The 288,358-nt window shown below is 35.7% G+C and overlaps 2 protein-coding genes across 3 annotated transcripts; one reads left to right on the top strand and one right to left on the bottom strand.

Moving 5' to 3' along the window:
* The first annotated feature begins 49,637 nt into the window (after positions 1-49,637).
* Positions 49,638-221,543, top strand: Smap1 (small ArfGAP 1). 2 transcript variants are annotated; one of them, XM_026391320.2, is made up of 11 exons: positions 49,638-49,967; positions 98,688-98,821; positions 129,952-130,037; positions 136,760-136,835; positions 148,697-148,777; positions 155,899-155,979; positions 198,961-199,051; positions 212,868-212,995; positions 216,908-217,079; positions 217,931-218,238; positions 220,564-221,543. In XM_026391320.2, exons 1-11 carry the CDS (start codon positions 49,850-49,852, stop codon positions 220,696-220,698), a joined length of 1,410 nt encoding a protein of 469 aa, XP_026247105.1. In that variant the 5' UTR covers positions 49,638-49,849; the 3' UTR covers positions 220,699-221,543. The 2 variants fall into 2 exon arrangements, with proteins under 2 accessions (XP_026247105.1, XP_077657814.1); XM_077801688.1 differs by lacking the exon at positions 148,697-148,777.
* A 418-nt stretch (positions 221,544-221,961) lies between these two features.
* B3gat2 (beta-1,3-glucuronyltransferase 2) lies at positions 221,962-283,802 on the bottom strand. The gene is made up of 4 exons (XM_026391321.2): positions 283,218-283,802; positions 250,873-251,017; positions 222,170-222,318; positions 221,962-222,088 (listed from the first exon to the last, which is right to left on the bottom strand). The coding sequence occupies exons 1-4, from the start codon at positions 283,800-283,802 to the stop codon at positions 222,002-222,004; spliced, it is 966 nt and encodes a 321-aa protein (XP_026247106.2). The 3' UTR covers positions 221,962-222,001.
* Between the last annotated feature and the right edge of the window lie 4,556 nt (positions 283,803-288,358).

Here is a 288,358-nt window from a genome sequence, read left to right as displayed (position 1 = left end):
CTTTCCTAGGACTGCCATAACAAAGTACCACAAACTGGGATGCTTTAAACAACATAAATATTTTGTCTCATATTTCTGAAAGTTTTAATAGTCTAAAATCAAGATGTTGGCAGAAGCAGCTGGGCAGGTGATATACACCTTTAATCCCAGTGACTTGGGAGATTGAAACAGGAGGATCACAATTTCAGGGCCAGCTGAGGCAACTTAAGTCCCTCTCTCAAAATAAAAAATGAAAAAAGGATTGGGGATGTAGCTCAGTGATAAAGTGCCTCTGGGTTCAACATCAGTACCAAAAAAAAAAAAAAATAGTGTTGGTAGAACCATTGTCCCTCTGAAATCTAGAAGGGATTTCTTTCTTGCCTCTTCTTACTTCTGATGACATGCCAGATCCATGGAATTCCTTGGTTTGCACATGTACAACTCTAATTTCTGCCTTCATGGTCACAAAGCATTCTTCCTGAGTATCTCTGTCTTCACATGGACATCTTCTAATAAGGACACCTGTCATAGATTAGGGACCTACGCTATTCCAGTTTGACCTTCCTTATCTTAACAAATTATATCTGCAAAGACTCTTTTACCAAATAAAGTCACATTTGGAGGTACCAGAGGTTAGGGCCTCAACACATCTTTTTGGGAGAGGTCTACAGTTTAACCCATGACAGGAATCATGGCCCAAGATCCCTTACCAAACCTGGTATGGACAAGTCAGTCACTAGCCTTTGAATGGGTAAGGCAGGCTTGATGGTAACCATTATCTATTCTCAGTAGCAACCAGCTGAAGACCAGAGACACCCCCCCCCAAATTTCCAGATTGTGCAAGCATTTAGAAACTCCCACACTCCACTCCCACTTCCCCAGATAGTATGTGGGGGAATGATTTGACAATTCTGCACCTGAGTGCATGGGAGCATATTCAGACAATTATACTTGGCATTTCTGTGAGCCATCCCTATCTCCAGCCATTTCTTACTGACGAGTTTATCTCAGCAAGTATCTCATTGTTTTATTTACTTTCCACAGTTGCTAGCATTTTACCCTCAATTTTATCTCTTTTTTTCTTTTGCCAGTTGAAACACTTATGTGCATAGGCAAAAACCTTAAGTTCTCTCTAATCAAAAGTTCCATGTATTCTTAGTCAGAAGGATTAATCATTTAAAAAGTTGAAGTTATAGTTTTTTAATAAAAATTTGTAGGAAGAAATTATTTCCCTACCAGTCCTTTGTAAGCCATGAAAAAGGGATAGAAAAATGTGCTCCTCTTCTCTCGAGTAAGTCCCCAGGGGCTGAGAATATGGGAGGCTGGAGTTTGGGGTTTTTTTCCTTCTTGTTACATAAGAATCAAAGAGTGCTCCATTTCTGCTTGAATTCATTTGACATATCACCACTCTGATTTTTCCTTAGTTTAAAAACGAAAATCTGTCTACAATTTTTTGAATCATATAAATAGCAACCTCCTACTCAGAGCCAAAATGGAAACCTCTGTATACTGTTCTATAATCAAAGCAGCTTCTCAGTTGCAGAGGGAAAAAATCCAAGGAAGTAAGGCAATAATAGGCAAACTATATTTATAAAATACAAATATTAAGTACTTTGACAATATAATTAATTTTCAATAAGATACTGTCAAATCACTTTATTAGAATGCTTTAAAATTTATTTTCCTTTAAAACAATGAGAATATTGGGCTGTAGGAAATTGCCTTTCACTTCCATCTTAATAGAATGCCATCGAAACTCTACTTGAGAGGCTAAGTCAGGAGGATCACAAGTTTAAGACCAGCCTGGGCAATTTAACAAGACCCTGTCTCAAAATAGAAAATAAAAAGGGGGTGGGATGTAGCTCAGTGGTAAAGTGCTTCTAGGTTCAATGGCTAGTACCAAAAATTAAAATTAAAAAGAAAGAAGGTCATTAAACAGTTTAGTCCCAGCTACTTGGGAGGTTGAGGCAAGATTTCGTATGCCCAAGAGTTAGAAAGCAAATGAGACAACATAGCAAGATCTTTACTAAAAAAAAAAAAAAAAAAAAAGGTATATGTGTACTTATGTATGTGTATGTGTGTGAGAATTTCTTAATTAATTAAAAATGAATAAGTGTGTATGAATACTTCTACCCCAAAGCTTTGCCTGATCCAATGTCTAAAATTATCCATAGCCAGTCCAGGCAAAATTATTGTGGTTCACTGACTGGTTCAACTAAAGCTTTATTATCCATAACCTAATAAAATGTGTCGAATAGATAAACTTAGGGACATTAAAATTTTAAAGAGATAATTTGAGCAGACAGCAATTCATGAATTAGGAAACACCAAACCACAGGCAGTTCAGGGCTCTAAAGAGAAGGTACAGGGAAAAACTTTTATTCTAAATGTGTGTATGCATGTTTTTATTATTTATTTGGTACTGGGGATTGAATTCAGGACCTTGTATATAACTAAGCATGTACTCTACCACTGAGCTACATCCCTATCCCTGAAAATTTTTATAAAGGTATTCAGGAAAGAAAATATATATATATATGATTGGCTTAAGGGGATAGTTCCTAATTAGAGGCTAGTTGGTGCTTTCTGATTGGTCAGGGTATGGCCATTCACTCTGAGTTTAGTTTTGGTTTGCCTACTAAGAACCCAAGGCGCAGGAGCTGTATCAGCCTAACAGAATACCAATAAATTATGTTAAAGAATATAAAAGAAGAAAGGAGGTAGGGTGGGAACCATGAGATGATGCCTGGATTCTGTTAAGAACAGAGAGAAGCACCTGAAGTCTATTATTGCAGGGTAGAACCAGAGTCAGGCAGATATATTTCTTGAGTAATGAGGCTATATATTCAAAGAAGGATGAATAATGAGGGTAACATTTATTTTAGAATCATAGCTATTAGATCCTAACCATAAGTTGTAGATTTTTAAAAAATTTACTTATTTATTTATTTTAATTAGGTATACATGACAGCATTTTGATTCATTGTAGACAATTGCAGCACAACTTTTCATTTCTCTGATTATACATAATATAGCATTGCACTATATGTGCAGTCATACATGTACCTAGGGTAATAATGTCTATCTCATTCCACGATCTTTTCTGCCCCCATAGCCTCTCCTCTCTCCTCCTTCCCCTTTGCCCTATCAAAGTTCCTCTATTTTCTCCATGCCCCCCCCCCATTATGGATCAGCATACACTTATCAGAGAAAACATTTTAGCCTTTGATTTTTGGGGATTGGCTTACTTTGCTTAGCATGATATTCTCCATCTCCATCCATTTATCTGCAAATGCCATAGTTTTATTCTCTTTTAATGCTGAGTAATATTCCATTGCGTGTATATACCACAGTTTCTTTATCCATTCATCTATTGAAGGACATCTGGGTTGCTTCCACAGTTTAGCTATTGTGAATTGTGCTGCTATAAACATTGATGTGGCTGTCTTCCTAGAATATGCTGATTTTAACTCCTTTCGTATAGATCAAGGAGTGAGATAGCTGGGTCAAATGGTGGTTCCATTACAAGTTTTCTAAGGCATCTCCATACTGCTTTCCAGATTGGTTGCATGAACTTGCAGTCTCACCAGCAATGTATGAGTGTGCCTTTCCCTCACATCCTCACCAATATTTATTGTTGTTTGTATTCTTGATAACTGCCATTCTGACTGGCATGAGAAGAGTATTTTTAATTTGCATTTCTCTAATTACTAAAGCTGTTGAACACTTTTTCATATATTTATTAATTGATTATATATCTTCTTCTGAGAAGTGTCTGTTCAGTTCCTTGGCCCATTTTTTGATTGGGTTGTTTGTTTGTTTGTTTATTTGTTTTGGTACTAAGTTTTTTGAGTTCTTTATATATTCTGGAGATTAGTTTGTACCTGATGCGTGTGTGGCAAAAATTTGCTCCCAAAATGTAGGCTGTCTCTTCACCTCATTGATTTTTCTTTTATGGAGAAGAAGATTTTTAGTTTGAATCTGTCCCATTTATTGATTCTTGATTTTATTTCTTGTGCTTTAGGAGTCTTGTTAAGGAAGTTGGGGCCTAATCTGACAGGATGAAGATTTGGGACTACTTTTCTTCTATTAGGTATAGGGTCTAATAGAAAATATACAATCAATCAACAACTTAAGTCTAATTCAAGTTCCTTGATCCACTTTGAGTTGACTTTTGTGCATGATGAGAGATAGGGGTTTAGTTTTAGTTTGAACAATATTGGTACAAACTAAAGCACATATTGGGAGACTGAGGTTTAAATCTTAATTACTAAAGGAATTGTATACATGGAAGGTATAATACTCAGACCATCTTTTATTTAATTTTATTCTTACACTATTTCAAAATGTTTATTCTAAGAAAATGTGAGGTAGAACAAGTGTAAGAGACTGCAATATACATAAAGGTCATCTCTGCCTCCAAATCATTTTGGTTTTAAGTTAGTTATTTAGGACTTGGAATTAATTTTGCCACTGAAATAGCATTAAGGGTAAGTAGTCTCTCAAAAAGAGACTTTAATGTGTAAAGCAGCTTTAAAACATGTAGAACTAAATATCAATCTATAATGCTGCCTTTCCTATAGGAGAACTGGTTTCCACTTTCAGCTGAGGGATACAAACATATCTATAGTGGTAGTAATTAGCTGGTGGGTTTTTTTTTTTCACTAACCTTAAAGGACTCAAAGTGCTATTAAATTAATAGAGAATAACAGAGCAATAAGTGAAATTTGTGAGCAGTGAAGCCATTTTGAAGCATTTGTCAAGGTCCAGGATCTGTCCAAGGTGGGGAATCTTTAAGGGAGATGAAATGATTGACTGTACAAATCAGGACATCTAGGGAGTGAGTGAAGGAGATTACTTTTATTTTCCAATTTGACTGGGCCATGAGTTTCCCAGACACATTTTGGGTATGACTATGACGGTGTTTCTTAATGAGGTTAACATCTGTATTTGTAGACTGAGTAAGCAGATGGTCTTCACAGTGTGGGTGGGCCTCATCTAATTCAGCAAAGGCCTGAACAGAACAAAAGAGTGAGTAATGAAGAATTTGCTCTTTCTACCTGTCTTTGAGCTAGGGCATCAGTCTCATCCTGCTTTTAGACAGACAGGAACCATAGCATCAGCTCTTCTGGTTTCCCAGTTTGTTGACTGCATATTTTGGGATTTCCTAGCCTCCATAATAATATGAGTTAAGTCTTCATAATAAATCTATTTATTTATTTATTTATTTATTTATTTGTACCAAGAATTGAATCCAGGGGTGCTTAACCACTTAACTATAACCCAAACCCGTTTTATTATTATTTTTTTTATTTTGAGGTAGTCTTGCCTGAGACCCACGCAGGCGACGGAAGCTGGGTTCCCCTGAGTGGAGTGGGCTGGCTGAGAAATACAGCAAAAAATCACAGGACATAGAAAATAGTTTTAAGAGCAGGGGTAGGATGGCTCTTCGACCTTAAGGGTCAAGCTTCCAGGCTGGAAAGAGAACAAGTGAGAGCCAGCCTTTGCTTTATTTATATGGGGGAACTTCAAAGACTTTCTACAGAATGTTGTTAGCCAATTAAGGTAGGAGGTGAGCGATCCAGTTCCCAATAGGTCACACCCAACTCCTGAGCTAGGAGATTAGTCTTCCTAGCTGACTGAAGACAGAGGTCATGTGCATTGCACAATCCATTAAGTGGAAGGAGCCACAAAATAGCTTGCATTTGCCAAACCAAAATCTCCTTGGCTCCAAGACCAAGTGAAGACACTCAAATAGCTCAGGAGTGGCTCTTCACAAGATAGAGTCTTGCTAAGTTACTTGGGGCCTCACTAAGTTGTTGAGGCACCAGCAAATTGAGGCAACCACCAACTTGGAATCCTCCTGCCTCAGCCTCTTAAATTGCTGGGATTATAGGCAAGTGCCACTGTGCCCAGCCTAAATCTCTTTATTTGTAAACACACATACATACATATATACTCATACATGAGTATATTAATAATTACATTGGAGAAGCAGGCATAAACTAGGACCATGCTGAATAAACCAGGTTGTATGTTCATCCAATTTGTAAAAGACCTTACCTGTATTTTACTGGGACTTCAAAGGCTATACCGTTAGGGTTAGGTTGAACTGGAATTGAAATTACTGCAGAGATTGGGAAGGCACAGTAGGCCAAGGTACTCCAAGTCATGAAATTGGCATGATATTGTTTCCCAACTGCTATTTCTTCCACATGTGTGCAGAAGCAAGCAAAAAACCTCACTAAAGTGATAAATTTAGACTCAATCCCAACAAACTCACAGATAATATTTCAAAGACAGTGACTAAGAACTAATTAAAGATAACCAGATCTATAAGAAAATAAGGCAATTTGAATAAATACCAGTAGAATTAATAAAAGCAAAACTAGACATAAACATACTTCAGCCTGTAGAAAGATCAGATGTAGGTTATAATACAATGTTATACTTAACATTATTTAAATAAATAAGAAATCTAAACATACCAGCAGAGGATACAAAAATATAAACAGTGTTTTAGCACACATGAAAAGCAATGAGGATATGGTATCTAGAAATGAGTAAAACAACAACTGATGTTAAATTCACCTGCTTCCATTTCAAAGACAATCTTGAGGACTATTGTAGATAGGAGATATTGAGGGTGAGAATGCTAATGGAGAGCTAATACTTTGGGGGAACCATTGGAATTTTGGGTGATGGTGGAGGGAGGTATGCAAAGGCTGTAGTAACCAGAGCTCCCAGAGGTACAGGGATCTCAGATCCACTGACTCCCTCTGACAGATGGTAGCATCATCATCAGTTCCAGATTCTCACACAGTAGAAGCCAGGCTTCTCAGGGAAAGGAATAAAAACAGTGTGGGAAAAAAAGACACTGCCTGCTCTTGTCAAGTTGTTCAGAAGTCAGAACTAGGCACTGCCTGTGCATTGTAAATTCCAAATATGATCCAGAGCAGAAAAGAATAACTAGTATATTAATTAATTATATGCATTCCTATGTTCATGAGACAAATTGCTTCAGAGGCTCTTTGAGAATCAGCTTTAATAAGAACATACACTACATGTGAATTCCCCATTGGATTTGTACAAGCCAAGAATTCAGGTTCATCAAATCATTTCAGTAGGAAAGACTTCTGATGGAACTGGAGGATCTTACTTAAGGAAATAAATAATCCTAATGGTAAAAGAATCATGGAAATGTGTACCCAGAATAAATCTGAGAATTAATATTTCTTAGCCCCTTATTTCACAGATGAAGAAACTAAGGCTCAGAGCGGGTGAATGTGGGGAGCACAAGACCACTTGGAGTGTTCCAACCTCCAGGATGGGAATAGAGTGACATAACCAATGAAGGAAGTCTCCATTGATTCAGTTTCCTTCGAAAGAATGCCCATTACCAGGGAAAGTTGAGAGAAGGTGAATAGGTACCTGTCAAGAGAGCTAATGGTCTACATCCCAGGGAGTTTTCAAAAACCGGACTGGGGTCTTATTTTTTCTTGTAGTTATTAAATTAATAACACTTTTCAAATGAAAGACTGACATACTTATTTATTTGATGAACTGATAAATAGAATAACTGTTTCTACAGAGTTTGGAAACTATGCTTTCACTGGCATTTATTACTCTTATATGTTTGGTGTGATCATTTCAAATCTAAACAGCAAACCATCAATTCTGATGAACATATTCATCATCTCCATGTAGTTCTAAATCTCAATTTTTGAGAATGTTGAAATTAACATGATATTATTATTAAATAATATTATTTTTAAATATGTAAACTAGAGTATTATTTTACATGGTTTTTGTTCTTGAATGGAATGCATTTAGTAAATCCCCCCTTTAATAATAATATATCTTTTATTAATAATAATAATAATATATCTTTTTTTCTCTCTCTCTCTCTCTCTCTCTCTCTCTCTCAGAATAGAAATTTTGCATTCTTAAAACTGAGCAGGAAATTACTCTTAGGGAATATTTTGCCCCCTATCCTGCCCTCTTCACCACCCTTCCCTCTTCACCACTCATAGATTGTTGTATCAATCAGGCTAGACTAGCATCTGCTGAGGTAATCAACAGCCCTTAGGTTGGGGGCCCAAGGTCTTGTTAAGGTGACAACAGTCATAAACACTTTTAGCCCAGGTATATTATTATTTTTAATAGTATCAAGTATCACTGTCTCCCAAACTTAGTTGGTTACTACCTCTTTCCTTTGATTAGGCCTAGGCACTTATCTGATATGCCTTAAGCAGGATGGAGTCAAGCTGGAGGAAGCTTGATTGATCTGATCTGTGTATCCAGAAGAGCCAGGGCTAAAGAGACAATCTGAATCTTCAAGAGTGATTCTAAATCTAAGAATTGAGCAGATAAGCTACTGTGTTGATGATAATGGGAGCCAGGATTCTCATTATTAGAGAGAATAGGTAGAAATATGGAAAGGGGCAAGGCTAGCATATATACTGAAGTTCTGAATTGGAATGGAAGGTATTCTTGTGAATATTTGTTTTTTGAGATAGCTAACCAACTGGCTAGATAGACAGCTGTGGGTATTACTTTTTTTCTGCTAAAAGTCTAGGAACAGTGCTTTCTTGTAGCAATAAGTATATGAAACTACCATGGAATCTACAAAAAACTGTGAGAACTAATAACAAGGAACCAGGGCTCTTGAGTAAATTGACTGTTTATAGGGCTGAGACAGAGGAAGTATAAGATGAGCCTAGAATATCCAGTTTTTCTAGAAAGTCAGGCTTTGTTCAAAGAATAATGAGTACAAGGACACAGGCACCAGCTTCAACAATTTCCTGCTGCATAAATTTTGAGCACAGTGATCCATGTCAGGCTGGGACACAGATGATGTTCCATGTTAAGCTGTGGAAAAATATATAGGAAAACGATTGCTTATGATAGCATGGAATGCAGTTTTAGGGGAAGATACTGGTTAATACTAGCTGCATTTCACAAATTTCTACAAGACATATGTGTTCAGAAATTACCAGCAAGTTGAAAGCCAGAAACAATAGGAAATACAATCCAGACATTCAGAATTTAGGCCACTGAAAGAGTCCATATCTACTCAAGTCCAAATAATTAAAAAGATAAAAATCAAGAAATGTATTGCATTTGCACCAAAGATTAAATTGTTTGCCTCCATAATCCCAGTGTTTCAGGAGACTGAGGCAGGAGGATCACAAGCTCAAACCTTGCCTTAGCAATTTAACGAGGCCCTAAACAACTTAGCGAGACCCTGTCTCAAAATGATAAACAGGGCTGGGGATGTGGCTCAGTGACTGGGTTCAATCTTTGGTACGCAAAGAAAGGGAAAGGGAAAGGGAAAAAGGGGGAAAATGGGAAAAAGGGAAAAGGAGAAGGGAAAGGGAGGGGAGGGAAGGGGAGGATAGGGAAGGGAAGGAAAGGGAAAACAACAGACATCCAGAATAGAAAAAAAAAAAAAGACATAATGTATCTCTATCTGTTGATAACATGATCTTTTTTTTTTTTTTTTTTTTTTTATTTAGTTCTTGGCGGACACAACATCTTTGTTTGTATGTGGTGCTGAGGATCGAACCCAGGCTGCATGCATGCCAGGCGAGTGTGCTACCGCTTGAGCCACATCCCCAGCCCCGATAACATGATCTTGATCAAAGAATCTACAAAAACCTGTGAAGACTAATAAGTAAGTTCATCATGGTTGAAGCAAAGAAAGTAAATATTCAAAAAATCAATTATATTTCTATATATTATTAATGAACAAACTAATATTAAGAATAATTTCACTCACAAGAGCATCAAAGGGAATATAATACTTAGGAATACATTTTTAAAAAGGAAGTGTAAAACTTGTATTTCGAGAACTATAAAACATTGTTGATAGAAACTAAAGAAAACTTAAATAAGTGGAATTTTATTCCATAAGCATGGATCAGAAGAGTTAATATGGTTAAGATAGCAGTACACCTCAAATTGATCTATAGATTCAAAAACACATTTTCAAAATCTTACCTTCCCTTTCTGAGTACATTGGCAAGGTAATTCTAAAATTCAAGTGGAAATTCAGGGCCTAAAATAATCAAAACAATTAAAAACAACATCCAAAAGAACAATGTTTGAGGAATCATACTTTTTGATTTCATATCTTACAAAAGTCAACAGTGATCAAGACAATGTCATACTGGCATAAAGAAGACATATATATTAAAGGAAAAAATTAAGAATCCAGAAATAAACTCTCACATTATGGTCTATTGGTTTTTGACAAGGTAACAAGATAATTCACAGAGAAGGAATAATCAACAAATAATACTGTAACAACTAGATATCCACATGCAAAGTAATAAACTTACGCTACATACAAAAAAATACCTCAAAATTGATCATAGACCTGAGTGTAGGAGCTAAGACTCTGAACTATTAGAAGAAAGAATAGGAGTATATCTTCAGGACCTTTGGGTTAAGAAATTAATGTGGGTTTTTTTTTTCCATTTGGTACTGGGTATTGAACTGAGGGACACTTAATCACTGAGCCATATTCCCAGCCCTTTAAATTTTTTTTTTTTACTTTTAAAACTATGTTCCTTTTAGTTATACATGAAAGTAGAATATATTTTGATATATCATACATACATGGAGTATAACTTACCATTCTTGTGGTTGTACATGATGTGGAGTTAACTGGTCGTGTATTCATATGTGAACATAGGAAAGTTATGTGGGGTTCATTCTATTGTCTTTTCCATTCCCACACCCTCCCTCAATCCCCCCCATTCCCCTTTATTTAATCTAGTGAAACTCCCCCCCTCCCCGCCCACTCCTGCCTATTGTGAGTCGGCATCAACATACCAGAGAAAACATTCAGCCTTTGGTTTTTTTTGGCATTGGCTTATTAGCATAATAACCTCCAGTTCCATCCATTTACTGGCAAATTCCATAATTTTATTCTTCTTTATGGTTGAGTAATATTCCATTGTGTATATCTACCACATTTTCTTTATCCACTCATTTGTTGAAGGGCACCTGGGTTGGTTCCATAGCTTAGCTATTGTGAATTGAGCTGCTATGAACATTAATGTGGCTGCGTCACTATAGTATGGTGATTTTCAGTCCTTTGGGTATAAACTGAAGAGTGAGGTAGTTGGGTCAAATGGTGGTTTCATTCCAAGTTTTCTGAGGAATCTCTCTACTGCTTTCTAGAGTAGTTGCACCAATTTGCAGTCCCACCAGCTATATATGAGTGGACCTTTTCTCCACATCCTCGCCAACATTTATTGTTGCTTGTATTCATGGTATTTGCCATTCTGATTAGAGTGAGATGTATTTCTCTAATTGCTAATGATGTTGAACATTTTTTCATATATTTGTTGACTGATTATATTTCTTTTGGGAAGTGTCTGTTCAGTTCCTTTGCCCATTTACTGATTGGGTTATTTTGGTTTTTGGTGTTAAATTTTTTGAGTTCTTTATATATCCGGGAGAGTAATGCTCTATCTGAGGTGTAGGTGGCAAAGATTTTCTTCCAGTCTGTAGGCTTTCTCTTTCACATACTTGATTGCTTCCTTTGCTGAGAAGAAGCTTGTTAGTTTGATACCATCCCATTTGTTGATTCTTGATTTTACTTCTTGGGCTTTTGGAATCTTTTTGAGGAATTTGGTTCCTAAGCCAATATTATAGAAATTTGGGCCCACTTTTCCTTCTAGTAGATGAAGGGTCCCTGGTCTAATGCCTAATATGCTTAGAGTTGAGTTTTGTGCAAGATGAGAGATAGGGGTCTAATTTCATTTTATTACGTATAGATTTCCAGTTTTCCAAGGACTATTTGTTGAAGAGGCTCTCTTTTCTCCAATGTATGTCTATAGTACCTTTGTCTAGTATAACTGTGTTTATGTGGGTTTGTCTCTGTGTCTTCTATTCTGTACCATTGGTCTTCCAATCTGTTTTTGTGCCAATACCATGCCATTTTTGTTATTAAAGCTCTGTAGTATAATTCAAGTTCTGGTATTGTGATCCCTCCTGCTTCACTTTTCTTGTTAAGGATTTCTTCGGATATTCTGGGCCTCTTATTTTTCCAAATGAATTTCATGACTTTTTTTCTATTTCTGTGAAGAAGACCATCAGAACCTTAATAGGAATTGTATTAAATCCGTATAGTGCTTTTGGTAGGTTGGCCATTTTGACAATATTAATTTTGCCTATCCAACAACATGGGATAACTTTTCATCTTCTAAGGTCTTCTTCAATTTCTTCCGTTAGTGTTCTGTATTTTCATTGTAGAGGTCTTTTACTTCTTTTGTTATATTGATTCCCAAATATTTTATTTTCTTTGAGGCTATTGTGAGTGTAATAGTTTTCCTAATTTCTCTTTCAACTGATTCATGATATATAGGAACACATTTGATTTATGAGTGTTAATTTTATATCCTGCTAATTTCCTGATTTCATTTATGAGTTCTAGAACTTTTCTGGTGAAGTTTCTTTGGGCTTTCTAAATATAGAATCATGTCATCAGCAGATAGGTATAGTTTGAGTTTTTCCTTTCCTATTTGTATCCCTCGAATTTCTTTCTTCTGTCTAATTGCTCTGGCTAGAGTTTCCAGGACTATGTTGAATAGAAGTGATGAAAGAGGCTATCCCTGTCTTGTTCCAGTTTTTAGAGGGAATACTTTAAATTTTTTCTCCATTTAGAATGATGCTGGCCTTGGGTTTAGCTTTTACAACTTTTACAACATTGAAGTAAGTTCTTACTATACCTACTTTTTCTAGTATTTTGAATATGCATGGATGCTGTATTTTGTCAAATGCTTTTTCTGCATATCTATTGAGATAATCATGTGATACTTATCTTTAAGTCTATTTTATCTATTATTATTTTTAAAAATATTTTAATTTATTTATTCTAATCAGTTATACATGGTAGCAGGATGCTCTCCAATTCATTATACACAAATGGAGCATAATTTTTTACTTCTCTGGTTGTACCCAAAGTAGGGTCACCACTTGTGCAATCATACATGTACATAGGGTAATGTACATAGGGTAATGTCTGTCTCATTTCTCTATCTTTCCTGTCCCCAGACCCCCTCTTTTCCTCCCTTTTCCCCATCCAAATTTCCTCCCCTCATCCCATGTGCCCCACCACCACCCCATTGTGGATTACCGTCCACTTATCAGAGAAAACATTCAGCCTTTGGTTCTTTAGGATTGACTTACTTTGCTTAGCATGATATTCTCTAACTGCACCCATTTACCTGAAAAGGCCATACATAGTTTTATTCTCTTTTATTGCTGAGTAATACTCCATTGTGTATACGTACCACAGTTTCTTTATTCATTCATCTACTGAAGGGCATCTAGGTTGGTTCAACAGGCTCTTGTGAATTACGCTGCTATGAACATTGATGTGGCCACATTATGTAGTATGCTGATTTTAAGTCCTTTGGGTATAGACCAAGGAATGGGATAGCTGGGTCAAATGGTGGTTCCATTCCAAGTTTTCCAAGGCATCTCCATACTGCTTTCCAGATTGGTTGCACATATACCAAACTCTGAAAGAAAATGAACTCCAACCAAGAATCTTATATCCAGCAAAATTAAGGTTCAGATTTGTTGACAAAATAAAAACCTTCATGATGAACAAAAGTTAAAAGAATTTACAGCAAGAAAGCCTGCACTACAGAACTTTCTTGGCAAAATAGTCCAGAGGAGGAAATGAAAAACAACAATGAAGATCTGCAAAGGGAGGAACTACACTAAAGGAAAGGCCAATCAAAAGAAATCAAGTTAAGTTAAAAACCAAAAAATAAACCAAAATGACTGGGAATATAAAACATATTTAAATAATAACCCTAAATGTGAATAGCCTAATATCATTAATTAAAAGACATAGACTGGCAGATTGGATTTAAATTAAAAAAGACCCAACAATATGCTCCCTTCAAGAGACTCATTTCATGGGAAAAGACTTTCACAGACTGAAGGTGAAAGGATGGGGAAAAAAACGTATCACTCACATGGATCTCGTAAAAGCAGGGGTTTCCATCTTCACATCAGATAAAGTGGACTTCAAACCAAAAAGGGATAAAGAAGGACATTTCATACTACTCAAGGGAATCACACAGCAACAAGACATAACAATTGTAAATATCTATGCCCCAAACAATGGGGCATCTATGTATATCCAACAAACTCTTCTCAACTTCAAGAATCAAATAAACCACAACACAATAATTCTGGGTGACTTTAAAAAACTTTAGGGTCTGGCCTTGAGGGTCTGGGCTGAAAAATCTGCTGAGATCCAAATTGGTATCCCCCTATATGTACTCTGATTCTTCTCTCTTGCAGCCTTTAAAATTCTGTCCTTATTCTGTATGCTAGTAATTTTCATTATAATGTGCTTTGGTGTAGATCTGTTGTAATTTTGTATATTTGGTGTTCTGTAAGCCTCTTGTATTTGATTTTCTAATTAATTCTTTACTTTGGAAAATTTTCTGATATTATTTCATTGAAGAGATTGTGCATTCCTTTGTTTGGAAACTGTGCCTTCCTGTATCCCAATAAATCTTAGATTTGGTCTTTTGATGTTATCCCATAATTCTTGGATGTTCTGTTTGTGGTTTCTTACTATCTTTATTGTGTGGTCAAGTTTATTTTCCACATTGTTTGTTTTGTCTTCATTGTCTGAGGTTCTGTTCTTCAAGTAATCTAATTTGTTGGTGATGATTTCTATTGAGTTTTTTATTTGGTTTATTGTTTCTTTCATTTCAAGGATTTGTGTGTTGTTGTTTTTTTAACAATCTTTTATCTCTATCCTGAAGTAATCCCTTGCTACCTGTATTTGCTCTCTTATCTCTTTTTTGGAGTGATCAATTTTTGCCTATATTTATTCATTTAGATCAATCTTTAATTTGCAGATAATTTTAATTATGTACATTCTGAACTCTTTCTCAGTAATTGTATCTACTGTGCTGTTCATGTATTCTATTGTTATAGTATCTTGGTTTGTTTGGAGGAATTTTCCTCCCTTGTTTTTTCATGTTGTCTATGTGTCTTCCTCTCTTGCAGTGCAGATCTACAGTATTGCAGTTTCTATCTTATAATCTTGTAGTGTCCCTGCAGTTTAGGAATACCTCATCTTTAAGAGGAGATCAATGTTTATAGCACCCAATGCAACTAATATGCAGCCATAAATCAATTAGCTTCTATTTAGACATTTATAATTTTGCTGTTATAAACAGAAATGATGAGTATGATTATCTACTACTATATAGCCAGTAGGTTTGCATAAGGGTTTACAGTTTCTAGTGGTAGACAGAGACAGAAAGGGGTGTAGAATGGGATGTTAATGAGGTAGGATATGAGAATATGGAGGTATTAATTATAGGATGAATGAAAAGGGAATCAATAGCAGTTGGCTGTTAGCAGGAGGAAAAAAAAAGAAAGAAAGAAAAGTGACCCCATGAAAGGCTCCCTGTTGCCCCTGCAACAGGATGGTGACTGTTAGCACATCTAGTAGGGATTCTTGTGGTGCAAACAGGACCACAGGGGCCATGGTGATACTTCTAGGTCCTGGTTATTGTCCCTAGATGGGAGTAGCCACATCCGTAGTTGGTGGTAGCAGTAGTGTCAAGCCTTTAGGTACCTTGCTATTGAGCTTCCAGGCCTCAGTAGGTGTCCAAAGATGTAATCTGCCCCAGCTAAAAGTGGGGGTGGTGGCTGCAGAGGTAACCCAAGATGGCAGTGGAGGTATACCAACAAGGAGGCACACTTTTAGAGATGGGGCTGAAAGGATGGAATGTGCGATGGCATTGGGTGGCCTGTTCAGTGATGGCACACTGTGGTGTGTGGTGCTGCAATGGGAAGCTGCCTCTTGATCCTATCCATTGTCCCACAGAAGAAATTATCGTGTGGTAAGGGCTATGGAAGTGGTTGAAGTATCCCAAGATGGAAGTGGTTTGGGTGCAGTCACACGTTGGTGGATAGGGAATCCGGGAGTGGTTATCTCCACAGGGGCATGGTGTTCACCTCCATGCAGGCTCAGTTTTTCCTGGATCCAGGGGGTGTCATCTTTTTAAATCTGTTGATGTGATGAATTATATTTATTGATTTCCAATATGTTGAACCTACCTTGCATCTCTGGGATGAACCCCACTTGATCATGGTGCACAATCTTTTTAATATGTTTTGTATGCAATTTGCCAGATTTTTATTAATAATTTTTGTATCTATGTTCATCAGGGATATTTATCTGAAATGTTTTCTCCTTGATATGTCTTTGTTTGGTTTTTGTATCTGGATGACACTAGCTTCATAGAATGAGTTTGGAAATGTTCCCTCTTATTCTACTTCATGGAATAGTTTGAGGAGGATTGGTGCTAGTTCTTCTTTGAAGGTCTTGTAAATGTCAGCTAAGAACCCATCTGGTTTAGGACTTTTCTTTTTTGGTAGTTTTTTCTGGTATCTTGAATTTCATTGCTTGAAATTGATCAGTTTAAATTTTGTATTTCCTCCTAATTCAATATGGGTAGGTCATAGGTCTCTAAAAATTTGTCAATGTCTTCAAGATTTTATATTTTAGTAGAACATAAATTTTCAAAATAGGTTCTAATTATCATCTGTATTTCAATAGTGTCCATTGTGATATTTTCTTTTTCATTGTGAATTTTATTAATTTGAGTTTTCTTTCTCTTTGTTAGCATGTCTAAGGGTTTATCAATTTTATTGATTTTTTTCAAAGAACCAACTTTTTGTTTTGTTGATTCTTTGGATTGTTTCTTTTGTTTCAATTTCATTGATTTCAGCTCTGATTTTAATTATTTCCTGTCTTCTACTGCTTTTGGTGTTGATCTTTTTTTTCTAGGGTTTTGAGATTATTTATTTGTTGACTTTCTATTCTTGTCATGAATGAGCTCAATGCAATGTACATTCCTCTCAGCACTGCCTTCATAGTGTCCCAGAGATTTTGATATATTGTATCACTATTTTCATTTACTTCTAAGTATTTTTTTCTTAGCCTAATTTGTTGACTATCCATTTATCATCAATAGAGTATTATTTAGTCTCCACATATTCAAGTAGCTTCTATTTTTTATTTTATCATTGTTTTCTAATTTCATTCCATTATTATATGATAGGATGCAAAGTATTATGTCTATTTTTGTATTTGCCAAGAATTGCTTTGTGGCCTAAGAGGTTGTCTATTTTAGAGACAGATCCATGTGCTGCTGAGAAGAAAGTATATTCAGTCATTGATGGATGAAATATTCTATATATGTCTGTTAACTCTAAGTTATTAATTGCATTTTTTAATCTAGCCAGTTGTGAGAGAGGTGTGTTAAAGTCACCCAGTATTATTGTGTTGTGATCTATTTGCTTCTTGAAATTGAGAATGGTTTGTTTGATGTACAAAGATGCTCCATTGTTTGGGGCATAAATATTTATTATTGTTATGTCTTGTTTATGTATAATTCCCTTAAGCAGTATGAAATGTCCTTCTTTGTCCCTTCTGATTAACTTTGGCTTAAAGTCCACTTTATCTGATATAAGGATAGAAACCACTGCTTGTTTATGATATCCATGTGAATGATTTTTTTCCCCATCCTTTTGCCTTCAGTCTGTGGATATATTTTCCTATGAGGTGAGTCTCTTGGAGACAGCATATTGTTGATTCTTGTTTTTTAATCCAGTCTGCCAGTCTATGTCTTTTGATTGATGAGTTTAGGCCATTTACATTCAATATTATTATTGAGATATGATTTTTACTACCTATCATTTTGATTTATTTCTCCATTGATTCACTGTTGTTTTCGTGTAGTTTCTCCCTTTGCTGGTTTTCACTTCTATTTTTCATTTCTTCTTCATAAAATATCTTATTGAGTATGTTTTGTAGTGCAGGCTTTCTAGTTGTGTTTATCATGGAAGGTTTTTGTTTATCATCAATTCTGAAACTTAATTTTGCTGGGCATAGTATTCCTGACCGGCATCCATTTTCTTTTAGACTGTAGTATATATTATTGCAAGACTTTCTAGCTTTGAGGGTCTGGGTTGAGAGATCAGCTAAGTTCCGGACTGGTTTCATTCTAAATGTTACCTGTAATTTTCCTCTGGCAGTCTTTAAAATTCTATCCTTATTCTGTATGTTAGGCATTTTCAAAATAATGTTCTTTGGTGTGGATTTGTTGTAATTTTGTATACTTGAATTTCTGTAAGCCACCTGTATTTGATTTTCCATTTCACTCTTTAGTTTTGGGATATTATTTCATTGAAAGGATCATACATTCCTTTTGTTTGTATCTCTGAGTCTTCTTCTATCCCAATAAACCTTAAATTTGGTCTTTTCATATTATCCTATATTTCTTGGAAGCATATTTGTGTATATCTGTTCATGGTCTCTTTTTTTTAAAGAGAGAGGGAGAGAGACAGAGACAGAGAGAGAGAGAGAGAGAGAGAGAGAGAGAGAGAGAATTTTTTTAATATTTATTTTTTAGTTATCGGCAGACACAACATCTTTGTTTGTATGTGGTGCTGAGGATTGAACCTGGGCCGCACGCATGCCAGGCTAGCGCACTACTGCTTGAGCCACATCCCCAGCCCTGTTCATGGTCTCTTAACATGGTTTCTTCATGGTCAATTTTGTTTTCAAGATTATATATTTTGTCTTCATTGCTTAAAACTCTGTCTTCCAAGTTATCTAGTCTGTTGATGATGCTTTCAATTGAATTTTTAATTGTGTTTATTGATTCCTTCATTTTCAAGATATCTGCTTTTATCCCTTCAGAATCTCTATCTCTTTATTGAAGTAATCTTTCACTTAACTTCCTGTGTTTTCTCTCTGATTTCACTCCTTATACTGTCCTTTACTTCACAGATCAGTTTAACTATGTATACTCAAACTCCTTCTCTGACATTTCTTCCACTGTGGTGTTGATCGATTCTGTTACTGGAGTATCTTGGTTTGTCTGGGGCAATTTGTTCCCTTGCTTTTTCATGTTGTTTATGTGTCTACCCATCTAACAGAATGGATCTGAGACAGTAGAGTTTCTACCCTGTGGACTTACAGTGCCCCTGAATGTTTCCAGTACTTCATTTGCTGAGAAGCTACCTTTCTGCTTTCTTGGCTTCATATCATGGAGCAGGCAGAAAAGTGACCTCCTGTATTCTTCAATCTTGATGATTCCCTTTTTAAAAAAATTTTGAGAGAGTGACTCACTTAGCTGTTTAGGGCCTTGCTAAATTGGTGAGTCTGGGTTTGAACTTGTAATCCAGATTCTTCAGCCTCCTGAGCCACTGGGATTACAGGTGTGTACCACCACACCCAGCTGAGATGAACGTTTTCTTAAATATGATGCCAAAAGCAAAAAGAAAAAATGAATAAACTGAACTTTACCAAAATTTTAAATGTTTGTGCTTCAAAGTATACCATCATGAAAGTGAAAAGCCCTCCCAATAGACTGGGAAAAATACTTGCAATTCATATACCTAACAAGGGACTTGTATCCAGAAGAAATAAAAAACACATAACTCAATAGTAAGAATGAAAATAGACAAAATTTCCAAGTACATAGTCTCCAAATAAGATATATAAATGATCAATTACATAAAAAATATGGTCATCGTTATCAATGATTATAGAAATACCAATAAAAACCACAAAGAGGAACCACTTCACACCCACATTATCACTATAATAAAAAAAATAGACAATAACAAGTGTTGGTAAGAATGTGAAGAAATTAGCATTCTAGTGCACTGCTGCTTGGAATGTAAAGTGATGCAGTTGCTTTGAAAAACTGTTTGGCAATTCCTCAAAATGATAAATGTAGAGTTAATCATATGACCCAGGTATATATCTATAAGAAATGAAAAAACATATATCCATACGTTCATTATGAATGAATGATTATAGAAATCTTATTAGAGCTAAAAATATAGAAACAGCCCAAACATCCAATTGATAAATTGATGAGCAAAATGTGGTATATCTATAAAATAGGATGTTATTATACAGCAATAAAAAAGATTTATTTGTAAATAAATGTCCTAAGCAGGTAAATCCACAGAGATATAAAGTACATTAGTGTTTGTCTAGGGCTGATCGGAAGACTGGGGAGAAATGGAGAATTCATGGTAATGAGAATGGCATTATGGGGAGTGGAAACATTTGAGATTGCTTGTAGTGATGGTTTCACAACTCTGAAAACATAATAGTAAAAAGCATTGAACAGTACACATCAAATGTACTAGTTGCATGATTGTAAATTATATCTCAATAAACTGGTTTTTAAAAAATATTTATTTTTTAAGTTGTTGGTGGACACAATATCTTTATTTCATTTTTATGTGGTGCTGATAATTGAACCCAGTGCCTCACACATGCTAGGTGAACACTCTACCACTGAGCCACCACCCCAACCCCAATAAACTGTTTTTTAAAAATTTTTTTATTAGTTGCTCACAACATTACAATGATCTTGACATATCATACATTTGATTCAAATGGGGTACGTAATCTTATTTTTCCATGTGTACAGATTGCAGGATCACATTGATTATACAGCCACGATAATACATAGGGCCATACTAGTGTCTATTGTATTCTGCTGCCCTTCCTATCCCCCCTCCCCTCCCCTGCCCTCCCATCACCTCTTTCTACCCGATCTACTGTGACACGTTTCTCTCTCTCTCTTTTTTCTTCCCCCTCACATCATCTTATATGTAATTTTGCATAACAATGAGGGTCTCCTACCATCTTCAGTGCAATTCCCCTTCTCTCTCCCATTCCTACATACCTCTTGTCCCTATTTAATGGTAATCTTCTTCTCATGCTCTTCCTCCCTGCCCTGATTAAACTGGTTTTTTAAAAAGAAAAAAGTATGTCTTATTAATGCAAAAAACTAAAGAAATGAAATGTCTAACTTACTGAAGAATTTAATATTTGTTTTCAGTTTTTAAAAGTTTTTTATACTGAGATATATAAAATACTGTGTTCAAAATTACTTGAATTAGTTTATTTTTTCTGTGTGATTGCAATGGAAATTTGAAATATGATTGGATTTATTTGTTCACTTATGGTCAATTTAAGTATTTAATCTTTGAATATTTAAAACATTTTTATTTCCAAAATATAATATATACAATGTTTTCAGAGAAGCATATTGGTTACCATCATTCCCAGCCAAGCCATGTATATGACCAATTACTATCATTCTATTTTTTTTTTTTTTTTGGAAAAGATTTTTGAAAAGTAAACAGGTAAAAAAGGAAACCAAAGCTTAGAGAACAGAGCTAATGTAAAATACATATATATTATATATATTATATTAATATATAATAGATAAACTTACATATTGAAAATCTGAGTTTGAATTATAAAGCACAACTTAAATGTAAGCACCAACTAGAAGGTACATATGAAACTGAGTGACTCAAACTCTGAAAGAATGGTTAAAGGTGTATCAAACAAAATCACAGAAAAAGATAAGAGATCCCATTACCAATATCAAGGTCAAATTTACAAGAAAAAGTATTAAACTAGACAAAGAACGTGACATTCCTGTGATAAAGGGTTTAATAAAATTTCATACACATTGGCTTGGCAATTTTAAATTAATTTTAGCTAAGATGTATGTAAAAGTTATAATTACAGTGTTGTTTATAATAGCAAAAGACTGAACATAGAAAAAATGAGTCAGTCATTAGGAGACTTGTTGAATAAAGTATAATAGAGAATACTATGTAGCCAAGGAAAATAATGCACTACTGAAGAACAGCTTCCAAAATATATTTTTTAAAGAATAACTAAGACAAAATGCAGAACAGCTTGTACAGCATATTTCCATTTGTAGTTATGTTCTGTGTGTGCTTAGTCAACTTTGGGAGGAGAGAGGTTGAGGAGAGAGGTTGAGGAGATGGGTTGAGGAGATGCGTGCATAAACTTTTTAACTAAAAAATAGCTAATTTCAAAAGGTTTAGAAAATGAAATTTCTTTACAGGCCCAAATTCTATTATGTCTTAAAACTGTGTAACACTGTTCAAAAGATAATCTACAAGAATTTTAAATGTAAATTGAGATATGAACATTAGAAAATCATGGCTTATGTATTTTGGAATCTGAGTACTGCTGAATATTTTATAAAAACAAGTATTTTATTTCATTACCACAAGGTTGGAAATCATGGAATGTTCTATAGAATTTAGTCTTGTTATTTCTTTCCTAAATGAAACGAATAGTCCACAAAGGCTGTTCTCTTGAAATAAGTTGGAAAATTGCAGCCATTTTATTGAGCAGAATGAACCTTGCTGTTTTGTATCAGGCTGAGCTTTGAATCCTGGCTTATTGCTTACTTTTTGTGTGAGCTTGGGCAAATGACTTTATTTCATTGAATATAACATATATAAAAAGGAAAATATTTCTGCCCTACTAGCCTCATGAGAAACTGTAGGGATTCAGTGAGATACAAAAGCAAAGAGGCTTGCCAAGGGGTATTTATACCACTAAACATCAATTACCTATGCAGATCTTGTACTGAAAACATCTTTAAAAGAAATAGATATTCAATTGTCAGCTTTCTAGAGAGTTCTGAGGCGACAGAACAATTGAGCATCTACCAAAGACCGATTGGTTTAGAAGATATGATGGATACATTACTCATTAAAATGTGTAAACTGGATTCTTAATCAAATATCTGAGATGAAGATATTTGTCAAATACATAATGTTAGGATGATGGAATTGTATAGAAATAATTAGGATATGGTTTGAGGTTCTTACATTACTGTGACTTCAGAGATTCATGGTTGCTGTGTATCTTGCTTCAGGAAAACTGTCATTTCAAAGGCTGGTACAGGAAGAGTAGGGAGAAATGACCTAATTAAAAGGTCATTTTAATAACTTATGACTCAGATTAATGGTTGCGAACGCCCTTTCTACCTTCAGCTGGTCCTGGGCAACTTCTAAGGGCATCATTCAGGTGCAGAAGCAGAACTGGTTATGCATTCCCATGCAATATATGGGCACACACTCACACATAAACCCGTGTCTCCAAAAATTAATGAAAACTTTTATCATTTTATCATACTAAAGAGGCTTTAATATGACAAAGAAGTAGTGCTTAATAATTTAGCACATGCATTAACCCAAGTTTAAAAGTCATTTATTGGAAAAAGTAGCATTTTTTGTTGGACTATTTTCATCTGGTAATTTTATTACCATTTTATGCCAAAGGTTATCATTTCCCTTTTTATATCCAATTTAATATTTTAATGAGGCAGATTTAATAATAACTTATAAGATATTATTTCTTATTTTTTACCTCTGCTGAGAGATTTTTTTTATTCCTCTGCTATTCCTTACCAATTTTTCCCTAGAGTATAAAACAGAATTGCAGCAACAAGAAGAAATTAATCAGAGATTTTAAAAAAATTGTTCCTTGTCTGATACTGATTCAGAGAGACTTTTTAAACTTGTGTTAAAAAAGAAAGTGGGGGCTGTGGATGTGGCTCAAGCGGTAGCGCGCTCGCCTGGCATGCGCGCGGCCCGGGTTCGATCCTCAGCAGCACCACATACCAACAAAGATGTCGTGTCCGCCGAGAACTAAGAAAAAATGAATAAATGTTAAAATTCTCTCTCTCTCTCTCTCTCTCTCTCTCTCTTTAAAAAAAAAAAGAAAGTGGGATATAAAGGACAGTGAGCTTAATATGCACAATAGGATAGATACTTAAAAAAAACCCAAAGGCAAAATAAACTTAGGTTCCATATAAGGAAATAAAGTGCTCAGAACACAGGAAAATAATAGTTCTGTTTTCTGCTGATCAGACCACAATTGAGATAAAGGGTTCAATTTAGGAAAACACAATCTAGGAGAATTATAGAAGAAGTCTACCAGAACAGAAACTCTCCAAACAGTCATGGGAAAAACATTGGAGGAATTTGGGAGGGTTGAACTGGAGAAAAAAACAGAAGAGGGAGACAGGGCAATGATTTGAAAATAAACAAAGAGCCACTAAGAAAGAAAAATGTGAGCTTGTTTTATATTTCTCCAAAGAGCTGGAATTCTTGTGCAGAAAAAGAAAAGGAAATACATTATGGGTTAGATTATTTAAAAATAAGTTCTGGCAAGTAGATCTGTACAAAAATGGATTGTGCTACCTTGGAAAGTATCCATGTCCCCACTATTCAAATAGAAGATCAACATGCATCTATCAGGGATGCTCCAGAGCCATACTACTCTACAGAACTTTATGTGGTGATGAAAATGTGCTGTATCCCTCCCGTCAGGATAGCAGCCACAAGCTACATAGGGGGAAAAAACCCTTGGAATATGAGCAGTATGAACAAGGAACTAAATTATTGTTAGTAACTGGAACTTAAATATAATCAGCCACATAAGGTCAATGGCTACCATATTGGAGAGGTCTACAGAGTTTAGAAGAAATCACCTTTAAATAGCTGGAATGTGGAATAAGAAATTTAAAATTTTTTTCTTACCTTCTCTCCCAATGCCACCCCTCACTCTACTTCCTTCCATCTCCTACAATTCACTCCAGTAACTAAATTGCTTATATTTTCTTGAATATATAATACTATTTCCTGTTTGTAAATGTTTTCTTTGTACAAAATGTTCTCCTTATATATGTCCTACTTTTACTCATTCTTCCTAATATGCTCAATTATTCCTCTTCTGGAAAACCTTTCATTACACTAACACAACCTTTTCTGTATTTTGGACATATATATCTCTTATTAAAAATTCTAACCATCTATTTCCATCTCCCTCTAACCCACTCACTTTGAGTTTCTTAAGGATAGGACAATTTTATATCTCTTACCCAGAATAATAAATGGCTTTCCTAGTAGTGCCATTGAACAGAAACGGGAAGAAGGTGCCTGCTGCTCCAAATGATGTGTGCTTACGCAATGAGTCCTAGGAAATCTCTCTCAGAGTAGATGTTGTAACTCATAATTCATAAAGAATAGAGGAGTCAAGGTTTTAAAGTATTGGTCCAGTATCATGCAAAAAACCACTAAGTTGAAAATAGTTGATTTTAACACTGCCCCATTCCTGAACATCATTGTGTTGGGTTAAGCACATTATTTTGGAAGAATTTTAATTAAAACTTCAGGGTATCTCAAAATATCTTTCTGCCTTTTAGCAGTGTGATTCAAAAGGGTTAAATAAGTTGCATATGAATACTCTGGTATAAAATGTTTCTATTGGCTCTAAAACTATCTGATATGCCATACTAATTTCATTGTCAAATATGTATGTATTAATATATCCTGATTTCAAAATAATGCTTGCTTTTTATCAAAATCTTTGGAAATACAGAAAAATAGGAAAACATAGAGAAAACATCATTCATAATTTCCACATGCAAAGACTGACTGATTCATTTGTTGTGTTAATGTCTTTCATTCAAGATCACCAGGAACACATATGTAGTTGAACAAGTTGGGTGTATGCAGTGAGGGAAAACATACACCATGGAGAATCATGGGGTCACTCAATAATAGGGTGTTAGTAAGAATTTACTATAGAATTTGAGCATTGGTTGAATATATTAGTAGAGGGCCTAAGGAAGAAGGGAAGGGGTTTTTCTCTACATGGTTGTTGTTGTCAGAAAGCAGGACAATTCTGTGATTGGGTCTCTCTATAGATCTTATTAAAGAACTAGAATAAGGATAACTTGTAATTTGTAAGGAAGAAACTATGAGTCATAGTGCCCTCGAGAGGAGGTGTTTGATATTTTGGGAATAGCACATTGACCTTGCTTTTTTCTGTTTTAGTTTTGTTTCATTTTGGTTTGGTTTGATTTTGGTTTTTGTGGTGCTAGGGATCAAACCCAGTGCCTCATGAATGGTAGGCAGGTGCTCTACCACTGAGCTATACTCTCTCAGATAAGAACACTTTTGTCTGTTCTTAGGTAAAATTATGTAGTAGTCTTATTTGTCTCATCTAAGAGTAAACTTGTCTAAGAGCGGCATTCTCTAAGATGATTTTTATCTAATAGGTATAATAACATGGCTCAACTATAGATGTTGGACAGCTCTGAATGTGGGGTACTGCCATTACTTTTAGTTTTTCTTTTCAATGAAAATATTCATTCAATAACTGTCATGAGCCGTCTATGGGCTGAGTGTGGACTGTGTTGTGCACTGTAGCCTACTAAGGGGTAAAGTCTGGCACTGGGAACTCCCTGAGGCACCAGTGAACTTCCCCCTCAAGCTCTGCCTAAGATTCCACACAGCACCTGAGATGGGTAAGATTTGCCAAAATGTCAATCAACCTGCTGACTGCAAGACATCAGGAAGCAAGACTCTACCCTTGAAACCTTATCCCTACCTTTGCTATAGCTGCTTAACTAAACCACTGGAGCCATTTTCTCTTTGTCTAGTTCAATAACCCATGTGGACTAGATCTATCAAGGGCTTTGCTATTTGTAAATATATTTCTGAGTGTTTGTGTTTTATTATTTGAGATATTAACATGTAGGGTGGCTTGGACTCCTCTGGGCAGAAGAACCCCCCAATGAGATGCTGGCTATCTTCCCTCCCGAAAGTAACTACTATTGAGCAACTACTTATAACATAGAAATGGTTTAGAATGTAGTGAAGAAAGTACAGATCATATCTTGCTGGGGATTATATTCTAATGTGAGGATAAATGTGTTGGATGAAATAAAGTGCCTGTTTTTCCTATGCTCTCATACCATGATAATCAACATACAAGACTTATGTGACTTCAATATGTGTGAGATCTCTCCCTACTACCAGAAATTAATTCTGTAGTAGACATCAGCTGGGTGTCCTCTAATCCAATTCAACTCTGACACTATCTACTTGTATATGACATCACATCCCACAGATTGAGGGTTAAGTATACCCAAGACTGTCCCCCAACTCTTTAGATGACAATATAAATTTGGGTTCCTATAACACTCTACTTTGGTTGGATTAATTTGCTTAAGCTTTTCATAGAACTCAGGGAAATGTCTTCATTTCTCAATTTATTATAGAGGATACTTCAAAGGATCTAGATGAAGAGATGTATACTGTGAGTTATGTGGAAAGGGGTGCATATCCTTTATGACTTCTCTGGATACACCACTCTTCAGGAACCCCCTCATGTTCAGCTATTCAGAAGTTCTCCAAACCCTGTCCTTTTAAATTTTTTATGGAGATTTCATTGCATAGGCATGGCCGAAGCATGACCATGTCAACATGAGATTGGACAAAAATGCAAATGCTAATAGATAGAGTAGAGAAATTCAGTTAGGCTTGTTGGCATTCTTGACCTCCCTGTGCAGCATTTCTCTCTCCAGGGTATAGAGTAGGATCCTTCTGGAATGAGGAAGATATTACTATCAGACAAGGGTAGGTCAGAGAATTTCTTTGTAGCCAGCTCTAAGAGAAAAATGTGGTAGAAGAATGATTTATATTGCCAAAAGCCAAGTGCCAATGTCTCGGCTTGGCACAGAATCACGAGCCACCACACAGCTTTGTAGGTTCAAACAGCAATTCTTTATTCCCGATCTCACACCAGCCTCCACACACGTTCAGGGGCAATTCCAATATGTCCGATCCCAAATCCTACTCCACGAGGCTTTTTACAAATCCCATTTTAATCTCACGAGAACTCAACGGGAACAAGCAGCAGGAACACCCTAATCCCAGCATCAATAATCTTCAACCTCAACTTCCCTAAAACTCCTATTGTCACGCCCTAAACCCAAGGACGGAGATACTTCCTGCAGGAATACACCCTAATCCTGGATCCACCCTGGTGATTGAGCAGGGTCACCTTTCTCAAACACACAAGCAAGGTCGCAGCAAATTTCCAAGGCAAGTCCATTTAACATGGGGTACACTGGCAAGGATTACGATGCGTCATACCTACTTGGTAATGGCCCTCAGCATTATATAACCCATCTTGGGGAAGAGAAATTCTGTTTTCTTTTTTGTTAGTATTTTAAAAAAATAATTATTATAATTATTAGTACATATTAACTGGCAAATTGATGGAATTTGCTATATTTCCATGTATGTATATTCCATCCATTAACACTCTCCCCACCAACACCCTTCCCAGCCCCTAAAAGTCTCTCCTAATTTCTTTCTGTTCCTCACTCCTTGTCCTTTTCCATCTCTAGTAATGAGTATTCCACTCTGTTCTACAAAGTCAACTTATTGGTTTCCTTAAAAGACTGAGAACATGTGGTATTTATCTTTTACTGTCTGATTGGTTTCACTTAGTGTTCTCCTATTGCATCCATGTTGTTGCAATAACAGGATTTCATTCTGTTTTGTGGATGAGTAGTATTCCATTGTGTAGATATACCATATTTTCTTTATCCATTCATCTGCTGAAAGGCATCTGGGTTGATTACATATTTTGGCTATTGTGACTAGTGCCACAATAAACATGGAGGTCCAAGTATCTTTTTGGTAAAAAGAAGTTCTAGTTCCTATGGCCTGATTCCAGAGGTGGGGGTTGTGATCCAGGAACTGGGAAGGGAAAAATACATATATACATCTATATATAGCTAGCTATTACACATATCTATATATAAAATATTACAGTAAGAAAACAAATAAATATATAAAACAAGATCAGGTAGTGATAACTCCAAATGCTACAATAAAAAATAAAGCAAGGAAAAAAAGCCTGAATGGTAGAGATAGTAGAGGTTTTATTTCAGATAAGAGAGGAGAAGAGGTCATTTTTTAGGTGATTGGAACAGAGATCTGTATAAAGTGATGGAAAAAAATCATGAAAGATCTAAGGGAAAAAGACTTCCAAGCAGAGGACACAAGCAAAATTTCCTGGGATGAGGGGAGCAGAGTATGCCAGGTTTCTCTGAAGAATAGCAAGGAGGCCTGAAGGGTGGCAACAGAGTGATGAGGGGTCTGAGCTAGGAGATAAGGTCCAAGGGACGGGTGGGGAAGAGAGGACAGATCATGGAGGCCTTTGTAAATAATGTTGAAGTGTGTGGATTTTATTCTAAATGTGACAGAAGTCATTGGAAGGTTTTTATGTTAATATTTCATTCAAGTGATATGTTAATGAGAACACAGTAAGGTGGTGTCTTGGTCAAAGGTCATTTCAAAAAACACAGTATGTAAATAGTCATCTGATGTTTGACAAAGATGCCAAAAACAAAGATTGGAGAAAAGACAGCCTTTTCAACAAATGGTGCTGGGAATACTAGTTATCCAGATACAGAATGAAGCTGGATCCCTCTGACCCTGCAAAGAAGTCAACTCAAAATGAATCAAAGATCTAGGAATTATATTGTTCTTTCTTAAAATGCAATGATTTCATTATCAATATGCATGTTCTCATATCCTGACCTTGCATTTTCATTTTCTCTTATGATCTTTCCCTCTACTTACATGATTTATGATCTTTCCCTCTACTTACATAATTTACATGAAACTGCCACATTACCATAATTTCAATTTCAACATCCCAATTTCAGAGCACCACCTTCCAACTTTCTAGCTAATTCTCTTGTAGTGTCTGAAACCCAACAATCCTTAACTCCACTCCACAACCTTTTCATATCTCTAACTTCATTCCTATTTCAACCCCCTCCTAGTCTAGCTTAAATATCTTGATTAATAACAATTATCCCCTTGAACACAGCCAGCAACTCTGGCCCCTCATCTCTTCCTTGTTCACTTGGCGAAGCCTCAAAACTATTCAGATGGAACTCTCTCTATAGTCTCCCTTCTTTTCAAACATGGCAGGAGAAAAACATCCAACCTAACTGATTTCATTTTAAGCTTGCTAAGTTTAAGGATGCCCGTGATTCCACTCAGTAATCTTAATGTATATTTCTCACCTAGTCACGCTCACCTTGCCTTGTGACAATACCTTTTCATCTCTCTTAAAATCTTTAAATTCTCCTTGATTTCCACTCTTAGCTAGCCACTTTGCTGTGTTTAGCTGAGGAATAGGAGCAACCAGGAAAGAACTTCATTAAGGCCCCACTGATCTGCCTGCCCTTTGCATCTGTGCTTGTTCCAGATTCTATCCATTTTCACCACTCATGGGCAACACTCTAGCAATTATCCTGTTTATCTCCTAATTTTTCCATTTTTCTTTCTTTTCTTGGTTATGTGTCATATATATTACATGCTATAATTTCTCTCATTTTAAAAAAATACTAGTTTTAAATTCTACTTCCTCTACTGGTTATTAACCTCTTTCTCTTTTCATTAAAAGAGAATTGTGAAAGAGTTGAACATTCCCTGTTCTCAAGTCCTTTCTTTCAGTTTTTTCTTGATCCCTTTCTAATTAGTCTTTCCTTACTACCACCCCACAGAAGCTCTTGCTCTTCCCCCTCTTCCTTCTCCTGGGAATTGAACCCAGGGCCTTGTGCATGCTAGGCAAATGCTTTGTCACTAAGCTACATTCCCAGTCCTGGACTTCTACTTTCTAGCTCCACTCATTTCCTTGGTAATCTTTTTAGCTTCATAGCATTAAATGTCATGTACACATTTACGATTCCCAGATTTTTGCCTTAGTCCAAATCTCTACCCTGAACTACAGGCTTATATATAACTTCATATTCAAATCCTCATTTGAGCATCTGATTTGTACCTCAAACTTTCCATATCCCAAACTGTCATCTTATCTGCCCTTCCAAATTTAAAATACTTAGTCTTCCTTAATCTGGCAATTTCACCTCTCCAGTTTTCAAGACTTGGACTCATTTTGACTCCTCTCTGTTGCACATCTCACATTAAATGTGTTAGAAAATGTGCATGTATCTCACCACCTTGGGCCACCCCAGGTTTTCCCTGATGGCTCCAAAGATGAGTACTTTCATATCTCATGCACTATTTGAGAATCCCTAAACATGCAGAATAAGGGGTGTGAAAGAAAAGAAGGTTTCTAAGCAAAAGAAAAATAAAAGCATGGATGATCAAAGTGACTGATTTGGAGGACTGCTAGTAGTTTGACATAGAGCAAAGAATATAAGAGATAAGGCTGAAGAAAGACATAGAAGCAGATTATGGAAAGTCTTTTTTTTTATTTAGGTAAAATGGTATTTATTTTGCAGGCAATAAAAAGTCATCAAAAAGTCTTAAGGTAGGGGAAACACAAGAAGATTTGTGTTGGAAAGATCACTCATACAACAAAATTTACATAGGGAACACATTTGGAGCAGTGAAAATAGTCCAAAGAAAAATATTTGTGAGGTTTAAGGGAAAGATGACAAATACCTGAACTAAGTTAGAAAGTTTGGAGATAAGAAAAAGGGGGACAAAGCTGAGAAATCCTAAAAATACAAAATCCCTCAGATCTGGTAAATTATTGAAAATGGGGAAAGGTGGGGGTCAAGGACAATTCCCTTTTCTGACATGAGTGTGATTAGATTCTGGTGCCACCACCTGGGATAGGACAGAGGTGTAACAAACACTGAGGAGAGATGATATGTTTTTGTTAGATCGACTAAGGTCCAGGTATCCTGGGATATCACAGGGAAAATGTCCAAGAAATTATAAATTTTATTGATCTGAAGCAGCAGAGAGAGGTTTAGACTCAAGATGAGTTCAGAGATTATGTGAACATTTATCAGTTTTATCTTATGCATTGGAATTGTCAGAGATAATATGCCAAGGGAGAAGAAGAACAATTTAAGGATAATATTAGGTATGTACAGAGGAAAAGGAGTCCAAGACCTATTAGAATGAATGGAGGTAAAATCAGAACCAAGAGAGGTGATGCTTCAGAATATAAGGGAGGGATTTTAGGAAAAGGAAGCTTTTGTAAAAATAAACATTGTCTTAGCAGTTCAGTCTGCCATAACAAAATACCATAGACTAGATGGTAGACATTTATTTCACACAGTTTTAGAGACTGTGAAGTTCTAGATCAAGGTGTCAGCCAATTTGGTTTTTGGAAGGCATCTATTTCTGGTTTGCCCCTTTTTGCTGTGTCTTTGCATGATAAAGAGGGAGAGAGAAGTTGGGGGAGACAGGAAAGAGAGAGGGAGAAAGGGAGGGCACTAGCAAGAATGCTGATATTTTTTATTCTTCTTATAAAGACACAAATCCTACCATGGGTGACCCCCTCACAACTTTATCTAAGTATAATTAAATTCATATTTAATATAAAGCTGGTTTATATGAAGTTAAATATTTTTAGGAAAATTGCCCCACAAGAATCACTAGCTCAAAATGTACTAAATTTTTATCTATAAATAATTTATCAGAAATTTATCTCAATGTTGTTATAGCTGAAAAATACTCTTATTAACAGTTGACAGCTCCTTTAACAGTTTCATCAACAAAAAGATTCTTCTCAGAATTAAAAATGATAAAAAATTATTTGTAATTTTATATGTAAAAAGAGCAACTGACATTGCTCTCATTTATTTCAACTGAAAATGAAGTTGCTAAAAGTAAATTTTTGACAACATAATGAATGAATTTTCAGAAAAGTGAGCTAGAAAAAATCTTGGGATTAATATAGCACATTAATAAAGTATTGTTCTTTATTGTATTTTATGAAATTGTGATGTCAAAATATTTTTTACCATTTGTTTGTTTTACTCATATATCTCTATCACCTCTACTATATTTTATAAGTGATGGATAAATGTATAAGTAATGAAATACAATTTTAAAGGAAAAATTTTTATATTTGAACATCTTTAATTGCACTTTTTTCTTGCTTTATTAAACAATAAGTACCTGTATTTTCATTTGCTTTGAGTCCTGAAAATTCCACAGCTGAATCTGGGTATAAGGATGAGCTATTGAAGGAGACAGGTCCGATATATTCAGTTTCTTTTTTCCCTTTCTTGACAGGTGGGGCAAAACAATAAGAAGGTGAGGGAGTTCTGAGTGTTGAATTGAAGGAGCATTTTAAAGGCTAAAATATTATGTGGAGAATCAGAGAAGGAATGTAGCACTTTGAGGATTTAAAAACATTTCCAATATGATAATTTCCATAAGCTTTTTTATTACTACAGTTAAAATGTACATTTTATGAGCAATCATAAAGAAAATTACATTTGGGAACTATTCTTATTTCTATCAAAACATTTGCTGGGTTTAGTATCATGTTGTGAAAAGTGAAATACAATCAGCTTGACTTGATTTGAAATAAATGGTGTGATAAGGTCTCAACTATTAATAGTTAATAGAGAATAAATGTAAAAGTGGTGTGTAAACTATAAAGCACTACAGGTACTATAATTATTAAATGAACTTGTAGTAAATGATCTGTAAAATATGCATTTTAATAATGAATTTTTGTTTTCAAAAGTGGATTTTTTCAGATTATGAAATTGGCCAATGTTCTTTGTTCAAACTTTAAAAATTTTGTTATACAGAGGAAAAAAATCCTTCACAGGTACTTCTCTCAAAGTCTATTACTTTTGTCATTTTGTAATGTTCTCTTTGAGATTTTTCCTCTGCAAATCATATTGTTACATGTTATATAAATTCTTTGTAAATATTAATAGGATAGTTCATTATGTGGCTTTGTCATTTCTTACTTATCCATTTACCTATTATTAGACATTTAGGTTGTTTCTAACTTCTTTGCAGTTTTAGTCAATATATGAAGATTCCTAACTGAATTCCTCCAGTTGAAATATTCCTGAAATTAAACTAAATTTAATCATATTCAATTTCTTTACCCTCCCCCCTTTTTTGTTTTGTTTTTACAAACACACAAAAGTACAAGTCAATAAACTATTTGCATGTTATTTACTAAGACCATTGTGCATAAATAAAGCTATTCACCTGGCAGGTGAAAGGTGGGAAAAACAAAACAAAACACCACAGCTAACTACACAGGAAATTTCCTTTATGAACTTAATTTCTGTTATATGGCCTCACAGTTGAAAATGCCTGAGAATTCTTAGCAGGGAGGCAAGGCAAAGCCTCCAATGTTGACTGATTCACTGAATTAATCATTGAAAGAGGAAATAAGGCTGGAAAAACAGGCTGAAGATCCCTAACAAATATAATAAGCTATTTTCTGTCACTTCTCAACTATTTAAATATAAATAGGTCATTTGGGAGCACATTTATATTTCCCCAAATGATCACTATTAACTAGGAATGTTTCACTTGACCTCAATTCAATTCAATTTAACCATTAATGGCTTTTCTAGGTTATTTATTTTATGGTTAGGAGACTTGAAAGAGTTAATGTACTTTGTAAAATGCCTAACTTGTATTTGGGATTAATTTACTCCCACAGTAGGACATGGCTTATTAGAGCTTCAGATATGTCTAAAGAAAATTCTATGTTAGATGCATCACTGAAGTGCTTGCTGTCTCACTTGGAGCCTACATAAAAACAGTTTGGTGGAGTAAACTTATTTTTATCTTTTTCTTCTCATAAGTTTTCCACAAACAGCTGGCCTTTTCTAAAATGAAGTTGACTAACCATTTACAAGATTTGAGAAAGGACTAATTAGTAGTGTAGGCTGATTAGGGAGTGTAGCTATTTTTATTTTAAAAATCACACACAGAGAAGTATTTGTTTGGTGACTTGCTTGTAAAAATTACTTTTCACTAACCATAGTGTTTGAGTAGGCTATTGCATAGGAACAAAGCCCATAATTTTTTTAATCACTGTTTGAGATTGAGTCCAACATAATAATTGTCACTCAACTACATGATTTTACACAGTTTTACAAGTTGAGATGAGATAAAAGTAGCCCTGATCTCATTTTCAAAGATGTCTTCATCAGTTTTTCCAGGTATATATAGGCTAAGGCTAAAGTCCCTTTGCAGGCCTTTCCTGTAGGATTAAAAAAAGATGACAGTATATAACACTAGAGTCTTGCAGTTGAAGAAATAGTAACCACATGGATTTTCTCTCAACTTCTCTGGCCCCATCCTGACCTCTCATGTAGGGTTCCTTCATTGGTCCTCAGAAACTGGACTAATCCTTACCTGCAAAAAGAGCATCATGGATAACACAAAAGAAGATCATCTTATTCCATTTGGGCTTTTATAATAATAAAAACCTTTAGATTGGGTAACTTACAGAGATTTGTTGCTCATATTCTGGAGGTTAGAAAATCTAAGATCAAAGTGTCAGTAGATTCAGTGTCTGGGAAGGGACTGTTCCTCATACATGGTGGCTTCTACATGTCCTCAAATGGCAGGAGGGGCTCTCTACTCCCTCAAGACTCTGCTATAAGAGCAATATTCCCATTTACAAGGGAAGAGCCCTCATGACCTAATCACATTTTCTAAGGACCTTCCTCTTTAAATACCAACATAAGGAGTATTCTGTTTCAACAAGATTTTTGCAGGGATAATTCAAGGAAGGCCTTTTCAGAATTGAAGCCCATAACTTCCAATCTCACTATTGCTCCTCTCTTACTGTCCTCTAAATAGCAAGTCTCATATTTAAGTCCTATACTTAAAGTTCCTAAAGAATAAGATTGTCTCTTTCCTCTTTGTCTACATTCTTGGCCTGAGACTCCTCCATACCTTACTGTCTTTGGGTCAGTTTTACCCATCATTTGAGTTTCAATCTAAAGGTCAACTTCCCGACCACCTTCTGCCCCACTAAAATTCAAAAGCAAACAAACCCCCCAAATAACAACAACAATAACAAATTGGGAACCTGTTCACTGTATTTCCCCAGTACCCTGCACTTCAGCTTGAAATGGTATCCACAGTCTATACAAATGACCTCCTTACTTGCAAAGAGTCTTCCTTGTTAGAAGGAAACATTATTGAGAACACTGTTCATGTTTATAGGACATTATATGACATTATGTTAAAGAGGTATAGAATACAGTTCCTTTCTTCAAGGACTTTACAGTCCAGTTATGGAAAAAAAGGTCCATGTAAGACCAATAGTAAAATATGCACAATTAGATAATGTACAATATATATATATGTATATATATTATAGTTGCACAAGTGATCTCAGGTAAGATAATGAAGAATCATTTAACCTGAGACTGACCAGAATTGCTCACTCATGAAATTGTAAGCAGTAAAATGGTTATTTTAAGCTACTAAATTCTGGAGTGATTTGTTTCACAGAAATAAGTACTACAAGTACTAAGATGAAAGATTTTCTCCCATAACTCTAGTTGCTTCTTTTTGGTCACTTATGCAGTTCATCATGCATATTGATGTACCTCAAAGTTCAATCCCAGGCTGTTTTCACTCAGGTTTTCTTTCTCGCGTGATTTCATCCACTTCCACAGCATCTTTAAATGAAATAATGTTATTCTGTTTACATACTTTGAACCACGAATTGATACTTCCAGCCTAGATCCCTTCTTTGAGCTCTAGACTCAGATAACCAAGTGCCTTCCAGCCAGCTTCATTTGGATATCTCAACAGCACTTCAGACTTATGACTGCCTTAAAACATACACCTCTGTTGGTGTTGCCCCACTCAGTGAGTGACACCATCTACCCAGGAGCACAAGGTAGGACCTTCAGAGTCACTCTTGATAATAGCCTTTGCCTTATTGCGTCTATTGTCCATTGTGGTGTATTGTTGGCTTTACATTTTTTTTCCTCTTTACTTAATTATTTAATTAAAAACACAAGTATACAGTGAGGGAGGGACATAATTAGGAGAATATAGCAATCAGAGGGATATTAGATAACATTTTTACATAGGGTGGAAATAAAGATAAATTCTTCCAACAATATATGACAAATAGTGACCATCATAAGTTCATGGGAATCTAGAGGATCATGTCCAATGATGCCTAAAAGCCATAAGACAGTGGAAGAAAGTCGAAATGGGGGGTTTAGGACATACCAGTTATAGTTTCAACTTGTCTCCAGAAATTTTATATTAGAATTTTATGAAACATTAAAACTCTGTGAAACACAGCAGTTTTAGATATTTGCCACTAAACCACCAGCTTTGTTTTGTTTTGAGAAAAGGGAGGAGAAACACTGGGGACTCCTGTCCCAGAGGCATATTCTGCCCATCATCAGGAACAGGCAACTTTTAAAGAGGTGATTCAAAGGCTACATTCCACATTTTCTCTTATTGGTTTGTTGGAGTTGTCATTCACTTGTTAGTTTGGGAGATAATTATTTCTGAGATCTTCTGGTACCATCTCCAAAGTCCAGATTACTTCATTCCTATGGTGGGGAAGAAAGGTAATTCTATTTCCTCTGAGATTAGGGAGTGGGAAAGATTAGGGAGGAACAGGGAGAGAGGAAGAGAAAGAAACATGTCCATTTAAGTTGCAGTGGCAGAGCAGCAAGGGCTATATTCAAAACAAAACATGGACCACTGTTATATTTCCCCACTGTCAATTTCCACATTTCATTTCTGTGGAAAAATGAGTGACAACATCTTCAAGCTGCTTCCCGCTGAAAGCGGGCAAAGTTGTCGGAATTAGGGGTGGGGTTGTGGCTCAGTGATAAGAGTGCTCGCCTAGCACATGCAAGGCCCTGGGTTTGATCCTTAGTACCACATAAAAATACATAAATAAAATAAAGGTATTGTGTCCAACTACAACTAAAAAAAAAAAGTTGGGGGAAGTATCCCAAAGTCCTCTTCTCTATCAGGTGGGGCATGGACAGTTAAAGGTATTCAGGATCAAGGCAGTCCAGCTCCATTCCTCAGGGCTCCAGGTGAGATTGTAACAACATGGTGGAAGAGTGTAGCAGAGGGAAGGAGAGAGCATTGGCTTTACATTCTTAACATCTGTCAAATTCATCCAGTTCTTGCCATCGCCATAAGGCTGATCCAGTCATCACCATCTCATCTAGACTACCGACAAAGATAATTAACTGGTCTTCCTACATCCACTTGCCTACATTCAATCTGTTCCTTATACTGCTGCCAGAAATGCTTTTTCCCTCAAAACATAAACCCAATTATGTCTATCTAGAATTTAAAATACTCCAATAACTTCCTATTACTCTTGAAATAGAGACCAAAATCCCAACATACCCAACAATTAGTTCAAGTTCTCTAAGAAGGAGATGCTATGATGGGATTACATATGAAAAATATTTATTAGGAGGAAAGACTATTAAGAATAAATGGGAGGGCTAGGATTGTAGCTTAGTGGTAGAGCAGTTGCCTAGCATGTGTGAGGCACTGGGTTCACTCCTCAGCAATAAAATAAAATAAAGACATTGTGCCCATATACAACTGAGAGAAAAAGAATAAATGGGAGATGGAGAATGTGAGAGAACTGCAGTTCTATCACCTGTGAAAGAGGGAAAAGGAAGGAGGACTAGACAGGAGGAGACTCAGATTGCAGCAAAGTTTGAGGAAGCTGTGGCAAGGCCAACAGGGGTCCTTGAGCCAAACTTGCCATTAAAATAATATACTGTTTTATGTTAGTTGTTTCCCTTGTCCACATTCTCCCATGCCTATGCTTAGTTATTGGCTAGCAAAAACCAGGGGAAATTTGGCTTCATTATCAGTAGATCCAGTAGAAGGACAGCTCAGATTATCAGTCATCTATGATTGCCCAAGGCAGAAAAGCTGAGTAGTGAATCTTTATGACCACCACAAGACAATCATAGTTCCATCCCTGCCCATTTCCCTAATCTTGCCTTGTACCTTTCTGCTTTCTGTGGCATCCAACTATTTATACAAGTTTTTTGCTACTTCCTTGAACAAAAATGTTATGTGTTCCCAAACCTTTTCTCCCACACAAATACCAGTTCATTTCTATGATCTTTTAGTTGTCAGCTCAGTTTTCTCTTGGAGATGATTTCCATGACGGGGCCACTTCTCCCTTTTACATGTCCTCATAGCATTATATACCTTTTTTAAAACATTATTTCTGTGATTATTTTCTTGATTACTCTCTGTCTTCTACCCTAGGCCATAGGTACTAAACAGGAAGCATGTCTTTTTCACAAGTGAAATATGTATATATATATATATATATATAAAATAACCACCATATAATCCATGATCAAAATATTTTTGTTGAATGAATGAATGTAAGGAAGGAGACTCAAGTCCCTGATTTGCTGGTACTGTGGGTACTTTTAGCCTTTTCAGCTGCTTTATCTTCTTGATGTTGATGACCCTAGCACTTTGATGTGAGGTTTCCTGAGCTTAATAAAATAGCAAATTAGGGTCAAGAAGAGCTACAAACAAAGAGGTTCATCTGCATGTGAGGAGTTGATGAATTGAATCATGGAGATATTTCAAGGAAGAAATGAAGTGACTGGCTCACTTATTGGACATTTTATTTATATGAGGTGAATTGAATATGATTCAAACATGTTATACCAAATATCTGAGATAATGGAGTTCCTAATGGGGATGTTTGGAAAGTGGATCCCAGTGAATGAGGAGGAAGATGAATTTGGTTTTGAAAACTGACTTCTAAATAAAGAATTTCCTAGTGAAAATAATTAGAAGAAAACTTAGAGATGTAAAAAGAAGGCTGATGTGAAAGATTTGAAGTCCATTGAGTGTCTCCTCCTCCAATAGGCCTGTCAGGGTAGCCAAGCTTTGGGAGTCTGAGTGAGGAGGTATTATTAGTAGCTTACCCTAAATGTGCACTGGTGAGATCTTAGAGAGATAGACTAAGAAACAATACTATGGAGAGAATATAAAATGTTGATATGGCATCTAATAAATGATGTAGATGGTCAGGGGAGCTGCCAGTACAAAATATCAAGGGAGAATTATAGAAACTGACTGGGTGGTAAATGGGGCTCCAGAAGAGATGAGAAGTTTTCCAGGATAATGGAAAAGAGACTGGCAGAAATTCACTGAAACTAAAGGAGAGTGACTGTGAAAGCTGCTAAGGCTTTGGACAATGTGCTAGAGGAGAAGTGAAAGGGAAAGCTGTGAGAACCCAAAGTCCCTGAAAAAAACTATATGCTTTAGGAGAGAAAAAGCAAAGGGCCGAGCACTCAACACCAGCAATGAGGGAACCGAATGAAGGAGTTTTGCTTTGTTTTTTACACAAAAATTCTTTTTTAAAAAATATTTTTAGTTGTAGATGAGCACAATACCTTTATTTATTTATTTATTTTTATGTGGTGCTGAGGATCCAACCTAGTGCCTCACAAGTGCCAGGCAAGTGCTCTGCCCCTGAGCTATAGCTCCAGCCCCTACATGAAAATTCTTGATATATATTGTTATAGTTCCTTTTAAAATAGACAATACAATAATTGTACATGTTTCTGTGGTACAGCATGGTAATTTGATTTGCGAATACACCATGTAATGATCAAATCAGAGGAATTAGTCTTTACATCTCTTTAAATATTTGTTGGAAAACTTCAAAATCCTCCCTTATAGGTTTTCATAAAAATATTATAAATTGTTGTGAACTATAGTAACTCTACTATAAAAAAGAAGACTAGAACTAATTGCTAGCTAACTGTGTTTTGGTATCTCTCTCTATCTGAACTTTCTCTATGCTTCCCCCTTTCCTAGCCGCTAGTGACAACCATTCTATCAATCTTTTTTAGCTTCTGCAAATAAGTGAGAACATAAGATATTTGTCTTTCTGTGCTGGGATTATTTATTTAATATAATGCACTCCTGTTCCATCTGTGTTTCCACAAATAATAGGATTTCATTCATTTTTATAGCTGAATAATACTCCATTATATAAATGTACTATATTTCAAAGAGGAGTTTTTGAAATGCTCAAAGAAGGAATGTTGGGGTGCATGAAGGGTTATGTAGAAGTGCCAAGAGTAGAGTTTTGAGGAAGGGTAGGAAGTGCTTAGCACAGATCAAGAACAATAGGAAAAAGTGACACCAAATTCTGTTCAGTTTCCTAGTGGATCTACATGGTATAATGTCTCTCAACACCATTTTTAAAAAATTTGTTCTAATTAGTAATATATGATAGTAGAATGTATTTGACATATCATACACAAATGGAGTATAACTTCTTTCTTCTGGTTGTACATGATGTAGAATTACACTAGTCATATAATCATACATGTACATAGGATAATGTCTGATTAATTCTACTATCCTCCTTACATCCCTGCCCCCTCCCCTTCCTTCACTCCTCTCTGTCTATAAATATTGATGCGGTCACATCACTGTATGCTCATTTTAAGTCCTTTGGGTATAAACTGAGGAGTGGGATAACTGGGTCAAATGGTAGTTCCATTCCAAGTTTTCTGAGGAATCTCCATACTGCTAATCTCCATACTGCTTTCCAGAGTGGTTGCACCAATTTGCAATCCCACCAGCAGTGTATGAGTGTACATTTCCCCCAACATCCTCACCAATGTTTATTGTTGCTTGGATTATCATAATTGCCATTCTGACTGGAGTGAGATGGAATCTTAGTATAGTTTGAATTTGCATTTCTCTAATTGTTAAGGATGTTAAACATCTTTTATGTATTTATTGACCAATCATATTTCTTCTTCTGTGAAGTGTCTATTCAGTTCCTTTGCCCTTTTGTTGATTAGGTTATATGTTTTTTTTTGTTGGCAAGTTTTTTGAGTTTTTATACATCCTCAATACTCTCTAAGGTGCTAGTGGTAAAGATTTTCTCCCATTCTATAGACTTTCTCTTCACATTCTTGTTTCCTTTGCTGTGAAGAAGCTTTTTAGTTTTGATTTTATCCAAGTTATTGATTCTTGATTTTACTTCTTATGCTTTAGGAGTCTTATTAAGGAATTCAGTTCCAAAGTCAACATGATGAAGATTTGGGCCTACTTTTCCTTCTAGTAGGCACAGGGTCTCAATGTCTGAGTGCCTAAGTCCTTGATCCACTTTGAGTTTTGTGCAGGGTGAAAGAATATTGGGGGAAAAAAGGTATTAAAAAGGTATTGAGGTATATATTCAATATTATTTCTATAGATATAGTTTGCCTACAATAAAGTGCAAGTATCCTATGGATATAGCTAAGTGAGTTTTACAGTTATATAAATCCCCCAAAGTTCCCCTCATATAATTTTCTAGTCACTTCCCATCCTGTTCCTGATTTGTATGGGTACATTTGATTTTTCCTGATTTAGAAGTTTATATAAGTGGAAGCATACAGTATGTACTGTTTTGTGTAGGGCTTCTTTTACTCATATTTGAGCTTGTCCATGTTTTAAACATCAGTAGTTTGTTCCATTTAATTTCTGAGTAGTATTTTTCATTGTAAAAAATATTGCTCTTCACCCAGTTATTTGTGTATTTCTGGGTTATGGCTACTGTAAATAGTGTTATTATAAATATTCTTATATAAGTCTTTTCGTGAATATCTGTTTTCATTTTTCTTGGAGTGAAATTTCTGGGTTAGAGGAGAACTAACAACTATTTTCCCAAACTTGTTATAAGATTTCAAACTCCCCAAAGTAAAGAGACCTTTAGTTATGTCACTACCTATTTAATATTGATATTATCAGTCTTCTAATTTTAGTCATCTTAGTAGATAGGAAGTGGTATCACATAGTAGCTTTTGTTTTATTTAATGACTAATTATGTTTCATATGCTTATTGATCTTTCATATACCTCTTTTAAAGATATATCTTTAAGTTTTTTCCATTTTTATTATTTATTTTTTAGTTGTAGTTGGGCCCAATACCTTTATTTTATTTATTTTTACATGGTGCTGAGGAGCAAACCCAGGGCCTTGCACATGCTAGGTGAGCACTATACCACTGAGCCACAACTCCAGCCCATTTTCTGCCATTTTTATGTGTTGTCTTTTTATTGTGTATTTGTAGAAATTCTTTATGCAGTCTCTAGACAAGTACTTTGTCTTGCTCATGTATTACAAATATATTCCCCAAACCTATAATTTGAATTTTATTTTCTTGATGATGGCTTTTTAAGAGCAGAAATTTCAATGAAGTATGTTCTAAGAAATCTTTTCCTATCCAAAAGGGGCAAAGAATACATAACGTTTTCAAACAATTTTAAATAAACTTATGCCTATTTCCTTTCTCCCTTCCTCCTAAAATGTTCCTAGTCTTAATATGAAGTTACTGAGATGATATGCAGCACTATTTTTGTAAGAAGGTAAAAAATTAGAATGTCAGAACATTTTGTGTATAAAATGTCTTATCCCTACAAGTTTACCAAACCTCCTAAAATGAGTTCCTTTAAAAACTAGGAAAAGAGACTAAGTTATTTGAAAACTTACTGGTGTCATCCATTAAGTCTGCTATAACAAAGTACCTTAGAGTAGGTTGTTTATAAACAACAGAAATGTATTGCTGACAGCTTTGGATACTGGGAAGTCTAAGATAGAGGCACCTGTCAACTTGGTGTCTGGGTAAGAGCTCACTCTAAGGTTCATAGATAGTGCCCTCTTATTGCACCCTTACTTGATGAAAGGGACCAACAAGCTCTCCTGGGCACTAATCCCAGCACAAGAGTTCTGATTTCAGCAGCTCTTAATATTATCAAATTAGAGATTAGATTTCACCATATGAAGTTTGGGGTGATACAAACATTCAAACCATAGCACATGCCCTTCCACTTACACATGGTCCATTATCAAGAATCTTGGTGCTCTGCATACATTTATTTTAGTTTGACATTTTATATTTATAAGTGAGAGAGGAATATGTTGGAAAACTTATAGGTGGTAATCAAAGAATCTAAAGGAAAGCTAAGAGTTTTTTAGAAAGGACAGGAACTAGAGTAGCTGTGAGTATCAAGGGAGCAAGATCAAATAGATAAAATAAATTTCCATAGAGATTAATGACTTCCAGATGTTTGTCTTTGCGTTTGTCCCCTGAAGCTCAACTTTCTAGAGAAAAGTATCTCAATGGCCTAAGTTGGTCACAAGCTTTGTACAGGGACTTTGGTTGATAGTCATTCCTTCCAAAATTCTTTCAATAGGGAAGGGCATGTGCTATGGTTTGATAGTTCTCCAAAGTAAAACTGGGGCACTGCTACTATAAGGTGAGGGGGATAGACCCTAGCTAGAAAAAACAATAGATGCCTGTAAGACTCTTAAAAAGGCAGAACATTTTATCTTTTAACTTGTGTTTGTTTTCTGTCTTGAGCAAGATGAAATTGTTTATTCACTTATTTTTGAGTCTTTCCTCAAATAACTGGACTAGTTTAAGTTAAATTACTGCCAAGTTCAGATCTGCGAAAGTAGATTGATTATACCTAATTAGAGTAAATCACAGGTCAGTTTCATTGTTGTCATGGTTTTAATCTTGAAGTTGACCATGTATTTTTTCCTTCCTTCCTTCCTTCCTTCCTTCCTTCCTTCCTTCCTTCCTTCCTTCCTTCCCTCCCCCGACCCCATGCATTTAATTGTGTTTCATTGCAGCATACTGATGCAAGCAAATAACATACTTTGATCATATCCACCTTCATTACTTACTCCTGCTTCCATCCCTGTTCTTTTCTCTAATATTCTCCCTACTATTTTCATGTATTTTTTTTACCCTTTTAGATTCTACATGAGGGGAAACATTGCAATACTTGACTTATTTTGCTTAACATTAAGATTTCTAGTTTTAACTATTTTCCTATAAATGACATAATTTTGTTCTTTATGGTTGAATAATTCTCCAATGTGTGTGTGTGTGTGTGTGTGTGTGTGTGTGTGTGTGTATACACATGTATCATATTTTTCTGATAACTTAGAATTTGTCTTCTAAACCGACATGCAGAAACTCTGTGAAACCTAAAATTAAGTCAGGGAAAGGAAAAAAAACCACTAAATAATATATAATTTGATCAAGGTTGGAAGTGAATTGGGAGTGATAGAAATGCACGTTTTGTGCATTAGATTCTTTTTTTTTAGAAGTGGATCAAGAAGTTTTATATCTTAATTTTGCTTCTAGAAGTTAGACATTTTTATATTCAAATGCCTACATTCAATCATCATTCAGCAAGCATTGTTAAGAGTTTGCCATGTGCATTGATAGTGGCTGTTTGGAGGTCTTTAACAAAGAAATGATGAGGGAGGTTGATTCCTTACTATGTTATATAGACTATCAGAAGATTGAAGTATGGAATGAAGATTATTTTGTTTACTAACTTCTATTCCTTTGCTGTATAATAATTAAATTGAGTTTTCTGAAGCACTTGGCATTAATGTTCACCCTTATTTCTCAGAAACCTCTCCTCTGATGACTTCTGGTTCTCTTTCTGGCCATATCTCATTTTCTTTTCAGTAGTCATCATTTCTCTGTCTAGTCTACATTTAGTGGGCAATTCCCAGAATCCTTTGTTCTTTTATCATCTTTGTCTAATGCTTTCTCTGGAAAAATCTCATCTATATTTTTAGATGCTGTGACCATTTAAACGAAGATGAATCTCAAATGCCTATCACTAGCATTAACTTTTCTCTAGAACTTTCTCTGTAAGTAGATATACAATATCTACATATATGGATCTGGATGTCTAGTAGACATCTTAAACTTAATATGTCCTCAAGGCAAATGACTCTTTTTATGCTGACCCCAAATCTGTACTATCCCTTCTATTTTTTCTTCTTTGGAATTTCATGCTTTTGTTTTGCAACAGAATGCCCAACATATGCATAACTGAAAATATTTGACTGTGCAATGGAGGAGATAGTGCTTAAGTACAAAGGGAGACATTATTATTTTTTAAAATACATATTTCAACACAATCTGGGTCATACAAGCACCTTGATTCTAGGTCATCTTGGTAGAGTTGTCTGACCTGTGGATCCATAGTTATATGATCATCTTTTCCCCATTAATCAATACCTGGAATCAGGGTTTCAGTGGTCTAAGTGATTACAATTAGTCCCTTCTCTAAAGCCTGCCCTAGCCCTCTATGTTACAATGTGGCCACGACAAAAATGAATGGAATCTCTGGAAGGTCAATTGTCCATAAGAGTTAAGTATGCATCATGTTTTTTTATGTTCTCATGTCTAGTGAGAATACACACTTAGACAACATTCCTCAATCTGTTTATAGGACCAACATGAAGCCTCTGCCCCTGTCCCTGCCTCCCAAAATCTCTGTGAACATTAAATCACAAACCCTTGAAGAAGACTTTGCCCCCTTAGACTTTGACAATCTTTCTCCAATAGTCAGTTCCTTGTGCATAAGATGTCAGCTCCTCCTACTTCTCTGAAGGTTTAGAAGTCTGTGGGTCTGGGCAGCCATGGAGCTCACTATAATGTGAGTGGTCTTGAGCTAATGGAGCACAGGTAGATTATGAGGCACTGCATATAAAGAAATGTTGAAACCCTGGTTCAGGCTCCAGGTTCCATCACACTTGGGGATCTTTACCAGACAGATTTCCAGGCCTTTGAATTCCTGCTCTGTGTTGGATTTCCCAATGTCCATCACCAGATGGGTTCTGGGGAAATCCTGGAGTAGATGAAGCAAGGATAGTTAGCTCTGGTTGCCCTGTTGGAGGCCACATTGCTAGCAAAATACCCCCAGAACTGCATGTGCTTGTCCATACTCTCAGGAATACCTGTATATGCTTATCTGTTGAAGGGGCTTGTGCAGGGAAATAGCAGGTTATGTTGGCCAGGTTGCCCACTAAGAAGGGCAGGACACCTCAACTCCTTGGAGATGTGGATGATGCAGCCAGCCTGTGCATTTTTGTTGGCTGTGATCTGCTTACCAGTGTGTTACATCTGCTGCAGCTTGATTGCTTCACTGTGGTCATGATCATCTTGGACATGGTGGTGGCAATAAAGCCAGCCAGAAGTCCTTGGTCAAGGAGCGGGCCTATTATGTCATGGTAACAGAATGAGCAGCAGAACAGGCAGTTGAGTGGATGGAGAGCTAGGTTGTTCAGCTCAGCCAGGTCAGCCCTGCTGCCACCAGACCAAAAGGCTTATGCCTTTTATTCTGGGTTAATGGCATCACCATTTTACCTGTCTCCCAACTTAGAAACCTTAGTGTCATTCTCACCTCCTTTCTCTCACCCCCCACCTATAGTCAGCTGCCAAATTTTGCTGCTTCTAATTTTAAAACATCATTTGATTTTGTCTCTCCTACACTCTATCCTTTTGGTTTAAAATAAACCTTCGTTATATCTTCTTTGGTCTATTAATGCAACAGTACCATCATCTGTTCCTCTGATAACAGATTTTCCCAATTTATGTTCTCTATGCTGCCACTATAGTTAATGAAAACAAAGCCCTTGAAGTCATTTCCCACATAAAAGCATCAGTTAACTCATTAAGTCCATGGGATTCAAACCCTATAGCTAAGCCAGAAAGGTCCTAACCTCTTGGCCCCAATCTATCTTTCTGTCCTGTTTTCTTTTCTACCTTCATGTTTTCTGCATACAATAAATGTTCTGGTTGCTTCATATCTCACTATTTTCAAAATATAACCTTGTAATTCCAGAATCTATACATATCTTCATCAAGCTATTCCTTTTTTTCCTCTCCACCCTCATTTGCTTGAAAAATTCCGACACTTGCTAAAACCAAGTTTAAGCTCATCTCTTAGTGAATATATATTCTGTTCTTCTTGCTCCCAGAGCACTATACATTTGCTACAGACTTTACAATGTGTTTATTAATTTTCTTATTTATATGTTTACATTTCATAGTAGACTGATTATAAGTGAAAAGAAGTTGTTTGATAAATATGGTGAGTGAATGTAATGTTGCTTTTCTCCTGAGATAATTTTGATATCACTCTCTTCCTTTTTCCCTCCTTTTTTCTATTATAGACTTAATATACAATTAATACAAAATTAAGATTTTCATAGCTTCTAAGCTGACCATCTAGAATAACACCATTCTATAATGTAGCCACTACTTACCTGTAGCCACATTGAATATTTGAAACTTGGCTACTAGAAATGAAAGACCTACAAGTGTATAATACACATAATACATACTACATTTGAAGAAATATGAAAATAAGAATATAAAAGTCTCAGTAATTTTTTATATTACATATTGAAATATTTTGGATATTTTGGATACATTAAGCTAAAAATATACTATTAAAATGAATTTCACCTCTTTTTTTATTTTTAAATGTAGCTCCTAGAATATTTAAAAATATATATATATAAAATGCATTTTATTTCCATTAGATATTGATGTTACCTTTCAGTTTATCCTGTAGGTCACTTCTTGGTGGTAATTCTGTCTTGTTTTTCTGAATACTTACTGTGCTAAGCAGAATTTTTAGGGGGTAGGAAAGTGGGGACAGTAAAAGTGTTTTTTGTCAACTGGTGACTGCTGGACTGACTTTCCCAAAAGATCCTTTTTTTTTACCATGCTACTCACCAAGTTGAAAAATCCAGTTTTTCTACTGTCAAATACATCAAGGCAAGATTGTTTTCTCTAGCTTCCCAGGTCTTCAATAATATTGTCATACTTGACTCATCCAGCCTTATCTCTCACTCTATCAAAGTAGTATGCTTATGGTATTATCCATTCTATTTTCCAAGCTTCTTAAAGTGTTTGTTTTTGTGATGTTGCTCTTCACAATATTTCCCTCCCTAATCCCTGTCTAAATTAAATCATCTTCAGAATATGGCTCCTAAGTTCCACCTCTCACATATTTTTTGTTTACTGGAACTCACCCTGATAATTATTTGTCAGATGTGTACAGTTTAAGGTCTAATTTTTTTTCAAATACTGAGCAGCATCTTCACTGCCATGTCTATTCCATTTAATTCTACAAACATTCTTGAGCCTCTGTGTCAAGAACTGGTATAGGTAGGCATATGGATCATCTTTAGGCAGGGAAAACGGCTTCACAAGAGTATAAGACATTTTAGAAAATGGCTTCACAAGAGTATAAGACACAGACTTCTGCTCATTGCCTGTCTTATTATCTTCCTCACCATAGGCAAAGGCCATACTTATTCTGCTTACATAAGCCCCATATTAGATATTGATAATAAGCTACAATATGTTGAATCATTCAAACTGCCTCACTCAGAATGCAAACCCAGTAAGCCAAAATTAGGGAGCTCTGGGTTATATCTTCTCTCCATAGTTTTCTTGCATTAAAGATCACTGTTTATACAGGTTTTTGTTAAAACAGATTTGGCTTCTTGGTCACACTTTCCCCTATTCGTGAAAGGCTGCTTCGAACTTAAATCCCAACTCTTCCACTGGGTAGCTCTGTAACATTGGTAAGTTACCTAACTTTTCTCTGTTTTGCCTTTCTCAACTGAGACTAACGTGTTTTGTTTTTTGTGGCGTTGGGGATCAAACATGCTACACAGATGCTTTCCTGAGCTACAACAACTGTCCCGAAATGAACACTATCATAGGGTTGTGGTCAGGTTAAATGAGTGAATAGTGAATGGCATAATCACTCAATAAATGTTAACCTTCAACGCGTGTCACTACTAAATTACTTCCCCTAAAATGTAAGAAACTGTTTTTCCTACTTCATTCCATGCAAGTCTGTAGCTTCTAGAATGGTGCCTGTTTCAAAACAGAATGAATAAATAAATCCACTTAATCACTATTATTTCTGCATTTGCATCGTGTGTCAGAAAAATCAAAGGCAAGGAAACAAGTGAAAGTCGCCTCCTTACAAAAGTTCTTCCATTACTAGGTCATCCGAGGTCCTCGGCGACAATCACATTTCAAAAGAGGGAAAACACGCTTAGGATAGTGCCAGATACCTTTCGGGAATCACCTTAGGCAAAATTCCTCTGCAGAAAGACCTGACTGGCCCAGAGCGCGGGCAGCTCGGCGCATGCGCAACGCGCCCCGGCGCCCCGGTTGCTTCCTACGAGCTACCCGGAAGCCTTGGCTCGTCCCGCTCCCCCTCCCCCTCCGCTGCCGCTCGGGCGGAGCGTGCGGGCCGGCGGGGCGAGGAGGCGGGACACGTCGGCGCTGCTACCGCCGCCGCCGCCCCTCCTGCTGTTCCAGCTGCCGCCGCCGCCGCCGCCGCAGCCGCTTCCTGGGCTGAGTCTGCCTGAGGTCCCAGCGGCGCCAGGTGCGTTCACCCTGCCGGTCTTCAGCCAGCGTCCGCCGCCGCCGTAGCTGCCCCAGGCTCCCCACACCGCTTCCGAGATGGCGACGCGCTCCTGCCGGGAGAAGGCTCAGAAGCTAAATGAGCAGCACCAGCTCATCCTGTCGAAACTGCTGAGGGAGGAGGACAACAAGTACTGCGCCGACTGCGAGGCCAAAGGTAGCGCAGACGGCGCCGCCGCCCTGTAGGGGCCTCCTGCGACCGGTGACCTTCCCGCAGCCGCTGCGCCTCGGCTGAGCTGCCGGGCCGGCCCTAAAGCCAGGGCTGATGGATGGGTGGGCGCGGGGCTCCCGGTGACGGTCGCCTCCGCCAGGGGCGGCGGCGAGGTCAGGCCCGCAGGCCGGTCGGTGTCCTCGGCCTCGGCTCTTCACCCGCCTGGGGCGGAGCCGGTGCCTGCGTCTCGGTGCTCCTACCCTCCACAGGGCTGGGCTTGGGAGCGCGGAACCCGGCGTCGGCCTGGGTAGTGCTTAGGGTTAAAGAATTGCCCTGCTGCCTCTGTTCACAGCTGCCTCTGTGGGTGGGGCCGCTCTTAGGTCTTGGCCTTCTCTTCGACCCTACAGAGTGACCATATTCTCCTTTTGGGGGCTCTATTGCTCGTTCTCCTAGACGGAGCCCTATCTGCTTGCCCACCTGACAGCTTTTGTACAGGGTTCTTGCTTCTGTTTCATTAAAAAGGGCATGGGTGTCCTTTTTGGTGGGTTGGAGCTTTCCTGAATAACTGGGAAAGGATCTTAATAATAGTAGTATTGCTTTTTAGTCTGGCTATTAGCCAGAATGAAGAGGAATTTCATTATATGAATTGGACAGTGGGCTTACAGATCTTGAAGGTTTTAGTGGTTAGATTCTCTCAGATAAGCTATGTGGGGAGAATATGTGGACACAGGTTTGTCAGCCTCTTAAACGTTGAAGGTGCATTTTAAAGAACCAGAGATGGAAAAGACCTAATTTTAGTTTGTTCAGTTGGAGGGCTTCTGCCTGAGCCTTTGAAATAGATACACTATTTTTAGCTGATAGTTTTGTGTTTGGAGATCTGATTTATACTTAAAGTCTTGTAAGTAATCTCATGGGGAATATTGTTTCAGATTTTAACCAAACCTCTCGTGTAGTTAGGAAAAAATGTTAATTGTAAGTTAGTTTATTTAATTATTCAGTGAGCAATAGGTAGTTCTTTGAAGAAGGAGACAATCAGTCTTTGGGGGTGTTGTTGAAGATTTCTGCATTATTTAACCTAGACTTTTCTTGAAGATTTACTATTCTTTATCAGTACTGAATAAATAAGTCACTGTCAGTAGACTGATAATATTTGATCAGACTGAGTCACACAGCATCAGCAAGTTACCTCACTGTCATAACAGGTATTAGATTATTGTAAGGATCAATTAGGTGGGAATAATGTAACTAGATCATTTTATGAAGCACTTTCAATATCTTAATAACTTGATTGAATCAGCCTTGTAGTTATCCCATGTAATTTTTAGGTATTGAGTTAAAAAAACCTACATATCTGATTTTTTGTAGTAATATTTGTTTGCTTAATGCTTGATTATGTGTGTAGTTATTTGGTGATACTCTATTGTATTGAGGCTCAGTTGCTTGCTTATCACTGTACTAGTAAAACACTTAAAGACAGACTTTAAGAGATCAGAAAATGAAAGGAGCTGAAGTTATAGTCATATTTGTCATTTTGTGTAATAAATAACATGGTTAAGTAGAGATGTTGGTAAATGTTAAATCTATTAATAATTGAGTAATGATAGCTTCAGTGGTTAACTTTTATTTATTGAAATAATTTTAGAAGTAATTTTTATTTAAATTTCTTTCTACAAAAAGGTACTTTATAAAATCAGATTTTCATTAATTTTTCATGAAAGTAATTTTGTAGGTTTTTTCAAAGCCTTTATTAACCACACATATTAACACATTTTCATTTACTTTTTTGGGAATGGAGGGAAGAATATCATGTGCTACTCTTTTTTCTTTTTTTTCTACTGGAGATTCAACCCAGGGGTGCTTAACTACTGAGCCATATCCCCAGCCTTTTATTATTATTATTATTTTTAAAATTTTATTTTGAGAAGGGTCTCCCTAAGTTGTTTAGGGCCTAAGGTGATGAGGCTGGCTTTGAACTTGGGATTCTCCTGCCTCAGCCTCCTGAGCTGCTGGGATTATAGGTGTGTGCCATTGGGCTTGGTCTATACTTCTAAAATTAGGAAAAAAAGTTTTACTTCTGACATGAGTACAAAACATTTGTTCACTTTTTTTTTTAATATCATCATTTATTTATTTTTATGTGGTGCCGAGGATTGAACCCAGTGCCTCACACATGGGAGGCAAGTGCTCTACCACTGAGCTATAGCCCCAGCCCTCACTATTTTTATTGTCATTAAAGTCAGTGGAAAAAAGCTGAACGAGTGTCTTTAATTTTGGCTTTGTTTGGTCATTTGTTTCTTGGTTTATTTGTTTTTGAGAAGTAGAGGAAGTTGGAGAGTAGTTTCAAGGGCTCAAGAGTGCATATTTCATGGCATGAACTCTGCAGTCATGATTTAGAAAGATTTTTTTCCTTGTTGCAACTAAGTCTAGAATAATGTTAAAATGATCTTGTAAATTATTTCATTGTTTGATCTTGATCAGGAGAAAATTTCAAAGATAGGGACACTTGAAATTAAACTCAATTTTATAGTTGAAAATTTAAATTTTATACTCAATTTTATAATTTAAAATTTGACATAATTGGGAAATTGATAGATTTAAATATATTTTTGCAAAGTTTTTTTGCATCTTAGTAAGGTTGGGCCCCAGTATGGAGCCCTCTTATAGTAGAATTATTGACTTGTTACATAATTTTGGATTTATTATTATATATGCTAGGTAAAATAATAAATGTAGATAGTGAAATTCTGATTTTAAAGGACTTACAGCTCAGGTATTAAGAGGTCTCGTTCAGGATATGTAGTGATGTTTCTTCACTATCTAATGAATTGTATCAAGCTTTTCATGAATCTTGAAGCTATTTCCTAGTTAACTCAATTTTCATTTTTTCAAAGAAAGAAATCCTCCACTGGTCTTGAGCATGTATCCAAAATAAAGCCTAGGTTTTGAGATTGTCTTATTCTGTTACTTTATAGTAGTTGACAGAAATATGTCAATTGGATTTTGACATTTCTCTCTGAGTTACCAGTTTGTTTCCTGTATTTACATTATTTAGGAAGGAAGAAGAAAAGGATAGCATAGATGCCAGTTTCCTGCTTGTGATCCTACACTTATCAGATATGTTGAGCAACTGGAGAATAAGAACAGGCAGATGGTACTACACTTTACCCCAGCTGCATTCCTGACTCTGTGGGAGTTTTAAAGGCACTCTGTGATTATTAGTGGCAATGTGGGATGGTGAGGACTGAGAGAGCCCCTCACCAACCTAAAATTTAGTTTTCAGAATCTAAAGCTTCCCCACAGGTAATCATGAATATTAATTTGTCCAATTTTGGGGTGGTCAGACATAGGTTTTTGGATCCTAGAGATCATTTTGTTTAGACTCTCTGGTATTGAGCAGTTAAGTTCCTTGCTCAGATCACTTATTTCTTAATTCCACAGATCTTGGAGGCCAGTTTGTTAAGTACTATATTAGATTAAAGGGTAAAAACATTTCTGAGACCTGAGTTTGGTGGTGAGTGTATATTTGTAAAATAATAATATTCAAATATTGTGCTAAATGGTATAATAATTGTTGTAAAAAATACCCCCCTCCTGTTTATTTTTGGCTCTCTTCCCCTGCACCCTGACTTTTGCCTGTTGTTTGCCTTTATAGTTTCTAGAATGCGCACATGCTCTTCCTCTCTGAAGATGCTTTTTGTCTAATCTGCTTTTACTGATGTTCAATTTTTGCTTAACTATCTTTTCAAGGAAAAAATTCCCTTTACTTCTCTCACCTTAGATTAGGCTTCCATTTTATATATTTGAGACATCATCCTGAATCTTATCACACTTAAATATTGTTGAGGTAATTATTGGGCATTCCATATCTCTGTTGGATTATAGCTGCAAGAAAGGAAAAAAATCTTGTTTATCTTGCTTGGGGTAATTTCTTCAGTCCTCAGCACAGTGTGTGGCATTTAGAACATAATTATAACTCATCAAATATCTTTTGAATAAAAGAATGTGTGAATGAGCACAGAGCCAGTAGCAACAAAGGGAGTGTTTGAAAGGGAGTACACCTGTGAAAGGGAGTGGCATTTGAAGTAACCTTGTTAGGAGTCACAGAAGTCCTATGTGATCTAGCTTCTGAAGGTGGAGTGAAATTTCACCAGCTAGAGAAGGAATTAAACGGCACAGTTGGATACACAAAAGTATAGGCTTATGAAAGGTAAAAGAGGTCTCATATGCCCTTTTTATGGTAAAGTTGTCTTTATATATATATATACTCATATTTGGTTCTGGCAGGTCAGAAGAAGAATTGGGATAGTGAAAGATTGCAGGCAAGTCACTAAGTAAGGAGGTGTTTAACAGTAGTCCAAGGAATAGGAAATAGGACCTGAACTCATGCAGTATCAATCTATCAGTCAGGGTGTATAGAACAGGAAACAGATATAATTTAGCTAATTTTACCTAAAAGGTGTTTAAAGAATAAGATACTTAAAAAATCACTGGAAGAACTGGAGGAGGTAAAGTCAGGGAGTTACTCACTGCTGGACTTTTGCTTTCAAGGTCACACATACTCTGCTACAACTGTTGCCCCAATACCTAGACTTCTTCTCATATAAAAAAATTGGTGAACTGATGGGTGAAGAAGGACTGTGGTTGCTATAAGCACTTGATTGCTGTTAGTAATTTTTGTCTGTATGGCCTGTGTCACACTTATGCTTTCCATGTGCAAATAATTGACAAAACTTAATGATTCCAACAGCTTGCTTTCTGGGATGTCTTTTAACTTTCTAACCTCTTCAAAGAGTAGACATGTGTAGAGACTGGTTGTGAGAGCCAGTCCTAGATAGAGCCTACCACAGGCAGTGAGAATAGAGACTATTTTTTTCATTGCATTCATTATTTTAGAGTTGTTATATGAACTATTTGAAATTCTTAATTAAAAATAAAGTTTACTTCAAGGAACTAATGTTTATGATGTTGATGCTTACCAGGTAAATTATTTTTAACAAAAGTCTGATTATAATTCATCTCAAGAAATTTGTCATTCTAAAAGTTCTTACAAAATGTAAATTTCAGCTGATGGATCTATTGTTCTTGTAATTTTGCCTATTTTGAAGTTTTCTCTGAAGATTGTATGCACTGATGTCAGAGCTTGGATGGAACCCACTGTTTTCTCTCTGACTTATCAGTTTAAAACTTGGGTTATATGTTGTTTCCCTTCTTTGTCTTCTAATTATTCTTTGTCTTCTTCTTTTTTAAGATTATAATGTTCTTTCATTTTTGAAGGAGTTGACATACCCAGGTCTGTAAGGTTGGGCCTTGGCTTACATCTGGAAACTTGAATTTGAGATGGTCCTTTCACCCTAATAAGAGTTTGTCTTTGTACCTAAACTGTTTGCATAAACAATGTGATTTTGCTGAATACTTTTTTTTCTGGGAGTGTGGAATTTGCAAATGTACAAGTACTACTTGACTTCCTGATAAAAGTTTAGGCACTGAGTTTCTTAGTTGGGAGTACTTTACAGGTGTTGCCACAACTCACTGCTGGGAGAATTAAGTATGTCTAATACAATCCTACTGGGAGAGAACAATTAGATGCTTTCTCCTGTTTTCTCCTGGACTTTGCTTCATATTCCTTTTAGCTTTGCTTATTGTGCTTAGTATCTTTTTGCTGTAGTAAACCATAACCAGGTATACAGCTATATGTTGAGTCTTCTGAATCCTCTTAGCAAGTTGCTGAACCTGAGGGTGGTCTTGGGGACCTCCCAACATTATTGGTAGTATATATTTTCTTCCTTTATTGTCCAGGACATGTTGAAGTCTAAGCATATTTTGGCTGGCTCTGGAACCTAGCCTACTCACAAGGGTACAGCCTAGAAGAGCAGTTTTGAACAGTAGAGGCTCTTCCTACTTTACTGAAAAGAAATAGGGGTGGAAACCTGAACTATAGAATAAGGATTTGGAGACCCAAGCGATCTAGTGCAAGAGCCTATGCTGTTAACCATATCTGATGCAGTGCTAGTTAAAAAATATTTTTTGTTGTTGAAAGTTCGTGATGTAAGATATTGTTGTTGGAAAGACTTATTTCTTCATACTAACTTAAAATATTTCCAGAGAGAAATTGCCAAGTGTGTTCACATATGTTTGCATATGTATGTGCCCATTCCTGACCCATATACAAATTCCAGACTCCCAGAAAAAAGCAGGTGTTCAGCAAAAATCACCTTATTTATGCAAATAGTTACGCATAATGAGAGACTCGTTGTTTATCATATTGCCAAGTGTGTTTAAATGTGAAAAATGTCTTCATTTAAATTTATCTCTGCATTTAATAGGAGAACCACCATAACTTCAAAATACCAGTTTAAACAAACTGAAATGTTTGTCTGACCATGAAACTTTATTTATAAATTGAGCCTACAGACAAATACTTGAATGTTTAATTTTTGTCTTCCAGATAGCTTTTTTTTTTTTTTTTCCATTATGACTTTAAGGTCAGGTACTGGTCATTTACCTGTGCTTTTTTGAACCATAGAAACAACATGATAGAATTGAAAAAAGCACTGGCCCTGTTTAAGTTGGTAAAATTAGGTTTGAATTCGAGCTTTGCCTCTGACTTGCTTAGTAATTAGTTGTCCCTGTCTTTTTTCATCCTTACTCCAATTTATTATTTTAACTCTGTTATAGTCTGTGCTCTTTCTTGAATCCTATACCTTGTGTCATATCTATGCTGGTATTTACTATAATTCTTAATTTAAAAATTCTGTTATTAAGGGTCTGTATTTTTGAGGTCTTATTGAAGTCTGAGTCATGATCATTCCTTTATACATTTTAAGGTTTTCACTGATAATTTAGGTCTTACTGAGCAAATTTACCTGGTATTATTTTTAATTATCTCAAGCTATTTTATATAACTCACAAAAATATTTATTACAGATTTTTGTTTGAAACTTTTTTACTGTAATGCTTTCTTGAAGTAATTAGAGTAAAAGCAAAGAAACCTCCACCACTTTAAGTTGACTAATAAAGTCAAGACTCCCTTTTATTCACGGGTTTTAAGAAAAAACTTGTAGGTATATTAAATTTTTGATCATCTGTTGTACATTTATCAGTGATAGCATTTTCGACATGTTGTGTTAGAGCCACGTTTAAATAAAATTTTAGTACCACATAGAAGTGATTTTAGAATTATTTCACATAAACCTTAGATAAAGCTATTGGAAACATGTTGATTTTATGTTCACATGTATTTCAAATAGAACATGTAGGGACTTAAGGGCCCAATAGGAAGAGAATTATAAACTTTCTAGTAGTCTTCATACTGCTTCCCTTTACTCCCTTAACCAATTTTTGGTCTAAATTTCACAAGAGATCTAAATGATTAGCATTATGTGATTATGATAAATCTTTAGATATCTGTCATTGGTCTTTTGTAAAGAGTGCATTTAAAGGACCAGTGGTAAGTTAAAATTGAAACATAAAAATAAAGAATTTGGTGGGAAATCATACTTAGGATAGCTTTGTCTTCGAATATAAAAAAAATTCATAAAAATTACGATTTAGTCTAGATGTTGCTTGATTCATACCTAGTACTACTGACTTCCTGATAAAAGTTTAGGCACTGAGTCTCTTGGTTGGAAGTACTTTACACGTATTGCCACAACTCACTGCTGGGAGAATTAAGTGTGTCTAGTACAGTCCTACTGGGAGAAAACAATTGGATGCTTCCTCCTGTTTTCTCCTGGACTTTGCTTCATATTCCTTTTACCTTTGCTTGTTGAGCTTAGTATCTTTTTGCTGTAGTAAACCATAACCATAATCAAAAGTTGCTTTTGGTGTCAAATAGTGGTTGTGCATGATGCCATTAAGCTAGCAGAATTAATGTTTACTGAAGTGAATTGATCATCACTGTTGTATTCATTTTCTATTGCTGTTATAAATGTTTTCCATAAACTTAATGGCTTAAAACAATACAAGTTATCACTTACAGTGCTGGAATTTAGAGTCCAAAATGAGTCTGATTGAGCTAAAAGCAACGTTTTCACACCCTTTTTCTGGAGACTTTATGGAAGAATCTGTTTCTTTACCTTTTCCAGCTTCTAGAGACCAGCTGCATTCCTTGGCTTGTGGCTCTTCTGTTCATCTTCAAAGCCAGCAGTGTGTCATCTTTAGTCCCCTACTCTCCAATATCTTTCATCATAATATTTTTTCTGACACAATTACTTTGGGTTTACCTGGATAATCTAAGATAATATTGCCATCAGTGTACTTAATTCATTCACAGTGATTACAGGGCTGTTGTTCTGCCTACTACAAGTAGATTAGTGATCAAAACTTAGAATTTTAATTTTTTTCTTTTGAGATGGCATTGCTCAGGCTGCCCTTGAGCTTGTGATCCTCTTGCCTCAGCTTTCTGAGTAGCTGGGATTACAGGTGTGTACCACTGTGCATGGCTTTTAAACTTATATTTTTATGAAAGGTACCTGCTTTGGGTATGTTTAAGAAGGTATAGGATAGAAGTGAATACAATTTTAATTGAGTATTCTAGCAGGAATTATTTAAAAATATATTCATGCTAGCATAATTTACTAGTCTCTTTGTAGTATGATCATTTATATAGAAAACCCAAGAAATTTATTAAAAAACCTTTTAGAACCAATAATTGTATTTGTCAAGGTTGTAGAAATCAAGGTGAGTATAGAAATATTTACTATTTCTATACACTAACAAATAATTGGAAGTTGAAATAAAAATTGGCATTTATGGCATAAAATATAAAAATTTAAGTGGGCTGGATTGTGGCTCAGTGGTAGAGCACTTTCCTTGCATGCATGAGGCACTGGATTCCATCCTCAGCACCACATAAAAATAAATAAATAAAGAATTGAAAAAAATCCCTGTTCATATTTAAAAAAAATATAAAAATTTGAGGATAAATTTAGCAAAGTGTGTATAAGACCTGTACACTGAAAACTACAAAAGATTCCTGAGAGAAATTAAAGAGTCCCTAAAGAAATGAAGATATATACCATGTTCATGGATTAGAAGACTCAAAAATTTAAAGATGTCAGTTCTTTCCAACTGTCTCTTTGGATTCAATATGATCTAGTCAAAACCTTAGAAGAATTTTGTTGTATTTTATCAGTTAACACATTGGTTCTGTAGTTTTTAATGAAATGTGGAGAACACCCCTGCAACATCAAAACAATTTTGAAAAGTTATATTTGAGGTCTTATGGAAACTGACTTCTGTAATTATTAAAAAGCTGTAGTTATCAAGACAGTGTGGTGTTGGTGTCAAGACATATTCAGATCAGTGGTGTTCTTAAAATAGACTCACATATATGGTCATTTATATAAACAGAAATATCAAGGTAATTCAGTGAGAGAAAGGGTAATATTTTCAACATTAACTAAATGTACCTTGAATCTTACCTCAGACCATACACAAAAGTTAATTTGAAATGAATCATAAAACTAAACTTAAGAGCAAAAACTATAAAACTTTTAGAAGAGACTGTTAGAGAATTTTGGGGACCATGAACAAGGAAAAGTTTTTTTTGGATAGGACACAAATGTACATTTTATAAATACACAACTGTGAAAATGGACTTAATTAAAAACTTTTGCTCTTCAAGTGTTTTAGTTAATTTTTTCTTTTTACTCCTGTGACCCTAAAACCTGACAAAAACATTTTTAGAAGAAGAAAAGTTTGTTTTGGGGCTTATGGTTTCAGTGGTCTCAGTCCATAAGCAGATGGCTCAATTCCTCAAGGTTGGAGGTGAGGCAGAACATTATGGTAAAAGTGTGGTGGAGGAAAGTAATTCAGGGCATGATGATTGGGAACCAGAGAGGGACTAAGCTCAGCTCACAAAATATGTACCCCAAAAACATGCCCCCAGTGACCACCTCCTCCAGCCACACTACCTGCCTGTAGTTACCAACCAATTAATTAATCTCTATTGGTAGATTAATGTATTGATTAGATTAAGGCTCATCTAACCCAATTTCACTGTTGAGCTTTCTTGCACTGTCTCACACGTGAGCATTTGGGGGATACCTAATATCTAAACCATAACAAAAATACATTTAAGAAAACAAAAAGGAAAATTATAGATTGGGAGCAAAAATATCTGATAAGGACTTTTGCTCAGAATATATTTAAATAAATACTTTAAAGCAATAAAAAATAAAATTTGTACTTGAATGTTTATAACAGCTTTATTTATAATAGCCACAGAATGGAAATAATTCAAATGTTCATCACTTGATGAATGAAGAAAATGGCACATTCATGTAATGGAATGATACTTTGGAATATAAAGGAATGAACAGTAACATGGGTGAGTCTTTTTTTTTTAATGGGGGGAGGGGCACTTGGCTACTGAGCCACATCCCCAGCCCTATTTTGTATTAATTTAGAGACAGGATCTCACTGAGTTTCTTATTAGTGCCTCCTCATTGCTGAGTCTGGCTTTGATTTTGAAATTCTCCTGCCTTAGCCACCCAAGCCGATGGGATCTGCAGAAAGGAGGAAGTGTTCTGAGTCCCTGAAGAGGTACTGAGACAAGATTTAAAAGGTTTCCTTGTTGGTTTCATTCCATCTTAAATTTCATTTTATTTCAAATCTCTTAAGTTATCCTGATCCTTTTGTGCCCACATGGATGGACTTCAGAGTAATTTACATGTTTTGTGATATAAACTTGGAGGCCAGAAGGGTCATCTTTGCAACACACATTTAAAAGATATGCATTCTTATTAATATATTTATATAGATGTTAAAGGGACTGTCATATAGCACATTTTTAACTTAAAGCAAAAATGTTTTTTCCTTTTAATTACTTTTTAAGGGGATTTTTCACTGTTTCTGATGGAAGAGAAATGCTTCTTCCTCCTGATTTTGCCTAGTTTTATTGTCAAGAAATTTTTCTGAATTTAAAATTGAGAGTGATTACTTTTTTTAAAAAATTTTATTTTATTTATTTAATTTTTGCTGGTGCTGAGGATGGAAGCCCGTGCCTCACACACATGTAGAAGTGACTACTTTATGAGGGCTTTTTATGTAACTATCATAGAAAGTTAAAAAAAAAAGATAAATTATATTACAATATTTGCTATAATTTTTCTTTTTGACATTGTTTCCCTTTCTATTTTCATGAAATTATTAATTACAAAAGCAAAGATCACTATTACTACTGTGAACTCCCTCATGTTATATTAAAATACATTTTTTTCCCCTGTGGAAATTCTATTCAATTATTGGACAGAGATTTTTCTCTTTTTTATTCACTGAAATTAGTTGTTACTTGAAATTTGTTTTTAATGGAGACAATGATTTTCACTTCAATCGATAATGCAGGGTGATTGCTTTCTTTTTGTCTTGTTCCAAATTTTGGGCAATTACATTTCTGAGAGAAGGAAGCAAAGGCTTTTTACCTAAAATAAATATTGGTCTTATTTTCAGAAAAATAACTGGGGGGACTTGAGTTTTCCAGTCCAGTAGGTGGAAACTTCAAATTGTCACTTTATACCCTAACAGGTAAGAAAAGCCATATGAACTGAACAACAACAATGAACAAACAAAAAAGCCCAGCAGTTCTTCTTAAATCTATCAGAGAAATGAAGCCACAGGGCAAACTGCTGCCCCCCAAATTGGTTAGGTAGGAATACAGAGAGTCATAATTTACTAGAGGAGAAACTGAAGAGCAGAAACGGGTAATAAGGAAAACCTAAACTGTAACTATAAATTAGTTAGGTTTAGAATGAACAGATCTGAGAATTGAAAACCCTAGGGAATTGAGTCAGATTCTTCCTGTGAATATTACAGAAAAATCTCCTTAGGCTTCTAGCAGTAGGAAGGGAAAAGGAACTATTTTGAAATATTGTACACCAGAACACTTAATTCTTAACAAGGAGTGCCTTCGGGAGAAGCTATTTAACCTTGTCAGTTTTATTAGATCCTAGTTTAACTGGCCTGGGGGAAGGGAAATACCTAACTCTCCAGTCCTGTCTCACCAAAGAAGGTGGGTAGAAAACCAGGAAGCACTTGTGAAGTTCATAGACATGAGGTATAAGGCTCACTAAAAGACCTGAGACCTAATCATAGGACTGTAGAATATCCCCTCCCCCAATCACCACATTACTTAAGTACTTTTTTTTTTTAACCTTTATTTCACTTATTTATTTTTATGTGGTGCTGAGGATGGAACCCAGGGTCCTGCATATTCGAGGCGAGCACTCTACAGCTGAGTCACATCCCCAGCCCTACTGAACTACTTTTAGCAGTTCTTTTTATACTATGTCAGGCTATCAAGAAAAAAATGACAAGACACACACAAAAAAGTCGAGGTTCTTGTTTTAAATTTTACGATGAAAGTATTTTCAAAAAACTGAAATACGGTAATAAGCTGTTTTCTGCACCTTTCTGGGATCTACATTGTAACTGGAAAACAAGTAACAATATTTTCCTGTGTTTAAATGAATATATGTATAAAACATATGTACACATAACCAAATATATAAATGACTAGATCACTATATGTTCAAATTGAATAATATTATATAATCTTTGTTTTTTACGGGGTTGGGATAACAGAACTGAACTCAAGTGCACTTGACTATTAAGCCACATCCCCAGCCCTATTTTGTATTTTATTTAGAGACAGAGTCTCACTGAATTGCTTAGCACCTTACTTTTGCTGAGGTTGGCTTTGAACTCAAGATCCCTCTGCCTCAAACTTTTGAGTGGCTGGGATTACAGGCGTGTACCACTGCTTCCAACAAGATTACATAATCTTGACTTAATATTTTATTTTATTTATTTATTTAAAAATTTTTAAACTCTTTCATCCTTTTTTTAAAAAATAACTTTATTTTATTTATTTATTTTTATGTGGTGCTGAGGATTGTACCCAGGGCCTCATACGTGCTAGGTAAGCGCTCTACTGCTGAGCCACAACACTAGCCCTTGATTTAATATTTTAAAGTTTTGAGTTTTTGTAGAGCAGAATGTCAGTCCAAAATAATATGTACCAGAGTTAAGGAACATATTTTCATATCAGTCCCACTCATCTCAGCTTTAATCTTTTTCAGACCTCAAATATTCACAAATTATTTTTAGAATTCACACCAACTAACGAGCATTATACTGATAGCAAATAAGTGACATTTAATATATGTATATTTCCCCAAAAAGAGATGATGTAATTGATCTTTATATTTAACCTGGGTTTATTATCTCTTTATAAAGTCAATGATATAGAAAAAGTTGGGATGGGGTACCCTTCTAAGTTCAAAAGTACCTAAGACATAACCCAATATAATACATTGTTCTTGAGATGATATCTTTTTGAAAAATACTTTTTACAAAAAAATTATTTGGGGGGGGAGTACATTTGTGTAAAATAGAGTATGTGTTGAGTATTAGATGACACTGAGAAATTCCGTCAAGTGTGATAATGACTTTGGTAAAGGGAGGATGTTCATTTCTTATATTGCAGGGGATAGGGGAGCATTCATTTTTTGTTGTTGTTGTTGTTGTTTTTATCAGAATGCAGGAGACTTGCTTCACAGGACTCAGCCCTTGAGCTTCTTCTCTCTTCTGTTAGGATTCACTTCTTTGCCAATCTCATCCAGTATCCTGCTTTTAGCTGTCATGCTTGCTTTTAGTCTGGGCTACCAGATATATATCTTTAGTTTTTATAAGATCTCTTCCCAAAACTCTATGGGTATAAGCTTTTGCAATATTCATTTGTTCAGTAGCTCAAAACTAACATTTCTTTACTAAAAATTTGATCTTCTTCCCCTAAGGCTGAATTGGATCTTTGACCTTCTTCCTTTGTTTGCTCCTCTGCCATTCCTCATTGTACTCTGACCTTTTCTTCATGCTAGAAACTTTGGAATTATCTTCATTGTTGACTCTACTAGTTTTAGGATTGGTCTTCTGTGATCTGTTCTAATATAGCTGATAGAGTGATCTTTTAAAAGGTAAGACATGTCAGTCATATCTTGTCTTTGCTCTGCTCAAAATTCTTCATTTTTTTTTCTGCCAGTGTAAAAACCAATCAATGCCTTACTGTGGTCCATAGTCTCGTCTTTACTCTTGAATGTACCAGTCATGCTCCTGTCTCAGAGCTTTACGCTTGTCCTTCCCACGCTTGGCATGTCTTCAACACATGCATATAGTTGGTGTTAGGTCCTTTTCAAATATACTGTACTTTAAAATCTGTCTGTCTTTGTAGAATATTGGCAGCCAGATTTTTGTTTTTTGGTTAGGGCTTAGAATGTTCTAGTCACATAGGTTTTTAGTATATTTGTTGAATGAATAAATGACTGATAAGGAGAAGGAGCTTTCCAGGCACAGGAATAATGTATACTGTCAGTTAAAGACTTTATCTGAAAAGATAAAGCAATTAAAAAGCTATTATTGCATTAGAATTCTTGTAAACTGGTGACTTGGTGCTGGAATGTGGGAGTTAATGTATCAGAAACTGCTTCTTCACAACTGAGATGCTCAACTATCAAAAACTGCTTCTTCACAACTGAGATGCTCAAGCCCAGGTATTTTTATGATCTTGTCTTCCTACTAGAAAACAACCAGAAAGGATAGGAAGATAGTCTCCACTTCACTTTTCAAATATTGAATGAGTGCATCTAATTGGTAGAAATGGTCATTCAGAATTCTAACTACAAAGGAATCAAATAGTTTTTAGTTTTCTATCCTCAGTCCAGGAAGGCACACTAGAAGTAGATTGGAATAGAGGTGTGTAAGCAAATTCACAGTGTCTACCATGGAGTCTGTCTTAGGGAATTGCATCAGAAAGAGTGAAACATCCACAGCTTGACCTGAAAAGAACCACAAAGTCCTCAGGCAGCCATGCTTTTGCCTTTGTATCTTTGGGCCTGTATAGCACATCTTCTTTTTTGTTTGCTTCATGACTGACCACTTTCCTTATTAATTTGTTTGCTCATACTTTATTAACTCCTGTGCTTATGTTACTTGCTGCTTGGCTTCTTAAAGATGCCCTACAAGACTTATTTACTGTTCCTGGGTGAAATGACCTGTCCTAATCTGGGCCATATGTGTACATCTAGTCATTTTGTTTCAGAGGCAAGAAGGCTGCAGTAATATGTAGGGGAACCATGTCTTAAGAGCAGGCAAGTTCTCCGAGGGGCCATCTGGCATTTCTAGTTAATATTAATGCAAAGTTCAGTGGAAATTTTGATTCAGAACTTTGGACAGAAGAAAAAAAGATCAAGAAGAAAGGATCAGTCTGTGAGGAAGTAGAGTGAGAATGGCCTGAAGTGTGAGAGGACAAGTAGGTGATGATTAGTCATTTGCTAAAAATAAGGGTTAGTAAGACAAAGTAGGGAATTCAGGGTTATTCTCTGCACAGAATATTTGCTAATAGTAAGTACTTTAAAATAACCTAAAAGTATTTTAAAGTATTTGTCCCCAGTGATGGGTGCTTGTTTTCTAACTTGTGGTTATAAACACCTCTACTATCAAAGCTTTGTGTGTACACTTAATTATTTCTTCAGGATAAAAATCTAAGGTCTGTGTTAAAGAGTATGCCAGGTTAAAACCCGTTTGACCTCTGTTGTCATGAGTGGTGGGTCAAGTTTACTTTTCCACCAGTAGTATGCAGACTGACTGGCCTCTGTGCCCAGTTTGTTACTGAATCTACATATTTTTAAAAAACTTCCTAAATATGGTTGATGAAAATGGTATTACACTATATTGCATTTTTCTTGTTTTTTTTTTTTCCAGTCCTGACGATCAAACCCAGGGACTTGTACAAGATGGCACATGCCTATATTTCCAGTGACTTGGGAGGCTGAGGCAAGATGATTACAAGTTCAAGACCAGCCTTAGCAATTTACTGAGACTCTGTCTCAAAATAAAAAGGTTTAGGGATTTAGTTAGCTTAGTGGTAGAGCACCCCTGGGCTTAATCCCCAGTACCCCTGCCCTGCACTGCCCCCCGCCCCCCCAAAAAGCTGATTTATCTGACTTGCTCAAAACTATGAAATAGTAAAAGGACACATGGGAGTGAACTTAAGTCCTATGGAAACCTATTATTGCTTTGTCAGCAATACAAATTAATGTGTTACCCCTGACCTTTGTTAAATGTAACTCCGCTTTTTTTCATTCTCTTTAAATTCAGTTATTATATACAGTGAGAAGGAGGTGTTAGTTCTGAGTTGTTATTATCTGTGTAATGGCACCATATTAAAAATATTAGATATTGGAGTGAGCAGTGATTATATACCAGTTATTTATTTAGCCAGTTTATTCAAACACACATTTGGCAATAATCTTGACATCTTTTAGATTTTAAATTTGAAATGCTATTTATTGGTTATCTCATGAAATAAATTTGTAATCAGTATGGAGAATAGTATAAATGAGAGAGGTATTTATAAATATCTTTCAGCTTGACAGATTTTGTAAGTGGAAAGCACTAGAACATTTATGATGAGGTAAGCAGTAAAAAAAAGCCACATTATGTTTGTTCAAACTCTTGAAATTTTAATCTGAATTTTTGAGTGACGCTAAATCACTGGACAAAAAACAGATTTGACAAGGCTTGAATTTTAGAATAGTCAGGTGAAACAGAATTATTTTATTTTATATTTTGAAACAAGGATTATTGATTCTTAAAAATTAAGCTTCATTTTATCCTGTTGACCAGCAAACTCTTAATCGGTGTAATTTACTTTTTTGCCAAAGTAACATTTAACAAACATGAGGAGAATATTGTTTTTATAGATTTTATTCTTTAAAGAACCTTCTGCCATTTGCAGTGGCACACACCTATACATACCAGTGACTCTGGAGGTTGAGACAGGACTGGATTAGATAAGTTTCTAGTCAGATTAGGGACCAGGACTTTGTAGGAAGGTAACAGGAGGAAGTACATCATTGAAGGAATGAAATGATGAAGGGAGACTTGGAGGAAAATCAGAACAGAGAAACCTCAGGTTTTAAGAAGAAGGAGATAAACAAAGTCAGGAAAATTAAATGCAATAGGGAAGAAAAGGAACTAGAAAAGGTTTTTTTGCTTTTGTATTTTTTTGGTTAACATTAACACCATTTTCTAAACAAGGTACAGTTATACATGTATGTAATCCCAGCTACTCAAGAGGCTGAAGCAGGAGGATTGCAGGTTTGAGGCCAGCTGGTGCACTTTAGTTAGACCCTATTTCAAATAAAGGCTAGTGGAACCAAGGGAAAAAAACGTTTAAAGAGGAAGAGGAAGTTGGGGATGTGAGAAAGACTGGGTTCCATCTCCAGTCTTTAGAAATGAAGAAACCAGGCCAAAGCACAAGGAAATCAACAGTTTTTCTAAGCTTCAATGAAAGGTAGAGGGTCTGTTTTGAAGCTGAACCCAGAGTGCTTCAGAACCTATTTTCTACCTGCTGTTCAGCTCTGTATGGTAAGATTTAAAAATGTGAATATCTTCAGTATGTTGGCACCATTTCTCTTTTCTTAAGTAGTCTTTTGCCTTTTTTTCTTTTTTTTTTTTTTGCACCTTTGAAAGATTTTTTATTTATTTTGTATTCTGCATTTAGTTTACTTTTGAAACAAATGCTGTTTTCCCATGAAATTCAGACAGATTCTATACTCTGAGAAAGATTGTTTGGAATTTATTTTGCAGTTGAAGGAATTATTAATACTTATGTAAATTCCTGTTGAAATAAGGCTTAGTTGACATTTTATTTGTCAGAGTTGTTTAAGAGATTGTAGTTAACTTGAATAAACAAAAAATTGACAAACAATGGTTGCTGGTGTCTGGGGAGACTGGTATTTTTGAAAAATGTAATTTTTTTAGCATGTTTTCTTCTAAGCAAGTAAAAACAATTGCTTTTGTGTGAATGAATATACTAGTGTCTTTGATATAGTATAATTGGACTTATTAAACATTTGAACACAGTATTTGAGGTGGTGGTTTTATATCATATGTATGTATGCCATCTGCTGGTGAAATGCATTATTGCTATTAACTAAATAACTGGCAATTTCTTTGAGTGAAATAATGATCCGTAGTTTCAAGAGTAGCCATAAAATTAAATTTTGGGAAAAAAATACCCATCTTGCATAATGAATTATTCTGTTCGAAATGATAATAGTATCTTGGTTGAAAAGTACTGACCTAATATGCTGATGTGCATGTGTGTGTGTGTGTTTGTGTATTCTTTTTTGAAGGTTTTGTAAATTCTAGATCTCGTTGAATGATAACATATAACAAGTAGTTTGTCTATTGTGGAAGTCACGGGCATATGTTACCATTTAACTGAATTTAAACATTTTTTTCCCCTTAGTTCCACTAGCCATATTTTAAGGATTAATAATCACATTTGTCTAAGAGCTACTGTGTTGAACAATGCAGATTGTAGTGTTTCTAACATCACAGAAAATTCAGTTTTTGAGTAGTATTTTTCTATTAAAATTTTTAAATCAGGAGGATTATGATTTTCATGAAGTAATCGTTGTTTTTAATTAATTAATTTATTTATTTATATTGGTACTGGGGATTGAATCCAGGGGCATTTAGCCACTGAGATATATCCCCAACCCTTTTTTATATTTTATTTAGAGACAGGGTCTCGCTAAGTTGCTTAGGGCCTCACTAAGTTGCTGAGGCTGGCTTTTAACTTGCAGTCCTCCTGCAATGTGCCACCATGCCTCACATTCTTAAATTCTGAATGAACCCTTTTCTTTGCCATAAATAAAAAGAGTTTATCAATAAATAACCCCATTTAACCTGGTGTGTCTATTTGGTGGGATTTAAGATTATTAAGATTTTATTATACCGTGTAATTTACTGCAGCTTAGATATATTCACTGCAAATGATTACAGTTTTCTCAAAGTGTTTTGATTGTTTTGAAAATTCGTGTTAGAGGAGATTCAAGATGGTGAATTAGAGGCAGTCTGCATTCCTTGTTCCTCCCGTGACTTGGGATTCAAACAGAGAAAATACTGTTTCTCTGCAAGGCAGCCATTGCTGCCCACTGATCCCCTGCTGTTTACCCACCAGAATTGTTTGTCCACCAGAATTGCCTGCCTTTTAAAAAAATATTATGTTTTTTAGTGATGAACACAACATCTTAATTTTATTAATTTTTTTAAATGTGGTGCTGAGCATTGGACCCAGTGCCTCACATATGCGAGGCAAGTGCTCCACCACTGAGCCATAACTCCAGCCCAACTGCCCGAGTTTTGAGCACATATTGCTCTCTGCCTGCTGCCTGTTGTCCATCATTTGCCTATTTGCCTGCCTCTTGCCTGCCCATCACCCACTGCCCAACAACGGCCTGCAGATCACCTGCCCTTGGCCTGCAGACTGCCCACAGACTGCCAGCATATTGCCCGATGCCCACTGCCCTCTGCTACCTGGATGCCCGTTGTCACAGTACTTGCAGGTTTGGTTACACATGGCTGAGGCCATCTTGGAGCGGGCACGTCTGCCTCAGTCTGGGGACACCAACTAGGGACTGGAGGTATATTGTCAGGATACCTGCAGGTCTGGTTGTACTGAGGTCTTTCTGCTAGTTGTGTTAGTGGCTGCCATCTGGCTGCCTCTTTGCAGGGTTGCTCATTTGTGTGAGTGCATCCTGGTGGTCTCCCTGCAAGTTGGAACAGCATGGAGATGGTGGTATTGCAGCAAGGCAGAGCCTGGGGAATCTAAAGCCAATGTCTGTCGATTGCAGCTGGGTTTGTGTGGGCCAGTCTGGGTCAAGCGAGCCTGTAGAATGCCAGAGACTAGGGGCAGTTGGGGGTGGGAAGCTGGGGAGCACAGGTTGGAGAAACTGGAGAAAACCAGGCTTTCTTCAGTTCAGTCTTGAAGTACATGGGACAGAAGGATCCAGTGGGAAGACTGGAAGAGGTTGTGAGAACATCTTGCTATGGGCTCACCACCCAGGTAGACCTGCACCCACCTGACTGGAGCCACCATCAAACTTAAGACAACCCTGCCTATCGCAGAGAAGGGAAGCTGAGAAAAATTTTGAAAGTCAACAGAAACTATAGTTTCAGTTTTCTGTTGAGACTTACTTTCTTTTTTTTCCCCCTTTTATCCTCTCCCACATCTTTACCATCTTTGAATCTGAGTATTTTTCATGCATCATTTATTGAGGAGTGGGATGTCTGAGTAGTATATTATAGTTTTGTTGTGTATCCTTATATTTTAACTTAAAAAAAAAATCGGTGTATGTTTTTTTCTCTCACCTGTCTGTGTTCCTGGATTCTCTTTCTCGCTTCTTTCATAGTAACACCCAATTTCTATTAATTCCTCCCTCCCTCTTACTATAAATTTTTACCTTTATCTTCTCTCCTTCTCCCATATAAACATCGCATCTTATACTACTTCTGATCCCTCATTGTCCATCATTAGAAACAGGAAATCCTTTAAACAAACTTATTGTTTATATTGTAGACAATAATTGAATACATCATTTTTGTTTATTGTGATAAAACTGTAGATGCCTTAATAGGAGCTATTTGGTTTAAAGGTGTATATTGTTTGCATTGGGTGCTGTTAATATTGGTCTCCCCCTTAAAGGTAGGTAATAGAAGCCTTCAAGGACACTACAAGACTGCCTCAGATCCATACTGCTAGATGGGAAGACACACAAATAACATGAAAAAACAAGGGATCAAAACGCCTCAAACAAACCGAGATGTTCCAACAATAGAATCCACAGACAACACAGTAGAAGAAATGACAGAGAAGGAGTTTAGAAGTTACATAGTTAGGCCGATCTTTGAAATAAAGGATGGTATTGGAGAGAAAATACAGAAAGTAAAAGATCATTCAATAAAAAGGCAGATGTTATAAAAAGAAATCAAGCAGAAATCCTTGAACTGAAGTAAACAATAAACCAAATTAAAATTTCATTTGAAAGTATTACCAACAGATTAGACCACTTAGAAGACAGAACCTTAGGCAATGAAGACAAAATATATATTATAGAAAATAGAGTCAACTGCACAGAGAATATGGTAAGAAACCATGAACAGAACTTTCAAGAAATATGGGATAACATGAAAAGACCAAATTTAAGATTTATTGGGATTGACAAAGGTGTGGCGATAACAAACCAAAGGAATACACAATCCTTTCAAAGACATAATATCAGAAAAATTTCCAAATCTAAAGAATGAATTGGAAAATCAACTACAAGAGGCTTATAGTACCCCCAAATGTACAAAATTACAGCAGACCCACACCAAGGTACATTATAATGAGAATGAGTAACATACAGAATAAGGGTAGAATTTTAAAGGCTTCGAGAGGAAAAAACTAAGTTACCTATGTGGGAAACCAATTCAGATTTCAGCTTCTTTCTTAACCCAGACTATCAACGCCAGGAAGTACTAGAATAAAATATATCAGGCTCTACAAGAAAATGGATGCCAATTGAGAATTTTATATTCAGCAAAATAAAGCTTCAGGTTTAAAGATGAAATAAAACCCTTCTATAATAAAAGTTACACAGCTAGATTGACAACTGGGAAGTCTGCTCTACAGAACATTCTCAGCAAAATACTCAGAAAGGAGGAAATGGAAAAAGAAAAAGAAAAACCAGCAAAGGGAGGAGCTGCATTAAAGGAAAGGTCAAACAAAGAAGAAATCAAGTCCAGTTAAAAACCAAAAATAAATGACTGGGAATACAAATCATATTTCAATAATAACTCTGAATGATGTTGGCCTTAATCGCTCAAACTCATCAATCACAAGACAGACTGGCAGATTGGATTACAAAAACCCAACACCCAACAGTATGCTGTCTTCAAGAGACACACCTCCTAGGAAAAGACATCCACAAAAGACTGAAGGTGAAAGGTTCACAAAAAATATATTACTAGCATAGAATGCATAAATAAGCAGGGATTTCCATCCTCATATCAGACAAAGTGGATTTCAAACCAAAGTTAGTCAAAAGGGATAAAGAAGGACATTTTCTACTACTTAAGGGAATCATACATCAACAATACATAACAATCTTAAGTATTTATGCCCTAAACAATGGAGTATCTACTGAGATAATCATATGGTTATTGTCTGTTATTGTCTCAATTTCAAGAATCAAATAGATCACAACACAACAATACTGGGTGACTTTAACACACCTCTTTCACCACTGGATAGATCTTCCAAACAAAAATAAAGAAATAATAGAACTAAATAATACAATCAATGATTTAGACTTAATGGACATTTTATAGAGAGTATTTCATCCATCATCGAGCTAATACACCTTTTTCTCAGCAGCGCGTGGATCTGTCTCTAAAATACACCAAATGTTCTGCCACAAAGGCAACTGTCAGCTAATATAAAAAATTAGAGATACTACCCTGCATTCCATCAGATCATAATGAATGAGATTGGAAATCAATGATAAAATTAAAAATAGAACCTACTCAAAACACGTGGAGTCTAAATATTATGCTGTTGAATGAACAGTGGATAGCAGAAGAAATCAAGGAAGAGATTTAAAAAAATTCTTAGAGGTAAATGAGAACACTGATACAACATATCAGCATTCTCTGGAACATTATGAAGGCAGTGCTAAGAGGAAAGTTCATTGTATTGAGCTCATTCATTTAAGGAATAAAAAGTCAGCAAATAAATGACCTAACATTACATCTCAAAACCCTAGAAAAAGAAGAACAAATCAACATCAAAAATAGAAGAAGACAGGAAATAAGTAAAATCAGAGCTGAAATAAATGAAATTGAAACAAACAATTGAAAAGATTTGACAAAATGAGAAGTTGGTTCTTTGAAAACATAAATTGATAAACCGTTAGCCATGCTAATGAAGAGGAGAGAGAAAAATTACAAAAATCCATGATGAAAAAGTAAATATCACAACAGATACTACTGAAATACAGAAGATAATTAGAAATTATTTCGAAAATTTATACTCCAATAAAATAGAAAATCTTGAAGACACTGACAGATTTCTAGAGAAATATGATCTACCCAAGTTGAATCAAGAGGATATACACAGTTTAAACAGATCAGTTGTAAGCAGTGAAATAGAAAAATTCCATCAAAAGCCTACCAATCAAGAAAAGCCCAGGATCAGATGGATTCTCAGCCAAGTTCTAAAGATCTTCAAAGAAGAACTAATACTAATACTCCTCAAATTATTCCATGAAATAGAAAAGGGAGGAACCATTCCAAACTCATTCTATGAGGATAGCATCCCCCTGATACCAAAACCAGACAGAGACACATCAAGGAAAGAACACTTCAGACCAATATCCCTGATGAACATAGACATAAAAATTCTCAATAAAATTCTGGCAAATAGCATACAAAAACATATTAAAAAGGTAGTGTACCATAATTAAGTGAGGTTCATCCCAGGGATGCAAGGTTGGTTCAACATACAGAAATGAATAAATGTAGTACATCACATCAACAGACAATAACCATATGATTATCTCAGTAGATGCAGAGAAAGCATTTGACAAAATACAGTACCTCTTCAAGTTCAAAACTAGAAAAACTAGGAATAGTAGGATCAACTAGATTGACAACTAGGAAGTCTGCACTACAGAATATTCTCAGCAAAATATTGTAAAAAAAAAAGCTATGCTAAGCTGAAGGCCAACATCATTCTAAATGGAGAAAAATTGAAAGCATTGACTCTAAGAACTGGAATAAGACAAGCATGCCCTCTTTCACCATTTTATTCAACTTAGTCCTTGAAACTCTAGCTATAGCAATCAGATGAAAGAAGCACTCAAACTATCAATATTTGTGGATGACATGATTCTATATTTTGAAGATCCAAAAAATTCCACCAGAAAACTTCTAGAACTAATAAATGAATTCAGTAAAGTAGCAAGGTATAAAATCAATACTCATAAATCAAGTGCATTTCTATACATAAGTGTTGAATCCACTGCAAGAGAAATTAGGAAAACCACCCCATTCACAGTAGCCTAAAAAAAAAAAAAAATACATGGGAATCAATTTAACAAAAAAGGTGAAAGACCTCTACAATGAAAATTACAGAACCCTAAAGAAAGAAATTGAAGAAGACCTCAGAAAAATAAGATCTACCATGCTCTTAGATAGGCAGAATTAATATCAAAACGACCACACTACCAAAAGTGTTATACAGACTTAATGCGATTCCTTCTAAAATCCCTATGACATTCTTCATAGAAATAGAAAAAGTGATCATGAAATTAATTTGGAAAAATAAGAGACCCAGAATAGCCAAAGCAATTCTTAGCAAGAAGAGTAAAGCAGGAGTAATCACAATACCACACCTTAAATTATACTACAGAGCCATAATAACAAAAATGGTGTGGTATTGGTACCAAAATAGACATGTAGACCAATGGTACAAAAATAGAAGACCCAGAGACAGGGGCTGGGGTTGTAGCTCAGAGATAGAGCACACACCTAGTATGCATGAGGTACTGGGTTCAATCCTCAGCAACACATAAAAATAAAATAAAGGTATTGTGTCCACCTATAACTAAAAAATAAATGTTTAAAAAATAAAAAGAAACAGAAACAAACCCAAACAAATACAGTTACCTCATACTAGACAAAGGTACCAGAAACATTCATTGGAGAAAAGATAACGTAGTCAACAAATGATTATGGGAAAACTGGAAATCCATATATTGCAAAATGAAATTAATCCTTTTTCACCCTGCACAAAAATCAACTCAAAGTGGATCAAAGACTTAGGCACTAGATCAGAGACCCTGCACCTAATTAGAAGAGAAAGTAGTCCCAAATCTTCATCATGTTGATTTAGGACCTGACTTCCTTAACTAGACTCCTAAAGTGCAATAAATAAAATCAAGAATCAATAAATCGGGTGGACTCCAAATAAAAAGCTTCTTTTCAGCAAAGGAAACAATCAGTAACAGGATGAGCGAGCTTACACAATTGGAAAAAATCTTTACCATACACACACTTCAAATAGAGCGCTAATATCCAGGATATATAAAGAACTCAAAAAACATAATACCACAAAACAAAACAACAACAATGAAAAAAATAACCCAATCAATAAATGGGCTAAGGAACTAAACAGACACTTTACAAAGAAGAAATATAATTGATCAACAGACATGAAAAAATGTTCAACATCTCTAGCAATTAGAAAAATGCAAATCAAAACTACTCTTAAGATTTCATTTCACTCCAGTGGCAATTATCAAGATTACAAGCAACAATAAAGGTTGCTGAGGATGTAGAGGAAATGGTACACTCATATATGGCTGGTGGGACTGCAAATTGGTACAACCATTATGGAAAGCAATACGGAAATACCTCAGAAAACTTGGAATGGAACCACCATTTGCCCAGCTTTTACACTCCTTGGTCTATATCTAAAGGACTTCAAATCAACATACTACAGTGATACAGCCACATTGATGTTTATAGCAGCTCAATTCACAATAGTTAAACTGTGGAACCAACCTAGCTGCCCTTCAACAGGTGAATGGATAAAGAAAATGTGCTACATACACACAACAGAATATTACCCAGCCATAAATAAGAATGAAATTATGGTATTTGCAGGTAAATAGAGAATATCATGCTGAATGATTTAGCCAATCCCAAAAAACCAAAGGCCAAATGTTTCCTTTGATGAGCGGATGCTGATCCGTAGTGGGGTAGGAGGGGGCAGTAGGGAAGAATGAAGGATCTTTGGATTATGTAGAAGGGAGTGAGGGAAGGGATGGGTTGATGGGGAGGCAAAGGGTGGTAGAATGAGGCAGCCATTTTTACTCTATATACATTTATGATTACTGGTGTGATTCTGCACCATGTACAGCCAGAGGAATGAGAAATTTTGCTCCATTTGTGTCAAAATGCATTCCACTATCATGTATAACTAATTAGAACAAATTAAAAAAAATGGAAGGGAGACTAGTAGAATAGAAGAAGGGGAACAGGGGGATGGAAGGGAGGGAAAGAGGAGGGACTAGGGAATGAAACTGATCAAATTATACTATTTTTATTGTGTGAATGTATGAATATATTTTTGTGTGAATGTATGAATATATAATGAATTAAAAAATCTAAAAAAATTGTGTTAGGTTAAAAATAATGACCATATTTTCTCTGTGCCATTTGAGGTTAAAGCTCTCACTTTTTGGTGGATGTTTAGGCTGGAAAGAAAACTGAATAAAAACAAACATAAAGAAACTAAGACTTTTATGACTGTATCAATCATAATTTAATATATGTTGGTTGATTAAAAACCTACATTGAACTTGTCTAGTTTCTTCCAGTGGTAATATCTTATAAAACTATAGGAGACTAAAACAACCAGAATATTGACATTGATACAATCTAGTGGGTACAAACATTTGTATTCATGTATGTGTGTGCACACGTGCATGTATGTATTTAATTGAATAGTTTTATTATACACAGGTTTATATATCCCTTCAAGGATTTATTGGATTGCCATTTTATAACCACACAGGCCTACCTATTTCCCACTGTTCAATCCTGCATTTCTAACCATGCTTGGCAGCCATAAATTTATTTTCCATTACTAAAATTTTGTCATTTTAAAAGGGCCATATGAATCATAAGTAACTTTATGGGATTAACTTTATTCATTCAGTGTAATTCTTTGGAGAGTTAATCTAAGTCTATTATATATGTTGATAGTTTTCTCTCTTATTAAATAGTTTTTTGCAATATGTATGTGTGTTCCATAGTTTAACTATTCTTTTGGACTTCTGGGTTTTCTAATTTTGAGCTATTAAAAATAAAGCTGCTGTTAATATTTTTGTGTAGGGATTCCACCTCTTGGGTCCCTTTCTTCCTCTGGGGAGAAGTCTTTTCTGCTGTCTTTTAATAAAGCTTCTACTTTCTACTCTAAAAAAAAAAAAAATTGTGTGTAGAGTTTTCTGTGGACATAAATTTTCATTTCTCTTATAACTGCCCAGTAGAGCATTTTGCTGAGCCATATAATAATTGTGTTTAGATTTATTAAAAAAAAACAGCCAAACTTATCCAAAGTGTTTGTGCAATTTATCTTCCTATTAGTGATTTGCAAATGATCTAGTTTCTCCATATCTTTGCCAGGTTTTGGTTTTGTCCCTATTTTTTGCTTTAACCGTTTTGCCTCTCTGTTAAATGTGTGCGATAGTAGAATGAGTTTGTTTTATACCAGGGATTGAATCCAGGGGTGCTTAACCACTGAGCCACATCCCCAGTCCTTTTTATTTTTTATTTTGAGTCAAGGTCTCACTAAATTATTTAGGGCCTTGCTAAGTTGGTGAGGCTGGCTTTAAACTTGTGATCTTTCTGCCTCAGCCTCTGGAGCTACTGGGATTACAGGAATGCACCCCCAAGGCTGGCTTAGTATGAGTTTTAATCTGCATTTTTCTAATGGCTAATTAAAGATATTGAACATCTCATGTGCCATCTATGCCTCTTTATATGAAATGTCTGTGATTTTCATTTTCTAATCGGATGTTTTGCTAATATTGTGTTTTGAAATGCGTTAAATATTCTAGATACTATTTTTTGTTAGATATGTGCAAATACTTTCTGTTGCTCTGTATATTGACTTTACATCCTCTTCACATGGCCTTTCACAATAGGAAAATTTTAAAATTTTGATGAGGTCCAATTTATTAATTTTTCTTTTTATACATTGTTTTTTTTTTTTTTTTGCAAGTGTAACTACTACTAGCCTAGCTCTAAATCCTGAATATTTTATCCTGTGCTTTTTCCTAAAAGTTTTGTGTTTTAAAAGTATGGTCATGATCTATTTTGAGTTTCTTTTTGTATATGAAAAGCAGTATGAATTAAAGTTTATTTTTTTTTCTGTCCTTCCAGATCTATTTTTTATTTTTTCTTTGTTTTTTGATGGTTCTGAGGATTGATCCCAGGGTCTTGCACTTGCTAGATAACTAGTGCTATGGAACTGAGCTCAATCCCCAGCCCACCCAGAACCATTTTTTGAAAAGTTCATTCTTTCTCCCCTGAATTGCCTTTGTACCTTTATCAAACTGATTTTTTTAAATCAAAAGATCAATTTACTGTATACGTCAGGAATATTTCTGGAGTTTACTGTTTTTGATATTTGTCTGCCTGAATGCCAGTATTACACTATATTGATCACTGTGGCTTTGTGGTAAATCTTGAAGTCAGATACTATAAGTACCTCAATTTTGCTATTTTTCAAAGTTGTTGTAGCTGTTGTAGGTCCCCTGAATTTCTGTATATGTTCATATAGAATCAGTTTGTTACTTTCTACAAGTAATCTAGGATTTTAATTGGGATGACTTTGAGACTGTAGATATATTTGGGGGAGAATTGACATCTTTAATAATGTAGTTTTCTAATCTATGAACAAAGCAACTATCTCTATTTATTTAGGTCTTATCTAATTTTTTGTAGTTTCCAGTGTACAGGCTTTGCTTTTTTTGTTGTTGTTGTCGTCAGATTTATTGATAAGTTTTTATTTTTCAGTGGTATTATAAATTGTATTTAAAAAATTTCAGTTTCTAATTGTTGTTTATAGTAATACAGTAGGTTTCTGCATATTTATCTTGTCTCCTATAACCTTGTTAACCTCATTTATTGGTGTTAATAGCCTTTTTTGTAGATTATATCAAATCTCCTACCTAGACAATCATTATCTTCAAAGATAAATATTGCTTCCTTTTCAATCTTCCTTTCCTTTCCTTTTTATTTTATTGCATTGACTGGAAACTTCAGTGAAATAGAAGTTCTGAGAGTGGACTTGTTGGTCTTGTTTCTGATGTAAAGGGGAAAGAATTCAGCCATTTACTCTCTAACAGATGGCTTTTATCAAGTTGAGGAAGTTCTCTTCTTTTCCTAGTTTGTTGAGAGTCTTTATCAGATGGATGCTGAATTTTATGCTTCTTCTGCATCTATTGAGATGACCATATAATTTTTAAATACTAAATAACATTCATTTTTACACATTAAATTAACCTTGCATTCCTAGAATAAGTCATACTTGGTCTAGGTATTATCCTTTCTATGTAGTCTTGGATTTGATTTGGTAAAATTTTGTTTAAAATTTTAAGGTTTCAATCTGTAGGTTTTATTTCTTTTGATAAATGACAGAGGTCTGGTTTGATATCAGGGTATATAGGCTTCACAGAATGGATTAGGAAGCATTTTCTTCTCCCCCTTTTCCTTTAGTTTCCTGAACAATTTGTATAGAATTAATATATTCTTTAATTCCTTAATTGTTTGATTTCCCCAAAAATGTGTTCTGGGCCTGGATTTTGTTTTTGTTTTTCAATAACACATTTAAAAAATATTTAAACAACTTTTTTTTTATTTTTATTTTTAAGTTTTTATTTGGTGCTGGGGATTGAACCCAGGGCTTCATGCACACCAGGCAGCATTATCACTGAGCTTCAGCCCTACCTAGGCCTGGAGTTTTTATTTGTTTGCTTGCATTACTGAAAATTTTAAACTGAAAATTCATTTTTCTTTAATAGATACTGGGTTATTTAGAATGACTTTGCCTTCTGGAGAGAGCTCATTTGTGTCTTTCAAGGAATGGGTACATTTATTAGCATAAAGTTGTTCATAATATTTCCAATTACCTAATTTCCTTTCATTACATCCTAAAGATTCCAACCTCTTCCTAAAATGTTCAGTCTTTCCTAGACCTTGAACATAAAATGGTGATAATGGTTTTTAATGTTCTTGCCTACCAACTCTATATCATCAGTAGATACATATATATTTTTGGTGCTAAGTATTGAACCCATGGTTGCTCATTGAGTCATATCCCTAGCCTCTTTTATTTTTATGTTTTTATTTTGAGAGAGGGTCTTGCTGAGTTGCTCAGGGCCTTACTAAGTTGCTGAGGTAGCTTTGAACTTGTGATCCTCCTGCCTTAGCCTCCTGAGTTGCTGGGATTCCAGGCATGCGCCACTGCCCTAGCCATCAGTGTAATTTTTGTATCAGTTTCCATTGATTGACTTTTCTTCTCTTTATAGATTTTATGACTGGCAACTTTTTGTTTGTTAAATACTGTGAATTTTACTTGTCAATTATGGATATTTTTGTATTCCTATAAATTTTTATTTTATTTTTGTTCTTGGGACAGTCAGAACAGACTACTTAGAAGTAGTCTGACTCTTCCAGGTCTTGCTTTTAAGCTTGATCTTGAATATCCCATTGTTAGTGCAAAAATTTGTCCAAGTGTCACATTTGATGATTTATGAATGGTGAGGTTTTTCTAGTGCAGCTTATGGGAAATTTCCCTGATGTGTTTGAGCTTTAAGATTTGTTTCCTTGGGGTGGGTTTTTCTCTCTTCAGTAATTTCCCCACACATTTGTAATAATCAGTACTCCATTGAATGCTCAATGGTGGCTTTTTGCCAAAATAAGGAGTTTTCTCTGTATATCTCTCCTTTCTTTTGCCTTATGAAAACAGGGTTGCTTTTGGGTTTATCTTCCTTGCCATGCTCTGAACATTTTTCCCTAGGCAGTAAGCTAAGGTCATTGTAGGGCTCTTACCTAATTTATTTGCCACCTCTTGATTTCTAGTCCTTTTAGGAATGTTGTTTTATATTATTTTCTCTGGTTCTTAAGTTGTTTTATTCAGGTAAATTCATTGCTTCTCCATATTTTAGCTAGAAATGTAACTCAGTATAGTAATTTAATAGAATCAAGACATGAAAATTACTTTTTAAAGTGCTTTGTTTCTTTTTACTGAAACTTAACTTTTCTCCTGCACTTTACAAATAGTTAAATTTGGGCTGGGGTTGTGGCTCAGCGGTAGAGCACTTGCCTGGCATGTGCAAGGCCCTGGGTTCGAGCCTCAGCACCACATATAAATAAATAAATAAAATAAAGGTATTGTGTCTAACTACAACTAGAAAATAAATATTTAAAAAATAGTTAAGTTTGTTTATAACATTCTTTCTCATATAATACTTAGATTTACTAACACTATGTAGGAGAAAATGACAGAATTATCGATGTTGCTGCTACTCTTTTGTTCCAGTGAAGGCATGATACTACTAATTGATGTGCAACAAATTAATCTTTCCCGTTTTCTGAAGGCTAAACCAATTTATAAAGGAAATATCTTATGATAATTTATTTGTAAATTTGATGTTACTTTGCTGAATACTGATGTCAAAGTTTTTTTTCCCAAGTCAAAATTTAAAATATTTGCTTATATTCTGTACCATATAAGTAAAACTGCTAATGTTTCAAATATCATCTCCTATTTTATACTGTTGAAAACATCTGTTTGTATTATTATAGTTTGATATTCTTTATTCTTCATGTTAAACATATAAACAAAGGCTAATTTATTCCATGGTGATATTTTTATTAAAATTTTGATAGATCACTGTTTCCTTGTTTTTGCAATCCTGGGGATTGAGTCCAGGGCTATAACCACTCTACTACTGAGCTGTATCCTCAGCCTTTTATTTTTTTTGTCTTGAGAAAGTCTTACTAGTCACTCAGCCTGGGTCTTAAACTTGTGAATCTTCTGCCTCAGCTTTCCAAGTTACCAGAATTACAGTTGTGCCACCACTTCTGGCTGTTTCATTGTTTGTTTTTTACTGATATCAAAGATATTAAATAATAGGGTTAGTCACCTAGCTCTTATTTGTGAAGCTGGTAGACAAGAATGTGGTTGGACTCTTTAGGTAATTGAGAATATCATTTTAGCTAACAGTTTATGCTTTTTTTCCTATAAAAAGCATATTTTAATTTTAATTTTATTTTATTTTAATATTTATTTTTTAGGTGTAGATGGACACAACACAATGCCTTTATTTTTTATGTGGTGCTGAGGATTGAACCTGGGTCCCTCCTGTGCTAGGCGAGCGCTCCACCGCTGAGCCACAATCCCAGCCCCCCAAATCTTATTTTTAAGTAATAGTTCTAATGCATGGAGACATTAATTATTGAAATTATTTTTTCCACTCCAAGATGAAAGTTAGTATTAATTTTATAGACCACTAAAGACAAAGTATCTAACTTGTTTGTTTCTTTGTCTTGCTCCCCTGGAATGTATAGTTAATGATGCCAGAGAATGTTTTATTTCTCTGCTAGACTCCTAGCACATAGTGCTTACATTCAGCACGTTTCTGATATCAGTGAGTCAATGAATAAGTGAATGAATAATTACCCTTCTAAGTCTTTTCTGCTTGTTCACATCTCATCCACACAGGCCCAGTTCAAAGTTATACTGCATTCATGAAGCTGCCTTTCAGGTTGTCTCCTATTTCGCTTATCACGATTTTTTTTTTCTTTTATTGATATGGAAATGTCAACAGTTTGTTGACATTTCCATATCAGTATAAGAGAGAACTTTTTAACATATAATTTCACACAATTGGAGTATACTGCAAGGATAGAACATTCTTTTATTTGAAATGACAATTGGCATATATACTACAAGAAGGGAACATTTATTCTTTTATTCGAAATGTTTAAGGAGTGGCAGGATGACCTGTCAAAAAGTTAGGGGAATTGATATGTGGTGTTCTTACTTTGTGCTAGGTGCTTAAATATATTTATTTCAAGAACCCTACAAGGTATAGGTAAATTCTTCCTATTTTCTAGTTGTGGAAACTAAAGTTTATAGAGGCCATATAACTTCTTTACAGTTGTGTAACTTTAAGTGTTGTGATGACTCAAATTTTCTTTGTAGAAAAGATATTGTTCTGCCTTCAGTGGGTAATAGTGGGTAAATACTTATTGCATTGAAATTTCATTAGGCAGTTTGTCATTTCTGTCAAGGAATGAAGGCTGGAAAGGGGCAGAATGGTGATACTTGGTTAGGAAGAGAAGACAACATGGAATAATTAGGAGGTACCAATCATTTTGTTCATATCTCAGCTTTATGATACATAAAGACTGTGACAGCAAAAGTGGTAGATCTTACTTTGATTTCTTTGAAAAACATTTATTATTGGGATTTGTTGCTTTAGTTTTTACTTTTATGATCTAAGCAATCTTTTTTTTTTTTTTTTTTTTTTTGGTGCTGGGGATTGAACCCAGGGCCTTGTGCATGCAAGGCAAGCACTCAACCAACTGAGCTATATCCCCAGCCCTGATCTAAGCAATCTTAAAAATTAAAATGGAAAAAATGTTTATAAACTATTAAGCCATTCTTCAATGTGATAGTTATCATGTTTAATTACAAGAGCTTACCACATGTCAGATACTGTGCTTTATGTATATTATCTTATTTAATACTTTGCATAATCATTATTGTCATATTTCTGTTTTCAGCACTGTTTCACAGAAAAAGAAAATTTAAGCTTAGGGAACGTGTCCAAACTCACATAACAGAGAAGCAATAGAGTTTGCAGTGGCCTGATACTTCTGTATATGAGATACTTTGAGGAAAAAGCATTTTAGTTAGAGGGTGACTCAATACATAACTACACACATACATGTATATACTAGAAGAAATATTTCTTGAGTAATATCTACTCTGTCTATAAATTTGCACACTATTCTGTGCTGTTATGTTTACCTTATAATAGATATGGCATATAATGGGGATCATTATTTGCTCTTTTTTTATGCTTGTTCAATGGTGACTCCATTGTTCTGGGCCTGTAAGGCAGAACATCATGGCAGAGAAAAGCAGTTCAGAACATAACAACAAGGATGCAGAGAGAGAGACTGCTTTGCTACCCCAAAGGCAGTCCCCCAGTGACCCATCGCCTCCAGCCATATCTTACCTGTCTGTTACCACCAGTTGATCCTTATCAGCGAATTTATGAACTAATTAGGTTAAGGCTCTCCATAGCCCAAGCATTTAGCTTCTAAACCTTGCATTGTTTTATACATGAGCTTTTGGGGGACATCTAATATCTAAACTATAAAACAAACCAAAATTAAGCTTTGCAGTAAAATAATCTCATTTTCCCCCAAAAGATTCTCATTTGAAATTAAAATCAGTGAACTAATTGCTTGTTTTTTTAAATGAAGATCGTGTTTATTGATAAAGCATGGTTTTAAAAAATATTTTTGTTGCAGATGAACACAATGTTTATTTTTTTATATTTATGTGATACTGAGGATTGAACCCAGTGCCTCACACGTGCGAGGTGAGCACTCTCCCACTGAGCTATAACCTCAAACCTATAATGCGTTGTTGAATTTGTCTTCCCTTATGATTTCATGTGGATCAAATATGCAATATTAAAATGCTGCTTAGAGATATGTATATCTGATTGCTTAGTAAATGATCTGATAAACTGCTGTAGCATCTTTTCAGAATAGTTCAAAGTGTGTTTACATTTTTGGTTAAATTGTATTGACAGTTTTTGCTTTGCTTTTTTGTTAACTTGAGATATTTTCATAATTTAAAAATTTAAAATTTTATAACCTTATTTATATTTAATAAACATCTTTAAACAAATGGAAGTCATTTAAAACTTATACCACCAGATGGCGCTCAATATTAATCCAGTTTAAGATGAATGCCCACCCCATTCTCTGAATTATTTTATGTTATGGGTGTTGTTAGAATTTTGGCCTGGGAGTATACGCAGATAATAACGGAGTCTAGAATTCAGGAATGAAAAGCAAAATGAACAAGTTGCTAATGCATAGCTCCAGAGTATGTTAAATACACCAATGTTGCCATATAGTTTTTGGAATTTTATCATAAGAAATTGGGATAATAGTAGAATAAAATTTATTATTAGAAATATAGCTGTTTTGCATTTTTTTCAGATATCTTTTGTCTTTCCTGTTGTCCTGTTATTTTCCCAGTAGTTGGTTTTTGTTTATTAGCTGTTCTGCTTTTGACATTAATGATTTCTTTTGTCAGTTTTGATACTATTAACTAACTTCTAATTATTTTATACTGGAATTTGGATTTGTGGCAGTTTTGTCATATTTTCATCTCCTAAACAAAAAATGTTTGAGCTTGATTTCAGTTTAACAAAATGATTAAACTTCATTTCTGAATGTGTCCAGTTAATAGCCAGTGTAGAATTTTCATGAAATTATCTGACAAAGTTATTTATTTTTTGATAACAAAGGATATTAACTTATTGATAATACTAAAAAAGAATTTTATATTCTCATTTAAGCTTTTTTAATTTAAAAGGAAATATAAACAAAATTGTGTTGAGTCAACTCTGAAAGCTATTGAGAGTATGTTTTTATTTTGATGCTTGCTGATTCCTTGGTGAAAAGAAAAATAAATCAGTTCTTTTTAAAAATGAAGTATTTGGGGCTAGGGCTGTAGCTCAGTGGTAAAGTGCTTGCCTACCATGTGTGAGGCACTGGGTTTGATCCTCAGCACCACATTAAAATAAATAAAAATTAAAGGTATTGTGTCCATCTACAACTTAAAAAAAATTAAGAAAAAATGCACTATTTTAGCATTTAAGAAAGCTTGAAAATAGAGATCCAAAATATTACATTAAAGATGTATTAACGTAAACAGTTTTGAATTTATTTTTTATTACATATGTTTTAGGTATACAACATGATGTTGTAATACATATTATGAAATGATTTTTATAGTCAATCAAATACATTTATCATCTTACACAGTTACCTTTTTGGTGTTGAAAGAGCAACTGAAATCTACTCTTTTAGCTTATTTTTAGCATATAATGCAACATTATTATCTGTATACCTCATGGTGTACATTATAGCTCTATCTAACCCTCTGGCTTCTCCCTATTTTGCCTGCCTTCTTCCTTTTAATAACCACCATTCTACTCTATTTCTGTTTGACTTTCCCCTATGAATTTGCCTATAAGTGAAATTGTGCTTTTCCCCCTACTCCTGGCTCATTTCACTTGACAGAAGATTCAAGTGAATCATATGGCAGTATCTCCTTTTTTTGCTATAACTGTATCATATCAATAATATTCCATTTTAGATGTGTACCACATTTTCTTTACCTGTTTGCCCACAATGAACAGACACTTAAGCTATTTCCATATTTTGACTACTATGAAAATGCTTCATTGAACATGGAAGTACTGCTATGTTTGAGTTGTTGATTTCATTTCCTTTGGGTATATACTCTGGAATATTACTGGGTCATATGGTGTTATATTTTTAATCATTTAAGGATCTTGTACACACTATGTTCTACAATGGATATACCAATTTACATTTCCACTAGCAGTGTCTAAGTGATCCTTTTCCTTTACACCCTTACTAACGTATTACCTCTTGTCTTTTTGATAATAATCCTTTTACCAGCTATGAGGTGATATTGCATTATGATTTTAGTTTATATTTCCTTGATGATTAATTATGTTGAGCACCTTTTTATATACATGTTGGCCATTTTTATGTCTTCTCAGGAGAAATGTCTATTTGGGTCCTTTGTCCATTTTTAAATCAAGTTGTTTTTTGCTGACATGTTGGTTTCTGTGCATTGGGTAAGACAACTCCTCTTCCAGGCTTGTGAGACTGGCTTCATATGGGAGATAGACCTCACTACTCAGCCTAGCCAGAGATTCTAGGTGCTTCTCTTCAAGTCAAGTTCATTTCAGCTGTTGTCTTTGTTCTTAGTTGTCCCTTAGAATTAGATGTGCCAAGTCCTGCCCATCACTGAGAGAGGTGACTTGGACACCAGCCTATTAAAACACAGCTGGAAATGTTGGGATGCTTGAATGTATGTTCCAGTTCCTTCTATTCTCAAGGAGAAGCTGAGTGTTGGAGGTTATGTCCTACTTACTTGCCCTAAACTAAGGAGAGAATCTGAGGCATGTGCTTGCATTTTTATTTAGATTATGCACCCCAAAGCCTTTGGGGATAGCTGATGGAGGTGAACTTACTTGTAAAACCACATTTTTATTTTTTTTGTGGTCTAAAGATCCTGTCAACTTTCAGAGGTAGCTGGTTTAGGTAGGAGCCAGTCCCTTAGGTGGGAGCTATAAAAAATTAGGGTGGTTTATGTGTGCATGCACTCTTTCCCAGAAAAATCTGCAGACCTGGATTTATTGTAGGAATGAGTTGGAGAGAAGGCTTGGGAAGTTACTGCAATTCCATTTGGGCTCAAGGAGTTTTATTGTTTACCTTCCTCATTAGCTTCCTGATGTAGGCCAAATAGAAGCCTGACCTTCATACAGCAACCAGCAAAGTATGCAGACAAATCTCTTCCAGGGAGAAACTGGGAGCAGATATTTTAGATGTTCTTGAAGGTCTGTATTGACCTCAGGGATTTAGAGCTTGAAAGTGCATGCATGCTGATTAATAATTACCTGTTTGCAATTCAGAGAAACTCATGAATGCAGAATCCCCTAGTTCTAGAGAAAGTTTGTTTAAGAATCCAAGCCATAAAAGAGTGCTGTAAGAATAGGTCAAATCATTAACTCTCTCTTTTTTTTCAACACTTCCCATTTTTGTGGTTGTACATGATGTGGAGTTACACTGGTCGTGTATTCATATATGAGCACAGGAAAATTATGTCCAATTTCATTCTACTGTCTTTCCCATTCCTATCCACCAACCTACAATCCAGGGTCCAGCCCTCTGCACCCCCCAACTATTGTGAGTCAGCATTCACTTATTGGAGAGAACATTTGGCCTTTGGGTTTTGGGGATTGGTTTATTTCACTTAGCATGATAGTCTCCAGTTCCATCCATTTACCTGCAAATGCCATCATTTCATTCATCTTTATGGCTGGGTAATGTTCTATTGTGTATATGTACCACATTTTCTTTATCCATTCATCTGTTGAAAAGCATCTAGATTGATTCCATAGCTTAACTGTTGTGAATTGTGCTGCTATAATCATTGATGTGGCCACGTCACTTAAGTATGCTGATTTTAAGTCCTTTGGGAATAAACGAAGGAGTGGGATAACTGGGTCATTTCAGTTCTCAGGAATCTCCATACTGCTTTCTAGGTGGTTGCACCAATTTGCAATCCCACCAACAATGGAAGAGTGCACCATTCCCTCCACATCCTCACCAACATTTGTTGTTACTTGTATTCTTGATAATTGCCATTCTCACTGGAGTGAGATGAATTCTCAGTGTAGTTTTAATTTGCATTTCTCTAATGGCTAGTGCTGTTGAACATTTTTTCATATATTTGTTGACCAGTCATATTTCTTCTGATCAGTTCCTTTGCCCATTTGTTGATTGGGTTATTTGTTTTGTTAGTGTTAAGTTTTTTTTAGTTTTTTATATATCTTGGAGATTGATGCTTTATCTGAGGTGCAAGTGGCAAAGCAAATCATTCACTCTTACTGCATAAGCTGAGAGTTGAGGATTCTTTCACAGTTGTATGGCATTGTAAATGGAGGGTTTTGTATGAGAGCATCTTAGGTTTTCCTGTTCATTTTGATGTGGATGTTACTCTCGTATAGAAGTATCTCAGCTAGTTTCTGGCTTTCTCAGAGGGAATTAAACCCTGTGTAGATGATTATTTGTTGCATATATGGGAGGAGGGAAAGCCAGGAGCCACCTGTTCTGCTATCTTGCTGATGTCCCTTTCCTAAGATATTTTCAGGTCACGGATCACATTTTTAGGTGATTTCACTTCTGGTTATATCATTTAAATGGAACTAGGCTTTTTTTTTTTTTTTTTTTTTAATGCATTACACTGTGAAGACATCCTGAAGAACTGTTTCTCATTTTCCTGGGTACATTCTCTTAGGTAAACTACTTGAGGATAATATATCAAATTTCAAGAAGTTTATCCCATGTATCTATTGTATTGCTGATAATTGGGAAACAAAGTCATAGAATAGTCACTTTTTAATTGTCAGAATAGGTTTTATTAAAAGCACTAAGACAGATTTCTTTTGTTATATTGCTCCTTCTTTTCCACAAGTCCCTTAACAGTTTTTTTTAAAATTTTTTCTTGTCCAGTGGAACCAGTGTAAATGATGTAAAGCTCCTTTTCCAGCTTCAAAACATTGAATTGTTCATTGGTAACCAGGCATACATATATATTTAATGAAGTTAAACTTTATATGATAGGTTAACAGGTCTGAAAAGCACTATTTGGAATCATGAGGGTATTGAGGCAGATATTGTAGTAGTCTAGGACTCTAGGTGATAGCTTATGAGATCCTTAACTGAGACAGTCCCAAACAGCATGAGGTTAAAGTCATGAATTTGAAGGGAGAAAAATTAAGATGGCTAGAAAGGTTTCTTGAATAAATAGAGATACTGAAAGGAAAAGAGGAACAAGAATGACTTCGATTTTTTTCCCCTACACCAGCAATTAACCAAATTGCAGAAATTAAGAGCATGTGTTGGATTGGGGAGGGATGCAGTGGAAATCTTAGTTCTGCCTCAGATATGTAAAAGCAACACATTGAATTAAACATAAGTGGATTATAAAAATCTATTTAGAGATGAGATGAAAGCTAGAGTTATTATGTATCTCCTCAATCCTAAGAAGTAAAGAATCATTTTCTTTTGGTGCCCAACCAGGGATGCAAAAAAGAAAACAAAAAGTATTTTCTTGTTTTTGTTTCTCTCACCTTGAGAAGTATCTCATAATTAATGTGTATTTTTAATGTGAATTTCATCCCACCAAAAGATTACTTTTTATCCTCTATTATGTAACTGGTGGATTTGCATGATTAAGAAAATGTAGATTTTTGGAGTAAAAAGATTGATGTTTCCTTGACTTTTACTAGTAGATCGGAAAAGTATGGAATACAGAGAAACGGATTTGTTAGCTCTACAAAAATGATTCATAGTTATAGAAAGCTTTCATATATGTGTTTTGTCTTTTGATGTTCATAATGGTTGTTTAAATATGGAAGATGGTGGTCTTTTATTTTTAAACGAAGAAACTGATGTTAAGAAAAGTTATGTGAATATGGGGTGATTTTTCCTTTTTAATTATAATTTTCTTATTTACTGATCATACTTAGCATTCTATTCTCATTTATTCATTTCTATAAGTGAAAGCAAGAGTAAATGAAGGAAGCTGGGTGCAATGGCACATGCCTGTAATCCCAGTGGCTCTGGAGGCTGAGGCAGGAGGATTGCGAGTTCAAAGCCAGCCTCAGCAACTTATTGAGGCCCTATGCAACTCAGCAGGACCCTGTCTCCAAATAAAATATAAAAAGGACTGGGGATGTGGCTCAGTGGTTAAGTGACCCTGGGTTCAATTCCCCTACAAAAAATAAAGAGTAAGTGAAGCAAATTGTATTAATACAATTTTCTTTTCCATCCTTTATTTAACTTCTTCAAATGTTAATCACATTTGTTCTTTATTATATTTTTTATTTGTACATTATAACTATACATGATAGTGAGATTTGCTGTTAGCACATTTCTTTTTTGTATATATGTGTATATCACACAAACACATTTTTTTCCTGAGCTGTTTTAGAATAAGTTACAGCCAAAATGTGTCTGTAAGCCTAAATATTTAGCTTATCTCCTAAAAATAAGGAAGGACTTTTATTAAATAACCTTAGTACAGTTACCCAAATCAGACAGTTAATATTGATAACACAATTTATTTAATTTGTAGAGCTACTGTTTCACCGATTGTTCTAATAATATCAGTGATAAATTCTTTGTAAGATTCAACAAACACTAAGAAAGGGCAGTGCTACATAAATAAATCTTAGATCAAAATGAGAGCATTTGCAAAAAGAGTATGTTCTCTTGAGGTAATTAATGGTCATGTGCCTTTGTGGATGTATTTGCCCTCCCTGTATACTGCAGTTAGACTTTGAATTGGAAGGCGAGGGGATAGGGAGGAGAAAGGAGTAGATTACTTTTTGTTTTTGTCATATGACCCTTTCCAGTGCCTGGCAGAGTAGCAGTAGGGATCTCAAACATTCTTTGAAATCACTTTTCTCACTTAGCATTCTCTCTTTCTCTTGTCTTTGTGTCTCACTTATTGAGTTTATGCTGGGCACTGAGTTGAACTGGTAAAAGATGGATGTGGTAAGCATGTCTGTAGTTCCAGTTACTGGAGTGGCTGAGGTGAGAAGACCAGACTGGACAATAGGCAAGAACCCTAGCTTGAACAAACAAACAAAACAAAACAAAAAAACCCAGTATGTGTTATGCCATTTATCTTAGAGACTAAAAAAAATTTGAATTTGAATGTTTCATTTTGTTTGACATAGTGATATAAAAGTGGTTGTTTATAGACTTTTTTTTTGTTCTCCTGTTTGTTTTAGATCTCCTTGGTATACCTTCAGCATTTCTTTTTTTTTTTTTTAGAGAGAGAGAGAGAGAGAAGAGAGAGAATTTTTTAATATTTATTTTTCAGTTTTCGGTGGACACATCATCTTTATTTTATTTTTATGTGGTGATGAGGATCGAACCCAGCGCCCCACGCATGCCAGGCTAGCGTGTTACCGCTTGAGCCACATCCCCAGCCCCCCTTCAGCATTTCTTAAGGAATACCTCAACTCTGGGAATGTAGCTTAATGGTAGAGCCCTTGCCTAGAATTTATGAAGCTTTGTGTTTGATCCCCAGCACCATAAAAATAGATAAAATAGCAAACAGAACTTTTAATTAGCATTGTGATAATTCTTTTTAAGTTTATAATGATTGTGCAGGAATTCTGGTTGCAAAATGTTATCCCTATGTTTTCATCTTCTGGCATTACTGATGCTACTTTACAGGAAAACATGGATGTGATGCGGATAACCACAGATGATTAGGTCATGACAAAATATTAATTTCTTTCAGATTAAAAAGTTATTTTAAAAATCACTTCTTAGAACATTACATAATAAAATATTTGCTATAAGAAACCATTTGGAACTTTAAAATAACCATTCTTCAAATACTGTTTATGGAACTCTTATTTAAACTTTTGTGTTTAATAAAAGTCTTATTATCATCTTTTTTAATGTGATAGAAGCTGAGTTCATGGCTTCTTGGTTGACATTTCTGTATATCTGCCAGAGCTGCACATCTTAGGATCATCCACCAGTCTTCTCAACTTCAATCTACTGGCTCTATTTTTGACTGTCATTATTTCTTTTCTGGTAAAGTAAGGAAAAACCAATTTTTAAAAAAAGGAATATATGATATTTCATTTTTACATTGAATGCATGTAGGTATAGAATTTCCATACTATACTGCTTATCTATTTAAGTGTATATACTAATTTTTAGCATATTAACAGAATTTTGTAACCCTTACCACAATGGAATTTTAGAACATTTCCATCACTCCAAAATGACCTCTCAGGCTTATTTGCAGTGATTTCCAATCTTCCCCATCCCCAAGTTCTTTTTCAGACTTGTAGTTCATTTGTTTATAGTGTGGAAAACACATTTTCATGGATTGTTGTTTAGTTCTCCTGGTTGCCTATAAGCATACCAATGCAAAACATTATTGACAATAAGCAATGAAGGGTAAGTTAATACTCATGGATAGAGAATAAAGAGCCTTGAGAGGGAGAGAAAAAAGGGGACTTATCCTTATTTCATGCTTGGTCACAGACTATATTCTGATACAGGTAGTTTCTCTTTGAGCTCATTTTATTGCTTTGGTTTGTGTCTCTTTCCTGAGGCATCTACTACTAATGATGCTGCTGAAAGAATTACTCTTTATATCTTAGTGGATTTTGCCCTCCCCTTCCACTCTGCTTTTCCATGAGCAAAATTTTTCTTGTTCTTTGCAGTTTTTCTTTCCCACTAAAACTACCAAATCTAGTTCTTACTGTCTCTAATCTTATGAGGAAAGAAATAAAATGAACTAAATAATGTGCAAAAAAAATGATACTTATGGAAGGATAGGAAAAAGTTATTTGCATTTTTTAATTAATTGCTTCAATAGCAAGTAACTTGGCATTTCAGAACATTAACAAAATAGAGTAAAATCAATTATCCAGTGGTAGGAAATTTTGTTTGGGATAGTACCAGAATTACAAGGGTAGGAGACCTTACAAAGTATTTTCAGTTGTATTTGGAGATCTACCCATAATATGGTTCTAGCACTTTCTCACCATTACTAGCATTTTTCATTATATTTTGAGCACAAGTTTCTCAAGTCTCTAAAATGGGTGGCAATCTTGCATGTTTATTAGAATTACAACTGGCAGTGTGTTTGGAAATAACGATAATATTTTACTTATTCGGTAGGATAGTGGTTTCCTTTAAAATTTCTGTCTTAGCAGTTTTGATAGCAATAACTTATATGACTTAAGATCATAGTTATTATTTGTAAGCTGGAGACTATCTAATTTTTGTAGCTGACATTGTGCCTGGGTCTGGCACACAGAGATCAATAAAATGGAGTTAGTATTCTCAAAGAAATCACAGTTTCTCAGAAAAGACAGATAAAACAATTAACTGTAAATCATTGTGATAAGTGTTATTTAAAAAGTGTTGCTGAAGGGTTAGAGAAGCTTATAGAAGAACTAAGTCTTTTTCTTTAATTTTTTTTAAGTTGCAGATGGACACACCGCCTTTATTTTATTTATTTATTTTATGTGGTGCTGAGGATTGAATTTAAGTCATATAATCCTCAGCACCACATAATTGAACATGCCAGGCAAGTGCTCTACCACAGAACCACAATCCCAGCCCTAGAAGAACCAAATCTTAAAAAGGAAATTACTATAAGCAATTTAAGTCTTTTTTCTTCACTGTATTTTCTTTTTGTAAAAAATATTCAAAGGTTGGTACATACCTGTAATCCTAGTGACTCGAGAGACTGGCAGGAGGATTATAAGTTGGAGCCCAACCTCAGCAATTTAGTGAGGCCTTAAGCAACTTAGAGAGACCCTGTCTCAAAAAAAAAAAAAAATTAAAAAGGGCTGGGAGGTGTAGCTCAGTGGTAGCACCCCTGGATTCAATCCCTAGTACTGGCGGCGGGTGGGGGGAATCAAAGAAGCTTTTCTATATCTAAATCCATCATGGTAAGCAAAAGATTTTTTCTTTTTTCTGAAAAGAACAAAATTTCGTTTTATTTTTCAAATGGCATGAAAGCTTCTAGGCCATACATTGAGATCTCAGGAAGATTTCTGTTTATTTTTTATATGTATAAATGATTTATCAGTCAGCAAATTATTTTTTTTACAATCTTCAAGATTTCCATACCTTAAAACTTCCTTTTATTTCTGACTTAGTAACCACTTTGTATCATACAAATTCAAGCTACATGTGTGTATCATTACTTAAAATCAAATTAATGAAAAAGAAATTTAGTTATAAGGCACTTTAGTATTATATTTTTTGATCATACATCATAGCAAAGTCTAGACTCTTCAAAATGGGAGGGACTGTTCATTTAACTTAGGATGTACTTTGTGCTTTTGTACCTTGTCCAGGCTTTACCTTCTCTTCCTATACTTGACTTTTAGTAATTGCCTCAAATACCACTGACTCTATAGAGCTTATACTGATATTGCTGTTCAGCATTCATCTTTTCCTCTTCTGTGTTCCCACATCATTTACCCTTATATTGCAACCACTGTCTGACTTACAAGACTTGAAGCTCCTTGAAGGCATAATCTGTGTTTTGCCTTCTTCATTTAATACCTTGGTTAAAATAAACACTTAACATATGATTGGTGATTGAAATTGAATTTAGAGCATTTGAGTTTGATGAGAATTGTTTGTTCTTTAATCCTTCATTTAGGATTTTGTCTCTGAAATCAAGGAATATTAAATCTCAGATGTATTCTATTTGCTGGTACCAAATACAATTATAATTCACATTGAATTATTTTGATTATAGGCTTAACTGCTATAACAAAATGACTCACTCCTAAAGACTGTGGTTTAAATAGGATAGGTTATTTTTACTTCCTTTTAGTCTAAAGATGAACTATCCAATGTGGATAGAGTAGTTCAGTCATCTTCAACATGGGGCTCAACATCTGAATCCAAGGTAACAGGTTAGTTTTCTATTATCTCACAAATAATGGGAATAGGAAAGAGAATAGGAAACACAGGCCCAGGGTGGTTAATAGCAAAACACATCTTTTCTGCTCACATTCTATTGGCCTGAACTTGGTTATGTGGCCATATTTTGCTGCAGAGGAGGCTGAGAAATATAGTCTTATCTGGAAAGCCATATTTCTAATTAATAGTCAAAGGCCTTTATTACCAAAAAGAAGAATGGCAAAATTATTAAAGACCATAATTTCTGCCACAGAGTTTTTGGTTTCATTTCCTTTAAAAAAATAGTAGATCAATTGCTCCAGGAATCAAAGAACCTCCATATTTGACTAAGTCATCAGACCTGGCAGATTTTTATTATATAGCCTATTTCCTTACTATAAGTGATGCAGAAGGCCACATAGAGCTTTCCTAGTGAAAAATTTACCATCTACTTTAAGACACAATTGCTAACAACAAATGAAAAAATAGAAGGTACCTGTTGTGGCATATTGTATGAGACAAGCTGTCATGAACTATAGACTTTTATAGGAGAAGAGAATGGAGGATGAAGTCATAAGGAAGAGCTTAAAGAAGAAGACAGTACTTTGTTTAGTCCTTGAAGATGGGGTAGAATTTGTGTGGTCACTAGCAGAACATTTTAGGCAAGGAAAATGGTTGGTGTGAAGCATAGTGCCAAGACAGAATAATTGAGTTGTATTCAACGGAAAGCAAGGAGTGTGTTGTTATTGCTCCTTTATTTAAGTTGGAATTTTGAAAAATAATTTAAGAAGAATTAAGACCAAGATGGTCATGGAAACAATGTAGAGGAGAATGGAAAATTGTTTTTAAATAAAGGTTTGGTGTCATAGACTGAAATGCTAAGAGTTTAGACTAGAAGTAGAATTCTTTTCACTCCGCCTAGTCTTTGAGGTTACCCATGACCTCTCAATTACTACAGTTCCCACATCCACATGTTCTTTTCTAGCTTCATTCTACTAACTTCTATGAATTATTTGACACTGTTGACCATGTTTTCTTTAAAACTTTCTCCTTTGATTTTGCATTGCTTTTCATTTTCTCTCTGAATTAGTATTCTGCTTTATTTACTCTTTGTACTCCCTATTGGGGTTGCAACTGTCATTCTTGAAGAAGATGCTCCAGGTAAACTTTAGTCGATCTTAATAGATTGCTGGACATTTTTCATCTCAGTGTGTCACTGTCATTTAAACCATTCAACAATTCTGCAGTTTTCTGAGTCTTTACAAATAACTTTTTTTAAAATTCCAAATATAGAACTTGCAGACATTTTGTTCTCTACCTTCTCCTTTTTCACTATATTTTTCTATCACTAAATCTTCTTAGTTTTTTTGGTGACTCATGTTTGTTTATTTCCATTCTTATTGCCACCACACTTAATGAGCTCACAGGTATGTGAAAGCAGATCAGAAAGGATAGTGGTTCTCCCTTATCCATGATTTCACTTTCCACAGTATCAGTTACACATAGTCAACTGTAATTTGAAAATATTGCATGGAAAATTCAGAAATGAACAGTTCCACATTACTGACCATTCTGAATGTGATGAAATCTCATGCCCCCCCCCCCCCCCCTCTCTCTCTCTCTCTCTCTCTCTCTCTCTCTCTCTCTCCTGTCTAGAATGTGAATCATGCCTTTGTGTAGCATATCCATGCTATATATTCTATTCTCAGTTGGTTACTTATTAGCCATCTCAGTTTTCAGAAACATTGTTGTGGTATCAGTGCTTGCATTCAAGTAACTCATATTTTATATAGTAATGGCCCCAAAGCACAGGAGTATTCAGAGTGTCAATTTAGAGAGGCCAAAGAGAAGCTGTAAATTGTTTCCTTTAAGTATCATCAAAGAAGAAGGATGAGTGCAGTATAGTGAGATATTTTGAGAGAACACATTTCTATAATTTTTATTATAATGTTTGTTATAATTGTTCTCTTTTATTTATTATTTTTGTTAATATCTTATTGTGCCCAATTTATGAATTAAACATTACCATACTCATGTATAAGAAACAACCATAGTATTTGTGTAGTTGGGTATTATGTGCAGTTTCAGGTATTGATTAGCTAAGTCTACTGTACACTGAATGCTTGAATATGAAGACTGTCAACAGTAATCTAAAACTCTACTATTCAAAATATGGTCTGTGGATGGCAGCATAAGCATAACTGGGAATTCACTATTCGGTGCCACTCCAGGTACTGCAGAATTAGAGTTTGCATTTTTATAATATCCTCAGGCAATGCAAAAGCACAGTGGAATTTGAGAGACAACTGTGTTTCTTTAACTTTTCTTGTTTGAGACTAAACTGCTAAGTTGTAGCAGCTATTTATTTTTAACTGTATACCATAGATTTCTGTGTAAGCTTCAAAACATGGATAGTTGTGTTACAGATAGTTGAGTTAGAAATGATTAGACAGATGGAAAATAACTGGAGGTATAACTGTATCTAGAGTAGTCCTTGAAGTCCCAAATGTATGTTTGTCAGCTTGTGGATGTCATTTCTCAAATTTAAAAGCAAGATATTTGGGAAAAATTGTATATATATAACCTACTTCCTGTGTAATTAAGGAGTTTGGAGGGATATGTGTTTTGTTTTTCTGTTTTGTAATTACTGGCTTTAATTTTTTAGTAGAGTAGATTTCAAGTTCACATAAAAAGTAAGGGTCTGGGGGTTTATGTCAGTGGTAGAGCACTTGCCTAGCATGCTCCAAACCCTTGGTTCAATTCTCAGCATTGCAAAAAGAAAAAAGAAAAAAAAGTATACTTAAAACATAAGCCTACATTATTTTTTAAAAAAACTTGAAATTTTTCATAATCAAGTAATTTATAGAAATCAGGTATAAGCTCCTGAATATTTGAGTCTGTTAGTATCTCTAATATTTTCAGGATTTTTTGACCATGATCAAAAAAGTAACATTTTACAGTATACCTCAGTTCCTGTAAAGCTTTTTGAGGCAGTTCTTGTTTTCATTGTTGTATACAGTACTAATGTATTTTAAAACTCTGTTGTATGCAACATAGGTCATTTTCCATAATTACCAGTGAGATGTAACTATTTTTATAAGTTTGTTGGCCATACATTTCTTCTATGAATTATCCATTCATAGCTTTTGGCCAATTTTCTGAAAAAAATTTTTTTTCCTTATTGATTTATGTTTTATTTATTTTATTTGATATAGTACTTTCAATGTATGTTTACATTAAGTATATACTTTCAATGAAAAAAATGAATTTTCAATGAATAAAAATTGGCGCATTGTATTATAGTTATATATAATATTGGGATTTGTTTTTATTTTTTTGTTTGTTTACTTTTGTGGAGATGGAGGGTGAACCCAGGGCTTCACATATGCTAGGCTAGTGCTCTACCTACCAGTGAGCTCTGTTCCCAGCCCTATGTTTTAGTTTTTAAAAATGTGTTACATCAGCTACTTGGGAGGCTGAGACAGGAGGGTTGTGCGGTTCAGGCAACATATCCAGAAAACATCGGCAAAAAAAAAAAGTATTAAAAATTTTTATTTGTTAGTATTTTAATTAGTATCTTATGTATTTAAAGAACTCACTTTTTTACTGGGCAACAGTACTACTGATTCAACTGTGGTCAGTGAAATAACTTTATATAGATTAATTTAAAAATCTTATATTTAGGAGAAGTTTCTAGAAAACAAACTTAGTAATATGGTTAAGGTTCTGGAAGATTTATTTATAACCTTCAGTGCAACCAGGTCATAGGTCATCATAGCAAGCTGCTATCAGTATGATTTGAAAATTTGAGCATATGATTCTTTAAATTTCTGTTATAATGGTATAAATATCAGAATGCTTCTAATATGCTTTTGTGGGTTTTTGTTTTGTTTTGTTTTTGTTTTTAATACTTGCTTTTCTTTATTTCTTTTCCTTAATTAGGTCCCCGATGGGCTTCCTGGAATATTGGTGTGTTTATTTGCATAAGATGTGCTGGAATACATAGAAATCTTGGGGTTCATATATCCAGGGTCAAATCAGTCAACCTAGACCAATGGACACCAGAACAGATACAGGTAAACATTACATTTATAAGAAATTATTTAAAATATTTAAAATGATTTAAAAATATCTAACTCTTCTTGCATCTAAGGATTAACATTGAAAAGAAGTATACTACATATAAAATGTGAATGCTATTTGACTTGTTAATTCACAGATACTTATTTTATTCTTGGATCTACAATAAAGTCAGTTTTGAATTTTTATCTAAAATGCTGATTTTAAGGTATTTTAACAATATTTTTTGTGTTAACGAAATTTGCCATTATAATTCCATAGTTTATTTTCCTATCAGTAGAGGGAGCCTGGGTAAAGGTAAAGAAAAAAAAATGATTTCTAACCTGAAAATTCACTTGAAGGATTTCCCTTCTATACAGAGAGGTATTCTTTTTTTTTTTTTGGAGGGGGGATGTACCGGAATTGATGAACTCTGGGACACTCAGCCACTAAGCCACATCCCCAGCCCTGTTTTGTGTTTTTTAGAGACAGAGTCTCACTGAGTTGCTTAATACCTCACTTTTGCTGAGGCTGGTTTTGAACTTGTGATTCTCCTGAGCTGCTAGGATTAAAGGCGTGTGGAATGCGCCTGGCCTAGAGTGGTAATCTTGATATTCATTCAATCAGGTCTGATACTTGGAAGCTAGTTGAGTGAGAGAATGTTCTTATGACCAGTTTAGGCTTGTTTAGAGTGGTTTAGCTTTGTTAGAGATAAATTTGTATGTAATTTTAAGAGTTTACCATTTTTCCAGTGTAACACTCTTACACCCTCAAATTCTTACTTTCTAATCCTATGGTTGGCTACAAATGTAAAAATGGTCATTTTTTACTGGTCTTACTTTTTAATTTTCTGTGAAATTACACTACTTCTTATTCCCTTTTGAAATTGCTTTTAGTCAGTGTAAAGTGCTAAATACATAAATAGGCAATCATCCCTTGATGTCCACAAATTAGTTCCAGATTGTAGGATCCATGGATGCTTAAGTGCCTTTTAGAAAATGGTGTATGTAGTATTTGCATGTAACCTATGCATATTCTTTCTTTCATATACTGTAAATCATTCCTAGATTACCTATAATAGCAAATACAATGTAAATGCTATGCAAATGGTTGTTATACTGTTTAGGGAATAATGTCCAAAAATAAAGTCTGTGCATGTTCAGTACAGATGAAGTTTTTTCCCCTAATATATTTGATCTGTGGTTGATTGAATCCACAAATGCAGAAACTAAAGATATGAAATGCTAACTGTATGTGGTTCAACCTCAGTGATATGCATATGTACTTCAGAATCAACAAAAGCAAAAATTTGCATAGATGGAATAAGGTAAGGGTAGAAAGAGTAGAATAGAGACTTCCAGCTATAAAGTCAAGCATAATTTATTTAGTTCTATCTTAAAATAGTTTTTGAGCTTTTTGCTGGTGAGGGCATAAAAGGAAATATGATTCTTTATGTATTTTCAACATCCTTGAGGAGAAAACATATAGTTACATCAAAGAAGTTAGAGTTTTTTGAACACTTCATATAAAACAGTGTTCTTAATATCTCTGTAGCAAATGTGGTAACAGATGTTACAACGTTGTTTCTAGTTTGTTTAAAGAAAATATGAAGTGTAGTTTGAAAATGTAACTTCGTGTTCCTAATGAGTTATAGAGATAGAAAACATTAAAGACAAAAAAGTGTATAGTCTTTTTAATAGTTCATTTTAAATCAAGGACAAGACATGGAATCCCTGGACAATTCAGTTCTCTGAAAATACTGTTTTTCTCAATTAGACTGTTGGGAGGAGTTAAATAACAGATTATTTGAGGTGGGCAGCTTTGTAGCTTAGAACAGAAATTTCCTATCAGAGGGCTGCAGTTCATTGACTGTGAAATAGAAGAGGTGCATGATAAGATACTGAATTATTAGAAATGTAAGGATTTGGGGCTGTGGTTCTAGAGTGATAGAGCACTTGCCTAAACATGTGTAAGGGTTTAACCCTTCCATCCCCTGCAAAAAAGATAAGGATCTTAAAAAGAATTATTTGTTAACATGTAACACTTGAAATTATATTTGAACATTGTTTGGTCTAACCTATCTATTTCTTGAAATAAGAATTACTGTTTTGAAATGCTAGACTTTATGATTAGTGATTGTCACCAGAGGATGTTTTGCCTGGCCCCACTTTTCATGGAACTCGTCTTCCAGGTGTGCCATGATGAGGATGCTAAGGTTGGGATGTACTTAGAAATCTATTATTATTATTATTATTATTTTGGTACTGAGGACTCAAGTCACAGTTGCTTTGCCACTGATCTATATCCCCAGCCCTTTTAATTTTTTGAGACAGGGTCTCACCATGTTGCCTAGTACCTCTCTAAGTTGGCGAGGCTGACCTTGAAATTCTGATTCTCCTGTCATTCAGCCTTCTGAGTCACTGAGATTACAGGTGTGTGCAACCACATCTGACAGGATATACTTAGAAATCAATAAACAATAGAGTTTTATATTAAAAAATAATATAGACAGATGGACCAGCCTGTATTTTTGTGGTGGGCCTTGTGAGTTTTTGCAAGCAAAGCCAGAGTTGTAATTTAAAAATTATTCTGAAACTACAAAATATAAATAAGTAAGTAATAGTTGAAGATCCCAAGTTTCAAAACTGTAAGGCACAATCTTTATTTCAGACCAGTGTATTTCAAGACAATTAATTCTTGGGAGGTAGTTGAGCAGAGTAATTAAGAAGATTATGTCTAATGTCAAACTATCAGTTAGACCTGTTATCTCCACAGAATACCTGACCTTAGGGTACTTTAGTTTCTTCATTTATAAAATATGAATGAAAACAGTACCTATCTTATAAATTTTTGGAAGAATCTAATAAGTTAATGCAGGTGAAACATTTTAGGATAGTATCTGACAAACTTCTTGTTTTGTACTAGAGAATGAACCCAGTGGTGCTGTACCATTGAGCTATGTCCATAGGCCTTTTTGTTTTTAGTTTTGAAGGTCTTGCTAAAGTTGCCCAGGCTGACCTCAAACTTGATATCCTCCTGTCTCAGCCTCCTGAGTGACAGGGATTAGAGCTATGTACCACCAAGCCTGTTTTACCTGACACGTTTCAATTAAATATCTTTGTGACTTAAAGCTTCCTATTAATCTGTAATTGCTAAATGTACTATTGAGCAATTAAACAGATTATTTGCGTATAAGTGAATTTCTTTTTGAGACTATTTACCAAAAATAATTATTTTACTTTTTAATACTGATAGATGGTAAGGCATTATGAGATGAATAATTAGATCATTGCATCTGCTGTTTATTGAAGTTCTTTTTTAATGAGACCTAAGCATATCTCATTTCTTGTGGTAGTAGGTTTGTTCCATATAATCCAACACTGTTTGTACCTGTTATTGTTTTCTATCATTATCCAAAGTACATGTATGAGGACATGAATTAGTGTCAACATACTTTATATACAACCAGAGGTATGAAAAATTGTGCTGTATATGTGTAATCAGAATTATAATGCTTTCATCTGTCATTTATTTTTTTAAAAATCAATAAAAAAGAATAAAAAAATCTTAGTATTGTTACAGAGAAAATTCATGGTTCTCAGTGAGTTTATGAGTTTCAGCAAATGTCTATACTCTGTCACCATCATCACCATCACCCTAGAAAGTTCCCCTGTGCCAGATTCTAATCAACTCCCCCAGTGACAAATATTATACTAATTTATGTCCCTTTGGGTTAGTTTTGCTTATATTAAAATGTCTCTTTTGGAGACTATTCCTGTTTATTCAGACTTATCGTTCAGATTTGGGGAAGTTATAATTTAAATATGATTTAGTTATTCCCATGTATGTTTTAAAAAGTCTCTGATATAAAAAATGTTTGGGTGGTAATTTATTTATACCTATTCAGTAGGTATAAATTTAATTTATTGAATTTAGTTCTACTCTGTCTTCCCCAGCATTTCATTATGATCATGTTTATAATTTTCAAAGATGATACTTAGGTTGGGATAATTCTATTTTTTAAAAAACCTTTTCTTAGCTAAATGTGAAAACATGATTTAATCTTTTTGAGTTCTGTCAAGCGAAATAAAGATGTTCTTTTTTGAGGGGGCAAGTTTGTGTTATTTTTGTTAGCTGCTTAGCTACTTATAAAATTTTGCCTTGTTTTTATTTATCAACTGGCATTATATGTAATGTATTTATCAGTTACTTATATAGATGTTGTGTGTCATTTTCAGTTTTTGGACATCTACCATATCTATTGGCTGTTTTAGAATTAATGATATGCCTTTTTAAAAAGAAAATAATTTGTTTACCAAAACTTATTTTTATTAACATAGAAATAAAGTTATTCACTTTATAAAATTGTGGAAGTCTTTCTTTTAGTATTATTCACCTTTAACAATCAAAAATTCTTTCTTTTAATGAGGTTCATGTTTAAAAGAAATGTTTCTAATTTCTGTCCCTTTGGGTTAGTTTTGCTGTATATTGAAATGTCTCTTTTGGAGACTATTCCTGTTTATTCAGACTGATCGTTCAGATTTGGGGAAGTGATAATTAAAATATGAGTTAGTGTTCCATATTCAGCAGCAACAGTAATTTCTTAAACCATGGAGGACCATTTTCAAAGCATTGAGGGAAAATAACTTAGAACACAGTTAAATGTTCAGCTCAAATTTTAAATGAGGCATTATATGTCATGTGTTTATCAGTTATTGGGTTTATTGTCAAGTACTTCTTAAGTTTTTAGAAAGGGCCAAATTTTTTATATTGTTCTAAACATTATATTTTATCTTTTATAATGACATATTAACTGTTAATCTTGAGTATAATTTAAGAATTCTTAATTGATCATTTTAATCTTTTAATTACCTGTACTGAAGCGGTTAAAACTGAAGAATGTCTTATCCTTATTATAGAAGAATGTTACTTTTCAAGTTTTTTTTAGCTTACTTGAAATTTATGCTGTTGAATAAACAGTATACTGAAATCTTATCCATATTGGAAAATATAGTCTATATATTTAGCATTTATCTCTATAACCTCTGGACTCTTAATATTTCATATGTCTATAAATGTTTTAGTAAACTTTTGTAGCCTCTTTGGTTACTATTCATTAATATAATTTATGATGTGGTACTTAGGAATTTCCAAGAAGCATCAGGCCTTCACAATTAACATTTCTTTCTTTCTTTTAATATTTTTTAGTTTTCAATGGGTCTTTATTTTATTTATGTATATATGTGGTGCCGAGAATTGAACCCAGTGCCTCACACATGATAGCCAACACTCTACCCCTGAGCCACAACCCCAGCCCCTTAACATTTATTTAGTTATAAAATTATATCTTGGAGAACTTTACATTTGAACTTTACATTTGAGATTATAGTTTCCACAGTATGACTTACCCTTATAGAACTTGGTTTTATTGTTTTGTAGACTTGCTCACTCCCTCTCTTCATATTTTTACCATTTTTACTTTAGCTTTTATTAGAGTTGCCTTTTGCTGTGACCAAAAAGACTTGACAAAAACAACTTAGAGAAGGAAAAGATTATTTTGCTTCACAGTTCAGAAGTTCAATCCATGGTCGGCTGACTTTTTTGCTTTGGGCCCAAGACGAGATAGAACATCATGGTGGAAGGGCATGGCAGAGGAAGGTAGCTCAGGGCATGACAGCCAAGAAGCAAAGATAGTTCCCACTGTCCAGGGACAAAATATGAACCCTAAAGACACAACCCTGGTGACCTACTTTCTCTAGCTTCTCTCTACCTATAGTTACCACTCAGTTAATCCTTTTCAAGTGGATTAATCCACTAATCAGGTTACAGCTCTCATAAACTAATCATTTCACCTCTGAATATTCTTGCATTGTCTCACCTGAGCTTTTGGGGAACAAAACCCCAAACCATAATAACTTTAAAGTCAAAAAATTTTGGCTGGAAGAAGAGCATATTTAAACCCAGCTTTTTTTTTTTTTTTAAACCACCCTGTTCATTTTTACTAAGAGAAGAGAAGCTTTCCTCTCTCTCATTTTCTGTTTACTCAACCTCTAAATATTTCTGCTTTAATTTCCAGCTTTTTGTTTTCTTTATTTAGGGGCAGGAGTTGAGGAGGCATAGTGGTTACCATTTTCTTTGCCATTATATGCATTCTTAGGTTTCCTTCTTTCTTTTTACCTGTTTTTAATGTGTGTGTGTATGTGTGTGTGTGCGTGTGTGGGTGTGTGTGTGTGTTTATGTATGTTTCTTCACTGTGAGGCATATTAAAATTTTTTCTTCTTTGAAATATACTTCCACATTTTTCTTTAAACAAAATCTTCCTCATATACTGTCTTTTCCCCTGGCATACAGCTCATGATGATGATATACTACTCATGGATTTATTGTAGTACTTGTGATGTGTCTGCCACTACCTTCTAAGAACAAGCTCTTATTTTTATTTAACAGTTGATTATTTTTCCTCCTCCTCCCCCTCCCCTTCCCAAGATCATGCCAGTATCATGTAATTTTTGTTACTATAGCTCTAGTATATTTGAAGTCAGGTGTTGTGATGCCTCTAGCATTACTTTTTCAGCGTAAAATTACTTTAGCTATTCTAGGTGTTTTGTTCTTCTAAATGAATTAGGACTGTTTTTTCCTAGTTCTGTGAAGAATATCATTAGTATTTTGATGGGGATTGCATTGAATCTGTAGATTGCTTTTAGAAATATAGCCATTTTAACAATGTTAATTTTGCCTATCTGGGAACATGGGAGGCCTTTTCATTTTGAAGTATCTTCCTCAATTTTCAGTTTCTCTTTTCAGTGTTTTATAATTTTCATTTTAGAGGTGAAAACCTTTTGGTTAGATTTATTCCTAGGGTTTTGTTTTTAACCCATGTGAATGTATTTGTTTTTCTGATTTCTTTTTCAACAAATTCATTACTAGCATATAGGAAAGGTATTGATTTTTGTATGTGAATTTTGTGTCCTGCAACTTAGGTGAATTTGTTTATGAGCTTTAGAATCTTTGTGTGTGTGAGGGTGTGTGTGTGTATATATATGTGCATGTGCGTGCAGCCATTAAGAGAGCTATTTATTAAATCGTAAAAAGCATTAATATGATCCAGGTTGCAAAAAAAAAAAAAAAGATAAAATAACTTACGATGGGATCTTCAGTATTAATGTCCGAGACTGGACAGTGTGAGCATACAAAGGGCACAGTGAATGTTCATCAAGCTCCAACTGTAGTCCTGGGGCCATGATCCTTTTAGAGAGCAGTGATCCTATTGGGAGCCCCCTGGAGATAACTCCTCCCTCACCAGCTTCATGTTTTAGATTTGTAAACCATTTTTGCCTTTTACATTGTGGGTACTTGGGTACTGGGCTTCTCTCCTCTAGAGCATATGTTTCTTCTTATTTACTTATTTGTTTCTTTATTTTTATTTTAGAACTTGATGGTTATACATAGTAGTTGGGTTCATCCCAACAAACTCATGCATACATGGAAATTGATTTCTTTTTCTAGAAGTCAGTCTTTTGGTGGAGCTTTTTGGATCTTCTAAATACAGGATCTTGTCATCTGCAGTGATAATTTGATTTCTTCCTTTTCTGTTTCTTTCCCTTTTATTTTCTTCTTTTTCTAATTGCTCTGGTAAAATTTCAAGTACTGTGTTGAATAGGAGTCATGAAGTGAACATCCTTGTTTTGTTCCTGATTTTAGAGGCAATCCTTTGTTTTTACCCATTCACTATGTAGCTGGCTTTGGGTTTGTTGTATATTGCCTTTATGATGTTGAAGTAAGTTCTTTCTATCCCTTTATTGTTTTTATCATAAATTAGTGCTAAATTTTGTCAGGGGTTTTATCTACATCTATTGAGATGACTGTCCTTCATTTTATTTATGTGGTGGATTACATTAATTGATTTGTGTTTGTTGGACTATCCTTGAATTCCTGGAATGAATCCAGTTTGGTCATGTTGTATAGTCTTCACAATGTGTTGTTAAATAGAATTTGCTAATGATCTATTGAGATTTTTGCATCTGTGTTCATCAGGGCTATTGGCCTCTAATTTTCTTTATGTGTCCTTACTTGGCTTTGATATGAAGGTGATAGTGACTTTGGAAATGTTCTGTACTTTTCATTTCATGAAATAATTTGAGGAACATTGGTGTTAGTTCTTCTTTAAAGATCTGGTAGAACTCATCTGAGAATCCATCTGGTCCTGGGCTTTGTTGGAAAGCTTTTAATTATAGCCTCAAGTTCATTGCTTGTTATTGGTCTGTTTATGTGTCTGTATTCTTTTGGTTCAATTTTGGCAGGTCTTATGTGTCTAGAAGTTTATCTATTTCTTTTTTTTTTTTTTACATTTTTTTTATTAGTTGTTCACAACATTACAAAGCTCATGACATATCATATTTCATACATTAGATTGAAGTGGGTTATGAACTCCCAATTTTACCCCAAATGCAGATTGCAGAATCACGTTGGTTACACATCCACAATTTTACATAATGCCCAATTAGTAATTGTTGTATTCTGCTACTTTTCCTATCCCCTACTATCCCCCCTCCCCTCCCCTCCCATCTTCTCTCTCTACCCCATCTATTGTAATTCATTTCTCTCCTTGTTAATTTTCCCATTCCCCTCACAACCTCTTATATGTAATATTGTATAGCAATGAGGGTCTCCCTTCATTTCCATGCAATTTCCCTTTTCTCTCCCTTTCCCTCCCATCTCATGTCTCTGTTTAATGTTAATCTTTTCTTCCTGCTCTTCCTCCCTGCTCTGTTCATAGTTGCTCTCATTATATCAAAGAAGACATTTGGTATTTGTTTTTTAGGGATTGACTAGCTTCACTAAGCATAATCTGCTCTAGTGCCATCCATTTCCCTGCAAATTCTATGATTTTGTCATTTTTTATTGCTGCATAGTACTCCATTGTGTATAGATGCCACATTTTTTTTATCCATTCATCTATTGAAGGGCATCTGGGTTGGTTCCACAGTCTAGCTATTGTGAATTGTGCTGCTATGAACATCGATGTGGCAGCATCCCTGTAGCATGCTCTTTTAAGGTCTTCAGGGAATAGTCCGAGAAGGGCAATAGCAGGGTCAAATGGTGGTTCCATTCCCAGCTTTCCCAGGAATCTCCAAACTGCTTTCCAAATTGGCCGCACCAATTTGCAGTCCCACCAGCAATGTAAAAGAGTACCCTTTTCTCCACATCCTCGCCAGCACTTGTTGTTGTTTGACTTCATAGTGGCTGCCAATCTTACTGGAGTGAGATGGTATCTTAGGGTGGTTTTGATTTGCATTTCTCTGACTGCTAGTGATGGTGAGCATTTTTTCATGTACTTGTTGATTGATTGTATATCCTCCTCTGAGAAGTGTCTGTTCAGGTCCTTGGCCCATTTGTTGATTGGGTTATTTGTTATCTTATTGTCTAATTTTTTGAGTTCTTTGTATACTCTGGATATTAGGGCTCTATCTGAAGTGTGAGGAGTAAAAATTTGTTCCCAGGATGTAGGCTCCCTATTTACCTCTCTTATTGTTTCTCTTGCTGAGAAAAAACTTTTTAGTTTAAGTAAGTCCCATTTGTTGATTCTTGTTATTAACTCTTGTGCTATGGGTGTCCTATTAAGGAATTTGGAGCCTGACCCCACAATATGTAAATCATAGCCAACTTTTTCTTCTATCAGGCAAAGAGTCTCTGATTTGATATCAAGCTCCTTGATCCATTTTGAGTTAACTTTTGTGCATGGCGAGAGAAAGGGATTCAGTTTCATTTTGTTGCATATGGATTTCCAGTTTTCCCAACACCATTTGTTGAAGATGCTATCCTTCCTCCATTGCATGCTTTTAGCCCCTTTATCAAATATAAGATAGTTGTAACTTTGTGGATTAGTCTCTGTGTCCTCTATTCTATACCATTGGTCCACCCGCCTGTTTTGGTACCAGTACCATGCTGTTTTGGTCACTATTGCTCTGTAATATAGTTTGAAATCTGGTATCGCTATACCGCCTGATTCACACTTCCTGCTTAGAATTGCTTTTGCTATTCTGGGTCTTTTATTTTTCCATATGAATTTCATGATTGCTTTATCTATTTCTTCAAGAAATGCCTTTGGGATTTTGATTGGCATTGCATTAAACCTATAGAGAACTTTTGGTAATATCGCCATTTTGATAATGTTAGTTCGGCCTATCCATGAACAGGGTATATTTTTCCATCTTCTAAGGTCTTCTTCTACTTCTCTCTTTAGGGTTCTGTAGTTTTCATTGTATAAATCTTTCACCTCTTTTGTTAGGTTGATTCCCAAGTATTTTATTTTTTTTTGAGGATATTGTGAATGGAGTGTTTTTCCTCATTTCCGTTTCAGAAGTTTTGTCGCTGATATACAGAAATGCCTTTGATTTGTGCGTGTTGATTTTATATCCTGCCACTTTGCTGAATTCATTTATTAGTTCTAGTAGTTTCTTTGTAGATCCTTTTGGGTCTTCTAGGTATAGAATCATGTCATCTGCAAATAATGATAATTTAAGTTCTTCTTTTCCTACTGTTATGCCTTTAATTTCCTTTGTCTGTCTAATTGCTCTGGCCAGTGTTTCGAGAACTATATTGAATAGAAGTGGTGATAGAGGGCATCCCTGTCTTGTTCCAGATTTTAGAGGGAATGCCTTTAACTTTTGTCCATTCAGAATGATGCTAGCCTGAGGCTTAGCATAGATAGCTTTTACAATGTCAAGGTAAGTTCCTGTTATCCCTAGTTTTTCTAATGTTTTGAACATAAAGGGGTGCTGTACTTTGTCGAATGCTTTCTCTGCGTCTATCGAGACGATCATATGGTTCTTATCTTTAAGTCTATTGATGTGGTGAATAATATTTATTGATTTACGTATATTGAACCATCCTTGCATCCCATAGAAGTTTATCTATTTCTTCTAGGTTTTCTAGTGTATTGCAGTATAAGTTTTCAAAATAATCCCTCATGATTCTCTAGATTTCTGTGTTGTCTATGGTGATACCTCCTTTTTTTTTTAAATCTTTTTTTTTTTTAAAGAGAGAGTGAGAGAGGAGAGAGAGAGAGAGAGAGAGAATTTTTAATATTTATTTTTTAGTTCTCGGCAGACACAACATCTTTGTTTGTATGTGGTGCTGAGGATCGAACCCGGGCTGCACGCATGCCAGGCAAGCGTGCTACCGCTTGAGCCACATCCCCAGCCCCCTCCTTTTTTATGATTTTAAAATTTTGGTTTTCCTTTTTCTTTTAGTTAGTTTAACTAAGGGATTATCAATCTTGTTTATACTTTTTTTTTTTTTTAAACTGAGAATTGGAATCAAACCCTGATTTTACCACTGAGCTACCTTCCCGGGCCTTTTTATTTTTTATTTTGAGACAGGGTCTCCTGAAGTTGCTTAGGGTCTCTCTACGTTGATGAGGCTGGCCCTGAACTTGCAGTCCTACTGTCTCAGTCTCCTAAATTGCTGGGATTATAGGTATGCACCATTGTTTGTCTTTGCAAATAATAAGCTCTTCATTTCAATGATTATTTGTATTTTTTTATTCCCTCTTTCATTGATTTCATTTCTGATCTTATTTATTTCCTTCCTTGTACTCATTTTGGGATTTAAATTTTTTGTTACCTGGTTTTGTCTAGGTCTTGTTTATTTATTTATTTAGTGGTTGTAGATGCATAGCATACCTTCATTTTATTTATGTTTTATTTTTTATTTTTAAATATTTTTTTTTAGTTATAGTTGGACACAGTACCTTTATTTTTTTATTTATGTGATTTTGAGGGTGAACCCAGGGTCTCACACATAGGAGACGAGTGCTCTACTGCAGAGCCACAGCCACAGCCACAGCCACAGCCCTTATTTGTTTACTTTTATGTAGTGCTGAGGATCGAACTCAGTGCCTCACATGTGCTAAGCAAGCGCTCTGCCACTGAACCAGAGCCCCAACTCCATGTCTAGGTCTTTTAGATATATCATTAGTTGTTTATCTGGTATCTTTCCGATTTTCTTATGTAGGCACTCATAGGTATAAACTTTCCTCTTAAAACCATCTTCATAGTCTCCCTGAGATTCTGATATGCTAAATCTGTATTCACATTTAATTTTAATAAGTTTTACACTTCTCCTCTGGTTTCTTCTATCACCCATTTATCATTCAAAGGTACATTGTTTAATATCCATGTGTTTATATAGTTTCTGTAGTTTTTCTAGATGTTGATTTCTAATTTTTTCCATTATGAGCTAATGATATACAAGGAATTATATCAATTCTTTTTTTGTATTTACTGTGAGTTGCTTTGTGAACTAAAATATGGTCTGTTTTGGAGCAGATACCATGAGCAACTGAGAAGAAAGCTAATTTGGCTAAGGTTGGATGAATATTCTATAGTTGTTTGTTAGGTCTATTGATGAGTAATATTTTTTAGGTCTGAAGGGTCTTTACTGAGGTTATGTTTAGGTGACCTTTTTTATTGGCAAGAGAAGTTTGTTGAAGTCATCCAAAATTACTGTATTGTGGCCTGTTTGAATCTTGAAGTCTAGTAGTGACTGTTTTATGTAGTTAAGTGCACCAACATTTGAAGCATGAATACTTACTGTCATTATATCTTCTTGTTGGATTGTTCTATTTAACATCATGAAGTGACCTTATATGTCTTTTCTGATTAATTTAGGCTTGTATGCCATCCATAGAACTAATAACTGCCAAACTATGAATGGTAAGGGCAGAAATCATATAAACTAAATAGTTTGAAAGGTGATAAAAAAAATATAGCTCATTAAGGGGGAAAAACAGGATAGGAAGGCAAAAGAAAGCTTAGAATAAATAATATGTGCAAAGAGATACAGCAGAAGAAAGATAGCAAGTGAAGGATATAATAAAGGAGAAAACCATAGATAATAGATGTAAAATCGGAGAGAAAACAGGAGGATTTGGATACTTGAGAGAAAAGAAAGAGTAACAAAAGAAAGAAAATAAAGCCTAAAGAAACAAAAACACACTTGAAAGACAAAGCAAAAATAATAAATAGATAATTAAAAGAAACAAAAGCATACATGTATAAGTGTATATATCCATGAAGCACTTAACAAATGCAACAAGAATGCAAAAGAAAACAAAACAAAACAAAACCCAAAAAACCTTAATGAAACGCGAAAGACTTATCTCTGCTGAGGTGATCAAAACCTTGAACAAGGATGCATAGTCACTGCTATGTGCCAACCCCTTTTTTTCTGTTTTTTCCCCTGGGCTATGTGCCCCTTCTTTGGGGGTTGTTAAATCCTTCCTCTTTGTGTTGCACACTGAGCTAACTGCTGGAGTGGCCTGGTACTGGAGCTAGTTGAAATAGTTCTCAGCTTTCTTTTTCACGGTATAGGGTAGAATGGGGAGCATTGTCAGTTGGAGTTTTGGACAGATTAGGTGGATGCATTCCCAAGGAAGGGCTGATGCATAGTTTTGAATGGGGAAATCAGGGGTCCCTAGGATGCCTATCTGTGCTTGGTATCTGGGTCTCAGGGGCCTCCTAAGAATTCTACTTGAAGAGCAGGGTGACCTTCCTTCCATAGGTCTCTCCCACTCCAGCTCACAAATACAGCTTTTCCAGGTTCAGTTTCTTGACCCTCTTCACCTAGTCACATGCACCACCAGATTCAAAGGGAAAACAGGTTGCACTCCCTTCCATATCTCTGACCTGAACCTTCAGAATACTGTCTTCTTTGTGCCTGTTCAGATTTCATTCTGCCAAGTACACCTAGATCACATGTTAGATGCTTGCCTAGTCAGCATGGGTTCTCACACCAGGAAGCTGCAGTGTGGCCTTCTCAGGCTGGCTCCCGCCTTAGCTCTCCCTTGCCAGTTGAGAAACACTGAGCACTTTTCAAATACCAGCGCACTGTACAGCTCTTACTCAACTAAGTTCAGTCTGCTTTTCTGTTCTACAGGTTTTCCTGTGACAAATTTGTCCATTATGTTTTTTTTTTTCTCTTTCTGATAGCCCTCTGCTCTGGAGAGTACTGGTGCCAGCCAGTGCCACCAGCTTGGCTCCAATATAGTCTTTCTTGTTCTCTGTTTAGAGGACCCAGATTTCTGGGTCTCTATGAGTTTCTGACTGTCCAGTATTGAATTTCTATGGATTCCCTCTGTCATCCACCTCACTAAGAAGCAGTACTCCTCGTACTTGAATCCTAAGGCACAGAGCAACTGGAAAGTACATTCTTCTAATCTTCCATCTTTGATCTCCCACATCTGTCATTCTTAAAAAATATTGGACATCCCTAGTATAAAGTTATTGGTATTTTTTTCCATTGTAATTTTATGTTCTTTGGCGTATAGTTAGCCAGCTCATGATACTGGAATCATTGTGGTTTTATATTTTCTACTTACCCTTGTATATTCAGTAACTCTTGTAATTAAAATTTTTGTTTCTTTGTGAAAAAGACTTCATGAAGAAAACTGTTAATTGGATAACAGAAGTTAAGAGAAAGGAATAGCTGTTGTCTAGGCATGAATTTTTTTTCTAGATATGATTTTTTTAAGTAGAATAAAGAATGGAAAATCAGAATTAATTGTTGTCTTATAGCAATATCAACTAGACTGTGTTCCATATGGAAACAGGAAAAAAGTATTTATGAAATTGTTTCAGTGCTTCAATGTGAGGAATTGTAGCTATGGTATTAGTTATTATTTTTTGCCTTCATCTCATCTGATTCTACTCAGGTGGCTTTGGTTAGATTGAGGCATCTCTCTCTATTTAAAGGCTTGTGTTGTGTTCTTGTTTTTATTGTTTGTTTTTCCTTTTTGGTTTAGTTGTTTTCCTTGTTGAAAATTTGCATATCTTTCTGGCAAACTAAATGCTTCCCATTCTTTAGGTCCAGCTTAATGCCTAACTTTAATAAAACCTTTTTATGTGTAGCTTGTGACTAATTTTCTATCACCAAGTATTGTTGTTTACCTTTGTGCCTGTCTGTTAACTGAATTATAAACTTCCAGCAGTCATCATATGTATCTCTGTAGTTCTGGTAATGGCTGCCTCTGTGTTAGGAACATAACATGTACTTAAATTTTTTAATGGCATGATGAGATTAGTCTTCTTTTCTTTTTTGGGGTACTGGGAATTGAACTCAGGGGCACTCAACCACTGAGCCAATCCCCAGCCCTTTTAAAATTTTATTTAGAGATAGGGTCTCACTGAGTTGCTTAATTAGCACCTCACTTTTGCTGAGGCTGGCTTTAAACTCTCGATCCTCCTGTCTCAGATTCTGGAGCCACTGAGATTACAGGCATGCACCACTCTGCCTGGATAAGATTAATCTTTGGTTTGATAAAATTCTGTGGAAATATTCTCAGCAATGAATGACTCCATTCATTGTTTCCACAGAAAAAGAAAACAAGCATTTTCCTAAAAATTAGTTTCTATTTTTTCTATAGAGTCATTTTTCATTTCTTAATCTGTGTCCTTTTCTCCCCACATTCCTGTATACTTTTAAAATTCTAGAAGTATCACAGTCTTATGGTGTATGACTTAAACTAGCATGTGAAGTTCCAAAATAATATATGCAAATATTACAAAGGCAGTATTTTTCGATATATCAAGCCATTTAAAAATGAAATTAATTGCCTTAGAAAGTAGTGAGTTTACCATTACCGGTTTTGTAGAGCAGTTAGACAACAATTTGGAAATGCGTAGCTGGGATTTAAGCTCTGAACAGGCAGATGAAGTATAGTTTAGATGACTCTGAAAGTCCTGTTCCTGAGATTCTTTGATGGAATACTCAGTCCTCAGTTACCACAGCAGTTAGAAAATATTTTTATTATTTGTCTTTGAATAAAAATTAGGTGTCACAGTTAGTGATGTGATTCAACTTTTCCCAAAAGTCTAAATGGACACAATACCTTTATTTTATTTACTTATTTTTTCATTCGGTGCTGAGGATCTAACCCAGTTCCTCACACATGCTAGGCAAGTGCTCTACCATTGAGCCACAACCCCAGCCCTAGATGTGGATTTCTATTATAATCTAGTTTCCTAGGAAAACCTACAAATGAAGTATTTTGATATTCTTTAGCTTAATTTAGCACTAGCTATTTCATAGTATTGATTTGCTCATATTAATTTAATCCTTGGTTCTTAGAACAAATTCTTTTCCTTTGTCAGCCAAAATCATTGGTTTTTACCAGTCTTCATTAATTAGCTTTGCTGTGGCCTCAACTAAAATTCTTAATCATTTAGATTGCATTTAGGGAGAATAGGTAAAAGAATATTTATAGATATCTGAAATACTTCACTGTAGCTAAAAAAAGCAACTAGAATTACCAACACTTCTTATTTTAGTGGTCATGTTATACCTATCTTCTATGGTAAAATTGGGATATAAATAATTAAAAGAGGTAGGCAATGAAAGTGGCAAAATACTTTAGGAAAGTTTTCTCCTTGACTTTCTGTCATAGAATATTTCAGGCAAAGTTGTAAATTTTTATTATTTAAAAGCATATTTTGTCAAATAAAATGACACATAGTTGACTGAAGTATAGCATTCCTGTTTGGTACTTCTGCCATCTTTAAAAATAAAAATTCAGAACTGGAAAGAACCTAGACTGTTGATAGGCAGTTAAAACTTAAATTTTATGTAAGTCATGCATGTTTGTTTTGCTTGAAACAGCGTCCAAGAATGCTTTGCTTAGATTCTTTTCTCTTGGGTCTTAGCTATTAGTGAATAATTAGAAAATCATTTTATAATAAATATAATTATCATGATACTAATTTTTAAGTCTCTGGATGGAGGTCAACTAAGTTATGATGTTTTTAATGTGAGTTTCCCAAAGGAGGACTTTTATTAAATAAAATATATTATTAAAATTATTTTTACCTACTTTTTATTTTTTTAATGAGGCTGTAGAAAATGTAAAATTTGTACTAGCAGTGGTACAGATGTCTCACAGTTGTTACATTTTGGAGCCATGCAAGCATTAAGCTTTCTTTTGCTTAATGTTTGAGTAGTATATCTTCTGTGCTTTTAATTTTAACCTACTTAAAATTTTAAATAGATTTAAATCTTTTAAATAGATTTCTTTTAGATAAGAAATGCTAATATGTGATATCCTCCTTCAATATGAATTTTCAAATTTTTTCCCAATGAGTTTTTTTTTGAGTTTGCTTTTTGTAAATTTAATTAATTTATATGTCTGAGATGGATTCTGTCCATGTTGCTAAGTATAGCCTGAACCTTTCAATTCTGCCTCAGCCTTCCAGAGTAATTGGGATTGTAGCATGTGCCACTGATCCCAGATTCAATGAATTCATGATTTTTTAAATTACACTTTTTAGTTTTCTATTTTTAATATTTCTTCTTCAATGACTCTTCTTACTTATCTGTATGTTGAATCTTCCTTGCCTTACTCCAATGATTATTTTCTTTTGAATCTTTTTTAATATTTTTAAGAAATTGCATCAAATTTAAAAAATAATTTCTTTTGCTTCTCCATTTTTTAGGTCATTATTTGTTGTCATGTTACATTTTATTTATTATTCATTTTGTTAAGTAAATTTTCTTTCTGCTGCTTTCCTGAGTTGTGTTATCTTAATCATGAATGTTTCTGATTTCTAATTTAGTTGTTTATTCTTTCTTTTATAGCTTATGTGTGTATTTTAATCAATTTCTATATGTTCTTTCATGTCTTTTAGGTAGTTCTGAATTAGTGGGTTGCTGTTCTGATCTTTTTTTTGTCAGCACATTTTTTACTAGTGTGGCTTCATTGTAGAAGTGTTATTCTGCTTCTCATTTTTATTTCTTAATAACTGTGAAATTTCACTTTGAAGTTTTTTCCTCCCTCCTTCCCTCCCTTCCTTTCTTCCTTCCTTTTTTTTTTGTGTGTGTACTGGGGATTGAACCCAGTGGGCTTAACCACTGAACTACATCCCCAGCCCTTTTTATTTTTAGACAAGGTCTTACAAAGTTGCTGAGGCTGGCCTCAAACTTGCCTTCCCTCCAGAGTTGCTGGCTTGCACCATGCCTGGCTTGATCATATTTGTGACATTAGTTTTTCTTTACTTTTAGAAGGAAGTGGTATTTTATATACTTTTTTAAAGTTCATAAACTTCTCTGTTGTTTCCATGTAATGCTTAAAAATAAACCTTCTGAGACTTTTTTGCTCTGCTTCCTTCTCTTGCTCTTATCTGTACCTTCACCTCTTTTATCTCCATTATTCCTACCCTGCTCAGTTTTGTGTCATTTCCTAGAAATTTCTTCTCAGTGTGGATCTCTGTCCTGGAAGGGAAACATAGTGGTTAGTTACAAGAGTTCACTGGAGCTAGATTTTTTTCCACCCCCATTCCACATTTATTTATTTATTTTTTGGAATTATTTGCTAATATTTTTTATTAGTTGTTCAAAACATTACATAGCTCTGACATATCATATTTCATACATTTGATTCAAGTGGGTTATGAACTCCCATTTTCACCCCATATACAGATTGCAGAATCACATTGGTTACACATCCATGTTTTTACATACTGCCATACTAGTGTATGTTGTATTCTGCTGCCCTTCCTATCCTCTACTATCCCCCCTCCCCTCCCCTCCCCTCCTCTCCCATCTTCTCTCTCTACCCCAACTACTGTAATTCATTTCTCTCCCTTGTTTTTTTTCCCTTTCCCCTCATTCCTCTTACATGTAATTTTGTATAACGATGAGGGTCTCCTTCCATTTCCATGCAATTTCCCTTCTCTCCCCCTTTCCCTCCCACCTCTCGTCCCTGTTTAATGGTAATCTTCTTCTCATTGCTCTCCTTATATCAAATAAGACATTTGGCATTTGTTTTTTAGGGATTGGCTAGGTTCACTTAGCATAATCTGCTCTAGTACCATCCATTTCCCTGCAAATGCCTTGATTTTGTCATTTTTTAGTGCTGAGTAATACCCGTTGTGTATAAATGCCACATTTTTTTTATTCATTCATCTATTAAAGGGCATCTAGGTTGGTTCCACAGTCTAGCTATTGTGAATTGTGCTCTATGAACATCGATGTAGCAGTATCCCTATAGTACTCTTTTAAGGTTTTTAGGGAATAGTCCGAGAAGGGGAATAACTGGGTCAAATGGTGGTTCCATTCCTAGCTTTCCAAGGACTCTCCATACTGCTTTCCAAATTGGCCGCACCAATTTGCATTCCCACCAGCAATGCACAAGTGTACCCTTTTCCCCACATCCTCGCCAGCACTTGTTGTTGTTGTTTGACTTCATAATGGCTGCCAATCTTACTGGAGTGAGATGGTATCTTAGGGTGGTTTTTTTTTTTTTTTCCTTTTTTTAAATTTTTATTGGTTGTCTTAGGGTGGTTTTGATTTGCATTTTCTCTGACTGCTAGAGATGGTGAGCATTTTTTCATGTACTTGTTGATTGTTTGTATGTCCTCCTCTGAAAAGTGTTTGTTCAGGTCCTTGGCCCATTTATTGACTGGGTTATTTGTTTTCTTATTGTTTAATTTTTTGAGTTCTTTGTATACTCTGGATATTAGGGCTCTATCTGAAGTGTGAGGAGTAAAAATTTGTTCCCAGGATGTAGGCTCCCTATTTACCTCTCTTATTGTTTCTCTTCCTGAGAAAAAACTTTTTAGTTTGAGTGAGTTCCATTTGTTGATTCTTGTTTTTAACTCTTGTGCTATGGGTGTCCTATTAAGGAATTTGGAGCCCGACCCCACAGTATGGATCCTTTGCATATATTTGCCACTAGACTGGGTAAAAATCCTTTTTGATATTGTGTTTTTTTTTTAATTGGTTTAGTGTGGTTTCCAATTCATATATCTCGTAACTATTTTGTTCTGTTCTTAGATTCACTAGATTTCCCATTGGTTGCAAACATCAGGTGGGTCTAGTGGTCTGTCCTTATGTGATGCCATTTTGAGGTTTTGGGGGATAATCAGACGTCTAGTTTCATTTTAAGTATTGTCTGCGTGGTTTTTGTTTATCCATCTGGTGATTCTGTTTTTTTTTTTTAATGAATAAATTCTGGGAACTTCAAAAACTGTCTTTGCTATTATAGTTTCCATGCCAAGTAATACCGATAGAATAAAATTATAATTAATAAAAAGCGAATGTAGAGAACTCTGATTTAACATCTGACCTATATGTGTAAGAATAATCTTTTTAAGATTTTGACTCTTACATAAATTTTCATAGTGCCTTACATAACCAGGCATATAATAAGCTTTCAATACATAATTCTTGGTACACATTTCATTCAAGAAAATTGCAGATCAAAAAACTTTTTCTTATTTTTGGGAAGATTGCAGTCAAAATTTCTGAAAGCATGGTCTTCTGTATGTCCTTTTTAAGTTGATTGAGATTTTACTTATGCTGAATCCTTCCCATGATCATTAAATGTGTCTCCAGAGAAAAGCAGGATTGGAGCAGCCTACAACATTGGGTTTATGTATTATGTACATATGAAGAGTGAGGTAAATAAATAAATGTGGTATGGTTTTTAACAAAATATAATTTGTGATGTTTAATAAGAGGCTTGCATTTTAAAGCAGTTTCATTTAAAGAAAGTCCCATAAATTTTGAATTTGAACATACAATGTTGTGTCCTTATTTTCTTCTTCCTCTTGATGTTTTAAAAAAATTATACTTTTAATAAGAGTACTATTTTTTTTAAGGTGCATATTTTAGAATTCTCTTTTCCTAGTAATTGCTATAGTTCTTGGGTCAAAATAGTGAACAGAATTGTTAGATGTTGCTTAATGGAAGTCTTTATTATTAATTTTGGTAAATTTATACTGTCAAATCTAGGTAGTCTGAAGAAATAGTAAGCTATTTGAAGATGATGGCTTAAATCCCTATATAGAATAGGAAATTGTTAAATGTATTGAGTGAAAACATTGAATACAATGAATGAATTCTTCATCTGGAAACAATAATTATTAGTTTCATTGCACATACTATTTTGGATTGGTAGTCATTCTTTTCCCTGTTTTTTTTAATTTGTTTTAATTAGTTACACATGACAGTTCAATGATCTTGCATATCATACATTTGAATCAGATGGGATATAATTTCTCATGTTTCTGAGTGTACAGGTTGCAGAATTACATTGGTCATGCAGTCACGTATATACACACAGCAATAATAATGTCTATTTTATTCTGCTGTCCTTCCATTCCCCCCTACGCCTCCCCTCCCCTCCTATCACTTTTCTCTACCCAATCTAATGTGACCCATTTCTTTTTTATTTCCCTCACATCTTCATACCTATATTCTGTATAACGATGAGGATCTCCCTCCCTCTTCCATGCAATTCCCATTCTCCCTCCCTTTCCCTCCCACCTCTCTTCCCCATCTAAAGGTAATTTTCTTCTCATGCTCTTCCTCCCTACCCTTATTTTGAGTCACCTCCCTTATATCAGAGAAGACATTCGGCATTTGTTTTTTTGGGATTGGCTAACTTCACTTAGCATAATCTTCTCTAATGCCATCCATTTCCCTGCAAATGCCATGATCTTGTTATTTTTTAGTGCTGAGTAATATTCCATTGTGTATAAATGCCACATTTTTTTTTTATCCATTCATCCATTGAAGGGCATCTAGGTTGGTTCCACAGTCTAGCTATTGTGAATTGTGCTGCTATGAACATCGATGTGGCTGTGTCCCTGTAGTATGCTGTTTTTAGGTCTTTAGAGTATAGTCTGAGAAGAGGAATAGCTCAGTCAAATGGTGGTCTTTTCCCTGTTATGTGAATACAACAATGATAGAGGATGACAAGCATGGTTAAAGCACTTGCTTGGGACTATAGAACTGGGTCTGTCTCCATTAACTAAATGATGGGTGATCTTCAGTAAGTCATTAACTTTGTAGTGGCTTTTTAAAAAAACTTACAGTATCTAGTCATATGGTAAGTTTTTTAACATTTAAAAATGTATCCTTATTCTTTATATAGTAAACTTTGTGAATTACTAGAAGCATACCAACAGTGTGTAAAGGGATGGAAAAAGTGTGTTGTGCTTAAGAAGTAAGATAGTGTTCTATGTGACCAGAATTCTGTGTGTGGTTATATGTGTCATAAGAGGTGAAAGTGAAAGTTTTAGTCATGGATTGGTTTGGAATTGATTCTGTGAATGACAAGGTCAGACTAGGGAGCTCTTAAAATATTATGTTGAAAAATAACATCTGATGTTCTTTTTAAGAATATAGATCTTAAGGACTCATGTCTGCAGTAGTCTAGGCAGTTAGTGACTAGTAAGTACATCATGTAATACAACAATGGCAGTACTGTTGATAATGGGAGAAGCCTAGAGAAATATTGAAGAGATAAAATCACTTAAAACTTTTCGCAGAAGGAAGACTCCAGGATAACTCCTGAGCTTGTCCTTAAGCACCTAGGAAGAAAGTCATGGTATATTCCTGGATGACAGTGGTGTGAATTTCATAATAAGTAGAGTTGATACAAGAGTGTGATGTAGATGTGAAACTTCCAATTTTGTTCTAACAGTGTTTTATTTCGTTGCTTAAAAACATTATGCATGTTCTGAATTTGTAGCAACTACCAAAGGCTGCAGTAGATAATCAAGATTTGAGAATATCTAGAAATTGTGAAATGGTGTGAAAATTGCTCTCTGTAATTCCACATCATCATTAAAAAATTTAAATTGTATGGTTTTTCTTAAAAACAACAATTGAAAGAGAAAAACTTCCCCTACAGACAGTTTCATGAAATTAAAGGAATGGACTCTGTATTAAATACTTCCAGAGAGTTCCCGAGACCAAAAATGGTGGCCCTTCTTTTCCAGCAGCTGGAATCCAAAAGATCTTGAAACCAGTCCCGAAAGGCTTGCTCCTATGCAAGAAATCCTGGTGGCTTTTGAAAGGAAGATAGAGAACTATTCTGGAAAATTTCAAGTGGTAGTAGAGGTGAGTCACTGACATGAAGAATTTATCCAGGGACTACCAGTATTTATTTCTCTATTTGTTTTTATTAAAAATATATATTTAGCTAAGGCAGTTGAAAATATTAGTCTTTGTGTTTTTAAAAGTTTTAATGAGTAGAAAATAGTAGAGCAAGTGCTTCTCCCCATCATGTACAAATACATTATAATTTTAAGAAGCTTTCAGCAGCCTTATGAAAATGTCTTCAGCAGCCATGTGTTTAAGATGATGATACTGAGAAAAGGCATGGTAAATGCATGCCATACTTATGCTTTGAATATATTTTGAATGTAAGATCTGCTTGGATGAAAATTTTTAAATGTGTATGCATTTGCTTTTATTCTTAACCTTTTTGATCCATCAGAATACTTTGTTTTCCTTAGTTGGAGGAGGATGTCCCCTTGCTCTGACTTATATGCTGCTTGCATACCCTAGCTAAGCTCCCTATAGTTTAGTACATAATTTAGTTACTTTACTGTACTGTAGTTGTTTTAGTTAGGAACAGTGTAGGATTAATATACCGCTCCCCCTCTTCCCTTAATTATCTTACTCAGTTTTCAAGACTGGGTGATATAGGGCATTGTACAGTTCTCTGAAAGTGGAAAAATGTAAACTGAATAGTCTTCCTCTCAATTTTGCACTAAGTCATCCAGTTTCCTTCCAGAGAAGCAACCAATTAGGTTTCTTGTATATTCTCCTTGAAACATTTTATGCATATGTATACAAACATATAGGTGGTATACATTTTTATGTCCTTACACACACAAAAAAAAATCTTTTGATCTAGAGGTCAGATTCTTGTTTTCCCCAATCTACTCCTCAGAAAATTGGGTAGAAAAGTTTTATTTTGAATAGTTTTGCTTTTCTTCCTCTAGATTTATAATGGACACATAGCATTCATTCATTAAACACTAATGTTTAAGATTCTGTTGAGTACTTTAATGTCACGCATTTTTGCCATTGGGAACTTAGAAAAACCTAAGTATATTCTAATTATTTGCAGTATCTACTATTCTATTATTTCTTCCACTTATCTCATATTTTAAAAACAACCAGTAAAACCCAAGTAAATATGGGGATACAAATTAGTGAAAACTATGCACGTAGCTACCTGAAGTTACATGACACTTTAGTAAAAACTTTACTTTTGTTGTTAATGGCTGGATATCAGGTACTTTTTAGCATCTAAGGGATGAAGTACAGAAAACATTTCAGGAACAGATAGGAGGAAGGTACAGAGAAAAAATGATGATGATAAAAGAGGGGAACTCAAGGAGCCACATGTATGAGATGTAGCCTCTGAACTTGGAATGGACTGAATTTGGTTTTAGTTGAGTTGGACAAATAGAAGCATATCTGACAATAGTTTTCTCACTTAGAGAACTCTACTTTCCAAGACTTTGGAAGATTAAAGCAAAGAGCAGAATTCAACATATGTTATTCTCAGGGAAAATAGTCATTAACTTGGAATTTTAGGTGACCTGTCTGTCATTGATCTTGTGTTTTTATTGTGCTTAATTATTTGTTTCCTGATAACTAACAGTGAATTAAACTTGGGTGCTTTTGTTGCCTCTCATCTTTTATCTTCACATATTTATTTCAATGCTCACTTGTCAGTAAAACTATTTTTGTGTTACTGCTTAGTTGCCAGTCACTGGAAGTACTTTTTTTTTTTTTTTTAAACACAGTACCGTTACATAAAAATTAACAAATTACATTTGTGTACTTATTCATTCTACCTATTTTCTTTTTATCTAGTCCCGCTTGTTGTTATATTTGTTAATTTTATTTAGCTTTTTATGTTTTAATTTGTTAAAATGACAAATGTAATAAGCAGATATAGATTAAAACATTTTAAATTGGCAGTCTCAATTCCATTCAGACACTGTAAAACATTGAAACTTTAGGACTTTTAGAATGTACATTTTGTTGTTTTTAATGCTGAAACTGTGATTGGAAAAAATGTTTTGTCCTTAAGCAATTCGGGAATTAGAAATGCTTCATCTGTGTTACTTTGTGATGATAATGTGTTAGGCTATAGATGCTTCTCAGCAATTCAAATAATAATTTTTGAAATTGCATCTCAAGTGATATGTGAAGCTTTGGGCTGTGCTGTTGTTCTTTGAACCAAATTATGGGTTATATAGAGAAACTAAAAAGATTATGTACTAAAGAGAGTAAAATACTTTTAATAGTAGGTTTGGGGATTCTTAAATGTTGTATATTATGCTATTTCCAGGTAAAGCCTTCCTTCATAATTATATTTTGTCGAGATGATTCAATTTAAAAAGTAGAATACAGAATCCATCTTTCTAGGAACGGGCTGATTTTACTCTATCATTTTTTTCTTTTCTTTTTTTAAACACTTATTCTTTATTGTAGTTGGGCACAATACCTTTATTTTTATGTGGTGCTGAGGATCAAACCCAGGGCCTCGCACATGCTAGGCGAGTGCTCTACCACTGAGCCACAACCGCAGCCCTCTATCATTTTTTCTTTTTCTTTTTTTCTGTATTTTTTATTGGTGCATTTTAGTTGTACACAATTGGGATTTGTTGTTACATATTCATAAGTGTACACAGTTTAAAAATACAATTTGGCCAGTATCATTCCCCAGTATTTCCCCTTTCCCTCACTTCTCCCCTCCTTGGTTCCTTACTCTACTAATTTCCCTTCAAGTTTCATAAGCTTCCTCCCACCCACTTTCTTTTCCTTTTTCCTCTCTAGTTTCCACTTATGAGTTTGGCTTATTATGCTTAACATATTGGTCTCAAGTTCCATCCATTTTCCTGCAAATTACATAATTTCATTTTTATTTATGTCAGAATAAAATTCCATTGTGTTTATATGCCACTTTTTCTTTGTCCATTCATTCATTGATGAACGCTAGGCTGGTTCTATAGTTTGGCTATTGTGAATTGTGCTCCTGCTATAAACTTGAGTATGCAAGTATTGCTGTATGATGATTTTAATTCTTTAGGATAAATACCAAGGAGTGAGTAGTGTAGCTGGGTCATAAAAGTGGTTCTTTTTCTTTTTTTTAATATTTATTTTTTTGTAGTTGAACATAATAACTTTATTTTATTTATTTATATGTGGTGCTGAGGATCGAACCCAGGGACTTGAACGTGCAAGGCGAGCGCTCTACCGCTGAGCCATAACCCCAGCCCCAAGTTTTTTTCTTTCTCCCCCACACTCCGTTTTTTTGGGGGGGAGTGGTGGTGGTGCTGGGGACCAAACTCAGGGCCTTGCATATGCTATGCAAGTGCTCTTCTACTGAGCTACGACCTCCTACCTGAGAGCAGACTAGCTTTAGTGGAAAAAAATAAATAACACTAAATTTTAGATATGGTCTACTTAGCTGGCATTTATCATAGCTGTGAAGTATAGTTCATTTATCCCTCATTATACTAATATATATTCCTTAAAGTAAAAAAATTAAGGTTAACTTTGTATCTGATAGAGTTTTACAATTATTTAATTGTAAAGAATATCAATACATTTTCTGCACACTGGATTTTTGACTTTTTTGTGTTTTTTTAATCTTAATTTTGAAGTGAGCTATAGTTTGTTGAGTAAATGTCTTTAAAATATACTTTTTAAAATAAGCTTTACAGAAATTTTCATTTAAATGATTTAAGAGTTTTTTTTTCCCTTTTTCACACTTGAAGTGAGGGAAGAAAAAAAAAGCATTGACAGGGAATGTCATGACTTTTCTAAAGCTAGAGAATTTTCAACATTACTAATATCCTTGAATTTTTAATAGTTTATTGGATAGCCTTACAAGTATTCCTATTATTGGAGAGGTGAAAAAAGATTTGAAAATTTAAAGTTTGTCAGAATGATGTTCAGTACTTAGATAGTAGAAGTTAAGATTTTTCTTCCATTATGGAAAACTTGAATCTCCTGCTGGTTACAAATAATAAAAGGTTTAAAGTTTACTTTTTCTTTTAAGAGAAACATATGCCATTTATCCTTTTTCTATCCCACCCAAAGCAATGTTTGTCCCAGCTCAAGAAAACTGAGTCATTGATTGCCATAGAATAAGCAACTAAAATTCTCTTTCTCTGTCATTGTTTGTTAAAACAATTTGGATGAGAGAACCTAAAACAGAAGGAACAATGTTTTAGTAACAGAAATGATGTATTTATAATGGAAACAACATGATACTACGCTTATATCTTTAGTGAAATTTCCTGGATTCTTATTTCTTCTAGATGCCACATGGTAGTAAGGATTGAGACCGAGAAAACTAGATCTTAGCTCACCTTGGCCATTGATTCATTATATTCACCAACAGAAAAATCATATAACCCCTTTGTACCTCAATTTCCTCATCTGTAAACAAAAAGAGCCTGTTGAGCCCTGACACAAAGACCACCAACTCCAATTTTAAATCAAATTAAAGCAAGCTTGTATTTGTGTATGCAAAGAGAGCTTATCATTGGCTGTCTCTCCTAACACAGGCTAGAGACCAGCCCCACCAGCTTTCCAGGAACAAGGTTTTATAGCACAAAAAGTTGCAAAGGGGAGTGTCTTGAGAACTTACAGCTAACAGGATTTTGACAGGCATAATGCAAAGGCAGATAGTAGGTTAATGATGTACATGGCATGATCTTTCAAGGTAGGGAGTAAATTCAGATCCCAACATCAGAATTTATGAGTCACCGCTGAGATTTCTGAGAGGGTTGTTATCTGCTCAGGGGGAGCCAGACATGGGTGAGTTCAAGGCGTGGGCAGGAATTCCAAACAAATTTAGAAAATCACAGTAATTTATAGTAAAAAAGAAATTAAACTTTTCATGACTTTGTGACGAGATAGTTCCCAGTCTTAAGATGGAATTGGGCTGGGTTCATGGAGCCTGGTATTTGCAAGCCCTACAGGACTTAGTCCTAGTTCCATTATTGAAGCCAGATATACTTAAACCACTGATCGCTTATGTTGGTTCTGTGAAGAGTTGAATCATGGAGACGTATGATTAGGCTTTATTTAATATCTTGCAGATTTGGTTTCCTCCTTCTTTTTTTTTAAGGAGAGAGAGAGAGAGAGAGAGAGAACGAACTTTTGATATTTATTTTTCAGTTTTTGGCGGACACAACATCTTTGTTTGTATGTGGTGCTAAGGATCGAACCCGGGCCGCACGCATGCCAGGCGAGCGCGCTACCGCTTGAGCCACATCCCCAGCCCCTGGTTTCCTTCTTATAAAATTAATGTAATAATACCTATCCTAAGGTTTTTTTTTTTTTTTAATTAAACATAAATACACACCAACACAAAGTGTTGAGGCTAATGCTTGTCAGTGTAACTGTTAATCTTCATTGTTTATTTTCTTCTGATAGATACTGGGCAGTTTGTCAGGGCCAATGGAACCATATTTTCATAGATTTCTGTAGAGTTCTTATCTGTAGTGTCTTGAAACCTTGAGGACATGTGTTTTGTACTATATTTATTATCTCCTCCCTAAAATGCCAGATTTTTCCCCTTTTACCCTTATTTTCATTTTTAAATTATTCAATCCTTTATCTTTATCTCCATTGATCCTTTTACTTCTGACCTCCACCTTACCCTTTTCTACTTTTAGAAATTTAGAAACTACTTTGTCAGTGTTGTCCTTATCCTTACAAATGATTTATCTGTATCTGTGTTATCACTGAATCCTTGTTTCTCAAAATCACAACTAACAAAAAACATAAACACCTCTACCCAGTCACTTTTGGCAGTGGTCTCCTCTAGAAATGGCTCTCATTTCACATCACCTTTTCCTTTCAGATTTTTATGCTTGTTATTTTCTTACTGTCTGATTGTGATAGATGACATCATAGAACAGTGTTTAGTAATTTATTGTAATGTACATTTATGCCTTGTTTCTGTTTTTTTGCCAACAAAATATTAATGACTGGCACTAAATAAACATGACTGTCATATTCACTGACTATAAAACATTGCTGATGTTAAGAAGTATACCCATTTTATAGACTATTTTTAGTCTTGTTGAAATTTCCATGAATCTCTTGTTTGCTTGTTAGAAACTTTTACAGTCTTCTTAACCTGCTTCAGTGAAATGTATCTAAATTACTTTGTGCTTCATTGCAAATATTGTGTAAACCAAGAGGCAATTATTTTTTGATACAGTTCTTTCCAAATGTTTAATGTTGTTATAACTTGTTCACCACATCTGCTTCCATATTCCCACCATGGCATAAAGAAGCAGCATCATTTGAGTGCTTGAAATGGAAAATATTTTCTTTTCACTTTAGAAAGGGTAAACCACACTGGAAGTTTCTTAGTTTTTTCCCTCCACAGAATTACATATTAGCTTTACTCTTACTAATTCATGCTATTATTCACCATGACATAATAGAGCCTTTAACCTTGTATTGTCAGGCACATAGATTTTTTTTTCTACCCCACAGCTTTGAAGCGGAGGTTTATTTTGCCTTACTTTCTATTTCACTTTAAGGGCTAAATGACAGTGATCCTTAATTATTTTTCAGTGTATCATCCCTTTTACTTCTAGTCCCTATATTCCTTAACTATCATTGTCTCTAGAGGAATAACAAATCTAGTTTACTCTGAGAGAATACTTACATTCAGCCAAGGTAGAATAGATGTAATGAAGTAAGAATATATTGAAATTTTATATATCTTAAAATTATCAGTTGTGAAAAGAGTCCTATTTTTTTTTATTTGAAAGGTGATGATTCTCTACACTTGAAGACTATAACCCAAGGTAAACATTGGGTAAACTGTTAAACCTGAATTGCATTGTCAGTGGTATAGTGGTTGTGTGATTGAGAAATCAGGAAGAACACATATTATAAAAGTTGATCTTTCCACCAATTAAAATCATTTAATGAACTCTGTTAATAATGTAATACAATATTATAATGTTTATAAATCTTAACCTTTAGTTTGTAATGCAACAAAATGTCAAGGAAATCCTATTTGGTGAGTCATCCACCATAGATGACACTGAAACTTAATTAAACTGGTTTAAATGATTATCAAACAGTTTTATGTCTGCTGAGCCATAATTCTTACCTTTGGAGTTCATCAGTTTTAGGGAAGAGGTTTGTATTAGTCAGCTTTATGTTACTTTTGTAAATAATGGAGGCAATTAACTTACAAAGAGAAAAGTTTGATTTAGCTCATGGTTCTGGAGGTTCTAGTCCAAAGTTGCATGGCTTTATTGATTTGGGTCTCCCAAAGGCTCCAGATGGCTTACGTTACCAGCCAGGAAAACTGAGAGGTGGGGTCTCACTGTCCCATTTAAGGGCCTGCTGCTAAGGGTCTTTCAGTAGTCCCCACCTAAAGGTTCCACTATCTCTTAGTAGTGCTGCCCTGAGGATTAAGTCATTAATTAACACTTGGACCTTTAGGGGATACTCTTTCAAACCACTGGAAGGTTCTATATATCCCAAGCTTGTATGTAAAATTGAGCCATTAGGCACAGAGATATTTTATTTGTTTGGTGGGGAAAAGCTTTCAGTAAAATCACTGGGATTAAGAACTCCTAAGAAATTCATTCTGTAAAATTCTAGATTAGCCCTATTTCGAATTTATCTGGCTTCCATTGTGCTCTTGATTGTTCATTGTAAGACTCCTAGAGTGTTTTGAAACTCAAAGAAAATTGGATCTTGAGTTGTTAACTCTGGAAATGACTGAATACTAGCACATTTAAAAAATCGTAAAAATGCCTATAAACTACCAGGAATTTCATTTTTAAGAAATAATGAATATAAAGGTTGTATTGTTTTCACAGAAAAGATAAAAAAAAAAACCTGAATTCACATATATTGAAAAATGTGAAAGATTAAAAATAGCATGTCTGTTTGGAACTTGAGTGATTAATTTCATAGTTATGATTTAAAAACCATTTTTTATAGTACTGGGGATTGAACCCATGGGTGCTGTTCCACTGAACTACACCCACAGTCCCTTGTTTGTTTTGTTTGTGTTAAGGTCAGAGTTGACCAAGCTGGCCTTAAACTTGCAATCTTCCTGCCTCAGCTTCCCGAGTAGCTGGGATTATAGGCATGCACCACCATACCCAGCTTTAAATTAGTTTTTTAAGCAGAACATATATTGGAAGTAATGTTATTTGGTATTTGTGTGTGTGTGTGTGTGTGTGTGTGTGTGTGTGTGTGTTTATGTATATGTGTGTGTATAGGATTACTTTTTAGTGTTCATATGAATAATTAAAATACTTGATTTCCTTGTTTTTTACTACAGTGCATGCAAGATATGGGAAATACTAAAGCAAGACTACTCTATGAAGCCAACCTTCCAGAGAACTTTCGAAGACCACAGACAGATCAGTATCCTTTAGAAATTATTAAATAATTAAGATTAACTCCTTTCTACTAGTCATATTTTATCTGTTAGTATTTAGGAGAATATGATATAAATTGTATCACATTCTTGTTCACTAAAGATAGAAATTGATTGGTTCTGAGCTATACTTTGTATATAGTAGGTTCTTAAATAGGAATTTGATAATTTACAATAATATATTTTTTATTTAATTATTACTGTGTGTAAAATTTTATGACTGATTCTTCTTGATTGATCTCCATCTCTTGATAGGAGAGTATTTGTTGCTTATTATTTTAAACTATTATTAGAGATTTGATTTGTGAGCATCATGAGCATTTAAAAAATCATTTCCATAAAGATTTTTTTTAATTAACTTTAGAGTAATTATGTGAAGCAGTTTGGCATTTATGCTTTAAGAGGGAAAATAAATATTCAGTGTTATGACCTATAATACCATATATTTACTGATATGACCTCTGACAGAGATTGCACAGTTGTGCTTGCTTTACATATATACTTTTTTTTTTTTTGAGTGGATAGGCAGACATTTTATTCAGGATATATTTCACATTTGTGAAAGATAAAATCATTTGATTCTTTAGATATGTTCATCAGGTTTTGGTTGCTGTGACCAAAATATCTTATAAGAACAACTTAAAGGAGAAAAAGGTTAATTTGGCTCATGGTTTCAGAGATTTAGTCTATGGTTGCCTGACTTCTCAGCTCTTGTCCCTAGGTGAGGCAGAACATCATGCCAAAAGGCTGTAGCAGTGGAATGTTGCTCAGGTTCATAACAGCCAGGTAGGAGAGAGAGCTAGGAATGTGATCCCCATGGGCATGTGCCCAGTGACCTACTTCCTCCAGTCATGCCTTAAGTGTTTATAGTTACCACCCATTAATCTATTCAAATTATTAACCCATCAAATCGATCAGTTCATTGATTAGATTACAGCTCTCATGACATAATCATTTTACCTCTGAACATTCCTGGAGTTTTTTACTCATGAGCTTTCGGGGATACCTCACATCCAAACCTTAACAATGGGATTTCTAAAATTCATTGAAGTTTTAGAAAGTAGGTTATTGGAATTTGCTCCTTTATAAATATGATTATTTAATTAATTGTAGGTGTTTGGATGCGTCCAAAGGTAATAAATAATATTTTTTATTTTGACAATAAATGTAGTTTCTTAAAGGTCAAGTGTATGTTACCCATTTCAGTTTATGTGGGCTGTGGAAAATAATTTTCTTTTCTTACACAAAGATTCACGGCATTATATATTTCTTTCTTTTAAAATTTGGACAGAAATTTTTTAAGTTATAATGGAAAAGTTAGTTATTTGCATTTGTCTTTTTCTTTTTCCATGGCTCCATTCCCTTTTGCAAATTTAGCAATCTGATATCCAAGGGTATTTTTGTTATAGAAGATCCTAGGGTAAGAGTGGGAGGTGTATTTCTGCTTTAAAAATTGTATGAGAAAAATTGTATGAGCGAGGAAATGTGCGACCTTTTAGATGGTTTTTATTTGAATTTCAGTTTTGTGAGGTAAGTGGCAAAAGAAGCTTATGAGGCATTTTGGTCTAAATTAAGAGTTTTCAGTATCATGTAGAGTAGTTTGGACCTCATTTCATTGTCACAAGGGTTGATGTGTTTGAAAAGCCATGAAGGGTTTTGAAGCAGGGGAAATATTAAACCATTAACTTTTACCTCAAAGAAAATTGGTTAGAGGAGGATGGACATCCTAGAGGAAGAGAGTGAACATGTAGAATAATAGTACAGCCCAAAATGAGCAGTGATGAAACTCTAAGTTACATAGTAGCATTGAATTAACAGGAAGGAACTGCAATGAAATTGGAATGCTGGAGCAGTTGGACTAGACTGACTTTGTTTCTGAGGAAGACACTGATCACAAAGATTCTAGCACAGATGACTGTAAAGCTTGTTCACTGAGAGAAGGAATTCATTACCAGATGGAGGTTTAAGGGTTAGAAATGAAAGATAATGAACCATGCTCCATTACTTTGGGCAGATTGAAGTGTCTGTTGTACATTTACATGGAATTATCCATTTGGTACCTGGAAATAAGAAAATGCAGATTGGGGAGTCACTTAACATAGAAGTGATTTATAGTGTTAGGTGAAGTTGTGTTTACCACAGGTAGTAGTTCTTTCTTCTTGTTTTTTATTGAGAATTCTAGAAGTGCTCTCTCCTTCTCCTCTGAAAAATGAAGACCTTGTGAAAATCCTAAGGAAGAGAGCATGGGGGAAGGAAATATAATCAAGCAAAAAATCAGTGTCCTAGATAGTTGTTTCCAGCTGCCTGTTGGTTGCACTAACTTATTCCTCTTTGTATTCTTGCCTGAGTTGACAAGAAATTCCCTTCATTGAACAATACACTTGTTATGGAAATTTTTGTGTACTGGGGTGATGGGTTTTGTTTGGGTTGGAATATGTAGGGGTTCTCTTGAATATTATGGGAACTGGGGATAAATTACCTGAGGTTCTTGAAAGTTTATATTTTTGTTTTTTATTTAATACTTTATAGATTAAAGCAGCTTCAAAGTTATTTAATTCATCACCTTGAATCCATGTTGTTTTTAAATGAGCCTAGATGATACTCAGGGAAGGATAATAGATGCCTTCTTAGTATCCTAGTATGTTGAACTTTTCTGTACAGTCTTAACTTAGTCTAACTGCTCCAGCATTCCAATTTCATTTCAGTTCCTTCTGTTCATTTTGTGTATGTTGTAGGCAGTTTAACTTAGAGAAATGAAATGTTAATGAGATAGTGTTTTTATCTCATTATTATTATTATTTGGTACTGGGTATTGAACCCAGAGTCACTAAACCACTGAGCCACACCCCTAGCCCTTTTTTGTATTTTATTTAGAGGTAGGATCTCACTGAGTTGCTTAGGGTCTTGATAAGTTGTTTGAAACTGGCTTTGAACTTGTGATTCTCCTGCCTCAGCCTCCCGAGCCACTGGGATTACAGGCATGGACCTCTGCGCTTGCTTCTATGTCATTATTATTTCTGATACTTTGTCAGATATAGTTTAAAATATTTGGTGCGTATCTAAATTTCAGGAAAGATGAGATTTTTATAGTGAATTAATTGGCGTCTGGTATCAGTAATTCTTCACCTTTGACCCAGTGAAAATAGAATTCTGGAAATCACAGCTGCAATACTTTACTACTTAATGGTTTGTTGGCATCATTATGTACATTGTCTTATTATGTACCAGGGATTGAACTGGGGGGGGGGGGGATGCGCTTGACCACTGTGAGCCATGTCTCCAGCCCATTTTTGTATTTTATTTAGAGGCAGGGTCTCACTGAGTTGCTTAGTGCCTTTCTTTTTGATGAGGCTGGCTTTGAACCCTTGATCCTCCTGCCTCAACTTCTTAGCTGCTGGGATTATAGGCCTGTGCCACCATGCCTAGTTTACATTGTCTTTTTAATTCTCAAAATATCTCAATGAGCCAGGCATTGTGGGTACATGCCTGTAATCCTAGCTGTTTGGGACGCCAAGGCAGGAGGATCACAGGTTTGAGGCTAGCCTGGGCAATTTAGGAGAACCTGTCTCAAAACAAAAATAAATAAAAAGATTTGGGATGTATCCCAGTGGTAGAGTACTTACCTAGCATGTCTGAGGGCCTGGGTTCAAATTCTAGTACTAAGAAAATATAAATATCTCATGGCTCTTTGAAAAGCCTTATATCTTAGTACTTTTATAGATAAAATAGTTTTACTTTATAAGGGAATCTAGTAAGAGAACCACTTTCTCTCCCTCCTTTCTCCTTCTCTCCTTCCTTCCTTCCATTGTTTGAAAGCTCATTGCTTTTTGAAGCCTAACATCTCTGCACTTTTATAGATATATGTCCCTAGAGGTATGTGGAATCAAACTGAGTTAAATTTATATAATATGGGACTTAATTATGTTCTTAACAAGATTTGTTGCTTTTTAAAAGCTTTACAATTTATAAAAGTTTTGTAAAAGCTGCTGTGAAAGTGTAATTCTCATGTGGGATGTGGTTAATTATAGGCTGCATGTGCTAACACATGACAAATGATAAAGCTTTACATTAAGCTTTTCATTATTAGGATATTTCATCTTATCTAAAAACTTTAATTACTTCAATTCCATGAGATCTATTGTGCACCAAAGCTAATCAGCAGTTCTCCTCCTCTAAGCTTTTTGAAGTGTTACTGCTGTCACTGGTATGTGTCTGAAACTGGAAGATTTTTTTTATTGGGAGTAGATATTAATTTCTGGTTCGAGTGGTATCTTTAAAGAAAGGGGGAAAGTCTTAAAAAACAAATACATATTAAAAGATAAAACGTGTAATAATGTTAAAAAATTTCTGAGCTTGTACCAATTTTTAGTTTTGGAGGAAGGAAGATTTAGACATGTTTACTGAATGATTTGTGATTATAGGCATGGAGAAGATTTTGGGATGTTTTGATGTTTTATTTATTAAATCTCAAATCAGCCACTTAAACTTGAATTGTTAGTAATATATTCCTTATCTTGATACTCTGAAATATTCTCATTCTATTTTTTTTGGTTGTGTTATTAATCTACATTAATGTAGATTATAACTTAAATTGTATCTTAAAGGACATCTAGAGCCTGGAAAATGAATTCCCTGATGTTCAATTATATTTGTTCTTTTGTTGTTGTTTTTCATTAACATATCTGTTTAAACTTGATTATGTATAAGCCCTCTTAGTCCTTAACATAGCTGTTGCTATTCCTCTTGTACCCTGATTATGGATCCTATCTTTTAAAAGATGATATGCCTATCAAAATACCTTTATATTGTCAATAAGAATTAAAACTTAAAATAGTACTTTGTCATATACCGTTCTTTTTTTACTACTTTACATATATAACATTTAATTGTTAAAGTAATCTTGTAAGATGAGTACTAAAATGAGTATATTTTAAAGCGGATGGAACTGAGGCACAAAGTTAGGTAAAAATAGAAACTAACTTCATTTATCAAATGCTTACTGTTTGTTATGTATTATACTAAGTGATATATATATATAAATATAAGCATTTAATAAATGAAGTTAGTTTTATTTTTAAATAAATGTGTATATATTGTGTATATGTATGTATGTGTGTATGTCACATACACATCAACCTTGTGAGGTGAGTATGACTATCTTTTTTATATATCTAGGAATAGGTCTGGTAGATTGGCTAAGTTCAGAGTCACAATAACTTCAAATAAGTGCCAATTGGTATCACAAATGAAGTTGTACAAATTTTCCTTTCAACGTTGTCTAAGTTGTCTGCATAATAACAGTTTATAGACAAGTTTCCTCTATAAATTTATCATGGCTGTTTTTTGCTTTCAGCATTGAATAGAATTCAGGAGTCAGTAACTACAGGCCTGTGAATCAATTGCCTAATTTTGTCAATGAATTTTTACTAAAACTCAGCTATCCCCACTTATTTTGAAGTTTCTATGGCCACTTTGTAGTTACAGAGGCAGAGTTAAGTAGTTATTAGCTCTCATACAAAATCTAAAATATTTACTGTTTGGTGTTATAAGTAAAAATTTGCTAATTCCTGGGATAGTTCTTTAGGTCAACTAACATTTGGAATTTTTTACAAAAACATAAGTAAGTACCTTGTAAGACATTTTTGCTCAAAGAAGAAGGTGGACACTGAGAGCAACCAAGGGCATAGTATGTTCCTTAAATCACAGTCCTTCCTTGAGTGACTACCATGGAATTTAAAAAATTTCCTTTGTGATGTGCTTTGATTTTTTTTTTCTTAAAATAATGTTTTCTGTTAAATAATTAGGAAGGTCCTAGAGAGTTTTCCTATACTAATGCTGTATTTTATTTTTATATCCTTGTAAAACAGTATGTATCAATGATATTAACTTTGACTTTAGATAATTTTTTAAATTGCTTACTACTTAGACATTTCTTAAAAGCATTTATTATTATAAGTGAAACCCTTAATTTTAGCTTCTTGACTTCTCCCTTCCTCAACTTTGCAAGAGAAAATTTGTCCATTATTTTTGTAATCCAAAAGGAATCCCATATGATACACTAACCTGTGTATGATATAGTATGTTTAGTAGAAAAGAGCGTTGTATTGGAATCACAGTACAGTATACACTCTTTCCATGTTGCTAATTCTTCATTTATGATGTGAAAATACTAGTATGTCCATTACTGAGTTGTGAGAGGAATTAACGGAAACAATATGCACAATTTACAGAATATGGTGTTTAACACATTGTGAGTATTGCCTGGGTATGAGTTTGTTTACTTATACTATAAACTCTAAATGAACCTGAATTAGTTTGGTGGTGGCAGTAGTGGAGGAATTAAAAATTATATATATTTCTAGTTGTAAATGTACAGAATGCCTTTATTTTATGTATTTTTATGTGGTGCTAAGGATCTAATACAGAGCCTCACACATGTTAGGCAAGCACTCTGCCACTGACCTACAGCCCCGGCCCCAGTTGTTGGAGTTGATTTGGGTGGTTTTTGTTGAATGGGAAAATTTCCTGAAAAATGTGATTTTTTTTTTTTTTTTTTTTAGGGGAGAAAGGAAAGAAGGTTATAGAACTTATAAGCAGAAGTAGTGTGAGAGTAAAAAATTTTAGAGGGTAGTCTTTTTGGAAAGGAATGAATACAGAGAAATATACATGTAACTAAACTCATGCTTTTCCTTAAGTTATCTGTTTTCAGAGCAGTAGAATTTTTCATCAGAGATAAATATGAAAAGAAGAAATACTATGATAAAAACGCTATAGCTATTACAAATGTAAGTAAAACCTTCAGCTCTAACTGATGTTTGTTGTATAGATATCAAAGTTTACCACATAGCTAAATTTATTTGTTGTAACAATATGCTAGTTATGTATGTTTAGATACTTAAAGTGTTGGAAATTTAGGGGGAGGAGTCACATAATGTTGATCTGCAAAGCAGAGCTTCTGATATAGAAAGGAGCATGTTCTGAATAAGAGTCTAATAAATGCTTATATGACATTTAACAAAGTTAATTTTATGAAAGTTTCAAAAATGATTAGGGTACTAACAGAAAAGGGAGAAAAATTTATTTTGCTAAATTCTGGGAACATATGAAAAAGAAAAAAGTCTTTCTCCAAGGTCTTTGGTGGGTCTTTTAAAACATGAAACAATTAGCCCAGTATTATATTAAAGCTTGACATTTTAATTGATAACTGTTGAACATTTTGGTACTTATTAGTTAAGACTTTATTGTAATAACCAAATATGTATGTTAACTATTTCTTTTTATTTTTTTCTGATTAAGTTGTCCCATTTCAGTTAATTATAGTTTAAAGCTAATTGCATTTATTGTTAAGATATTTTTTGGCCTTTGATTTCCATATTAATCAACTATAGTTGGGTGTGGTGGCACATGCCTGCAATCCCAGTGATTTGACTCGGGTGGCCGAAACAGGAGGCCGAAGCCTCTGCAACTTAGTGAGGCCCTAAGCAACTTAGTGAGACCCTGTCTCAAAATAAAAAATAAAAGGGCTGAAGGTGTGACTCAGTGGTAAAGTACCCCTGGGTTAAATCCCCAGTACCAAAAATAAGTAAGCAAGCTATAAACTAATCTTTTGGTGAAATAATTTTTCAGGTATTTTGTAGACAATAGTTTTTGTTCTATTTTTGGTCCATATGGAGAAGTGATATACTAAAAAATTTAAAAACTGAAAGCATTGCCTGTGAAATTTGGAAAAAGACAAGGATATCCACTCTCACCACTCCTATTTAGTATAGCACTAGAAATTCTAGCCAGAGCAATTAGGCAAGAAAAGGGAATATAAAAATAAAAATAGGAAAAGAAGGAGTCACATTATCACTGTAGATGATATGATGCTATGCATAGACGATCTAAAAAGCTTCACCAGAAAATGCTAGAGCTAATAAACAAATTCAGCAAACTAGTAGGTTAACAAATGAACATAAAAAAGCAATATCTTTTCTGTACAATACCTAACTGTTCAACATTTTGGTACTTATTAGTTAAGACTTTATTGTAATAATCAAATATGTATGTCAACTATTTCTTTTTTATTTATAAATGATGAATCTGTTGAGAAAGAAATCTGGAAAATGTTCCATTCACAGTAGACTCAAAAACCACCACCAACAACAACAATAACAAAAACTGGAAATAAATCTAACCGACTATAGAGCACTGGAGAAAGAAATTGAAGAAGATACAAGACCTCCACTGTTCATGGATAGGGAGAATTAATATTCCTAAATGGTCATGTTATCAAGAATAATATACAGATTCAGTGCAGTACCCATCAAAATACCAGTGGTATTCTTCATAGAACTAGAAAAAAACAGATCTAAAATTCATTTAGAAGAACAAAAGACCCAGAATAGGCAAAAGCAGTTTTAAGTCAATAAAGTAATGCTGGAGACATCACAGTATGACTTCAAATTATATTACAGAACTATGGTAACCAAAACTGCATGGTACGGGCATAAAAACAGATAAATAAATGTACAGAATAGAAGACAGAGACAAACCCACATAGATACAATCATATTTCAATCATCTGATCATTGACAAAAGTGCCAGAAATATACCTGGAAGAAAACAGCCTTTTAAATTAGTGGTACTGGGAAAACCTAAATTCTTCATATATGGAATGAAACTTGATCCTCCAATCTCTCACCCTACACAAAGATAATTCAAATAACATCAAAGATCTTGGAATTAGACCAAAAACTTTGAAGAAACTGCATGAAGAAACGTAGGGCCAACACTTCAACATATAGTAGTAACTTTTTCAATAGGATCCTTAAAACTCAGGAAGTAATGCTAAGAGTTTATAAGTGAGATAGCATCAAATTAAAATGTTTCTGTACAGGGAAGAAAACAGCATGAAGAGAGAAGCTACAGAATGGGAGAAAATCTCCACTAGCTACTCTTCAAAGGATTCATATCTATAATATATAAAACACTCAAAAACCTGAGCACCCAAACAAACCAAACAACCCAATTAATGAATGGGCAAGTGCACTAAAATAATATTTCTCAAAAGAAGAAATATAAATGACCAGCAAACATATGAAAAATGTTCAACATTGTTAGCAATTAAGGAAATACAAACAAAACTCTACCATGATTTCATTTCACTCTAATTAGAATAGCAGCCATCAAAAACACAAATAATTATAAATGCTGGAGAGGGTATGGAGGAGAAGGAACATTTTTATATTGTTGATGGGATTGTAAATTAGTGTAATCACTTTGGAAATCAGTATGGAATTTCCTCAAAAGAACTCGGAGCAGAATATGCCCCAACAATTCCATAAAACTCCTCCTTTAACTTGTCATACTGTAGTGATAAATGCATACCCAAGTATATAGCAGCACTAGGAACTAGCCTGGGTGTCTGTCAGTGGATGAATGGAAAAGAAAATATGGTATACATACAGTGGCATTTTATTCTGACATAAAGAATAATGAAATTTGCAGGAAAATGGATGGAACTTGAGACCAATATGTTAACCGAAATAAGTCAAACTGAGGAAGTCAAGGGTTGTATGTTTTCCCTCATATGGAAGCTAGAGATAACTCTGATAAAGAAGAGCTCTTTCAAGTGGCTATTAAGCTTGATGATACTATTATTCTATATTAAATAGCTCTAAATTAGTTTGTAGCTTTTCTGTCTGATTTTTATAATTTGTCTATTTCCTTTTGTTTCATGTCTTTTTTAAGTGCTCCAGGATGTGTTACTGCTCTTAATTTGTTTTCTTATTTTGAGAGTTTTGCAGTAAAGGCATAAAGATGACTCTTTTCCTCTGTGTAAGGCAATAATTTTTACTCTTTAAACCACTATACCAATATATTTCTTGCCTTTTTATAGCAAAACATTTCAAAATGTTGTGACAAAATACGAAGCAGTAAACTAAAAAAAGGCAGTTTTGTGCGTTTTCTAAATTCTTACCCCTCTGCTTCCCAGGCCATCTAATATGTCTGTGAACCAATCCTCATTCAATCCATTATATAGAGTGCGAGAGTGGCTATGATAGAATCATTCCTAGGGATTTATTTACAGTTGTAGATTATGGCTTTAACGTAGTACTTTTGAGAAAGCAGAGGGGCTTATATGTTTTATTTTGATAGAAGGAGTTTGTGTATAGAACTTGCAGTGTTGAGTGCTCTGTGGCACTGTAAACATGAGTTATAGAAGAAGGCTTAAAGGAGAAAAGCAAAGTTCAGAGAGGGGCAAAAACAAAGGAAAGTATGTAGAAATATTTTTGTACTAGAAGAAATGTTTACTGATTTATAGTGTCAAACTAGAAAAGATTTTATGTGTGTGTGTCTTATAACTACATGATCCTGGGCACAAACATGGTCACTTTGTCCTCATTCATTATCAAACCTCATTACACTCTTTCCAAAGATTTGTGTTAATCTCCTTTTGAAATTAGGTATAGAATGACAGAAATTAACTGTTGAAATCCCCTTGGAATGTTCCTTTGTTTATGTTTTCATTTAATCAGGCAACATTAGTGAGTATGTATCATGTGCAGGGCACTGACATTGATTTAATTGTTGCTCCAAGTAGCTTATTTTCAAACACTTTCAGCATGTCATAGACATGTACTGTGAACTGTATTCTAAAGCAGAATGAAGTAATTGTTGTTACCAAAGAGTAAAAGTGCTATAAAAACAGAATGTACAAAGCAGTAGTTTATTTCCACTAGAATAATTCTTAAAGGAATTATTTTTGAGATTATCCTCAATAGGGAAGTAGAATTTCAGCAAGGAGGAAATGGGCTGGTATGTAAGAAGAAATGTTGACAATGCAGGAAAGACTTTCCAATCTGAAGGGACATTTTCTCCCATCTCTGCCAAAGTGAGGTGAGGAAGGAAAGCCTGGGGGTATTATTTGGTGCTTAGGGTTTGGTAAGTAATCCATAAGATTGTTCTGTTTAGCAAGTGTGAAAGAGAGATTATCAGGAGGAGGTAGATGAGGAAGAGAAAATAAATACATGAGGAGGTAAATTTCAAAAAACAAATAGGATTATATGGAGAACTTGAATCCCAGGTTGCTCAGGATTTTGCACTTCTTTAAAAAAGAGATTGGTTATTATATTAATTTTATTTCCTACTTCATAATTTACTGGAAATTTGATGACTTAACACAATTTACTATCTTATAATTTCTGTAGGTTGAGTCTAAGCATGGGTCATGGCTTTCTCTGCTTAGAATCTTACTAGCATCTATGTACATCAAACAAACCATTCTCAATTTGAAGAGTCAAATAGATCACAATACAATAATACTGGGGGACTTTAACACACTTCTCTCACCACTGGACAGATCTTCTAAACAAAAACTAAATAAGGAAACTGTAGAACTGAATAATACAATCAATAATTCAGACTTACCAGACATATACAGAGCATTTCATCCATCAATGAGAGAATATACTTTATTCTCAGCAGCACATGGATCCTTCTCTATAATAGACCATATCTTATGCCACAAAGCAACTCTTAGTAACTACAAAAAAACAGAGCTAATACCCTATATTCTATCAGAATATAATGGGATGAAATTAGAAATCAACAATAAAACTAAAAATAAAATACAAGTTACTATAATACATGGAGACTAAATAATACACAATTGAATGATGAATGGATAATAGAAGAAATCAAGGATGAAATAAAAAATTTCTTAAAGGTAAATGAGAACACTAATACAACATATCAAAATCTCTGGGACACTATGAAGAAAGTAATAAGAGGAAAGTTTATTGCATTGAGCACATTAAAAGAATAAAACGTCAATAAATAAATGACCTAACACTATATCTCAAAGCCCAAGAAAAAGAAGAACAAATCTACATCAAAAGCAGTAGAAGACAGGAAATAATTAAAATCAGAGGTGAAATTAGAACAAAAGAAACAATTGAAAAAATTGACAACAAAAAGTTGGTTCTTTGAAAAAATAGATAACCCCTGGCCGTGCTAATGAAGAGAAAAGGAAAATTCAAATTACTAAAATATAAGATGAAGAAGGAAATATCACAATGGACACATCTGAAATACAAAAGATAATTAGAAGCTATTTTGAAAATTTATACTCTAATAAAGTAGAAAATATCGAAGACATTGACAAATTTCTAGAGACATATGACCTACCCATACTGAATGAGGAGGTCATACATGATTTAAATAGATCATTTTCAAGTAATGAAATAGAAAATGCCATCAAAAGCCTACCAATCAAGAAAAGTCCAGGACCAGATGGATTCTCAGCCAAGTTCCACAAGATTTTCAAAGAAGAATTGACACCAGTGCTCCTCAAAGTATTCCATGAAACAGGAAAGGAGGGAACCCTTCCATAGTCATTTTACAAGGCTAATGTCATCCTGATACCAAAACCAGACAAAGACACATCAAGGAAAGAAAACTTCAGACCAGTATCCTTGATGAACATAGATGCAAAAATTCTCGATAAAATTCTGGCAAACTGCATATAAAAACATATTAAAAAGATAGTGCACCACCATCAAGTAGGATTCATCCCAAGGATGGAGGGTTGGTTCAACACACGGAAATCAATAAACGTAATTCATCATATTAATAGAATCATATGATCATCTTAATAGATGCAGAAAAAGCATTTGACAAAAAAAAAGCACACCTTCATGTGCAAAACACTAGAAAAACTAGGGATAGTAGGAACATACCTCAACATCATAAAAGCTATGTATACTAAACCCAAGGCTGGTATCATTCTACATGGAGAAAAAGTGAATGCATTCCCTCTAAGAACTGGAACAAGACCTCTTTTACCACTTCTATTCAACATCATCCTTGAAACTCTAGCCACAGCAATTAGACAAAAGAAAGAAATTAAAGGGACACAAATAGGTAAAGAAGAGCTCAAACTATCACTGTTTCCTGATGACATAATTCTATACCTATAAGATCCAAAAAATTCCACCAGAAAACTTCTAGAACTAATAAATGAATTCAACAAAGTAGCAGGATATAAAATCAACACTCATAAATCAAATACATTCCTATACATCAGCAATGAATCCACTGAAAGAGAAATTAGGAAAACTACTCCATTCACAATAGCCTCAAAAAAAAAAAAAAACAACAAAACAAAACAAAAACAAAAACCCTGGGAATCAATCTAACAAAAGAGGTGAAAGACCTCTACAATGAAAATTATAGAACACTAACAAAAGAAATTGAAGAAAACCTCAGAGAAAACCATGCTCCTGGATAGGTAGAGTTAATATTGTCAAAATGGCCATAGTACCAAAAGCATTATACAGATTTAATGCAATTCCTACTAAAATCCCAATGACATTCTTCATAGAAATAGAAAAACAATCAGGAAATTTATTTGGAAAAATAAGAGACCCAGAATAGCTAAAACAATCCTTAGCAAGAAAAGTGAAGCAGGAGGCATCACAATACCAGACCTTAAACTGTACTACAGAGTTATAGTAACAAAAATGGCATAGTATTGGCACCAAAATAGACTTTAGACCAGTGGTACAGAATAGAGGACACAAAGACGAACCCACATAAATATGATTATCTCATACTAGACAAGGGTGCCAAAAACATTGACTGGAGAAAAAATATCCTGTTCAACAAATGGTGCTGGCAAAACTGGAAATCCATATGTAGAAAAAGGAAATTAAACCTCTGTTTCTCACCCCGCACAAAAATCTACTCAAAGTGGTTCAAAGACTTAAGCACTAGAACAAAGAACGGTTTTAGAAGAAAAAATAGGCCCAAATCTTTACCATATAAGCCTAGGATCTGACTTCCTTAACAAGACTCCTAAGCGCAAGAAGTAAAATCAAGAATCAATAAATGGGATGGATTTAAATTAAAAAGCTTCTTTTCAGCAAAGGAAACAATAACGTGAGGAGAAAATCATTACCACTTGCACCTTCAATAAAGCATTAATCTCAAGGGTATATGAAGAGCTCAAAAATCTTAACACCAAAAAAACAAACAACCCAATCAATAAATGGACTAAGGAACTGAACAGACACTTCACAGAAGAAGAAATACATTCAATCAACAAATATATGAAAAAGTGTTCAACATCTCTAGCAATTAGAGAAATGCAAATCAAAATTACTCTTAAGATTTCAACTCTTGTCAGAATGGCAATCATCAAGAAGATAGGCAATAATAAATGTTGGCGAAGATGTGGTGAAAAAGGTACACTCATACATTGCTGTGGGACTACAAATTAATGCAACCACTATGGAAAACAGTAAGGAGATTCCTCAGAAAATATCCACTCTTTGGTTTATACTTAAAGGACTTAAAATCAGGGTAGTTTAGTGACACAACCACATCAGTGTTTGTAGCAGCTTAATTCACAATAGCTGGACGATGGAACCAACCAACCTAGATGTCCCTCAATAGAGAAATGGATAAAGAAAATGTTGTATATACACTCAGTGGAATATTACTCAGCTTTAAAGAGGAGTGAAATTATGGCATTTGCCAGTAAATGGTTGGAGTTGGAAAATATCATGCTAAGCTAAATAAGCCAATCCCAGAAAACCAAGGGCTGAATGTTTTCTCTAATATGTGGATGCTAATTCACAGTAAGGTTGTGGGAGGGGACACTAGGGAAGAATAGCATTACCTTAGATTAGGTAGAGGGAAGTGACAGGAGGGTAGGGGAGGGGATGTGGGGATAGGAAAGATAGAATGAAACAGACATTGTTACTATATATATATATGACTACATTATCAATATGATTCTGCAACATGTACACTCAGAAAATTCTATGAGAAAGTATATCCCATCTATGTATGGTATATCAAAGTGCATAAATGCATTCTACTGTCACGTATAACTTAACGAAAACAAAATTTTTTTTAAATTTAATATATTAAGACAGGCTTCTTCCACATGTTTAGTAGCCATGTTTACTTGGTTAAGTTTATCAAAGTCTTTTAATACTCCTAATAATGGTGAGTTTAATTGATAGGTTTTTCATATGATTATTTGTTAATTTATTAAATGTTTTTAGCTTTTGTGTAAAAAGACATCCCAGAAGTATAAATGACATTGGAAATCTTTTTATTCAGGGAGGTGGGGTGAGGATACTGGGAATTGACCAGGAGTGCTTTACCATTGAGTTACATCCCCAGTTCTTTTTATTTTTTATTTTGTGACTGGGTGTCAACTTGCTGAGTCTTGCCTCAAACTTGCCATCCTCCTGCCTCAGCCTCCCAGGTCACTGGGATTACAGGTATGCGCCACTGTGCCTGGCCAAAAATCCTTTTTTTTTTTTTTTTTTAAATGATTTCTAGACTTCTGAAAAGCTTCAGTTTCACTTTGCATATTTTCTCATGGATGGAAAGGATGGGCAGGAGAAAGGTAGGGAAGAAAAGGACTTTTAAACATGACTACCAAATTTACTGACATAACCAAGTCCCTGAAAATTTTTCTAAGTCTTTTCCTCTATCCATATGAAAGTGTGAAAATTCAGTAGAATGGAAATTAATATCTAGTTAAAATAAATACTAAGTTTGAAAATAAATTTATAAGGGATTTAAGAAAAGTATCTTAGCAAGCCAGTGAACTTCCACAGGACAATGACAACTGCAGAGATTTGAGTCTTCCTCTAGTTCTCCCTCTGAAATTCTCTCTTCCTCCTCTTTTCCTATAACAGAAACATTTATTGAGATCTATTGGTTGACAATTGCTAAAAATAGTGAGCATACTAGAAATGTCTTCCTCAGAGAACTTAATTGGATAGAGAATATTAATGAATAATCAGATATTTCCAGGACAGTATTGATAACTTTTATAATATGATAATATTACAGAAGCTATTTAAGAACACATATAAAGGGTCTGTGTAACTCAGTCTGAAGGTGTCAAATAATCATTTGAATATTTCCTGGAGGGGGCAGTGTCACCTCAAATTTAAAGGATGAGTAGGGACTAATAGAAGGTATTGGTATTTCAAACAGTGGAACAGTAAAAGCAATGACTGTTGGATGTAGACTAGAGACCTGAAACCCCCAAAACAGAGTATATCCCAGGCAGGGAAGGGAGTAGGGAGAACTAGGTCAGTGTGGCCTGTTTAAGGAGTTTGTAATTTGACTTTCTATAATGTATGTAAACTATTAAGATTTCTAAGCCGAGAATGTGATAAAATTTGCATTTCAAAATGATGAAGTATGGAGAATGGGTTTGGCAAAGAATAAGAATTGGAATGGGGGGACTTATTAGGACTAATTCAGGAGATGGATAGTGGCAGTAAAAATACTAGGGTGGTAAGAAGCAGATAGTTTTGAGAGATTTAGAAATTCCCCAGAGCACCTAGTTTTTGTTGCCTCTGTATTTCCTTTTAATCTTTGCCATCCTTTTGTCTCTCTTCCACTTAACACTTGTAGTGCTTCTTATTTTCAGTTGCCAATATGTTCAGCTCTGTTTCTTTATTCCTTGCTCACACAATGTATTTTACCCCGCTCATTGACTTTTTAAAAATCAACTTTATTGAGGTATAATTTATAGAAAATAAAATGCATATATTTTAATGGTTGGAAAATAAAAAAAAACCACTACCACCATAATCAGGTAAAGAACTTTTGCATCATTCCAAAAGGCTCTTTTGGGCCCCTTGTTAATAATCATCTTCTACCCCAACTCAGATAAACCATTGATTTGCTTTTTATCACAGTAGGTTACATTTTCTTTTCTAGAGTTTCACGTGAATAGTACAAAACACTATGTGTTCTTCTATGTCTGACTTCTTTCTTTGCATGTTTCTGAATTCCACCCTACTTTTGTATGTGCTCTTAATTCATTTCTTTTTTTAATAGCAAATAGTATATCATAATTTGTTGATATGCTTATAAGATTTTTCATTGTCTTTCTTACTGAACAGGTTTCTCTTCTTATCTGGAACATTGTATTTTCTTCTCCCTCTTCTGTTTTTTTAAAATTTTCTCCCTCTTCCATTTTTTTTGCATTAAAATGTTTGTTAAATTACTACTAATAATATTTATTGACTAAAAATTTCATATTTCTATTTCTTAGTTTTGAGATTGGCCAAGTCAGTTTATCGTCTTCTCAAAAACAGAACAGTTTTACAATGAAATTATCTTATTTTCTAAAGACTGGTAATTCTTGATGGTCATTGTATTTTATTTATTTATTTAATTTTTTTATACTGAGGGTTGAATCCAAGAGGTGCTTTACAACTGAGCTATGCCCCAGCCCTTTATAATTTTGAGACAGGGTCTCACAAAGTTGGTGAGTCTGACCTTGAATTTACAATCCTCCTGCTTCAGCCTCCTGAGTCATGGGAATTATAAGCATGTGCCATTGTGTCCGGAACCTTTCATATTTTTATGTTGTGGTTTTACATGAGTTTGAGGAAAAGGGGCTTTATGTTGCAAGTTTGAGGAAAAAGGAGCTTTATGATGCAAGTTATGATATTTTAAATTATTGCTTTTTAATTTCTTGTTTTTTTATGTAAACTTTCAGTTAAAGATCTCTAGTAAGTGAATATCCAGTAGGACAAATCATCTTTAAGCCAGTCTCTAATGCAATTTTGACCTTTTTAAAATGAAAGATCCTTGTATTGTGTACTACTTTTATATGAATGTGCTTTAGTAGTAATTAAATAGCTAGTTTATGTAGTTATAACAGAGCCAACACTGCAGGAAAAAAATATCCTGAACTAACTTAACAAGGAGATTGAAGGAGGACTTGTCATCTTGCAGTGTTATTTTGACATTATATAATGATCTATCTGTACTATCACCTTAAAAATTCCACACAGGCATATGATAGGGCAATATAGAGATGTCACTTTTATGGCTCCAAAGATGTATTATGCATTTTGTAAATGTATTTCAGTTATATTTTGGCAGTAAAAGAGAGCAAGAAGATAATGCTTTCATTAAAGTGATCAACTATGCATGTAGAAATTGGGTAGGAAGATGTGTGAAAAAGCTTTTGGATGAAACACTTTTTCGTGTATAAATTACCTCCACTGCATTTATAACTGTCTCATAATGTTTTGGGGGTAATTCAGCAAGTATAGCACTGGAAATGGTATTTGCATGCTAATCTTAAAGAAGCAAGTATATAAATTGGTTTGAATTAAGTCTGTCTGCTGTTCAGTTGTTAAATTACATTAGTCCAGTCTTTTCTCCCAGCCTTTCTTTTTTTTTTAACCTATTTTCTTAAATCATTGATTAAAAATTTTAATCTTTCAGCTGTTTTATTTTTCATTCTTTAAAGCTATCAGTTAAAAACAAAGTTATTTTCACTGTTCTACTTGGGACAATGTTCATGCTTCAGAACATTAGCTTTCAATAGTCATATTGACTGAAAGTGACCTATCAGAGAGGTTTAATTATTTTTCACCAATTTTTGGTGTGATCTATATAGTCTAGTGAAATCAGCTTTAAATAATACACTATTCTGTACTATTTCCTTTAAGAATTTCACATGGAAATTTTAAAAAAGCAGTATTTCCTTTTTTATGCATGTTTTCCCTTTTAACATGCTTCTGTATCTCAGAAATAAATGAGTCTTTCTTATGCCTGTCAATTCTGATCACTTTTTTTTTCCTGACTTTTTATCTGCACTTTGCAGATTTCCTCTTCTGATGCTCCTCTTCAGCCTTTGGTATCTTCTCCTTCTCTGCAAGTTGCTGTTGAGAAAAACAAATTGGAGGTATGGTAGTGTTTTAACCATCTGCATTATGTGGTATTCAGTGATAAATGAACTTTCTTTCACAATTTGCCATAATTTAAGAGCACTACAATAGCTTTTTTTTTTTAATTTTGAATGATCCACAGTACTAATTGTGTTTTTAAAAGCAACAATTTCTTCAGTTTTTTTTATGCCACAGGTATAATTAAAGGGTTTTAGTCTATATTTAATTTCAGGGTTACTGTTTTATTGGGCCATAAATATATCTCAACAGTAGTTAAGCAATTAGTTTTTTGTTGTTATTACTATCTTACACTTTAAGGAACTGTTTGTGTTTCTATTATTATAAGTACTTGAAAAAAATTGATATCAAAATTTTTTGAAGCAATAGCAACCATTATATAGATAAAATGTATGTAATTTGGGTTTATTAATTTAGAATATTGATTATTAGAATACATTTTGAATGGGGGTATTGGGTACATGGTATCATCACTATGCATTTTTAAAGAGTGCCCTAAAATATTTGAGAATTGTAATTTCCTTTGAATCTTAACCTTTTTTCTTTTGTTACATTGGCCTGAATTAATTAGTTTGGGGGGACTTCTTTCAGCTATCATTTTTCTAGTGTCTATTCCTTGATAAATGGCATGCTAGATATGAGGGATATAAAGGCAAGCAAAACAATATAAAGCCCCTGCACACAAGGAGTTTACAATCTAATGAAGGAAAACAGCTGTACAGCAGTTTATAGTGCAATATAATCAGTTTAGTGATTGAGGAAAACTCACTGTGCTGCTGTTAATACAGCAGGCGTGCTTTTGATGCATCTTATACTCTGAATACGTTTCAAGATATAAGGATTAGGAGGAATTCCAAATAGAGAGAGAAAGCACCTTGTTAAAAAGTTTATGGGTAAAGTATAGTGCTTGAGGAGTTGCAAGGTGAATGGCATAGCTGCAGTAACAGCAAGATAGAGAAGTGTGAGAGCTTTCTTAAAAGCCTGCTTAAAGGATTTGGTGTTCATTCTGAAGACCCAGGCACTTTAATGATGACTTCTGAGGAGTGACAGGATCAGATTTTCATGTTATAACACTACTCTACTGGCTCCATGGGGACTGAGATTTTGGTGATGGGTGACTAAAAGGCTTGAGAACCAAGATTTATCCAGGAATAAAATGATGGAGGCATGTGGTAAATGAGGATAAACATGAAAAGGAGAGCATAGTTTTGAGAGATATTAAGGTAGAATCTTTGGAGTTTAGTAATTGATGAATCATTGAGGTGCTTTGGAAAGCCTGTGACTCAGTGTCTGGCTTGAGCCCCTCTCCATAGATGATGAAACTATTTAGTGAGATAAGGATATAAGTTGAAGGGAATAAATAAGTTTGAGAATAGAAAGGAGAAGGAAATGAATTAAAAGTTGAATATACTGAGTATGAAGTAACTGTGGAATATGCAGATGATTGGACATACAAGTCTACAGCTCAGATTTATGGTGGTGGGGAGACCAAGACCCCAACCCCAGCCAGTATATTGAGTGACAGGAGGAAAACCAAGAGAATAGAAAGTTGGGAACATTTGAATCCATGAGTTATTAGCTGAGCAAGGGAAATTCATGAAATTATGAGGGATGGTTTTAGAGCACAAAGTACAGGGTTGGAAGTAGATAGACTGGGTTATTTGAGTATTATTGGTGGCTTAGGTCAGTAGGCAGTTTGAGGAAACAAGCACTCTAGGAGTTTTTGGGTTGCCTTGAGAAAGTGGAAAGATGCCAAAAGGCAGGTTTGGCCCTGTGAAAATTTTCCCTGAAGATATTTCTCATAGGGAAAGAACGTGAAATCCCTGGATTGCACTTTGTGTATATATGCATATTACTGGGGAGTGAATCCATGGACACTCTACCACTGTGCTACATCCCCATCCCTTTTTATTTTTTATTTTGAGACAGGGTCTTACTAAGTTGCCCAGGCTGGACTACAGCTTGTGATCCTTCTGCCTCATCCTACCAGGTTGCTGGGATTGAAGGCATGTGTTACTATAGGATTATGCTTTTATGTGGTTCCTGCTTCTGGATCTCAGAAAGCAGTGATCTTATTTGATCTCAAAAATCTAATGTCTATAGCTTAGGTAGTCCATTTAGAATGTCTTTTCATGCTTTTTCTCATAATTTTAAAATTATATTTTGTTTGTATTTTATCTTGTTATTATAGTGTTACTATGTAAGCTAATAAGTAAGTGTACAAGTATAGTAGAGAATATATGCTCATACTTTTAAAGATAGTATCTAATCAAAATTTGGCACCCATGTCTTCAACTCAGTAACTTAAGTATAGTTTGATTATGATGAACCCAATATGTAGTTTTTTTCTGTCTTATAGGACTCTAGAATGTTTATCCATTTTCTTGAACAGGAGGTCTGTCATTTCGCTATATAATTCTTATGTGTACCAACCAAATTTCAGGAACTACTATTTTACAGTACCAAAACCTGCTGTATTTTATTCTTTCAGAGAAAATAGAACTTCTTAGGTTCTAAAAGGCTTCTTTGATCTTTTAGCAGCTATTGATTCTATAGTGGGTTAAACTGTATTATCTGAGTTTAGAGTCCATGCTGTTACTGTTACTTCAAACCCTGTGTTATAATACCACATCTAGAATCAGAGTAGATGACAACCATATTTCGATGGCTGAAATTCCAGTGTTTAAAAGCATAAATCATGTTCTTCCTCTATTAAATGTAGCTAGCTAATTTGATTTATTTTGGTGATTTCATATGTGCCTGCCAGTTGCAGTGTTTAGGAAGTCTTTCCTACTCATCATAATGCCTTCCTTGAAAATTTTTACCAAAGATTGAATATCTTTTGAACAGAAATTTATTTCTCATATTTTCGAAGGCTATAAAAAAGTAAAAGCTCAAGGCTTCAGGACACTGTATGTCTTGTGCACCCCACTTCCTTAGTCATAGAATGCACGTTCTCACTGGCTTATTATGGTGAAAATGGGCAAGAGATCTCTCCAGGGCCTCTTTTATAAGAGTGCTAATCCTAGACAGGAGTACTCCACCCTCATGATGTAATCACCTATGAAAGGCTTCACCTCTTAATTCCATCATATTGTAGATTTATTTTCAATGTAAGAATTTTGGGGTGAGCACAGATTTTCAGACCATATCAAAACTAACATCTATGAGAGGTTATGGAGCTACCTGTACTCAATGTACTAGTGAGAATGTGTTTTTGCATTGCTTGCCTCACCAAACTTTGCTAATAATATATAGAAAACATCTTGTAATATATGAAGGATTTTTATACAACTCATTTATTCTTTACTTACAAAATGAAGGTGGTTGTTGTTGTTGTTGTTGTTATCTTTTCTGGAACTGGGGATTGAACCTAGGGCTTTGCAAATGCGAGGCAAACACTTTGCACGGCAAACACTTTGCACGGCAAACACTTTGCACTGTGCTACATCCCAGCCCAAGATAATGTTACTTACCTCATGAAGTTATTGTGAGGACTAACTCAAAACAGCACCTGGCACATAGTAAGGGTTCAGTGAATATTAACTGTTGTGGTAAAGAGTAACAATAACAAGAATAGCAAAAGCTCCACTGAACCACATTGAGTAGAGAGACTTGAATGTTTGGAGTCTCTAGTCCCTTATCCTAAAGGGATGCTTCGGGCACCACTTTTCTAAGATTTCATTTCTTCATTTGTAAGAGGACAATAATGACAGTAACTAAATGGTTTTCATAAAAATTAAACTAAGTAATAAGGAAGCACTTAATAAGTGGTAATTGTGTTTTGGAAATGAATGTTTTGATTTGGGTTGGGATTGATCACCAATAAGTAATGTTTCTAGTTATCCTTAAAGGCTCACATCTTCCTTATTTTAGAACCTGAAGTCCAGGTACTTGAGCAGATATAAAAATATGTTTTTAGAAATATATTCAACTTTCTAGATGGTCTTCTGTCTGTTCTGTGTTAATATCCTTAATTTTCATGACAAAATATCAGTTTTTTAAAAAATATATTTTTAGTTGTAGATGTACACAATACCTTTATTTTATTTATTTGTTATATGTGGTGTTGAGGATTGAACCTAGTGCCTCACATGTGCTAGGCAAGTGCTCTATCACTGCCTACACTCCAGTCTCAAAATGCCAGTTTTGATATTCTTATCTGGTAGTTAAAGAATATAGATTGTTTGCTTTAGCACTTTTAAGTATTCAGAAAGTTCAGCTTTATGTTAACTTTTATTTCATTCCTGAAAAGCATTATTGAAACAGATGTTTTAGAGAACCTTAGTCTAAAAGAACCTCAGAATATAAACTCTTTTTATATAGGTTCTGGAAGTTCTAGTCATATATTTATTCTCCTTTCACTACAAAGTTGTACACTCATGCTGTTTGTTAGTGTAAGTTTTAGTTCAAATACTATCACTGATTTGTGAAATACTATTACACTCATTGCTCTTTATTAAGAACCAATAAAAGAAAAGAGAAATGCTTTAGAATTTTCTTGCTGTTCCTAAATTTGAGTTGAAGACATTGTATATTCATGTCATAAGATCTTCACTATGAATTTCTTTTAAACTTTGGGATAAGGACCAAGGGTTTTTCTTTCCTCTTTTTTATATCATTACAGCAAATACTAAAGTTACAGTGTCTCATATTTGTGTAGTGTTTTACAGTTTACAGAGTTCTGTTTTTGAGGGTTTTAGTGTCTTTTTTCTTTTTAATATTGAAATGCACATTAAATATGTGTCTGTTTTAATGAATACTTATAAAACTATCACTGTGCCACTGCATGAACTGAACATTGTTAACACTTCGAAATCTTCCATGTTACCTTCCTTTTAAAATCTCATCCTTTCTCCCATGGGTAATTAGCATCCTGACTTTTTATAGTTACTGTCATTGTCATCATTATCATTACACCTTTGCTTTTCATCATAATTTTATACTGGTGTACATATCCCCAAACAATGTAGTTTTTTGGTTCTGGTACCAGGGATTGAATCCAGGGGTGCTTAACTCCTGAGCCACATCCCCAGTCCTTTAGAGACAGGGTTTTGTTAAGTTGCTTAGGGCCTCACTAAGTTGCTAAGTCTTGCTTCACACGTGGGATTCTCCTACCTCAGTCTCACAAGCTGTTAGGATTACAGGCATTTGTCACCATTACAGCTCAAACATAGTTTTGCCTGATTTTGAGCTTCTAGTGTTTTTTTTTGTTTTTTGTTTTTTTTTTTTTTTACATTATACCCTACAAATTGCCCATATTATTGTTCCTGATTTACATATACCAAATTTGGTCTGATGAAGGTTGTATCAAAGACCATTTTAAAGGGACAGATGCAAATTCAACCCATAGTTTTTTTGACTATTTTCTGTGTTTATCATGTGATCTTCCTTTTTTCTTTTTCTTTTTTTTAACAATTCCTTTTTTTAAAAAAAAATTGTTTTAATTAGTTATATAATACAGTATAAATATATTTTAACATTATACATAAATAGAGTATTACTTCTCATTCTTCTGGTTGTACATAATGTAGAGTTATACTGGTTGTGTAATCATATATGCACAAAGAGTAATAATGTTCATTCATTCTACTATCCTTCCTACCTCCATACCCCCTGCCCTCCCTTCACTCCCCTCTGTCTAATCCAAAGTACCTCTATTCTTCCCTAGCCTCCCTCCTTATTGTGAATTAGCATCCACATATCAGAAAAAATATTCCACCTTTGATTCTTTTGGATTAGCTTATTTCTCTTAGCATGATAATCTCCAGCTCCATTCATTTACCAGCAAGTACCATAATTTCATTCTTCTTTAAGGCTGAATAATATTCTATTGTGTATATATACTACTTTTTCTTTATCCATTCATCTGTTGATGGGCATCTAGGTTGGTTCCATAGCTTAGCTATTGTTAATTGAGTTGCTATAAACATCAATGTGTCTGTGTTATTGTAGTATGCTGTTTTTAAGTCCTTTGCGTATAAACTGAGGAGTGGGATAGCTGGGTCAATGGTGGTTCCATTCCAAGTTTTCTGAGGAATCTCCATACTGCTTTCCATAGTGGTTGCAACACTTTGCAGTCCCATGAGCAATGTATGAGTATACCTTTCCCCCCACATTCTTGGTAGCATTTATTGTTGCTTTTTATTCTTGATAATTGCCATTCTGACTGGAGAGAGATGGAATCTCAGTGTAGTTTTGATTTGCGTTTCTCTAATTGCTAGGGATATTGAACATTTTTAAAATATATTTGTTGATGGATTGTATTTCTTCATCAGTTTTATCTTTTTATATTTGGTACAAGAAACTAAGGCATATTTTCGTACGCAGATGTAGCAGTCATTCAATTTTAGGTTTCCAGTCATTTCTTCCTTGAAATGCTACAAAAAATGCTCTTTGTCTAATCTTTTTTCATTTTTTTGGCATTTTATGTCCCTTAACATTTGTCATTATTGTTTTTGATCCTTAATTTTAAAATGTTTCATCCTTTCTAGAAATGCAAATTGTGATCATCACGATTCCATTGTAGTTTACCTTAACTGCTGGTCTCTATGTACTATCTTTATCATTTTTTTCTGCAAGAGAATAATAATATTTGCTATTTTGAAAACTAAAAACCTGTAATAATGGCCTGAATATATTTTGTATTTTTTAAAACTATTATAGTGATTTTATACTGTTACCCTTGTGGTTATCCATTGTAATTTGTCTTCACTCATGTGAAAAAGGAGATCTGTTTCATCAATTAGTTTATCTTTGCTTGTTCAAAATTCAGCATTATGAATGCTATCTGGAAGAACATCCTTATGGAAGGATGTAGTGAGAATTTATTGAATGGATTTTGCATTTGTTTAAAATAAATATCATGAACTTATGTCATATCAAATGTACTAAATTGTCTCACTTATATTTTAATTTTTGGAGAGATACTTAGTATTGAGTTATCAACACATAATCTCAGTGAGAATATAAATTTGCTGTATTTTATATTTTAATAGTACTTAGGTATTGTAAACATTGAATATTTTCACATGATAATTCAAACTAATAAAATAAAAAAAGAATTAAAAGTGGCCATGCTTAAAAAATAAACTTATCAAAACTTTGGGCTATGTTTTAGAAAGAAAAAGAAAAAAAGAAGGAAGAGAAAAAGAAAGAAAAGGAGCCAGAAAAGCCTACAAAACCACTTACAACTGAAAAGGTAAAATTCCTTTTTTTTTTAAAAAAAAAGAAAACTATTAATATTACCGTCTTATTTATATACTTGTATTAATGACCCTCTAGATATTTATGATATGCAAATAGTTTGTTTTCCTTTAAGTAATTGTTCAATGAATACTGTGTGGTAAGCATATCCTCTTGACTTGTCCTGTATGATTTATAATCTATTATAAATGTGTGTATAGATCATCTTACACACAAGTGTAAGGACAAGTATTCTCTCATGAATGTTATATAGAATGGTGGTTTTTGTTGCTTTTGTTTTTGTTTTGATACAAGGTATTGCTATGTTGCCCAGGCCAGCCTTGACTTTTGATCCTCCTACCTCAGCCTCCTGAATAGCTGGGATTACGGGCATGCACCATCACACTTGGCTTGGGAATGTTTCCATACACACCTTTCAGTGGAAATTTAGAAAATGAAGAGGTCATAGCTGAAGGGACTTCCAGGAAAGATCTTATGCTTCATAACATTTGAATTAGATCTAAAAGTGTAGGAAGGATTAAGATGGAAGACAAGAGTATATTAGTTTAAGAGAATAGCCTGAAAATAGACATGGAAACTGGAAATAGATGGAAGTATGTTTGTAAATGGAAGTATATTTAAAAAAAAAAAGAAAGAGATGTTTGATGGCTGGCGATGTAGCCAGTGGTAGAGCACTTGCCTAGCATGTACGAGACCCTTGGTTCAATCTCCAGCACCACAAAGAAGAAAAAAAAAACAGTGAGTTTGAAAAAAGGTATATGTTTATTTATAAAAAGTAGTGAAAAATAAGGCCAAAATGATGAGTTGAACCCACATTGTAGATGTTTGTTTTTTGAGGGGAGGAAAGGCCATGGGAGCACTCCAGATTCTAAAGCAGGTGATGTACCAAATCTGGAAGGGTTTTTTTGGAAGATCATTTTGGTAGTAGTGTGCAGGATAGATGTGATAGGTATACTAGAGGTACGAAGATCATTATATTTTTGCAAAGGACCTGATTATATAAGTATGGTGGATTGGCTCTGAATGCATTTTATCATATAAACCTAAAGTGTGGTAAGAGAATTGTTCATAAAGGCAGCATCCTTGATGTTAGTTGTTTAAATTTTAAAATCAACTTGAGACCTATTATAATACCACAAAGTACATCCATTTACAGTGCAGAAATATATAGCAGTTCTTTCTTTGTCATTTATTGGAACAATCTCTCAAAAAGTTATCAACAAGTCTTCAACATTGAAGAGATATTAAGTACCCTGAGAATCTTAGTTCCTTTATGTGACAATTAAAGCCATTCATCATCTGACCCTTCCTCTGCTTCTGTTTCATTTTTCATACCATTTAGACTCTTCCACTGTCACCTAACTATATTTTCCATGTGTGTTAAATTGTTTTGCCAAGAACATCCTTTTCTTTCCCTACCTCTCCTTAAACTTCCTTATTTCACCTTTTCCATAAAGTCAATTAGACATCCCAACTAGGTACACTTTTTCTTTTCCTCAAACTTCTGTAGACATTGCTATGCACTTGATTTTATTACTTGTTACCTTCTTTTACTGTTTTATGTTATTAGATAAATTCCTTATCTCACACAGATGAGTAGGTATTTTGTTTCCTTAAATCATTTATTAGTCAGGTGGAGCTAAGTCCTGTGTTTCCTTACGTTTGTGTTAAATACATGTAAATGGATTCATTGTTGCTTTTTATCTTATAATTCCTTTTGGTGTCTTGATTCCAAGGTCCTGCAGAAAGATTAATAAATTATTATTTAGTGATAAGTAATTAATTAAATCCTAAAGACTATTGAATTATTTTGCTATGTGGAATCCCTTGAAATATGTTTTAAAATACTTTTTTCAGTTAAAGTTTGTTTGAATATCACTATTATTGTTTTAGTGATAGTTTACTGAATTAAATTCTTACCTTTCACCGTGTTAAATTTAGGTGTTAACGAATTTAATACTTTTTTTTATTGGTTGTTCAAAACATTACAAAGCTCTTGACATATCATATTTCATACATTAGATTCAAGTTGATTATAACCTGTTGACTGACTAAGTAGCATTAACTCTTCTATGGTAACTTTAATGTACATCAGTAAGAAGCTGTGAGTGAAATCACTAATTTCATATTTGATTACAAAGTAATTTTCAACTCACTATAAGGTTCTAAAACTTAGAAATTTTAAAATAGTTTGTATAATGCCTTATTGTTATATGTAGTAAGATATAAAATTTAATTCCTTTTTAAAACATCATCTTTATTCCTCCATTATTTAAAAAAAAAAGTATTTCACCATTAAAATATGGTAAGCATCTGATGTAGTGACCTTGTGTGTTTGTAGCCTTACATTGTAAATAATCACCTTATGTTGTTTGCTGTGATAATGGGCCCCAACAGTTACTTCAGAGTAGTCTCTGTATCACAATCCTGAGGCATACAGGGTATGTGAACAGTGAGAAATCTAGCACTTCACCTTTAGTGTTTTCTTTTAGCCATAGGTTTTATTAAACCATGTTCATGCCTCATCTGTTTCTCTTGCTTACCCTGCAAAGATTAGCCCTCCTGCTGCTGATGGTGGAGGCCTTGCTAAGAGAAAAATCATATAGAGTGCCGCAGTCTGGCTGGGCACAATTCAGGAGCCACTTGTCAAAAGAAACAAACTTTATTTTTAGAACCACACTCGCCAAACAAAACAGCTCCTCAGGAAAAACCTTCAGAGCCCAACTGCCACCACCGGCTTCCCAGCCTCTCAACCTCCCCCACTCCTCCTGCTCTTGAGGCCAATTGGCTGAGTTGCGTGGGCGGAGCCAAAAAGAGTCCCCCAATGAGCAGCTCGGTGGTCTGAAAGGGTGGGGAAACAGCCCAATGAGCATCACCGCAGAGGAGCCAATCAGCTGGCAGCTAGAAGTTTGCTGGGGCCACTGTGAGCCAATCATCAACTGGCAGCTGGAAGTTTGCTGGCAGCTGGAAGTTTGCTGGGGCCCCTTTGGCTGTGGCTCTCAACAATAGAGGAAAATACTTTACTTCCTATTAAAATTTTGCAAACAAATAGTGCAGAATATGTAAGAAAAACCATACATTTAAAAGTATCATAGTGGAGAAGCTAGAAGAACAGTAGCACAGATGAAGAAGCTTTATTTAACAAATAGGTATTTTTCTTGATAGTCTTCCTGAGGTGATGTTTCCAGGAGGCATAAATAATCCACAGAGAAGAAATTGGTATAATAGTAGTTAAACTAGTAATAAGAATAATCCAAATAATCAGAATAATATCCTTATCATTAAGATTTGGCTTTATTGGCAATCTGCTGTATGCCAGGAACTGTGCTACATATACAACTTACATCACAGTTACATCTAATAATCTTTATGTAAAATTACCAACATGTATCATCACCCAAATCAGAAAGTAAAACAAGATCAGCACCCCAGAAACTCACCTCCCCCATGACCCTTCCCAAACAAAAATTATTTCTCTTCCCCTCTATGAATACCAATTTCATTGCATCTTTTTATGTGTTTGTGTGGTGCTGGGGATTATGAATTCAGGGCCTCAAGCTTGCTAGACAAGCCCTCTACAACTGAGCTACGTCCCCAACCCTCATTGCATCTTAAAAATAACTTTACCACCTCTACATGTATCTCTAAACAATGTGGTTTGATTTTCTATATTATGACTAAAATAATATTACTAATGTTCTTTTAAATTTATTTTTAGTCAACATTTTGTAAGAGTCAGTTACATAGTATATAACTGTAGTTTTCATGTGTGTATGCACGCGTGCACACATTTTACAGTTTATGCATTCCACTGTTGAACATTTGAATTCTATTATATAGTTTTGTTTAAACTATTATAAGTAGTGCTGCAATGAACACTTTTATAAGTGTTCATCTAAGCAAGTATTTCTTTAGGAAGTACTTAGGAGTGGAATCGCTGAGCCATATATATTTGTATCTTAAACTTTACTGCATAATATCAAACTACTTTACAAAATGTATATAAAAATATTCTTAACACCTTTCACTTTCTCTACAACATGTGGTCTGACAAGAGACTTTAGTATTTGCAGCCTGGTGAATATGTAATGGTATCTCATTTATTGTCCATTTCCTTGATTACAGATGATGCTCAGTACCTTTCATATGTTTATTGCCAATTTAGATTTATTCTTCTAAAATCGTGTTCACAATTTTTTGTCTGTTTTTCTGTTATATTTTTTGTCTTTTCTTCATCTATTTATAGTAGTTTATGCAAATATACATACATATATAGGGCATTTTATTTCTATAACTTATTGTGGCAGAATTTGACACTCTTTCTTGTTCTGGTTTCTGAATTGGTGATAGAAGCCTCCTTGTTTTATTCCTGAGCTCAAAGGAAAAGCTTTCAACTTTTTGTGTATGTTATCTTTATTCTTCACAAAAGCTACAAGGTCCATTTTATAGAGTGGTGAACTCATACTCAGAATGTATGATTTGTCTAATGTCACCTAGTTTCATTGGAGAATTTATGGAGAATGGGTTGGAAAAATAAGGACTTTTATTTATCTTTTTAAACCAATACAGATTAAACTCCAGCTTATATTTCATGAGTTTAAAAGAATACTTGATAGGGATTAATCGGGATTATTATTCTAGGATCCTTTCTCTAAGTTTCATTTATTTGTATAAATAATTAAAGCCATTAGTATAGTTATCCTTTTTTTGCTGGGGTGGGTGGGGGTAGTGGTACTGGGTATTGAACCCAGGTCTTTACACATGTTAAGTACATGCTCTTCCACGGAACCACACACCCTATCCCCATTAGTGTGATTTTTGACAACATGATAGCTAATGAATAGTTACTTGAAAAATATATTAATATGGCAGATAAGCTTAGGCTTCACCTCAAGGCATTAGTAAAGGAAGAACAAACTAATTACAAACTCAGTAGAAGACAGGTAATGATTAAGATCTGAGCCAAAATTAATGAAATTGAAAATACAAAAGCAGTATATAGTATAGCATCAGTGAAACAAAGAATTGGTTCCTTCAAAAGGTGAGTCAGATTGATAAACCCTTAGCCAAGCTAACCAAAAGAAAGAAACAAAATTAGAGATGAAAAGGAAGTATCACCATAGACACTTTTGAAATACGAAGGATCATTAGAAACTATTTTGAAAATTTGTACTCTAATAAACTGAAAAATCTAGAAGACATTGACAAAATTTTTAGATGCGTATGAACTACCCAAATTGAACCAGAAAGATATAGAAAACCCAAATGGAACAACATCAAGTAATGAATTTGTAATAGCAATTAAAACCCCATGAACAAAGAAAAGCCTAGAATCAGGTGGATTCTCAGGTGAGTTTCAATATTTAAAGAAGAACTAACAGTGGTCTTTCTCAAATTATTCCATGAAATTGAATGGGAGGGAACACTCCCAATGGATATTCTATGAAGTGGGTATAACCTGGTACCAAAACCAGGCAAAAACACATCAGAAAAGAAACCTGTAGACCAGTATCCCTGATGAAAATAGATGTAGAAATTCTTAATAAAATATTAGCAAACTTCATTCCAAAACATACCAAGAAGATAATATACCATGGGTTTCATCCCAGGGTGGCCAGATTGGTTCAACATTGACAAATCAATAAATGCAGTTTACCACTTAAATAGAATTAAGAACAAGAATCTTACAATCATCTTGATAGAGAAAAAGGCTTTGATAAAATCCAGCATCTATTCATGTTAAAAGTGCTGGATAAACTAGGGATAAAATGAATTTACCTCAAAATTATAAAAGCTATATATGATGAACCCAAAGCCAACATCATGCTGAACAGAGAAAAATTGAAAGTATTTCCTATAAAATCAAGAACAAGCAAAGATGTCCACTGTTGCGTGTCCATAAAATATAGTTTTTGAAACTCGAACCAGAGCAGTCAGCAAGAGAAGGAAATTAAAGGGATATCAAAAGAAAGCAGAGATGTCAAACTATCTCTATTTGCTGATGACGTGATCGTATATCTAAATGACTCCAAAAATCTCGTCAGAAGACTTCTCAAGCTGATAAATGAATTCAGGAAAGTAGGAGGAAAAAGAAATCAGGAAAACCATCCCATTCACAATAACCTAAAGAATACTAAACAAACAAAAAACCTTGGGAATTTTTCTAACCAAAGAGGTGAAAGATCTCTACAATGAAAATTATAGAATACTGAAGAAAGAAATTGAAGAAGATTTTAGGAAATGTCTCCCATGTTCTTGAGTAGGCAGAATTAATATTAACAAAATGGCCATACTACCAAAAGCAGTGTATACATTCAGTGCAGTCCACATCAAAATACCAGTGACATTCTTCACAGACCTAGGAAGAAAACAGTCCTTAAATTCATTTGGAAGAGATGCAGAACAACTAAAGTAATCTTGAGGAAGAATAGCAATAGAGGAGGCATCATAATATGTGATCTCAAATTATACTACAGAGCTATAGTAACAAAAACAGCATGATAATTGTATTTATGTGGGTTTGTCTATGTATCTTCTGTTCTGTACCATTGGTCTACATATCTATTTTGGTGCCAATACCGTGCCATTATGGGTGTTGATTTTATAACCTGCTACTTTGCTGAGTTTTAGAAGTTTTCTGGTGGAATTTTTGATAGCCTATTCAATAAATATATAGAATCATGTTGTCAGCGAATAGTGGTAGTCTGAATTCTTATTTTCCTATTCATGTCCCTTTAATTTCTTTCTTTTGTCTAATTGCTGTGGCTAGAGTTTCAAGGATGATGTTGAATAGAAGTGGTTAAAGAGGGCATCCTTGTCTTGTTCCAGTTTTTAGAGGGAATGCTTTCAGTTTTTCTCCATTTAGAATTATACTGGCCTTGGGTTTAGCATATATAGCTTTTATGATGTTCAGGTATGTTCCTATTACCCCTAGTTTTTCTAGTGTTTTGAACATGAAGGTGTGCTGTGTTTTGTCAAATGCTGGTGAAAAGATAGCCTATTCAATAAATGGTGCTGGGAAAATTAAAAATCCACATATAACTAAATGAAATCCCTATCTCACCCTGCACAAAACTCAACTCAAAGTGAATCAAAGACTTAGGACTAGAACGGAGACTCTGTGCCTAGTAGAAGAAAAAGTAGACCCAAATTTTCATCAGGTCAGCTTAGGATCTGACTTCCTTAACAAGACTCCTATAGTGCAAGAAGTAAAAATCAAGAATCAATAAATGGGATTGATTCAAACTTAAAAATCTTCTTCTCAGCAATGGAAACAATAATGTGAAGAGAGAGCCTGCAGAATGAGAGAAAATTTTTTCCACATACACCTCAGATATAACATTAATCTCCAGGATATATAGATAACTAAAAAAACAAAATAACCCAGTCAATAAATGGGCTAAGGAACTGAACATTTCACAGAAGAAGAACTATAATACATCAACCAATATATGAAAAAATGTTCAATATCCCTAGCAATTAGAGAAATACAAATTAAAACTACTGTAAGATTTCATCTCACCCCAGTCAGAATAGCAATTATCTAGAATACAAACAACCATAAATGTTGGTGAGGATGTGGAGAAAAAGGAGTACTCACATATTACTGGTGGGAATGTAAATTGGTGCAGTCGTTATGGAAAGCGGTATGAAGATTCCTCAGAAAACTCAGAATGGAACCACCATTTGACCCAGGTATCCTGCTTCTTGGTTTATACCCAAAGCATATTACAGTGATGCAGCCACATCAATGTTTATACCAGCTCAACTCACAGTAGCTAAACTATGGAACCAACGTAGGTGCCCTTCAACAGATGAATGGATTAAAATAGATGTGGTTTAGGGCTGGGGATGTGGCTCAAGCGGTAGCGTGCTTGCCTGGCATGCATGAGGCCCGGGTTTGATCCTCAGCATTACATACAAAGATGTTGTGTCCGCCCTAACTAAAAAATAAATATTAAAAAATTCAAAAAAATGTGGTATATATGTATATATGATGGAATATTACTCAGTCTTAAAGAAGAATGAAATGATGGCATTTGCTGGTAAATGGATGGAGCTGGAGATTATCATGCTAAGCGAAATAAGCCAATCCCCCCAAACCAAAGGCCAACTGTTTTCTCTGATATGCAGATGCTAATTCACAATAAGGTAGGGGGGCTAGGAGAGAATAGAGTTACTTTAGGTAGAGGGGAGTGAAGGGAGGGGAAGGTGGGGTATGGGGATAAGAAGGATAATAGAATGAATCACACATTCTTACCCCATGACAGGTGGGAGTCTACATCATGTATAACCAGAAGAATGAGAAACTATACTCCATTAAAACAAATTTTAAAAACAGCATGGTATTGGCATCAAAATAGATATGAAGACCAATGGAGTAGAATAGAAGACACAGAACCAAACTCATATACTTTCAGCCATCTGATACTTGACAAAGGTACCAAAAATATATGTCGGAGAAAAGTTATTTTTTTTTTTTTTTAAGGAATGTTGCTAGGAAAAAAGGTTATCCATGTGTAGAGGAATGAAACGAGATTTCTGTCTTTCACCCTGCACAAAAATTACTCAAAATGTATCAAAGCCTAGGGTATTAGACCAGAAATTTTGCAATTGCTAGAAGAAAACATAGGGTCAACACTTCATCATATTGGAACAGGCACCAACTTCCTAAACATGATCCCTAATGATCAAGAAATAAATAAGTGGATGCCATCAAATTAAAAAGCTTCTTCACAGCAAAGCAAAAAAGAGTGTGAATAGAGAGCTTACAGAGAAAATCTTTAACAGCTGCTCCTTTGACAGAGATTAATACCCAGAACATACAAAGAATTCAAAAAACTTTTTACACACACACACAAAACAACAACAACAACAACAAGTAACCCAGTCAATAAATGGGCAAAAGAACTACTGAACAGACACTTTTTAAAAGAAGAAACACTAATGGCTAAAAAATATGAAAAAATATTCAACATCTCTAGCAATCAGGGAAATGCAAATCAAAGCACACTAATATTATTTCACCTCACTTCAGTTAGAATGATAATTATCAAGAATACACATACTAATAAATGCTAGTATGGATATGAGAGAAAAGATACATTTATACATTGTTGGTGGGACTACAAATTACTACAACCACTTTGGAGAGCAGTATGGAGATTCCTAGGAAAACTAGGAATGGAACCACCATATGACCAGGCTATCTCACCACTTAGTATTTATTCCAAAAGAACTAAAATTATCATAATATAGCCCATATATCCATTTCAACATTTATAGAAGCACAATTCCCAGTAGCCAAATTATGGAATCAGCACAGATGTCCACTACTGGATGAATAGATTAAGAAAATGTGGTATGTATACACAATGGAATCTTACTCAGCATGAAGAAGAATGAGATTATGGCATTTGCCAATAAATGGATATAAGTGGAGCATATCATGCTAAGTGAAATAAGCCAGACTCTTAAAATCAAAGGTTGAATGTTTTCTCATATGTGGAAGCTAGAGCAAAATAAGGGAAAGAACGTGGTGGTGGAGAGTGGGGTGGGGGGTGTGCATTTGCTACCCTAAAGATATAGGGAAGATCAGTGGAATAGAAGAAGGAGATTGAGAGGGGAGGGAGGGGGAGTAGAGATGGGAAAGGCAAGGAAATGCAGAAGGAATTTAAGAAAATCACATTATATGCACTTATAAATATACTACAGGGAATTTCATCTTTATTTATATGTAGCAAGCATCAATCAAAAATAAATAAATGAAATGAAAGATCAGTAAATTAGTAGAAGAATAGGGGGAGGGAGGAGGAGAGGGGGAAAGGTGGGAGGGACAAGGACTGAAAGGGAGTAAATCATGCATGTATGATTTTGTCAAAATGAACTCAACTATTATGCGTAATTATGATTGTCTAATAAAAAATACTATATTTATAATATATACAGGATTTACAAACTCAACTTTAAACAATAAAAATAAGGAAATATTTTGAAATATGATCCATTATTGTTAGCTATATTCACACTTCTGAGCAATATACCTAGAATTATCCTTCCATTTAATTGCAGTATTGTACCCACTGACCAACTTCTACTCATCCCTCCACTCTCATAGCTAGAAGATAGGGTTTGGAATTTTCTCATCACACAGGAATGATAAATGTTGAAGATGTTGGAGGTGCTAATTACCCTGATTTGTTCAATAAACTATTTAAAGCAAAAGTGTATACATATTAATATATATCAACATATATTAATATTAATACATATTAATATATACTAACATTAATTTGGGATTTGGGAGGAATCTTACTATTATTCACATTTTTTATTTTATAAAAAAATGAAAGTAAACTAAATTCTAGAAGGAGCTCATTGCTTAGAAGTGATTTGCATCGAGTTAGTAGTTGGTGATAGCCCAAGGATTTGAACCCTAGTCTTTGATTTCAATTCCCAAATGTTGTGTGTGGGGATGTATTGGGGGGGGGGGTGGATATTTTGATTTGACATGAAAATCTTCTTGCTGCAGTTTCATTCCTGTTGTATGTTCTACATCATGTTATAGTGGAATGTCCAGATTTTCCTAAAGAACTATTTATTTATAATTTGTTAGCTTCTATTTAGCTACTTCATTCTTCTATAATTAAATTTATTTTCCTCATGCAGTCTACAACTTTCATGGAAAGTTTCTCCTTTTTTTCTTTTTCTTTTCCAGTACTGGCTATTGAACCCAAGATCTCACAATGTGCTAGGCAAGTCCTCTACCCTTGAGCTTCATCCCTATCACTTTTTATTTTTTATTTTGAGACAGGGTTTCACTAAATTGCCTTGGTGGGTCTCTAACCAGCAAATTTCCAGGTAGCTGGAATTACAGGTATACCGCCACTGTTCCCAGACTTTATTTTTATTTTACTCAAGTCTCATTGAGGTTTACATCTTTGTGGTGTGCAGGCATCTATTATTTATTGGGTCAGTAAGAGCCAGGTTTACTGGGAAAAGAAAGATAAAATCTAAAAATTTAATAAAATGAATCAAATGATTAATAAGGCAGGTGCTTCTGACATTTGAATAGTTGTCTCTGTGCTCTATACTGGTAGAAAAATTGTGTAAAAATTTGACTTTCTAAAACATTCTTAGTTCTAATTTGCTAAGATTGGTCTACTAGGTTACTTTTCAAGTAACCAGTGATCTGTAAGTATTTCATGTATATAAGGAGTATCCTATTAAAGCAAAGTTATACGAGTTCTCTTTCAGTTTAAGGAAGAAGATCTTAATTTATCCTTAGTGAGGTTATAAAAGTTTTATAGTTTCATTTCTAGAGGTTTGCATATCAAAATATGGAAAATGTAAAAGTAGTTCCTTACTAAAGGAAAGAAGAGTTAAACCTTTTCTGGTTCTGGTTATATTACTATTATTACAACCCATTATGTGTACTCATTATATATTAAGTTCCTAAACTTTTTTTTTGTATAGTAAAGAAAAACTTTTTTGTATAGTAAAAATTTTGAACTATATTTCATTTTTACAACTACTCAATTCTTTGTAATGTGAAAGCAGTAATGAATTCGTTCTAATAAAACTTTATTTACAAAAGCAGGCAGTCAAGCTTGTTGAGACATTTCCCTACCTCCTCCCAAATGAGAAGTGGTTTTAGTGAAGATGCAAGGCAACTAAGCTCTAGCACCTGATCTGTGGTTCACTGTCTCCTTGGCAAAGTTGCTTAACTTGGAACTTCCCTCTTCATTTTAAAAATAAGGTTTGTCTAAATGATCTCTAGGGATCCTTCTGGTAATAAATGGCTCTAAATTTAGAATGGCTTATTCCACCTACTAAACATTGGTACAGTTTCCTAACATTTTCTAAATATGTCCTTAAAGATGACTTTGAGAACTGTAGAGCTGGATTTTATTCAGGGAATTCTTCATATTTCAGACTTCTGTTTCAAATACCTAGTTGCTGCTCTCTTTAATAGTTTTTGCCCCCTCTTAAAACACAAAGTCCGATTTAGGAGAAAACATTTTCAGTTATTCTTACTGCAGACTACTTCTATATTGAGGCCGGGGCTGGGGTGGGGGGTTGCGTGTGCGTGCGTGCGTGCGTGCGTGCACTCTTGCTTTCTTGTATATGCTGTGGTGGAATAATCTTAGTATAAAGGATATTGCATGCAGTGAAATGTAGTCCTCAAAGTATATGTTCTGATTTTTTTCTAGTATATAAAAAAGGTTTTTCCTGTTCAGATATTTGCCACTAGTTTCTTGAATTTTATGGGAGAAAAATCAGTTCAGAAAGAATATATCAAAATAGAATTTAAAATTCCAGGAAGGAAATAGAGAAACACTAATAAACACAAACTGCTTTTGATGAAGAAATTTGTTTTAAAATATGAAAAATATTTGAATCTTTAAGATGAATGTGTAGATGAATAGTGCTTTTTAAAACTAGCTGGGAAGGAAACAAACAACCATCAATTTACCCTTTTGAACAAACCTTTTATGTTAATAAAATTTAAAAAAAATTTGGTGATCTACTAGTATGAGCAAAAGATATAATTACGAATCTATTGAACTTGAAATTTCAATCCAACGTTGGAAGGTTACCAACTAGTTGTAAATCAAATAAATTGTTCTTAGTAAGCCATTAAAGTTAAATTAAGTGGCTCATTACCAGATGCTATATTGATAGGTTACATTATTTAGCACCCTGAAGGAGACATTTACACAGCTACCAAGTTCTCAGTGTAAGTTAGGCTAAATTACTATAATGAATGAGTACATTTGAGAAGAAAATATTTCTAATAATTCATTCTTTTATTGAAATATAGAAACATATGATCTTAGGTGGGTAAGTACATCAAATGCTTCTCATAACCTTTTTATTAACAGGTTTGAAAGATTCTTTATATTTTCCTTAAATCATTTCATTTCCATTGTAAAGCTGGACCATAGAGATTAATTTGATAATGATCTATTGTTTCTAGACTTTTAAAGAAAATAATAGTTTGAGTATCACTACATATCATTCTTAGAAAGCAGTTTAGTGCTGCTTCCCTGTTGCCTAAGTTTTATTATGGCATAGATTGCTAGTTTCATTTGACAGGTCCCTATTTTTCTTTAGCTATTAAGCATTTTTTAAAAAATGGATTGTTCTCTCTGAAACAGAAGAGATTATGGTGGTACCCTTAAGTAAAAAATAAATAATCTGTCTTGTTTGGTGAATTTATAGAGTTTCTTGTTCTTTTCCAAGATATATGATAGACGAGTGGATTTTTTATAACCTCGCTTTTCTGCTTCTCTATAATACTCAAACCATATATATTTTTAAGAAGTTAAAAATACACATAAGCATGAAGGGAAAAAAATAACATCACCACAGATAGCCCTACCTAGAAAGAATTATTTCTAACATGTTTTTTTTTTCATCCTTTTTGATTGTTTCTCATGGAAATATATGTATTCATTGGATACCATAATACATCTGTTATTTTGTAACTTATTCTGTTCTTTTGTCATTTAACAATATATCTTGAATGCCTTTTCTTACAAATAAATATACCTGTGCCTTTCTGTCTTTTAAAATATTCTACTGATGGGATATAGCATAATTTATCTTTGCAAAGTTAAGATTTTAAAATTTATCCCTCTTTTTGAACAATGAAAACCTATCTATGTAGCTCTATCTCTGTATATATATATATGTATATTAGTATACAGCTGTGTTATAACTTCTTTTTTATATGTTATAACTTGTTACCATCCATTTTAAAAACTGGAATTGCTATGTCAAAGAATGTGGACTTTTAGAAGTCTTTTTGAAAAATATCAACAGACTGGTAGTAGAAGATAGACAAGTGCAGACTTTGTTAGAACAACTCAGTTTGATTCTCAGCTCTGCTAATTAGTAGATGTATTACAACTATCTGTTTTCTTATAGGTACAGAAAGTCTGTTCAACAGACATTTCTGAGTACCTACTGCATACAATGAAGTATTTTAAGGACAAAGGATAGAGTAGTAGGGGGCTATCCTGTGTCTTATAGGATGTTAAACAGCATCTTACCAGTCTTAACAGATAAAAATGTCTTCAGCCATTGCTAAATGAATCACTGTAGGGGCAAATCATTACTTACTTGAGAACCACTGTTTCAAAATACATCTCAGTGAAACAATCTCTTAGTGGAAGAATGAATACCTATCTGTTGTGTGATTCACTAAAGAGTACCAGTAATGTCAAGGGCTCTTGGATATAGATACAAATCTTTTCCTATTCAGAGGCCAAAAGGAAATTTATTAATTATATTTAATGTATATGGAAAAAAAGGTTTAATGTCATTAAGTAGAAGGTAAACTGTAGGGTCAAATGAAACAAATCAGCATTGTATTAATTAGAAGTTATCCACAGTCAGGCTTATCTTTTAAAATTGCATATCTTTCATCTAATTCCTGTTTGATTAGAATCATCTGCATTTGGGCAGAAAAAATTCAAAACAGGGTATTGAAATAAAAAGTCAATTAGATATGTTAAAAAATTGAAGTCTGTTTCTTATTTACTATACACTTAAAATGGTGAATTTATGTAAAATATGTGTATTTTGCCATAATTAAATAACTAATAAATATGTTTTAAGGTATTTTGTAGGTCTGCATGATTTTATCTTGATATAATCCAGTTTTAATGAATTGAAAGCTGTTTTTTTTTTCTGTTCTATCCCTTAATTTGTCTCATAACTTTTAGCTGAAATCAATAAAATCTAACTTGAAAGTAACTTTTTTTTTTTTTTTTACTTTCAAGTTAGAATTTTTAAACAATGAAAGGATGAGATGGGGTAGCATCCATGTTCTGTTTTTTAAATGTGTGAACTTGTATATTACAAAATAATCTCTGGCCTTGGAAATTTTCTTATGTATGCTTGCCATAAGATGACTGTTCTGTCTTTTAGAGTTTCTCTTATGTTTGTGGCCTCCTACTACCAGTCTGGACTCATTATAATTATAATTTTACATTTAACATTCTTAGCTGTAGATCTGAAGAATTAGATAAGGACTTTTTTTTCTGATAACATTGAGATATTGTTCTAAAGGTATCCAATATTTTCAATTTTTTGTGTTTGGATTATGGAAAGAAGTCTCATTACATGATAGTTATTATCTGGTACAAACAACCATGAAATTTTATGAGAATGTTGATTTCAGTGGGTATAATAATCTTATAGATACCAGTATATCATTTGTTTTTTTTCCTCATGTGTCCAACACTGTCTCTTTTGTTGGGGGATAGGGGACTCTGGATTGGACCCAGGTAATTTAACCACTGAGCCATATCCCTAACCCTTTTTAATTTTTTATTTTGAGACATGGTCTTGCTAAGTTGCTGAGGCTGGCTTTGACTTGCCATCCTCCTGCTTCAGTTGCCCAAACTTCTGAGATTATAGACATGTGCCACCATGCCTAACTCAAATCCAGTTCTCTTGATATAACCCCGTTTTAATGAATTGAAAGTTGTTTTTTTCCTGTTCTATCCCTTAATTTGTCTCATAACTTTTAGTAAATCCTAGTATCTAAATTTCCACACTCCTCTTTTTAAATAGATGAACCTATCCTACATAAATTGGCAACAAATAACAGTAGTTCAAAGGAATAATCAATAACTGTATAGTTTAGTCTTTAAGGAGTCTAAAACTTGATTTCTCTATCCTTTTATCAGTAAAACTAATGTAAAATATCACTCTAGGTAGTAATTTTGTATGATAGTCACAACTGCTTTGCATTTTTCTTTTTTTTTTTTAATTATTGATTGTTCCAAACATTACAGAGCTCTTGATAAATCATCTTTCATACATTTGACTATTGGGTTTTGAACTCCCATTTGCTTTGCATTTTTCATCAAAACTTGATATTGTCACTGAAACACACACATACAACCCTTTGGTAGATATAAAAATCAATACAGTATTTTTACTAGTTGATGCTAAGAGTGTACAGAATGTCTTGTAATTTAAAAGGCTACTATTAAATGAGTAAATACTTTTTAATAGCTTGAGACAAATTTGACATGAAAGTTCTTTTAGCTAGTATGGTTTGCTGTGTCTTCCATTTGTCTAGCTTAAAAAAGAAAATCAAGTAGCTAGAATAAGAGTCATTGTGTTGCAGAGAGCAATAACAATATGATAGTAATGTTACTTTGTTGGCTAAATAACTATACACTAAAAAGCTCTCAGACCTAAAAGGAGGAGCCCGATGAAGCTGTTTAATACCTGCTTATTATTAAAGAAACTGTAATGATAAAGAGTATATAGATTGTGGCAGAAAACCATACTTTAGGTTCTATTACAGGCTTTTGTAGTAAATTGGAAACATTTTTTTCTTCATGAAATGTCTGAAACGTTTTTGCAGTCATTTAAAGCTTTACTGCAAGTGAAGCAATAAAAAGGAGGAAGAAATCCAATTACTTCATTTGCAAAGTCTTTATTTTCTGTTTAATAAAAGAAAGGCTTTTGTTCAGTAAGCAAGCTTTACACTCCTTCCTAGTAAATTAGAAATTTAGTTAAGTAGAAAATAAGGAAAAGACTTCCTTGATAAATGTGTTCTAGAATAGGACTCATCACATAAAAATGCTCAATAAATGTGAAGGCAGTTTTATGAAGTTAAAAGTTTGTGTTTAAGAATATTGTATGCAAGGTATTAGGTTCAGCAGTTAGATTAGATAGGTTATTGAAGGTAATAAAAATGACGAGCACTTACTTGGTGACCAGCATGTGCCAAACATTATTCTGATCACTTAAAGACATTATTTTATAGTCCTTACAACAACTTCATGAGTTTTATGGTAGTCAGTTTTTTATCACTGTAAGCAAAAATATCTGACAAGGACTACTTATAGGAGGAAAGATTTATTTTGACTCATCGTTTCAATTCACAGTTGTCTGACACCTTTGCTATAGACCTGAAGTGAGACAGAACTTTGTGGCAGAAGAGCATGACGGAGGAAAGCTTCTCAATTTATGGTGAATATAAAGCAGAGAGAGAGAGCATGAGGAGCTGGGGAGAAGATACAGTACAAGACCCCTCCCCCAGTGACCTACTTCCTACAGTCACACCCCACCTGCCTATAGTTACCACCCAGTAATCATTCAGATTATTAATCCATTAAATGAATTAATCATCTCATGAGGTTCCAACTCTCATAATCAAAGTATTTAACCCTTGAAAGTTGCTGCATTGCCTAACACATGAGCTTTGGAAGGGGGTGGATTTTTAGATCCAAACCATAACAACTTGATATTATTATTTTCATTTATGATGAGAATCTGGAAGGTACAAGTTTGGTAATTTATTAGTGGAGACACACATTGGTAATTTATTTGTAGTCACATAGCTATCAGTAGTAGCCAACCTGAGTAGTCTGCCTTCAGACTATGCTCTTAACCAATATGCTCTGTGGCTTATGTGTATAACACTATAACATACAAAAGTGGGGAAAGATAGGAGAAAAGGTGAGGGAAAAGGATCAACTCTGAGTTTCTGTCAAGTGCTATGCATTGTGCTAATAAGCACTTACAAGTGCTAATAAGTCCTCACAGTAACCTTAGGAAATTTTAATACAAGTATCATACAGAGATAGAAGAAGAAATTACCTGTAATCCCAGGGGCTTGAAAGATTGAGGCAGGAGGATCTTCAGTTCAAAGCCAGCCTCAGCAACTGAGCCAAGGCCCTGAGCAACTGAGCAAGACCCTGAGCAACTGTGCAATACCCTGTCTTTACATAAAATTTTAAAAAGGCTGGGGATGTGGTTGAGCACCCCTAAGTACAGTCAGTACCAATGCCCTCCCGCCGCCCCCCCCAAAAGAAAGAAACCAAAGATTTAGAGTGAAAAATGACTAAGGTCACATATCTCATAATTGGTAGAGCAGATCTTTCTAAATGGAAGGCAGTTTATTGGGAATTTGTTATATTCTCATGAATGTCTGCCATAGATTAATTGAAACAACTGCTCATACTCACTGGGAAATAGTAAGCTGATTTTATCTTTAGCATGCATTTCCTAATAGTAGTGTTCCTGGATTGATTTAACATACCATCTATACTAAATCATGGCAACATGGTATAGTAAAAAGAAGATGGACTTTGGAGTCAGGAGGGCCTCAATGTTTATAATTACAGCTTAATCTTAAAATGGTTATTCCAAGATAAGGTCATAATTTATTAGTATTTTTTTTTTGGTCTCTCATCTTTATAACCCTGAAAATACACCAAATTATTCAACAAATATGTATGGATGTGTGCAGGTTCTTTAATACATTCGTGGGATATATGCAGTAAATAAATTAGACAAAAATCTCTGCCTTCTTAAAGCTTACAATCTCATCTGGTGCATTTAGTTGGAAAACTGTGATATTTCTGATTACTGTCCCCATACTTTCCTTATGGCAACCTGATATGTGCTGGGCTTCCCAATAGAGCTCATTTCTAAGAGTCTCTAGGAACAAAGGCGTTTGTTTAGGTTCCACCTATTCTTTTTCCATGACCAATAATTTTGTATATGTTTGCCTGGGAATTCTAATTTCAATACACATTTACTGAGAATCTTCTATTGAGCTTATTCATTGTTGAGTCCCATTCTAGTTTTGGAGGCACAGAGATGATCTCAGGGGAAAAAAAAAAAAATTTATCTTCTCAGAGCTTATAGCCTAAGGGAAAGATGACAGGCAGAAGGAGAAGAGTGGAGAAAACCTGTTGTCTCTTCTCTGTGTTCTCTCCCCCAACCCCTTTGTCCACTCTTTTCTTGCATAAAAATGAATCAGAACCTACAAAGAAAGGTGTAAAGCTTCATTGTGTAAATCCTTTGTCTCAGTCATTCTTTCGTTGTAGCCTATGAATCGGGTATTCCTTGAAATTGTTTCCAGATGTTAATGTGTTTTATGCTTCATTTGATTTAATTTTAGTTGATGTTTCTTGCAATGACATTTTTATACCATACCTATGTTAGCCAGTTTTTTGTTACCATAATAAGTACTTAAGATAATGAACTTTTTAAAAGGAAAGGTTTATTTTGGCTCACAGTTTTAGTGGTTTCAACCCATGGTTGACTGGCACTGTTGCTTTTGGTCCTGTGATGAGCAGCACATCATGGTAAAGAATACATGCTGGAGCAAAACTACTCACCTCATGGCTGGGATGGGAAAAGAGAGAAAAAAAGATTCTAGGAACAAAGGTGTTCCCCTTCCATGGCATGGCCCTATGTACCAGAAGACCTTCTAGTAGGACTCATAGAATCATGAGCCAAGCCTTTAATGAATGAACCTTTGGGGGACTTATTCAAACCATTCTTATGTTTCAACATGCATACTAATCATTGCATGCAGGAAGATGTTATTAAAATTTTCACTGTCTAGTCAGTATAGTTCAGTGTCATAATAACATGAAAAGACTTCAAGTAAATAATGTTGGAAAACTACTCTATTTACACTCAATGCTATTGTCAAAAATCTGATAAATGACTTAACAATTGAAAAAGAAGAAAGTCCTTAAGGTATTGAGATTATTTTTATCTCAAACTAGAATGTTTTAAATAGTTCTTCTGACTTAACCAAAATTCCACAATTGCAGTCTCCTTATTTCCTTCTGAATAACGTGCTCTCCCTCAATGGTACTCCTTTCTGGCAAGAACCGATTCAGCTCAATTATCATTCTGTTCCATACCCTCAATTGAGCCAAAAGTTTCTCTGTCTGCTTACTGGTTTCAGTATCACTTTGTGGCTACAAATCTCAAATGGGCATTGAATGTTGCTTATAGTTTTTTTCTACTTTCCTAGTAGGTTTGCTTTCTATTCTTCTGAAGAGTTTTTTTATGCCTTTTTTCTCTATATAAACATATTACCTATTTTAATAATGTTTTTCAGGTTGAGAAGATAGCAGCTACAAGGAACTACCTCATTCTCCCTACCCTGAAACAATCAGCCTGCCTGCATTGTGCACTATCTTTCCTTCTGATGAAATGGGCAAGGCTACCCCTGTCATTGATCAGTGGCTCCAACTGGGCTCTGGGTAATTTGCCTCACATCTTAAAGTCTGTGATTACCTGTTCTTTCTTCAATTCCTTCCTTCCCCACCAAATTATCCTAATTTGTGATCTCCCATTAGTATCATCTCCAGCCACTACCCTTTTTGAAAGAGTCTTCTCTAATCATTGTTTATACTTTCTAATTCAAGGCTTTCTCTTCATTCCATGCTCCTCCAGTTCCAACACCTTCTCCTAAGGCTCCTTAAAGTCAAGGTCACCAATTATTTTCCTGTTATCAAGCCCATTGGATTTTTCTGTTTTTGTCTTTCTTTTCATTAGTTTTTTATATGGATGGCCACATTCTGCTTCATAAAGTACTTTTTTGTCTTGGTTTCCAGGGATCCCATTTTTCTGGTTTTATTTTCACTTCATTAGCTGTTCCTTCTATTCTTTGCTGGCTCTGTATTCACTGCCAGACCTCAAAATATTTTAGGACTCTAGTTCAGTGCTGTGCTCCCTTTTTGGGTACATTTTCTCTGCCTACGGGTGCTTAACAGCTCCCATAGCTTTAACTATTAGAGTACACTGATGGCTTCTAAATCTGTATTTCTTTGCTTAATCCAGCCCCAGAACCTTGACCTTGTATATTTAGTTGCCCGTATGTCCATATCCACATAATATATGTCTTAGACTGAACATGGCCAAAACAGAACTCTTGATATTTTCTCTCAGCTGCTCCTTTCCCCCAATATCACTCCCCAGCTTCACTTAGTTGCTCAAGGCAAAAATCCAAGTTGACCTAGATTTATCTTTCCTTCCCTACCACCATTACTTCCTTTAGTCAGTCTTCATAACTATACCTCTCTCCATCTTCACTATTACCACCCTAAAGTAGCACACCTTTATTTCCTTCCTGGATCTTTGCAATTACCCTCCTGTTCTGACATCCTGCCCCCACCTCCTTCAGAGTTTTCTGTGTAAAGGTAAGTCAGGTCATGTTACCTTCTTTCTTCATACTTCCCAATGGCTTTCCATTGCCATACACAGTGAATCCATACACTATGTGTCTGACTTCACATTTTTCATTTTTTTTCCCTTGTTCATTCTACCAGCCATCCCTTTTTTGTGTTGCTAAAATATATCATGCTTATTATGATCTCAAGACCCTTGCACCATTAGCTTTTTCTGTGATACCATGATTTTCTCTTGGGTGACTTCTTAGAAAGACCCATCTTAAACACATAATTCAAAGTTGTTCTCAGTCTCTTTGCTTACATAGATAAGCAATTGAATACAGAAGTCTAGGGTTCTGGGGCTTGGTCAAACCAAGAAATAGGACCAGTATTGTGATGCTTTCTGCTTTGCTTTTCTTGCTAAGGATTGCTTTTCCCATTCTAGGTCTCTTATTTTTTCAAATGAATTTCGTGACTGCCTTTTCTATTTCTGTGAAGAACGTTGTTGGAATTTTGATAGGAATTACATTGAATCTGTATAGTGCTTTTGGTAGTGTGGCCATTTTGGCAATATTAATTCTGCCTATCCAAGAACATGGGAAGCCTTTCCATCTTCTAAAATTTCATTCTTTAGTGTTCTATAGTTTTCATTGTAGATATCCTTTACCTCTTTTATTAGATTTATCCCCATGTTTTTTTTTTTTTTTTGAGGCTATTTTTTGTTGTTGTTTGTTTGTTTGTTACTGGGGATTGGACTCAGGGGCACTCGATCACTGAGCCACATTCCCAGCCCTATTGTATTTTATTTAGAGACAGGGTCTCATTGAGTTGCTTAGTGCCTTGCCCTCGCTGAGCCTTGCTTTGAACTTTTGATCTTCCTGCCTCAGCCTCTGGAGCCATTGGGATTATAGGTGTGTGCCACTGTTCCTGGATTGAGGCTATTTTTAAGGGATAGTTTTTCTAATTTGTTTTCCAACAGTTCTATTATTGGGGTATGCAAACATGATTGATTTATGGGTGTTGATTTTGTATCCTGCTACTTTGCTGAATTCATTTATGAGTTCTAGAAGTCTTCTGGTGGCATTTTCTGGATCTTTTAAATATGGAATCATGTCATGAGCAAATAGATAATTTGAGCTCTTCTTTTCCTGTTTATATCCTTTTATTTTCTTCTCTTGCTTAATTGCTCTGGCTAGAGTTTCAAGGACTATGTTGAATAGGATTGGTGAAAATGGGCATCCTTATCTTGTTCCTGTTTTTTTAGAGGAAATGCTTTCAGTTTTTCTGCATTCATAATCATGCTGGCCTTGGTTTGTATATATAGCCTTTACAATATTCAGGTAAGTTCCTTCTGTCCCTAGTTTTTCTAGTGTTTTGAACATGAATGGTTGTTGTACTTTTGTCAAATGCTTTTTCTGCATCTATTGAGTTAATAATGTGATTTTTATCTTTTTTAAGTCTATTTATGTGGTGAATTACATTTATTGATATGCATATGTTGAACAAAACTTGCATTCTCAGGATGAAACCCACTTGATCATCAAGTGCTGTCTTTTTAGTGTGCTTTTGTATGCTGTTTCCCAGTATTTTATTAAGAATTTTGCATTTATGTTCATCAAGGATACTAGTCATAGAATGAAATTTAACCCCTATCTCACACCCTACAAAAACTAAGCACAAAGTGGATCAAAGACCTCAGTATTATACCATAAACCCTGCACCTGTTAGAAGAAATGTAGGCCCAACACTCCACCATGTCAGCTCAAGAACCAACCTCCTTAGCAAGATTTCTTAAGTGCAAGAAGTAAAATTTAAAAATCAATAAATGGGACAGCATCAAATTAAAAACCTTCTTCACAGCAAAGGAAACAATCAAGAGCATGAAGAGAGAGCCTACAGAATGGGATAAAATCTTGCCATTTGTTCCTCAGGGTGTTACTATTCAGGATATACAAAGAACTCAAAAAAGTTAACACTAACCCAAAAAACAAATAACCCAATCAGTTAACAGGCAAAGGAACTAAACAGAAACTTCTTAAAAGAAGAAACATGAATGGTCAACAAATATATGAAAAAATGTTCAACATCTCTAACAATTAGAGAAATGCAAATTAAAGCTACACTGATAATTCATCTCACTTCAGTCAGAATGGCAATTCTCAAGAATACAAGAATAAATATTAGTGATGATGTGGGGAAAAGGGCACACTCATACCTGTTGGTGTGACTTCAAATTGGTGTAAGCACTCTGGAAAGAATTATGGAGATTCCTCAAAAAATTAAGAATGGGGGCTGGGGATGTGGCTCAAGCGGTAGCGCGCTCGCCCGGCATGCGTGCGGCCAGGTTCGATCCTCAGCAGCACCACATACCAACAAAGATGTTGTGTCCGCCGAGAACTAAGAAAAAATAAAATAAAATGTTAAAATTCTCTCTCTCTCTCTCTGCCCCCCCCTTCTCTTAAAAAAAAAAAATTAAGAATGGAACTGGCATCCCATTCTTCCTTCATATGTATCCAAAGGATTTAAAATCAGTATACTACAGAAATGCAGCCACATCAATGTTTATAGCAGCACAATTCAAAATAGCTAAGCTATGGAGCCAACACAGGTGCCCTTCAACAGATGAATGGATAAAGAAAATGTGGCATATACACAGAGTGTAGTATTAATCAGCCTTGAAGAAGAATGACTTTATGTCATTTGCCAATAAATGGATGGAACTAGAGACTATCATGCTAAGTAAAAACAGCCAGTCCCAAAATGTCAAAGTTTGAATGTTTTCTCTGATATGCAAAAGCTAATCCAAAATGGGGTAGGGGGTGGTGAATAAAGAACAATGAAAGAAAGATCAGTGGAGTAGACAAAGGGGAATGAAGTAAAGGGAGGAGGGATAGGATAAGGAAAGACAGTGGAATAAATCTGACCTAAAATTCCTGTGTACACATATGAATGTACCACAGTGAAACTCACGATCATGTATGTCCACAAGACACTATTAAAAAAAAAAGTATAAGTAAATAGTAGAAAGATTAGTAGAGTAAAGGGAAGTGAACATGAATTGGGAAGAAGGGTGGGGAAGTGGAAGTACTGGGGACTGAATTAGAACAAATTATATTCCATGCTTTATAATTATATCAAAATAAATTCTATTATGTATAATTAAAAAGAACTAATAAAAAATTAAAAAGTAGCCAAGTGTGGGTGGTGCACCTGTAATCCCAGCAGCTCAGGAGTCTGAGGAAGGAAGATCACGAGTTCAAAGCCAACCTTAGCAAAAGGCACTAAGCAATTCAGCCAGACCCTGTCTCTAAATAAAATACAAAATAGGTCTGGGGATGTAGCTCAGTATCTGAGAGCCCCTGAGTTCAATCCCCAGTACTCCCTTCCCCCCCCAAAAAAAAAAAATTAAAAAGAAAAATATCTCAGAAAACCATTAAAACAAAGACAAAAATCTTAAAAACAGAAAAATAGGCCAATGGAAAAAATTTAGCAATATCTATGAAAGCAGTTACAGCACCAGAAATGGTAAGATCAATATTGTAAAGAAACAATTTAATCAATAATTGGAAAACAAAAATCAGAACAGCAATTAAACATGATATTAATGGTTTTGTATTATTTCAATTATAGAAGAAATATATGCTTATCTAAAATAATAAATTCTATATTTCTCCCAAAGGTTTTTTAAAAAACAGGTGCCTGTGGTGATATCTCCTTTTTATCTCTAATTTTGTTAATTTGGGTCTTCTGTTTCATTCTTTTAGTTAGTTTTTTTCTAGGGGTTTATCAATTTTGTTTATCTTTTCAAAGAGCTTATTCTTTGTTGCATTGATCCTGTATATTTTTAAATTTTTTATTTCATTAATTTTGGCTCTGATCTTAATTATATATCCAGTCTTCTATTGGTTTTGGAATTCGTTTGTTCCTGCTTTTCTAGAGCCTTGAGATAGCATTTGATTGTTTATTTGGGAATTTATTTGGGAACTTAATTTTTTTCTTTTTAAACATTGGCACTTAATACATAAATTTTTCTCTTAATAGTGCCTTTATGGTATCCCAGAGATTTTAGTATGTTGTATTGCTGTTTTTGTTTGATTCTAGGAATTTTTTTAAAATTTCTCATTTCTTTTATGATTCATTCCTTATTTGAAAGAGTATTGTTCAATCTTTATGTGGATTCTATAAGTTTTTTTCTTGTTGATTTCTAATTTCAGTCCACTATGATATGATAAGATGCATGGGATAAAATTGATTTTTTAAAATTTTTTTGGATTTGTTAAGACTTGCTTTGTGTTCTAAAATATAGTCTATTTGGCAAAGGTTCCATCATGGGCTACTGAAAAGAAAGAGTATTCAGCTGTTGGGTGAAATATTTTGTAAATATTTATTAGGTCCATTTGATTTATAGTATCATTTAGGTCAGAAGTATATTGAATTTTGTCTGGATGACTTGTCTCTTGTTGAGGGTTATTTTGAAATCACCAGTTATTTTTGTTTTGGTGTCAGTCTGGGAACTAAGTAAAGTTAGGAAGTATTTGTTTTATGTAATTAGGTGCACAGACATTTGGGGCATAAATATTTGCTATTTTTATATTTTCTAGTTGGATTGTTCCTTTTAACAGTATGTAGTGGCCTTCCTTATCTTTTTTGATTATTTTTTGTTTGAATTCTGCTTTGTCAGATATGAGAATACCTACTTCTTATTGTTTCCAGACTCCATTTTCATGGAATAAGTCTTTTCTTTGTTTTACTTTTGGTCTGGGGATATGTTTGCCTGTGAGTCTCTTGCAAATGGCATATGGTTGGGTCTCTAAATCTTTTAAATCTATTCTTCAGGTCTGTGTTTTTTATTGGAGTGTTGAGACCATTTACTTTCAGAATTATTCTGAAGAGATTTCCAGTCATTTTGATTGTTTTATGAATTTAATTCATTCTTGATTTTTATTTGCCTAATTGCTTATCTGAAGTGTTTCATCCATTTGAGAGTTCTGGGGTTTGTTTATTTTCTGTAGTGAAGGTTTAGTGGTTGCAAGTTCTTTTAGTTTATCCTTGTCATACAAAGTTTTTAATTTCCTTTTCAGTTCTCCTTGGTAGCTTTGCTGTTGGTTGACAATTTTTTTTTCCCCCAGAGCTTGAATTATCTCATTTCAAAGCCTTCTGACTTTTAGGGTCTGAGTTGAGAAGTCTGAATTAAGTCTTATTGGTCTACTTTTAAATGTGATTTGACATTTTCCTTGGGGCTTTTACATTCTATCCTTCTTCTCTAGGATAGGCATATTGATTATGAAGTTTCTTAGAGAAGTTCTAGTTTTATCTTGTTTCTTTGGGGTTCTACATGCATCCTGTATGTGGATGTCCATCTCATTCCTAAGGTTTGAAAATTTTTCTGATGTTATTTCACTGTAAAGGTTCTTATGCATTAGCCTATATTCCTATACCGTCTTCTATCCCAATGAATCTCAAGTTTGGTTTCTTAATGTTGTGTCAGAGTGCTTGTATGTTCTGATCATAGAATTTTAGTTTTTTCTTTACTGTGTGCTGAGTATTCAGCTCAAATACCCTGTCTTCAAGGAATTAAGTTCTGTTTTATATGTAATCTAGTCTGTTAGTGATACTTTCAAGTAAATTTTTTATTTGATTTATTGTGTCTTTCATTTCTAGCAGTTCTGATTGGTTTCTTTTCAGAATCTCTATTGATATGGTTTTTCATCTCCTGTAATTACTGTCTTATTTTGTTCCTTAGATCTTCTTTTAGCTTATTATAAACCTTTTAATAATCGATTTTTAAATATCTTTCTCTAGAATTTCATTCCCGTCCATGTCTGGATGTTCCTTTGTTGGAAGATTTTAACTTTTGGGGGGAGATTTGTTTGCTAGCTTCCTTGTGTCTTTAGAGGTCTTGGACTTGTGTTCATCTGTTGAGATGGATCCCTCTTCCTCTTTCATGAGGACATTCTTTGGTGTGTAGTCATTATCTCTTTTGTAGTAAGTCCTCTATTATTGTTATCTCTTAACTTCAACATTCAGGCTCAGGGTAATCAAAACAAGTCAGTTCCTACAGCCATTGCCTCTCAGTTTGCCACTGCAGAACTGCGAATTTGATTCACTCTTCCAGAGCTGCTGTTGTAACACTGTGGGTTCTTCTGAGCCATCATTTTTAAATCTTTCTCCTATTTTGTTATGGAGTAGGTGTTTAAAAGTGAGACCCAACATTCCCCTCTAGTTGTTCCTACTTGGGACCTAATAATTTCTTTTGTTTTTCTTTTTTTTCTTTCCCTATTCTTTGAGTTGAAGTACTGTTGAAATTCGAGAGGGTTTAGTTAGTTTGTGGAGGAAAATGTGCTGTTACTTTGAGATGTGTGTATAGTTTAGCTGTAGAGTCTCTACCTTGTGCATTCATAGCTGCTTCTCAGACCCTCTCTGAAGAAAGGGAAACAACAGCAACAACTAGAGATCAATATGTAGCATTAGAATAAATGGTGAACACTATGATATATACAATGCTAATTAAACAAAACTCCCTAATCCTCTGAAGTCAAAACTAGGCAAAATAACAAATGGGTAAAGGAAAAAAAAATGAAGAGGAAAAATTGTGTGTGTGTGTGTGTGTGTGTAATCCATGATCCAGTCAACACAGCTAGAATACATACATATACACATTCACACTTGATGGGAAAAAAATGAGAGAAGAAAGGAATAAGAAAAGAAAAAAAAAACTTCATGAAAAATGAAGGAATTATCTCTGCCAGCGTGGTCAAAATTGTTAACTAGAATGGGTGTTCACTGCCCATGCTACACTGTCCTCCTTTGTTTCTTCTTGGGTTATGTACCCTTTAGTAAGACCAAGGGCCAGGGTTTATTAAAACCATCTTCTTTGAGTTGCTAAATTGCGAGTTGGAGTGGTCTGGGATGAAACTAGTTGTAGTAGCTCTAGGGTTCCCTTCTTAATAGTTTTAAGTAGAACAGAATGAGAATTAGTAAAAATTGGGGTTTTGTTCCTGCAACCTAGGTAGATGCATTCCCAGGGCAGGGTTGATGAAGATTTCTGAATGTGAAGTTACAGGGGCTAGGATTAAGATGGATCCAACCTTTGGAACTTTGTTGTGAGGTATCTGCTCTAGACAGAATAGCTCCACACATCCTTTTGCTGGGCAGATGCCAATCGTTGCTGGGCATCTGGGTCTTAGAGGCTTCCCAAGAACTGCACTTCTAGGGTAGAGTGACCAACAGAGTTGGTCTTGCACACTCCACAATCCACAAATGTATTCTTTCAAGGATAAAACCCTTAGCACAAATGTGCTCACCTCTCCAGTTTCTGTGTTCTTATGGGTTAATCCCATAAGATGCTAAGCTCATAGGGATAGTAGTAAGCTGCACTCTTTTCTGTATTCCTGGCCTGAGTCCCCTTAGTTGCAGTCTCTTTTGTGCCTGCCTCATTTGTGCCCCCCTCAGCTGAACTCTAGATCTCACTGGCGCCTGGGCAGCCCACATGCTCTTTAAGAACTCCTGGGCTCCCTGCTATGGATTCATTACAAGATTGCTCCCTGAAAGTTCTTCACTTTCCATCTGAGAAGCATGGAGCACTTCTCAGACTAGGTTGCTGTGGATCATTTAAATTGATTCCCTGTCTGTTCCCTAGGTTCCCCTGTGCCCTTTTTTTTTTTTTTTTTTTTCATAGATTTTGTTTCTGTCTGGGTTACCTCTTCCTTCCATGATAAATTGGTCCTATGGCATTGTTGGCTGGATTCTCAAGGTATTCCTTACTGACCTATGTTCAAAGCTCCTGAACAATGTGTCTCTGTGATTTTGATATTGAACTTTAGTGTATTCTTTCTGTCACCATTGCACTGAGAAGCAGTATTCCTGCTACTTGAACTCCTAGCCACAGAGCAACTAGAAATTGCACCCATCCTCTACTATACACCTTTTCTAAAAACAGGTGTTATTTTCTTTTAATCAGTTGACTATGCTAACCCAAACCCTGCAGGAAATATGTGGTATCTCTTATTTTTGTCTTGGATATTGGAACAATAATTCTTCACATTCATTAGTTCATTGATAATTGGTGAATTATATAACTTGTATAAGGTACTCAATTGCCTTGGAAGTTTTTCTTTAAACTTCTATATAACATCTTTAATCTGAGAGCCATATTTCTCTAGCATAACCAGGAGATTTGAGCTTAAAGTCATCTACATTTTCCTTTAGTTTAAAAAGAAAGCAAAAGACTGGAAGTAAGTATTTTTAAAAAGTCACTGTATTATTCTGAAATAGCTGCAACTAAGTTTCATGGAGAATTTCCATTATTGAGGAGGAAAGGAGAGTTTTGTTGAATGCTAATAGGGGTGGGGAGTGAAAGAAGTAATAGTACTAGTGTTTGTAGTTGGAGGAGTTATGATAATAATAATTGTAATAGCAGTGTTCTACTTTAACTCATGGTGATCTGTCAGCAGGAGCACAGTCTCCAAACTCTTATATTAATGGGACTGCTAGATTATCATTAACTAATAAAAGTAAAAAGCAAAAATGTGAGTTTTGTGAACATGGAAACTACATAAATATAATGGTTGTATTGGTTATTATTATAGTTGTATTATAGTAATATTAAATTATATCATTGAGTTGATTTCTTACCAAATCACTAGAATAATCATAAATTTAGACACACTAAGAATCAATGTTTATAACTATTTAAAAGAACATTCTGAAATAGATAGACTAGTTTTTCTTTGCTGTGATTTTATTTTTTATTGATTATTAAATATTTTGTTGTTAAAACCAAGAACATTATATTGAGAAACAGTCTCTGTTTGAGAATTGATTGGTTTTTGAGACTGAACTTCTGTTAAGATAGAATATGCAAAGAGTGAAAGGATGAAACTGTGTTCTATGACCTGGTAATAAGTGACTACTGTTCTAGAGCATTTACAGCCTGATTGTAAAGGAATAAAACAATAAAAGTACCTGATGAAACAGACATTGTAAAAGTGCTACTTAAATGAGTTTAGTAGAGCTGTGATGTGGTTAGTGAAATCTGATACATGATACATAAAGTCATCAGATTCTGAGATACTAGTAAGGAAAGAGAAAAGGAGGAATTAAATTAGTGTTTTTCATTTTATAGTTGTAATGTTTTACCTTTACTTACTCTTTAATGCTTTTCTTATCTTTATGTTGATCTGAACTTCTGACCTGTATCATTTTCCTCTCTCTGAAGAACTTATTTGACTTTTTTTAGTTTTTGCAAGGTAGGTATACTGACAGCATATTATTCCACTAAGTTTTGTCAGATAAAGTCTTTATTTCCTTTTCACTTTTGAAGGATAATTTTGCAGGATAATAGGATTCTAAGTTGGTTGGGTTTTTTTTTTTCCCCTCTCAACACTTCAGCTGTTTCACTGTGCTCTGTCTTCTTATTCTCATGGTTTCTGGGAAGTTGGATGTTCTTATCTTTTTCTTCTATTATGAGTAAAGCATTTGTTTTCCTCTGGCTTCTTTCAAGATTTTTTTTCTTTATCTTGATTTTCTGTAATTTGAATATAATATGCTTAGGTGTAGTTTTTGTTTGTTTGTTTGTTTGTTTGTTTGTTTGTTTTTGGTTGGGGAGCATTTGTCCTGCTTGGTGTTCTCTGAACTTCTTGAATCTGTGATTTTGGTGTTCAAGATTAATGTAGGGGAATTTCTGTCATATCTCTTCAGATATTTCTTTGGTTCTATTCTGGTTCTATTCTCTCTTTTCCTTCTGATATTCTCATTACATATATGTTAAACGTTTTTAATTGTCCCACAAGCTCCTCTTATTATTATTTTTGTTTTGCTGTTGCTTTCTTTTTTCTTGGCTTTTCTCTTTTGGAAGTTTCTAGTGACATATCCTGAAGCTCAGAGATTTTTTTTCCTAAGTTGTGCCCAGTCTACTAATGAGCCCATCAAAGGCATTCTTCAGCTTTTTTGATCTCTGGTACTTCCTTTTGATTCTACCTTAGAATTTCCATATCTGCTTACATTACTCATCTGCCCTTGCATATTCTGTGCTTTTTTCATCACAGCCTGTAGCTTATTAACTTTATCTGTTTTAAATTCATGGTCTGATACCTTTGAGTCCAGTTCTGATGTTTGGTCTGTGTCTTCAAATTGTGTGTGTGTGTGTGTGTGTGTGTGTGTGTGTGTGTGTTCTTTTAGTGTATAAATATGGCTGGTAATCCTTTGTTGAAAGCTAGACATAGTGTACTTGGTGAAAGGAACTCAGTAAAAAGTAGTTTAATAATAATATGGAAATATGGAATGGGAAAGGAGAAGTATTCTATAGTCCTCTGCTTAGATTAGTCTCAGTCTTTTAGTGAACCTATGTCCTTGGGCCATGAACTTTATAAGTGCCTCTGTCCTGCATCCCTTCAGGTGAAACAGGATAACTGTAGGGGGCTGGAATTGGATATTTCCTTTCCCTAGGTAAGGTTAGGCTTTAGTAAAATAGTTTCTCTTGAAAGCATGGCATGTTAAGACCAGTCACATTTCAAAATAGTTCCTTTTCATTTTTCTTTCCAGAAGCTATACAGGTTTTTCCTCCTATCTTCATTGTGAGAACCTTGTTAGCTCCTGACAGTAAAATTAAAAGGATGAGGATGCCCCTGGGTGACTGGAGTTTTTAATCTCTCAGGCTTGTCCACACCTCCAGCAATCTATCAACTACAGTTCAGGTTTTCTTGTCTTGGTAGTGGGTCTCTGATTCTACAAGTTTTGCTTCTGTGTATCTGCCTCAGATTGTGTATCTGCTACAGATTGCCTTGTGACCTCACTTCTCTGATGGATCTAAAAAAAGCAGTTCATTTTTCAATTTGTTCAGCTTTTAACTTGTTAAAACAGAATGGTGATTTGTAGGCTCCTTATGTTGTGGACCAGAAACTGGAAGTCTCGTAATATTTATCTTAATTATTATTTCAGCAAGCATAAGGTCAGTACAACAGATAATACTATTGTTGTTTTATTGATCTGAAATTGATGGTCATTAATTGTGCCAGCTATGTAATTTAGTAGAGGACCCAGTATAAAGTAAAAATCAGAGACCCATTGTTCAAAAAACAGGAAAAAGGTGTCATTGAATATACTAAAATATAAAGCTTTTCCCTTTCTTCTAGAGTTTCTTAATTTGTCAAGATATCTTTGTTAATGTTGTTCAGAGAAAAGAGAAAATTTCAACTTTAATATGAACTTCTCATTAATTTTTATATTGTGTAGTGTAAGTTTCAATTGGAAATATAAAATTGTATAACTCACATATAGAATCACCAAAATTATACAGTTTGTATTCTTAGTTTGCATGTGTGTGTTTTGTTCTTATAAGAACAGTGGGAATGTGCACAAAATTAACTCTACTGTTCTTTTTGTTTGTTTGTTTGTCTTGTTTGTTTGTCTGTTTATTGTTTTTGATATCCAGGATTGAACCCAGGGGCACTTAACTACTGAACCACATCTCCACCTTTTTTTTTTTTTTTTTAATTTTCAAACAGGGTCTCGCTAAGTTGCTTAGGGCTTTGCTAAGTTTCTAAGGCTGTCTTTGAACTTAATATCCTCCTGCCTCAACCTCCTTAGCTGCTAGGATTATAGGCATGCACCACCACACCCAGCTAATTCTACTGTTTTAATTTTACTTCTTGATACATACCTATTCTTTCAGCTCTTTTACCTTTGGTTCACTGTTGGTTGCCCTTTCTCTTCCTTTTCTGATGTCATTTTTATTTATATTATTGGCTAGTTATAGGGAAATAACATGAGTGAGAGAATTTTTTGGTTTTTCTTCTTCCTTAGAATGCTATAACCTCCTTTCTGCTTTTGTGGCATGATTTGGTTGGAACAGAAAGCATGATTTCTTGGAACTGCCAGGATCCCTACTTATCCTGTTAAATAGCTAATAAACTTAACCTCATATAAACTAGGAGTCTGTTAGCTTTGCATCACTCTGACACAGTGTGTCAGAGAAATCAACTGTAGGAAAGATTTATTTTGGCTCAAGAGTTTTAGTCCATGTTTGGCTGACTCTTGCTTTTAAACTGTGGTGAAGCAGAACATTATGACTGGGAGCACATGGTAGATCGGTGCTGCTCACCTCATGGTGGCTAGGAAAGGGAAGAGAGAAATGGGGGACAGGGGTGAGAAAGAGAAAGACTGGGGACAAATATTCTCTTCAAGGGCATGATCCCAGTGACCTGTTTCCTCCAACTAGGTTCCACCTCCTAAAGTTTATCACTCAATATCAAATTAAGCTCTGAATCCACAGATGGATTCATTCATCCATGAAGTCAGTCCTTAACCAGTCTTATCCTTACCAGAGATCTTATCTCTGAAGAGTGCTGTGCATGGGGTACTAAGTCTTCAACACATGAGCTTTGGGGGGCATTCAAGATCCAAACCGTAAGAATCTCTCATTGCAATTCTGTGCCCATGGAGCTTTGTGAACATGATGTGCAAATGGACAACAAAGACTGGTGGAGATGCACATACTGCACTTAACTCCTATGCTTAACCTTATATCCCATTGGCCCATTATATTTACAAAATTCATATTTTATTTATTTATTTAATATTTTATTAGAGTATTGTAGTTGTACATGGTAATTGGATTCATTTTGACAAAGTCATACATGCATGGAAGTTGATTTACTCCATTCAGTCCCCCATCCTCCCTCCTCCTCTTTCCCTTCCTGTCTCCCTCCCCTATTCTCCTTTCTCTATTGATCTTCCTGTCACTCATTTATTTGTTTATTTTTTATTGGCACTTTCTATATATACATAAAGTTGAAATTGCCCATTCTATGTTTTGTTAAAAATCTGTATTTTGTTAAATTCATTCCACATTTCCTACCATTTCCCATTCCTTCTCCCTTCTTCTCAGTCTCCTTCTACTCCACAGATCTTTCCCATGACTTTATGATATCCAATCCATGCACCCTGCCCCACTTTTCCCTTTTTTACTCTAGCTGCCACATGAGAAAAAACATTCAGCCCTTGATTTTCTGAGTCTGGCTTATTTCATTTAGCATGATGTTCTACATTTACATCCATTTATCAGTAAACGTCATAATTTTATTTTTTTATGGCTGAGTAAAACTTCATTGTGTATATATACCACATTTCCTTAATCCATTTATCTATGGAGGGGCAACTGGGCTGATTGTATAATTTGGCTGTTGTGAATTCTAGTGTTATAAACATTGAAGTGGCTGTATCGCTATAGTATACTGATTTCTGGTTTTGGTTTTTGTTTCTTTTTGGATAAATTCCAAGGAGTGAAATAGCCGGGTCATAGAGTGGTTTAATTCCTAGTTTACAAAATACAAATTAAATGATAAAATAATTAAGAATTTCAGGATGGTAGTAGCTCAACAATAAACTTAGCATAGGGGCTCTGTGGGACTACATAGGTTGCATACAATGGAACTGAACCTGCTAAGAGATATTAAATGACTTGTTCAAAATCATGCAGCTGGGGAGTATCCAAACTGCGCTTAAAACTGAGGAGTCTGACTAATAGTTTTTCTTCATAGTTACATTGATAAGTAAGTGATAATTTTCAGAAATTACTCTTATTTTTCTTTACTGCAAACCTCCAGAATGCTGTGTAAAACAAGATTAACAATAGCGAATCCAAGAGTGGAGCTCAGTGTTCAAGCCAGTTTTTATTCATCATTGTAACCCAGTGCTTACTAGTCCTGGCACATAACTATAAAACCCCTACTGGCTGTCATTTATGAAGCAGTTATTATATGCCAGCCAAATGGAAGTGATTCTCTGTATATTTGGCTTAGATTTTAAATTGCTCTTTATTTGCTTAATTCCCCCCCCAAAAAAAATCATGTAGTGAACCCTTCATATCTGTGGTTTCTGCTTTCTTAGATTCAACCAACCATGGATGGAAAATACTATAAAACACACACACATACACACATATTATTATTATATATGTGTGTGTGTGTGTGTGTGTGTGTGTGTGTGTAGTAGTAGTAGTAGTAGCTGTATTGAACATTTACAGATATTTTTCTTGCCATTATTCCCTAGGTGATACAGTATTAACATCTATTTGCATAGCATTGACATTTTAATAAGTATTAAAAGTAATCTAGAGAAGATTTAAAGTTTAAGACAGAATGTGGATAGGTTATATGCAAATACTGTGCCATTTTATTTGAGGGATTTGAGCACCCAGATATTTTGTTATCTGAGGGACATTCTGAAACAATCCCTCACAAATACTGTGGGACAAATGTTATTTTAAGGAAACTTTTATTAAGGGTAGTCATTCAGTGCTTGTGTTGAATAATGAGGAACTTTGTAGACCCAATTTATAAAACACTGGAGGTCATTCTTTGAGAAGTTGTACAAACTACTGAACAACAAGATTAGGAATGGCCAAATGTCTGACTTTTAGAAGGAAATGTAAGTGAATTATGAATTCAGCATCATTGAACTTGACATGGATTCTCTTCAAAATTCAAATGGATTTTTTTTTTAAATGGCTTACAGCTTTTTCCCCAAATTTTATCAGTACTCTCTAGTTGTTTGTATGGTTTCCCTTATAGCTCCTGTCAGATTAATAGACTTGGTCTCACATGAGCTATTCTTAGATTCTTATGTATCCTTGTGGTCATGACATAGACAGGTAGGCTTGATGATCTGATAACAGAGTAGATTGTGAGCAGAATGGACAGTTGTCCCAGAGAAGTCCAGTTAATACAATTTATACCAGTGTATTGGGAGTTTTCTGCTCTTTTCTCAGGTTTAGTCACAGACTCTTTTTTTTCCCAACATTGTATTAACTGAGTATATCCATGTCACCTTGTTAATTTTTAAATGACATAGCAATAAAGGTTAGTTAAGACATCATTTGACAAAATTTCTCAGGTGGTCTTAAACATAAAATTTTTTAAAAATGGATAATATGTCAGAGACTTTTAAATGAGCAAAGGTTTCATGTGAATTAATGATCTGCTGTGGCTTCTAAGAAGCCACACATTCATTCTTCCATTTATTTATTCACATCCATGGCATGGAGAATGTGCATAAGTGGTGGATATTGAAAGTCAGCTGAAAAGGAAGATTTCTAATATTCAGAATTATCTAAATATAGACTGTGCTGTATCATCATATCCAATGATTCCATAACACTGGCAAATTTCCTTAGAGAATGAGTATAGAAGAGAGATGTTACAGTGGTGTTTTATGAATCTCTTAATGAATTGATTAAAAGCTTCAAGGTTCCTTCCAGTTCTGAAATTAATGTAAATTGTTGATATTTCTCTAACTCAGTGAAATTTGTTTGGGACAGTAGTGTCCCTAGGCCCTGTAGGAATTTTAATTAAAGATATCTATAAGGTCAGGGGAAATAAAATGTAGATTGCAGTTCTAAATTTGAACCCTAAAAATAGAATTTAAGAATATTAAATTCAAGAACAGAATATACTTTTTAATGTAAAAAAATCTATAAGTACAATATAAACAATAATAAAGAAGAAAAGAAACTAACAAGATTCTAAACAAATGAATGAGGCAGAGAGTAGAGTTATGTGCAAGATTACTTCTCACATAAAGTGGTTTTAATCAATATTATTTTATAAGTCAGTTCTGAAAGCACACATGGAGAAATACATAGGTAGTAGTTCTAGCTGCCAATCCAGAGTAGGAATGTAAGACAATTATTTTTATTAAGAGATTCAAATGAGTAAACAATGTGGTGATACAGTCTTTGAATTCTTTTTCTACTTGTGCAGTAGTGTATACATGATGTAATGCCCAGAAGCTTTTAAGTAATTCATTATTCATGAGTTGTTACTAACAGTTTTAATAAAGGTTAAATTTGCCATGATGACTTAAGCAGAGAGATGTTATAGATAAGATAGTATTCTGGGAACTATGTGTTATTGACTAACTATTAGAAAGTTCATTCCCAATTTCAACTTCCACTGACATGATAGATGAATGCTACTCTTCCTAAAGCATTGCTCTTAATATGCCTCACAACCATCATGGTCAGATTTTTCTGCATCAGTACAGTACATATGTTCTAAATATTTCCCTAGGAGTCATGTCATATCTTTGTTTTCCACTACTCACTTTGAAAATTGATGGCCTATTTAAAATACTAGCTCTAGATGGCAATTTAGGTCCTTCCATATTGTAGAAATGAATCAAGTAAAGTAATAAAGATAAAATTAAAATGTAAGGATTTGTCTTCTATTACTACTTTTCACTTAGATCTGTAGGTTAGTGATATATGTCCACCATCTAAGTCCCTTTCCCACTATCCCATACTCAGTTTTCTTCTTCTGGTAGCTTTATCAACTTCGACATGTTGGACCCCTTCCTATCTTTACTATATACCTGAAAATAAATGCCCCTACCTTTATACTTCATATAATTCTATTCATTCCATGAGAGTCATCACTTGTGAATTTTATAGCATTTTATACCTATCATGTGGTCTTTACAATGTACCTTGACTGTGATTCCTTTATTGCAGTTTCTCTTTTTATCATTGGAAGAAAAATATATATGAGTTGTTAAGCATTGGGTAAATAAAAGTTGGCTATCCCTTTCTGAAATGCTTGGGACCAGAAGAATTTCAGAGTTCTTTGGATTTTTGGAATATTTGCATAAACAAAATGAAACATCTTAAGGCTGGACTCAGCAAAAGGCATCATGGTGAAGGAAAAGAAGCCCTATCAGGAGGTTAATCTGTGTTACTACAGCCATGTATGAGACCCTTGGACAAATCATATGACTTTACTTTCCTTGATTTTAAAATGAGAAATGAACATAATAGATTTATGTCCCTTATAGGTGCATGATTCTATTAATATTAAAGGAAATTTCATATAGATAAATGTTATAATTTGAGATTAGTATTTTTTAAAGAAAATTTTGAATAACTTTATCTAAAACCTAGAAAGTTGTATAGTTTTATAATAAGTATTAATGCTGTTATCTACATTAACTGAACAAAGAATAGTGAAACGCATTCTAGAGATTGTTATGTCTTTTATTTAAAGAGGTAGGAAATGGTGGCAAATGTAGGACTTGCAAGCTAAATGATCATACTCTGTGAAGTAGCATTATGAATCACAAAATGATTGTGTAGTAAAGCTTCTGCTAATAAAACCTTTAATAATATGAATGAGGTATCTGCTTAAAGTGAATTTAAGGAAATTATATTTTATAAAATTGTTTACTAAAGTAGACCTATGTTCTTGCTTCTCAGAAAATTTTTCTTAGTAAATGATAGATTGCCCAATTTTATGTACTCAGAGTTGACTGCATTCTTCACTTATTAAAAGGTAAATTCCCTATGTGATATTTTAGTAGGAGGAGGATTCAAAGTAGAATGATTCTGTATGTATCATTTATCATGTCTGAGCTGAATGTGAAATATTAAAAGGGTATCAGTTATGTGGGGAAGATGTTGTCATCAAGATATTGACTTAGTATTACCACACTTAGTAATCCCTGCTCAAAATTCCTAACAAGATAATGGCCTTTTATTCTTAAATATTTGGCTTCAAGATGTTATGGGTTTTGTTTTTATATGAGAGATATATATCTTAAATAATTTTATCTTATTTTTCTTTGCAAGACACAACAGAATTGGTATGCTTGGGAACAAAGGTACAAATTAATAGAAAATATTTCATGAGTATGACTTGTGTTCTAAAAGGACTTGTACATGATCCTGAAGATGTTTTCATTTTAGAAGGACTTGTTAGGAAATAATAACCTATTATACAACTATTTGTTAACAAATGTGTTTAATTGAAATACATTTTGGAAATTGTTTATAATTTTCTGAATGTTAACATTGGTGATATACAGTGTCTTACAATAAAAAAGAGCAATCCACAGATATGCTTTGCTGTAGAAACTAAGTGGACTTCAGAGTAGCCATGAGACAGGGTTTTAGGATGAGCACAGGATACTGCTGCTCCTTTTTTGATAAATCCAGGTTAAAAGCCATTGCATTGCCTTGTTGCTACAGATAGTATAATGAGGGGAAATAGGAAAATTGTTCTTAGCTTGAAATTATTAAATGTTTGATTTTTGAAATGCTGGGTTATACAATGTGGCAAAGAAAAGAGATTTAACACTTCAACTGTCTCTTCCTTTTTTTAGTAGCCAAGCCCATTTATAATCTTCCTCCTCAGTTAAAACTGAGTAGCAATCTTGTCAGCTTTTATAATATGGCAGTATTGGGCAGCCCTAGCTATGGACAGGATTTAATGGCTGGAAGTAGTAGTTTTTAGAAACAGGCTTTGTTCCTCAATTTAATGGTGATAATTTAGGTTTAAATGTTTAGTAAAATGGAGTAAAACACAACACTTAGTTATTTAAATTTTTTAAAATTTCAAGTCTGTGTGTACCCATCACATTGTAGGGTTTTTTTTTTTAACCCACATAATGGCAATATATAAGTTAAATTTTCTTAATTCCTGAGTCTGTATTTTTGGATATTATTACTCATCCTATGACAAGGAAAACAAATACTGTCTCTCTGAAATTTTAGAATTATCCATTTTATTAGAAAATCATTCAAGGAATTTTTATAAAAATTTATGTATTTATGGATATTTAGTTCTAAAAGATTAAGTAGTTATTACTCTGGAATTTTATAGAGATTCCTTTTATCTATATAGAATGGTACTTTGGTATATTCTTGAATATTTCAAAAAATAAAAGATTAATTTTTTATGTTTACATTTATGAATGAAGTAGAGTATTATCTGAGTTCAGTATTTATAGCTCTCACTAATATATGTAGTTTAAACTTGGATTACTTTGAAGACACGAGGGAGTAATCTACAAAATTGCCTTTGCTACATATGGATGAATTCGTTACTGTCTTAGCAAGATTTAAGATGGACAAGTATAAGCTTTTAAAGTGATCAATTCTCTTGCTTTTGTGATTTGTGGGAAAAATTATCAGATGCCAACTTTAAGGGTAATTTATGTTTGAATTGTTGAAATTCTTCTAGAGTAGCCGGCTCGGTTCATATTAGTAAGGTTCAGGTCATAGACATTCTTCACTCCTACTGTGACCCATTATAGGAACAAAGAAGCAGACTGTCTTTAGTGCATGAGCCTATCACTCTGGTAAAAATTACATTATATATAATGTCCAGATTTATGCTCACATGTATGTGCAGATGTGCAAAACAGATATTCATCAGATATTCATGTACTTAACCTTTATTCTGTATAGTACACTCTATTTTCTATTTATCCCTACCCACCACTCAATTTTTTTTTTAACATGCTAGAATTTCTAGTTGTGGTTCATAAAACAGATTCCAAAATCTGCTAGTGGGACACACCTGCAGTTTGACAAAACTGTTTTAGGACATTCCCTTATTATTGCCTTATAGTTTCTCCTTATCTTACACAACTATACAAATGTGAAAAATGTGGCAGTTGTGAAAAATGGTTGATGAACACTCTTTTGAACGATGATGTAATTGGACTCTTAAGTAAGAAGAGAACTCTTAGAAAACAGGTGTGGACATGTAAGAGGAAAGAGATTTCACAGATCTTTTGTAGTAGTTCTGGGGGTGGGAGTCAGAATAACTGGAAGACTACTGCATTGTTTGATTTTATTTTTTCTCTTTCTTTCAAACAATGATGGATAGTTCATATTCAGTAATATTTTAAAAGGTAATTCTAATTTGGTGGCAAAACCATTTTATAATTATTGGTGTTTGTATATTTTTTTAAAGAGAGAGTGAGAGAGAGGGAGAGAGAGAGAGAGAATTTTAATATTTTTTAGTTTTCGGCGGACACAACATCTTTGTTTTGTATATGGTGCTGAGGATCGAACCCGGGCCGCATGCATGCCAGGCGAGCGCGCTACCGCTTGAGCCACATCCCCAACCCGTGTTTGCATTTTTTGAAAGATCATTTTAGTCAGAAGGACCCTGTTCTAGATTCTTAGGCTACAGAAAGTGACAAGGAAGGAGTTACTCAGATTTGGAGTCTGTTTCATATTTATTTCTGTGGAAGAAGATTTAGTAATGAATTACACCAAAATAGAATTCCAAATTTGGGTAGGAGAAAGTAATAGATGTAGTCTTTTCCTATTTGGCATCTAATATCTGAGCTTCAGTTAATTTGCCAAGTGAATAAATTTGGCCAGATTATGTGTTTATTTTCAATTAAAGCCTTCTGTTAGGATTTTTACATATCTACTAAGCATAAAACTCACTCCCACAATAGGAACAATTACCACCTTTCCAAGAAAGCTGCTAGAATTCTGTTCTGGAATATTTGAGGTTTCCATATATTTGAGGTTTTTATGTGCGTGGCCACTTGATCCTCAGATTCCATTCTAGATTTGAATTTTTATAATAACACAGGTTGACAAGTAAATGAGTAGAGAAAAGAAGGAAGAAAGGAAGGGAGAGGGATAGGGAAAGAAGGAAGTTTCAGCAGTTTAAGTATCAGCTGAAAAGAATTGCTTACTTTGTTACTACAAACTATGCTTTCCTTGGAATTTTTTATTTATTTTTTTAGGTGTAGTTGGACATAATACCTTTATTTTTTAAATTTATTTTTACGTGATGCTTTGTATCGAACCCAGGGCCTCACCTGTGCTAGGCAAGCACTGTACCCACTGAGCCACAACACCAGCCCTGGAATTTTTGTATTTGTTTGTTTGTTTGTTTTTGTGGTGCTGGGGATTGAACCCTGGATCTCTCACATGCAAAACTATAGCAGATGAGTTTTAACCTATACTGGATGTTTAAAAGTAAAGGAATAGATACTGTGAAAATTATATATAGTTACAGGTTAGTTTTTTGTTTTTTTTTTTTTAAAGAAGGGTGTTAAAGAATCTGTGTGGTGCATACCTGTAACCACAGCTGTCTTGAGAGGCTGGAGAATCACAAGTTTGAAGCCAGACTAGGCAACTTAGTGAGATACTGTCTAAAATAAAAAGGTCTGTAGCTCAGTGGTAAAGCACCCCTGAGCTCAATCCCCAGTGTCAAATATGTGTGTGTGCACATGGCATGCACAGACAGCACCCCAAACAATTAAGTTCTGAATTCTTTAAATAGTGAATAGTAGAAATGATCTTATAGGAATGGTTTGAGAATTGAATGAGTAAATGAATGAATGTTTTGTTTTCTTATATTGATTTCAGAACTGAGAACATAGTAGTTGTGGTGCTTTTCATCATGTCCTATATGACATTTTTTTTGAGAAAAAGAAAGAGTTTGGAATATATAATTAAGACTTAAGCTTCTGAGAACTAGAATAATATTATATTGAAAAAGTAACTAATTATATAGACTCAGGAAGAAAATATGTCAAATAACATTTCATTGGGCTTTTCATGATATATTGGTGATTCCAGTAGTATGGATGATGGGACTCCTATTGTGTTCATGAAGACTCCAAGGTCTCCCCCAACCTCAGCTAACTGGAGTGCATTAAGAGTAGCTAGGAAATAATATGAAACGCATTTGTTCAAAACGTGTAATTACACATTAGGGGTGTAATGTTAAGAACAGTTATATTAAGAGTTAAATTTGTATATCCACTATTTTGGGGTCATAATGTATAAGAACTATCATTCAAATTTAAAAACCATGTTTAGGATGTAGCTCAGTGATAGAGCATTTGCCTAGCATGTGTAAGGCCCTGGGTTCAGTCCCCAGCACCACAAAAAAAAGAAAAAAAAATACCATGTCTATTTTTTTAAATATTTATTTTTTAGTTGTAATTGTACAGAATACCTTTATTTTATTTATTTATTTTTATGTGGTGCTGAGAACTGAACCCAGGGCCTCACACGTGCCAGGCAAGCGCTCTACCACTAAGCCACAACCCCAGACCCATATTTGTTTTTTGTATGATAAATGCATTAAGCTTCATTCACTGTGTTCATATGCTTTGTTATATTAACTGTACCAAAAACGTACATAATAAGTTGGAATTAAAAGGTTTGTTTGATTTATTTAAGAAAAATTAATAAATCTAATTGTTTACTTCAAAAGCTGCAGAAGAAAGAAGATCAACAATTGGAGCCTAAAAAAAGTACCAGCCCTAAAAAAGCTGCAGAGCCCACTGTTGATCTTTTAGGACTTGGTAAGTAATAAACAGTGAAAGCCACAATTAGAATATAAAATAATTGAAATCTTTATTTGAAATGAATATAATGGTGTTATCTTAAGTATACCAAAAGTTACCTGTTAACTGAATTTGAAAATGGTAGGACTAGTTTGCCGAATTCTACAGAAAGGAAATCTTTAATAAGGGAGCCAATGTCTGTCAGTACTGTCTTCACTGAAACATAAGTAATGAGTTCCTTGGGGGAAAAAGAGATTTCAAAGTAATCATCAAAGGCTTGGTAGATGTGACATTTCAACATTTAAAATAAGGAGTGGGTTCTTTTTTCTTTCTTCTTCCTTTCTCTACCCCTCACCCTTATCTTCCTTTCCTTCTCCTTTTGCCCTATACTCACTCCCCCACCCCCTTCAATTATTTTAGTTTGGTGGTTGTGAGGGTTCTACCTTAGTGAAAATATTTCTGGGATAGCTATATTGTAAAATATTCAGGTTAAAACTTTAGTTTTATTTAACCTAAGCAATGTATTTTATATCCAAATCTAATGGTTACTTTCATATTATATTATATATCTGATGACAATGAGAAGTACTCAATTTAATGTCCTATTTATTTTAATGGCTAACAGATATATATTGGTGTACATGTTGATAAATGTTGTAAACAGACTTTCATTCAAGATGTGCTTATACTACGCTCATCTGCGAATATTGTCAGCCTTTTTTTTTTACAGTTTTATTCCTCCTAAAAGAATTGGTTTGATAAATGGTTATTTCTAGTACTATCTGAGTTTTAGAGCAGTACTTAATTTAAAAAGCATTTGTTTAGTTTTGAGAAAGACTGACAAATAAAGGAAAAGAAATGAAAGCCATTTGAACAGTAAAGTTAAATTTCATGCAGCACTTTTCAAAAAAACTTATCTTGAGTCTTATTGAGTCAATTGTTTTCTCTTTTAAGAATTACAATTGAGTGTTTTATTCATTTCTTAGGAATCTGGTATATCATACAAAAATACTCCCTGGAGGTCAAATTCTTTTATGATAGTGGAAAAATAACTGTAATCTTAAAACTAAGGCTTTACTCCAGTCCAAGAGCTCTAAATATAATTGTGTTGAATTCTAGTTCTCATAATTTCTGTATTTTATTTTCTTTGCTGTAAATGAGAAAAGGAAATTAAAAAAAGATTTATTACCAAAGTAAAAAAAAAATATATCTTACTGTATGAATCTTTGTTCTCAATGCAACATTTTATTTCCAGTCTAAGTGCCTAAATTATTAGTTTGGAACTTAGAAATATTAGATATAGACTAGATCTGATTACAGATTCATTAACTAGTTCAGCAAATATTGAGTGTCTCCCATGTGTCCATGCTCCTTGTAGACACAAGGGAGATAATTCTGAAAGAAGATAGTAATAACCTCTATCTTCTGGGAGCTTTCATTCTATCTGGAGAGACAGTGAATAAGTAAGTAGCATATGTTGTAGGTCTTATATGGTAAGTGCTATAGATAAAATAAAAATGGGAGTTGTGATTTTAAATAGGATTGACAAGATGAAGCTTATGGATATCTGGGTTTGTGGGCAAGAGCATTCCAGATAGGAGAACAGCAAGTATGCAAAACCTCTTCAGTAGCAGCCTATTTGAAGTGTCTAAAGACCAGCAAGGACAACCGTATGGCTAGAGTGAAATGATCTGGGGAGATTAATGACAGAGGAGATATGGAAGGTAAGGAGTGAGGAACGGGGCAGACTGTGACAAGACTTCGGCTTTTACTTTAAGTGACCTAAAATACATTGGAGAGGATTACAAAGATTTAATAAGCTGATTTTAGTATCTAAAGAATTATTGCCCTAGTCCTCATAATTTCTGTAACAAAGCAAGGCTGTAAGCAGGAAGAAGTGTTGCAATATTACAAGAAGAAATGATGGCTTATACTAGATGGTGGTATTTGAGGTGGTAAGATGTACCAATCAGATTTTGGATATATACTGAAGATAGATTCACTAAGATTTGCTGACTAATTCAATGTGGAAAATGAGAGGAAAGGGGATCTAGGGATGGTACTCAGTGTTTTCCATCTGAGCAGTCAGAAGAATCAAGTTACCATTTACTTTGATGGGAAAGTCTGTAGGAAGTTTGGATGGAAGATTAGGAGTTTTACTTGGGTCATAATAAATTTGAAATTCTAATTTCTTAGACCAAAAAGGTTAATTTTATCATAAAGGAGATCTTAATCAGGCAGTTATATGAATTATGAGTTTAGGGAGAGATCTGGGTGAAGAATATAAAGTTGGAAGTCATCAGCATGTAAATGTTGTTTAAAGTTAAGAAACTGGATGCATTCACTAAGGGAGTGGATATAGACTGAAGAGAAGAGGTGCTGTGCCCCATGGCTCTCAGATGTTTAGAGGATAGGGAAATACAACAAGGGTCCTGGAGAGAGAACCAGGAAGGAGTAAATAGTGAAAAAAAAAAAAAAAGTACTAGTAATCTGAGATATTTCCCTTGAAAACAAAGTCAGAGTAAATTTCTATATCAGAATATGCTAGATTATACTGTGGTAACAAACTTCCTCAAAACATTGGTGGCTTGCTGTAAAGAAAGCTTATTTGTCTCTCATGTTGTGTACATCTGAAATCAGCCAATGCTCTGCTTCACATCATCTTTACTTTGGACCCATATTGACAGAGCAGCCTCTGTCTAAAGAAAGAGTTGACAAGCTTTTTATATTAAGAATTGAAATAAATATTTTAGGTTTTGTGAGACATAAAATCTGTTAGAACTACTTAGCCTTTGAGATACTCATCTGTTGCTGCAGTAATGCTGCCTGGTAAATAACCCCCAGATTATAACAGCTTACAACAATAAACATCTTTTATTCTCAGGGCTGTAGGTCAACTAGGGCAGCTCTGCTACAACTTTGATATTTTCTGCCTTTCACTTTTTACAAGGCATTATATACCAACTGTTTCACCATTTCATATTGTGTCTCTGTTTTTCAAGTTCCTATAAGGATTTCCTTGTCTTCCACCACTGTGTGTCAAAGTTGGTCCATAGATTTCAGCACTCCTCTTTTGTTATCAGTTTCTGGAATAGTCAACTATTGTTGTCCATACTGCATAGCAAACAATTCCAAAGCATCAATGGCTTCTATCAATTTATACTTATTTCTCTCACCCCTGGGTTTGTGAATATGCTAGGCCAGCTCTTTTTTTAGACAGTTGGAAAGCTTCAGGAAGTTGTATCTCTAGGGGAGAATCAAGGTTTATTTAAAGCAATATGATGAAGGCAGAGTTGGAGAAGAGGTAAAGGATATATAGAGGAGATTTTGCTGATGCTGGACAGCAGGTTTTGGATCGTACAATGGAAGAGTTGCAAATATGGAATAGGTGAAAGATGTGATCAGGAAGAGAACTGCTTGTGCTAGAGTTTTAGCAGTAGGAAAAGCAGGGTGAGTGTTTTATCCAGAGAACCTACAACTCTTCATACCTGCTGTCTATCAGTAACCTAAATTCTTTTTAAAAATATTTTCAGATATATTTTTTCTCCTTAATACTGGGGATTAATATTGAGGGGCACTCTACAACTAAGTTACATCCCCTGCTTTTTATTTTTTATTTTGAGGTAGGGTCTTATTAAGTTGCCCAGGCTTTCCTCAGACTTTTGCCTCAGCCTCCTAACTAGCTGAGACTATAGGCGTGGACCAGTATGCCCAGCTTCAGACTTTGTTTTTTTAAAGCTGTGTTCATGAAAGTCCATGAAACTACAGAGAATCAACAATCCCTTTTATCTCAAAACAAACAATGGTCCTAAATCTGGATTGATTATAGATGTCAGCCTCAATGAGTAAACTTAATTTTCTGCTCAAGAGCATACCACTTTCCCCTAGTGGGACTCTGTTATTCTCCTGTGAATCGAAAACATAGTGGGTATTTCAGAGAAGATGTCTTGAAGTATGACTTACAGTCATGCAAAAAAACCCAGCATATCCCATGAGGGAAACCAGAACAGACAGGCATTAACTTAAAACGTTTCTAGACAGAAATAGTTTAGTCACATAGCCATGGAAGGCCATGTGTTCCAAGGGTCATGGCTGCCTGAATCACTCTTAACTATTACCCTGTTATGAGAATATTAATATCAATTTTTAGAAATTCTATATTCTCTTTAAATGGAACATTGATAAGCCCATGCTCTTGTTTTCAACCTGGTAACACAAGCTAAACCTACTTTATTTATAGCTCTCTTTTCCTGATGTAGTGCCCGTTCCAAAAGTCAAACATAAAATGTTTTTGTATATACTTTTTAGTTGGAATCAGCAATTTTTTCTGAAAAGAGCAAAATAAAATTGTTGCCTTTGCAGACCATATAATCTGTCTTGCAACCTCTCAACTCCCATTGTAGTATACAAGCAGCTAAAACAAGTAAACCAATAAACATGGCTTAGGATCCAAAAAGCTTTAAAAATAGGTTTGACTGTGGTTTGTTGATCCTTGCTTTATGTTCCTGATTATACCTGAAAGGACTGCTTCATGGTTAGATGTTAATTCATGTTTAAAGCCTTAGAAATACTAATTAGTGTTTTATGCTCTTCCACCAGAAGTGGGAAATACTTGATTAGTATCTGCCATCTAGTCTTGGAAAGTATCTGGAGTCTTGGGGCCACTCTTGACTAAGTGTTGTGCTGAACAAGTCTTAAATGCACACACTTGAATCAAACACAGACACATCTTGACTTTAATATATACCTCCTATAGTAAAAGAAAATTGAAATCAATTTCTAGGGCATGTAGGAGTGATGCTTTTCATTTCCCCTTACCAGTGTAATCCTTTAGGACTCTGTATTATACTGTTATGCCAGTGTCTTTGTTGATTATTACATTGTTTTTGTAATGATTAAAAACTGGGAGACTGGTTGGGGATGTGGCTGAAGTGGTAGCATGCTCACCTGGCATGTGCAGGGCGCTGGGTTTGATCCTCAACACCACATAAAAATAAAAAAAAATAAAAATATTTTTAAAAAATCTGGGAGACTGGTTAGCAGTAGGTTAAGATGATTCCACTAAGGTAATACAATGGGTCTCCCCTCTGTGGATTCATGTCTATGGATTCAACCAACCTTGGGTTTAAAATATTTGGGGGTAAAATCGCATCTGTACTGAACATATATAGACTTTCTTTTTCTCATCATTATTCTTTAAACAATACAATATAGCCACAGTGCTAGTGAAATACAGCTATCAGTGTATAGCCTAGTCATAGAGCAAGGATATAAACTGTGTTTTCTGGTTCCAGAGTTCATGTTCTTAACACTATATTGAGCTCTAACACTACCAAGTGAGACAGTGTCATACAAATAAATCTGTTTATCAAATGGGAACCATTTGTCAGATAGATAGATGGCATAAGGGGAACACTGAATTTTGAGGCTATACCTGTGTTTTTTCTGATCTCTTGCATCTTCATCTGGCTTGTGGAAATAAAACCTCTTCTGTATTTGGTGGCTGGAGTAAATGGTGTGCTTTTTGTGAAACACCTGGCACAGTAGTTCTATTCAGTCCTGTGCTGAGACTGTATTCTGAGCACCAGGTCAGAGGAGACCAGTAAGAGGTAGCATGGATCTTTGAAAGTACATGTAGCAGAGGGACTTGAATTATGCTAAATAACATAAATAGGATTCCTACTAGGTTATGTTATGAATACCACTGTCATTGAGAGAGAAAGAGGGAGATAGTTGGAAACAGTGATTGCAAAGTATGGTCTTTGCCTATGAGGATCTGCAGCTGCCTAAAAAAACTGAAGAAATTAGGTGATGTCAAAGAAATTTAGTTTGTCACATTTTGTCATCATTTGGAAAGAAATTTGTTTTATCTAAGTTGGTTTCATTTTTATATATGTCTTATCTTTTGAGGCAATAAAATGGTAGTGATTGTGTGTGTGTGTGTGTGTGTGTAAGTGTATCTCTCAGCAGTCCCAGGCAGCACCTCTAAATCAGTGTGTGTGCCTCCTAAAAGATGGGTAGCACTGCAGTGCTTCCCTCTACACAGCATTGTAGTGAGCATCTCTTGCTCACAAATTGGCTAGATTATGGGAATGTGCAAAAGTAGATTTACCTGCTTCTACTAGTAACTGGCTAGCCACTTGGTAAGGGCATAAAAAGTGAGCATGAGGTTTAGGATTGTCTTGTAAGGCCGTATCAATCATTTTGGCAAATAACATCTGTTTAGTGCTAAAAAGATTTAAAAATAAATATATAGCTCCACTTAACTCCAGACATATTTTAAAGAAAACATTTGAAAACAATTTAAAACTTAAAAAATTTAATTTGTTTCATGTGGAAATTTATGATTTGAATTTACAAAGTAAGGTATGTAGGAGCTAATTTCATCTCATGAAGCAATATTTTTAATACATATTTTTAATATAAATGAGTTCCAAGTAACATTTTTTTATTAAGGAAAAAGCTTTAAATGGTTTCTTGAGTAGAAAATAAGAATTCTATGAGCAAAACAAAATTTAGGAAGCTTTAAGGAGTTTTGTCATTAAGGAAAGCAACACTATATCTCAAAGAAGCAACCTTTTTTAATCAGCACTCTTTTCACTTAAAATTAATTGCTGCTTACCATGATGCCTCAGTAGTTATCTATGAAGAATTAGCCTTGACAGTTTTCATTGTAGCAAGGGTATATTCAAGGCTGAATGTTCACACTCAGTCAGAAATGGTAATGAAAAACAAAACATCCACTTACTTATCACATTCTAAACTAGATTAGTAATACATGAAATCTCATGTTGCTCTTTGACATTTTTTTATTATTTGTGCAAATAGATTATGACCAGCTAAAGCCTTTGACATTCAATTAAAACATGAATTTAATTAATATTTATTGAGCACCAGCAGAGTTCATGGAACACTGGTAAATACCAGAAAATTAGCTCTCTGTGTTTACAGTAGTGCAAGTAGGAGATGTAGTTGACCTGGAAACTGGAAGATAAGAGAATTATCCGTGAGGGAAGAGATGGGATTATGAGAACTGCCCGAGAACTGAGTTTGAAATCTGTATTAATGCTAAAATTGTAATTTAAATTTTATTTTCTTTAATTTGTAGGTTACTTTTCTTGCTACTATTAGTGATAGGAGAAACAAATAAATTTGTTTTATACTATGCTTGTCTATTTCAGATGAAAGCTAATGGTCTGTGGAGGTTACCTGTACAGTGGATAACAGTTGGAAAAGATAAGCAGCTACTCAGATAGACTCAGTTAATGTCTTAACATTGTCAAATATTTTATGATTTATAATCCATCAATTTCTTATTATTGAGCAGACAGCCTTGCAGTATCTGTCAGGTGCTGTGGTAGGACACATGGAACAGGCCTGGAGGAGAATAAGTGATGCTCTAGCCAGCAGGGAGGTCAGTCAGTGAAAGAGACCAACCTGTATGTGGGTAATCATGTGTGGTACTAAGAGCAGAGATGTGCCAAGCTGTGGACAGTGACTTAAAGACACATTTCTGATTTAGAAAGAGAATTCTAGCCTCTCTCTAATCAGTAAACCAGAAAGAGGAAGCCTTGGTAGAAGGATTCCAGTTAGGAAGCAGTTGTATTATCATGGGCAGATCATAGTTTATAAGCTATGGCTGTGAACACGGAGGGGGGAGAACTAGCCAGGGATACTGAGAGCATCGATTTCCTGATCTTCCAAGAGAATGTAACCTTAGGTGCAAAGGAGGAGATCTTCAAGGGAGAAGGATCAGCTCAGGATAAATGAGCTAGTGGTCAAATAGGACAAAGACTGAAAAGGGATTTGTAATCAGGAGATCTCTGGTACTTTTCAAAAACAGTGTCATTATTTCACTTTTTCTCCCAACAAAAATAGGATCACTAACTATTAATTGTTTTTATATATGGCTCTGCCTGTAACCAAGATATTCATCAATAATTTGTCTCTGGAAAACAATTCAGTTTTCCAGCCATTATTGAGCATTAGCTTTTTGTCAGGCATTGAATTAAGGAGGCAGCTGTACTCTTTCTGGTGATAGGGCAGGAGGGACTGGACAAAGACTCTGGGCTATAAAAATGATGCCAGGAGAGCTAAGAGGCCTGGAGTATACTGAGGCATGTCCAGTCTGTTGTCATTAAAAACTAAAAATGAAAGGCATAGGACATTTAGGAAAGCTGCTGTTTTGTAGTGCCTATTAGAGTTGGAGTCAGCTGGCTACCTACCATTCCTTCATACCAACTCAGTTTGCAAATAAGATACTAGCCTGGAATCTTAAAATGATATGGAAAGAAAATAGTTATGAGCTACTAATTGTAGACTGCATATAGATGGTCTAACCTGAAGAGAAGGTGGTACCATGCATTGTGAATTCAGGAGGTCATTGCCTCAGAATGGAGCCTGAGCCAAGAACTGTGCCTGGGTGGGATGGTAAAGTCAGCACATACTCTTAAGGTGCATTTTTAGGGACATGGGCTGATAGTCATGTAAATAAAGTCTTTTAACCCTGGAGTGGAGCACCTCTTTCTGCCTGGGGGCCCCAGGAAAAGTTTTTCAAACTGGTTATTTAATGTGGTTTCCCCCTCACCGCCACCCAGGTATAGCAGCATGTAGCCTCTCTTAAAATCCACAGCTTGTTGTGAAAATTCCCTTGAGGTACTATGAGGATTAAATTGAGATACTTTATATAAAGCATTGATCAGAGTGCCTAACCATAGAACTTAAATAAATATTAGTGTTCAAGCAAATATTAGTGTCCAAAATGTGAAGTGTTTTATTCTTATTTTCTTTTAGTTTATATATTCTTAAAGGTACTTGGAACAGGCCAAGTATCCATTAAAATACTTTTTTTAATTTGGTCCTCATTTGGATTATTACTGTCAGATGAGTTCTGGTACAACCAAGGTTAATAGAATCAACAGACTCACTCATCATATTAATGATTCCTAGACAGTCAAGATTGGCTTTCAAGACTTTGTCAGATTTGAAAAGTTAACCTTCTTTCTAAGCATCTCTAAGCATCAAGATGTCAGTAAGTACATGCTGGGCATGCCTTACATTCTTGTAAGATGTAGCACTGATTTAACTTTTTTTTTTTTTTTTTTTTTTTGTAGCTCAAAACATTTTAACCTTTCTTGTCAATTTCTGGTATGTGTGCAGTTTAAAACATTCATTCGCCAACTCAGTTCACAAAATAGTAGCTTGAAATCTTAAGGTAATGTAGAAAGAAAATAGTTACCCACAAACTGCTAACTGTACATTTGATGCCTTTTAAGTTTGAAATCCTTTCATTTTACTGCATTGTCCTAATTTCTTCTGCATTGTCCTAATTTCTTTCTTTCATTTTACTGCATTGCCTTTTCAAGGGGTCCTTTGTGCTTCATTATCGTTTTTTTATGTTGTTGTCCCAGCTAAATTTCTGACATTTGCCTGAGGCATTTCTTGTACTTTAGATCTCCCATTATTTTTATTGTCCACCAACTACTGTTTCTGCATACTGATTAAAGGGGGCTGCTGCCTCCTACTGTTGCTAGCTGCTCCCACCACCATTTTGTAACTGAGCAAGGAACACACAAAGATATGTTTGAGGTGAATCCTGATTACCTGTTTTTGTAAATAACCCTTTATCTCAAAGAAGGCTTGATGTAGTTGGTTGCAAGTTTCCATTTGCCTGTGTATGTGTGTGTGTTTGCATACACACTCATATATTCAAACTCACATATACAAACAAGACATAACCTATATTAATTTAAATATTTTAAAATATGGTGATTTACCCCATGTAAGCCATTTAATTTGAATAAGGCTTATTATTTCTAAGTTTTTGAAATATTTCTCTGAAAACTTTTTTCAACATCTTGATATTTTGTCACTTTTGAGATCTCAGCTTTAATTCAGTCAGCAAGGACAGTGCTATTAGTGGTTCCTTGATCAAAAGAATGTATTTAACACCCAGTGATTTGAAATACTCTTCATTCATTGAGTGCTGATTATATCCCAATTTCTTCCCTTAGCCTAGTTTGTTTGTTGATGATCATGCCCTTCTATATTATTCCCCTATAAATTTAGAAGATATTGGCCAGGGTACAAAGGTAGATTGGGGAGATGAAATATATAGGCACAGTCTAGAATGATTTTTTTCACTATGTTCCTTATTCTCAGACTTATAACAAATGTAAATTATTTTTAAATTGGTTTTTAATTTTCAGAATTTTAAGTGATTTCTTTATAACTAAGTAACTTATAATTACATGTCTTCTGATATGGTAAATAAAAGATCACTAGTCTAGGGGTACACATAAGTACAAATGTTGCTGCTTAACTAGGTGACTTTGAGGAAGTATTTTAATCTCTCTGTGCCCTAGTTTCTGTAACTGGAGATAGTTAAGGGAGATGTTTCAAAACATCCAGGATAAATGTGATGTTTATAATCATGGTAATGATAATGAGTCTTTATCTGCCCTTTTTAATACTAAAAATTAAAAACACAATGACCTTCAAAATAAATTGAAATTTATTCAAAATAAATTTCTTTTTAAAGAAATGTGTTTAGCAAGCCAAATGTATTTTGTAAGATTAGCAAACACTGAACCTCCATTGGGAACTTTTATTTACTGATTTTGCAATGCTGAGAAATTTTCATTTAGGTTAAGAATATGTTTTCAACAGTTTTATGAATGTGTAGCTTTTGTAGTAACAAGGAAGATCATTAGGAATGAAATCCAGAAGGGATCATATAGGGAGAAGACCAGGATAAAAAGAAAAGAGGGGCAGGTATGTTGTATGTATGAGAACAGAAAAAAATCACCTGTGCTCATTACAAGATATCTGGCTAGAAGAAAACGTTTGTTTGTCTTGGGAGAAGGTTTCTTACCTCAGGTTTTTGGAGGCATGAGAAAATCTTTCCCAGTCAATTAAAAATTTTATCAGTCTTTCCACAAAGATAGCTGTCCCTAAGCAGGCACTTCCTTTGTTTCATTCCAAAGTATTTCAAAACCCCTCAGACTTAGGTGAATTGACATTCATGACAGCTTCATTAACCAATGGTAGGTGATTACAAAGAGAGTTCAGTATTGTTTGTGTGGAATACAAGAGGCCAGTCTTAAAATATTAATTAACATAAAAACACAGAATGAGACCTGTTTTCAATATGGTGTAAAAAAACTGAGCTGCATTACCTTATAATTAACAGATATGAACTGTGTATAATTCATATTAAGGAATGGGATGTTCTGCTTTTGTTATGATGAAAATCTGGAAACTATATAAATGGCCATGAATCACGAGTTGAATAAATAAGTCATTACGTACTGTATGATATACAATATCAAAGAATGCAAACCTCCCACCTACACATACATAACTTTATGTAAAGAAGGTAGTTTTTATATGTTCTTATGTACTCAATTAAACTGAATTTAATTGTAATACATCAAACATAAAATTTACCATTTTAACTATGTACAATCAGTGGTATTAATTATATTCAAGTTATTTTGCAGCCCTCATCACTGTCCATCATGGGGCCTTTTTGATTTCTCCATTTTTCATGGCTTGAATCTTTTTCAAGAATGTGTTGCCTTTATAATGAAAATTAATAAGATTACAATCCAAGGCTTTGGTTTAGCTCTGTGACACTAGAGAAGTTATTAATCACGTATTTAGTCCTGAGGGATGTGAAGCGTAAAACAAAACTTCAAAAACCAAATAATGTCCTGTTTGCTCTTTGATAAATTAATGCACTACTATATACCAATTGGGGTTTAGATTTGAAAGTGTAAGTAAGTAAATACTCTGAGCAAAGTATCACATGCTATTTTGAACAGACTTAAAATTCCTAAAAGATGTACAATTTTATAAATGCAATGAAAACATCATTTGCTTGTAGTGGAGAGACCTCCCAGTTTTCTCACAGTGTATCCTGGGCACAGCAGTCATTCTGTGAAGTACACTCATTTTCTGTGGTAAAAGTCAATTGATAGCATTTTCTCAATTCACTGCCAAAAAAATGTATTTAGTATTTTCTCATTTTGAAGTCTTTTTTTTCATAAATCCATCCCAATTGTTACTTGAAAAGGCAAAAAATAAATTAATTGAAAACTAGAAATAATTGCTTGTGTTCAGCTTGTCAGCTTTTTGTACTTTTTGTTGAATTTTTTGTTTTAGAGGACTTGTGCTTGTGTAATTTTTATATTTGGTTCTTAAATATATATACACAGTTATAGTTTATTATATAGTTTAAAGTGCTTCCTTGTACATATGATAGAAGTTAGCATTGTAGTTGATGAACTTGTTTCCCCATCCCCAACTTTGCTTCTGGGTTAAGAGCACCACTGGCTTTCCTGTCATTATTATATGAGGTTTGTTCTCTGAAATGTTGTAGAAATTACAAAAAAAAAAAAAAGTTTCTTTAGCTGATTTTAACTCTAGAATACCTTGTCCTTTTAAAATGTCAATTTATTTCTGGTCATTATAAAAAAAATTTATAATGAATGAGAAACATAAGATAACTCATAACTCTTTACAGAGGTCTAACTTCAAAATGCTGCCATTTTAAAGAGACAGAAATGGAAAAAAAATGATGTCTAAAATTCTGTATGTTTGAAATTATCTGTGCATCATTTTATTGCTTTATCTTTCAGTTGTTGATAGTGTTTGATATAGACATTATGTAACACATGTCTGTAGTAAATATATTTCTTTTTATGATTCTGACCATGTCATCACTGAAGATGCCTTGAGAAATACTTGGCAGTTATTATTTTCCAAATTATCTACTTTTATATAAATTAAATAGTAAAAAATATTTGACTATGACCATTCATTGATATTAAGGATTATTTGTAATTCACTGACACTAAAATAGGGAAATAAAAAATTCAGTTTCTATTATTTATATAGAGGAAATATGCAGCAAGTAGAAAACATTAAATTTGTCAAATCTTTAAGTATCTGCTTTACACAAGACATTCCTATCTAATGTGTAAAGATGTTAGATTTACCTTTGAGGAGGGCACAGTCAATCAAAGAGAGATCAAATGAGATCATAAATTGTTCAAATAGAATATTGATTAGGATATAAGTCCCAAGAGATTGGAGTTACAATTTTCTGAACTGTTACTTGGTTATGCCCAAAGAAAACTGAATGGGGGCTATTCCATTTCCTGGAATGCTGTGACAAACTCTCTCCACTGCACTTCAACTCCCACCCCTTATACCTTGCAAATTATTTGTTCAAGCACATGAAAAGGAGATATAAAATTATTTAAATTATGTAAATTATATAATTATTGACATTTAAATTTTTGTTAATTTGAATTTTTCAGTAGGAAGATCTGTTGGAGTTTCTGTCATTAGCTGCCATCACTAATAATGGCTGTGCTTAAATAAAGGATTTATTTCAAAGTTTTATAAATGTTTTTGGTAGGATCAACTTAAAGTATATGTTTTGGTTTTTCTATCAGTTTTTTTCCTTATTGTGACTTTAAAATGCAACATTTTAACTATTTTAAATCATCAGAATTTATTTATTGTAATCAGTTATACACAAAATTTATTTTGAATGTAGATACAAATGATGTGATCTCCAGAAAATCAGCATGCAGAATATTGTAAATAGGACATTTGTTTGGATCTAGGCCAACAATCCAGTGAAATATGCTTTATTCACTGGGAGAATAAAGAAAACTAAAAATGGCTTTTTGGGGGGGTAAATCCTATGGTAAAATGGGGACATGTATTTGAATTCTTTTTTAAAATCACTTATTTCTAAAGTTAATGCCATGTTTCAAATAATTTAAGAGATTCTACATTGATAGAAGTCTATTTTTTTCAGATGGCCCTGCTGAGGCACCAGTAACCAATGGGAACACAACCACAGTGCCAGCCCTGAATGATGATCTGGACATCTTTGGACCAATGATTTCCAATCCTTTACCTGCAACTGTCATGCCCCCTGCTCAGGTACATGGTAAACATGTGGTTTTATGTGGTTACTGCTAATTTCCTTTGTGAAACATTTCAAGAATTTTAAAATAATTGTTTCTGAGCAGTCACTGATTTGAAAGCCTTCTGTTCTTTAGGCCCAGGCTTAGCAAACTAACCCTGCAGCTTGTTTTTACAGATAAAATTTTATTGGAACACAGTCAATCCCCTGGGTTTATGTATTGTCTTTGGTTGCTTTGTTATTACAAAAGCAGAGTTGAAGTAGTTACAGTAGAGACTGTATGACTGACCCATAAAGCATAAAATAGTTACTGTATCTAAAGTTCTAACTCTTGCTCTGGGGAATCAACAGCCTTTAAAATGAACAATTGGGAAAACTCAGGGTAGCTCATCCTGACTTGAGATCAGCAAGATCTCTTATTTCAGAGGTTTCTAAACTGTGGGTATTTGTAAATTTTGACTTGGATAAGAATTTCCAGCAAATATATTCTTTTTTAATTTAATTATGTATTCATTCATTCATTCATTATTTCTATGTGGTGCTGAGGATCATACCCAGTGCCCAACACATGCCAGGCTCTACCACTGAGGTACAAACAACCCAGGCCACATATTATTTTTTCTAAAAATAAATTATGCCTTAAAACCTACCTTCTTATTTTTTTCATGATTAAAACAATATTAAGGGGCTGGGGTTGTGGCTCAGAGGTAGAGCGCTCACCTAGCATGTGTAAGGTGCTGGGTTCGATCCTCAGCACAATAAAGGTATTGTGTCCAACTACAACTAAAAAAATATTTTTTTAAAAAAATTAAGAGTAGTAATATTAATGATCAAGATTTTTTAAAGTATTAATGGTGAAGAAATTTTGAATTGCCTTCTTAACATTACGTAGAATTTCTATAGGGAAAATATATGAACTTTTAGGATACAAGCAACTTTTAAAAATAAACTTTAAATCTATTTTGTTTCAGAACAGCATTATTTTTGAGACAAATGCTTCCTTTCTGTGTAAAAACTGAGCCAAGCCAGGTGTGGTAGTGCATGTCTATAATCCTAGTGACTCAGGAGGCTGAACGAGAGTTCAAGGCCAGCCTTAGCAATTTAGTAAGACCTTGTCTCAAAATTTAAGAATTTTTAAAAAGGGTTGGGGATGTAGCTTAACAGTAAAGCACTTCTGGGTTAGATTCCCAGTTACCACCACACTACCCAAAAGAAAAACCTGAGCCAAATCTGAATTGTATGGGTGTAGTTTTAATAAAAAGTCTGTCATTAAGAAAACTTAAGACATTTTTTACTACACATTTTTGTTATGATAGTTATTGTGTACTTACCACTACAGTTGAACATGTTGATATTTCTTAGTAACATTTTATGGCTTTGCCTTTCTCATACTATTGGAACACACATAAAACGAGGGACAAAAAATTATTCTTTCAGTTAATTAATATTACTTTTTGAATTTGTGCAGGCATGGGTGTATATGAAACAAAAAATTGTCTAAATACTTTTTCGGAAAGAAGCATTTAGTATATTTGACAATCTGCACATGAAAAGCGATTTATTTTGGTCTGGTTTTCTGTAGTGGAGCAGTTACGTCTGCTAGACTTCTTCAGATTCCACTGAGGTACAAGTTGCTTTGCTTCAGTGTACTTCACATGTTCTGTTCAGTATCGTAGCAGCAAGCAGAACAATGCTGGCACCATTTAAATCTTAAGTACAAGTAGCATCATAAGAAAGGAGTGTGGAGCATAGCTGCTTGCTATAGGAGAGGCAGGTCTGGCTTCATGCATTCTTACCTGATAGGATAACAGGATTAATTTTTTAATCACATCTGATTCTTTTGGGGGGAATATTTGGTGAACAGAATTGCCTTTCATCTAAATTACATGTAAAAATTAAAACCTAGGCACATTTTCAAAATAATACCTTTGAAAATCGAGTACAAGATTTTACATATGTACTGGTATTGTGTTATTTATTAATTTTGGTAGGTTTTTAATTGTATGATATTGAGCTTAACCTAGTTTGAATGCCAAGATTATGAGTTACTCTGAACCCTATTCTTTCACTCTTGGTATTATTTTATAAGTATGTGTAAATTCTAGAAAAAGATTTTCCCACTCATGAATATGAAGTAGATTGATTTTTTTTTATCATCTGCTTTACCTTTCTGGGGCCTGCAAATACTCAACTGACCTCAACTGATGATATATACATGTTAGGAGTTAAGGGAACAGTTCAAGCCCTAGCAGTAACACAGAAGCCCCTTTCCTATCTATCACAAACATATACACACCAATAGTATCTAGACTTATACAAGGGCTGAAGTCTATCCTTAGCTTAGCCCTGGAATTCCAGACATCCAGAAAGCCTTTGTTTAGAGGCCTCTGCAACTTACTGAAATGTTATTGATAAGCAAACCTAATCTCCTTTTTTACTGGGGATGTAGTGCTGGCAAATGAAATGCCAAGAAAAGGACATTTGAGTGCTTATTAGCTATGCTGTTTATATTGGCCATTTTTAGACTGTCCACATTGAGGTAGATGTTCCATGTTACTTATCTTCAGAAGAAACTTAACATGTTTAGATCATGTAAACATTAACAGTAAGGCTGCTTATGTATAAGACTGAATCAGTGTACCCAACCGTTTTTTGTTTTCTTATGGTGACATTTCATTCACACAGAATAGACCCCAGCGTGTTGAACAGATTCATAGAATGAACAGAAAGTAAATGTGATGAAAGATCACTTAGTGATGTACTTACTTTGTTATCTGAGTATTTAACCCTGCCATTGTGCGACACACTTTGTGGTCTCAAGCTTATCAGGAAAGAAGTGAAGTGACACTGTCCTAATTCATGGGGCTAAGGTTCTAGTATTGCCAAGCTGGCTGTAACCCATGCTGTTATACTCTGTGATCTTTGCTTTTTCATTGTTAGCTAATATATGTTTTTTTCAAGGGCGTTGGTATGTTTGGCATTCTGTTAGGGCTGATTTCTTACATATTACAGAGTTTTTGCAAAATAAGGTGCCTTTTTCTTTGTATCTCTTAATTCCTGCTTAACTAGTGATAATAGATTTAAAATATTGTTCTACCTATTTTGTGAATAGAATATTTGGTAATTTATTACATGGTACTTTAACCAGGACATTAACTTGATGTTCACCTTATAAAAGCTAGTAAAGATTTTTCTCAAATTATAAGTCTTCAGACAATTCTTCGAAACTCTTTATATTGAAAATGCATATAAACAAATGTGATGTGATTAAGTAGTTTTTGAATACAAAGATCACAGACAAGATTATTGGTCATAATTGTATAATACTGTATGTTCAGGATAGATTATTGAAAATTTTGTACATTAAATATCGACATGTTTGTGAATGCTCATTTGCCTCCAAATGGAGTACAGGTTATAGGTGGTCAAAGTTTTGCTATAATTTAACTCATATAATTAGGTATAAATTGACTATGTAAAAATCTTACAATATAGCTTTTGAAAATGTAAAACCTTTTAGTCAACCATTGCAGGACCATCTTACAGTCTGCTAGGGGTAGAAATGTTCTGTATCCCAAGGAATATCAGTTCTTTGAAATAGTGGTGGTCCTCAGACAATATCCATGTAACTATTGTTGGACTCGTTGTGTAACACAATGAGCAAGAACTCTCCATCCACCTAGTTGGTAAATGCAGTTTATTATGAAAGAACTTCAGTCTCCCCCTTGTACAAGAACAGATTCAAATTAAGAAACATTGTTACCTTTAGATGTTTTTGCATGCAGGCCTTGTGAATGATCCTCTTGAATGTTACCACTTTGCCTTCTATAATTAATTCCTGATTTCATAACTTTATTTGGATTTTAAGTAACAGACAAGCTAAGCTTTACTATACAGAATTCATCAGCTTAATTTGGTGTTTATCTTAGGGGACGTCCTCTGTACCAGCAGCTGCCACCCTGTCTGCAGTAACATCTGGGGATCTGGATCTGTTCACTGAGCCAACTACAAAATCAGAAGAAGTAGCAAAGAAGCAACTCTCCAAAGACTCCATCTTATCTCTGTATGGTACAGGAACAGTTCAACAGCAAAGCACTCCTGGTAATTAATTTTGAAATCTGCTTTCAATACATCACAGTAACATTACTAGAAGTACATCCTTTTTACTTCTATTATATTTCTTCCCTATTTTCCTATGGTAGTAGGTGCTTTTTTTTGTTGCCGTGATTAAAAGTCAAGTACAGAATTCACAAAACTTTATTCAGTTAGAATTAACAAGCTGTTCATGTATCACTTAATATTTTTTCACAAGTTTATAGGACATGGATTATCTTTGAAGAATTATTGAAATTTTATTTACAGGAAGTTTATGACTATGTACTACTGTAAGTAAACAATAAGCAGTCTGAATTATTACATGATTCCAAAATCTTTGAAATGTTTTGTCATTACAATGAAAAACTAGCATAAAATTTATTCAGTTTTAATCTGTCTAGACCATTTCCTCTTAAATAGTGAGTTGCATTTCACACATGGGCTGAAATTGTATAACAATCCAACTACTTCGTTATAAAGCCAAATATAGTCAACTCTCATTTGCCTGTTTGGTACTGGGAGACATGTAGTGCAAGTCAGCAGAGAAAGCAGATACTCTCATGCTGAGTAATTTGGTCTTTACAGTGGAGGTATTTAATGTGGCTATTGCCTGAGAGTTTTATTTTCTATTTAAATTTTCTCAGGTTAATAACTGATTTGCTTATTCTAGAAATAAACAGCTCTGAACGTTTAGGTTTGGGCTGTTCGTAGGAGGAAAAACAGCCAGATCAGAGTGAAAATTTTTGCTGTAGGTATATCAGAAAATCGTAATCCTTTTTCTGTGTCTATAGAGGTGAGTGTAACTATATACAATGGCCCTCTTTTTCATTTTTCTCTTCATGGTTCTTGTGTTACAGGTGTGTTTATGGGACCCACAAATATACCATTTACCTCACAAGCACCGGCTGCATTTCAAGGTTTTCCATCAATGGGTGTACCTGTGCCTGCAGCGCCCAGCCTTCTAGGAAATGTGATGGGACAGAGTACAGGCATGATGGTGGGCATGCCCATGCCTAATGGGTTTATGGGAAATGCACAAACTGGTGTGATGCCACTTCCTCAAAATGTTGTTGCCCCTCAAGGAGGAATGGTAGGACAGATGGGTGCACCTCAGAGTAAGTTTGGCCTCCCACAAGCTCAACAGCCTCAGTGGAGCCTCTCACAGGTAGGAGTCATTTACTCTCTTTCAAGGAAATTGACTAGGGATAATATAAGATCAAAAGTTGCATCAGAGAGAGAAATGCTTTGTCACTGTCCCTATTTTTTAAAGTATTTTGTAAAGAACTGTTAGGTTCCTTTTTTCTTCATTTCAGATTGTAACACTACTGTCATGGTAAAAATGCCTAATCTATTTATAATAGCTAGAAATTTATCTGAGGCATGATGAGAGACTTCTTGTCTGCCACCTTTGAGGTTAGCGTCAGGCTTTTCCTAGCTCCCTAGTAGGATGTTTTTGAAGTCTACTTAGACCAACCTATCTTTACCGGTTATTTATTTATTTAGTACTGAGAATTGAACCCAGGGGCACTACTTAACTACTGAGCCACATCCCCAACCCTGTTAAAATATTTTATTTAGAGATAGGGTGATGCAGAGTTGCTTAGACTAGCTTTGAACTCATAATCCTCCTACCTCAGCCTCCTGAACTACTGGGATTACAGGTGTGTGTCATTGTACCGGCAAATTTTTGCATCTTTTTTGCTTAACTTTCACAGATGAGAAAATATTATCAAAGCACAATTTTATGAGGGATCAAAGCTGTCTTCAAGTCCTGTGACTACTGCCCATGGATTTATAGAAACTTTTTTTGTTCAGTAACCCTTGTAAAATTGTATTTCCTTTTTATATGATCTGTAATGACTTTATATTTAAAGTGTATCCACTGGCTCAAGAATTCCCATAAGGTATGAAAAGTCTGTACTTGTCTCAGACATTCCTTCATATTATAAAATTATTTTTCTACCTAAGTTTATTTAGAGCCAAGAGAACATTTCTATCTTAGGCACTGTGTTCTGAATTTAGCTCCATAGACAAAAGCTCCTAGACTTAGATTTATGTTCCTCTTCCCCATTTGGTGGTCTTGGTTTCTAAGTGATCAGAGTTTTACCTTGAGAACATTCAGGGAATAGTCTTGATTCTAATGATTGTAGCAGAATTATTATATATCATATGAATGTTTCAATTTATTTATTTATTTACACTCGTGATTCACAGAAGTCTCTACCTTCTAGGAATCTTAAGTTTCTAGAAATCTCAAGTACTAAATATCAGTAACAGCTTTTTTTTTTTTTTTAAGAATTTTAACATTTATTTTTTAGTTTTCGGTGGACACAACATCTTTGTTTGTATGTGGTGCTGAGGATCGAACCTGGGCCGCACACATGCCAGGCGAACGTGCTACCACTTGAGCCACAGCTTTATGTGGCCAAAGTGCTAACACATTCAGCTCAGATTTAGGTGCAGATTAACCCATAAGGAGTTAATGTTGGCCTAACTCTCAGATAGTGTGCTGGAGAATAGCATCGCCCTTTTGCACTGTCAGTGAAATTTATTGGCCAATGATAAAGTGGTTAAAATATCCTTCAGTAGGTATGAAAATGTAATCTGCCTGCTCTTCAGACACTTATGTCTGATCAGCAATGTAGTTGTTCTTGTCTTTCAGAAATTGCAAATAGAATACAATCTTACCCTGAGCACAGGTTTCGAATTCACTCTGTACATGTTAAAATTTTGCCTTTCCTTCTCTTATCACCAATCCTGAGAGTAAGGAACCATAGGGCTAAGAGGCTTGCTTATAAATATACTTGACTCCAATCTGGAAGAAATTTCATACTGCAAATTTTAACTGTTAGTGTTGTTAGAACAAAGAGGAAAAATGTTCTTTATGAACTTTAATATTTAGAAAGTATAAAGACCCATTTAAGATTTTAATAGAGAATTATAGCCATCATGCTAGGTTTATAGGATAATTTTAGAATATTTTACTTTATGAAATTTTCTTAGTTCTTAGTACAGTATCTCAAAATAAAGAGTAATGGACTCATTTTATAATATAATCCCATATGCAAATTCAAAGATTGTTCTCTCCCCATTCAGTTAGGGTTAATAAGAAATTGAATCTAGGGCTGGGGTTGTAGCTCAGTGGTAGAGCACTCGCCTAGCACATGTGAGGCCCTGGGTTGTATCCTCAGCACCATGTAACAAATAAAATAAAGGTATTGTGTCCAACTACAACTAAAAAATTAAAATATTAAAAAAAAGAAATTGGATCTAGAAAATGAATGAAAATGATTGAGATTAATACTAAAAAGTGGAAGAAAATAACAAGGGAACAAAGTATGTATTTGCTTTCTGTAAAGAAATATGTATATGTTAGGTGAAAGACTAAGTGCTTTAACTAATTTTCACATTGATGAAAAAATACCCAACTGTGGCTAAAGAAGCAAGAACTGAAAATGAAGTAATCCTAAGTCTTTTGTGTGTTTCACAGATGAATCAGCAAATGGCTGGCATGAGTATCAATAGTGCAAACCCTGCAGCAGGTTTTGGCCAGCCCCCCAACACAACAGCAGGATGGTCTGGAAGCTCATCGGGTCAGACTCTGAGCACACAACTGTGGAAATGAAAACTGCAATACAAGTTTCATCCAGAATTAACACCTGACATTCCTTGCTAAAACGCATCTAGTTCCCCTGTTTATTCATGTACATATATTTTTTTTTCTTTTCCCCCCATTTGTTCATATTAGGAATTACCTGATTGACCGTGTTGGTCTGTTACTGATTAAATTTGATGTGGTGAAAAGCAGGTTGAAGAACCATTTTATGTCAGGGGCAGCTTTGCTCATGTTTCCCATGATCTCATAAAACTACATTATTTGAGAAGCTGCTCAGTCAACTTGCATAATCAGTTTTACTCAATAAAATTATAGCTCTAATGTTTGCAATATAAGGGAAGTAGTTATCATGTTAGTAATACCTCTAACAGTATAAACCCCACCCCCAAATTAGCCAGTAATCCTGTAGGAAGGTACTGTATGATCAAATGTTTAATCATATAAATAGAATGTAAATGTATCACTGAGCACTGTTTTCTAGTGTATCAAAATTCTTTTATTTCATCATTCACTTCACTGTGCTGTTGTTATGATGTGCTTAACAGGGAACGTGGTTAGTGAAAGGAAGATAAACCTGGATGTTACTATAAAACTTAATTTAATGAATGTTTAAAGAATTTGAATTTTACCTGCCTCTTATAATTTGGATCTCTTCCTATGTACATAGTGCTAACATGAAGACCTTTTTCTGCACTATATGCAAACAGGGTAACTAAAAGCCACTTTTAATCCTTGAAGGTATATCCAGGTTTATGACAGTAATTGTGTTTACATTTTATGGTGCCTAGTATTGACAAAATGTTATTTCCCTATATATTAAACAGATAAATCCATAGACCTTTTTATTTGTGGACTTTTTTTTTTCCTCCTATAATGAATACTGCCACAAGCCTTCCAAAATTTACTTCATGTGAAGTTAGGAATTGGTAATGTTCAATTGACAAAATACTTGTCATGGGCAAGTATTACACCTATTCAGTTCTACCAATTATCAGGCCAAATGAGGGGAGAACAGAAAAATTAAATAAGATATTGATGCAAGTATTTTGCATCATTAGCTGTACTGTACAAAAATTCTCCAGTTAAGTTGGAGAGAAAACATGCAGAAAAAATGAAGACAAAACATAAATTTTGTACCATCAAATTAGTTACATTAACTGACAAGCTCTGTTTAGACAGATGTCCATCAGATGACAATAAAGGCCGTTGTACTGAAGTAAAATAAACAATACCTGAATGCTCTGCATCCTAAACACCAGTCATCCTCTTCCACATCACTGGCCAGGTTGACTGTGCCAGTTTTTGCTTCATCTTACACCTCAATTTTCACTGTGTCCAGGTGGTACTTGGGCTCGTTGGCTAGATTAACCTTCTCTGTCCGAGTGTGCCACACAAGAACCTAAAGGGGAGGGAAATATTTTGGGCAGCCACATTCTCAGCGCTGATACTCAAGGCCAAGCAGCACAAGTGAAATGAGTACCTTGGTGCAGTTATTTGCTTTTGGTTCCAGTTCTTCCACTGTTGTTATCTGTTTTAGAAAGTCAGATTCTTGCATCCCTGGCTGGGACCCACGACGCTTAAATACAGCTTTTGGATTAGACAAGATGACTTGAAGACTTACAGCAAATCCTTTGTGAAAAGTTTAAAAAAAAAAAAATGACATTAAAGTAAAATATTGGTGTACTTTTTCTTTTTTTCTGAGGTTTTGGTCACATCAAAAAAATGTCAAATACTATGTTATATTTTGGTTTACCAAGTTTAATAGGAATATTACCTGCTTTATCATCTCAAGAGGAAAATTAGTCATTACAGTGCAAAACAGGTATACCCATGGGACATCTACCATAAAATATGAAGCCTGGTTTGTGGTTAATAAAAGGTTTCACAGAGATTATCATAACGCCACTTTTGATATTCTGAACTCAGTGCAACTAGAACAATTGTGGACCTACCTTAATTATCCTTAGGGTATGAGATCCAGATCATCCACATTTCCTGCCTGCCCTTTAACATCATTGTGTATTTTTATCAAACTCAGCACTACTGGTGTTGTATTAAGAAGACTAGTTATAAAAGTCAATTACATAGAAAATGAGTAATACCTAATTTATAATCATTTGTTTCAATCTAAAATGGTGAGGGGAGAGGGGGTTAGAAATTAGTTTAGAAGATATAGGCCATTTGAGAACTAGTTTTTAGTATTTGGGGGGAAAAGGGGGCTGAATGCTCTGCATCCTAAAAGTGGTAGCTCACTTGCTTGGCACACACATGAGGCCCTGAATTCGCTCCCCAGTGCCTCAAAAAAGAATGTATAAATCCCCTTCAGTGATTTGGTTATATAAAATGTCATTACTGTTTAAACCGTAGTTTAACAACCTTTGCACTTAAACCTCAGGAATGAAAGCACTCTACAAGTTATCAAGTCATTGTTTTGAAAGTCTGAAGCCCTTTTGCTTTTTATGACTAAGGTAACAATGTAAAGTCAGGCAACCTCCCAGAGTTGAAGTTGTGAGGACCAGTTCCCAGGAACATTTCTTAGCAACATCTTATCCTTCTCTACATTAACCTGAATTGATTTATGCTTATTTGTGAAAAAAGTTGTACTAGCAAATTTAGTACCAAATGATACCCAGCAGTAGTGGAGGAGCTTTGAGGAAACCATACCACCATTCTTTTAACCTCTCTAGGTGCCAGACTGAGCAGTCTCATGTTCTAGACCCTGCTGCCTTTTGGGAAAATATTAATACTCAGCTGTGTACAAACTACTTGGTATAGTTGGTACTGAGTAAAGCAAAACAAAAAATCATGAAACAGCCTGAAGACTCCCAGTATCTCCACCAATCCTCCAGGGAGACAGCACATTATAGCAGAAAAACACTGAATTTGAAATGATTAGCCTTTTCTGTTGTCTAGGTCCTTGCATTTGGGACACTGGCCAAGTCATTCAATCTTTCTTGATGCTGTAACTTCTATATTTCCTCATTTGCAAGAGAAGTGTGACCCCTTCTTAACTTTGATATATGAAAATCTGTGGAAGCACTCAATTGAATACAAAGCACTATTCAAAAGATTACAACAAATATATTAAAAATAGCACTGTGAATAATTTCACGAAGGGCAGGTGTATTGGCCACCAGTTGTGGCTAGAAGAATACTGATTGACAGCTAAAGGGTTTGTAAAACATTTTTGGTAGCAGAGCTACACCATCTGCATATCATACCACTCTGATAACAAATCCAAAGCTGCTTTCAGGCATGGCTAGACCATGAGACATAAAAGAACACCAAAGATTCAAATTAATATCAAAGTGCCTTTTCTCATAGTCCAGCCAGATTTTAGTGCTAAAAGATTTCTTGCTCTTTCATGTAGCTTCAGCCCTTTTTTTTTTTCAGTCTAAATGAGAGTTGGTCCTTCTCAATCATCCTGAAGCTTCTGACATATTCTTTAAATAGCTTATAGGTACTGATTTTATTTTCCCTTCTCTCAAAAAAAAAGTCCATATTATGCAAAAGTAATTCTAAAAAATGATATGAAACTAGTTTGATTTGATCTTCCTCATTTTCCCCAAAGACTAAAACATTCATTACCATGACCACTGAAGGAATCAGATTAAGAGTATGCTCTTACTTTCCTTTATTTAGGACTATCCTAACTCACTGCAGAGTTACCTGGCAGTCAGCAGAGTGACACGAAGCCACACACCCTTCTGCTGCAAGGACCCCTTCTCCATTTGGAGAAGAGTGGCTGGCTCACCACAGGAGCAAAGGGCTTTTCTTTTTTCTAATACAAAGAGTAGGCGTGCATAGTTCAGGTGCTTCTCTATCACCTACCTCAATTTCTTTGCCCACATCCTCAGTAAGCTTTTCAAAAGAAGCAGGTCACAACCAGCAGGCAGGGACCACAACCTAACTAGACCAAACTGTGAGCTGCTTTGGGGGAATCTTGTGCTATTCTGAGAGTTCAGGGAGAGTTAAGGAGCTCCCCCTCTGAAACATGCAAAGAGTTTTGAGGTCCTAACCACTGATTTTCGACCCAAAATGGAAATCAGGTTTTCTTCAATTCCAAGTATTTTTGCCTCAAGAATTATGTCTTCCCTTTTTTAGTGAGATTAGTTTGGCTTTAAAAATCTTGCTGTGGCTTTTGAGATATTGAATGGAACCTTATGAAAATCAGGTGAGTAGTATTTTCTGTCCTGTCAGTTATGTAAAAAAGAAAATGAAAAGGGATTGTTCTGTGGGAAAAAATAAAAAAAGATTTCCTAACTAACTTCTTCAGGCAGAGTTAGGTGGGGAGGATATATTCTCTCCAAGACTGGGACAGAGCCTACCTCAATACCTTCCAATGATTACTAGGTAGAAAAATTGCAAGTTGTTCAAAGTTTAGCAAGCCATTTCTACTTCTGGTCAAGATAAAGCAACAGGGACTGGACTGAGTTTTCTCTGTATTAATCACTAACATCAGACAAAATGTTTGAAGTTTTTCTAGATATTGGAAAAGAGGCAGTTAGGACAGATATCTCAAAAAAAAAAAAAAAAGGTACATGTGAGACAACAGCCCCAACCTTCCTGAAAAGTGTTTGCAGGCCACACCACAGGGCAAGGAACCAAAACAACTTCAGTCTCCTTGAGTTGAGGAAACAAGTGAGAACTTGAGGAAGTCAAGACAACTAGAATTTGTGAGTACTAGGAAAGAAAGAGCTCTTGATCAATAGAACGTTCTCCTCAAGTCTTGAACTGAGCATCATCAGCTCTGTAAACTCCCCAAGACCATGGTAAGAACTCATGACAAAGAGCAGATAGATCAATTAATGGGGCTTACATAGGCTGGAAATAATTCACATTAGCAGCCAGACTGGGCACAGTTATGCACATCTATAATCCCAACAACTCAGGAGGCTGAAGCAGGAGGATCACAGGTTTGAGGCCAGCCTCAGGAACGTAGTAGACCCTAAGTAACTTAGCAAGATCCTGTCTCAAAAAGGGCCGGAGATGTGGCTCAGTGGTAAAGCACTTCTGGATTCAATCTCCAATGCCAAAAACACCGCGAAATAACAAAAATCTACAGCCAAGGTAGTGCTACCATGTAACAGTGGGAACACCTGGAAGAGTATGTGAAAGGTTATTGTGGGGTTAAATCAGCCCTAAGGTCTGAGCAGTTCTAACTTTAAGCCAGAAAAAGATTAAAATGTTTAAGTGTCTTAACTGTCAAAGTACAAACCTCAAAAATATTTGCATATATAATAAAATATATATATATACACACATATACATGTGAGATACATACTATATGTATGTATGTGTATAGAAATAGATATATCAGTACCTAGCAACTTAAAATTTAAACATTTAAAAAAAATTAGCTGGGCATGGTGGCACATGCCTCTAATCCCAGCAGTTTGAAGGATGAGGCAGGAAGATTGTGAGTTCAAAGCCAATCTCAGCAACTTAGTGAGACCCTAAGCAACTCAGTGAAACCTTGTCTCTAAATAAAATATATAAAAGGGCTGGGGATGTGGCTCACTGGTTAAGCATCCCTGGGTTCAATTTCTGGTACCAAAAATAATAATAATAAAATATTATTATTATTTTCAAATATTATCTGGGCCATTTAAAAACCACCAGATGTACAAAGAAACATGAAAATACAATCCTATGTTGAAGAACAAATTCAGTCAACAGAAATCACACAGATGATCTATCAGAGAATGACATAAAATATAAACAAACATACTTCATATGTTCTAATCCTATGAATAATCAATACAGACACCAAAGGAAGGACTCAGTATGCCAATAGAGAGAAAGGGAGATATTTTTAAAAGACCAAAGTCATCCCAGTGATAAAAACTACAATGAGATGAAAAATAGACTGGGTTGGTAAATGAGACATTACTAAATAAAAGATTAGTAGGTTTAAATATATAATAACAAAAAGTGCCAGATGAAACACAGAAAGACCAAAGCATAATTGTGTCACAGAGACTGAATGAAACAGGGAGACAGTAAAGCTATATGAGGCTTCAAGAACACTATCATCAACCATCCACCCATAATGGCGTCTTGCACCATCTTTTCCATTGCATATGGAACACTACCAAGCTAGATGATAGTCTGGGCCATACAGCAAGTCTCAATAAATTTTTAAAATTCAAATTGCACAAAGTATGTTCCCTGACAGTGGTAGAATTAAAATAGAAATTACAAAGATGTATTATTTTCCAAAACAACTTAATTCTAAATAAAATTAGACCAAAGAAGAAGTAAAACTGAGAAAGTAAGAAAATGAGACATTTCCAAGTTTGTAGGATGCATCTAGTGTGGTACTTTGATGGAAAATTAAGGGTTTTGTTTGGCTGGTTTTTATTTTCCTTGAGGAGACTGGCTGGCCCCAAAAGCCTGGGCTCAAGAGATCCTCCTGCCTTAGCCTCACCAGCAGCTAGAATAATAGGCACACGCCCCCACATCCAGCACAAGATTAATATTTTTTAAAAGCTTTAAATACCTTACATAAGAAAGGTCTTGATGACCTAAATCTCTCTTTATAAACTAGAAAAAGTAAACGAGACTCAAAGTAAATAGAAAAAGGGTTCTAACAAATATAAAAGCAGAAATCACTGAAGTAGGGATAGAAAACACTAGAGAAGATCAATAAATAAAAACCTGCTCCTTTTTGGTGAGGAAGAAATAGAAGTGATCAGGAAGTGGAAGATACAAATTACCAACATCAGAAATGAGAAAGGGGAGATCAGAACAGATTCTACAAACATTAATATTAAAGGAGAATTATGAGCAACTTTATGGCAGAGAACTTGACAAATTCTGACTACCAAAGCTGGCTCAAGAGGGAACAGTTAACTGTATCAAGATACAGTAGCCTTGTATCAAAGAAATTGTCAAAAATATTCACACACATGTGCACATGCACACGCGCACACACACACACACACACACACACACACACACACACAGTCCTCCAGGTCCAGACAGCATCACTAGTGAATTCAACCAAACATTAAAGGAAGAAGTGATGGCCATTTTACATTACTTTTTGCAAGAAAATAGAAAAGGACGAAACACTTCTCAAATTATTTTGAAAACAGCATTGCCCCAATACTAAAAATCTTACAAAGACATTTACAAATTGCAGATCAACGACCTTCATAAACATAGGAAAACTTCAAAACTTCAGCAAATCCAATGCAACAGCACAATAAATCGTGACCCCAAGACTGCAATGTTGGTTTATCATTTCAAAATCAGTCAATGCTAATTCAGCACATTAACAAACTTAAAAAGGAGAATAAAATCTCAAAAGATGGAAAAAATGCATTTGACCTCTAGTCATGATAAAAAGAGAAAAACCTCTCAGAAAACTAAGAACAGAAGTGAACTTCCGCAATTTATACGGGTATCCAGACAAAAATTTACCAACATTTTAGTTAATGGTAAGAAGACCATGAAAAGCCTGAAGTTTGGAATGAGGTGAGGAGGGCAGCTCTTGACTTTTAATAAGCAATGTAGTTCAAGTCCTTGCCATTGAAATAAGGCAAGATCAGGGGTGTAGCTCAGTGGTAGAGAGCTGGCCCAGCAGGTGCAAAGACCTGGATTCAATCCCTACTACCAAAAATGAACAGAAAACACCACAAGATTGGAAATAAGCAAAAGTACACACAGCAGAGCTCCTCTTCCTCTTCGCCTCAGGCCACAGCGTCAGCAGCTTATCAGATTCTCCACATACTCGTCCCATCATGCACTCTGTCTCTAGCTGCACATGATCTAATTTCAGGAAGATTATTCCAAATCAAGACTATTTCAGTTTCCATGGGATGGCTTTTGGCAATAATACTTTCATAGTCTGGTCACATGACAGATGCTCACAGCTTTCTCTCTGAACAGTCACTGGACAGATGTACTAAACTACTGGGCTCTTTACACACATGTATTGCTAATGAGTACCAAGTGATTTCAAAAATCTGTCCATTTTAAGCAATAAGAAAAAATGATTTGAACTTCTAATTAAAGTGTATAGACACAATACAGCCATGGAACTTGCTGGAGAAAAACAGATATGTATATGGCACCTCTTCTCTTGGAGGTGGTTGATTTTCCTTTCATCTCTTTTCCCAGGAAAGCACATGTGGCCTTTTGGAATACTCTGTTTCAAACTTCCCTGCTACTATCCCCCTGTGAAATATAATTCATGCATATTAAAACATGCTTTTTAAAATGGTATGATTAGCCAGTCGTGGTGATGCATGCCTATAATCCCAGCAGCTTGGGAGGCTGAGGCAGGAAGATAATAAGCTCAAAGCCAGCCTCAGCAATTTAGTGAGGCTCTAAGCAACTCAGCAATACCCTGTCTCAAATTTAAAAATGAGAAAAAAAATGGCTGGGGATGTGTTTCAGTGGTTAAGTGCTCTTGGGTTCTAACCCAGGTACCAAAACAAACAACATCAAACCCCCCAAAACAAACAAAATGGTATGATTAGTGGATTTTAGTACATTCCTAACCATGGATACCATTCTTTGAAAATATATTCTTTTACTATTGAATGGTCTTGACACTCTGGGCAAAAATCAATATACCATAAATGTAAGGGGTTTTTTTCTGGGATTTATATTGTATTTCATTAATCTATATGCTCATCCTTATGCCCAAATCACATTGTTTTCATTACTATAGCCCTATGGTAAATATTTAAACTGGGAAGTATAAGTCTTCCAACTTTGTTCTTTTTACAGATTGCTTTGGCAATTCCAAATCCATTTTCCATATGAATTTTTGGATCATCTTGTCATTTTCTATCAAAAACGCAGACAGAATTGATAGAGATTATACTGAAGCTCTAAACTAATTTAAGAAATATTACCAATTCAGCAATATTGCAGCTTCTAATCCATGAACATGTCTTTCATTTAGTTCTTTTTAAATTTCTTTTATTAATACTTTATAGCTTCCAGTGTATAAAAGTCTTATACTTCTTTTATTAGTATTTTATTATTTTTGACATGATTGTGAATGAAACTCTTCTTAGTTTCTTTTTGGATCGTTTATCACTAGTATATGGAAAAAACAGTGGGTTTTCATGTATTGAACTTGTATCCTGCAACTTTAAGGAGCTCATTTATTAGCACTTGTGTTTTTCTTAGAATCTTTTTACGTAAAACATCGTATCATAGATAAATAAATGACAGTTTTATTTCTTCTTGTACAATTTGAATTCCATTATAGTCCTTTTTCTTGCCAAATTGCCTTGACTACAACCTACATTACAATAGTGAACACAGATGCAAGAGGAATCATTCTTATCTTTTTCTAGATATTTGGAAAGAAAACTTTCAGTCTTAAACTATTAAAAATGTTATTAGAAGCTGGGAATATAGCTCAGCGGTAGAGCATTTACTAGCATGTGTGAGGCCCTAATAAAAGGAAGGAGTTTTCCAAAACTGCATTTTATCAAATAGAAGTTCCCTTCCATTCTTAGTTTACAGATCTTCTACTGTTTTTATCATGAAAGATGTTGAATTTTTTTTTTGCAGCGGGGGTGGGGGGGTCAGGTGCTTTTTCTGCATCTAGTAATATGATCATGTGGCTTTTGTCCCTTATTCTGTTGATCTGGTGTATTGCACTGATTGATTTCTTGTATCTGAACTCACCTTAGACTCCGGGAATAAATCCCATCTGGTCACAGCATATAATACTTTTCAATGTTGTTGGATTCCCTAGTATTCTGTGTAGAATTTTTATATATGTCCAAAGGGACATTAGTTTGCAGGACATTAGTTTTTTTATTTAGTGATTTCTTTGGTATCAAGGTGCTGTTGGTCTAATAGAACATTTTTTTTAGATCATTCTATTTTTAGAAGTGTTTGTGAAAGATGCTGGAAATTTTTCTTTAAATGTTAGAATTCACTTGTGAAGCCATCTAGAACTGGGCTTTCTCTAAGTTTTGTTGAACTAATTCAATCATTCTGTACTATAGTTCTATTCAGATTTTCTATTTTGTCAGTTTCCACAAAGTTTTTTTCATCTAGGTTAACTAACTTGAGATGCAGTTTTACATAATATTCTCTTAAATACTTTTAAAAAGTGTAAGATTTGTGGTAATCTCTTGCTTTCCTTTCTGATCTTAGTAATCTGAAGCTTCTCTTTTTTTCTGGGAATTCTGACTAGAAAGTTTGTAATTGTTTTGTTTTTTAAAGAACATTTCTTTTGATTTTCTTTATTGTTTTTCTATTCTGCATATCATTTATTTTGCTGTGATCTAATCATTTGCTTTGGACTTAGTTTCTCTTTCTAGTTTGATATGATAGAAAGTTAAGTTTTTTTTATCTGAAATCTTTCTTAATACAGGCATTTGAAAGCTATAAATTTATCTGTAAGGTAAGGTTTTAGTATATTTTATTTCTATTTTTCATTCATCTCAAAGTATTTTCTAATTTCCCTCATGATTTATTCTTCTACCAAATGGATACTTAGGAGCAATGTTGTGGTATTGATTTCTGTTGCTACAATAAAATGCCTGAGACTGGATGAGTTATAAAGAATTATTTTAGCTCCTGGTTCTGGAGACTGAAAAGTCCGAGGACAGAATGGCAGCATTTGGCCAGGATGTCATGACATAGCAGAAGGTACAGGGGGAGGTGTGCGTGTGTGGAGGAGGCCCAACATGGGGGCAGCCTCACTTTATAACAACCCTGGTGGTAACTAATGCAGTCCTGGAGAGCAAGGCCTCGTGTACCTACCTGTTCCACTACAGGTTCTCATGTCCTAAAGCTGAATGTTCACATGTCTGGCATGCTCCGTCACAACCATGAGAAGACTCCCTCCCAATATGCTACTTCCTTACAAGGAGACATAACTATAGCTTTCCACATTGAAAGAGAGGATCTCCTTCTGTTGCCTAGGCTGGCCTCTTGCTCTTAGACTCAAGTGATTCTCCTGCCTTCATCTCCTAAATAGCTATGTCTACAGACCTGTACTTAATTCCACATTTACTTCTAATTATAATTTAGAATCATTTTCTTCTGAAGAGGAATGAAAAAGCATGTCTTGATTTTTAAATAGGTCTATTAATCTGCTCCAGAATACTGGCTGAAACTTTAGGATTGCTTCAAGGTGCATTTTTTTAAAAATTATTGTCTAGTTTTTTAAACTTATCAAATGTCAACTAGCAGCCAGTATTCTTTGTGGTGGGAAAAATACTACATTTCTAAGTAGTATTATGTACAACTCATTTAAATCTCTATTCTGAAAACAATAAAGCATCATAGAAAATGAAATCTTCTAAGGAAACAATCATGATGAACAAGGATGGAAAATTTGATCCTAACACCAAATGTAAATTAAGAAGCCTTAATTAACTTAATACTAAAAATACCCATGAATATTTTTGTACTAGAAATGCACTGAGGTCCAAGAAATGCACTTGTTCTTTTTGCTCAATATTCCAAAAGACAGATGGGAATGAACCACTGTGTATGCTGTGCATGGTGGTGTCCACAGGCTAATTGCTGCTGCAGAAGGGTCATTGTTTTGTGTTTTGCTTCATCTTTGAGTTTTTTTTTAAATAAAAACATAAATGTTATACTTTGTGTGTGGTGCTGGAAATTGAACCCAGGGCCTCAAGCATGCTAGGCAAGTGCTGTACCACTGAGCTGCATCCTCAGTCCCATTATTTTGAAACGGGGTCTTGCTCTGTTGCTGAGGTTGGTCTTGAACTTGTAGTCCTCCTGCCTTAGCCTCCAGAGCAGCTAGGTTTACAGGTGTGTGCCTGTAAACCACACCTGGTTCTAAATAACTTCTTTATAATATTATTCTAAATAATTTCATTCTTCTGGACATGCTATTATTCACAAAGTTAATAAACAGGGGCTGGGGTTTTGGCTCAGCAGTAGAGTGTTCACCTACTGCGTGCAAGGCCCTAGGTTCTATCCTCAGCACCACCTATAAATAAATAAATAAATAAATAAATAAAGGTACTGTGTCCAACTACAACTAAAAAATAAATAGCTTAAAAATAAATATCTTAAAAATAAATAAATAAAACCTTCATGAGCACCTAAACCTTTAACTAGGTGTTCAACTCTGATGTAGCCTGAAACCCTGTGACCAGACTTAGACTGACATGGAAGCCAGGACCTCCTCAAGGTATCTGACCCCAAGAGCATCTTCACATTTGCCCCAGCTTCAAAACAATCTCCTTAGATTTTGTACATATGTTTGAAGGGAATGTGGACAAAGACCCTCCTAAGGGCACAAAGACAGCACTGAGCTGCAGCCTGGGGAGACATCCTTCAGTCAGCTTTTCTCTGAGCCAGACTAGGCTTCTGTGACGTTAGGCTCTTCTCTGAAACAGCTGGCCAGGGACAGGCTCCTGAGCAAAGATCAAGCAAGACACAATGCCAGCTCAACGCCCCGGGGCTTTCCAGACACTGCCACCAGCTGTACCACCTGTCAATATATCTGACTCCATGCCACTCTTCTTGTTATTATTTGGTTTATTATTTAGTAATGTCTAGTGTTAGTGTGTCAAGGCTATACAGGTTTTTCTTAACCTGGTATACTTTCAATCTTCATTAATGTCAAACACAAGAAATAAAGGTATATTCTCTGTGTACTAAAGACACTGTTATATACAGAATGACTAAATCAAGCTTGTCATATATTTAGTTTTTTACAGCCTTAGTATTTATCTACTTAGATCTGTAAACCTCAAGGCTATTTCAAAATAAAAATAAATAAAAGGCTGGGGAGGTACCTCAGTTGTGGGGAGCCACTCTGAAGGACTCGTGCCTTCCATCCTGAAGTGTGAGACTTTGACCATCACTACATTTCGTAGTGATCTGGGCCTTGTCCCAGTTCAGGAAGTTGAGGGCGTGTCTTCAGATGTAGACCATGGGCCCCTTGGGTTGAATTACACTCACCTGTCCCTTGTAACCCTGCCCCTTCTGGCCTTTTTTGGATGGAACTTTCTAAGAACAAGGGTTTCCCCAATTAAAGCTCACTCTCTCGCGCCAGACTCTCCTTTTTCTTGCCACTCTCCTGACTTTTTCTTGCCAGACTCTCCTGACTTTTTCTTGCCAGACTCTCCTGACTTTTTCTTGCTCTCCCATTTGGGAAAGCCTGAGGCCAAGAGTGGAGAAGCCGTCCTGACACTTGTTTAAAGATAAAGTGTGTGTCTGTGTTTTATCTGATGTCCCTGGAAATTCACAGGAATGACCTTAAATTCCGGTGCCTGTATGGGTGTGGGAGCAGCACTCAGTAATTAAAGCAGTTGCTTTAGCATGTGTGTGGACCTGGGATCAATCCCCAGGATGACACACAAATCTGTAAACTTTAAAGACATGTGTTAAACACATCTGCTAGTGTCTATGATACTCATTTGGGGGTTCACTGATGTTTGTTAGCTGGGTGAATGTTACACTTTGGTGTATGTAGCTTTCATCAGTGTAAGTCATTCTTCTCTCTGTGTCTTGACCTCTATCTGCTTTGCTCAGTACTGACATGAAGGCTCCAGCTCTGGGCTTTCTGTCTCATCCCTTTATCATCCATCTTCATCACAATTTAAAGTGTGACTTTTATAAGAAATGCAACTTCATTGCTGTGTTTTCCTTAGAGCAGTTTTTCAGCATTTATCACAATTGCTTTATCTTGTTTATTATACATTTTTTGGCTTTCTCCTTCTTTTCTGACTTTGAATAAATTTTGTTCTTCCTCTAATGATACAAAAGTTTTTCTTATATTTGATGTCCTTGTTGATACTTTAAAAAGTCCTTATTTAAAACATTTTAAAATGTTTAAGGAGATGTGTATGTGTATGTGTGGTACTGAGGATTGAACCCAGGAATCCTCTGCCACTGAGCTACACCCTCCAGTCCTTGTTTATTTTTGAGACAGGGTCTTGCTAAGTTGCCCAGGCTGGCCTTGAACTTGTGTGCATCACCACGTGTGGCAAGGAGTTTTTAAAGAACTGATATTTTCTTCTTATCATTATGAATTAAATCACCTCTGTGACACACCCCCATACCCTTACTCCTTGAAGGAACCCACCTATATAGAGAGCTTTCATTTTCCTCTGCCCCCAACAGGTGTTACCAGAATATGCTAAAACTGTCATTTGAAAATTTTATTTTCATATCATTTCTCCCACTTCCAGATTCCAACAAACTGCTTTAAACTTCACAGTCTGCATTTGTCATTATTCATTCTAAACTGTCAGTTGCTCACTGCTTTTTCTGGTATAACAACCTTTCATTTTTAAATTCTTTATTCCAACTCACTTTGGCTAAAGTACTTTTGTTAATTTTTTTCCTTTTTTGAAAGAAATGTCTCTTTTATCTGTAATAATATCTCCTTTATCTGAAATGTCTCTTTTGTCCTCGCACAGACACAATGATTTCACTGGACACAAAATTCTAGGACCCATTTCATTTCCTCCAAACTCTAAGCATCTTTTTTCATTGTTCTCTCATTTCGTATTATGGAAATCTGACTCCAGTCTGATTTTTCTCTCCTTCATAGGGAAGGAGCTTGTTTCCCTCTGAAAACACTTGAGATATTTTTTTGCTTTAAAATCCTGGCACTTGATTCATTCATTCATTAAACAAAAATATACATAAATAAGCAAAGTGTCAGGGACGGTGGAGAAAGTGGTAAATAAAGTCAGTCTGTCAGTCCCAGGTAGGCTCATCCCGGAGCTGGGTACACATGCAGTGACAGTGTTGCAAAGGGTCCACGTGCTAGTGAGGAAATTCCAGGAGGCTGCTGGGAGTCAAGGATAATTACACAGAGATAAAGGATGGGGAGGGGAGACAGGAGAGGATAGCTGCTCCAGGAAGAGATAAATCTGTGTGAAGCCCCCACAGGAAACAAGAGGAAGATAACCTGAGAGAGGCGGGGAGAGCAGGGACACCAGACCTCACAGCACCTGGGAGGCAATGGAGAAACCAAATACAGGAGGTTGACAGACAGGGAGCATGTCACTAGGGACAAGGACAGAAGCTGTACAACTCGTTAGGAGGTTTCTGCTGATCTAGGAAAGATGACAGCCAGTGTGGTAGGGAGGAAGTAGGAGATAGGAGGTAGCACAGTGGGAGGGAGAGACTGGAGAGTGAAGTGACCATGACCGTGACCGTATATGGTGTGGATTCTAAGAAAGGCAGTGTGGTGGCTGTGGCCACAGTGGTGATACAGGATTACCAGCTGCAGCCAACTTCTATCAAGCATTTACTGTGAATCAGGCATCCTTCCAGGTGATGAATGTATTATTAATGTATTCATTTAATCCTCACAATGACCCCCCCACCAAGGACACACTGTTATTATCATAGCTTACAAAGGAGGAACTGAGGCAGAGAAAGGTTACTTTGCTAACCCACTTCTAGGAACTGGCAAAGCCGCAATTCAAACCTAGTAATGGAGCCACTCTCAAAACTCAAAGGTTAAGAAAATGGTATCCTATTTCTTGATATTTGTTTCACATACATTTATTTTATTTTCTAATTCTGAAACTCTTATTGGATATATTGGATTCAAACTTCTTTTCCCTCCTCCTCTCATAGTTTCCATCTCTTAGTCCTTTACCTGCTAGTTTGGTAGAATTCCTGGAGGTCTGCTTTGCCCCCACCTATTTATATCAAGCCCCTCCAGGTACCAACGTTAGAGCCACTGTGCTCTCACTGTCACACATGGGTTTGTTCCTTGTCTGTTCTCTAGTTACTCTTTTATCACAGCTGCTAACTTTTTAAAGATACCACATCCTTAAAAACTTCACTGTGAATACACAATTGAATTTTTCTCTCTCAATTCCCATTAACTATTTCAAAGGGAACACCTGTGTTCCTTTTTTTGTTTTTTTTAAATCTATTCATTTTTGTAAAAGAGGTCAAGACTGATCTCACCAATTGAGAGACTACATTTTGGGCACCTGTGGCCACTTAGAGCAGTTTCCAAACAAAAACCCGGAAAGAGGTACAGTGATGGACGCAACACTTTACAAGGGGCTTCGCTAGTGGGCTCTACGAGTTTTCCCCTTCATGTTAATGGAGGCAACTGCCCAGAGTTAGGTAGGGTTTTGCCAGCAATCTCCATTCCCACAGTGTTAATGAGGTTGAAGCCCCCCTCCACACACTACTCCCCACTGTTCCACTGACGTGAAGTACATTCTCTACCAAGCAGAGGTTACCAGTGTGCTTGGGGAACTGGTCCCCGCTAGCCGCCAGGTCTCTCTGAGTTTGGAAATCTTATGGAGACACCATCACTTACTTTCATATGAATCTTTCCTTTAAGCTGCATACTTTTTCCTCTATCCAAGCCTATCTTTTTAAATCTGAAAAAAAAATTCTTTCAAATTTCACTATATAGTTCCTTTTCTGTTTTCCAGCATAATTTTAGATATTTTTTCTAACTTCCATTTCTTGCCAGTCTTTTTAATGAACAGAGAAAGGGAGACATTGTTAAAAAAAAAAAACATTTTAGTTAATTATAAAAAGACCATCCTTATCTCTCATCCATCAACCATTCAGGTGAGTGGAGATTTTAATCTCTTTTTTAATAGCCTAATATACAACAATTAACTCAAAATGGATCAAGGACTTAAGCATAAGAGCTAAAACTATAAAACTCATAGAAGAAAATAGGGAAAAGCTTCATGATTTGGAAAACCTTCATGTTGGATTTGGAAATGAATTCTTATGATACCAAAAGAGGAGGAAACAAAAGAAAAAAAAAAGACTACCAAAATTTAAAACTCTTAGTTGATGTCCTAGAAGTAGGGAATAGAATAGCGGTTACTAGAGCCTTAGAATGGGGTGAGCAGGGGTGATGGGAAGAGGATAGTTAACAGGTACAGGGGTGCAGCTAGCTAACAGGAATAACTAAATTTCTGTAGCACAGGAGAGTATGTTTGATAACAATTAACTGAATATTTTAAAAGAGCTACTAGAGAGGGTTTTGAATGTTTCCAACACAAAGAAATGAAGAATGTCTGAGATGATACATATACCAATTACTCTGATTTGATCATTACACACTGCACACATGTATCTATGTGTCCCATAAATAAGTACCATTTCTATGCACCAATTAAAAATGTATTTTAAAATTTTTTAAACTTTTGGTAATCAAAAGGACACCATCAACAGAGTGAAAAGTTAACACAAAATGGGAGCAAATACTTGCAAATCATATATCTAATATGAGATTAACATTCAGGACATATAATGAATTCCTGAAACTCAACAATAATCCAAACAACCCAATTTGAGAATAGGAAAAGGACCTGAATAGACATTTCTTGGAAGATGATGTACAAATGGCCCATAAGCACATGAAAAGATGCTCAACTTTCTTATCAGTAGAGAAATTAAATCTACTATGAGATACTACTTCATTTGGATGGCTATTATAAAAAAATTAGCAAAACAAGAAATAAGTATTGGCAAGCATGTGGAGAGAATCTATAACACTTTTGCATTGTTGGTAGAAATATAAAATGATATAGGTGCTGTGGAAAACAGTATAGTTCCTCAAAACTACTAAAGAACTTCCATATGATCCAGCAATTCTATTTCTGGGTACATATCCCAAAGAATTGAAAGCAGGGATTCAAACAGATATCTGTAAACCCAAGTTCATAGCAGCAAGATTCACAGTAGCCAAAAGGCATAAAAAAACAAATGTCCATCCATGTGTGAGTGGATGAACAGAATGTGGTCTGTACGTAATGATGAAATATTCAGCCTTAAAGAAGGAATTCTGATACAGGCTCAATGGGACCTAGTCAGTCTAGAGATCTCAGGTAGGATGGCCTCATTACCAAGATTTCTCAACAGCATCATTTCCATAGAAAATACTTGTATCAGCCAAGGAAGAAGACAACTTAAGTTAGAAAAAATATATTTTTTTAATTCTAATAACTGAAAACCATTACCACCAGTAAAGGGGAAAGATTGCCTATATTCATTGATGATACATGTTTAATGCATTAAAAACCTTTTTTAATTGACATAATAATTACACATATTTATGAGGTACAAACCTTCAGACTGACTCTGGGTGGCCTAGGAGGGGACTATGACGACCAATGGACTATTATGAACTACAGGAAGGAAAAGTAGCAGCTTCGACACCTACACTAACTACTCTTCTCCCTGGCTGCAGTTCATAGGCACCTCAAGATTCAATAAAACCAAAACACATGCCCCGCACAAACACCAAGGCCAACCCCAGAGGCAAAGCTGTAACTGACCAGAGGCAGATCCCTGAAATGAGTATCTGCTCAAAGCTCCCTGAGTCATTCTGATGTACACAGACAGTTGAATTAAGCCGCTCTGGATTAGACCCACCTCAGGGAGCCCTCTGAAGTGCGCTCCCTTTTTAAATCTCATCATAAATAAATAAAAGATCCATTGATAACTAAAAAATATTTTTTAAAAATGACAATGCTGTCTCAGAAGGACTAAGGCCGTGGTATATATTTTTCATTTTGATAATCTTTAAGCTAGAAAAGGAAAGCAAGTTAAAATCAATGAATTCAGCAAATATGATTCAAGCTACCACTACTGTCAGGGACATCGCCAGCCCAGAGACACGGGAAGAGTCAGGCCCTCTCTCCTAGAGGCAGTCACCAGTCGGCCAGGCCCAGAGGACAGTAACATGAGCGCCACCTCGTGGTCATATGCACAAGGGCAGGGTTCTGAGGGGAACAAGTGGGAGGGGCATCTAAGGAGGACAGAAAATCAGGAAAGAGTTTCCAGAGAAAGAGACTCCTGCATCACTGATGCCATGTGAAGGGAGACTAGAAATTAGGCAGGCGAACATGGGAGACAAAGTAACATTCTATATTCTGAGCTGGACGGCAGCATGTGTCACTCTTACTGATCTTAAGACCATCAGCTTAGGGCAATGGGGGCTGCCCCTGCAGTTGGCAATGGTGGATGAGGTGGAGACTGAAGCACAGATTGCGACTGGGGTAACCTTGGCTGCTCAGGTAGCCCTGAAGAACTTGGGGTAACGTTAACTTCGGAAGCCAGTGCAGAGAGGTATGACAGTCAGAATTCATGGGCCAAGAAATTGGCATGTGTGCCAGCCCCCAGGTTACCTGTGCAGAGACACAGCCCTTAATCCTATTTACTCGAATAAACTGTCTACCTCTGTATAACAAATTCAAGATGAAAAGTGTATCTGCTGATGCTCTCAGGAAAGTCAGGTTGGAGAAAAAAAACATTTCTTCCCTTTTGTGACTTGATCAGAAAATGAGAATCATTCTTTTAAATCCTTCCTCACATGTCACTAGTAATTTGTACAATGAATACGTGCATGTGCTCCACACAGACTTCCTCACTCACAGGGACACATGGGACGCCTGCTGTTACCAAATACCTTGCGAATCTGAATGTTACAAGTGGTCTTTTCTTTTGAAAGCTCAGTGCTTTTGTTTGTGAAGGTAGTGATCCTCTTGCCCCACAGTTCCCTGCCCATGCTGGCCTCTGGGGTAATCAAACACAACTTTAAGCTGTCCATCTAAAATCATTTGAGGGGCTGTGGCTGTGGCACAGTGGTAGAGGCTCAGCGGAAGTGTTCGCCTAGCACATGCAAGGTGCTGGGTTCAATCCTCAACAACCCCATAAAAACAAATAAATAAAATAAAGGTATTGTGTCCAACTACAACTAAAAAAAATATTAAAATTGGTTGAGTTCAAAGTCACAGTCTGGTCTCATTTCTTGATTAAGATGAAGCACTCATTGAATATCTATAATGTTGTAGTCGGTGCTTTGTAATATTTTATTTCATTTCCCCTATTCTGTAGATGAAGAAACAGAGGCTCAGATTAACAATGTGGTCCTTTGGCTGGAGGTGGGGGTGAGTTGAGATTCAAAGCCAAGCCAAGTGGCCCATTGCTGCAGATGCACTGGCCCAACTTTGAGCAGCTGTTAATCACTTACTCCCTGTGCTACCTCAGACAAGCTACTAGCACCACTAGACCTCAGGCTCCTTACAGTTAAAGGTAATAAATCTAGCAATCTCCGACAGAGTTTTGTGAGAATTAAATGAGAAAGAACAAAGTGCCTACAAATGTCTGGTAAACACTCAGCAAGCAAAATGTATTTACTAGACTTCTGTGATACAAAGAAAACTTCAGGTTTTCAAAATTCTTAGTCTTGAATGAATGGTTTATTCATTGATGCCTTGAAGGGAATTCCAACACATAAATATAGAACAACTAAGATTGCAGGAGGAAGGTATCCTGGAACCCCTTTTATGTATTTTCCCAGCAACTACTAAAGGGCTCTGTGGAAGGCTAGTGGTATAGTTCAGTGATAGGTCACTTGCCTAGCAAGCCCTGGGCTTGATTCCCAGCACCCCCACACACATACATAAACAAAAGGTGGAGAGGCTGTATGGATCCTGTCCACTCTACCTTTGCCTTGCTCTCCCCGCTCACCAGCCATACTAGGGAAAATTCCCTGATTATAAGCACCAAGATGAACAGGTGCTCCTTACCTCCATTCAACACAGCAGTGACCACAGAACCTGTGACATATTAGATGTGTACCTTGCCTTCAATTCCTTAGAAGGCCCCTTGATGGATACGAAATGAGCAACAGGCTTCCTATGGCCAGAACATCACACTACCATCCTTGTGGCTCTGCAAGTTGTCAGGACAGGATTATCACCTCTGGCAGCTAAAGGTGAAGTCCCAAGTTGGTCCCCTATTATGGTACATTAAAAGGCACCCTATGATATATCAAGTCACTCTATTGAAAACACTGAATAACTGAATCTTTCTTATATGGAACATTCATGCATGGAAAACAGCAGGCTTAAATTACCAATGGCTCCAAAGGAACAAAAAGGTCACTTCATTTTCTTGAAGTGTTTATACTCATGACGCAAAGTAAACATCATTAGTTTTGACTCTGCTCCTTGGGCTTAGATGGCCTTCTGATCCAAGTTGGCTTTCAGCTTATCACAGTATCATCTGTCAAGAAAGCGTTTGCCAAATTAACCCAGGCAAAATTTCTTGTTGACAAGTATCAAGACAAAGGAGCCCTGTATCACTATTATTTCTACATCCTTGCAGAGAACCCACAGGAGAGCATCAGTGACCTTCATGGAATTATCCGTCGGCCCTGGCCCTCTCCACACACAGTCACCATTTGCAATAGCCTTTCAAAAGTACATTTTGGGAATGTACTCCAGAACAGAGCAATGCTCAGAACCTTCTGAGGCTGGGTTTGGGGTCCCTGCTGGATCAGGCACAGCGTGCACAAGGTGGGTCATGGCTTCTGCCCACATGGAGGCTGCATCCCAGTGTGTGTGGGGGAGTTTCAACAATGACACAGACGTCATGCCACTGTGGCAAGCACTATGGCTCATAAGCACAGGAGCATATAGATATGGCAAGTCCTGATGGGGGCGGGGCTGTCAATCTGGGACGTCAGCAAAGGCTTCCCTGGGAAGATGGCTGCATGGGGCTGAGTTGAGGAAAGCCATCTAAGCTTACCCCATAGTATCTGTGTGTGTGTGGGGGGGAGGTCAGGATGTACTGAAGGGATTGGAAGCCCCAAGGCTGCAAATCTGGATGGTGGTGGCCCCCGCCAGTCTCTGGCAGTGACAGAGAGGTAGAGCTGTCTAGCCCAGAGCATGGCAGTCTCTGAAAAGCTATAAGTAAGGGGCAGCTGAGAAATTCATGAAAGATTCCTCTTCTTTCTGCTTTGAGGTACAGTGGGGACACCAGAGAACAAGGAAGAACATAGCAGATACTATCGCCATCTTCCTCCTCATCTCCAGTCCCTGCATACTCCAAGTTCTCCACCAGGAAAAGGACCCCAATGCACCCAGAGTAGTAGGGTTTTATGACACACACCCCCACCCCCGCCGCCATACAGACTCCTTTTTTTTTTTTTTTGCATAACTGGTGTTCTGATTAATAGACTGTTCTAATTATCCAAAATGACTATTTTTTTCTGCCTGTAAATTTCATTCAAAGGATAATACAAATTACACCAATTAAAACTAAACCAAACTTAAATTTAACACATCAGTTATCATCATATCATACAACAAAAAAAGGTGTTAAAAAATCTAAATGTCTGCTGATTTATGAGTATAATCTGAAATGGCTTGTTAAAATTTTATGTTTCTAAGGGCTGTGGTATTTAAGGCCTCCTCTCACCTCCCACCTCCCTATCTTGGCCTCAATGACCCCTCCCCAGATGGCCGTGGAGCCTCTGGACATCCCCGCCTTTATTCTACACCTGCCCACGTGTTGTTTTTTTTTAAATACAATTCTAATGTGTTAGTCCCTACTTGAAAAATTTCAAGGTGCCTCTCAAGTATGACCTCTGCTACCCCCTTCTCCTGAACCTGCCCCATGGCAGTTCTGGTCTCTTAAATGTAAACCCCAGACATTCCATTTGTACCTCATTTGCTACCTCATGGTATAGTCAGTGCTATGACCTTAATAGTTTCTGTTTTCTTTCTGCTAAGTACAGGGACAGGGACTGTAAATTCCCCACAGGGTCAATGCAATCCTGTGCTATGTAGAATTTGGGATGTCACTTCTCCCTGTCTATTAACATCAGGCAGAGGGTTGACTCCCAACAACTGCCCACTTCTTGGTTTCCTTACTGCTCTCACCTGTAATCCAGGAGTAACAGGTGATTCTGCCCAGGTGAAATTATCCATCAAAGGCTCTGATCCCCCATATTGCCTCTTTGGGACTTGGGTCACTTTTCTCTCTTAAAGCATCATTTGTCTCCCCCATTATTAAAGAAAAACAAAAACCTCATCCTCCCTGTCTCCTGCTCTTATCCCTTCTGCCACATTCCCTGGGGGAGTTGTCTCTGCCCTCCTACCTCTTAGTCTCCTTGGGCACTCCCAGCCCAGCACCTTCCACCCGCTCACTTCCCTCAAAGCTCTTGGGCCTTTTAAATCTCCAGAGAGGAAAAACTACAGACAGCTAGAAAGATGCTGATGAGTCAAATGGTAGGAAAAGCTAAGCCTCGACAGGAATAGGAGTACGAGCAGGGTAGATCCTTTCACTCGCCCAAAATCACACACCCTTCAAGATGAAGGGACCTTGGAGTCACCCACCTCGCTTCTCCCCACCACAGTCCCCCCGTAGGCCTTCTAGCCTCAATTTCCACAGTACCCTCTGTAATCCCTGTCTCACCAAAATGGAACCTTCTCTACCCTTTCACAGATCAAGCTTCTCCCTCTTGCTCTAGTGGAAATGACTTTTCTCTGACAATTTTGCTGACCTTTCACTCCTCTTGTATTTAGACCCTTTCTTCTCTCACATCCTCTCTTATCCCAGGGAATAGTCTTGCCACCACCATCCCAGAGATGCCAAGTATGTGCTTCTGTCTCTCCCAATTCCACATTCCCCAAAGATCTTCCTCTTCCACCTCATGAGACATCTAACAGCTGGATTTGTGATTCACCCACCTCTTCTCCCCAGCTACTGTGGTCCCACATCCATCCCAACACCCCCTTGCCCGGCCATGTTTCCTGCCCTGGTTCCTCCCCTGCAGCCGCTGTAAGTGACTGTTCCTACAGAGGCAACCCAGGAGGTCCAGGTGAGCATTCCTGGGTGAGCTCTTCCATCCTCGGGGCTGTGACACACACATGTCCACGGACTTCAGGACAGAGAGCTAGGAGGCCTTCTAGATATCTCCTCCTCCTTAGGAAGCCACACAGGAGGAACAGTTTTATCACTTTTTGATCACATCTCATTTTTACCAGTCACACACACAAAAATAATAATCCACAGAACTGAAAGTGACCTGTGACATCATATAATGTCCCTTTGCTTTTGTGGATGAAAACAGTAAAACAGAGATGCAGATGTGAAAGTTATCCCTTGCTGAGCCTATGGTATAACAAAAAAAAAACAAACAAACAAAAAATCTGATATTTGGGCAGAATTCCTGGCAAGCAACTTTAAAAACCCTTGAAATGTCCTCAGTAACAGGAGTGATTTTGTTATGTTAACGAGGTGACTCAGGGTGGGCCCCTAAGTAGCTTTAGGTTGGTGGCTGGTCCCCAGAAAGAACAAACATGGAATTAGAAGGTCCAGATTTGGGGCCAGGCCTGTAATACCAGCAGCTCAGGAGGTTGAGACAGGAGGATCATGAGTTCAAAGCCAGCCTCAGCAATGGTGAGGCACTAAGCAACTCAGTGAGACCTTGTCTCTAAATAAAACACAAAATAGACCTGGGGATGTGGCTCAGTGGTTGAGTGCCCCTGAGGTCTGCAATCCCCTCAAAAAGGTCTGGGACTTTGGGCTTGGAATCCCAGCAGCTCAGGAAGCTGAAATAGGATTGCAAGTACAAAGCCAGCCTCAGCAACTGAGTGAGGCCCTACATAAGTCTCAAAATAAAAAATAAAAGAGCTGGGGATGTGGCTCAGTGGTTGAGCACCCCTGGATTCAAGAAGATTGGGATTTTGGACCAGGACACCTCCGAGAAAACCTGGAGACTCAGTTCAATCATAAAGCCAATGACTTAATTGATCATTGTACAAAATGAAGATTCAATAAAAACTCTGGACAGGGAAGTCAATTGGAGCTTCCTGGTTTGCAAAAACATGTATATGTGCTGGGGGGGCTACTTTTAAGAGGAAAGGACACAAAGGCCTGCTCTTACCCTCTCCCCACTAGCCCTCTTGATCTGGCTAGTTCTAATTTGGGTCCTTTACAATACCACTATAATGGTAAGTGCAGCGCCTTTCTGAGTCTAGCAAGTTTTATCAAATTTGAGGGAACTATGGGAAGCATCAACTTTATAATCAGTTGTTCAGAAATTCTGGTGGCCTGGACATCCCTCGAGTGTGGCCGGCATCTGGGTCCTCTAACTTGTGGGGTTTTTACTAACTCCAAGTGATTTGTGCCAGAGTTACAGTACACCCAGCTGGTTTTACTGGAATGGAGGGCCTACGGTGTGCCAGGAACTTGACAGGGAACAGTATCTACAGTCATTCATGGAGCACAGTGCCCTGCCTGCTGCCTCCTAGATAATAACATGCACGCAAACATGGAGAATCCAAAATAAGTATCTCGTCACTAAGTTCCAAAATTTTTAAAAATCTACACCTTCAGACTAGGCTGAAAATCACCTCAAGTTTAGTTCTTTCAAGCAATGGTTCTCTCTGACATTTTCTTAGAAGTGGTCAAAATGAGTCTATCACTTGAAAGTAATTCCCAGCCCTCAAAGTGGAACTAAAAATGTGGTATGGACTGCTTCACTTTTAGCCAGCTGTCAGATACCTGAGCTGTTCTAGAGCCTTCTAGTAGAAAATTCCAGGGTCTCACTGAGTTGGCAGAGTAGTGTATCCACCAATCAACTACCAAACCCAACTGCACTCTGCTCCTAGGGCCAAAGTTCCATGTGTAAAGAGAAATGTGTTGGGGTTTGTGTTAAAACAAGGCTTGGGCCAGGCACAGTGGCACATGCCTTCAATCCTGGTGACTCAGGAGGCTGAGGCAGGAGGATTGCAAGTTTCAGACCAACCTTAGCAACTTAGCAAGACCCTGTCTCAAAAAAAAAAAAAAAAAGGAATAAAAAGGGCTGGGGGGTGTAGTTCAGTGATAAAGCATCCCTGGGTTCAATTCCCAGTACCAAACAAACAAAACAAAACAAAAACTGTGGCTATGGCCAACATTAGCCTGTTACAAAACCTCACAAGGACACAATAAAAATAAAACTATAGACCAATATCCCTGATGAACACAATTGCAAAGATCCTCAATAAGGGGCTGGGGTTGTGGCTCAGTAGTGGAGCACTTGCCTTGCACATGTGAGCCACTGGCCTCAATCCTCAGTACCACATGAAAATAAATAAAATAAAGATACTGTGTTCATCTATGACTAAAAAAATAAAAAAGTATATTAAAAAGATCCTTGATAAAATACTAGCAAATAGAATTCAATAGCACATCAACATGATAGGCCATTATCAAATTGGTTTCATTCCAGGGATGCAAGGATGGTTTGACACATACAAATCAATAAATATAATATATGAGATACACAGAAAATAAATGTCATACTGTAGACAGAGAAAAATATTTGATAAATTCAACATCCCTTCATAATAAAAGCCCTGGGTAATTTAGGTATTAAAGAAGGACTATACCTCAACATAATAAAGGTTGTATATGAAAAACCCATAGTCAACATCATACTGAGTGAGAAAAAAGTGAAAGCAGTTCTTCTAAGATCAAGAACAAAATAAGGGTGTCCAATTTCACTACACTTATTCAATATATTGCTAGAAATTTTAGCTAAAGCAATTAGGAAATAAAAGGCACACAGATGATATGACTCTATACATAGGAAAACCTAAAGACCCACCAAAAGAGTATTAGAACTAATAAAGGAATTCAGTTAAGTAGTGGGATAAAAAATGAGCATGCAAAAATAAATAGCTTTTCTATACACCAATAATAAATTTGCTACAAAATCATGAAAGAAATCTCATTCACAATAGTCACAGAAATAAAACAAAACAACAAAACACACCATAGGCAGGAATAAACTTAATTTAAAAAGTAAAAAGACCAATGAAAATTATGACACTGAAAGATGGAAAGAACTTACAATTCATGGTTTAGAAGAATACCGATTAAATGTCCATAGTACCCAAAGCACTCTACAGATTCAATGTACTCCAACAAAACACTGATAACGTTCTTCATAAAACTAGGGAAAAAAATCCTAAAATTCATATTGAAATGCAAAAGACCTTGAATAGTTAAAGCAAACTTGAGCAAAAAGTGCAAAGCTAGAGGCATCACAATATCTGATTTTAAGACATATTATAAACCCACAGTCATAAAACCATGATGGTATTGGAGTAAAAATAGGCCCATAGACCAATGGAACAGAATAGAGAGCCCATAAATAAATCCACACAACTTCAGCTGACCAAGGTGTCAAAACATACAATGGATAACAAACCTCTTTAACAAATAGTACTAGGAAAACTTCCCACATATACAAGACAGAAACTTGACCCCATCCCTCACCCAGCACAAAAAAATCAACTCAATGTGGGCCAAAGACTTTAATGCAAGACATGAAACTCTGGAACTACTAAAGGAAATATAAGAGAAACACTTCAAGATATTGGTACAGGCAAGACTCATAGGAAGCAAAAGCAAAAGTTGACAAATGGGATCACATCAAACTAAAAAGATTCTGCACAGCAAAGGAAACAATCAATAGAGTGAAGAGTGTACCTACAGAATGGGAGAAAATGTTTGCTAGCTATTCATCTGACAGAGGGTTAATATCTACAATACATAAATAATTCACACTTTACAACAACAAAAAACAAGTAATCCAATTAAAAATGACCAAATGATCTGAACAAATACTTCTCAAAAGAGAAACTATAAAAGACCAATAAATATGTGAAAAAAATATCTTTAGCTATTGGAGAAATGCAAATAAAAACCACAAGATACCATCTCACCTCAGTTAGAACGGCTAACTAACATAAAAATAACAAATGTTGGTGAGGATGTGGAAAAAAGAAACACTCAGACACTGTTGGTGGGAATGTAAATTAGTTTAACCACTGCAGAAAACAGTATCAAAATTCCTTAAAAACTAAAAATACATCCACCATATGATCCAGCTATCCCAACCCTGATTACATATTCAAAGGAAATGAAGTCAGCATAAAAAGAGATACCTACCTACATACCCATGTTTTGGGGGCACTATTCACAATAGCCAAGATATGGAATCAACTGAGGTCTCTATCAATAGTGGAATGGATAAAGAAAATATGGTAAATATACACAATAGAGTATTATTCGTAAAGAAGAATAAAATCCTGTCATTTGCAGGAAAATGTTTGGAACTAGAGGACATCATGTTAAGCAAAATAAGCTAGACACAGAAAGACAAGTATCATACATTTCATACGTGAAAATTAAAAAGAAATAAAGAAAAATGACCTGAATGTAGAAGAGGGATTATTAGGGATAGTGCAAGGAGAAAGAAGGGAGCAGGGAGGGAGTTAAGCATAGAATACAAGTGACTGGACATAATCAATACACAATGCATACATGGGTGAAAATATCACAACAAATTCCACTAATTTGCAAAATTAATATGTGCAAGCTGAGTGTGGTAGTGCATATCTGTAATCCCAGATACTGAGGCTGAGGGTAGAAGGATCACTTGAACCCACAAGTTCAAGACCAGCCAGGAAACGTAGTAAGATCCCATCTCAAACAGCAAAGTAATATGTGGTAATGATTACAATAAAAATTAAAAGAGGAGGAGGAGGAGGAGGAAGAGGAGGAGGAGGAGGAGGAAGAGGAGGAGGAGGAGGAAGAGGAGGAGGAGGAGGAACAACAACAACAACAATAATAGCGGTTGTGGTCGCTTTAGGAAATATTAGGACCAAAGATCTGTCCACTGACTCCTTTATATTGTATTGTATTTGCTCTTTCCAAGGTGGGAAACTAGCAAGAGGAAGGATCTATTAGCAGACCTTGGTGGTCATTTCATGCCATTTCCTTATTTCACACAGGACACTAAATCCCAGGGAAGTAGAAAGACTTACACTAATGTTCTCTAAATTTTCTGCCCAAGGCTATCTGCAGTCAAGCCAGAGGCTCAATTTTCAAAAGACACATTATGATCAGCCTTATATTTTAAGAACTATAGACTCAGACTAGGCTGGAAAGGCCTCTTTCGAGAGTCATCAGACTTTCCAAATATGACTCATGGGCTACTCCATCTGCCTCCAAGTAAATGTTTTGGCTGAGAAGCCAGCCTAGCTGTGGGGCTATATGAAAACCAAGGGTATGGCTTTGGTTGTGAGAGGGATGGAGAGGTCAGGGCATGAAGGACATGGCAGAGGGTGACCAGGTAAGAGCAAGAGATGTAGACTGCCCTGGGGATCAAAGATCACAATATACACTCCCCAAAAAACAGGTGCTCTGGAAATGTCTGTTAAATGCCAAGTAAAGACATCCTATTTCGTCCTCTGTCATGATGCAGTGTGGCACCCAGCCATTCACGAGAGCTTGGCCCCCAACTTACTCCTTGCATTCTTCAACTCTTGCTCCCTTCCATTTATAGTATCATCAGAATAAAAGTGGTGAATCCAGTTCACAGCACAGCCTTCATCAATCAAAATTCTGAGCAGAGATTTTGACTGTGGTTGGGAAATATACACAAAGTTTTGGGCATGCACAGGCTGACACACAGGCAGCCCTGGTGATGGATGAGATCAATTTTTGAAGACTTTCTGCCTTCATCTTCCAGGTTACGGATGTCAGATTTTTTTTCCCAATTCTCAGCCTCATATTCCAAACTACAACCTTCCACAATAATCACAGGCATTATTTTATATAACCTCTAGAAAATGAGTCACTTTATGATAAAATAGCATTTTAAAACTTGTGGTCTACTAAAGGTCTGATTCAATTCAGTTAGTTGGTTTGGATGAAAATATAAAAGTTATACTCAAGGGATGGGGATGTGGCTCAAGCAGTAGTGCGTTTGCCTGGCATGCGTGAGGCGCTGGGTTCAGTCCTCAGCACCACAATAAAAATAAAATAAAGACGTTGTGTCCCCCGAAAACTAAAAATATTAAAAAATTCTCTTTAAAAAAAAAAGCTATACTCAAAGCTAAGAAATGCTTAAAAAACTAGTAATCCATTTTATATTTTAGCTACTTAATGAATGTATCAATAAGGCATCAAATTTATCAATAAGCATTAAAACGGCTTGTCAATTTTAATTTATTACTAAAGGTATCAATAAAATTGGTATGTGTTTAATGTATGAATCAGTCTTCTTGAGAGAGGCACCAAAAGGTTCCCGCTTACAGGGGCCAGGTCTGATTCTCACCGCCAAACCCCAATCCTCAACCCAGTACCTGGCTTGTAAATGTTTGTTAGATAAAGGGTCAGAGAGGTGGCAAAATGGAAAGGAATAAGCATTTTCATATCACTTCCAAAATCAATCTCCACATGAACTAACCAAAAAGCCTATCTTGAATGTTTAAATATTTTACCTGCTGAATATGTTATGATCTAGGATTTTATCCAAATTGGGCTTTTAAAGCCTCCTTTTCATGGAGCCTGTTGTAAATGGAAGCATCCTAAGGGCAGTCAGGCGGGAACAAACGTCACCATCACACTCCTCACCTGCCATGTCGATGGCAAAAGGCCTGTCTGCTCTCCAGCCGGTGTACCAACCAACGACTTTTCCATTTTCCACCAATGGACGTTCATAGCGTCGACCACCAACCAGGCCCACTGGCCAGACAGAAACCTTACGCGTGGTTCGCATCTACAAAAGGGGGAAAGAGATGTGTTTTAAGTTTTGTTAGGGAAAAGCAGCAAGGAAGGGAACATGACCCACACAGAAGAAATCGGAGGGATTGGTGGTACATATTTCAAAAGATGAAGGTTTCTAAATAGAAGCCTTCCGTGGGTACATATGCTAGCCCAATTCATTATGGTCTGGCCACTAAGTGCCCTCAGCATCTACTAGTATAAATGCAGCTGGTTTAAAGCTCAAGCCTTAATAGAAAGCAGGTGTCAATACCTGAATCACTTACTTGAAGCTAAGTTGAGGCTATTGAATATTTTCCATTTGTTGCAAAGTTGAATCTTTCACACAATACTTCGTATCTTCTGAAGGGAGAAGGTTTACTTCCCCTTCAGGGAACTTCACGACTCAGTAAGAGCAAAACTTGTACTCAGAGGAGCCATGGGAATATCCTTTCTTTTAATTTACAGCTGTATATACACAGACATCTTGGCTGGGACATTAATAATGGGATCCAGACCCAGGACAGTAGGCATCCTACACAGTGACACAAAGAAACACACACCCTTAAAAAAAAAAAAAATTACCTGCCTTTCAAGGCAGTCAGGCCAAAGTAGAGAAGATAAATGCCTCACACAGGTGTTGAAGTATTTGATATTCTTCCTGTCACATGGTTATGCATGGTGGAATACCAGTTAACACACCCTCCTCTGAAAATTATTTGCTGTACTTCTTTAAGGGGAAATGTTCGTAAGAAAGCTTGTCAATTTCAGGCAGCATTTCCAAGGAAAACCATCTCTATTGCCATCTTCTGCTAGCCCACACAGCACTGGAATGCAAATTAGCACTCTTCCTTGGGCAAATGCATAGCATGCTGGAGCCCATGGCCATCAAAAAACAACTCCTGCTGTTGAGGTAATTATAATTTTGACACCAGCGCTTTATCTTTTATTTGCTATAAAATTGAACTGGGACACCACGATTGGGTAACCCAGGGTTAAAATACCGATTATCAAATTTTTAATGAAATGAAGAATAGTGATATGCTGGGAAAGATTTTCAAACACAACTGGAACAGAAGTCGTGCTATTAGAAAGTAATTAGAAGCTCCCACTAGCTAAGCACCCCCAATTTCACTTAAGCTTAATGTCCTACCTTATTCCAGTAGATTTTAAGGGCCTGAAGTGTTTCAGGTAAAGAAGGGTCTCATTGCACTGGTCTTCCTCAAATCTGAAACTACTATTTTTATATTTCTATCACTTTTTCAATAAATTAATCACAACTGTCTTATGCAAATTCTAAATTTTATAATTAGAAAAAAAAGCTTTACTGAGGTACAGACTAAAAAAAAAAAAAAGTGTACAGGCCCACGACTGTCATTTTTTAAAAGGACCATTTGCAAGGCTGGCCCTTAGCTGGGGAACTTGCCTGTGAAACACGTCCTATGCTGCTAAGGCTATTTTGCCTATTTGGGGTATTAAACACCCACTTATTCTTTAAAATCAAAAATTTGGGTAGGCAAGGGGTAGCTACATGACCAGCTCTCAGTAAAACCCATGAACTCTGAAGTTTTAAACTGGTTTCCCTGGGCATACACACTGCACATCTGTAGCTAGGTTTCTGCTTCTGGAGGGAATGTGTGCTCTGCCTGCTCACTCAAGGGAGGGGAGAACAGAGGAAGCCGTACACAGATTCCTACAGATTCTGCCCCATGTTTTTATTCTTCCTAATCCACTTTGTATTCTGTGTTGTTTACAGTAAACGTTAGCCATGAGTACAATTATTCACAGAGTGCTGGGAGTCCTAGTAAATCTCCAAACAAGTGGATAACCTTGGGGACCTCAGAAATGTGGATACAGAACAAAATGAACACTTTAAATGTAAAGTTTGGCACACTTTGACATATATACGTACCTTGTAACCATTACCACTGTGAAGATAATTAACAAATCCTGTACCCACAGAAGTCTTTCTGTGACCTTTGTAAATCCATCCTTCCAGTCCTTTCCCATCTGCCCCATCCCCAGGAAACTACTGATTTCCTTTTTGCTACAATGTTTGGATTTTCCAGAATTTTATATGAATGTAATTATATAGCATGTGATATGTGTGTGTGTGTGTGTGTGTGTGTAAGTGTGGCTTCTTTCCCTCAGTATCATTAATATGAAGATTCATCCATTTGCAACGTGTATCAATAGTTCATTCCTTTGTGTTGTAGAACAGTACTCCATTGGATGGTTAGCAGCTTGTTCTACCTGCTGACGGACCTGTAGGTTGTTTTGAGTTTTTGTACGTTAGAGATCAATCTGCTATGAATATCTGTATACAAGTCTATGTGGGTTTCATTTTTAAATATTAATACCTAGGAGTGAAAGGACTGCACCACATATTTAACTTTATACAAACTGCTAGTTCATTTTCCAAAGTGTGTGTGTCATTTCACATTCCCATTAGCAGTGTATGAGAGCCCCACTTCCTCCACATCCTTATCAACAGTTGGTATGGCAAGTCTTCAATTTTTTCAATTCTAATAGGTATCAGTATTATCAACCGTGGTTTTAATTTGCATTTTCCTGATGATTAATGATGTTTAATATCTTATTGTACTTACTGCCACCTGTATCTCTTTGGTGAAAAGTCTGTTTGAATTTTCCCCCATTTTAAATATTGGTTGTTTTCTTACTATTGAACTTTCAGTGTTGTTTAAATGTTCTATATACAAATCTTTTACTAGAAATATGATTTATTGCGGGGAGCCATCCGTGAAAACCCCATGAGGATCTTCTCTGGGCAAGAAGCCAGGAAGTTTTTAGGTTTAACCTGGCTCTTCCGCACAATAGATTGCTCAAGGCACATGACCTTTATCTTCCTCTCTAGGAAGATCTCTCCTGGTTGCTTCAGAGATGGGCATAACCCATTGGGAACTGGACAGCCCACCTATAATCCTTTCTGGTGAAGAACATTCTATGGAAGACCTTTGATGTCCCCTGATATAAAGCAAGCAAGCATGGGCTCCATTTTGGTTTTTAATATAGAAGCTCAGTTCCTATGATCTGCTAGCCTGTCCTGCCTCTGTTTTCTGAAAATATTTTCTGTGTCCTGTGGTTTTTTTTCATCATTCTATTTTTCTTAGCTTTTATTTCACAGCCAGCCTATTCCACGGAGGGGAGCCCCATTTCCATTGCCTGCGTGAAACATGGGCAAGAATTTGTAGTTTTCTCTCAGTCTGTGGCTCATGTTTAATTCTTATAATTGTTTTATAAAGAACAGAAGTTTTTCATATTAATCAAGTCCAATTTCTCAATTTTTTCTTTATGGATCATGCTTTTGGTGTTGTATCCAAAATAGCTTAGCCCAATCCAAGGTCACAGGGCTTTCTCTTCTTTATAGTTTATGATCCATTTTTCAGTTAATTTTTGAATGTGGTATGAATGGCTGCTTAAAGGTATTTTTTTCCACACCTTTTATTTTTGTTGTATTTACTTTATTCCAAATATATCTAATTGTCTTGGAACAACTGAACTGCTTTTGCATCTTTGCCAAAAACCAGTTGTGCATAAGAGTGTAGATTTATTGGAAGCTCTATTCTGATCCATGGTCTACTTGGTGATCACAATGCCAATACCACATTGTCTTGATTTATTGTAGATTTTAAGTCTTCTAATCAGACAGTGTTAATCCTGCAACTTTCTCCTTCATTTTGGAAGTGGTTTTGACTTTTCTAGGTCCTTTTATTTTCCAAATAAATCTCACAGCTTGTCAATTTCAGCAAAATGTTGATAGGGATTGCACTGAATCTGTATATCAATTTAGCTCAGATGACACTTAATAACATTGATCTATCACAAACATAATCTTCCTCCCGCTTTATTTACATCTTTTATTTCCCCTAGTAATGTTTTGATAATTTAATTCTTGAATCAATATTAATATTTAATGTGTTTACATCCTAAGTCGTTATTACAGGTGGGAACAAAATAGAAAATATACTAATATTTTCACCAATATTTTCCTGTCCTCAACTCACTTTATTTTCAGGCTCCTGTTCCTTCATATACTGTGGAAAATGAAAACATTTCAATTTATCTTACATATCAAACATACCAAACATACAAAGAAGCCAAGTATAATCTAATAAATACATATTTTAATTGACAGAATGGCTTTATATCTATAAGGCACTAAAATAGTACTGAGCTCTTTTGGGAGGAATATTTTCTTAAAGGTTATGATTTATTTTGTCTCCAAACTCTTTTTTTGCAGTGCAGTAAATTTTCAAATCTGTAGAAAACTAGTGAGAAGACCCCTATTTCAGATTTTTATGTCCTTTTGAGAAGGCATGAAATTTTGCCCTGCATACAGCAAGTGCCCAATAATTCTTGAAAAGTGAGAAAGTACCATGTAGTAATTTAAATATGGGTTCAACCAGTATATGCATGAGCTGTACAAAAGAGATGCTTATAAGCAAAGAGGGAAACAGATAAGAAAAGGAGGTTAAAAAAAATGTTTTTTCAAGAAAAGAGAAACTGCCATTAAAGAGATTAACCTATTTCTATAGAATGGCTAGGAGGAAGACAATTAAATATGGTCATAGAGATTAAGCATGTTTTGTGGCAGGCTTTTTATTTAAACAGAGCCATGAAACATGTAGGATTTTTCCCACAGAACACAGAATGACCTATGGTTCTAAGTAATGAGGTGAATCAAAGAAGCAACACTTCACAGGTTTTGTTTGCACACTCCAGATTTCTGAGAGAAGTTCAGAGCTAACATTTGTCCAAGTTTTATTTTTCCGGAGGGTTAGAAGTTAAAAAAAGTGAGGTGATAATTGCATAAAAGCAAGTGATGTGGCAAGAGGATGCAGTGCAGGTATGCTAAATTTTTAAAAAGATGTCATTTAAATAGTTGAAAATTTTGAAAAGATCTGGATGCCCCTGCAGTCTGAAGTGCTCTGAAATTTGCTGTGGAATGGCTTCATCACGGCCCCTCTGCACACGACCACTATCCTATATAGAGTGCCAGACATTTCAAAGCAAAATAGCACAGCTATTTACAGAACTTCTTCATGTCCCCCTTGGGCTCTATCTTTTGTTCTGTCCTTTTCACTCAATCTATGTTCTTTAAGGATAACTTGGCAGTCCCTTTCTCGGCAGACAGGGAGGAAAATGTTACAATGACTTACTATTAAAAGTATGAGTACCCTTCTATAACTAAAATATCCTGCGTTTAAAAGCTTTGTTACTTTCTTAGCACAATGTAGCAGCTACACAATCATCACCAATTTAAAGTGCATGGTTTGAGCTCTAATTCAAAACATTAGTTGCAACTGATATTAAGGGGAAGTAATTCACAAATTTAGAAGCATTACAATGTTACAAACAGGTCAGAATCCCAGGGGCACTTTTCATATATATATTCAATGTCAGAGTCCCATTCTGTCATTTACTTTTCCTGCTACCACTCCCAATTAAGTGGGCAGGGCTTGCATTAGCAATGGTAACCATCCACTCTCATGACCAGAGTAATTCCCAAACACCCAATGATTATCAAGGACACACAAGAGACAAATGGTTTCTCTCCATACTCCTTCAGGATAAATACCCTTTAAACTATTCCAGGGTGGGTGGTACTTGTTTAACATATTGTCTTCTCTAGGACAAAAGGGAGGCAGGTAGCTACTATGTATTCCATGTCTGGTGACTCTTGCCAATAGCCAGCTCTTGTGTTTAAAGCTGCAGGAGGGTGGTGGTGGGGGGGGCAGGGGAGCCAGCTACCAGCCAGCTCCAGGGACTGGAACACTTCAGAAGATCACATACAGGCCATCATCAGAGCACCCTCAGAGGAAAACAGAAAAAGTGAAGCAAATGCCTTCAGCTTCCTTGAGGACACGGTACTAGTTGAAATCATGTTTTATTTTCTCCAAAGGGAAAGAAAGTAAGTTCTTGATCTTCTGAAATTTAAAATGCTATAAGCAACCTCAAGGAGTAGAATTACAATAAAGAATGTGGCACTCTGTATCCTGTTTTTTAAACTAGCAATTTCAGTGGGGCACACACACATACAGGCATGCGCATGCATGCACCAAATCCACCAAATCCAATGGGACCCAATGAATTAAAGACACAAAGGAAACATTACTGCAAATATGAGGAAGATCTGAATACAGAGTGATGACCTAGAAATAAGTACCCTTCTAATTTCATTGTCCATAGACATCTGGTATTTTCTAACACAGAACAACATATTTATGATGTGACATACCCATATTTTTCTTTGGCACAAACTTCTGCCCCTCTTCTTTCTTGCATCTGCTTTCTAATACTTTCATGATCCATTTTCTTCTTAGTTGTATCTCAACTCAATGCTACTCATTCCATTTGGTGTCCTTTCCATAACTTTATGCTGTCTTGGTTTCTTTTTCTTTCTTTTTTCTTTTTGGTGTATTCTGATTTCCATACAGTGCCATTTCTGCAGCATGAACTTTTGAGGTGCATAATCAAGTTATTTTGAGGAGCTAAAAACTCCAGAAAGCAGAAATGTCCTTATTGCTATATTCTCAATCCTTCTCCTATCTCATTGGGTAGAAAATTGAGTCTAACATTATATGCCTCCTTTATTTTTCTCAATAAATGGTTTTCACATCCTTAGAGGTGCTCGGCACCTGCTAGGCTCTGAACAGGGCAGAGAGGGTCTTTGCCTCACAAAGACAATATTCTGGGAGAAAAAAATCAAAACAAAACAGAACACTGATACAACTAATTACAACCTTAGTTGCTTTTTATACTGGTAAGGGCTGCAAGGGAAATGGTGTTGTGAGAGAAGTTGCAGAAAATCTGACCTGATGGGGCTTCCTTGAGGTCCTTAGCATGGTCTGAGCCCAATGTCTGAATGTCAACCACTGGGTTCTGGAAGACCAAAACCTTTCTAGGAAGAAAGGGACTGAAGGGCCACAGGTCCTCCACAGGAACACTTCACAGTATTTCCCCTGCTTTTCTTAACAAAAAAGATCCATTTTGGACGGTGGACTTTGGGGGTCTAGTTCCCACTGTAGGAGTAAAAATAAACATATTCATAAGAGGAGACTAGACTGTTTCATGTGGTAACACAGTTGAAGACATCAGTATGAACTATACATAGTTTAATCATAGATGGTTACATGTAGACATACTGATATATGTGTCTCCGTGGGTTAGTGTACGTACACACACACACACACACACACACACACACACACACACACTCCCTTGCTCGGTTAGCTAAGAGGGCCTAGAAGAATGGCACTCCAGCAGCACTGAGTGCCCCTAGCATACAGATGGTGGTCTAATGCCATCCTCCAATTAAAGGAACTGGATCTACTTGATGAAGTAGCTGAATTTAGGGGCCAAAAATGTACAAGATGACTCCGGGATAACTTCTAGAACTAGAAAATAAGGAAGTACTCAAAAACAAAGCAAAAATTCAACCTCCCCAGTAATGGAGGCATGCAAAAGGCACACAGGAATCAACCGACAGAGCTCTCACTAGTTAAAGTTGAAGGAATTAGAACAAGATAAAGTACTATTTGATTACAACCAAAAGTATAAAATAATATCCATGAGTCTACATTGATTACAGACAAATGGATAAATAAATGGGGAACAAAACTCCACATAAAATTCCAAATAATTTGTATTGATATCTTCCATTCTGCCTTAGTAGAGCATAACTCTCTAATCCTTAGGTGTGGGCTACATGTAAGAATTTCCTTTGGAGAACTTCAGTGCAGTAGGGACTATGGAGTGTGTGTGTGGGGGTGCCCTTACAGTGAAGAACCCTGATAGGTCCTGTCTCTGCTAGATGATCAAGGTTAACATCACAGTGATAAAATATGTTGATAGTGTCATTCTCATCCCCTGATATCCAGGGTGCATACTATCTCTGTGGTATTTTCTAATACTATTCTATTACAAAAGGAGTCAAGGATTCTTGAAGAACAGCTGATTCTAGGAGTGTGATAGGAAATATGAATGATGAACCTAGAGCAGCTTGTAATGCCACTAAGTAGAGAAGTGTTTTTTTTTTTTTTAAATAGCAACTCTAAACAAATTCACACTAATTGAAACAGCTGCTAATGACTAAAGATGGAACAACTGACCACCAAAATTAACATTGCTAGTATATGTCCTTGATGCATTATGGAAATGGCACTTTGTCTCTCTGGTCTTGTCCCCCAAAGCCATAATCACAGTCTAATAGAGGTGCATCCTATAATATAATTGACCAGGATTGCTCAAAATAGTCAAGGTTATCAAAAGCAGAGAATTTGAGAAACTGTCACAGCCAAGAGGAGTCTAAGGAGAAAAGAAAGCTAAGTATAATGTGGAGTCCTAGATGAGCTCCTGGAACAGAAAAGGGCAGCAGGACATCTGAATGAAGAACAGGCTTTAGTTAATCAAGTGTCACATGTGTGCCATATTAATGATCACAGGACTAACTGGTTACAAAGGATACGGAAACTCTCTAGGAGCTTCTCAATTTTTTTATAAATTTAAAACTATTCTTAAAGTCTGTTGATATTATTATTATTATTATTATTATTATTTTACATTATTATTGTCATTTTTAAAAGATCCATTTCAAAAGCTCCAAAGGTGATCAATTTTACTCTTTACTTACCTTGTCAGTGCGACTTAGCCTCTAGACCGGAGTCAATTTCTCAATTACTTTCTGTGCTCTTATTTACTGTGCAGACTAGAGTTAGAAAGCTGGAGCATGCAACTACATTTGGCCCTGGAGGAAAGTTTGGTTTGGCCTGCACAGGAATTTTGCATTTTAAATTGAGATGCAGTCAAATCCAAAGATTTCTAGCCTCTATATTGCTAAGCAAAATAAGCCAATCCCAAAGAACCAAATGTTTTCTCTGATATGCGGATGCTAATTCACAATAAGGTGGGGGTGAAAAATAGAAGTAATTTGGACCAGACAGAGGGGAGTGAAGGGAGGAGAGGGAGCATGGGGGTAAGAAGGATAATAGAATGAATCAGACATTATTACTCCATGTTCATATATGATTACATGACCTATGTAACTACAGCATGTACAACCAGACAAATGAGAAATTACACTCCATTTATGTGTATGTGTCAAAATGCATTCTACTGTTAGGTATAATTAATCATAACAAATAAAAAAAATTTGACAAAAGCAAAAAAAAAAGATTCCTAGCCTCTGAAAATCTGGCAAACCATGCTAACATTTTGTTCGGCAACAGTGGCATGGAGTGTCTACGTTGCTTTCAGAAGTGCTGGCCCCCGTTAGCCACCACCCGCTACCGTTCGCCATCACAGCATTGCTGCTGAGGCTGTGTCAATCACTACTGTTTCCAGCTTGTGCTGCCATGGAGAGATTCCTCTCTTTAACGTAGGAGACCAGTGGGCCATGAATTTCAAGAAAGTGGGGAGGTCATGGTATTTTGGAAATGAGGAATGCTCCTCTGTGTTTAATATGCAAGGTGTGTGTATAAAAAGACATCCTCCAAAATAAACCAGGTGGGAACCATGAGAAAAATAAACCAGATTGAAATTTTAGTCCTTAGATTTCAATACGAATAAAAGTTATACTGCTTACACAACAGACTTACTTAATTCTATGACTTTAAGGCATATGATTTTGTGAATCCTGATATGGACTGTCTGGGCTTTGCTTATTATAGATACAATAATCAAGGCACCATAGGGCTAGTGTAAAGATGGATATATAGATCAATAAAAGAGATTAAAGAATTTAGACTTCTTATATATGGTCAGCTGGTTTTTGACAAGATGCCAAAGTAAGGAGATGCTGGAATTAATGGACATTCATTTTTTTGGGGGGGGTGGGTGGGAATGAATGTAAAGAAAAGGGAACTCTAGTCACAGTTGATAGGAATGCAAATTACTAGCCCCATTATAGAAAACTGTGGAGAGTCCTCAAAAATTAAAAATTAGAACTACTATTATGATCCAGCAGTCCACTACTGTCTATGTAGCCAAAGATATAAAATCAACATGGTTAAGAGAATTCCCATGTTCACTGCAGTATTATTCACAATAACTAAGATACAAAATAAAGCTAATGTCCATCAATGGATAAATGGGACACCAAAACTGGGTTGTCCTTATTTTTCTAAAATATCACCACACATCCCAACACACATATCTCACAAAGACTGGTATTCAGAATACATGGAACTCTGTAGCTCAATTTAAAAAAAAAAAGACAACCCAATTTGAAAAATGGACAAGGTTTGAACATATACTTCATCAGATATATAAATGACCAGTTATCACATAAAGAGATGCTCTATATTAGTCATCATAGAAATCAAAATTAAAACCATAGTAAGAAACCATTACTTACCCACTAGAATGACTAATAATACCAAGAGTTGATGAAGATGCAGAGTAACTGGGTCTCTAATTAGTGGGAGTAAAGAAAAGCTACAAATGACTTTGCAAAATAATTGTCAGCTTGCTACAAAGTTAAAAAATATGCTTATGACCTAGCAATCTCATTTCTAGGTTAAGAAAGGGAACAAAAATCACACATCCACATAAAAACTTGCACCTAAATGTTCTCAGTAGCTTTATTCCTAATAGCCATAAGCTGGAAACGGCACAAAAGTACATCTATTTGCAAAGAGAAACTGTTACATACACATAGAATGGCTCACTACTCAACAAAGAGTCCTGAATGATTGATATCCCAACAGCAAGAATGTGTCTAAAAAATACAGTGCCGAGTCAAAGAAGCCAGACAAAATGCTACAGACTACAGAATTCCACTTATATGACATTCTAGAAAAGGCAAACTAATCTATTGGGATAGAAAGCAGATCAGAAGTTGCAGCAGTGAAGGCTGCAAAGGTTTTAAGGTGACAGTCACAAGGGTGTAGAAATTTGCTAAAATGCAGCAAACTCAATGCTTAAAATGAGTACCTTTTAGTTCAGGTAAATAAAGTTGATTTAAAATAAAAGCAAAAACAATTGGGAGGTTTCGATATGAACTTATAAATGAAGAATCTTGAAAAACTACTCCAATATCTAACAGCCAAACTTGGCTTGTAAATATTATTCTCCACTGAAAGAAACCAGGACTCCTTGGAGGAGTGACTGATTCCATGTCTGGCACAGGGTAATTACAAGATGAGCCTAGAGTATCTCATTGAAAAAAAGAGAAAAGCAAGTAAGTGCTCCAAGATAAACAAGAACAAGGTCAATGGATACAGACAAAAACTGGTCTGAAACATTCCTGGCCAATTTATAAACAACATGAGCATTAAAAAGAATGAAATCGATGGATTAAAACCCACTAGGGGAAGAGGGAATCCACTAGTCTATGTCTATAGGGTGTGCGTGAAGTAGCTGCTCTTGGGTAAAGGTCGCTGGGAAGCCAAATATTCACACTGCCTCAAAGCATCACCCCATGGGTTACTTGTTAATGACAAGAGGAAAATAAGCTTCCACAAAGAGGGACTTGGCAGTTATCCCTTGACAGAGTGGCCAGTCTTGGTGTCATACACAATGGTCTGACAACGCGTGGTGCCTCACTGGATGCAGCAAGAGGAGGACAATATGGTCCAGGCAGTGCAATTGCTGAAAAGGTTTTGTCTTAATGTAGTTATGAGGAGTCAGATGTCTGCTAGGGAAGCTAGACAGCCCAACGCAGAAGGGTGTGTGTGAATAAACTTAGCTTCAACTATTTAAATTTCTATTTTGCTCAGGGTTTCTAGGAAATTGGCAACTGGCATAGAAAAGAAACCCAATACATGAGCACAACTGTTGTGTTCAGGAGAATAGCTTGTGACAATACTAGAGAAAAATGAGAGAAGAGGGTCCCTTGCTTTGGAGGTCCCCTGACTTCCCAAAAACCTCTCTCCTGCCATCAGTGTTAAAATATATTCCTTCTTTTTTTCTAAAAAAAAAAAAAGAACAAATAAGCTTGTCTTTTTCACAAAGCTCTGAAATCTATGTATGGGTCTGTATGCTTTAGTAAAATGGATGTTTATTGAAAATATGAATCAAATTAATTGCCAGCGAGTGTGTTCATCTTCATTTGGATATCTAAAAGGAAAACTTTATATAAAGTTAAATTATACTTAGGTTCACAAAAAAGTTCTATGGATTAGCATGTCTAACATACTCCCATATTCTAAACTGCTACACTTTAAAAATTTGATTATTTGCTGTGCATTCCTCATGCTGTTCCAAAGTTCCAGGGTTCTTCAATAGCAAAGGGTATGTTAGTTACCTCTCTGGTCCAGCATGTAACAACAGTGTTTGTCCAATGATGTGATATGTATAGTTCACTTGGTATGGGGATCTAAGGCTCTTAGCGCTGGTCTCATTCGTCCACTAGTCATTTTATGTAAAAGGCAAACGTGGATACGAGGATGCTAATCTGTGTCTCCAAAAAAAATTATATCACCACTAATTTGAAAGCATACTAATGCCTTTCCTTAGAATAAATCAATATGGTGTTAGAATATGTCTTGAGGTGCTGTGTGTATGCACTCGTGTGTGTGTGTGTGTGTGTATGTGTGTGTATGCACTCATGTGTGTGTGTGTGTGTGTGTGTGTGTGCAAGGAAAGGGGTACATACTGGGTTGTTCAACTCCTTTTCATCACTGCACAAGAGATGGCAGAGTTCACTTCAAGAACCGTTGCCTTGGCTACCATCAATCTATTTTCCTCAATGAATAGTGACCCAAGACCTTGGCTCTGGTTTGTTCAGGATTATAATTATGTGAGGAAACTCAAATTGCCTTATTTCTGTTCCTTAATTTCTCTCTATGAACACCAACTACATCTCTTATTCTTCTCAGAGAGAAGAGGGAAAAAAAGCTCTCTACAGCACTCAGAAACCCTTTAGAAATGTTATTTACTAATCATGCTTTCCCCTCCCAAACACTCACAGCATTCTCCTAAAACAACTTTTGAGAAAAGCACAAAATCCCACTTCTTCCTCAGGTGATGATAACTCGCTTTTTTATAGAAAAAAATATAATATTCTTTGCTCTCTTATTCTTCAACTCTGTTCCATATTTTATTTAAGATCCCTTTACCTCTGGATTCTTTCCAATATTTAATTAGCATCTAATATTGTGCCAAAAAGAAAGATTAAAAGCAATTTACACATACGGATGAAAGAAAATCAACAGAGGTGACTGAAAATCAATAGCTTCCCTATACACAAGCAAATATAATGGAAAACAGCACCGCAAGAGCATCAACGAACATGCAACACTGGGCATAAACTTACTGAGGATAGTGCAGGAGTCGCGGAAAGTCATGACCTTGATTATGGACATGAAAGATGTTCATGAGGACAGAGATGGACTGTGGCAAGACAGTTAGTTGCTTAGTCAACATCCACTTTCCTTTGTTATTGGCTCAGGCTTGGTTTGATTCAGGTAGTAACAAGGTTTTCCTTCACATGACTGAAGAAAGCATACCCCAGCCCCACCCCCAACCCCCGGGTGGCAGGGGTAAACTGTGACTAGTCTGGTGCTGGCAAGACTCACCAGAGGCACACCAGGTGGCTTCTGGGAAAGGGTTCCCTCAATTCCTAAGGATGGTCCTTTCCTTCCTCAGCACATTGCCAGGTCTGGTTGTGATGGCTGGAACTCTAATAGCCATTTCTCAACCAGGGAGAGCGCTAGCCTGAGGACAAAGCTGACATTCCGAGGATGGCAGGGTAGAGAGAGATGGACAGACTCCAGGACTTGATGACACTATTGAATTATGAGGTCAGCCAGCCCTAAAATTGCTCTACAGCTCTGGATTTCCTGTTGGGAATGTGGCTCATTGTTCATCACAGCTGGTCCTCTTTCAAAGCTCACATGAAGACTTGGTGCCTCCGCATCCTTTGTAGTTAGAAAGGGCTCACATGACTGAAGACTGATTTCTGGTAGTGGAACATGAGCAGAAGTCAAAAGGCCATTCCAAGCCTGGTCCTTAGAATAACCTGCGTGATCCACCACCTCTCTTTCCTTGCTAGTCCAGCCATGTGCCATACATGGTGCAGTGACCAGATGGAAGCACTGGGATATCTGAGGAATCAACTATGCCCAGGAGAGTTGCCAGCCCCAAGCAAACTTGTGGGGACTGATCAATAAGCAATCATTGCATCAAGCCTCTCAGAATTCAGTTTTGCCTGTTTCCACAGGAGCTAACACTGATTTTTTCCCCCAATAGAGTGAGATAATACACGTGTTTATTGTTTAAGATAATCCTAGTTGGGGTTTTGTAACTTGTGGCCAAAGACTTCCTATTTGTAGCACTTGCCATTTTGCTGGACCAGAAGTCTCAACAATATATAGAATTCTTTACACTGCAACCCAAAGTGAAGCTCACTGACAATAGCTACCTGGGATATAGCTATTCTGGGCTGTTAGTTTGGTGCAGGGCCATGAAACCTTTAACTGCTATACTAGGGGGAAATGTAGCAGGATTTTATGAAAATAAACCCAAGGCATCTAATAAAGACAAGTACCTAGGCTGTGGAGGGGCAGGAGCAGCAGGGACATTGTTCCCAGGGCGTTAGTTTAGGAGCTGGAGGGACGGGGCATCTTCATGTAAGATTTGCATTTACCTGATTCTCCAGAAAGTGGCAGATTTCCATTCTGGTAGGCTTTGGTTAAATAGGCTCTGGGAACAGTGTTGGAGTTTAATTTTTTTCACCAATTAATAAAGCTCTAGAGATCCATGGTACTGAATACAAAGAAGCACTTTGTGGCAAATTCTCATTTCCCAAATAAATAGAGCATTTATAAGAGCTCTAATTTGAAAAAGTCCACTGTTAGAAGCAGCATATTAGCAGTACACATAGCAATATAAATAGATCTTAAAAACATGGTACAGCATGGAAAAAAAGAAAGTCTATAATGTTATTTATATGCACTTAAAATACTACACATGAAACACTATGCATATCACAAGGGCGTGAACAAATAAAATAATGTACTGCATGCATATGAAAGTAGGTGCCTGCAGGTAAGGGTGAAAGAAAGTAAACAGAACAGGAGGAAACTGCACAGGATGGGGCTGACAGAAGGTAGGAATGGGAAGAATGACAAGCTCTATACTTGAAATCTAAGAGAATGAAAGAAGAAAAGTTCTCAGGTTCTCCTGGTGGAAAATATAGTTAGGATATATTACAAGTGAGTTAAAGAACAGAAAGGGTCCCTCAAAGATCATCGATGTAATTAAACAACTCCAGAAAATATTTAGAAAGGTAAAAATTTCCAAATTTGATAGAGCTTTTCCTAAAGCAGTAAGTAGACTCTTTATATCTTCAGTAGAAAGTTATTTGACAAAATTATCATGCCAATCTTTACCTAGGTCAAAAATTGAAATATAAAATCAGAGAGCTCAATTAACAACAACAAGACTCTGGGGCTGTTTACTTGATACAAGACTCACAGCAGGGATTATTTAAATAAGGGTTTGTTTACAGATTATTACCTCCTTAATAAGAAGAAGAGTATCAGAAAAGCAAAATGGATAAACAAGAACCAACTATATACTATCTACAACAGTCACACTTTAAAAACATAGGATGAAAGCAAAAGGTTTGGGGCTGGGGTTGTGGCTCAGTGTAGAGTACTTGCCTAGCACGTGTGAGGCACTGGGTTTGATCCTCAGCACCACATAAAAATAAATACATAAAACAAAGGTATTGTGTCCGTCTACAACATTAACATTATTTTAAAAAAAGCAAAAGGTTTTATGGGAAATGATACAACAGACAAAGCTATTGTGAAAGCTCTTGTGGCTATATTAATGTCAAACAAAATAGCTTTTAAAACAATAAGGTCACCAGAGATAGTGGAGGATATTTCATAATGACAAAAGATCAATTGGTCAAGAAAAACTATCAAATCTAAATGCGTGTGCAGCAAACAACATAGCTTTAAAATAAGTGAAACAAAGGCTAGATAGGTCTAAAAGGAGCAAGAGAAGAATTCACAGTTGTAGTCAGAACCTTTACGATTGATAGAGCACACAGACTAAATATCAGCAGGGACATAATAATTTTAAAGAGCACCCAACCCAACTGACATATGTGGAATACCGTATCCAACAACCGTAGAATAAATGTTCTTTTCAGTATACATGGAACATGCACGAATATCAACCATATCCTGGAATATAAAGCAAATCAATATATTTCAATTAAGAGAAATTAGGTTTGTATTTTCAAATCACACTTGAAATAAAAAACAAAAATAAGAAAACTACTGGGCATGGTGTTGCACACTTGTAACCCCAGCAACTCAGGAGACTGAAGTAGGAAGACTGCCAAGTTCAAAACCAGTCTCAGCAACTTAACAAGGCTCTAAACAACTTAGAAAGATCCTGCCACAAAATAAAAAAAACAAAGGCTTGGGGATGTGGCTCAGTGATTTAGTGTTCCTGGGCTCAGTTCCTGATACCAAAAAATAAAAATGAAAAAAGAAAAAAAATCAAATTATACCAAAATCAATTAATTAGAATTAGAGATAGACAGTATAGAAAAGGTAAAGTAAAAAGTTGAGTCTGTGAATCTGCCTCCTTACATTCAAAGCTTAAAATCAATACAAATGGTCCACAAATATATGAAATAATGTTCAACATATCTAACAATTAGGGAAATGTACATCAAAACTACATTGAGATTTCTCATTCTAGTTAGAATGGCAATCAAGAATAAAAATAATAGTGAATATTGATGAGGATGTGGGGAAAAGGCTACATTCATACATTGTTGGTGGGACTGCAAATTAGTTCAACCACTCTGGAAAGCAGTATGGAGATTCCTCAAAACCCTAAGAATGAAACCATCATATGACCCAGCCATTCCACTCCTTGCTATATATCCATAAGATACAAAATCAACATACAATAGTGATGGGGGGCAGCCACATCAATGTTTATAGCAGCACAATTCACAAAAGCCAAGCTACTGAACCAACCTAGGTGCCCTTCAACAGATGAATGGATAAAGAAAATGTGGTATACACACACGATGGAATGCTACTCAGCCATAAAGGAGAATGAAATTATGCCATTTGCCGGTAAATGGATGGAACTGGAGGCTATCATGCAAAGTGAAATAAGCCAGACACAAAAAAAATCAAGGTTGGATGTTTTCTCTAATATGCAGAAGATAGTCTAGAATAGGGAAGTGGTGGAGAAAAAAAAGGAGGGGAGAATTTTATCAAACAGAAGAAAGATCAGTGGCATACAGGAAGGGGATTTAGGGGGAGAGAGGAGGAGCAGAATAAGGAAGAAGAGTGGATTGAATCTGAGCTAACTTATCTATGAATGTATATGAATAACCACAGTGAATCGCTATTATGTATATCCACAAGATACTAATTTAAAAAAAACTATTAGTAGCACAAAGATCAGTAGAGGGAAGGGAAAAGGGGGAGGGAGGAGAGAAGAAGGGGAAATATAGCAAATATTCCATGCTTTCATAATTATGTCAAATGAATACTAATGTTTTGTATAACTAAAAGGAACCAATAAAGAAATAAAATCATGCTTAGAAACATCTCACCAGACACAATGTTCTATAAAACATCATTTAGAAAACCCCAAATTATTTTTGAGAATGTTTTTGTAAAATGTGAAATACTGAGTGCAGGTTTGTGTGGGGGGGTTGTTGTTTGTTTTTTGCTGTTATTTTGCGGTGCTAGAGATTAAACCCAAGGCTTCACACATGCTAGGCAGACTACCATTGAGCTACAGCCCCAGTCTTATTTGTTTGTTTTGGAGACAAGGTCTTGCTAAGTTGCCCCAACTGGCCTTAAATCTGCAGTCCTCCTGCCTCAGCCTCCTGATTAGTTTTGTATACAATATTTTAAATGTACATAACGACACCAAAATATTTTTCCATTTTTCTATGCTATGCATATTTTTAAGATCTATTTATATTGTGTATACCTAAAATTTCTCTCAGTCCTGGACTTTTTAGTTATATTAGTAGTAGATGATATTTTTCAGACAGGGAACAGTGATTAAAACCTATCAGATAGCATCAAAAAGCATAAACTACTTAAAAATAAAGTTAACAAAGGAAGAAAAAAATTGATAGGCTGAAAATAGAATATTATTGAAAGAAGTTAAAGACAATAATAAAGGGAACATTTTGTAGATTAGAAGACTTAAAATTAATATGTCAACTGTACTCAAATCAATCTCTAGATTCCATACAATCCCTATTAAAATCCAAATGACTGGTTTACAAAAAGAAAGATATCCTAAAATTCATATGGAATCTCAAGGAACCCTAAAGGGCCAAAACAAACTTGGAAAAGAACAAAATTGGAGGACTCACACTTCCTGATTTCAAATCTTACTACAAAGCTACATTAACCAAAACAGCACGTACCAGTAAAGACAGGCATATAAACCAATGGAATAGAATAGAGAACTCAGAAATAAACTCTAAAATAATTCTTGACAAAGTCATTCATTTTCACTGAGATCAATGAGTAAAGAACAGTCTCTTCAGTACATGCTGCTGTGAACAATTGGATACACACATGCAAAAGGATGGAGCTGAATTAGTTGAATTCTTAACGCCTTGTAAAAAGGAACTCAAACTATGAATATTAGAAGAAAAAGTGACATTGAGTTTGACATCTCTTGGATATGATACCAAAAACACAAAAGAAAAAAAAATTCAACATCAAATTGAAAATCTTGTTCATTAAAGGACATGATCAGTATAATAAAAAGGTCTCCCTTGAAATGTGAGAAAATATCTGCAAATCACAAATCTGATACAGGATTAATAACCAGAATATATAAAGAACATATAAAACCCCCCAAATTACTGCCCAGAGGAGAAAACATGGTTTAACCCAACCCACATTTAATAACAAAAAAAAAAAACAACTCAATTAAAAATGGGCAAAAGAACTTGAATAGACAGTTTTCCAAGTGGCCAGAAGCACATGAAAAGATGCTTAATATCACCAATCATTAGGGAAATGCAAATCTATGATGAGATGACACACTTTTCACTTCAGGTGGGAGATTTCACTTTACATTTTTTGAGGACTAGTATCTAAAAAACAACATTGGCTAGGGTGTGGGGAAATTACAACCCTGTGCGCTTAGTGGAAATGTAAGACAGTTGTAGTTGCTGTGGATAAAAGCATGGCAGGTCCTCTAAAAAATGATACATAGAATTACAACAGGATCTACCAATTCCAATTTTGTGTTTATGCTCCAAAGAATTTAAAACAGGTACTCAAGCAGATATGTGTACAGCAATCATCAGATCAGCATTATAGCAATAGCAAAAATGTGAAAGCACATTTCACAATAGCAAAAAATGTGAAAGCAGTACCCATTGAAGGATGAATGGATAAGCAATGTGTGGTCCATATATAAAATGGACAGCATTCAGCCTCAAAAGGGTATACAGTTCTGATGCATGCTACAATGTGAATGAACTGGGATGACAGTCTTCTACATGAAAAAATCCAGACACAAAAGGATAATATCATATGATTCCACTTATGTAAAGTACCCAGAATAGTTAGAGAGTTGAAGAGTAGATTAGAGGTTCCCAGGTTAGATTACAGTGGAAAAAGTATACTTTACCTTATTAGAGATTACTAAGGTAAAAGTAAATGGCAAATGTAAATATCATCAAAACAATTTTTAAAAAAACCAAGAATACTCAACTTTTATTTCTCCTTATTGCCCTTTATGTTTAGGGGGGAAAAGATGTAAAAACAAAATAGAATAGGCATGTGGATGTTTGTTTTGTTTTTTGTGGAACTAGTGATTAAACCTAGGCCCTGGCACATGCTAGGCAAAAGTGCTTTACCACTGAGCTACATTCCTGGTCCTTGAATTTTAAGCCAGGATCTTACTAAACTGCCCAGGCTGGCCTTGAACTTGTGATCCTCCTGCCTCAGCCTTCTGAGTAGCTGGGATTACAGGCATGCACCAACAAGCCCAACTGCGTATACTTTTATATTTTACTGGATTTACAAGAGCCAAACACATGAGCACCTATATTTGATCTATAGGACAATCAACTGATTCTCAGAGGAACCCCATGGGTTGCTGTAAAACCCCAAATCACTGCCCATAGGAAGAAACATGGTTTAACCCAACTTGTAACTTATTTGTTTCTTAAATCCTAAAATAAAAAGGTAAAACAAGATCAGAAAAGACAAAACCCACAAAAATTGTCTTATCAGTATGTACAACAGGAAGGAAAGGTGGTAGGCAAATAGTGAAATGTATTAAAGAACAATGAAAATTGTAAGAAATTATTTTCAGCCAGGCATACCTGTAAGATTAGTGATCCTGGAAGCTGAGGCAGGAGGGTCACAAGTTCAAGGCCAGTCTGGGCAACTTAGACCCTGTCTCAATAAACAAAAAGGGCTGTACCTCAAAAAAGGGATATAGTTCAGCAGTAGAGTCCTACTGGGTCCACTACCCAGTAAATTGGTTTTTCCTTTTTCTTTAATAAAAATAACATCCAATAAAAAAAATGAATAGGGAATAAGCCCTAACTACCAGCTCATCAGCCCCATGTAACAGAGTGTTCCTACAGAGTAAGACTGCAGCTCCCCAAACAGAAAAGGCTTCTAAAGGATGTTCCAAGCACTTTTGCATGTGAACAGATGTAGCTGAGGAACTTTTCAAAGTTACCAAAATATCCCCAAACTGTCATCTGACCTTTAAAAGTGACACCGGCATTTTCATATTGTGATGCCAAGTGTATTTAGATGATGAACAACCAGTCCACATATGGACTTACATTCTCATTTTCATCAACCAACAGAGCAGTGCCTTGGGGCCACTAAGACAGTCAGGATTAGTGCATCCACAGCAGTTAGGTGGCTTTGTGACATCCTGTCTGCTGGAGTCTCTCCACAGCTCTGGGACCACTGACTTGAGAGAAGATGTCCAAATGAATAGGGAAGTTACCCTATTTACCCACCTATCACCTCATATAATTCTCACAATGACCCTATACATGTGTATTTGCCCTGTGAGGAAGCTGAACATCAAGGCTTTTTCCTTGTTTGGAAGACAGTAGTGTACCCATCTGACACCAAGGGTGGGACCAAGAAATGAGTTTAAAAAAAAAAAGTCAGAAAATATTAGTTCCCCTGAGGTCTTGGGGGGTGATCTTTGGCTCAACCAGGCCTGAAGACCACATCTTCCAGTTCTTCATTTAGCATCCACCCAAACATCAGGTGTCAGACTGGGTAGTCCCTGGATATATACATAGACTCTCCATGGACTATGTGGATGCAGCCGGCTTAAAGGAGATCAATTAGTGGACCCTCAGCAATCCCATGTTTGCTTTCCTAACACTGACCTGCTTCGAGAGTGGCAGGTTCTGCCCTCCCAGAGCCACAGCTGCTGTGATTGTCCTTCTCTGTTCTTTGAAGGGCCTTCGTCTCACCCAACAGAATTGTATTAAATACAGTGTCTCACCATAGTAAAACCTCCAGGGCACGAAACAAAGGTAATTAGATATATTACTGTCTTCATTAAGAAAGTCAATGCCTCTAATGAATGGGTAATAAATCCTTTGGGGAGACAAGAGGTGTCCAATTATTTGCATTCAATAGAATTGAATGTTATCAATAGATCACTGCTGAGAGAGCATCTGATTGTTGGCTTAAAAATTTCAAAAACTTGAGGAACACTGCTGTAAGATACATCTTTCATCTTGCTTCATGTAAACAAAGTTAACCTAATAGGAACAGAATTCACACTAAACCCTCTCTCTTTCTAGCAATTTGTAATATTTATCAATGAATACAGAATATGTAAATCAACAAAAAATGTTCCCTCTATGTCACTAAGAAGCCAATTTCCAATATGTATATATAGTTTTTATGCTTAATAGTTAATGTCCAACTGTAGCATTTATGTTGTTTTGATTAATTGTTTACTACTACTAACTTAACATTAAAGTCAGTCCCAAAGTGTTTTTAAGACAAACACTGGTGGTACTTATACTTTCTAAAAGTCCTGTGACTCTCTGAATTCTTTGTCATTGCAGATATGAGTAATAGGAGGATCAATAAATGATCTTGAACTAAATTAAGCTTCAGTAAAATTCTGAGGGTAAAAACAGAGTAAAGAGCAACATAAAATTTTCAAATTAGGGGCTGGGGATGTAGCTCACTGATAGAGCACTTGCATAGCATGCTCAAGGTCCTGGGTTCCATCCCTAGCACCAGAAAGGAAAAAAAATACCCAATTCCGTTGAAAAGTATATTTATTAAATGAATGATTATGGGTATCACATTCTTAATGGTAGTTATAGAATCTACTAGATATATGTGAGTTTATTTGCAAATGTCAATATTTATAATATACTGGAAATCATAGGCTTTGCAAATATTTAAAATGATTTTTAAAATTTTCAAATATACCAGAAGGTGTAAAACTGCTTTTACAAAATTCTGTTAGGAGTTATGCAAACAGAAAATGTTAGGATGACTGCATCACACCCCTGGTTATGGCTCAGTTTTTGCCTGAAACAGACCTGAAGGGGCAGGGTCTGTGAAGAAAGAGCGTGAGCAACCGCAGCATTCAAGGTGAGAGCCACCAGGAGACACTGTGGAGGATATGTGCCAACTCCAACTGCTACGTCTTCCCTATGGCAGGAAGTAGGCTTTAAAATGTCTACTTAGGAAAATTTATGCAGTGTTTGGAAAAAGGAGCAAGGTTACTGGAGCATCTGGTAAGCTCCAGTCAGCAGAAGGCCAATGAGAGGGTCAGTGTCCCAGGAAAAGGTGGGATGGGAAGAAGCTCAAGGTAAAGCTAAAGGGATTCTTCCCACTCCAGGAAAGGGCCTTAAAGATCAAACAAGTGCTTCCAATCATGTGCTTTTAAAAAAATCTCATTTCTCTCTATTTAGCTGCCCTCTGCTTGGTCACATATCAAGTCTTAATTATTTCTGGCACAAATGAATGCATCAGTCTATCACGTAATAAGTATGCCCTGCCTCTGTGCTAGGTTCTGGGACTACACAATAACTAAATTCACACCCTGGACCTGTGTGAAGTTTAACCTCCTACTCGGAGCTTACCAGCAAGCCAGCTTCCTAGCCTTCACATCGTTTGAGTCTTAGAACTCAAAACCCACAGAACACACTTCATGTCCTCTCAACTCCAAATGTCTGATTCACTTTCACATTTCACTTTCTCCCAAGATCCTTGGACAAGCCCTAGTTAACTCTAATCGCTCTAGTCAACACCCAGTGGTATAAGTGGATACCCAGCTGAGGCAGGTCCACATCAGGGAGAGTCAAGTACTTCTACCTCCTCCTCTCACTGTGCCTCCAGGGATGTGCCCAGATGACAGGAGTGCTTAGAGGCCACTAGACAACTGAGACAGTGCATTTACCTGTACATCCCTCAACTGGCTCACAACTCCCCCCCTTAATGGCTATTAACAAGTTTGCCTTGGTACTACATAAATATTCCACCCTTCTTTCAGCGTGAAAACTCTTTTAAAGAGTAGAAACCACGTTTATTTTTATACCGGGGATTGAACCCAGAAGTGCTCTACCACTGAGGTATATCTCTAGCCCTTTTTATCTTTTGAGACAATGTCTCACTAAATTTCCGGGCTGGCCTTGAACTTGAGATCCTCCTACCTCAGCCTCCCAGTCACTGAGATTACAGGTGTATACCATCACACCCCGAAATCTTTAAGCTACTATTGAAAGAACTCAGTTAATCTTAACACAGCTTTCAAAACTATTATTTGAATGACATTCTCTATGCAGGATTATTTTCTGGGACTAACTTTTTTCTGCAATAAATTCCTTCAGTTTCTAAATCTTATAATTCATTCAATAAACATTTACTATATATGTTAGGCAAGGCTGTGGACACTAAAAATAAGGTAGCAAACAAGAAAAAATTCCTATCCTTGTACTCTAGTGGAAAAAACAATGAAAATACAGAGACTATTATTTAAGGTGATGTTAGGTGCTATAAAGAATCCACAAATTGCAGTCCATATCTGTAATTCCAGCAGGTTGGGAGGCTGAGACAGGAGGATTGCAAGTTCAAAGTCAGTCTCAGCAACTTAGTGAGGACTTAAGCAATTTACCAACACTCTGTCTTAAAACAAAAAAAAATTAATAAAAGAGCTGGGGATGTGGATCAGTGTTTACGTGCCTCTGGGTTCAATCCCTGGTACAAAAAAACCAAAACAAAACAAAAAACCAAAACAAAACAACAACAACAAAAACACAAGACTACAGTACCACTTTCTTGGTGTACCTAATTATACAAATATTTACCTAGAGGTTTTCTACCAATTTGCTACCTATATTATCCAAGCTCTGTTGAAAAAGTAAAATGCCAAAGATTTGCTTAACAAGTATTCTGAAAAACAAATACAAAAAACAAAATAGAAAATATGCCCTTTACACTGCTACATACATTTTCAAATTCACAGATTTACATAAGGACATGGCAGTATCTGGGAACAAGAGTCTAATGTGCATCATTTAAATGCCCACCCAAGAAACTAAAGACTTATTTTCTTCATAGGTGGAGATAATCCCACTTTCCATAGAGGAAATGGAAAGGTGGCTGACTACTTCCCTCCACCTCAGCCTCTCATCATCCCGGCCTTTGGTCATCAAGGACAACTTTTAGGTCCCTGGACAGTCCATATACCCTGTTTTCTCAGGTTCACAAATGTGGTCACCTTTCTCTGGAGAGTCTCCCACCCACCCCACTTTCACCACTCACTTGACTCAAATGTCACTTCCTACAGCTCTGACCACTGCCAACTCCATTGAGGTACCAGTATTTGTCTCAAGATACACTGATAGTAGGGTATGTATTAAATTTAGACATGGAACCAATGGGCTCTGGGATGCACTGTCCACAGCTGAAGGACCTTGTGCCTTAACTGAGCCCAATTAATTAACAGTGCCCAATTAAGATGTGTCACAAGGTATAGAAGACAAACTGATTCATTATATTCAAATATCTTCTAAATGTGATAACATTTAAACTCAGGTAGGTAGAAGGGATCTCACAGAATGATATCATTTATGCTAAGATGTAATTCTTCTAGATTACTAAGATTTCAGATAATGGAGAATGGTCAGCATTTAGCACGCTCAACTTTCATTAGAGAAATGAAGGTACAGTTTATAAATATAACCCATGTCCTTACATGATGACATTTCATCAACAAGGAACACCACATGTGATGATGGTCCTATAAGATGGTCCTATAAGGCTGAAAAATGCCCATCACCTTTCAACATCCACTGTAGTAGGTAGCAGGATGTATTATTACTAGTGGTTTGAGGTGATGCTGGGGTAATCAACCTACTGTATAGCCAGTTGTGTAAAGATATAGCACATACAATTATGTGTTGTACATAGTAACTGATGATAGTAGACAACTATGTTACTGGTTTATGAATCTACCATACCATATGTCTTGTTATTTTAGAGTGTACTCTCTGTTTATTAAAACTTGTTGTGCTTCAGAGCAGCAGTGTCACATCTCAAGTTTGCCATTTCTTGATTTTATCATCAGGAGGCCTCCTTGAGTGTAGGCTTACCATCTAGGTTTGTGTGAATTCACCCTAATGATGCTCCCATGATAACAGTTGCTTAATAACAGTTCTCAGAACCTGTCCCCACAGGGACATGATGCATTATGTGTCTGCAGCAGAGGGGACAGCAGTCTGGTTCCGTCTGGTCTGATTCAGCATGGGATGGATATTTTGTTTAAAATTCTTTTCACTGATGGAGGGTATTAAAGAGCTATTGAGGTTTCAGTTATTTTGGGAAAGGACCAAATAACCGGATGTTTTGGTAGAGAACAAGATGGCCCCTTTCAGCACAGCTGTCTGTAAGGTTTTGTTTGGTTGGTTTTTGGTTTTTAGCATACAAGACTTAGCCAATGATTTATTCAATTTTTTTTTTAACCCAGCGAAATTCTTAATCCAAGAAGAAATCAGACAAAAAAAAAAAATGAACAAACCTCCTACCAGCATGGGAACAGTGAGGTGACTGTGGCCTGGTGGCAACCAACACAACGAGCACACTGTGTGGGGAAGTGAGGACCCCACAGGCACTCCCGAATTCCCCTAGAGGTGCTGCCTCAGGCTCAGGTGGGAATGCCCATCAGGTGCCACATCAACTTCTGCTCAGACTCCCAGCAACCATCCTCTGCCTCAGGAGTAAGCCACTGTGCCCCGTGAAATAATTCATTATATTGAATTGTTCAATATATTCTCTCCATTCTTACCCTGAAAAGTTTTTTTTACATTCAATGCCATTTCTTCTACAAGGCCAGATGCCTAGTAGAGTTTTTGATATCTACATATAAGCTGAGGAAAAAATTAACATTTATCTTCTTGCAGAAATTGGTTATTACCTATCCATAAGGAAACAGTTTTAGAAATCATAACTACCTCTTTGGCAATTTTCACTTGACTTGACAATATAATCGAAAACCCAAATGGTCTATAAGTTGGAGATATGAACAAGGAAAAAAAAAATTCCTAAGATCAAATGTTACTGGGTGGGAGGCAGGAGGTGGCAGGGTTGAGAAGATGTTGGTGAAAAGATAGAAATTTCAATTAGTCAAAAAAAATTAAAATAAATTCAGGGTATCTACTGTACAATATAGTGATAAGGTTTAGTAACATCATACTGTATAATTGAAAATTGCTATAAATAGTCTCATCACAAAAATATGTGGGGTAACAAATTTATACATATATCAAAACATCATATTGTACAACACAAATGTATACAATTTTGTCGATTTAAAATAATTAACAGTAAAAGAAAAAAATGAGGCTGGGTGTAGCTCGGTGGGAATGAAATGCCTAGCATAGATGAGGCCCTAGATTCAATCCCCAGTACCACCAGAAATAAATACATACATACGTACATAGAAAAGTCAAGAGAGAAAATTGATTTAATGATATAAGCCAAGAAGAAAATCTGGGTTCAAGTAAGGCAGAAGACAGCAACAATATCAGAAGATTCCTGCTAATCAAATGCTGTATATATTACAATGGCAACTTTCCTTCTGACTGTGCATGTCAAACAAGAGCCCCTCAGGACAGTCAGCAAGGTGTACTCTGGAATAAGGGCACTTGGGTTTCAAACTCCATCTCTGACATAACAGAGTCACTACCTTTTCTAGTTATTTCGTGGAACTTCAGTTAAAAATGGGAATATAGAGGGGCTGGGGTTATGGCCCAGTGGTAGAATGCTTGCCTTGCACGTAAAAGGCCCTGGGGTTCTATCTATCCTCAGCACCACATAAAAATAAATAAAGGTATTGTGTCCAACTACATCCAAAAAAATTTAAAAAATGGGGATATTGATTTATTATGCAGTCATAAACACTATTCCACAGTCAGGTTGCATTGGTTTAAACCTCATGTACTCAGCAAAGAACTGTGCTCAAACCCAAGCATTACTGTGGGAGACTCAAAAGGAACATGATAAGCAACTATCATGCAGTGGGTGTGGTGAGCCTAATATATGTAAAACATAAGAGTGGTTTCTCCCCCATACAAGTGCTCAATTGATGTTAACTATAATTTGCTTGTATCTAAGTAGGGGTTATTTTTGGCATTTATTTAAAATCATATGCAAGAGTTACCAGGCATGGTTGTATTTCTGCAAATTGGAAATCAATTCTAAACCAACCTACTTACCTATGAACTGGTATAACAATTTTACCTATGTTTGGGGGGAGAATTTGAGAACCACCCAAAACTTACATTTCATGCTTCAATAGCACTGTGAATCAAACACACAATAGTGTGCTATCTAAATAGACTGAACAAATATTCCACCAGAGTCCAAAAGGTCTGAATAGACATATCTGAACATTATTGAATTCTGTGGGGGAAAAAGAAAACACTACTTGAATTCCACCTGGAATAGTTAATAAATAAGACCGTTGACTTTGGCTCTTTTATTTTGCTTTTGCAGCATGCCTTAAAAGCAATTACTATTCTATTACTGTTCACACAAGAGAAAATTTACCAGTTTGTAATTTAGAAGCAAGTGGAATAGACAGAAGAAAATGGAGCCACTGCTACAGCTTCCAAGAAGCCACAACAGCAGCCTAAACCTTTAAAAGACACACCATCCATCACAGCAAATAATAATCTGGACATGTCTTCATGTCTATTCATGAGAGAATAATCAGTGAAAAGTAGGTTGAAGGGAGAATGATGAACAAAGACAATACGAAGAGGCAGAATGGAGAGTGTCTTTTAAACCCAAATCGTTATTTCTGGCCCATTAAAATATCAAAATCCAAATGAAAACTGCTGGTCTCCAAAGAAAACTATCAAAAATGAACCATAATTCAAGCAATATACATCCAGAGAGAGCAAAGAAAATCTATAGATGCAATATTTATAGTCTAAGAAAATTTGGTGTAGTTTTATATACACAGTTTTACAAAATTCTCACATTCTACCAGACCCATGGCATGACTGTTAATATGCTTTCAGAGGAGAAGAAATAAAATATAAGGGGTACATTTAAGTTAGTCTTTTAGGGTAAACCTAAGACAATCTTCCAGGATTTTTCACTTTAAGAAGATAATTACCCTAAACTAAGTAACTGTATCAACTCTTTCAGGAAACAGTAACTATTTTAGGAAATGTCAAGCATTGTAAACTCTAATATTCTTTGGATTATGGCTCTAGTAAATTGCATGCAAGAGGGGGGAAATAGTTCAGCACTTACTATGGGGAAGAAACACTTTCCTTTTACTTTCCTTCAGCAAGACAGAATTAAACCTCAACTCCAGCATCTTCCTAGCACACAGACAGCATAACAGCACCCAACATGAAATATAAACAAGAGGCCTCTTTAGTTCACTGCTTTCCAGATACATCTTCAAGATACAGTCTCATTAACTTAGCTTGTCTTCCAGTCTCATCTCATTAAAGATATTTTTTTTTTCCTTGCTTGGAAAGTGTTTTTTAACCTTTCAATTGATTTCCAAAGGTAAAACTAACTTCACCTGAAAAGCGTCCACTTTAAACTTAGGAAAGCTTTGAAGGTTTTCTAGTGAAGAACAGAAATCTGATCAATAATGTTATTGAAAATATGACCAGCTAAAGTCACAATTGCTTGTTGTTGTGGCTTTTATTAAAGCAGCTTAAATCCTTTGCAAATAAGCTTTTCCAGGGAGCTAGATCAATAGGATGCACAGGCAGGCCCGATTACCAGTGTGCAAAACCCTATCAATGCCACAGGAAGGACCAGAGTAGTTGAGATACTTGAAACCTGATAAAACCCTACTACTTCCTTCTCCAGTGGAAGTTTTTGTGGCTACAACTCACACTTGACTTCATTTGCGAATGGATTTGGTTGTTAACATAGGATTGTTCAATGCAAATATTTCTTTCCTGGCAGCAGAGCTCAGTTAAAAAGGGAGGCTGAAAATTAGCTTTATGGGAGGAAAAAAAACACTATTTCAACTATTCCAGTTACTAGAGAGGAATAATTGACTACAGATTGCCTGTTGCGTGTGTAATTCAATTTGGAGACCTTTCATCCTTTACTTTCCTTCATTTGCAGCCAATCCTTAGTGAGTTAATTTGTACCTGGTTCATTTTCCTCCTTTTATCTTATCTACTCTAACATCAACCATGGAAATGAGAAGCATTATGAATAAAAGATGAAGCCTGACTTGGGACATTCTTTCCTTCCCGTGAATGACTTAAAAACTAAACTCTGTGAGTATGAACAATATAAAGGGCTGAGATATATGCCTCAGCCCTATAGTATCCCTGATCAGCATCTTTCCCTTCCCAAATAGCTGCAGTTATCAAAAAATTTTTTTCTGGTCCTATCTTTTCTACAAGAAAATAGTGTTTAGACCATAGTACACATAGAATCATTAATTCCAGAATGGATGCATAGTAGGTCATTCCGTTAATGAAACTAAGAGTTCAAAGAAAAAAAAAAATCTCCAGATTCTGAAAAATGCACAAGACTAAGGACACATACATTCCACTGATCAAGTTTAATGGTACTTGCATACAAGGTAAAAAGTTGTAACAAGGAAACTATGTGTTCAACACAAACTTACACAGAGGCCTAATCTTACAGCTAGGGGAAAGGGAGCTGGAATGTACTGTAAGTTATAAAAATTACTGTCTGGGAAAAATGTCCAGGAGATATATAACTTAAATTCTAAGTGTTTGATACATATTATACATAAAAACAACAAACTTTTTGATATGTATAGTTGATAACTCTTCATAAATAGTTGTGCATGTTCTTAAGATACATTTATTATCTTATTACTTCCAATTGTACAAAATTTTAGTCTTAAAAGTTTTGCATAATTTCTCTTTATAATTTCCTCTTTGCCAATACTATTTTTTTCTCCCTACTCTTTCCTTTTATCTCTCCATGAGCTGATGGAAAATCCTACTGGATTTTCCTCCTACATAATATCCCCCACTAACAAGCCTCCCTTTTAGCTTGGTGAGCATTAAAGAAAGACTGTTCCAAATGTTTCACTGTCTAGCATTAAAGAAAGACTGTTCCAAATGTTTCACTGTCTAGTATGTGCCAACTTTTCCACTCATGCAACACCTCATGCCAACAGACTAAAAACCGGGATAAATACAATTATTTTCCCTTGACAATCCAGCTCCTCAAATGTTAATAGTGATATGCATTATTTTACTTAGACCACTCTTGGAGCAAAGAGCACATAAACAGCCCAACTTAAAATAAGAACCTAACTTTAAAACCATCAGATCATCTTTCTAATCATGGATATAATGAAGACAATACATTCACAAGCTTATTTCTCTGGAGAAACAATGGAAAACAAGCCATAAAGTGAAATGATGTCCAGAAAAGATGCTCCTTTTATTCATGAAGGTGAGGATAAATGGAAATGAAGGTAGTAATTAAGAAAAAAAATTGAAAGCCACATAATAACTAAACAATCAGAGTACAAAGTAACTGTCCAGAAGTTAAGAAAGCAAAATAGAGATTGGGATGAAAATGGGGTGGGGCAGTTAGGTATTAGATTACTAGTCATACAGATTATTTTATCACTTCATTATTATTCTCACACAGTTTTGGGAATGTCCAATTGACATAAGGGGAGGAAGGGGTATTGGGGGAGTCTTTCCTAGGCAAGATGTGAAGGAATTTCAGGTGGAGGATGGTAACAGTCCCACAGGATATCAAAGACATCAAGGTTTTGGCCAACTGTAACTGTGTACTGAGAAGAAGAAAACTGATAAAGTCATGCAACTCGGTCTCTTTGCAGACTACACACAAGCCCACTGCAAAATACCAGCCTTTAACAACACCTGTTTGAATCCCATGCCTGCTGCTTGTAGATGCTTGCGGCTTTCCAAAGAACATACACGCCTTGCAGGAAGGGCGCCCAGCTGCGCTCAGAATTTCAAGAAGCACCTGAAAGCAATGGCCTAGTGCAAAGGGAGCCTGTTAACTCGCTAAGCCAGAGGCCTTAAAGGAAGAAACGTTGTGAAAAGGGCATGAGTCAGGCTAGATGATGTCTTGGGCTGCAAAAAGATAACTGCAGGGCAGAACAATCTCAACTCATTTGCCAGAGAGGCTTCCTAGGAAAGGGTTCATCATCATGGGCAGAAAAAAACTTTTGTGGAGTACAAGGAAGAGATAGAGGAAGGACCCTCATAGAAGTCAGTGTTTCACTAACAACCATTTCTGCACCTGGGAGCTGTATGAGAGAAATTTGCTTCTGGGATGATTTTCGAGTTATCTCCACTTTCCTCCATATGGGCCTGACTTGGAATTACACCTGTATGCTTTGAAAACCCTTGGAGTACACCAAGCCTACCTCCAGATATGAGCTCCATCCTCAAGCTGGCCAGAGCCGGTTCCCTGCAAATTACCTGTGCTATTTCTGTGGCCCAGTCTTGGGACAACAAAGCTCCAGGGAAGACTTTGTCTCCCTGGGCCACAAGGTCCTTTCACCCGCTTCACCCCACTGCCCCAATGTCAGCGGTGGCTGCAAACTGCCTGGGTGGAGCTACTCCACTCTGAGTTCCCAATGCGCGCACGCAGAACTGAGAACTTAAAAGTGCAGGCAAAGCGCGAGGGGACGTGAGACGCCAGCCCAGCTGGACCCGAGGCCCCTCCCGCCCTTGCCCTCCAGTTGGGGCAGGCCGGCGCTACCTCCTGGAAGAGCTCCAGACTGTAGGTGTTGTCGTCGTCTGCGAAGAAGAGCACACCTGGCTGCGCGCGCTGGTGCTGATGCCTCTGCCGCAGCCAGGCTAGGCCGGCGTTGCGCTGCTCCGTGGCGCGCGGCAACCCTGGCCGTTTATAGCGCCGCGGCGTGGGCACATGCAGGTGCGTGTTGGGCAGTCCGGCCCGCGCCAGGAAGCGGCTCACCAGTTCGCTGCGCGCCGTCGCATCCTCCACCAGGATCCAGTGCAGCTGCGCCACCTGGCGGAACGTGTTGGCCAGGCGGGTCAGCTCGGCTTTTTGCACGGGGCGGCTGTAGGTGGGCGTGATGGCATAGATGGTGGGCAGCAGCGGCTCCGGCTGCGGCCGAGACTCGTTGCGCTTCTCCGCACCGCGCCCGGAGCTACCTCTGCGGAGCGGGAGTCGGACGCCCCCGCGGCCCACTGGGTAGGGAGAGAAGTAGGGGCGCGGAGTAAGGGGGGGCGCAGGCCTGCGTGTGTCCACGTCGAGCATGATGATGACAATTAGGATCCAGGGCAGGAGGATGAAAAAGCGACTGAACAGCACGGACTTCATGGTGCGCACTTCCCGGTTCTCTCCGACACCCCAGAGGGGGACGAGCCGGCGGACCCCAGGGCTCGGCTAGGACGCCAGCTGGCTCCCGCACTCAAGGAAATGCAACCGGCGCGCTTTTCATAGGGCCAGGGGCGCTGCAGGGCCCGGGAGCCAAGGGGCTCGCCACCTGGGCGTGGGGGATCCGCGCAGGTGCTGGGGAAGGTAGCACTACAAGAAGTGGAAGCGGGCGGGAGGGCAGGGGCTGTCCCTTCACTCTGGGTGAGTCGGCGGGAAGCGGTACTTGGTCCAGCCGCGCGCTGCTGGTCCCAGAGTTGTGCCCAGTGAGGGAAGGCACTGATCCCCACTGTGCTCTTCCCGAAGAGTGGAAGCCTGGAGCCGGCACCCGGGTTGCCTCGCTACTCTAGTCCCACCGCGCTGCGGGCAAAGGGGCTCCTAGAGCGGGCTTCGGAAACGCTCTCTGATACTCCTTCGAGGGCGGGTGGCAGGTGCAGGGAGATTTTCTTCCTCAGGTTGCGGGCCCGGTTGGCTGGAACCCAGAGGAGACACCGCGGATGTTGTGCCCCCAGCTCCGTTCCCGCGCCGCAGCTGTCCCTTGCTCTTTTCTTCTCAGAACCTCTCCCGGCTCCAGCAGCAAGATCCCAAAGCAAGGAAAGAAAGAAAAAGCGAGGGGGCGGGGGCGCTGCAGACTCCAGCGTCCTCCCAGTCCTCCTGTGGGAAGACAGCAGCGCTGCTACTGGCGGAGAGGGGCTGCGAGAGGGAAGTGGGGAGGGGGCCTCCGGCTCTCTGCGGGGTCTGATGCTGACAGCCCCAAGAGCTAGCTCGGGAGGCAGCAGCTACACAGCCAAAGGGGAGCAGGAGAGGGTCCCTGCGGGACTGCACGACCTCTCCAGGCAGGGGTGATGCTCGTTCTCTGATCTCCGCGCGCTCTCAGCTTTCTGAAATACTGCAAGGTCTTTGGAGATCAGCAGGAAAATCCATTCACTTGTAGGAAACTCGGGAGACCTAGGCTGGGGAATGAGAGTAGGAGAAAGGCGGGAGAGAGCAACGGGATCTCTTTCCTGGCTCCACAGCTGCGGGATCAGTGTGCGGAACGTTGGGTCGGGGATGGAAAGTGTTCACCGAAAGGCTGCTATCGGTAGGAGCCCACGGAGATGGAGGGGTGCCGCACTTAGGTGTTTGATCTATGAAGTAGCCCATAAGAAAGAAACGATCCAAAAGATTTTTGACCGCAGCTGGGTCTTTGAGGAGTGTGTGTGTGTGTGGGGGGGGGGGAGGCGTGAGGGGAGGAAGATTCATAAAACTCCTGCTGAATATGTTTAACTAAATTTCCCCCAATAATTTGGAGCCATAGCCCCAAACAGTCTGCTGTCACCGGAATTATTGCGATTGACCCCTCCCAATGATCCAAGGAGGCCTGGGAAGTAGAAGTACCTTCATTTATTTGGATGAGGAAGCTCAGGCTGGAGAATTGAAGGAATTCCTTCGAGGCTAGTCACAAATGATCCAGTGGAAATAGAACGAGGGTCTCCTGAGTATAGCTGGTGGCTTCCTCACCGCTGGGCCTCTGGACACAGCCCGGTCGGGCGGGGCTTGCCTTCCTAGATATAAACCCAGTACCATCAGAATCAGAGTGTGTGGTGACATGTAGAACCATGACAGTGTCCAGAAGACACTAAGAAAACCAGTGGCGTTTACTTGGACTTTTTCTATCTAGCGGACCTGCCACCTGAATCCTTCCCAGGCTGGCTGTAATGTACCAGGAAGAAAGAAGAGGGGCCATGCTTCGAGGCACGTCCCAGGGAGGTGCTTGCAAAGCAACTGGAAAGCTCTCCCTTTAGGGCTGTGTCCCAGATAAATAATTTCTGAGCCCATCTTCCCTCGGTTATCTGAATCCCTCCGACTGCGCATTCTCGGGGCGCAAAGCAGAGCTCCTAGGCAATTGCGACCCCCCCCCCCCGCTCGGTTGCCTCCCCTCTTCCAGGCTTTCTGCTGCTTTTTCTCCCAGCCCTACCGTTGCCTCTCCTTCGGATTATCAGGCGTTACGCATCTGCGAATTTCCGTAACTTCCCGCTTAGATTCTGACACCTGAGAGTGAAATCTCAGGCTAACGCTGCCCCAGCCCCCCCCCCCCCCCCGCGCCCAACACACAAGGTTAGTCTTCTGTCCCAACTTCCCAACTTACCCACAACTAAGTTTAAATTCTGCAGATTAGTACATCCTAAACATTGGAAACAAAGACTCTGTTTGATCCCTACCCAAATTCTGGAATAGCCTAAGGCATCTCTGAATATAAGGCAAACTCTGGGAAGACGGTGTCCTGGTCTGGCCTTGGTGAGCCTACGGTGGGAGGAAGGGGGAAGCCAGTACCAGCTTTCCTTAAAAGCTAGAAGGAAGGGCACAGGTCAGTCCTACTCTCTTTCCCCCAAAGGCTCCTGAATTTTCCATTCTGATGGAGTTTTTAAACTTGGCTGAAGAGAAATGCCTGTATTAGCTGGAGTGAAGTTCAAGTGATTACTGAGTTGTATTAAAACACACCACTAACCTTTGTTAGTAAGGATCTCAGTCCCACTATACCATGAAATCGGTTTCCTAATTGTGTGTTCTCCAAGATCCAAAGCTATTCAGAGGTAAAACACTTTGAAAACCACTCAAATTTGAGATTTTAGCTAGTGCATAATATTCACTGATGTCATGCAATACAACACTTAACCAGTGCATCAGGGACTGTGGCTCCTTTTATCCTATTTCCTCAGTCAGCATTTGCATCCAGGTTTGCTTCATTCAGTCTTCTGCTGGGAGACATCAAGGTATATGGAATCAGGCAGGCCTGGATTTGATTCCCAGCTGGGCTCTTTCTACTTATGTAACTCTGGAAAGTAATGAACCTCCCAAAGCTTTCATTTCCTCATCTGGAAAATGGGTGTAATAATGTATACTCCATGGGAAACTGTGTAAGGATAATTGGGATGTTAGGTGAAATATTTCTCAGAAGAGCTGGCATGACACAGAGGCAGTCAAGAAATACAGGTAACAGTTCCTCAATGTCTTAACCCTGGGGCTCTCCAAGAATCATAAATTAACACATGACTATAAAGTGAAACAGCCTGATGCAGTGGTATAGGTCTGTAATGCCAATTACTTGGAAGGCTGAGGCAGGAGGATTTCAAGTTTGAGGCCAGCCTTGGAAACTTGGCATGATCCTGTCTCAAAATAATAAAGGGTGGGGGTATAGCTCAATGGTAGAGCACAGCTGGGCTCACTCACCAGAAGTAAAATAAAAAACAAAAACAAAACAATTCTAAATAAGACTGGAAATTCCTTTATATAGTATCTCCACCTGTAGTGGGTCCTTAGTCTTCCCAAGTCAGTATAGGAGAAGAAGAAATCAACTTCTCCAAATACAGGGTATACAATAAAGATGACATAATTCTAAGTGACATTTATTTCAAATGATTCAATATTCTATATTGTTTTACATTCAGTGATTCAAACTGTGGCCCCAAATCCTTTATTATTAAATCTGAGTAAAGATATAAAGATACAAAAAGTATTACTAAGGATGCTCATTTGAAGCATAAAACCAGGGTAAAACACTTCTAAGTGGAAATTTTATTATGCTTCAAAAACATGTAGTGAGTTTATTAGGTGATGAAGTGGAAATAACTTTTTTAAATTGGGAACTTGAATAAAGTGTCAATTTTATAAGCATAATCATTGCGTAGCTATAGTACTTTTCCATATAGTTTATGGAAAACATAAAACAATTTAAATTTGATCTGTGGCTGATAATGAAGGTTGGTGCAAGTCACTAGAGTAATTAAAATAATAACCTAACTTCAGAGCGTCTGCACATCCTCTCACTGTTTATTTTCATTTAATCTCTGTAATTATTTGCGTATCAAAGTGAGCATTACTTTGTGTGCACTAATGAAGCCTTGGATTGCTGGTATCAGCTGGTGCATTTCAGTATTCGGTTGTTGTTCTCAAACAAAGGTAAAAAAAAAAAATCCCATCTGGGGAGTTGATGAAAAACATGTATAATCACTAAACATTTACAGTTTGCCTTCATGAGTAATACAACTGTAACTTCTGTGGCAAGAAAATTACAGCATGTTTAATCCCATTTGACATTTGAGCCTGGGGTTTTGCTAGTGTGACTAAATCATCCTTCAAGTGAGCACTGGGGACATCCTTGGTATTCTTGGTCAAGCAGGAAAGAGATCAAGAAAAAAATATCTACATATAATTAAGTATTTTTAAATATTGCTATGATAATAATGTGATTATGTAAATCAGGTCATGATGAGGATCAGAACTAATTTATATTCAAGTAATGTAATGGGAAAATATTGATAATCAATACTCACATGCATGCACACATAAATACATTCTGTCAAAATGTCAGATGCAATCATATGAAAGAATTATATCAAAATAAATAATCCTTATAGCCCCACATTCTAGAGATGCATGACAGTTCCACTGATAACTGTCAGAAAAATGACATCCGAACCACAAATTAAATGGCTCATTTGGTTGATTTTCATATATCTGAA

Source organism: Urocitellus parryii, chromosome 8 (assembly GCF_045843805.1).
Source record: "Urocitellus parryii isolate mUroPar1 chromosome 8, mUroPar1.hap1, whole genome shotgun sequence".
Taxonomy (NCBI): Eukaryota; Metazoa; Chordata; class Mammalia; order Rodentia; family Sciuridae; genus Urocitellus; species Urocitellus parryii.
This window is presented reverse-complemented; position numbering and strand designations above follow the sequence as displayed.

Coding starts and splice junctions, on each gene's coding strand:
- Smap1 (XM_026391320.2), top strand. CDS start 49,850: ATGGCGACGCGCTCCTGCCGGGAGAAGGCTCAGAAGCTAAATGAGCAG. Junction 148,778..155,898: donor TTGAGAAAAACAAATTGGAG/GTATGGTAGTGT, acceptor GCTATGTTTTAG/AAAGAAAAAGAAAAAAAGAA. Junction 217,080..217,930: donor TCAACAGCAAAGCACTCCTG/GTAATTAATTTT, acceptor CTTGTGTTACAG/GTGTGTTTATGGGACCCACA.
- B3gat2 (XM_026391321.2), bottom strand. CDS start 283,802: ATGAAGTCCGTGCTGTTCAGTCGCTTTTTCATCCTCCTGCCCTGGATC. Junction 251,018..283,217: donor GTCTGGAGCTCTTCCAGGAG/GTAGCGCCGGCC, acceptor CCCCTTTTGTAG/ATGCGAACCACGCGTAAGGT. Junction 222,089..222,169: donor AAGCAAATAACTGCACCAAG/GTACTCATTTCA, acceptor CCTCCCCTTTAG/GTTCTTGTGTGGCACACTCG.